Here is a 288,358-nt window from a genome sequence, read left to right as displayed (position 1 = left end):
TTCCGGTAACGTCGCGACAGAGGAGCCAGCCGGATCTCCTTCAGGTAGATAACGTCGGCAGTCCGGTTGTGAAGGCCCGGTGGGGCTCCGCGTAGGCAGTGAAACGGGTCCGGATAGGTGACTGCAGCCCAGGAGTGAATGATGGAACTCAGGCGTGATTGACGGAGCTGGCTAGCACCGGAACAATCGATGTTTGCTCCGGAATCGACGAAAGCCGACTGTCACACGGATAGCAGCTAGCTAGCTGTGAGATCCGGGTATGAATGTCCAGAGAGCAGTTGAAATCCAGGGACATGGAGAGAAAAATTGGTCCGGTATGTTCCGTTCCGAGCCGCGCTGCGCCGTACAAAACTGGCGATAGATTTTCGATAGATTTTCGAACTAAAGGACAGCCGATGACCACAAACCGTGGTTAGCTTCTGATTAGCTTCTGGGCTAGCTCCTGGCTAGCTTCTGGCTAGTTTCTGGCCAGCCTCCTGGAGTTTCTGGCTAGCTTCCTGAAGGATTGCAGATCTGAGGTAAATAATACTTTTTTATAAATATAAATTGGTGAGGCTGGTTGCAGGAGAGTGTTTAGAAGATGAGTTGATGGAAAATAAAAATAAAATGTATGTGAAAAAAGTTGTAAATATATATATATACAGGACACGACAAGACGAGGACAAAAGACGTCTGAACTGCTATGCGATCTTGGATAATGTGTAGTGAGTAGTTGACTCAAAAAGAGAGAAAGACAATAGTTGAACAGTTTTTAACAAATTAAGGAGAAGCAGCAGAGAGAGAGATGGTTAAATTTCATTCTATTTTTTTTTCATTTTCACTTACTTAGCTAGCTAATGAAGCTAATTTAGCCTACTCAACAACCTGACTTAAACAGAGAGAAATGCTATTTATGTTAGTTAGCTGGTTAAGGTTATCCAAAACTATAACTCTTCCAAGTCAAACAGGCAAAGCGTCAATACAGGACTGAGAGTGAATCGTACTACACTGGCTCCGACTCTCGTCGGATGTGCCAGGGCTTGCAAACTATTACAGATTACAAAGGAAAGCATAGCCGCGAGCTGCCCAGTGACACGAGACTACTAGACAAGATAAATTACTTCTATGCTTGCTTCGAGGCAAGTAACACTGAAAAATGCATGAGCGCATCAGCTGTTCCGGACGACTGTGTGATCACGCAGGTCAACATTCACAAGGCCGCAGGGCCAGACGGATTACCAGGACGTGTACTCCGAGCATGCACTGACCAACCGGCATGTGTCTTCACTGACATTTTCAACCTGTCCCTGACTGAGTCTGTAATACCAACATGTTTTAGGCAGACCACCATAGTCCCTGTGCCCAAGAACACTAAGGTAACCTGCCTAAATGACTACCGACCTGTAGCACTCACATCTGTAGCTGTGAAGTGCTTTGAAAGGCTGGTCATGGCTCACATCAACACCATTATCCTCTAAACCCCAGACCCACGCCAATTTGCATATCACCCCAACAGATCCACAAATGATGCAATCTCTATTGCACTCTGCACACTGCACTCCACACTGAGGTCTCTGACCTCCTCCCTATAGGCTGTCTCATCATTATCGGTGATCAGGCCTACCACCGTTGCGTCATCGGCAAACTTAATGATGGTGTTGGAGTCGTGCCTGGCCATGCAGTCATGAGTGAACATGGAGTACAGGAGGGGACTGAGCACACACTCCCAAGGGGCCCCTGTGTTGAGGATCAGCGTGGAAAATGTGTTGTTGCCTGCCCTTACCACCTGGGGGTGGCCCGTCAGGAAGTCCAGGATCCAGTTGTAGAGGGAGTTGTTAGCTTGTTAGCTTATTGATTAGTTTTGAGGGCACCAAGGTGTTGAAAACTGAGCTGCAGTCAATGAAAATCATTCTCACATAGATGTTCGTTTTGTCCAGGTGGGAGAGTGGAATGCAGAGATTGCGTCGTCTGTGGATCTGTTGGGGCGGTATGTGAATTAGAGTAGGTCCATGGTGTCTGGGATGAAGGTGTTGATATGAGCCATGACCAGTCTTTCAAATCATTTCATGACTACAGATGTGAGTGCTACAGGTAATTTAGACAGGTTACCTTGGCGTTCTTGGGCACAGGGACTATGGTGGTGTGCTTGAAACATGTAGGTATTACAGCCTGGGTCAGGGAGCGGTTGAAAATGTCAGTGAAGACACTTGCCAGTTGGGAAGCGCATGCTCTGAATACAAGTCCTGGTAATCTGTCTGAATATTAACCTGTTTAAGGGTCTTACTCACATCGGCTATGGAAATCGTAATCACACAGTCGTCTGGAACAGCTGGTGTTTGGTTCAGTGTTGCTTGCCTCGTCCGCATGGCTACGAGACAGGATTGTGTAGAGGTACAGAAGGGTACCAAAAAATGTCTGCAGCATTGAAGGTCCTCAAGAACACAGTGGCCTCCATCATTCTTAAATGAAAGAAGTTTTCAACCACCAAGACTCTTCCTAGAGCTGGCTGCTCGGCCAAACTGAGCAATCGGGGGAGAAGGGCCTTGGTCAGGGAGGTGACCAAGAACCCGATGGTCACTGACAGAGCTCCAGAGTTCCTCTGTGGAGATGGGAGAACCTTCCAGAAGGACAACCATCTCTGTAGCACTTCACCAATCAGGCCTTTATGGTAGAGTGGGCAAACGGAAGCCACTCCTCAGTAAAAAGCACATGACAGTCCGCTTGGAGATTGCCAAAAGGCACTAAAGGACTCTAACAATGAGAAACAAGATTCTCTGGTCTGATGAAACCAAGACTGAACTCTTTGGCCTGAATGCCAAGTGTCATGTCTGGAGGCAACATGGCACCATCCTTAAGGTGAAGCATGGTGATAGCAGCATCATGCTGTGGGTATGTTTTTCAGCGGCAGGGACTGGGGACTACTCAGAATCGAGGGAAAAATAAACGGAGCAAAGTACAGAGAGATCCTTGATGAAAACCTGCTCCAGAGCACTCAAGACCTCAGACTGGGGGTGAAGGTTCACCTTCCAACAGGACAACGACCCTAAGCACACAGCCAAGACAACGCAGGGGTCTCTGGAGAGACCTGAAAATATCTGTGCAGTGACACTCCCCATCCAACCTGACAGAGCTTGAGAGGCTCTGCAGAGAATAATGGGAGAAACTCCCCAAATACAGGTGTACCGTATGGTCAGTCCTTGCATCCATAGCTCTGCCATGAATTGAGACATTTCTCCCGCTCAGCGTTTTACCAAAAGAGTGGTGGGGAGTGCCATTTGTTATTGTTTTAAGTGCAGATTGTCCCTTTAACAGATCAAATTAGAGCTGAAACCATACATCCAAATGTGCGCCACAGCTCTTAATTTGACCTATTCCCTGATAACAACCTCAACACGTTCTCATAGATCAGTTAACCCAGTGTCACGATCGTCATAGTGAGGAGACCAAGGCGCAGCGTGATGTGAATACATTATTTTTAATGAAGACGAAGAACACTTAACAAACTATACAAAAACAACAAACCGAACGTGTAGCTATATAATACTAGTGCAAACACAGGCAACTAGACATAGACATAGACAATAACCTATGAAATACCCAAAGAAGATGGCTGCCTAAATATGGTTCCCAATCAGAGACAACGATACACACCTGCCTCTAATTGAGAACCAATCTCGGCAACCATAGACATATATAAACACCTAGATAGTAAACAACCCCAAAAACCTACAAAACCCCTAGACAGTACAAAAAACACATACTGTACATCACCCATGTCACACCCTGACCTAACCAAAACAATAAAGAAAACAAAGAATACTCAGGTCAGGGTGTGACAGTACCCCCCCACAAAGGTGTGGACTCCGGCCGCAAAACCTAATCTAAAGGGGAGGGTCCGGGTGGGCCTTCTTCATGGCGGCGGCTCGGGTGCAGGACATGGACCCTGCTCTACCTCAGTCTTGGCCCACTTAGGTGGCGCCTCTGGAGCGGGGACCCTGCAGCGGGCCCCGGACTGAAGATCATCGTAGAGGGCGTCACTGGACTGAGGAGCGGCTCTGGCAGCTCCAGACAGGAGGGAGATTCCAGCATCGCCGGCGTGACAGGCGGCATCGGCAGCTCCTGGTTGGCTGACGGCTCTGGCAGCTCCTGGCTGGCTGACGGCTCTGGCGGCTACTGGCTGGCTGACGGCTCTGGCGGCCCCTGGCTGGCTGACGGCTCTGGCGGCTCCTGGCTGGCTGAAGGCTCTGGAGGATCCTGGCTGGCTGACTGCTCTGGCGGCTCCTGGCTGGCTGACAGCTCTGGTGGCTCCGGACAGGAGGGAGACTCTGGCGGCTCAGGACAGGAGGGAGACTCTGGCGAATCCAGACTGGAGGGAGACTCTGGTGACCCGACTGTGACCCGTCGTGGTAGGTTCCGGACTGCGACCCGTCGTAGTAGACTCCGGACTGCGACCCGTCGTGATAGGTTCCGGACTGTGACCCGTCGTAGGAGGTTCCGGACTGTGACCCGACGTAGGAGGTTCCGGTCTGCGGCCCGACGTAGGAGGTTCCGGTCTGCGGCCCGACGTAGGAGGTTCCGGTCTGCGGCCCGACGTAGGAGGTTCCGGTTTGCGGCCCGTCATAAGAGGTTCCAGTCTGTAGACTGTTGCTGGACGCTCTGGACTGGGTACTGTTTCTGGACGCTCTGGATTGGGTACTGTTGCCGGACACTCAGGACTGGGTACTGTTGCCGGATGCTCTGGACTGGGTACTGTAGCCGGACGCTCTGGGCTGGGTACTGTCGCCGGACGCTCTGGGCTGGGTACTGTTGCCGGACTCTCTGGACAGGGTACTGTTGCCGGAATCTCTGGACTGGCGAGGCGCACTGTAGGCCTGGTGCGTGGTGCCGGCACTGGTGGTACTGGGCCGAGGACACGCACCTCAGGGCGAGTGCGGGGAGGAGGAACAGGGCGTACTGGACTGCCGAGGTGCACTATAGGCCTGGTGCGTGGTGCCGGCACTGGTGGTACCGGGCTGGGGACCCGCACCTCAGGACGAGTGCGGGGAGAAGGAACAGGGCGTACTCGACTGCCGAGTCGCACTATAGGCCTGGTGTGTGATGCCGGTACTGGAGGTACTGGGCTAGGGACACGTACCTCTGTGCGAGGAGTAGGAACAGGAAGTACTGGACCCTGGAGGCGCACTGATGGCCTGGTGCCGGCACTGGTGGTACCGGGCTGGAGACACACACCTCAGGGCGAGTGTGAGGAGGAGGAACAGGGCGTACAGGGCTCTGGAGACGCACAGGAAGCCTGGTGCGTGGTGTTGGCACTGGTTGTACTGGGCTGGGGACACGCACCTCAGGGCGAGTGCGGGGAGCAGGCACAGGACGTACTGGGCTGTGGAGGTGGTCTGGAGTGTAAAGCTGACACAACCCGTCCTTGCAACCTGTGCCGGTTCCACGCTTCTGGCCTCAAGTGCACCTCTCCAGTCCGGTGTGTCATGTGTCTCCTCCTCTCAGTCTCCCTGAAGTGCGTGTCCCCAGTCCGGTACGTCCTGTGCCTGCTCCTCGCACTCTCCCTGGAGTGCGTGTCTCCAGTCCGGGAAGTCCTGTGCCTGCTCCTCGCACTCTCCCTGAAGTGCGTGTTCCCAGTCAGGTACGTTCTGTGCCTGCTCCCCGCACTCGCCCTGAAGTGCGTGTCACCAGTCTGGCACCAGCTGTGCCGGCTCCACGCACACTAGGCCTCCAGTGCGCCTTCCCAGTCCGATGCGTCCCGTGCCTGCAACTCGCACTCGCCCTGAGGCCCCGCGCATCAGGCCTCCAGTGCGCCTCCCCAGTCCAGAGCTTCCGGCGACGGTCCCCAGTCCAGAGCTTCCGGCGTCGGTCCCCAGTCCAGAGCTTCCGGCGACGGTCCCCAATCCAGAGCTTCCGGCGACGTTTCACAGTCCGGAACCTCCAATGACGATCCACGGTCCGGAACCTCCTGAGATGGTCCACGGTCCGGAACCTCCTGAGACGGTCCACGGTCCGGAACCTCCTGCAACGGTCAATGGTCCGGAACCTTCCTTGATACCGAGGTCCAGTCCAGGCACAGTGTTCTGCCCGGGTCCATGGCTGGATCCACGGTATGAGCGTGTTCTTCGGCCTGCACCAGAGCCACCCTTGATGCTGGCGGATCCGCAGGATAAGTGGGTTCTTCGACCCGCACCAGAGCCGCCCCTGATGCTGGCGGATCCGCGGGATAAGCGGATTCTTCGACCCGCACCAGAGCCGCCCCTGATGCTGGCGGATCCGCTGGATGAGCGGGTTCTTCATCCCGCACCAGAGCCGCCACCGATGCTGGCGGATCCGCAAGCTGAGTGGGGGCTACGACCTGCACCAGAGCAGCCACTGACACTAATCACCCCCCCCTCCCCATTTGTTTCAGGATTTGCGGCCGGAGTCCACACCTTTGCGGGGGGGGGGTCACGCCTTGACCATAGAGAGCCTTTGTTTTTCTATGGTATAGCAGGTCAGTGCGTGACTGGGGGGTTTTGTAGTTATTATTTTCTATGTGGGGTTCTAGTTTAGTTTTTCTATGTTGGTGTTTGGTATGATTCCCAATTGAGGCAGCTGGCTATCGTTGTCTCTAATTGTGGATCATATTTAAGTAGAATTTTTTCCACCTGTGTTTTATGGGATATTGTTTTGAGTTAGTGCACGTAGCACCTCTGTAGTCACAGTTTGTTGTTTGTTTCGTTCTTTCTTTGTTGTTTTGTGCGTTTTCAAATAAAAATTATGTGGAAACCATATCGCGCTGCAATTTGGTCCGATAATTATTCCAGCGAACGTGACACTGTCCACTCCTCTGGTCCTCGCTAGTCTGTCTATCTAAAGGCCTAGCGGGACAGAGAAGAGAAGGGGGTAAAGAACATTAGATTTAATTCCCTGCACCGCCTCATTCAAGTGGGACAACCAAACAAAGCCCTGGGAGGCTGCTGTGGTAGAGATGAAGAAGAGACAGGGGTTTCAGATGACTTGAATTAGGTTATATATTAATCCTGCTAAGAAAAAATACATGCTACAGGTTGTAAGGTTTCTTTGTGGCAGTTTTTTTGTGTTGCTCTATGTCTGGCTCCTGAAAAGGTTTTTTTATTTTCCCATTGAAGGAATTGTCTTCTAAATACATGCTATTAGAACATTTGTATAGATGAGTAATAAGTTATTAGTTGCAATTACTGGTCATCTATTAGCCCCATATAATAGACTGATTAGCCACATGGCCTTTTAACTATAGAATACGTCATTTGGAAGACAGCCTACCTTTGACAAGGAGATGAAAGGCTGTCCTTTATTCCTGCCATATCTAGCTATTGTACTAAAATACACATTATAATAGGAATACCGGAGTACCAAAGAGTGATAAAATCAATGGCACATGCATATATCATAATTTTGGTGGTTTTGTCAGTATTATTCAGAAATACAGGAGATCACAGGACATCTGTGCTAGTGAGGATAGTGAGAGGGCACTCAACAAGAGGGTGGAGAGTTGTCACCATGCCACAAGACCAATACATGATGAATCGTGTAATATACTGAAACGTGTATACTGTATACTGGATTATGTACATACATATTATGTACATACATTCACATATACTGCCTTTGACTTGGGAAGTTTGAAAAATGTATAAGAAAATGTTACATTTACTTTGAAACTAACCTGCTTGTGACCTAAAAAAACTGGAAACATGTTGCTTCCATACATGTGAAAGTGGTCTTTTGTCTAGGATTGTCTCAAATTCCCATTCATGTCCTTTGTGAGTTTTCCAAGGACAACCTTTTTATTGCTGTACTCGTTATGACAGAAACACTTGAGATGTAATAGGTTTCTTTATAATTATTTCATTATCAAGAGCAATGTCAGCCAGTGGTCTTCTTTTCCTTTCTGTTCAGCCTCTTTTCCCATTGCAAATAACGTAGCTGCACTAAACTGCTAAAATTCTTCTTCTTTGGCATGTACTCATACTGTAAGCTACCTGTGAATGTTTATGTCTCCCTCTATGTCCTTGCCTTTGGGCTTTGAGCTTTTCTGTTAAGTCTGGCATGGACTGATGCAGGTTATGTTTTGGTCATGTCATAAAAATTCTCTGGCCTTCTTGTGTAGACCACCAGTTCTACAGAGGAGATGCACAGAAGACATAGCCGCGGGAAGTAGGGGCTCTGAGCGTACTACCTCTGATAAATCTGAATTAAAAAAATAAAAAAAATAATATGTATTTTTAGATAGATTTATTTTCTTCACAGAGTAGTGCACTGGGACTTTGTTAGTCCTGTATTAGTGGGCCAATGCAGCCTTCTGTCGCACGGGCAACATCGTTAGGGCGGAGAGACATGTATATCTTGTCAGAATATACTGTACATCATCTTTGCTCCAACTAAACTTGAAGAAGACAGTAGGCCTAACTACATCCTTACAAAAAAGCATGTTTAAAAAATATTTATGTTTTACTGTTACGGGATAGGTGCAGGGAATTGGGTTGTTCTGATAAAGATCTACAAATGTAAGTAAATGGCAGTATTAGACTGAAAGATATAAGGTCATTTTGTCACAATTGTGAGGCTCTCCATGCTTATTAGTTGCTCATTCAACATATTTACTGCTACTCCACTCAATCCCGTTTTACGTTTCCCTTCCTAACTGTTTTACATTCCCTGAGATCAACCAAATGTTTTTGTTTATGTATACGACACTGTCCCACTAATGTGCCATAAAATCATTCTGTGTCCCGCATTTGGGTATTTTAAATATGGTCACCCATCTTCCCATGGCTATGCACAGAGACATCGAGGAGAGGAGTCTGCATCTTTCTACTTCAATCGCCAGCTCAATTTGTGCTTTATCCCGCTCCTCCATTCACCATGCAGCCCTCACAGACGCTGCTTTGACAGGCTAAATGACACTGAACAATTTAATTTTTGTATCGCTGAGCACAAGCGCTGTCCTTTTCTTACACTCTCCCTCTCACTTTTTCTACCTTGGCCTTGTCCCTTCCTAGTTGTTTATTTTAATTTGGCCTGCGGGAACAGCTGGTGGTGACACTGGGGGTTGATTATGCTGTTCCTAGAGTGACATATACAAAGGCAGCCAGAGGAAGAGTCCATTGTGCTCTGCTCTGCTGTTGACAGGCCTGCCTGTTGCACCAGCCTAGGCCGGGCCAATGCCTGGTGAGAGGGAGCAGGCCATACACACACGCCACACACACACACACACACACACACACACACACACAACACACACAACACACACAACACACAACACCCAACACCCACACTCTCAACAGTATTCTACACTGAGATGTAATAGTAGATTCAATAGTGCAGTGTAATTTATAGGGACAATTTCCTAAGCCTAGTCCTGGACTATAAGCAATTTGAATCCAAGATGTCGTAGCAGTCAGACGTCTTGTCTTTGTCTTGTTTCGTTCCATGTGTGTATATCTTTTTCTTTGCGTTCTTCTTAATATTTTTACTAAACCTCAACTTCAAAATACTCTCCTGCAACCCGCCTCACCCAATGTGGTGTGGGTTTGTTTCTTTCCTCCCTAAAGTATTTCTATTTACCTCCGAACTGGAATACCTCAACTGAAGCTAGCTAGCTAACTAGCTACCAGGTATCAGTCAGCTAACCACTGCTAGCAGTCATCAGCTAACCTTTAGCCTGGAAAGCTCTCGCCAGTTCGTACAACGCGTTTCAAACTAGAGCATACCGGACCTATTTTTCTCTCCATATCCCCGAATTCCTACCACAAACTCTGAACCTTTTCATCTGGATCATCACAGCTAACTAACCGCAACCAGGGTTGACTACTCCAGGCTAACGTTTCCGTCCCGGAGCTAGCACCTACTAGCCTGGGGCTAGCCCATGCTAGAACCATCTCCCGGCTCACTCCTGGGCTACAATATCTGGATCCCTTCTACTGCCGGTACGGGGCACGGAACCCCGCCGATCCTCTACGTCTGGAATACCGACATAATCTGGATCTGTTTTATTTCACTGTAGAGCCTCTAGTCCTGCTCAGTATGCCCTAACCAACCATGTTGTTCCACCTCCTACATATGCGATGACATCACCTGGTTTAAACGTCTCTAGAGACTACATCTCTCTCATCATTACTCAATGCCTAGGTTTACCTCCAATGTACTCACATCCTACCTTACCTTTGTCTGTACACTATGCCTTTAATCTATGCTATCGTGCCCAGAAACTTGCTCCTTTTACTCTCTGATCCGAACGTGCTAGACAGCCAGTTCGTATAGCATTTAGCCGTACCCTTATCCTACTTCTCCTCTGTTCTTCTGGTGATGTAGAGGTTCTGCAGTGCCTAGCTCCACTCCCACTACCCAGGTGCTCTCCTTTGTTGACTTCTGGAACCGTAAAAGCCTTGGTTTCATGCATGTTAACATTAGAAGCCTACTCCCTAAGTTTGTTTTACTCACTGCTTTAGCACACTCTGCCAACCCAGATGTCTTAGTCATGTCTGAATCCTGGCTTAGGAAAACCACCAAAAACCTTGAACTCTCCATCACCCACTATAGCATTTTCCGTCAAGATAGAACTGCCAAAGGGGGCGGTGTTGCAATCTACTGCAAAGATAGCCTGCAGAGTTCTGTATTACTATCCAAGTCTGTACCCAAACAATTCGAGCTTCTACTTCTAAAAATTCACCTTTCCAGAAACAAGTCTCTCACTGTTGTCGCTTGCTATAGACCTCCCTCTGCCCCCAGCTGTGCCCTCGATACCATATGTGAATTGATTGCCCCCCATCTACCTTCTGAGCTTGTGCTACCAGGTGACCTAAACTGCGACATGCTTAACACCATCCTACAATCCAAGCTTGATGCCCTCAATCTCACACAAATGATCAATGAACCTACCCGGTACAACTCCAAATCCGTAAACACGGGCACCCTCATAGATGTACTCCTAACTAACTCACCCTCCAAATACACCTCTGCTGTTTTCAATCAAGATCTCAGCGATCACTGCCTCATTGTCTACATCCGTAATGGGTCAGCGGTCAAACAGCCTCCACTCATCACTGTCAAACGCTCCTTAAAACACTTCTGCGAGCAGGCCTTTCTAATTGACCTGACCGGGGTATCCTGGAATGACATTGACCTCATCCCGTCAGTAGATGATGCCTGGCTATTCCTTAAAAGTGCCTTCCTCACCATCTTAAATAAACATGGCCCATTCAAAAATGTAGAACTAGGAATAGATATAGTCCTTGGTTCACTCCAGACCTGTCTGCCCTTGACCAGCACAAAAATATCCTGTGGCGTTCTGCATTAGCATCGAATAGCCCCCGTGATATGCAACTTTTCAGGGAAATTAGGAACAAATATACACAGGCAGTTAGGAAAGCTAAGGCTAGCTTTTTCAAACCGAAATTTGCATCCTGTAGTACTAACTCAAAAAAGTGCAAACACTGTATAGTCCATGGAGAATAAGAGCACCTCCTCCCAGCTGCCCACTGCTCTGAGGCTAGGAAACTCTGTCACCACCGATAAATCCACTTTAATTGAGAATTTCAATAAGCATTTCTCTATGGCTGGCCATGCTTTCCACCTGGCTACCCCTACCCCGGTCAACTGCCCAGCACCCTCCTCAGAAACCCGCCAAAGCCCCCCCCATTTCTACTTTACCCAAATCCAGATAGTAGATGTTCTGAAAGAGCTGCAGAATCTGGACCCTACAAATCAGCCGGGCTAGACAATCTGGACCCTCTCTTTCTAAAATTATCTGCCGAAATTGTTGCAACTCCTATTACTAGCCTGTCAAAGCTCTCTTTCGTATCGTCTGAGATTCCCAAAGATTGGAAAGCTGCCGCGGTCATCCCCCTCTTCAACGGGGTTGACACTCTAGACCCAAACTGTTACAGACCTATATCTATCCTACCCTGTCTTTCTAAGGTCTTCGAAAGCCAAGTTAACAAACAGATTGCCAACCATTTTGAATCCCACCGTACCTTCTCCGCTATGCAATCTGGTTTCAGAGCTGGTCATGGGTGCACCTCAGCCACGCTCAAGGGCCTAAATTACATCATAAGAGACATAAGAGTGCAGCCGCATTCATCGACCTGGCCAAGGCTTTCGACTCTGTCAATCACCACATTCTTATTGGCAGACTCGACAGCCTTGGTTTCTCAAATGATTGCCTCGCCTGGTTTACCAACTACTTCTCTGATAGAGTTCAGTGTGTCAAATCGGAGGGCCTGTTGTCCGGACCTCTGGCAGTCTCTATGGGGGTGCCACAGGGTTCAATCGTCGGGCCGACTCTCTTCTCTGTATACATCAATGATGTTGCTCTTGATGCTGGTGATTCTCTGGTACACCTCTACGCAGACGACACCATTCTGTATACTTCTGGCCCCTCTTTGGACAGTGTGTTAACTAACCTCCAGATAAGCTTCAATGCCATACAACTCTCCTTCCGTGGCCTCCAACTGCTCTTAAACGCAGGAAAAACTAAATGCATGCTATTCAACCGATCACTGCCCGCACCAGCTCGCCTGTCCAGCATCACTACTCTGGACGGCGCTGACTTAGAATACGTGGACAACTACAAATATCTAGGTGTCTGGTTAGATTGTAAACTCTCCTTCCAGACTCACAATAAGCATCTCCAATCCAAAATGAAATGTAGAATTGGCTTCCTATATCGCAACAAAGCATTCACTCATGCTGCCAAACATACCCTCGTAAAACTGACCATCCTACCGATCCTACCGACTTCGGTGATGTCATCTATAAAATAGCCTCCAACACTCTGCCTCCAGTTTGTTGAGTAGTCTATCACAGTGCCATCCTTTTTGTCACCAAAGCCCCTACACTACCCGCCATTGCGAGCTGTATGCTCCCGTTGGTTGGCCCTCGCTTCATACGCTTCGCCAAACCCACTGGCTACAGGTTATCTACAAGTCTCTGCTAGGTAAAGCCCCGCCTTATCTCAGCTCACTGGTCACCATAGCAGCACCCACTCATAGCACGCACTCCAGCAGGTATATCTCACTGGTCACCCCCAAAGCCAATTCCTCCTTTGGTCGTCTTTCCTTTCAGTTCTCTGCTGCCAATGACTGGAACGAACTGCAAAAATCTTTGAAGCTGGAGATTCATATCTCCCTCACTAGCTTTAAGCACCAGCTGTCAGAGCAGCTCACAGATCACTGCACCTGTACATAGCCCATCTATCTACCTACCTCATCCCCATACAGTATTTATGTATTTATCTTGCTCCTTTGCACACCAGTCTACTTGCACATTCATCTTCTGCACATCTTCCATTCCAGTGTTTAATTGCTATATTGTAATTACTTGCCACCATGGCCTATTTATTGCCTTAATTCCCTTATCTTACCTCATTTGCACTCACTGTATATAGACTTTTTGTTTTCTTTTTTTCTACTGTATTATTGACTATGTTTTGTTTATTCCATGTGTAACTCTGTGTTGTTGTATGTGTCGAATTGCTATGCTTTATCTTGGCCAGGTTGCAGATGCAAATGAGAACTTGTTCTCAACTAGCCTACCTGGTTAAATAAAGGTGAAATTTAAAAATGTAAAAAAGCTCAATGGAGAATCTCAATTGAAAATGCTTTTTAGTACAAGACTAGGCTTAATCTTTGTCTAGGAAACCAGATCATAGTGTTAAATGCAATGTATAGAGTATAGAGTAATACGACTACAGATATAGACCCACAAACTGATCAGTACTCTACAACATCTACAATATGGCGTTACCATTGTAGCAGGTAGAACTGAACCTGTTACACAGTATATAATACAATAAGGAACACAGGGAGAAAATCAAGAAAGGAAAACAAGGAGTACCACAGAGAGTCACTCACTCAATCAGCCAGTCAGTCAGAGGGCCCAGTTTTCAGTAATTGCTGCCAGCAAGTGAGCCACTCCATATGAATGGAAGTGCAGTAAAGCATCAGCGTCCATGATCAGTGTCTGCCCCCCCCCCAACCCTTCTCTAATCCTCTTGTGCAGAGTGAGAGGATGAAAGTACTGGAGGCTGGACAAAGAGAGGGAGGGAGGGTTTTCTTCCTTTAATGCTGGCCATCTATAATTACATGTAATGAGATCTTTGTCTTGTAACATTATAGAGATGTTCTTGAAGTCAAGGAAAGTACTTCCCTTGGTCTGAATGAGGAAGAGCAGCACCAACGCACACCTCCAGTCCCACTCACAGTTCTGAGATCCACATGTGCTGTGATTACCCAAGTCTCATTGAAGTCTCCTCTATCTACTCTCTCAGCTGGATGAATACCATCCACCACTTCTCCATTACATAAAGTGACACTCCTAGAGATTCAACATAGTGTCCCATCTTGTCCTTATCCTCCACCACCCAGAAAACAGCTCCAACCCTCTTTTGATGTCTTTGACTGACTGCCTTAATGGGCCATCTTGGCGAGTGAATGTATGTTTTTTTTTTTGTGTGTGTGCGTGTGTGTGTGTGTGTGTGTGTGTGTGTGTGTGTGTGTGTGTGTGAATGTAGCTTTTTACAAAAAAAGCTTGTAAAAAGCTTGTAAAAAGCAACACTCATAGCGTGCACACACAAGCATGGACACAGACGTAACCTTCGTCACCCACACTGCCTTCATTGTGTTGTTTAGGAAGCCCTGGATTTTTTTCTGGATGAATACCAGCATTAAATTAGCATGGAATAAATCTAAGCAGGAATCATTCTAAAAAAGGCTGAACAAATCTGAAGCAGTCTAGCCTGTAGTAGAGCATATATGGGTGAAGAGGTGCACTTGAGATTTCTAAGAACCAGAAAACCACCAGATTTTTTGGTTAAAGTGGCCTTACATTAACATAGTTAGTTCATTTATACACATTGAGACTACTACCATGTTAGAGCTAGAGTGTCATTTTCAAATGAACCAAAGCACTGGCAGCCTGTGAGGGCACGAGGAGGTACTCAATAGTCAGCTCTCAGGTGGGTTTTGGAGGAAAGTGATTTAAGTGTGTGCGTGTGTGTGTGTTTGTGTGTTTAAGTATACGGAGAGCAGCAGGAGTAGGTTCCTAGACTAGTCTACTAGACTCCTCGTCATAGAGAAGAAAATTATCCAGTGAGCCCAGAAACCCGCTCTCTCTCTCTCTCTCTCTCTCTCTCACACACACACACACACACACACACACACACACACACACACACACACACACACACCTGTATGGGTGGGCCTTGTTGTTTGTCCTGTTTGTTTCTTTTTTTTGAGGGAAGTTGCATTGCGGAGCGGCTCTCGAGCCGTGGAAGAGTGTGTGCCATGTGGATCCGTTCTCAGCCTCCACTCTGCACGGGGGCTAATTTGCATTCCTTTGTGTGTGGATAAAGGACACCTATTCTGTAGGACAGAGTTTACCAGCTGCCATCCAAGGCTAGTCCTTATTAGGGCCCTGCTGTTTCTCTGAGAACGCCAGCACATGTTCAACACGCGCTCCCACTCACACACAAGCAGACAGGCACACAGGCAGAGACAGACAGACAGACACGGAACACTTATAAGCGTGCCCCACGTACACACACACACACACATGCATGTATGAACACACACACACACACACACACACACACACACACACACACACACACACACACACACACACACACACACACACACACACACACAGAGAAATATATACACACACACACTCACACAAATGTCCACAGTGGTTCTTTGACAATGCCATTTGCCCAACCTCATCCATCTATCTGCATTCATTCTTACCAACCACAAATACAGCTCGAAACGTTATGAGAACATAAGGGGACTATTGTTTTATGTGATTCACCTGAGTCCTAACATTGTTAGCAGGAGAAATCATCTGACAAAGGAAATGTCATGGTTTAATGTCCAAGGAACCTTTCCCTGAAGTTCTGATAATGTTGCTTTTTGGAAGTGTTTTGAGAGGCAATAGCCGTTAGCTGGGAATGTACCAATACAAGCTTCGGTACCTGAACAAATCTACATGAATCCTCACATTCAAATAGAGGTACAGGGGCATACTTCGTCCTGAAGACCTTGCTCGTCATTCAAATGCACCTTCTCCAGAGTTCCATTGTATTAAGTCTATAAAATGTGGCCTCAGTTAAGCCATTGAGTCTAAGTGAAGACAAAATAAGATTTTTCCATTTTGAAAGCAAACGATTGTACCGAACACACAAGCTGAATAAAACACTTCATCTGCTTGCACAAGACAAGGAATTTATCCAAGTTCCACAGTTAAATTAGAATAGATTCCCCAAACATAGTTTCTTACATGGACCTCACTTTATGATGATAAAATACTGATCTTATTGTCCCACTTCATCTGATGACCTTATGTGCCAGAAAGGGAAAAGTTGGTGAAAGTTTTTGAATTATTTGATGGAGTAGCTTTGCGCTAGGAGTGGGCTTCCTGAGTAGACTCCCTGAGTTGTCTCCGTTGTGCGATATCAATGAAATATCACAGATTGAATAGTTGTTGTAAGTCTGTAAAATATTTGAAATAGCTCTGTGCTAGGGTAACTCTTTCCTGCAAGGTTCACACAGTATGGATTTTATGGATGTAATTGTGTTTGTGCCAGTTTACGGTGTGTGTGCATGTGTGCGTTTGTGCGTGTACAGACTGATATGAATGTGGTTAAGACGGGGGTCCGGGTGGCATGTGTTCATGGACCTCCTGATTGTCTGCGTCCAGGAACCAGATCAGGTCCTAGGGCACAAACTAGCACAAACACTCCACAGCATCTGTGAACCCCCTCCACAATCCCCCAACACACACACACACACACACACACACACACACACACACACACACACACACAGAGGCCTTTATTTTATGTCAAAATACAAAATGTCATTGAAACCAAGCACGTTTTCTGGGCTGAAATTGATCGTTTGTGGGGAAGATCGGAGATTTCATGGAGGAAAACTAATGATACAATTGCTATATGTCCATTTTCAGAAATGTTGGTAAATGAGCTTTTTTGTTTAAAGACTTTATGAAAGAGATTGGTATGCTCCACCCCCCCCCCCCCCCCCCGTCTAGTCATGGGTTATTAAATGACAGACATGTACAGTGGGGCAAAAAAGTATTGTGAAAATTTGTGAAAGTTCTCCCACTTAAAAAGATTAGAGAGGCCTGTAATTTTCATCATAGGTACACTTCAACTATGACAGACAAAAGGAGAAAAACAAATCCAGAAAATCACATTGTAGCATTTTTAATGAATTTATTTGCAAATGATGGTGGAAAATAAATAAGTATTTGGTCAATAACAAAAGTTTATCTCAATACTTTGTTATATACCCTTTGTTGGCAATGACAGAGGTCAAACGTTTTCTGTAAGTCTTCACAAGGTTTTCACACACTGTTGCTGGTATTTTGGCCCATTCCTCCATGCAGATCTCCTCTAGAGCAGTGATGTTTTGGGACTGTTGCTGGGCAACACAGACTTTCAACTCCCTCCAAAGATCTTCTATGGGGTTGAGATCTAGAGACTGGCTAGGCCACTCCAGGGCCTTGAAATGCTTCTTACGAAGCCACTCCTTCGTTGCCCGGGCGGTGTGTTTGGGATCATTGTCATGCTGAAAGACCCAGCCACATTTCATCTTCAATGCCCTTGCTGATGGAAGGAGGATTTCACTCAAAATTTCACGATACATGGCCCCATTCATCCTTTCCTTTACACAGATCAGTCTTCCTGGTCCCTTTGCAGAAAAACAGCCCCAAAGCATGATGTTTCCACCCCCATGCTTCACAGTAGGTATGGTGTTCTTTGGATGCAACTCAGCATTCTTTGTCCTCCAAACACGACGAGTTGAGTTTTTACCAAAAAGTTATATTTTGGTTTCATCTGACCATATGACATTCTCCCAATCTTCTTCTGGATCATCCAAATGCTCTCTAGCAAACTTCAGACGGGCCTGGCCATGTACTGGCTTAAGCAGGGGGACATGTCTGGCACTGCAGGATTTGAGTCCATGGCGGCGTAGTGTGTTACTGATGGTAGGCTTTGTTACTTTGGTCCCAACTATCTGCAGGTCATTCACTGGGATTCTGGGATTTTTGCTCACCGTTTTTGTGATCATTTTGACCCCACGGGGTTAGATCTTGCGTGGAGCCCCAGATCGAGGGAGATTATCAGTGGTCTTGTATGTCTTCCATTTCCTAATAATTGCTCCCACAGTTGATTTCTTCAAACCAAGCTGCTTAGCTATTGCAGATTCAGTCTTCCCAGCCTGGTGCAGGTCTACAATTTTGTTTCTGGTGTCCTTTGACAGCTCTTTGGTCTTGGCCATAGTGGAGTTTGGAGTGTGACTGTTTGAGGTTGTGGACAGGTGTCTTTTATACTGATAACAAGTTCAAACAGGTGCCATTAATACAGGTAACGAGTGGAGGACAGAGGAGCCTCTTAAAGAAGAAGTTACAGAGAGCCAGAAATCTTGCTTGTTTGTAGGTGACCAAATACTTATTTTCCACCATAATTTGCAAGTGGGAGAACTTGCACAATTGGTGGCTGACTAAATACTTTTTTGCCCCACTGTATATGTCATATAAAAAAATTATCAATACAGTAATATGAGATCTGAGCTCTGGTCAAAAGTAGTGCACTATACAGGGAATAGGGTGTCATTTGGGACGAGGCCTTACTCTAACCAAACGCTGTAGCATGAGGCTAGATTTATGTTGAATTTGCATGTGAAATATACAGGACACAAACATTCCTTTCCAGATAAACAATGGATATATTTGGCAACAAAACCAATTGTAATGCACATTTAAAATCTATGTATATAAAATCTGAGGACAGTAAGATTTTACACACCCATAAAGGTACCTAATAAGCATGAATTTCTGATGAAAAAGTACACAGGAAAAATGGGCAGATAAAGTGTTTGGTAAATAAACTGTTCAATTACAGGGTTAATAAACCCCTTGATAGCGACAGGGTTGAATTAAAGGATAACGTCTGTGTGAATACCTGATTATTAGCTGTGAGGGGAAAATCGCTAGGTGTCCTCCCCAAACTACAAGCTGGCCTCATACACAGAGAGTGTGCTCTCATGTAGGGCATGTGAATGGCTAGACTATTAGCCTGTGTGCATTCAGGATTGATCCTCTGGGACTGGATACACTCTGTTCTCCCAGTCTCTGGTCTGAAGTGGCCGCTGACACTCACGTCCATTTGATGATCCGTGTTTCACAGTCACACGACTATTGTTTTTCTTTGTTTCTCCATCTCTCTTCCTTTCACCAGTTCTCCCCCGTCGGTCTATTTTGCATGAATTGAATCTAGATGGATTGTTTATTTTTTTTAATAGAGGTTTTTACCAAGAACACCGTCGAATGAGGAAAGCCATCACAAGGGCACTTCAGTGATATCACCAATAGGTGCCCGGCTCGCTCAAGTACTGTTATTCGAGCTGCTGTTGAGTGGCGTCAGGAGAGTTTAATCAAAACTCAGTTTGAAAAATATGGAATATGATCATCATTGTCATTACGTTTGCCAACACTGAGCAACATTAGTGGAATAAAATTATATAACCAATGTTAGGGAGGAAAAGCTGCAGCAAGAGAGAGGTTTTTGGCACCTTTCATAATGTCTGCAGCCTTTTTGAAAAGGGATTGGTCAAATGAAACCTTATCCGAAATGGCCTTACATTCCATCCTGCCATTCCCAGAACACTTCGATCAATATTCATGCGGGGAGTTTTATCATAGTCACCAAGCCCTCCTTTTTGTCATAAAATGTGATCATTCCATTAACCACGGACACACAATACAAACAAGATGAAGTGCTCCTTCTGGAATTAGCAGCTTTCCTCTTACAGAGTTAGGAACCCGTTCAGATAGCTCTGAACAATCAAGTACTGGAATTATAATCCCGCAATTACCATCATATTCTTCTCATGCTCACATGTGTATATATGTATGTGTATGTGTGTGTGTAGTAAACAGACCATTTTTTTCCTTCTCTGCTTTTTTTGTGTGCCATTATTCAGATTGTACAACACTACTAGTGGGAAGGAAATCTGATTGGCTTTGACTGCTGTCACAATACAGACAGCAGACATGTTTGGTGAAAAATGAGATTTTCCCCCCTCTGTGCAGCAGAAAAATTACCCCGGCGGAATTATTTGCCTGCAACTACTAGAGCTTGTGGTAATTACTTTAATGATGTCCCCGCGCCGTCACCGACTCAGTGCCACAATCAGTCAAAGGCTGATCAGAAAATACAATTTCAGGGGACACACGGGGCAGGCACAATCATCTCATTAATACATGCTAATATAGCAGGGAGAAAGAGAACAGAGCCCAGACTGCTGCCTGATTCTCTAATAGGACATGAAACAACACTTGAAGCACATATTATGCAGATGACGACCCCTCTGATTTTACACTGGAAAAACCAAGGGTGTTGACCTTCACAGTAATGGAAGAAACAAAACTTTGGCCTTGCAGAAATCCTTTCTATAACCACAAGCAACTTCTACACTGTCATATCAACATTATTGGATGTCTGAATCTCTTGCAATTCGTTGCGTGTGAATATCATACAGTACACGCAAAGCAGCATACACATTAATATATTGTAACAAGGATCTAGCCAGAAAATTCTTGAAATCTGCATATTAGCCCAAGAAATTGGACAAATGAAACGAAATGAACGCAGACAAATCCGGGTAATTGTACAGTACGTAAAGAAAACAAAAACAAAATATATATACGGTATATACCGTAAGATAATAAAAAATGTAATACGGTGTATGGTACAAAATATTTTTGGGGACTGGTCCAAAAAAACATGGTGGATGAACCAGCATGGTAGACTACTGATTTGCACAGCTGTTCCCCTTCAGATCCACAAGCATGTGACCATGGTCTCTGGGTTTTACTCTTGCCCGCCTTACTGCTCTGCTGCTTGCTTTTGGTCCCTAATGTTATCCACGGCGTTGTTTGATTCTGATACGCCCTGAAAGGAAGGAGACGTACGTAGCTATAACAACATCAATGCGCTTCGCCAGGTTTTCAAGTCAGGGACATGTCTTATTATAATTATTACCTAAATATGATTTATTTCTCTGAGAAACAACTCGTTGTATGCCCCGAACTGTCAGACCACTTTTGTTGTGTAGTTTTTCTCCTTACATCTTCCTTCCAAATCCTAGGAAATCTGGAAATCATTTATTTACATTTTGCATCTGCATAATGAACTGGGGAGCCAATGGCAGCCCTGGCTGGCCGGAGACAGGGTGGCATGCCTTCAGTTTTAATGGGCACGCTGAGGAAACTTCCAATCCTTCTTGACATTTCTCATAGTGAAATAAACGTGTTCTGGGTCAGAGTGTCTATTAGGAAAATAAGAGACGAACAAGTCAATTATACTTCATTGACTGCATAGCCAGGGGACCTCATTATCGGGATCAGGGAGGTCCATGCTGCAGCAGCCCGCTCCTGTGTGTAGCTCCTGATTAAGTTGTGGAAGAATGACATGGCCCTTTTCCCCCTCTTTTACGCAGAGGAAGAGGCAAACACACAGATACACACAAATGTACACACACAAACGTGTACACACACACACACACAGAAATTGTTGACACGTTCAAAAAAGTGAGAGGCGCACTCTGTCAGTGGGATGCAGGCGGGGAGGTTTTTGAGCTGCTGATAGGGTCACGGAAGTGGATGCAATGGGAAAACAGTTGTGGCAGGGGATGTTGCGAGCTGTCATGCACAGCCTGGATGCATGGCCTTGGGTTGGGATTGGAGGGTTGGGGGGAGGGGGGAGGGGGGGGGGGGGGGGGGGGAAAGCAGAGCCTGGGGTTTGGTGGGCGGAGTGGTGCATGTTTTTTTCCTTCCCTCTATCTGCTGGGCTCTTCTTGACTGCGAGGACACCGTGATCTGTTGACGTTGATGGGATGAGCGCAGACAGGGTACAGGGAGCCTGGCTTGTCTTTCCTAGTGCTTGCATTGTGTGCATCACATAGCCAGTGTTTTAGCTAAGGCTCCAATGAATTAGTCTAAGTGCAGATCTGGACCACTGGGAATTGATCAGCAACCAGTCGCCTTATCTGTGACCATACTGTTCACACTTCTGACTGGAGAAAGGCAACGTAGTAATCTCATATTTAAAGTTACATGCGTGTCGTTTAACCCTACATTTTCCTTGTCTTCTGTTTGTAATGTGGTGTTTTTCCTACAGACAAAATTGGTATTTTGACAAATACAGAAATAGTTTGACAGGAAACAAACAGATGAAAGTAAATCTGGAAATAGACTGGTGTTGACTAGGTGAAAACAAATACTGACCAAAAATCTGACTATATGAACAACATGGCCATTTTACTGTGTTTTTGATAGCATGGTTAATCTGGAATGTTCAGTCCTTCTGGAATTGATGAATACATCTCACTCACCGTTGACCTGCAAGGAATTATATGCCTTGTTTCAAATTAAAATAGGAAATAAACCCACCAAACTGTTTCGGATGAATTGTTGAATTTCTGATCAAAAAGTAATTTTTTGTTATCGTTTAAAATCCTCCTATGTGAATCACATTTGTTGACCACAATTGACAAATGAAATCTGTAAGTAGCCTTGTGTTTGTCCACACGCCTACCTAGCACAAAGGAACCACACAAGGAAGGGTCCCGGCCATATCTGCTTGCATACCTCCGTTATTGCTCTCTGAAACATGACTGATTTGATTATTTGATGACAGCTTATTTCCAAAATTTGTTTCGGCACCATATGTCTCTAATATGCAATTCCCTTTTATAAAAAAAGCTTCGCCCTGGGGTCTGTGAAAGGCCACGCACTTCTCATACCTGGAGGGAGATTGGCCTGTGAGTTCAGACATGCATACTCCACTGGAAAAAGCGCAACGAACCGCAATCTAGTCCATGTTCAAGAAAAACCTTTTTTACGGCGTCTCTTTTTTTTATGATGAATTAATAATGCAGCTCGAGGCTACAAGTGCAGTTTTTGAATATCTTGGCCTCAACAAACCTACCCAATCAAGCAGAATAAGGGGATAGAAAGCACTTCTTTCATTATTTTCCAAGTCCTCCGACAGTACTATCCTTATTATAATTGGTTGCCCAGTCTTGTTTTCCTGAGTAATCTTACAATATGAGCAAGCTCTTCAATTCAAACAAACTTTAACCAGCTTTACAACCTGTGTCTCATCACTATAATTGGTTCTTTAGTTGAGTTGACAGCATGTAAGTGATGACCAAATGACACATCATGGCAGAGTCTGTCCATAACAGTGATGGTAAACCAAATTGGAAGAATAATGGCATTAGACCCAAGATGGATATTCTTCATTATTCCATTGATATTAAATATCCATAATTATGATATATAATAAAATATTCTAAATAAAATAAAAAGCAATTACATGACTTTAACATTTGCCTTGATTATATTCTGACATTTTCAATAAAATATATATAAATAACTTGTTAACTTCCATAGTAAATACTATATTGAGATGAACGCGATTACATTATAATCCTATTTATTGTCTTATATTAGTAGTCTATGACTGACATCTGTATATAATAGATAACAATGCAAGTATTATATAGCAATACTACTGATTATCATTTTTATGAACAAAATCCTCCTCATCCTATTTGGATAATCTAACCCCATACAGTATCCTATACACATGCTTAAGCAATGTCCTGGGGTTGGGCTTTTGGGGTCATGGGTGAGCATCAGTAGGGCATGTTAGGGATTAATAAGTTTCTCCATGCAGACTGCAGAGCAGGGCATTTGTATTTGTTATGGATCCCCATTAGCTACTGCCAAAAGGCGATTAAGGTAGTTATACAATTTTAAAAACATTACAATACATTCACAGGCTTCACAACACACCATGTGCCCTCAGGCCCCTACTCCACCACTACCACATATCTACAATACAAAATCCATGTGTACATGTGTGTATAGTGAGTATGTTATCATGTGTGTGTATGCATGTGTCTGTGCCTATGGTTGTGTTGCTTCACAGTCCCCGCTGTTCCATAAAGTGTTTTTTAATCTGTTTTTTAAATTAAAATTTTACTGCTTGCATCAGTTACTTGATATGGAATAGAGTTCCATGTAGTCAAGGCTCTATGTACTACTGTGCGCCTCCCATAGTCTGTTCTGGACTTGGGGACTGTGAAGAGACCTCTTGTGGCATGTCTTGTGTCCGAGCTGTGCGCCAGTAGTTCAAACAGACAGCTCGGTGCATTCAACATGTCAATACCTCTCATAAATACAAGTAGTTATGAAGTCAATCTCTCCTCCACTTTGAGCCAGGAGAGATTGACATGCATATTATTATTATTAGCTCTCTGTGTACATCCAAGGGCCAGCCGTGCTGCACTGTTCTGAGCCAATTGCAATTTTCCTAAGTCCCTTTTTATGGCACCTGACCACACGACAAAACTAGGGCAGGGATGAGGTCACTAATGAGGGATAGGAGTGCACACAGTATCCTACACATCTCATTCACACCTAACATATGGGGAAACCTGGCCAGGCAAAGTTCATAATCGTACAAAACATATAGCTATCGATGGCAATCGCACACAAAACATTTGGTTCTGGAAGCTGACATTAAGAAATGTCAAACGACGCCTCAAGCAGTGCCCCACCTGTTTTGAGCCCCAGATTTTTAGCAAAAATGGGAGCTTGCCTGTTTTGCATGTTATTTTGGCATTAATACGTGTCACATATCAGTTTGCAAAGAATGTAAAGAAAAAATGTATCATTGAGTTAATAAAGCCACATACAAACGTGGTCTCTTTTTTGTTTTCTTGAGTAAGGCAGCTACAAAATGCAAGTGTTTCAGCCTAGCTCCGTGCTTACTGTGGTGGTGGGGCAAGCCAGCAGAAAATATGGAGCGTAGTGTCGTGATTGGCTCAGTGTTCTGTCACTCATGGGGACACTTCATCACCGCCAAGTCTAAGGGTGGACCTTGAAAGGTTGAGCCCTATCACGTGTCTGGTATGACCCAGATGCAGACAGTGTCGAAGAAACAAAAAATAATTTATAGTACAGAGGCAGGCAAAAGACAGGTCAAAGGCAGGCAGGGGTCAGTAATCCAGAGAGGGTGCAAAGGGTCCAGAACGGCAGGCAGTCTCAGGGTCAGGGCAGGCAGAAGGGTCAATAATCCAGTGAGGTGGGGCAAGGTATAGAATGGCAGACAGGCTCAGGGCAGGCATAAGGGTCAAAACCGGGAAGAACTAGGAAACAGGCACAAGAAACAGACAGGAGTAGAGGAACAAACGCTGGTAGGTTTCACAAGAAAAATGAACTGGCAACAGACAAACAGAGAACACAGGTATAAATACACAAGGGATAATGGGGAAGATGGGCGACACCTGGAGGGGGATGGAGAAAAGCACAAAGACAGGTGAAACAGATCAGGGTGTGACAAGCCCTTTGGGTGCTGCCATGGAGTTACATTAGAAATGCCCATCCAAGAAGGCTCAAGGTCATTGGCCACAGATACAGTACATTTACGTCAAATCCCGTTATATGTACAGTAGCTTTGATTCAACTGATGAAGTCAACATCATACTTTCAAAATAAATCTTAGCTAGCAGTCATCATCATGAATCAAGTTGACAATCTACTGGCAAATGCTTTCCTTGTCATGTGAAAATAATTAATGAAGAGAAATTATAGATAAAAACGTATTGGTGCTCATCGGCCACTGAACACAACAGGTTGGAAATTGCAAATTCAACAATGAGTGGTTTGGAAGGAATCAGTGACAGTGGTTGTTTGGTCCCAAATCTGGGTTTAAGGGGCTCTTTTCCAAGTTTAAAATTATAAACATTCAACATTGGCCATGCTGTCAATGAAGCATGATTTGTGCCGCGCTCAAAACAACTGTTACCTCGGAACTGCGAAAACTTGACTTCAGTGAGTTCAAGACAACTTGGAAGTCTTTTTTTAGATCTAGGACCTGAAGATCAATGACGTCATCATGGTTCAACCTCGCTTTTTCCGAGTTCCCAGTTGTTTTGAAAGCACCATAAATCCAGAAAATGCCAGACTTTGATGACATTTGCCCAAAGGACTGCTGCACCACCTTCCCGTTCAAGTGAGCACAGCACAACATGACGTGTCCAAAAATGTATTGTATGCTGCTGCATAAATGATGTAATATGTGACCCGATTCAGGAAACTAGGTGTATGTTGCAAGTCACGACTTCACAGAAACTTCACAGTTTATGTTTGAACATAAACATTTTTTTAAATCAAAATGCGCTTTTTGGCAGAAATGCCTTCTCGAATATGTGAACTTTCATGTGCCTTAATAACAAACATGTATGCCATCTGTATATACGAATAAAATAGTTCAATTACAAGCCTAAGTTGGTTTAGCCACAGAAAAAGTCAGCAACCTTCCCGCTAGCCATGATTGTCTGTGATAATGAGTGGGCTGGACATGCTGAGAGATGAGTTTGGATTGGTCTGGGTGGAGCATCCTGTGTCTATTAAATGAGATGCTCGTTATGCTTAGATAATCCTTTCTAGTGCAGTTTTCGAAATATGTAACATTAGCCATGGAGAACTGCAAATATCTTGCTCCTGCTCTCAATAACATTGTTGCCCTGAATTTATCAGGCGCTATCGACAAAGGTAATTGGGAAAAAGTTGTGATGGACTATTTTCTGGAGGACGATCGTGCCATGCTGGCACTCTCTGACTCTGAAAATGTAATAAAAGGGGTTGCAGTCTGCCGTGATGCTTTCATCCATGTATACGGGTAAGAATCTAGCTACAGTTTTAGATATTATACGTTTCTAATTTTGTCAGGAAGTTGTTAATTGTAAAATAATGCTTAAATACTATGCCACATATGTCAGGGAGATATTTATACTGTAGCTAAGAAAGTAAGTGTGTTAGTAGCCCTGTGCCTCACCCTAATAATTTAGTCTATTTACTCCTCTTAATTTTGCCTACTGTTCTGACTTGGTGGTGCACATGTCTGCACTAAGTGCATATGTGCACATGTCTGCACCACCAATTGAGCAAGTTCTCCCACTTAGAAAGATGAGAGAGGCCTGTAATTTTCATCATAGGTACACTTCAACTATGACAGACAAAAGGAGAAAAACAAATCCAGAAAATCACATTGTAGGATTTTTAATGAATTTATTTGCAAATTATGGTGAAAAATAAATAGGTATTTGGTCAATAACAAAAGTTTATCTCAATACTTTGTTATATACCCTTTGTTGGCAATGACAGAGGTCAAACGTTTTCTGTAAGTCTTCACAAGGTTTTCACACACTCTTGCTGGTATTTTGGCCCATTCCTCCATGCAGATCTCCTCTAGAGCAGTGATGTTTTGGGGCTGTTGCTGGGCAACACGGACTTTCAACTCCCTCTATGGGGTTGAGATCTGGAGACTGGCTAGGCCACTCCAGGACCTTGAAATGCTTCTTACGAAGCCACTCCTTCGTTGCCCGGGCGGTGTGTTTGGGATCATTGTCATGCTGAAAGACCCAGCCACGTTTCATCTTCAATGCCCTTGCTGATGGAAGGAGGATTTCACTCAAAATCTCATGATACATGGCCCCATTCATCCTTTCCTTTACACGGATCAGTCGTCCTGGTCCCTTTGCAGAAAAACAGCCCCAAAGCATGATGTTTCCACCCCCATGCTTCACAGTAGGTATGGTGTTCTTTGGATGCAACTCAGCGTTCTTTGTCCTCCAAACACGACGAGTTGAGTTTTTACCAAAAAGTTCTATTTTGGTTTCATCTGACCATATGACATTCTCCCAATCTTCTTCTGGATCATCCAAATGCTCTCTAGCAAACTTCAGACGGGCCTGGACATGTACTGGCTTAAGCAGGGGGACACGTCTGGCACTGCAGGATTTGAGTCCATGGCGGCGTAGTGTGTTACTGATGGTAGGCTTTGTTACTTTGGTCCCAGCTCTCTGCAGGTCATTCACTAGGTCCCCCCCGTGTGGTTCTGGGATTTTTGCTCACCGTTCTTGTGATCATTTTGACCCCACAGGGTGAGATCTAGCGTGGAGCCCCAGATCGAGGGAGATTATCAGTGGTCTTGTATGTCTTCCATTTCCTAATAATTGCTCTCACAGTTGATTTCTTCAAACCAAGCTGCTTACCTATTGCAGATGCAGTCTTCCCAGCCTGGTGCAGGTCTACAATTTTGTTTCTGGTGTCCTTTGACAGCTCTTTGGTCTTGGCCATAGTGGAGTTTGGAGTGTGACTGTTTGAGGTTGTGGACAGGTGTCTTTAATACTGATAACAAGTTCAAACAGGAGCCATTAATACAGGTAACGAGTGGAGGACAGATAGGCCTCTTTAAGAAGAAGTTACAGGTCTGTGAAAGCCAGAAATCTTGCTTGTTTTGAAGGTGACCAAATACTTATTTTCCACCATATTTTGCAAATAAATTCATAAAAAAATCCTACAATGTGATTTTCTGGGTTTTCTTTCTCATTTTGTCTGTCATAGTTGAAGTGTACCTATGATGAAAATTACAGGCCTCTCTCATCTATTTAAGTGGGAGAACTTTTTTGCACAACTGGTGGCTGACTAAATACTTTTTTGCCCCACTGTAGTTTGCATACTAATCAGCTGTCTCAGTGATTGTCTGAGAGGGGAGTTTGTTTTCCCCATTTATGTTATTTTATTTATCCTTTATGTTACCAGGTAAGTTGACTGAGAACACATTCTCATTTGCAGCAACGACCTGGGGAATAGTTACAAGGGAGAGGAGGGGGATGAATGAGCCAATTGTAAACCGGGGATTATTAGGTGACCTTGATGGTTTATGGCCAGATTGGGAATCTAGCCAGGACACCGGGGTTAACACCCCTAATCTTACGATAAGTGCCATGGGATCTTTAATGACCACAGAGAGTCAGGACACCCGTTTAACGTCCCATCCGAAACATGGCACCCTACTCAGGGCAGTGTCCCCAATCACTGGCCTGGGGCATTGGGATATTTTATAGACCAAAGGAAAGAGTGCCTTCTACTGGCCCTCCAACACCACTTCCAGCAGCATCTGGTCTCCCATCCAGGGACTGACCAGGACCAACGCTGCTTAGCTTCAGAAGCAAGCCAGCAGTGGTATGCAGGGTGGTATGCTGCTGGCTTCATTGTGTTGCTGCTGGCCCCATTGTGTTGGTATTCAGGATTTGGACCACGATGGACATGAGCTGCAGCTCACCGTCTCTCTGGACAAAAAGAAGGTATGTTTATTTCTCCACTCGTGTTGAGGTTCAAAGTTCCAACAATTTCAAATATGTAGCTCCCGCTTCACGTTTCCTGGTCGATAAGATTCAGTGTTTAAACCACTTTAGATGTGGGCTGCAACTCCCCATCTTTCCTGGTCTATGAGATTCAGCGTTTAAACCACATTAGACATGGGCTGCTACTTTAATGTTAATCTCTGTTGGCAATCATTTTATGCACCCTGGCCAAAAGGGACGGTACCGTCAGTCTGACTTGCTCTCTGACCTCATTCGGGGTGTGGCTACTTACTACGCACAAAGTTATGTAAAACTATTATCTCTTATGGCTCCTAAAATCATGTACCTATCTTAACAAAAATACTTTCATTGTTTTCTATATTATATGTGTAAGAATATTTCAAAAATAAATACACAACGCAGAAGTCGAGATGTTAATAGAGTACTAAAGGCCAAGAGGACTAAAAGTCAATGGAGTACTAACGATCAATGTTTTTTCTGTAATAGGGGATTAATGATCAATGGGTCAGAGACATGGGAGGAATTTGTCTATATATGGAGCCTGAAATAGGATACTGGTTATTTGGCCATTGGCCCAGTTTTATTGCAAGGAATTCAAATTGCTTAACCACAGGCAAGGGCTGGGTTATAAAACTGAATCCTGTCCCTTTGTTCTGTGGAGAGAATCACAGGAGAGAATCACTGAGGACAGGGGAGAATGAACATCTACCTCTCAGGATAACATCTCCTCTTTGAATAAACCTATTTTCCTCCCCCTGATTTGCTTTGGGGTCTGTGTTATTGAAGAGTAACACCAACTGCTAACACTTTGCGCTGTGATCCGGAGGAATTGGTCTTGACAAACTCAACTGTGTGTTGATCCAGGGAAAAGAGAGAGGGCTGAGCGCAACCCACAGGATTCAACTCTTAATCTCCTGATTGACTGCTAACATATTTCTGGTAGAAAGAGGAGGAAGGGAAAGCGCTACTAAGGTACACAATAGTACATTTTGGTAGATAGAAGGTGCTCTTTGGTAAAAGGGGTAAATTGGTCATCAAAAAGAGAGGAGGACCAAGGCACTCTTCATATAATTGATTCAAATGCCTTTATTAGTATGGCATGTTCAATAGAAACAAAGTTTTTAAAAACCGACGCGTTTCGGCTGCATGGCCTTCGTCAGGGAGTACAAAAAAAACAAAAAAAAGGAATACAATGTCCTCTTTTGAACAGCTTTTCAATTATACCTAATTAGAACAGGGAGTGGTTACACAGTTGATTGGACACAACTAGTAAGCAATACTATACACATTAAAAGGTAAAATACTGTAGCTATGTTATCATAAAAATACAACTCCAAGCTAAAAGTATCAGAACACTAAAAGGTAGTTCTAAACATGACTGGGAGAAGTGTCAAGAATAAGAAAGCAATAGATAGTACACTAGAACACAGCAAAACATGAACAACAACAGTCTAACCATAGCTGAGGGCAATTGAGCAAAATGTCCACTAGATGACAGCAAATGGACCCATCACAACGCTACAGGAAGGGTGAGAAATCCATATCTTCATTTAAACCAGGGTATTTAGTGGCCCGTAGTTTGTAAATCCAAAAACGTTCCCTTTGGTTTAACTGTTTAAGATGGTCCCCTTTTCTAATAGAGGCCGGAATATGATCAATACCCATAGCTTGTAGGGAGGCAGGGTTGACATGGTGTAGGGACTTGTAGTGCCTTGCCATGGGGTAGTCTTCATTGCCTACCCGTATGGCGTACTTGTGTTCCGCTAAGCGATCTTGAAGACGTCTCTTTGTCCGTTGTTGGGGAATAATCAGAATTAGTTGGTAACATAGGTAAGATGTTTTATATTCATCATATGTTTGTAAGTTACTTCTCATCAGAATGTTTATTTTTGTATAATACTGTGGCCGGGTTTGCAGTTATGTGTTTTCTGTCAGGACTAAGTTACTTGGGCCGGAGAGAGGGGAGAGGTCAAGCGTGTATCTCTTGGCTCCACAATGTCTGTGTGCCAGTCAATGTGTCTCTGTGATCTTGTCAAGATAGGGTGGATGTGATATATGCCTATTGATATGAGGATTTGTTTTATGATTCTGAGTTTGAGAAAAGAACATAGCTGAACGATAAATTATGGCCAATGCTGTCTGGCTATGTGTGTCTTTGCTATAAGTGATCTCAGTTGCAATGTGTAAGGGACTCTCAGAAAATTCATTGATAGACACTGAATTGATCTGAGAGTCACAGGGTTGTGATGGAGCTCATATAATTAAAGATGGACTTTATGATAACTCTGATTTGTGTGTGGTTTGCTCTCATGATTTGGTAAATACAGGAAATTTCCACGACACCGTCCAATGTAGAACACCTTGCACGGTGGACATTCCAATCTATAGATGACATGAGTGGTTTTACAGTTAATGAAATGCTTGACGTAATACTCCATTTTGGGAGCTGTGTCAACAAAATACTTCTTCTTAGTGCAATGGTTACATTTAAAAGAGTCTTTGGGTTTGTGGTCAAGTCAAGTTTTTTGAGAGTCACCCGGAAGATAACTGTGGACTAATTTGTCATTTAGAGTAGGACATCTCTTAAAGCTTATGACTGGTGGCTCAGGAAAGACTTGGCGTAGTAGCGTATAACTTTGGATGATTCCCCAATTATTTTTAATGATTATTTTAATGTTCTCTGCTTCAGTGCTGTATTTTGTAACAAAATACACTCTCTCTGATATATCACGAGGCACTCCCCTTCGCAACAAGTTCTCTCTGCCAAGTAAATCCAGCCCTTATACCAGCATCTTTCAGGACCTGAGCGCTGTAGCCCCGATTCAAGAAGAGATTCTCCAATTCAGCAGATTTGACACTGTAGCCTGTTTCCTGATCGCAAATTCTGCGGACTCTTTGGAATTGGACATATGGAATATTCTCTTTTAGCCTTTTGGGGTGAAAGCTGTCTGCCCTCAGAATGGTATTTAGGCTTCCTAAAGATTGATGTGTGCAAACAACCTTTGTCATTTTTACTAATGTTGAGGTCCAAAAAATGAATGTTATCCTTGCTGTACTCCATAATTAGTTTGATGTTGGGGTTAATGTTGTTAAGGCATTGGTGGAAGGAAATAAGTTCATCTTCTGAGTCAGACCAGAACAGGCAAACATCATCAATATAGCGCCCCCACCATATAATCCGGTCAAAGAAATGGTTATTAGAAGGATCCAAAATGAAGTCATTTTCCCATTTACCCAAGTACAGACCAGCGTAGGAAGGGCTGTAGCTCCCATGGCACACCCTTTGACCTGTTTAGAAATACGGTCCTGAAAGATAAAGATGTTATGATTAAGAGTCCATTCAGTCAGTGAGACAATGAATTCTGTAGGAGGCATCTCAGTTACAGGCCGGGTACTCAAGAAATGGTGCATGGCTGCCAAACCTTGTTCATGCTCAATGGTGGTGTATAGAGACTCCACATCCATGGTGACTAAAAAGGAAGCGGACCCTATATTGTTCAATTCCTTAATTTCTGTGTGTGTCTAGACCAATATCCTTTGAAAGAACCAAATCAGGTAAAAATTAGTGCATGCAATTCTGTGAAGTCCTTTGTTCTGTTATAAGGTTCAAGTCCTTTGCTCTGTTGCGTGTTTGTTAAATCTCAATTTTTACACGTGTGGGTAATGTAAGCCGCAAGTGACCGCAAGTTTTATGGGTATCCAGGCCGTACAGAGACAAATTGTGTTCTATAGGAGGTTTGAGTCCTCAAGGGGTTATATATATATATATGTATATATATTCCATTAAACATCAGCCGTTTCCAGCTACAATAGTAATTTACAAGATTTAAACATTTTTATTTTTTTTACCAGACAAGTCAGTTAAGAACAAATTCTTATTTTCAATGACAGCCTAGGAACAGTGGGTTAACTGCCTGTTCAGGGGCAGAACGACAGATTTGTACCTTGTCAGCTCGGGGATTCGAACTTGCAACCTTTCGGTTACTAGTCCAACGCTCTAACCACTAGGCTACCCTGCCACCCCATTAACGAGGTCTACACTGTATTTCTGATCAAAAATGTGCTATTCTTTCAAAAACAAGGACATTTCTAAGTGACTCCAAACTTTTGAACGGTAGTGTAAATGACAAATTATGATCATCTAACCATCCACATTCGTGCTTGATTGTGGTTGGCCACCTCTCCAAAAACTTGGCCGAAAAACTTGGACCTCAAAAAACAGCAGCACAAAATCCTGTTCAATCTGAAACAAATAAGACAAAGAACAAAACATTCATTTTGTGCAAGTCCATTTCTTTCTCATAAAACACTCCATTTTAACCTACAAAACAGATTTTGAGTAAATCACCAGCCTACACACTAATTGAACTACTATTATGGAAGTGTTGTTTTTGATTAAATTTACTGGCAAACCTCAATTGGCATCTGGAAATTAAACAAAATGTATACAACTTGAAACCTTAAAAAAAAAAAGGTTTTACCAAGCCCTTCACATCCAGAAAGCGTGGAAATTTGGTTAGGATGGTGGAGCATTTACTCAGGTCGTGGGTCATCTTCTTCCTGTACTCAAAGGTCAATTTCATCTTCCGTTTGACTGTTTCTTCATTAGAATAATTTTTCATAAGAGAAATGGCCTCTGCACCGGTCTTCACTCAGGGTAGCCAAAGTGGATGGACTGGACTCCCTTTCAGCAGTTGGCCCTCCATAGTATAGTTGAGTGGGCCGTTTCTCAGATGAAGCCAAATTCCTCTGAATGGTTTGGATTCTATACGAGAGGTACACTTCTCCACTATTAGGGTCGTAATAATGTTCCTTAAGAAAATGAACATGGTTACTAATCTTGAAAGAAAAAACAAATAACCAAGTCCCATTTGCTCAGATACCATACCAGACTAATTAAACACAGATGCCCTTTATCAGTTGTAATGTATACTTGCATATCCATTTGCGGTGTAGGGATCTTTCTGGTATGGGAACAAGGAGACTATGTCTTATGCAATGGTGATGTCCTGACAATCCTATAATGTTATATTTAGGTGGCAATCAGAATCTCCACAAGCAGCTTTGGTCCCCAGTCAGCTAAATATCAGGAGTGATTTTTTAATCAGTATCATGCCCATCGAGTTTGCTACAAGAGAAATCTTCTACCAATAGCAATGTAGCTATTGGCAGTAGCCTGACCAATTACGTGACTGAGATACTGATACAGAAATCATTTTTAACATTCAGCAGATATTTAAACTTACCGTAAGAGTCTGTCATCTCCAAAACAAGAATGTTGATCATCTTTCGTCTGGTGTTAGTTTTGGAGTTTTCCTTGATGACAACCTCTCCACCAGACTTTTTCTTCAGTTTGCTCTCTATTAGCTGTAAAAAGAAAACAACAGTGAAAAATCCATTTGATGGCAAGTGAATTGAAGAATGAATTACAAACGTACATTTTTTGCTTCGTCATCAGATCTTTGATGCTTTCGCGAGGGGCTTCCATCCTCGCTCAAAATTATTGTATCATCTGACTCATGGTCCGACACCCATCACAGAACTGGCAGAGGCATGACTCATCAGGGAAGATTCTTAAATACACGATGACAATACAATACATGTCAAATGCATGGTTATATTGAAATTGATGCCACAAGTAACCAATACTTGAAAACCAGCACATGCCTTTAGCATCATTGTTTAGTGTGAGATTGAAAACACCAAGATCTGGCCATTTCACCACCTCCTCAAACACATACCCATCATCTTCAGTTCCAGACCCATCATACAGCTTTGCCTCTGATAAACTAGTAAGTGGGGTCACAAATTTCAGGAAAGCTGTGACAAACATTAAAACAACAACCTACAATTACAATTGTAATCGCAATGGTAAGAGTAATCAGACTGACTTGTAAATCTATGAACACAATACATTTATTTCCAATCACAAACTTAAAGTTGACCTCAAATCAAAAGATTTTCAAGTGTCAGGTCAATGATCTTGACATATTTTTGTTCACCATTGAATTTCACCCTGATCAGCTTGAAAACTAGGTCTGAAAGCAGTTAATGGTACGAGACAAGGCAATATGGATGGCCTAATTAGTCCAGTAAAATGCACTCATAATTCCAACATATTATGTTGTCATGTCCTAGGAGCAGTCTTACAAGACGTCCAAAATGAACTGGTCATAAGTGGGAAACGCAGTTAGTTAAGACTAGCTAGCTGTCGATGCAATGGTCACAATATTTCTCTATAAGCATCACCCACAAGTCGAAAAAGCAGTAACAATTTGGCTAAATAAACAACTCACCTTGAATCAGATTAGTCCTAAATATATAATAAGCAGCTGAAATAAAGAGAACAAACTAGCATGAGGCTAAAAAAGCTTGGTGCTGAAATGAGACACACGCCCATGGAACCACCACGTGGAGCAGACTAACTGCACAGGACAGGGGCGAGCTAGTTAAGACGTGCAAAAAGTGAAACGCAAGTAACTCTAACATTAGCTGCACACACAATCAAAACTGTTACTTTTTATGTAACACTGTACTCTGACAACCAAGTATCAAGTATTTAAATTAAAATAGCTTAATAATATTAGTGAAATTATTGTTTAAAATTCACCTTTGCGTGGAACAAATTAGGATTTTGTTGATGCAACAATGGTGTCGAGAAAAGAGGAAATTTGATCGCAGAAACTGGGCGGGGTTATGATGATGTTTACACTTACTGAGTAAAAGTCTACACTAATAGAGTAAAATTGTATACCTTAGCAATTAACACCAGTTATCAGCACTGACGCTAGGGGTCATTTGGCACTGCCAGTTGCTAAAACAACTCTATGGGAGTTGATCACTTTTGACACAGTGAATTTAACACAGGTGATTTACTGTGTAGTGTATGGCTACAATATGTGAAACAGCTATTAGTCCCAAAGCAAAGGATCAGGAAATACGGCAACAGATTTAGACAACATTCAAGACCTTAAATTATGATAAAATAATATATAATCCTTACTTACCTTCAAACCTCAATGTCTGTGCGGAGAACTCTGACGGCAGCCTCTTTGATGATCCACAAGAGTCTTTCTACAGCCATGAACCAGGAGTTTCACCTTGTAGCATTCGGGCGCAGCAGCTGGAGGTCCCAAGCATCTTCAAACGTTTCGGCTGCAAGTGTGGATCTTCCTCATTTGTTCCAAAGTGCTTGGCACTTGCCAAATGTTGAACGGGACACTTTTTTGTATGCTTTCAGGGCATCGACTGTAGATACTAAGTTGAGTAGGTGTCTAACACAACGCTGGTGCTTCGGGAGCTGGTACTTAAAACTATCATCTTCATTCAGGATCGTTGCCACATAAACCAACTCCACTTCTTCACTCTCCTCTTGTTCCTCCGCTTCATCATCTTCCTGTCCTGGCTGAGCTGCTTCACCACCACCACCCACTGCATCGACTGCCTCGTTATTTTCATCTTCTCCAAAAACTTGGAAAGCTTTCAAGAAGTTAAAGCCGTTGTCTGTTGTTCTCACAATCTTAACCCGGATTAATAAATGAGAATTTATGTAATTTATGGCGCCTGCCAACAAAGGTGTGCGGGCCTCTCAACCGTTTACAGGCCAGGGCTGCAGAGCATCTGTTGAGACTTTCAGGGTCTATCCAATGGGCTGTAACACCAACGCATTTCCGTCTTCTTGCAGATCAGCAGTCGGTGGTGGTGGCGATGTGATCAACTTGTCATGGCCTCAGTCACTTTATTTTCTTGGAGGTTTCATCAATACTGGAGCGCATTGGGTCTTGATAGGATCTTTGAGTTAGGCTGCAGATCCTGGACAAACTCTCTGAACGTTTCTTGTTCTACAACAGTGAATGTTTGGAGCCCTTGGACCACATACTTCACCACAGCTTCCCCACAATACTTAAGGTATAGGATCTGTTAAGGGTTGCGTCAATCAAATCTGGTATCAGGATAAATATGACATTGAGTCACCGATTGTATACTATGTACTAGTTAAGTGGTAAATGCAATATTCGTATATACGGGTCTGCTGTAACACCACGCAGGGTAGAACAGAGAACGGACTTGTTCCTGACAAAGTTATTATAATATACTCTGACAGAAGTAGTTCCTGCTTCCGAGCCGGCCTGTCAGAGTAGAGACTGGGCGTGGTTTAAACTCACTCAGCCTATCATTGATTGTTGGCGCACGAGCTGGTCCCAGGCCCCTAGGTTCTTCAGCGGTCATTCGTTGTAGTTGTGTAGAATATCTATGCGCTCATGCACTCAATACAGTTATCACACACCTGGCTCCTGTTATCTAACAGAAGACCGTTTGTTCCCTACACTACGTTCTGTATGTGTCTGTTTTTATGTTATTCTGTATTTTTCCATCACGAGAAAGGCCCATGGCCCTGAAACTGTTAACAATGTCTCAAGTCAGCTATGTTGCATAACACATACACCCACACAAGCCAACAGCAGATAATATTCAATCACATATGATATGGTAACGGGCTATAGTGCATAACATAGAACCTCACAGATCCTAATTTTAAATGTATAAACAACATTAGTTAAGTGAGAGTTTGACCACCATTTAATTTTACAATGTTAATTGTAAACATGCAAAAATGTTCATTGATCTAGTTGGTAGGCTATGTCAATACCTTAAGTCTACATTAATTAGCTAGGTAAGAAGAACAAATTGATCAATTAACACAATTAATAAAATGTTAATGTTAGCTAGCTAGCTTGACCAGGGGTGTTTAGAGAAAAGGTATTTGGCTAGACTAACGTTAGCTGACTAAAATGTGCCCAGATACGGAAACTACTGCGCTGGCTAGTTAGCGAACATTAGTTTATTTAGATTGCATTAGCTAACAAAGCTTCCAAATCTGGGCACATTTTAGCCAGTTAAAGTAGGTAGCTACTAGCTAGTGAACTATTTAGGAATAGGATTAACTAGCATCAACTAACACTGCTTGTTGCATTAGTAAAAGTGGGCTAGCTAGCTAGGTTAGCTAATGTTAGCTAGCATGCTAACGTTATTCTAGCTAGCTGGCAAGCTAACAGTAGGCTTACCTCAATGTGTTTTTTTAGATTCGATTTTAGATTCAACGGCGAGTTCTCGAACGCTAGTATTTCCTGGACTTTAAGTAAACATAACAGACATTTCATCCTGTAGGATGAATCCTTCATTCTGAGAAAATAAAACATTTATTTTAGATACGGCCAAGGGTGTTCGTCCTCATCAGGAGGTGGTGGTGGTAGAACATGTCAGACCTGCTTGTGCTATTTCGGACTTGCTTGGGCAAAGTACTGCTGAGTGGATGACTGTTTTGGAAGTGACAGGCTCCCCGGTGGGTGCATGTCGTCGAGTGCTGCCTTGAAAAACAAGTTCACCCATGGGTGCGCCATTGCTTGCTTCATTTTTTCAACATGATTCGTTTTTTTTCTTCCAGCTTCAGATTGATTTGATTTTGAAGCGTGTCAGGGGAAATATATCGGAGTAAAATTATACTTTAAAAAAAATATACTTAAAAAAAAAAAATGTAGTTAAAAAAGTTGACAGAAATATAAAATAGAAAAGTAAAGACACCCTAAAAAATGACTTAAGTACAGTAACAAAGTATTTCTATTTCCTTACTTTACACAACTGTGGGTATGTGATGTGTGTGTGTGTGTATGTGCTCTCATGCATGCATGCATTCATGCACATGCATGTATGTGTGTGTGTACATACGTTGGAGTGTGCATACATGTGCATGCTTGCATGACTGTGTGTGTGTGTGTGTGTGCATGTGTATGTGTTTGGCCAGCCTGGCTCTATGTGCTATGGTCTACTGGCCCTGTGAGTAGACCTGTCTGGTCCAGATTCTTTCTGGCCATTTAGCTTGGCTAATGGCCACTCTGCCACGGCAAATGGCCCACCTCTCCGCTCCGCCAGCCAGCCGTCACCCTGATAGGCCCTAATGTAAATATTTGGACCAGTCCTACCTCCCCCCTAGGGGACAAAACAAGCTCTTTAATTGATATACTGTGCGTCCCCAACATCCTCTCTGTAACCCCCACAACACCCCCCCTTTGAGTTTTGGGAAGGAACTGGTGTAAGAAATGGAACAAAAGAACTACAGCAGTGTAGGGGGGATAATGGATTAGTCTTATTCTGTGAAGAAGATGGTGTCACACTGAGTGTCCCTGGACCTTCAGATCTCAGCGGTGTGCATCTCTGGATCTGTCCTGACAAGAAGAGGAGTTTCGCTTGAGTTAATTCCTTTCAAGTCTTATCACAAGGGTCGGATGTACAGACGTGAAAAAAGTGAAGCATTACAAAAATTAACTTTAAACGAAAGATAAAATACACAGCACCTTCTAGGTCTACACAGTTGTTCCGTTTAGTTCAGACAAAGTTGCAGAACAAATCTGTTCATGTGGGGACTGAAAATGAAATCACCAGCAGTGAAATCATTTGCCGCCAATTCTGACAACGAATATCATGTGAATGATCAGCTTGTCTGTTGAGTATCTCACAGTGCTTATTACTCTGAGGAACTGAAGCATACAATATTCATTCATCTCTTCGATAACAAGCCGTTATGTCAGAAACAGAGCACGGCACTACGTGGCCACTATCCACTCTCTCTGCAGGTCTTTAATATCAAGTCCCTCTGAAAACTTCATTAGCTATATAGAGTAAAAAAAAAAACTGAACTTTCTCTTCAAACAAAAAAACAGGGAGCATTGCATAGCCCAAGGGGCATACGTACAAAATCACAGAGCCCCCTTGAAAGCTTAAGTAGGTCACAGTGTCAGGAGACTCATTTAGGACACGTGGCTTGGGCTGGGATCACTTCACACTTCCCCACGCGCTGGCTAATTGACCGTAATTGCCAAATTTACTGGTCAGTAATCTACTTTTAATTTGTTTTCTACTCCCCCTCCTCCTTCCCTCTTTTCAATCCAAAGAGTTGAGAAGAGGGCCAGCCCTGTCCCGAGTGTCATGTTCAATAACACAGCTCAGGATGGGACCCAATTAGCATTGTGAGCTGAACCCTCAAAAAAGGCAACCTAACGGCGACATATCCTGGGGACATAATTGAACGCGACACCAGCTTTAATTTGAATCTATGCTGCCTACGGGCTGGGCTCTGAAATAAGTTTGTCTTAAAGGTCATGTAAACTATGGGAGCTCAGATTTCACTGTTTGTCCAATGAGAAGAAAGATTAATGAGAGTAATAATTATCATCTAATTACTTCGCTGTTGTTCCTGTAAAGAGGATTAACGATAAGGTTTATAAGCTTTTTTATGTGCTCGCCACAACATTCTGATGTTTTAAGTATGTCATCTATACACATTTTGCAATTGTATTCTATTGTATTTCTTCTGTTAAGAAAATCAATACAATGTCAGAATGTATATATAATGTAATGGTTTATTTAATTCTTACCATTGTGTGATTACAAATGTATGTGTTTTTTGTCTGATACATACTGTTCAAAAGTTTAGGGTCACTTAGAAATGTCCTTGTTTTTGAAAGAAAAGCACATTTTTTTGTCCATTAAAATTACATCAAATTGATCAGAAATACAGTGTAGACATGGTTAATGTTGTAAATTACTATTGTAGCTGGAAACGGTTGATTTTTTATGGAATATCTGCGTATGGAATATATGCGTACAGAGGCATCAGGTGTATCAGGTGTTCCAATGTGTTCCAATGTGTGTTAGCTAATCCAAGTTTATCATTTTAAAAGGCTAATTGAGCATTAGAAAACCCTTTTGCATTTATGTTTGCCCAGCTGAAAACAGTTGTGCTGATTAAAGAAGCAATAAAACTGTCCTTCTTTAGACTAGTATCTGGAGTATCCCGGAGTCGCCTCTTCACTGTTGAAGTTGAGACTGGTGTTTGGCAGGTAATATTTAATGAAGCTGTCAGTTGAGAACTTGTGAGGTGTCTTGTACTTGTCCTCTTGCTCAGTTGCACACCGAGGCCTCCCACTCCCACTCCCACTCCTCTTTCTATTCTGGTTAGAGCAGTTAAAAAATTTGTTTTACCTTTATTTAACCAGGAAAGTCAGTTAAGAACTAATTCTGATTTTCAATGACAACCTAGGAACAGTGATGATGTCATCATCATCAGACTTTCCGGCCACTCAGGCCCTTTCTGGGTCGGCCTACCTAACTGATGATGGTGACCCGGGGCGATGAGGCTGGCCAGTGATGTCATGGACACATGACATCTGCCTGTTCAGGGGCAGAACGAAAGATTTGTACCTTGCCAGCTCGGGGAATTGAACTTGCAATCTTCCGGTTACTAGTCCAACGCTCTAACCACTAGGCTACCCTGCCACCCCCCGTTTGTGCTGTTCTGTGAAGGGAGTAGTACACAGCATTGTACGAGATCTTCAGTTTCTTGGCAATTTCTTTTATGGAATAGCCTTAATTTCTCAGAACAAGAATAGACTGATGAGTTTCAGAAAAAAGGTCTTTGTTTCTGGCCATTTGAACGGTAGTGTATGTCTGTGGTACAGTTGTGTATCAGTCTTAGTCACAGATCAAAGTGAAATTGACATACGGGCAAAGAGAAGCCTTGCTTCTACAGCCATAGAGTGTCTAAAGAACGTCAAGGTTTATTCCATAAGTAATTCTCTCAGACAATGAGGGAAAACACTGCTTCTCAAAGACTGTAATTGAAAAATGTCAAACTTGTGGGCATCGAGATGTGACAAGAGGAACTGTATCACCCCATCTCTTCAAGTACACAGAGAGTATCACTGAGTGACAGGAGAGAATGAGGAGAGGCCTTGGCGGGTGGGTACTGTGGGGTGGGGAAGATAGACTCAAGTCAAGATCGAAGATCATGAAGTGATTCCAGAGATGAGATGAAGGATTGGTGTCAACTCTCGATTAGGTGGTTAGGGCCTGTGGTTAGCGTCTCTCATGACCTACCACACCAAAGACCTGTCACAGGACACGCCAATGACCTGTGCTGTATTCTCTCTTGGGAGATGCAGACTGAAGAGTGTCTACTCTTCGTGTATCTCTCTCTATTTCTCCCTCCGCCTCTTTGTACCCTCCTCTCTCTCTACTAATCGCCTCTTGTCTTTAATAGCATCTCTGGTGGTAGTGATAGCAAGACTCGGTACGGACCTTCAGATCACATTACCTCAGCCCAGTCCAGATTTGAGTGGCTGAACTTGTAACCTTATGATCCTCTAGCCCAAACTTAATGGGGCACCAGAGTCCCAACCCGCCTCAACCAGCCCATCGCATTAGTACCACTCAGGGCCCTCCAGACGGACTGGACGCAAATGTGAGGCGGCACCGCTGAGCCAGAGACCTGCCTGAGTTTACTATGGCCCCAGGTCATGTGTCCGTGACATCACTGGCCAGCCTCATCGCCCCGGGTCACCATCATCAGTTAGGGAGGCCGACCCAGAAAGGGCCTGAGTGGCCGGAAAGTCTGATGATGATGACATCATCACGCCCGATGGAGCTCGCCCATACAGAACAGCTGCCGGGCATCGCCCTGGACAGAGAGGGGTGGACTCTCTGATAGTGGAGCTGCTCAGCTCAGCGGAGAGAGAGAGGCCACTATGAGAGAGATTTGCCGGTGTGAAAGCCATTTGTTTAGAAAACGCATGTTTGGGGCCCAACAAGCCAACCACCATATTCACTGCCAACTGATTCAACAAGCACTAGGGTCACTGGGAGGCACAGAGATAACAAGAAAACACTTGGTGAAAAACATGGGCCTTAACACAGAACCTACAAGGTTTAATAGACTTTCGCCACATGGACTGGATGATGGACACATCCGAAAGATCACTAAGTACAGTTGAAGTCGGAAGTTTACATACAGTTTGGCCAACTGAAAAGTATTGCAGGATCACAAAAGCTCCTGATGGAGGATCATACACTCTCTCCCATCCCAAACAGAGAGCCGGGGCTTGTAGCATGTGTCTTTATCCTCCGTGAGGGGAACCAGAGGTGTGTCTGTTAGCCTAATCGCTAAGCCCACTTATGGAACAGCAGTCAAGTGAATTAGGCACACAACATTACAGGTCAGTGTAATGGAAGCCAACAAGTTGACAGGATACTAGTGAATTTGTGGTGCACGCTTGCACGCTCAGCGGCTGAAAAATCTGGCTAAACTAGTATTTTATCTGATTTAGATTACTGTTACTTAGACCATACACAGTCAAGCATTAATAACTCCAATCTCTCTCTCTCTCTCTCTCTCTCTCTCTCTCTCTCTCTCTCTCTCTCTCTCTCTCTCTCTCTCTCTCTCTCTCTCTCTCTCTCTCTCTCTCTCTCTCTCTCTCTCTCTCTCTCTCTCTCTCTCTCTCTCGCGCTCTCTCGCGCTCTCTCTCTCTCTCTCTCTCTCTCTCTCTCTCTCTCTCTCTCTCTCTCTCGTAGATTCACTGACCTAATTGGAGAACATATCCAAACTGATGTACAGTGTATCACAAAAGTGTAAATATTTGAGTATATATTTTCATGTGACAACACTGAAGAAATGACACTTTGCTACAATGTAAAGTAGTGAGTGTACAGCTTGTATAACAGTGTAAATTTGCTGTCCCCTCAAAATAACTCAACACACAGCCATTACAGTTTTTCTCAATTGCTAAAACACAATTTCTGAAACCTTGCTCCATTTCCTGAAAACATTAAACACAAAACCTCATCTTCAAGCACTATTTACATAACCTCTGACTCCTCTTGCAAAATGAAACATTCGCCTCAAAACAGTTTTACCTGTGTTCAAAATCAAACACTGCTCTCAAATCATAAACAAAGTGATCAAAATGCTGCCTGGCCGGTTCCCCTCTTTCCACTGGGATTCTCTGCCTCTAACCCTATTACAGGGGCTGAGTCACTGGCTTTACTGGGGCTCTCTCATGCCGTCCCTGGAGGGGGTGCGTCACCTGAGTGGGTTGAGTCACTGATGTGGTCATCCTGTCTGGGATGGCGCCCCCCCCCCCCCCCCCCCTTGGGTTGTGCCGTGGCGGAGGTCTTTGTGGGCTATACTCAGCCTTGTCTCAGGATGGTAAGTTGGTGGTTGGAGATATCCCTCTAGTGGTGTGGGGGCTGTGCTTTGGCAAAGTGGGTGGGGTTATATCCTTCCTGTTTGGCCCTGTCCGGGGGTGTCCTCGGAGTGGGCCACAGTGTCTCCTGACCCCTCCTGTCTCAGCCTCCAGTATTTATGCTGCAGTAGTTTATGTGTCGGGGGGCTGGGGTCAGTTTGTTATATCTGGAGTACTTCTCCTGTCCTATTCGGTGTCCTGTGTGAATCTAAGTGTGCGTTCTCTAATTCTCTCCTTCTCTCTTTCTCTCTCTCGGAGGACCTAAGCCCTAGGACCATGCCCCAGGACTACCTGACATGATGACTCCTTGCTGTCCCCAGTCCACCTGACTGTGCTGCTGCTCCAGTTTCAACTATTCTGCCTTATTATTATTCGACCATGCTGGTCATTTATGAACATTTTAACATCTTGACCATGTTCTGTTATAATCTCCACCCTGCACAGCCAGAAGAGGACTGGCCACCCCACATAGCCTGGTTCCTCTCTAGGTTTCTTCCTAGGTTTTGGCCTTTCTAGGGAGTTTTTCCTAGCCACCGTGCTTCTTCACCTGCATTGCTTGCTGTTTGGGGTTTTAGGCTGGGTTTCTGTACAGCACTTTGAGATATCAGCTGATGTACGAAGGGCTATATAAATAAATAAATACATTTGATATACACTCTCAAGCAGTCAGTAAACAATGCACACCGGAAAATATAAAAGACATTGTTCAAAACATACAATCCTCAGGGAGAAGTACATTTTTAATCTAAAAAAATATTCATATTTTTCCGTCATTGTCTTTTGATGAACGAAAACATGCTCTATCATAGTAGCTCAAAATTGATTAGAAATTACTACTCTGCTTTGCTCTTTGCAATTTTGTTTTTTGTTCTTCCTCGTACCCCTATTTTTACAGTACTGTACCCTGCATCTCACAAACTTGTCCTTTGTCTCTGTGATACTGTAATTCTTGTTCTTTGTTGATATGAACCTGCAACCAGTCAAAATCTATTGAGCAGTCAGTACTGTTACAGTTTTTCTCAATTGCTAAAACACTAAAACCCATTGGCTGAACAAAGTTGTCAGTTGCCTGGACTCATTTAGCTAATTATGCAGTCTGTTGTCAATACCTTAAACCATTTCACATGGTAAAACACAATTTGCAGATCTCACTTAGACATTTCAGCAAAACTCTAAACACATTCTCAAAACACATTCTGCACTCTAATGCACATGTCATCCATACTGGTAAACACAAGTGGCAACAATCAAATACAAATAGAGAACATATGTCATTGATTGAACACAACCACTCAAAATGTATTTAACCTGTTTCAAATGATGACACAACCAATATAAGCCAGTTCAGAGAGCAAACAGGTTGTTGAAGGTGGGAAGGAGAAAGTCTGAGAATGGATACTGTAGTACAGTGCATTGTATGCAGTATACTGTACAATGGACAAATTGTATGGCCCTGAACATTGTGCTTTCCATTTATTAACAGTACTGACTGCTCAATAGATTTTGAGGTTCAGGTTCATATCAACAAATAACAAGAATTACAGTATCACAGAGACAAAGGACAAGTTTGTGAGATGCAGGGTGCAGTACTGTACAAGGAAGAGGAAAAACTAAAAACTAAAAACTAAATTGCAAAGAGCAGAGTAGTAATTTCTGATCAATTTTGAGCTACTATGATAGAGCATGTTTTCGTTCATCAAAAAGACAATGATGGAAAAATATGTATATTTTTTTAGATTAAAAATTTAAAAAACATTTCCTGAAAACATTAAACACAAAACCACAAAACCTCATCTTCAAGCACTATCATAGTTGCAAAATGAAACATTCGCCTCAAAACAGTTTTGTGTTTTTTACCCCTTTTTCATGGTATCCAATTGTTGTAGTAGCTACTATCTTGTCTCATTGCTACAACTCCCGTACGGGCTCGGGAGAGACGCTGAATGTCATGCGTACTGCTTCTTAACACAGCACGCATCCAACCCGGAAGCCAATGTGTCGGAGGCTACACCGTGCAACCTTGGCTAGAGCGCACTGCGCCTGGCCCGCCACAGGAGTCGCTGGTGCACGATGAGACAAGGAGATCCCTACCGACCAATCTCTCCCTAACCCGGACGACGCTCCCGGTCACGGCCGGTTACGACAGAGCCTGGGAGCAAACCCAGGGACTCTGATGGCACAGCTGGCGCCCTTAACCACTGCACCACCCGGGAGGCCAACAATGTGTTTTCTATGTGCACTGTTTACTGACTGCTTGAGAGTGTATATCATTTTGATCACTTTGTTTATGATGACTCGTTAGTGTTACAAGGTCTCAGGTGTGAATGGGTAGAATGTGTGTTAAATTTGGTGTCATCGCTGTCACACCCTCATACTGACTGGTCACTGGAAGTTCAACATGGCCCCTCATGGCAAAGAACTCTCTGAGGATCTGAAAAAAAGAATTGTTGCTCTACATAAAGATGGCCTGGGATTTAAGAAGATTGCCAAGACCCTGAAACTGAGCTGCAGCACGGTGGCCAAGACCATACAGCGGTAACTGGACAAGTTCCACTCAGAACAGGCCTCGCCATGGTCGACCAAAGAAGTTGAGAGCACGTGCTCATATCCAGAGGTTGTCTTTGGGAAATAGACGTATGAGTGCATTGCTGCAGAGGTTGAAGGGGTGGGGGGTCAGCCTGTCAGTGCTCAGACCATACGCCGTACACTGCATCAAATTGGTCTGCATGGCTGTCGTCCCAGAAGGAAGCTTCTTCTAAAGATGATGCACAAGAAAGCCCGCAAACAGTTTGCTGAAGACGAGCAGACTAAGGACATGGATTACTGGAACCATGTCCTGTGGTCTGATGAGACCAAGATAAACTTATTTGGTTCAGATGGTGTCAAGCATGTGTGGCAGCAACCAGGTGAAGAGTACAAAGACAAGTGTGTCTTGACTACAGTCAAGCATGGTGGTGGGAGTGTCATGGTCTGGGGCTGCATGAGTGCTGCCGGCACTGGGAGCTACAGTTCATTGAGGGAACCATGAATGCCAACATGTACTGTGACATACTGAAGCAGAGCATGATCCCCTCCCTTCGGAGACTGGGCCGCAGGGCATTATTCCAACATGATAACGACCCCAAACACACCTCCAAGACAACCACTGCCTTGCTAAAGAAGCTGAGGGTAAAGGTGATGGATTGGCCATGCATGTCTCCAGACCTAAACCCTATTGAGCATCTGTGGGGCATCCTCAAATGGAAGGTGGAAGGTGCAAGGTCTCTAACATCCACCAGCTCCGTGAGGTCGTCATGGAGGAGTGGAAGAGGACTCCAGTGACAACCTGTGAAGCTCTGGTGAACTCCATGCCCAAGAGGGTTAAGGCAGTGCTGGAAAATGATGGTGGCCACACAAAATATTGACACTTTGGGCCCAATTTGGACATTTTCACTTAGGGGTGTACTCACTTTTGTTGCTAGCGGTTTAGACATTAATGGCTGTGTGTTGAGGTATTTTGAGGGGACAGCATATTTACACTGCTTTACATTGTAGCAAAGTGTCATTTCTTCAGTGTTGTCACATGAAAAGATATACTCAAATATTTACAAAAATGTGAGGGGTGTACTCACTTTTGTGACATACTGCATATGATAAACCTTCTATCTTAAATACTGTATATAGCACGTTTGTGAATGTAGAAGAATAAGCAACTTGTTTCTGTGCCTAAGAGTAGGCTTGGCTGAGACTGGAGCATCATGGACTGGATGATGGACACATCCAAAAGATCACTAAGTACAGTTGAAGTCGGAAGTTTACATTCACCTTAGCCAAATACATTTAAACTCAGTTTTTCACAATTCCTGACATTTAATCCTAGTAAGAATTCCCTGTTTTAGGCCAGTTAGGATCACCACTTTATTTTAAGAATGTGAAACGTCAGAATAATAGGAGAGAGAATGATTAATTTCAGCTTTTATTTCTTTCATCACATTCCCAGTGGGTCAGAAGTTTACATACACTCAATTAATATTTGGTAGCATTTCCTTTAAATTGTTTAACTCGTTCAAACGTTTCGGGTAGCCTTCCATAAGCTTCCCACAATAAGTTGGGTGAATTTTGGCCCATTCCTCCTGACATAGCTAGTGTAACTGAGTCAGGTTTGTAGGCCTCCTTGCTCGCACACACTTTTTCAGTTCTGTTCACACATTTTCTATGGGATTAAGGTCAGGGCTTTGTGATGGCCACTCCAATACCTTGACTTTGTTGTCCTTAAAAAAGTGGCAATAGTACTGTTTGTCCATTTTGAGATGCCATAGCCAGTATACACTTCCTCAAAATATTCAGAATCAATCTAAGAACTCAAGAAATCTGTCATTACTTTTGACGTTTTTGCCGAGAAGATCTTAGTTGCACAATTTAACATCTAACTAAGATTTTTTGTATGAAATGTGAATGAAAACAAGTCGTCTCTCGTTGAATGACATCGAAGACTACTGAAGAATCCCAACTGTTTACCAATCACAGACGAAGGGGCGTAGACCTCGGCTCTGAACTTCGGCTTGCCTCCAGAAAAAATGTAGTGTGCCCCGAACAGCCAAAGTCCAAAAGAACAAAAACGTTGTCATAATATATGCACAAACTCTACCAAACTGTTTCGGCTGGGAAGCATGCGGATAGAACCCAAAACCCAAAACCCGAACTTCAAAACCCATTTTCTTATTCATCCCTTTCATAATTGTGAAACAGCCCGGTGATCCTGCTCTGTTTTCAATTAGGTCGCTGGTTATTTACAAGTATTGTGCTGAGCCTGTTGGACCCATATAGGCTGCCCTTGAGGCCTTTGTGCCTGCCGACAATGGATAATGAGCTTTCTGCCCATGTGTGGCTTGCAGGGCAGAGCGGCAGACAGACAACGTGCCCGTTACCCCCCACCCAAACACACACACACACACACACACACACACACACACACACACATGCACACGTAAAAACAGGACAGACAATATAAATACATTTATTTTATTTGTTTGTCCCAATAGGAGAAGCTTTTTGGTTCCAGGTAGAAACTTTTGGTGGTGAAAAAGGCTCTACTTAGAACCTTTAAGTGGTGAAAGGGTTCCACGTAGAACCTTGTATTATTGAAAGGGTTCCAATTGGAACCAAAAATAGTTATTTCAGAGGGTTCTACTGTGGGGACAATTGAAGAACTCTTTATGGTTCCAGGTAGCACCTTCTTTTCTAAGAGTGTACTGACCCCCGACTCATACTTACGTCTCAGATGCTTCTCAACCAACCAACTGTCCACTTTGATGTCTAACAAACAGCAACCTCTCTAATTTCCGCTATTTGAGATTCAGTTGGTCAGATATGGACATTGTTGCTGCCTGGACAATTAAATCTGAAGCACCAAAGACTAAATGTTCCCATGTTCAGACAGTGACTCAAAAACCCACAACCGTAGACGATAATCAGCTTTGGAGAACTTCTAAGTGGTCTGTTGGGTGGGCAAGTCTGTTGAGTCACTGTATTGTTCAGCAGTGGGGAGTGGGAAGTGGGGTGGGGGGGGTGGGGTGGGGGGGGGGGGGGGGGTCTACGATATCACGTAGACCCTTGAGCAGGTAAGGAGATAAAATGCCAGCCGGATTTACATGCCACAAGTGATGCAGAGAAAGAGACACCTCATCCATTGCAGCCACATCAAAGGAGACCAGGTTATTAACGGGGGATGGAGAGCACTGGAGGCTGTGTTACCATCACATGCTCTCCCAACGCTCATTTAGAATCAACAGCGCACGCGAACACATCCACCATTACGCACAGCCACACAACCACATAAACACACACGAGTAAACATACCAACTATATTCTATATCTTTCTGTATTATCGACATGATAACGAAACTACTCTATTGTCGGTGCCTCTAACAATTAGGCAACTTATTGAGCTCAAGATTCAATATGCATGTTAATTCTCGGGTTTGGGGGAAAATTTGAAATGCTTTGATGTTCACCAAACTTGGCAGTCAATCATCAGTGGCAAACAATTGCAGACTTAATGAAGACAGCAAAAACAATGGCTGGGGCTATTGTTTCAAATACATGCATGTTAATATGCCTCAAATACATGCATGTAAATGTGATTTGAATCAATACCTTTTAATTGGCCAGTGTCTGTATTCTTGTCCTTGATATATAGCACATATTTAATCCTCCTGAACGGAATAACCTTTATGATTTAATAGGTAATGAAATAAGAGCAGTTTTAAATCATGTTACCTTCATCAGCACCTCTCAGTTACAGGAACCAGACAGACTTGGATGGAATCCTGAACAAGTCTGCAAAGGACAGTGTCAGCAGTAAGATTTAAAACTCAAGAAATATCTCACTAATGGTTGACAGACTAGACTAGCGATGGGCAACTCGTAGGCCCGCAGATCAAAATATTATTATGATTTAAAAAAAATGTGGGATCTCAGTCCGGGTCTCAACTTACTGTTGCGATTTAGAATAGAAGACTAAACAAAGTGTAATTTAGAAATGTGGTTGTGCATCAGCAGTTTTTTTCTTGTTCTTATCTGTCACTGATTTTTATTGGTAAATTAGTCTAGCCAGCTCTCTAAACTTGCAGTAATCATGATTGAATTACTAACCGGGGGCCCCCATTGATTTTGTTAGTCCCTCTCACTCAGATATCACATTAAGAACTGCAAACATTTTCTCCACCTTATGGTAAAATGTGTAGAATTGCAGGAAATTGATGAGTTCAGATTTTTATATGGCCCCCAGCCCCATAAGAGTTTGCCATCCCTGGACTAGGCCCACTCACATGCCTCATTTTACACTGAACAAAAATATAAACGCAACATGTAAAGTGTTGGTCCATGTTTCACAAGCAGAAATAAAATAAAATCCCAGAAATTGTACATACGCACATACTCTTAAATTTTGTGCACACATTTGTTTACATCCCTGCTATTGAGCATTTCCCCTTTGCCAAGATAATCCATTCACCTGACAGGTGTGGCATTTCAAGAAGCTGATTAAACAGTATGATCATTACACAGGTGCACCTTGTGAAGGGGACAATAAAAGGCCACTCTAAAATGTGCAGTTTTGTTACAACACAATGCCACAGATATCTCAAATTTTGAGGGAGCATGAAATTGGCATGCTGACTGCAGGAATGTCCACCAGAGCTGTTAACAGAGAATTGAATGCTAATTTCTCTACCATAAGCCCCCTCCAATGTCATATGAGAGAATTTGGCAGAAAGTCCAACTGGCCTCACAACCGCAGACCATCTGCATGCTCGTCGTCCACACCAGGGTCTTGACGTGACTGCAGTTCGACATCGTAACTGACTTCAGTGGGCAAATTATCACCTTCGATGGCCACTGGCACACTGGAGAAGTTTGCTCTTCCCGGATTAATCCCAGTTTCAATTGTACTGGGCAGACGGCAGGGAGCGTGTATGGTGTTGTGTGGCGAGTGTTTTGCTGATGTCAACATTGCGAACAGAGTGCCCCATGGTGGCGGTCAGGTTATGGTATGAGCAGGCATAAGATACGGACAACGAACACAGATACAGTGCCTTGCGAAAGTATTCGGCCCCCTTGAACTTTGCGACCTTTTGCCACATTTCAGGCTTCAAACATAAAGATATAAAACTGTATTTGTTTGTGAAGAATCAACAACAAGTGGGACACAATCATTAAGTGGAACGACATTTATTGGATATTTCAAACTTTTTTAACAAATCAAAAACTGAAAAATTGGGCGTGCAAAATTATTCAGCCCCCTTAAGTTAATACTTTGTAGCGCCACCTTTTGCTGCGATTACAGCTGTAAGTCGCTTGGGGTATGTGTCTCTATCAGTTTTGCACATCGAGAGACTGACATTTTTTCCCATTCCTCCTTGCAAAACAGCTCGAGCTCAGTGAGGTTGGATGGAGAGCATTTGTGAACAGCAGTTTTCAGTTCTTTCCACAGATTCTCAATTGGATTCAGGTCTGGACTTTGACTTGGCCATTCTAACACCTGAATATGTTTATTTTTGAACCATTCCATTGTAGATTTTGCTTTCTGTTTTGGATCATTGTCTTGTTGGAAGACAAATCTCCGTCCCAGTCTCAGGTCTTTTGCAGACTCCATCAGGTTTTCTTCCAGAATGGTCCTGTATTTGGCTCCATCCATCTTCCCATCAATTTTAACCATCTTCCCTGTCCCTGCTGAAGAAAAGCAGGCCCAAACCATGATGCTGCCACCACCATGTTTGACAGTGGGGATGGTGTGTTCATGGTGATGAGCTGTGTTGCTTTTACGCCAAACATAACGTTTTGCATTGTTGCCAAAAAGTTCAATTTTGGTTTCATCTGACCAGAGCACCTTCTTCCACATGTTTGGTGTGTCTCCCAGGTGGCTTGTGGCAAACGTTAAACAACACTTTTTATGGATATCTTTAAGAAATGGCTTTCTTCTTGCCACTCTTCCATAAAGGCCAGATTTGTGCAATATACGACTGATTGTTGTCCTATGGACAGTCTCCCACTTCAGCTGTAGATCTCTGCAGTTCATCCAGAGTGATCATGGGCCTCTTGGCTGCATCTCTGATCAGTCTTCTCCTTGTATGAGCTGAAAGTTTAGAGGGACGGCCAGGTCTTGGTAGATTTGCAGTGGTCTGATACTCCTTCCATTTCAATATTATCGCTTGCACAGTGCTCCTTGGGATGTTTAAGCTTGGGAAATCTTTTTGTATCCAAATCCGGCTTTAAACTTCTTCACAACAGTATCTCGGACCTGCCTGGTGTGTTCCTTGTTCTTCATGATGCTCTCTGCGCTTTTAACAGACCTCTGAGACTATCACAGTGCAGGTGCATTTATACGGAGACTTAATTACACACAGGTGGATTGTATTTATCATCATTAGTCATTTAGGTCAACATTGGATCATTCAGAGATCCTCACTGAACTTCTGGAGAGAGTTTGCTGCACTGAAAGTAAAGGGGCTGAATAATTTTGCACGCCCAATTTTTAAGTTTTTGAATTGTTAAAAAAGTTTGAAATATCCAATAAATGTCATTCCACTTCATGATTGTGTCCCACTCGTTGTTGATTCTTCACAAAAAAATACAGTTTTATATCTTTATGTTTGAAGCCTGAAATGTGGCAAAAGGTCGCAAAGTTCAAGGGGGCCGAATACTTTCGCAAGGCACTGTACTAACTGGTTTTCTGATCCACACCCTAACAGATGCATATCTGTATTGCTTGTCATGTTAAATCTATATAGGGCCTAATGCATTTATTTCCATTGACTGATTTCCTTATATGAACTGAACTCAGTAAAATCTTTGAAATTGTTGAATTTTGTGTCTACATTTTTTTCCAGTATACTTGTCTAGCCCTGGATAGCTGAAGCACTTCATCTAGCTACTCTTTATTATTTAAAAATGAACAGAGTCAATGTAACACATTTGTCCTATATTAACATGTCGGCTCACATGAGGAAATGTCAGGTTGGCATAGTATTGTTGAAGGTAGGCCTATGCTTCTGTATGCTGTAGCAAAGAAGTTAATTCAAGGACCAAGGTTGCTAAATATGTCAAATTCCTTGTCTGTACAGTGGGGCAGAAGTGAAGGATTGAGGTCAAATGTAAATCTGTATCTTACATGTCATATTTCCAGCATGTGTTGGTCCATCTGGAACTGTAGCAAGAAGTGAATAATCAGCACAAGCCGTGCGAGCATGTTCCTAAATGGTAAGGGTGGGAAAAATAGCAAGCCTCACCATGCATTCATAGTTTACGGACACAAGATTATTCAAAATAGGCCATTTTTTCCTTAGTGTTCGTTGCCAGAAAAATTATTGAAATATTGGTATACAATAAACTCTAATCGGCCAATGTCAAAAATTGAAGCTATTAGTCTATCATTTTTATTTTTATTTTTATTTTTATTTCACCTTTATTTAACCAGGTAGGCTAGTTGAGAACAAGTTCTCATTTGCAACTGCGACCTGGCCAAGATAAGGCATAGCAGTGTGAACAGACAACACAGAGTTACACATGGAGTAAACAATTAACAAGTCAATAACACAGTAGAAAAAAGGGGAGTCTATATATACATTGTGTGCAAAGGCATGAGAAGGTAGGCAAATAATTACAATTATGCAGATTAACACTGGAGTGATGAATGATCAGATGGTTATGTAAAGGTAGAGATAGAGATATTGGTGTGCAAAAGAGCAGAAAAATAAATAAATAAAAACAGTATGGGGATGAGGTAGGTGAAAATGGGTGGGCTATTTACCAATAGACTATGTACAGCTGCAGCGATCGGTTAGCTGCTCAGATAGCAGATGTTTGAAGTTGGTGAGGGAGATAAAAGTCTCCAACTTCAGCGATTTTTGCAATTCGTTCCAATCACAGGCAGCAGAGAACTGGAACGAAAGGCGGCCAAATGAGGTGTTGGCTTTAGGGATGATCAGTGAGATACACCTGCTGGAGCGCGTGCTACGGATGGGTGTTGCCATCGTAACCAGTGAACTGAGATAAGGCGGAGCTTTACCTAGCATGGACTTGTAGATGACCTGGAGCCAGTGGGTCTGGCGACGAATATGTAGCGAGGGCCAGCCGACTAGAGCATACAAGTCGCAGTGGTGGGTGGTATAAGGTGCTTTAGTGACAAAACGGATGGCACTGTGATAAACTGCATCCAGTTTGCTGAGTAGAGTGTTGGAAGCAATTTTGTAGATGACATCGCCGAAGTCGAGGATCGGTAGGATAGTCAGTTTTACTAGGGTAAGTTTGGCGGCGTGAGTGAAGGAGGCTTTGTTGCGGAATAGAAAGCCGACTCTTGATTTGATTTTCGATTGGAGATGTTTGATATGGGTCTGGAAGGAGAGTTTAGAGTCTAGCCAGACACCTAGGTACTTATAGATGTCCACATATTCAAGGTCGGAACCATCCAGGGTGGTGATGCTGGTCAGGCGTGCGGGTGCAGGCAGCGAACGGTTGAAAAGCATGCATTTGGTTTTACTAGCGTTTAAGAGCAGTTGGAGGCCACGGAAGGAGTGCTGTATGGCATTGAAGCTCGTTTGGAGGTTAGATAGCACAGTGTCCAAGGACGGGCCGGAAGTATATAGAATGGTGTCGTCTGCGTAGAGGTGGATCAGGGAATCGCCCGCAGCATGAGAAACATCATTGATATATACAGAGAAAAGAGTCGGCCCGAGAATTGAACCCTGTGGCACCCCCATAGAGACTGCCAGAGGACCGGACAGCATGCCCTCCGATTTGACACACTGAACTCTGTCTGCAAAGTAATTGGTGAACCAGGCAAGGCAGTCATCCGAAAAACCGAGGCTACTGAGTCTGCCGATAAGAATACGGTGATTGACAGAGTCGAAAGCCTTGGCAAGGTCTATGAAGACGGCTGCACAGCCTGGCCTAGGCTACTCAAGGGCTATCAGGCTTATCATAGGTTTCCCCTATAGTAGGGTGTCCAATCAAAAACACATATTTTGACCAATGGGTAAAATAATATGATTATTGGGTTTAACTTTTTGGTTGCATGGAGTTGCTGAGAACATTTTACTATGGTTCCCTGAACATTTTCCTTGGAGGTTTTATTAACATTCTGAGAACATATTTCAATAAGACTTTGAATAACTCTGCTAGCTTAGGTTAACTGTTTTGAACTGCAAGCACACATGGGAATTCATTTACTTAGGCATTAATCATGCAAACACATCTATATTTTATTATGGCACGGCATCAGTGAGATTTGAACCTATGATCTTCTGTTCTCTACCCATGGAATTAGTCCACTGCCTCACCAGGATGGAGCTAGCATGCTGTGTTTTTTTACTGATACAAAGCTGTTAATTTTAGTCTATTCATACAGACCCCATTTCCAAGGAAACAAGCAGTCATTAAGATCAGGTGTGGGGAATTAGTGGGCGCAGCCAACACACTTAACAAGGTAGAGGATAGAGAGAGTTTTGTTGAAGCTGAGAATGGAATGTATATGTGTTTCAATAACATTCTTATAACTTTTTCTTGTGTTTTTTATGTAAAGTTTTATTAATGTTTTGAGAACATGACTTCGGAACCCCGAAGAAAACATTATAGTAAACTCACGTAAACTCGTACATCGCCTTGGTCCGTACAATTGCCCTTATTTTAGCGCCCCAAAAACGTAATACTTCCAGATCAACTGTAATGTCAATGCCATTGTAAGGCACAATTTTCACCCTTTCCAACAAAATAAATGACATGACCTAAATGCTGCCCGTTTCTGCATAATTCAAGCAGTCAATAAGCCCCGTCGGGTGTTTTTAAAAATGGCGGGTGGGGAAGCGAAACTAATGCGTGATAATGGGAAGGAGAGATGTCGTGTGGGAAAATTGCTTTTTTTCACTCGATCTGCCCAACTTATCACCTTATTCCGTCTAAAATGTAAATAAAACACTATAAAGAGTTTATATAATGTGTAATTTACATACCTATTTAAAGGTTTGTGTCGAATTTGAATCGGGTTTTTAGGGCGGTGTTAAAGTGATCTTAGAAGTAAACAGCGGCTTTGAGAATGATGATCGCATGCAATGATGACTCAAAAAATGACTAGGTATCCCCCCCTTACCCCCGTCACTGTCCATTTCTTGTTTTTAAATGATGAGTGAAGTGCTACACCTGATGGAGAGAGATTGTAAGACAGACATAGTTGCTTTATGCATGCTGTACGTTACGACATGACACGCCTAGATGTAACGGAGGGTCCGTTTTTTCAACTTTTCTCCAATACTATAGAGCCATTACCATGTCGATCAACGCTTGAATAGAAACCTAGTTCACACCCCCGATTTTGACGTCAACACAGTCGCTACAGTCCCATTAGTTTTCTTTGTAGCCTCCTTTGAATGTTGCGGTTGCACACATTTGTACGGAATGGGGCAGTTTACTTTATGCTGAAGTACTGAAATTCCCACAGAAGAACGTTGATTCTTAACGTTCTCTGATCAATTTTTTTTTTATTCACTAAATAGAACCACAAGGAAACCTGTAGGAAATGTTATGCTGAAGTACTGAAATTCCTATCAAAGAAACATATGGTTCTCAGAACGTTATGGCTAGCTGGGTATCCTGCACCATTCCCAGAACATTGTGGGAAGGTTGTATGCTAAATATCTATAGGACAACCAAGCTCTAAGAAACATATGGTTCTCAAAACGTTAGCTGCTAGCTGGGAATCCTCTAAGAAAACCAATGGTCCAAACTTCATGTCTATCACAATCAGTTAAAGATGTATTGGACTTTTTACCCTTGTAGGATGGCCACAATTAGGGCGATTAAATCAATGGAGGCCAGATAAAAAAAAAATAAGGAAAATTGCACAGCATCGCCTCAGCTAGGCAGAATGCTGTAGGAGAATGAAGGATACCCGAGAGGTTCACTTTCCTGTTGAATTCGGCATCTATCTGCCGAGGATGCAGCGTTCAAAGAAGTCGTCTCAATTTTCATATATTGCTTATTTGTTCGTTTTTTTTTGTTATGAAGGGCTTTGAGATTTTTATCATGAAAATTGTTATTCAAGTTTTACTTAGGCCTATTATTAATAAAACAATATAAGTAAGACATCTCGATTGAGACATGATATGTAGTATTTATCTTTTAGTAGCCTATATGCTTTTCAAATGAATGCGATATTCCTGTTATTTTTTTGAAAATTTCTCACAAAGTCAAGTGAAATTAAATTTCAACGAAGCACTGAGCTTAACCAAGCGTCTTCTTTTAAAAGCCCTTTACATTTAATTCAGCTCCTGTCATGCTAATTTAGAGTTTTGAGACCCTCAGCAGGTCGGGTGGACACCCTACCAATAGTGTGATGTAGCAGGCTATATTTCTCTACAGTAGCCTAGGTCGAGTGCTTGCTGAGTTAAACAAAACAGGCTTGTCCTACCATGTCGGATAAGGTCAAAACCATCAACAACCATTTATTTTGGCCACAGAAAGGACTGAGAGGTTTTCAGTGGGGGATTCGGGTAAGACTGTCTCATCTAAATTGAAACAAATAATTAATTAAACGCGACTTTGGGTCGTGATCACACTTGTCATGTTCAATTCGGAGTTGAGTCACACCGCGGTGAGAAGTCTCGTCTAATTATGTAAAAGTCGTCCAGTCTTTCGGGTTTGCTTGCTATCTGAGCGTGGTACCCGTCCGAGAAACCAACAGGCTGTCGGAAACCTGTGCCCACCATTGCCTCACAGGCAGGAAGCACGAGCTGTCTGGAGAAACCGAGATGTCTTGATACATTATTCACAGAATCAGTCAAGTGAATTGTAAAACAGTCAGGGGTTTTATGCGTGCTATTTTCTCTCATAAGGACTTGTAGTTTTTCATGTTTGTGTCTGGGAAATGAGGTGGTCCACCAGTTAGCCTAATGTGATGAAAAATACAAGTCGACTGCGCTTCTCGATTTGGCCAAAGATGATCTGTTATATTGACAAGATAGCCTAGTTTACTGCTTTAGCAATGGAAATACATGTCTTCAGTGATTGTGGGCAGGCGAGATCAGGTGGGGCCATTCTAGCCAATGAGAGGGCAGATACATGTTTGAACAAAAGGAACAACTAAATAGTTTTTCTCAAAGATCATCCACTCATATGCCTATCAGTACACGTGTAACAGCTTAAACATTACGACACTTCTATTCGATTAAATAAACATCACGTAATTCGACACTCTCATAGATCTCCATACAAAAAAGGGTTTAGCTCACAGGACAGATTTTAGGGTGGAGTAAATTCTCTTTCTTCGCCTCTTCCTCTCTGATTTGGTTCATTACGAAATTATAGTGGCCATGACTGAATACAAACCTGATGTGGTTTTATGTGTGTGTTTGCAGGTGGGAAGAGTTAGCCAATCTTTTTAAAAATTATTTTTAGCTTCAGCTAACCATGGAACCCATGTGACCATGTAAAAATTGGTTTAACTTTGGATAGCCTATCTCTGGGGATAGTTAGGGACCGTCAATAAATTACACAATGCTAATGACCCAATATTTTCATGTTGCACACATTTTTGTTGTCTCATTAAATGCGCTCAATATTTGTATATGAATTTCTACAATGTATAGTTGCTTTGAGGTTTTTAAGGTCATTGAAATGTGGAGCTTTTGACCTTTTAAAATATTGTCCAGTGACCATTGTGTAAATTACTGATGGTCCCTAATTAGCCCCATAGTGATATCGAATGTCAAACCAAATTGACCATGGGCATTATAATTGATGTTGCAGCCAGCTGTGGGCATGTGGGCAGAATTAAAATGAACCCAACCCATAGAAAATTGTTATGGTACCCTTCATTCTGTGACACACAATATTTTCTAGCATCTCCAGATCTCAGTTTTGGATGAGATTGACTTTATGACCAAAAGTATCCTGTTTTTACACTTTGTAGTCAATAAATGTTTCTGACTAATAAATGTTACTTACTCATATTGATGCCATATATGCCATTTTCAAAACAAGAGGTTGATTTTTTAGGGGCAGACGCTCTTTAAAAATGATTTAAAGCTCATTTCCTGCAATTCTACACATTTTGCCATGACTTATGCCATGTTAATATGATGTCTGAGTGAGAATAACTAACACAACCAATGGGGGCCCCCTTGAGGTCAGGGCCCTGGGCAAGTGCCCTGCACGCTCGGTGAGTATTCGGCCATAATTACAACAAGTTTAGATAACTGGCTAAACTAACTACCAATCTAAAAATGCTTAGCTGACATGGCTAATTGAGTGACTGTCAGTGACTGACATAAGAAAAAAAACTGCCAAATGAAACATAACCAAATATCAAAATTGTATCTAGTGTATTCTACTATTCTTACTCTCAATAGTAAGTTGAGACCCCAGCACTGAAGATCAGTGGTAAGGTCAGCAGGAGGTGGGTCAAATCAGCCCTGTAAAGCAAATGGTCTACTCTGGTGGCCATGACTTCACCTACATAATTGAATGGAACATGCATTATACTGTATCTCCATGGCTTCATCGGGAGCACTTTCAGATTACAGTAGCAATGTAAGGCAACTGACACCACCGTGTTGTATCTATAATTCACTTCAACTCAATTTGCTTTATTTCATTTTGTCATTGTATCATTCTCATTTGACTGATTCAAGTCAGTGTCTTCATTTAATTGCATCACATCCGGCCGTGATTGGGATAGGGCGGCGCACAATTGGCCCAGCGTCGTCTGGGTTTGGTCTGGGTAGGCCGTCATTGTAAATAAGAATGTGTTCTTAACTGACTTGCCTAGCTAAATAAAGGTTAAATAAATAGGCCTAATCCCGTTGTCTTTGTTTAAGATGTGTGGGGAATAATTAAATAAATAAAATAAAATTATGATTAAATGTATGGTTTACTGTACAAAAAATGTGCACAGAAAAAATCTGATGTAATTTACTGACATTTGGATGCCGTGTGAGGCAAGTAGACAGAACAAGTCAAACCAGTTGTGACGTCCCAACAGTTGGGAAACACTGCAGTTTTGAGGAACATTGGAAAAGGGTGCCCTCTGCTGGCTATAATAATGCTAAAATAAAATAGTTTTAATTGGGATTCTGCCTTTCTCTTTTTCTGTTTCTCTCTCACTAAAATACAAACATCAAGGTCACATGTTATTGAATAAGACAAAAAATAAGACAGCGTATTTTCTATTTACAAACTGTAATAACACTAACGCTCAAAAGCCTTACTAAGAAAACAACAATAACAACTTGAAACAATGGTGTCAGACTCCTACAACGTTATGGACTGTCTTGATTATTTTTTATTTGTACACATTCTGGACACATTTGACTATCTAGACAAATGCAACACAATTTTTCCCTAAACCGAGTGAAAGAGCTCCAACTCTATATTCAGTTGTGCTGCTCTGTGGCTGACCCTGTGCCTCTCAATGTGTGCTCTATTCTATAATTCATTACATGAATGCATGATTATCTGTTCCACCTTTTGGATGATGGGGGTAGACAGACACTAGACAGGGACAGGGTGAGCAGGGTGGGATGGGTTAGAGGAGAGGGTGTCTGGGTTCACTACGGCAGACGGTCTTGGGACAGACAGACGCTAGGCTGCGGGGCCTCAGGGGTGCCAGTGTTACTGACAAGGTCCTGGTGTGACATGATGCCAGGTAGGGGTAAACAAGGTCAAACAAAGTCAGGTTACAGGTGTCTGTCCGTCCGTCCGTCTGTCCATCCGCCTGTCTGTCTCCCCCAGACTGGCAGACTGGAACCAGGAAGGTGACTTGTGTCATTTCCAAAAGAAAGTAGAAAATAAAATAAAACATACGAAGTACCTGAAATAATTATCCAGAGTACGTCATCTCTTTTATATGCCGTCGTCCACTTTGTGGGCTAGCACCCTTTACAAACACAGAGACCCTCAATTTGACCCGCGAGGTGCCTACGTGCAGTGGTGGAAAAAGTACCCAATTGTCATACTTGAGTAAAAGTAAAGATACCTTAATAGAAAATGACTCAAGTAAAAGTGAAAGTTACCCAGTGACTACTCTTACTTGAGTAAAAGTCTAAAAGTATTTGGTTTTAAATATAGTTAAGTATCAAAAGTAAGCATAATTGCTAAAATATACTTAAGATTCAAAAGTAAAAGTAGAAATCCTTTCAAATTCCTTATATTAAGTAAATCTGACGGAACCGTTTTCTTGTTATTTTATTATAATTACGGATAGCCAGGGGAATGCTCAAACACTCAGACATAATTTACTAATGAAGCATGTGTTTAGTGAGTCTGCCAGATCAGAGGCAGTAGGGATGACCAGGGATATTCTCATGATAATTGTGTGAATCAGACCATTTTCCTGTCCTGCTAAGCACTCAAAAACTAACGAGTACTTTTGGGTGTCGGGGAAAATGTATGGAGTAAAAAGTACATAATTTTCTTTAGGAATGTAGTGAAGTAAAAGTAAAAGTTGTCAAAAATATAAAGTACAGATACCTGTGAGGACAGACGCTGGGAGACAAGAAGCAAGTACAGGAAGTGAACATTTAAAGAATAATGGACATGAACGAAACAAGGACAGCGCCTGGACAAGGGAAACATTACGACAATATGCTGACACAGGGAACAGAGTGAGGAGCAGACAGAGTGAGTCCAATATTGCACAGCTGCGCGTAATGATGGTGACAGGTGTGCGTAACGAAGGGCAGCCTGGCGCCCTCGAGCGCCAGAGAGGGGGATTGGGAGCAGGCGTGACAATACAAAAAAAAAACGACTTAAGTAGTACTTTCAAGTATTTTTACACCACTGCTTAAGTGCAGAGAGCAATGTGTATAGGGAGAGATGGAGAAAGGGGAAGAGGTAATGGGGTTGAGGCACAGAGGGGAAATAAGAGGATTTAGGTGTACAAAGAGATGGAAGATTTATACAGGCAGTAGTATGGGAAGGGAATATTTTGAAGTAACAGTTGAAGAGAGTATAGAGAGCGAGTAGGAAGCAAATCTAATTATATTACATTGGTATATTAGTCGATTTAATAATCTGATGTTATTGGAGGAGGTGTGAGCAGAGAGTTAACGTTAATAAATTAGGTACACTGGTACTGATAACATACAAATAAATCCATCGTCGACCAATAACACAATGGAATTTAGTATGTTGAGCACAACCAATCCAATAAGAGACTAATTGGAAATCCTGGAGACAGCAGGAGTGTGTTGACATTGAGACATATTGATCAATATGTCAAATTACTCTATGCTTGAGGCAATTTTAGAGTAAAAACAGAGTGGGATTACCATAGAGAGAGAACAATAGAGAAAGCGAGAGTGGGGAGGGGTTGCACTGTATTCTCCCCTTAGCCTTGCCGGGGGTGTGACGCTGCTCCTAACTGTCTGATCTGGTTTGCTATAGGCTTTTTATTGATCACAAGCTGGGTGAGGGTAAGGAGGAGTTGTTTGATTAGATGCCCCTGGTGGTGCGGTCTATCTGTGTGTCTGTGGCCCGTGTTCAGTCAGTCTGTTGACTAGTAATACCGTTACATCCTGGGGCCAGTTCCCAGTCCAGCCCAGTTAACACCAGACAGTACCAAATCACCCTGGACCGATCCCAGTGATTCCAGTCTAATGCTTAGCATTCAGACTAACGGTAAAAAAAAAAAGTATTCACTCAGCAGTCTCAGCACTGTTAGCCGTACATACAGTAGGACAGATGTTTCTGTGAGTTCAAAGTCCCACACAATCCAATCAATGCACCAATTGATGATATAGCAACACTAACTATAGGTTGAAAACAAATGCCAAACTATGTGTTAATGGCAAACACTTAGTATGTGTTATTTGTGTTTTAGCTATACAATAAAATACACAGTGAAAGTAATGTCAGCCGAATTCAGGGAAATCCAAAATGATAGTGGATCAATCCTTGCAATATCCCAATGCTATCGTACAGTCCGTTTGAAAACCATAATAGAAAATAAATAACAACACTCTGATCCTGTTGAGGTGTAAGTCAATCCACAATGTCAAATAAAGCAATCCTTGATCAAAAGGTAATGCTCCTGCCATAGGTAATGCCCCACGCAGTGTGTTGGGGACAGGCTGTAGTGGTGATGGTGTGTGTGTGTGTTTGTGCCTGCTTTGAGGACAAGACTGTCAGAAGCTGGAGTGTGGTGTACGGACCTGGGGCCCGTTAGGCTCCCTCTCAACAACAGGCCTGCTGGGCGGCTTGCGGTAAGTGAGCCGGCGACGGAAGTGTCCGCTAAGCAGGATGTAGATGAAAGGGTTAATGCTGCTGGCGGCGTAACTGAGGCACACTGACAGGTAGTAGCAGGTGTAGTAGGCCAGCGTGGGCCTCCGCAGCGTTAAGTTGACCAGCTGGAGCATGTGGTAGGGCCCTACGCTCACCAGGAAAACCGCCACAAGGACCAGAACCATCTTGGTGAGGCGGATGGCTCGCTCCCGGGACTGGTTGTTAGCACTGAAGCTGAGGAGGGGAGAGGAACCAGGGCTTAGTGACAATAATGACCAGCATAGAAGCATACATCAAGAAGTCTTTCCTGCATCAGATAAGTCATCCCCATATTTGTTGTCTGTCATTTTGGTTTACTGAGTGGATAACCTTGTCCTCAGGCTCAATTTCTACCCACAGAGAGAGAGAGAGAGACGGCTAATGACTCGATTACTGAGTGGAGGTCATGGCACCGTTAGTTTTCTCCAGCATAGAACTGTTTTAATGTAATTTATTTTTAGAACACCCGCCAAAACCTGTAATTTCATACTTGTGGGCATCTCTATTTCTAGTGCCTCACATTTACTGTATCTAGTACCTCTGTGTGTCTCTGTGTCTTTATGTAACTATCAGCCTCTGCCATGGTTGATGACCACGACTACGTTTTTGCAACTAGAGATAATGGCCACGCTCTCTGCCACTAGAGATACCATAGGCTCTCGCCCTGCCCAGGGTATGACGTTATTCAGCCTTGCTCTATGCACGCCCACTGGGCAGCTGCCAGCGGGCATCACTCACCGCCGTTCCCTTTTGTTCTTCAGGTACATCCTCCAGGTATAGCACAGGATCAGCATGTAACAGGTGATGATAAGGGGCAGGGGCAGAAAGAAAGACGTGATGGTCTGATATAGGGTGTACCTAGGGAGGGAGGGAGGGAGGGAGGGAGGGAGGGAGAGAGAGAGAGAGAGAGAGAGAGAGAACATGTGTGTCAGCTTGCAGGAGCTAGTGCCTTCCCACTGGGAAAAAACTAGTTGAATCAATGTTGTTTGCATTCCATATCATTTCAACCCAATAATGTGATGAATGTTGAATCAACGGTGAAAACGAATTGTATTTTCACAAAGTAAGGGCATTTCATATTTTTTTTCACACAATTTTTAAACGAAATGGTTACAGCTTTTGTTGAATTCACGTTAACCAAACAGCTCAACCAAATGTCAATCAAAACGAGACATAGAACTGATGTCTGTGCCCAGTGGGATGTCCCACTGCAATGAATACATTTGTTCATTAGATAGTAACTACATTCTATCTATGCCTAGTAACTTTAATAACTCTACCTACATGTACTGTTGAAGTCGGAAGTTTACATGCACTTAGGTTGGAGTCACTAAAACTCGTTTTTCAACCACTCCACAAATGTCTTGTTAACAAACTATAGTTTTGGCAAGTTGGTTAGGACATCTACGATGTGCATGACACAAGTAATTTGTCCAACAATTGTTTACAGACAGATTATTTCACTTACTGTATCACAATTCCAGTGGGTCAGAAGTTTACATACACTAAGTTGACTGTGCCTTTAAACGGCTTGGAAAATTCCAGAAAATTATGTCATGGCTTTAGAAGCTTCTGATAGGCTAATTGACATCATTTGAGTCATTTGGAGGTGTCCCTTGTGGATGTATTTCAAGGCCGACCATCAAACTCAATGCTTCTGTGCTTGACATCATGGGAAAATCAAAAGAAATCAGCCAAGACCTCAGAAAAATGTTTGTAGACCAAGTCAGGTTCATTCTTGGGAGCAATTTCCAAACGCCTGAAGGTACCACACTCATCTGTACAAACAATAGTACGCAAGTATAAACACCATGGGACCACGCAACCATCATACCGCTCAGGAAAGAGACACGTTCTGTCTCCTAGAGATGAACGTACTTTGGTGCGAAAAGTGCAAATCAATCCCAGAACAACAAGCAAAGGACCTTGTGAACATGCTGGAGGACTCCACTGTCTCCCTGTCATTGCTTTTGCGCCATCAGTACAGATACCAACACATCTTGACCACCAAAGTCCATCTGATGTCACAAAGCTGTCCAGTACTTTAAAAATATCCTCTCATGTTGTCCTTGTTACCAGTGGTTAGCAGAAGAGGATGCCTTCCTCAATTGACCCCCCATAAACGTAACCCACATGTACCAGGAGCTGTGCCAGGCCCATATAATTCACTGCCTTTTTTCGAAGCAGTAATTGGTACAAAAGGTACAAAAGTATCTATATCCACAGTAAAACGAGTCCTATATCGACATAACCTGAAAGGCCACTCAGCAAGGAAGAAGCCACTGCTCCAAAACTGCCATAAAAAAGCCAGACTACGGTTTGCAACTGCACATGGGGACAAAGATTGTACTTTTTGGAGAAACGTCCTCTGGTCTGATGAAACAAAAATATAACTGTTTGGCCATAATGACCATTGTTGTGTTTGGAGGAAAAGGGGGAAGCTTGCAAACTGAAGAACACCATCCCAACCGTGAAGCATGGGAGTGCAGCATCATGTTGTGGGGGTGCTTTGCTGCAGGAGGGACTGGTGCACTACACAAAATAGATGGCACCATGATAATGAAAATTATGTGGATATATTGAAGCAACATCTCAAGACATCAGTCAGGAAGTTGAAGCTCGGTCGCAAATGGGTCTCCAAATGGCCAATGACCACAAGCATACTTCCAAAGTTGTGGCAAAATGGCTTCAGGACAACAAAGTCAAGGTATTGGAGTGGCCATCACAAAGCCCTGACCTCAATCCTATAGAAAATTTGTGGGCAGAACTGAAAAAGTGTGTGTGAGCAAGGAGGCCGACAAACCTGACTCAGTTACACCAGCTCTGTCAGGAGGAATGTGCCAAAATTCACCCAACTTATTGTGGGAAGGTTGTGGAAGACTACCTGAAACGTTTGACCCAAGTTATACAATTTAAAGGCAATGCTACCAAATACTAATTGGTGTATGTAAACCTCTGACCCAATGGGAATGTGATTAAATAAATAAAATATTAAATAAACCATTCTCTCTACTATTATTCTGACATTTCACATTCTTAAAATAAAGTGGTGATCCTAACTGACCTAAAACAGGGCATTCTTACTAGGATTAAATGTCAGGAATTGTGAAAAACTGAGTTGAAATGTATTTGGCTAAGGTGAATGTAAACTTCCGACTTCAACTGTACATATTACCTTGACATTGGCTCTGTACAGGTACCCCCTGTATATAGCCCCGCTATTGTTATTTACTCACACTCTTTAATTATTTGTTATTCTTATCTCTTACTTTTTTTGTTGGTATTTTCATTAAAACTGCATGGTTTTTAACTGCATTGTTGGCATTGTTGTATTCAGCGCATGTGACAAATAAAATCTGATTTGATACCAGTTAAATTGACATTTGAATTTCTATGAACAGTTTCTGCAGGAGTCAAATAAATTCCCCAGCCAATAACATGTGTATGGTTTGTCTTCTCATTAGTATGGAAAGTGTTGGACTTTATGGGCTACATGTTACGGTGCGTGAATGAGGACCCAAAAGCGAATCAACTTAAGCAGAGCTTCTTTAATTACCAAACATAGGTAGGCTCAGATGGACCGGCAGATTCCGACAGGACAGGACAAGGTTACAGCAAACATGACGGCAGTCTGGTTCAGGCATGAATGACACAAACAAACAAGAATCCGACAAGGACAGGAGCAGAAACAGAGAGAGATATAGGGACCTAATCAGAGGGAAAAAGGGAACAGGTGGGGAACGGGGTGAATGGGTAGTTAGAGGAGACAAGGGACAGCTGGGGGAAAGCGGGGGAGAAAAGGTAACCTAACACGACCAGCAGAGGGAGACAGGGTGAAGGGAAAGGACAGAGACAGGACAACAAGACAGTACATGACAGTACCCCCCCACTCACCGAGCGCCTCCTGGCGCACTCGAGGAGGAAACCTGGCGGCAACGGAGGAAATCATCAATCAGCGCACGGTCCAGCACGTCCCGAGAGGGAACCCAACTCCTCTCCTCAGGACTGTACCCCTCCCAGTCAACTAGGTACTGATGACCACGGCCCCGAGGACGCATGTCCAAGATTTTACGGACCCTGTAGATAGGTGCGCCCTCGACAAGGATGGGGGGGGGGGGGGGAAGACGAGCGGGGGCGCGAAGAACGGGCTTAACACAGGAGACATGGAAGACCGGGTGGACGCGACGAAGATATCGCGGAAGAAGAAGTCGCACTGCGACAGGATTAATGACCTGAGAGATACGGAATGGACCAATGAACCGCGGGGTCAACTTGCGAGAAGCCGTCTTAAGGGGAAGGTTCTGAGTGGAGAGCCAAACTCTCTGACCGCGACAATATCTAGGGCTCTTCGTTCTACGCTTATTAGCAGCTCTCACAGTCTGCGCCCTATAACGGCAAAGTGCAGACCTGACCCTCTTCCAGGTGCGCTCGCAACGTTGGACAAAAGCCTGAGCGGAGGGGACGCTGGACTCGGCGAACTGAGATGAGAACAACGGAGGCTGGTACCCGAGGCTACTCTGAAAAGGAGATAGCCCGGTCGCAGACGAAGGAAGCGAGTTGTGGGCGTATTCTGCCCAGGGGAGCTGTTCTGACCAAGACGCAGGGTTGCGAAAAGAAAGACTGCGTAAGATGCGACCAATAGTCTGATTGGCCCGTTCTGCTTGACCGTTAGACTGGGGGTGAAAGCCGGAAGAGAGACTGACGGAAGCCCCAATCAAACGGCAAAACTCCCTCCAAAATTGAGACGTGAATTGCGGACCTCTGTCCGAAACGACGTCTGACGGAAGGCCATGAATTCTGAAAACATTCTCGATGATGATTTGTGCCGTCTCTTTAGCAGAAGGAAGCTTAGCAAGGGGAATGAAATGAGCCGCCTTAGAGAACCTATCGACAACCGTAAGAATAACAGTCTTCCCCGCTGACGAAGGCAGTCCGGTGACAAAATCTAAGGCGATGTGAGACCACGGTCGAGAGGGAATAGGAAGCGGCCTGAGACGGCCGGCAGGAGGAGAGTTACCGGACTTAGTCTGCGCGCAGACCGAACAAGCAGCCACGAAACGACGCGTGTCATGCTCCCGGGTGGGCCACCAGAAACGCTGGCGAATGGAAGCAAGCGTACCCCGAACGCCAGGGTGGCCGGCTAACTTGGCAGAGTGAGCCCACTGAAGAACGGCCAGACGAGTAGGAACGGGAACGAAAAGAAGGTTCCTAGGACAAGCGCGCGGCGACGGAGTTTGAGTGAGTGCTTGCTTTACCTGCCTCTCAATTCCCCAGACAGTCAACCCGACAACACGCCCCTCAGGGAGAATCCCCTCGGGGTCAGTGGAGGCTACTGAAGAACTGAAGAGACGAGACAAAGCATCAGGCTTGGTGTTCTTAGAGCCCGGACGATAAGAAATCACGAACTCGAAACGAGCGAAAAACAGCGCCCAACGCGCCTGACGCGCATTAAGTCGTTTGGCAGAACGGATGTACTCAAGGTTCCTATGGTCAGTCCAAACGACAAAAGGAACGGTCGCCCCCTCCAACCACTGTCGCCATTCGCCTAGGGCTAACCGGATGGCGAGCAGTTCGCGGTTACCCACATCATAGTTACGTTCCGACGGCGACAGGCGATGAGAAAAATACGCGCATGGGTGGACCTTGTCGTCAGAGAGGGAGCGCTGAGAAAGGATGGCTCCCACTCCCACCTCTGACGCGTCAACCTCGACAACGAACTGTCTAGAGACGTCAGGTGTAACAAGGATAGGAGCGGATGTAAAACGATTCTTGAGGAGATCAAAAGCTCCCTGGGCGGAAACGGACCACTTAAAGCACGTCTTGACAGAAGTAAGGGCTGTGAGAGGAGCTGCCACCTGACCGAAATTACGGATGAAACGACGATAGAAGTTCGCGAAGCCGAGAAAGCGCTGCAGCTCGACGCGTGACTTAGGGACGGGCCAATCAATGACAGCTTGGACCTTAGCGGGATCCATCTTAATGCCTTCAGCGGAAATAACAGAACCGAGAAATGTGACGGAGGAGGCATGAAAAGTGCACTTCTCAGCCTTCACAAAAAGACAATTCTCTAAAAGGCGCTGGAGGACACGTCGAACGTGCTGAACATGAATCTGGAGTGACGGTGAAAAAATCAGGATATCGTCAAGGTAAACGAAAACAAAGATGTTCAGCATGTCTCTCAGGACATCATTGACTAATGCCTGAAAGACAGCTGGAGCGTTAGCGAGGCCGAAAGGGAGAACCCGGTATTCAAAGTGCCCTAACGGAGTGTTAAACGCCGTCTTCCACTCGTCCCCCTCCCTGATGCGCACGAGATGGTAAGCGTTACGAAGGTCCAACTTAGTGAAAAACCTGGCTCCCTGCAGGATCTCGAAGGCTGAAGACATAAGAGGAAGCGGATAACGATTCTTCACTGTTATGTCATTCAGCCCTCGATAATCTATGCAGGGGCGCAGAGACCCGTCCTTCTTCTTGACAAAAAAAAACCCCGCTCCGGCGGGAGAGGAGGAGGGGACTATGGTACCGGCGTCAAGAGCTACAGACAAATAATCTTCGAGAGCCTTACGTTCGGGAGCCGACAGAGAGTATAGTCTACCCCGGGGGGGGGTGGTTCCCGGAAGGAGATCAATACTACAATCATACGACCGGTGTGGAGGAAGAGAGGTGGCCCTGGACCGACTGAACACCGTGCGCAGATCGTGATATTCCTCCGGCACCCCTGTCAAATCACCAGGCTCCTCCTGTGAAGAAGAGACAGAGGAAACAGGAGGGATAGCAGACATTAAACATTTCACATGACAAGAGACGTTCCAGGAGAGGATAGAATTACTAGACCAATTAATGGAAGGATTATGACAAACTAGCCAGGGATGGCCCAAAACAACAGGTGTAAAAGGTGAACGAAAAATTAAAAAAGAAATGGTTTCACTATGATTACCAGAAACAGTGAGGGTTAAAGGTAGCGTCTCACGCTGAATCCTGGGGAGAGGACTACCATCCAGGGCGAACAAGGCCGTGGGCTCCTTTAACTGTCTGAGAGGAATGTCATGTTCCCGAGCCCAGGTCTCGTCCATAAAACAGCCCTCCGCCCCAGAGTCTATTAAGGCACTGCAGGAAGCTGACGAACCGGTCCAGCGTAGATGGACCGACAAGGTAGTGCAGGATCTTGAAGGAGAGACAGGAGTAGTAGCGCTCACCAGTAGCCCTCCGCTTACTGACGAGCTCTGGCCTTTTACTGGACATGAAGTGACAAAATGACCAGCGGAACCGCAATAGAGACAGAGGCGGTTGGTGATTCTCCGTTCCCTCTCCTTAGTCGAGATGCGGATACCTCCCAGCTGCATGGGCTCAGCACCCGAGCCGGCAGAGGAAGATGGTAGTGATGCGGAGAGGGAGGCGACGGAGAGCGCGAGCTCCTTTCCACGAGCTCGGTGACGAAGATCAACCCGTCGCTCAATGCGAATAGCGAGTTCAATCAAGGAATCCACGCTGGAAGGAACCTCCCGGGAGAGAATCTCATCCTTTACCTCTGCGCGGAAACCCTCCAGAAGACGAGCGAGCAAGGCCGGCTCGTTCCAGCCACTGGAGACAGCAAGAGTGCGAAACTCAATAGAGTAGTCTGTTATGGATCGATTGCCTTGACATAGGGAAGACAGGGCCCTGGAAGCCTCCTCCCCAAAAACAGATCGATCAAAAACCCGTATCATCTCCTCCTTAAAGTCTTGATACTGGTTAGTACACTCAGCCCTTGCCTCCCAGATTGCCGTGCCCCACTCACGAGCCCGTCCAATAAGGAGAGATATGACGTAGGCGACACGAGCAGTGCTCCTGGAGTAAGTGTTGGGCTGGAGAGAAAACACAATATCACACTGGGTGAGGAACGAGCGGCATTCAGTGGGCACCCCAGAGTAACACGGCGGGTTATTGATTCTGGGCTCCGGAGATTCGAAAGCCCTGGAAGTGGCCGGTGGATCGAGGCGGAGATGGTGAACCTGTTCTGTGAGGTTGGAGACTTGGGTGGCCAGGGTCTCAACGGCATGTCGAGCAGCAGACAATTCCTGCTTGTGTCTGCCTAGCATCGCTCCCTGGATCTCGACGGCTGAGTGGAGAGGATCCGAAGTCGCTGGGTCCATTCTTGGTCGGATTCTTCTGTTACGGTGCGTGAATGAGGACCCAAAAGCGAATCAACTTAAGCAGAGCTTCTTTAATTACCAAACATAGGTAGGCTCAGATGGACCGGCAGATTCCGACAGGACAGGACAAGGTTACAGCAAACATGACGGCAGTCTGGTTCAGGCATGAATGACACAAACAAACAAGAATCCGACAAGGACAGGAGCAGAAACAGAGAGAGATATAGGGACCTAATCAGAGGGAAAAAGGGAACAGGTGGGGAACGGGGTGAATGGGTAGTTAGAGGAGACAAGGGACAGCTGGGGGAAAGCGGGGGAGAAAAGGTAACCTAACACGACCAGCAGAGGGAGACAGGGTGAAGGGAAAGGACAGAGACAGGACAACAAGACAGTACATGACACTACATCAGGTCATCCATTAGTCTGTGATTGCATTCCTATTTATGAAGCTATTTGGGGGGAGGGTGGGTTGAATAAGGCATTGGAGTAGAGCAGGTATTCCCAAACTTGGGTACGTGCAAAGCAGTCGGGGTACGGCCAAATAAAAATGTGATTCGCATTTAAAAAATAAAAAAAACAATTCTTCACATTTTTAAACAGTACATTTATATTTTTCAACGGGGCTGTACATTTGGGTGAGGTTTTTTTCTCTCCTGAGTAGCCTCGTTTCACTGCCAAAAATAAAAATGAAACCATCTAGTGTTCAGCGAAATAACAACACAAAGTCAAATACAGGAAGCCTCGTCAAATAATTAACATCCAATCACATTAACCGTTACTCTCTCGCGGGAAACCTTGACTCTTATGCAGTCATTTAGAAATGAAATATGACAATTTGAAAAATAAGCCACGGGAGTTTTTGGAGCGAGAATAAAGATGACTTTAGAGTAGTAAGACAAGTATTAAAGCAACAGATACTATTAATAAGAAGGGGCTAGAAGCATCTGATATGGTGAGCTACTGAGTGGCTAGGACAGGCAAGCCCCATACTATTGTGGAGGACTTAATTCTTCTTGCTGCCGTGGATATGGCTAGGACAATTCTGGGAGAAAAGGCCAAAAAACTATACAGACATTGCCTTCATCAAACAACACTATTTCACAACGCGTCAGTGACATGGCAGGAGATGTTTTGAAACAATTACTGCTTTGAAAAAAGGCAGTGAATTATATGGGCCTGGCACAGCTCCTGGTACATGTGGGTTACGTTTATGGGGGGTCAATTAAGGAAGGCATCCTCTTCTGCAAACCACTGGTAACAAGGACAACATCAGAGGATATTTTTAAAGTACTGGACAGCTTTGTGACATCAGATGGACTTTGGTGGTCAAGATGTGTTGGTATCTGTACTGATGGCGCAAAAGCATTGACAGGGAGACAGTGGAGTGGTAAGGCGTGTGCAAGCAGTTGCTACCGACACCACTTGGGTACACTGCAGCATCCACCGAGAGACTCTTGCTGCCAAGGATATGCCTGACAGCTTGAAAGACGTTTTGGACACTACAGTGGAAATGGTTAACTTTGTTAAAGCAAGGCCCCTGAACTCTCGTGTATTTTCTGCATTATGTAATGATATGCGCAGCGACCATGTAATGCTTTCACAACATACAGAAGTGCGCTGATTATGAAGGGGCAAAGTATTGACACATTGTTTTGTATTGTGAGACAAGCTTAAAGTTTTCTTTACTAACAATCATTTTCACTTGTCTGACCACTTGCATGGTGATGTTTTTTCTCGCCTGAATGATCTGAATCTAGGATTACAAGGACCCTCCGCAACTACTATATTCAATGTGCGGGACGAAATTGAGGCTATGATTAAGAAGTTGGAGCTCTTTTCTGTCTGCATTAACAAGGACAACACACAGGGTCTTTCCATCATTGTATGATTCTTTGTGTGCAAATGACCTCAAGCTTACGGAAAATGTCAAATGTGATTTAGCGAAGCAGCTGAGTGAGTTGGGTGCACAATTACACAGGTACTTTCCTGAAACGGACGACACAAAGAACTGGATTCGTGATCCCTTTCATGCCCTGCCTCCAGTCCACTTACGGATATCTGAACAAGATTGCAAAATTGCAACAAGCGATTCTGTGAAAATTGAATTTTATGAGAAGCCACTGTCAGATTTCTGGACAGGGCTGCGCTCAGAGTTTCAAGCACACCCTTCTCAGTAACCTGTGGTGAGTTATTCACCATTTTTGATGGACAAATTGATAGCTAAATTATTGATTATTATTATTATTTGTGCCCTGGTCCTATAAGAGCTCTTTGTCATTCCCACGAGCCGGGTTGTGACAAACTCACACTCATTCTTATGTTTAATAAATGTATCGTATAGTGTGTGTGTGGCAGGCTTACAAGGACGGCAAAAAACAACATTTGAGAGTGCGCTGACCCTGGTGCTAGAAGGGGTATACAGCTGGAGGTTGTATGTTTGAAGGGGTACGGGACTATAAAATGTTTGGGAACCACTAGAGTAGAGGATCATGATATAGAGACCAGCATGAGTCATCTGACCCCACCAGACAAATATACATTGGACACCAAGTTCTATAAACATCATATTTCATATTTCTTTTAACATTAAACATTTATTTCAAGCGCAAACCAACAACATGATTTAATGGACTGGTTTACCCCATGTTGAAATCATGTTAGTCAACTCAATTAAATATCCACCCAAATTCAATGTTGATTGGATGTTATGTCAGGGTTGTGACCTTACCAGAGCACCTCTTTGGGAGTGACCAGGTTCATGGAGCAGCTCTCCAGTCCGTCAGGGAAGCGAATCACCTTGGAGTGGACCCAGGCGGGAAGGACCATGACAAATGACACCACCCACACAAACAGGTTGATCCAGATTGTCTTAGAGCGGGTTCGGAGGGTCATCAGACGGAACGGGTGCACCACCGCCAGGTACCTATGAGGCAGTTGATAGATCAATGTGAGGAACTGAGCAATTAAACCGTTTTAAGGGGAAATCTGACAAAACTATGGTTGTCTGTTAATGTGAAACATAACAATGAAAACAAATTAAAAAGCTAAAACGCTAAGAGCACCAAGAGGATGTGACATGGGTTGTTAGGGAAGTGACATAACAACAGGGATGTATTATCTGTGAGTGGTAGTAGATTACTATGTATTATACCACATTATCCTGTTTCTTTTAAATATTATTCTCACTCACACACAGACAAATGGCTCTCTGTGTTAACCATATAATTAGAGATAATTAGGATACAGGATCGAATGACTGGACCCATGATTCAGACCTTCAAGGGTAACAGAATGGGATTTAATTGCCTGCAAGTTTAGTTTAAATTAATCCTCATTCATTTACATGTATATTAAGTGAGTAACAATACAGTGAATTTAGATCTGGTCCCTTGATAAATCTGGATCGGTACTTGAAACCAGGAAAACCAGTAAGTTTATCAATGCTCGTCAATCAGACCAACCTCCAACCTCCAAATCAATATCTTAATTGCCTTAATAAGCTAGCTGTATTACACAATATTTAGATAACAAGAACAGCAGCAGCAGTACAATACCATGGTCTTCATGTATGTCAGTGGTACATCACTCATAGAAACATGCTGATTTAATTATCTATAGGATGCAACAGCTGTCCTCTGAATGTATGATTTCCTCTTCCAATTGTGTTATCATAAGAGCGCAAAACTGACCCTAAATGCCACAAACATACATCCCCATTAAATAACCTAATTTCTATCCTTGCAGACATAGACTGACAACACAACAATCTATAGAAGGGTTGGTTGCTGAGCAACAAAACCGACGCGTGCACAACTGTGGGGCAAAACAGACAAGGTTGGCTTTAGAATGTTGACAACGTGTAAATTATATTTTGTCTCCATTGTTTATTGAAAACATAATACAGTTGCACAATGAGCACGTCTTGTCTCTCAAAGGCATTGTTAAAGTTGTTGGTTAGCTAGCTAGCGAACTTTAGCAATATTAGCATTGACATGAAATCAATCAAACACCTCAAAACAAGACGGTGTAAAGAACAAGATGAAACCACCGCAGCCGAAACGAGACACTTTTATGATTCCCCACATGGCAGTTTCTTGTCATTGTTGCTAGCTGTTTGGCCATCCAGAATCACAAAAACTTACGGACTTCTGCTCCGTTGAAGCGTGCACATCGTTTTTGTGACGTTGTCAGCTAACCAATCTATACAAAGTCAGGTAGGGTTACTATCTGTAATACAGTGCATTTGAGACTGTAGAGTGAGATTGCGGGTGAGATGATTGAGTTTTCATCTTTTGCTTGCTTGGAACGAATGGAAAGGTAACTTTGATCATGAGCAGAACAGTTAGCTAGAAATTATTGTCAGTGGGTTCGGCCTCCAACTGGCATATCTTTAATACCCAGGCGACACTGACATCGAGGCCGCTACGCTATCAATTATACAACTGAAGCCGTGACGCCATCTGCATATCACTAGAAACAGGGCATTCAGGGTTAAAGAAAACCCAGAAATGATTAAACTTCCACAAATCTGTTTGTTGTTCCTGATCCGAGCCAGATATCACTTTTAAGAAGTTGAGGGAAATGGATTTCCCCTCCAAGTTATGCTACTGTACCTCGTCTGGCATTTTGTATGCCATTTGTATAAGAATTAATTTAACATAACCAGAGTAAAACGTCTAGAAATGTCCCTGGATTGGATGGTAAATAAAGTTTAGAAAGTGTAACAGCAATTTTGAACACTAAAGGACATTATTGATTACGTACTTTAGGTTTCTATGGAAGTATAAATAGGAATGCAATCACAGACATCATGGAATGTAGTGTGTATGGTGAATGCACAATGTTAACCTGCACGACGTTCGTACCACAACCCGTGTGAAAGGAAATGTTAGGAACAATGCTGTACTTAATGCAATACAGTGGAGTGTTAGCCTGGCTAATGGGTAAATCCATTTGAGTTCAAACACTTTTTGACAGCACCCCTTTTGATTTGAACGAAACCTCCATACATATTTTCCCATTGTTGAAGTGCTCAGAAAGTGACTTTTTGGACCTGAATGCAAAAACTTTCAAGAGATAAAGGTGCTCAAAGATACCCTGTTTTGCATACCCCACCACACCATGAGATATCCATGTCTTCATCTCTGGAAAAGATAAACGGTTGAGATTGATATCATTTAAAAGCTTAGAAATAGGGTTGTCAAACAATTTTCTAATTCATTTTTTAATCACTGGGGAAGCCAAGCCCCCCCCCAAAAAAGCTATATTACATGTGTTGTGATAATTGTGTTGTTTTCACTATAACCTGTTAGTTCATATGCCTTTGCGACCGTGATATATAGGCCTAAGGCCGAGATAATAAGAAGATACATTGGCCTGTATGGAGAAATAAGTAAAACCACACCCAAATATCTATCTCCATCTATGGCTAATTTAGGAAAGGGCCAAGTTTAGCTGGCTAGCCACCAGAGGAAAACAACACAACGAGATGCACGTTTTTTCTGTCATTGACATTTTGCTCTCGATGTGATGTGATTGGTGTGAAGCCAAATCCAAACTGGCTTCCCTTGACATTTTTTTTGGTGCCCCAGGACCATTCACAGGTGAGCTCACTCAGTTTAGCTCAATGCTGATTGGTTATTATTTTATACTTTTTTTATCAAGGGAGGCCAAATGCTCGCTGGCTTCCCTTGCATTCAATGCTACAGGGGGCAACAACGTCATACTCTTTTTAACCAGACAGCCTCAGATATATGGGAAACACATGCAGAGACAGAGGGGCGCTGTTTCGCTGGCTCGGATGCTTTCTCCGGTGAGATACAATCAGTCTCTTGTGAACTGAAGGAAAATTATGAAACACAGAGTTTTTAAAGATCAATTATTTTATGTTTTTTTTTTCTTGGTCAATATTTTGGGCAACATGTTTTGGCTTCCCATGAAATGTATACTTTCAAATGGTACCACAAAGATGGTGAAATTCCACTCAGAGAATGTTGACTTGAATGGGAATATCTCTTGTTTTAAATAATACTTTCAATCTTCCATAGGAAACAAACAGAAATATAAACAAAAGGTTGTTTTTTTTACTTTAAAAACCTTTTCAAATGACTAAGTACACACACAAAATCACACGGTAACTTTTTCACCAAACCTAATCAATGTTTAATCTAGAAATACCTTTCACAATGCCCTTTCATTTGATTCTCAAAAAGTAATACAACTGCATCAGAGAGCGTCCAGACCGGTTGCATCAACGCCTGGTATGGCAACTGCTCGGAATTAGAACGGAAGGCACTACAGAGGGTAATTGTCAAAGACTCCAGTCAACCAAGTCATAGACTGTTCTCTCTGCTACCACACGGCAAGCGGTACCGAAGCGCCAATCCGAGGTCCAAAAGGCTCCTCAACAGCTTCTACCCCCAAGCCGTAAGACTGCTGAACAATTAATCAAATGGCCACACGGACTGTTTTTATTGACACCCTCCCCCTTAGATTTTACACTGCTGCTACTCGCTGTTTATTATCTATACATAGTCACTTTACCCCTACCTACACTACCGTTCAAAAGTTAGACATTTCTCAACGTCAACTGTGAAGAGGCGACTCCAGTTCCTCTATCCAGTGTCTGGGTTCTTTTGCACATCTTAATCTTTTATTTTTATTGGCCAGTCTGCAATATGGCTTTTTCTTTGCAATTCTGCCTAGAAGGCCAGCATCCCTGAGTCACCTCTTCACTGTTGACTTGAGACTGGTGTTTGGCGGGTAATATTTAATGAAGCTGCCAGGTGAAGACTTGTGAGGCGTCTGTTTCTCAAATTAGACACTCTAATGTACTTGTCCTCTTGCTCAGTTGTGCACTGGGGCCTCCCACTCCTCTTTCTATTCGGGTTAGAGCCAGTTTGCCCTGTTCTGTGAAGGGAGTAGTACACAGCATGGTACGAGATATTCAGTTTCTTGGCAATTTCTCGCATGGAATAGCCTTAATTTCTCAGAACAAAAATAGAGCGATGAGTTTCAGAAGAAAGGTCTTTGCTTCTGGCCATTTTGAGCCTGTCATCAAACCCACAAATACTGTTGCTCCAGATACTCAACTAGTCCAAAGAAGGCCAGTTTTATTGCTTCTTTAAATCAGCACAATAGTTTTCAGCTGTGCTAACATAATTGCAAAAGTGTTTTCTAATAAGTTTAAAATGCTAAACTTGGATTAGCTAACACAACGTGCCATTGGAACATGGGAGTGATGGTTGCTGATAATGGGCCTCTGTACGCCTATGTAGATATTCAATTTTAAAAAAAAATTGGCCGTTTAAAGCTACAATAGTTTAGATCCAGCAACCTTTCGATTACTGGCCCAACGCTCTCACCTGCCACCCCAGATTATCATGGTGTTTGTTTAATCAGCTTCTCGATATGCCACACCTGTCAGCGGATGGATTATCTTGGCAAAGGAGAAATGCTCACTAACGGGGATGTGAACAAATGTCTGCACAAAATTTTAGAGAAATGTTATTTTTGTGCGTATGAAAAATGACTGGGATTTTTTATTTCATCTCATGAAACATGGGACCAACACTCTGCATGCTTTTATATTTTGTGGCTTCAATCAATGTAATTGTCTGCATAATTTCCAATCCCCCATACATATTTTTTATAAATATATATTATATATTTTCTTGTATTACTTTCCCGTTACCCTACCACCTCTCCCTAATTGGAGTAAACCAGCGGACTACAACACCTAGGCTCCTACTTCAAGCTTATACAGTACATACTATATACATACATTTTACAGACACAGTATATTTTATATCAGTAATCTTGTTTGTTTTTAGTTCCATCCTTCAGCTCCACTCAACCCCTCACATCTATCTCTGAAGATACAGTCTTGATTTCTATTTGTCATGCTGTATATTTTTTTTAACTCTGCTGTGATGTTTCACAAAAGTTCTGAACCTATATACATTTTACAGGCACAGTATATTTTACATTAGTTATCTTGTTTTTATTTTTATTTGTAATCCCACACTTCAGCTCCCCTCAACCCCTCCCATCTATCTCTGAACACCATCCAGTTTTGATTTCTATTTGCCATATATGTTTTAACTGTGCTGTGATGTTCCACAAAAGTTTCTAACCTTTCTATTCTGTTTCTACAATGTACAGTTTGACTACCTACACGTTTCCCTTTTATTCGATTCACTTTAAATAGTGAATAGTTTCCTTCAGGAACTGAACATTCAAGCCTATTTTTGTGCCAGCGAGTCTTTTACCCAGGCTTTTAAAGAGAGTCCTTACCATGGCAGAGGCTGCCAGATTAGTTCAACCCAATCTGAAAAGATAAATTCGATCATGAAAACATTTTGCCAAGAAAACCGGTAAATCTGCAAAATATGCACTATGCTTTACCATTACCTTTACAGTAAATGACATATTGTAATGCAAGTAAAAACACAAAACATGGTACAGATCTATTGACAGTATACTATGTTCTTCCCCCAGAATTGACAGAAGGCCCCACGGTGATGGCCGTGGCCGTGTGCTCACCGACCAGCAGGAGTGGGCAGTGGTGGAAATGGGTAATGGGCCTCATTCACTGTAGGCTGAATGAATGTCTTAGGTCAGTTAGGATCACCACTTCATTTTAAGAATTTGAAATGTCCGAATAATAGTTGAGAGAATGATTTATTTCAGCTTTTATTTCTTTCATCACATTCCCAGTGGGTGAGAAGTTTACATACACTCAATTCATATTTGGTAGCATTGCCTTTAAATTGTTTAACTCATTCAAACGTTTCGGGTAGCCTTCCATAAGCTTCCCACAATAAGTTGGGTGAATTTTGGCCCATTCCTCCTGACAGAGCTGGTGTAACTGAGTCAGGTTTGTAGGCCTCCTTGCTCACACACGCTTTTTCAGTTCTGCCCACACATTTTCTATAGGATTGAGGTCAGGGCTTTGTGATGGCCACTCCAATACCTTGACTTTGTTGTCCTTAAGCCATTTTGCCACAACTTTGAAGTATGCTTGGGGTCATTGTCCATTTGGAAGACCCATTTGCGACCAAGCTTTAACTTCCTGACTGATGTCTTGAGATGTTGCTTCAATATATCCACATAATTTTCCTCCTCATGATGCCATCTATTTTGTGAAGTGCACCAGTCCCTCCTTCAGCAAAGCAGGCATCTTTCTTGATGAGCGGCCTTTCAGGTTGATATGTCGATATAGGACTCATTTTACTGTGGATGTAGATACTTTTTTACCTGTTTCCTCCAGCATGATTTGATTTGCATTTTTTGCACCAAAGTACGTTCATCTCTAGGAGACAGAACGCGTCTCCTTCCTGAGCGGTATGACGGCTGCGTGGTCCCATGGTGTTTATACTTGCGTACTATTGTTTGTACAGATGAACGTGGTACCTTCAGGCGTTTGGAAATTGCTCCCAAGGATGAACCAGACTCATGGAGGTCTACAATTTTTTGGGGTTGTTTTCTTTTGATTTTCCTATGATGTCAAGCAAAGAGGGACTGGATTTTGAAGGTAGGTCTTGAAATACATCCACAGGTACACCTCCAATTGACTCAAATTATGTCAATTAGCCTATCAGAAGTTTCTAAAGCCATGACATAATTTTCTAGAATTTTCCAAGCTGTTTAAAGGCACAGTCAATTTAGTGTATGTAAACTTCTGACCCACTGGAATTGTGATAGATTATTGAACTTAAAATTCACTCTGTCTCTAAACAATTGTTGGAAAAATGTATTGTGTCACGCACAAAGTATATGTCCTAACCAACTTGCCAATACTAGTTTGTTGACAATAAATTTGTGGAGTGGTTGAAAAACAAGTTTTAGTGACTCCAACCTAAGTGCATGTAAACTTCCGACTTCAACCATATAGATATTATTTTTACAGGAAAATTGACTGAGAACACATTCTCATTTACGGCAACAACCTGGGGGAAACTTATAGGGGGGAGAGGGAATGAGCCAATTTGGAGTTGGAGATGATTAGGTGGCAATGATGGTATGAGGGTCAGATTGCAAATTTAGCCAGGGCATCGGGGTTAACACCTGTACTCTTCCGATAATGCAATGGGATCTTTGGTGACCACAAAGAGTGTCAGGACACAGAAAGACGGCACCCTTCATATCACCTCCACCTTACCCGACGCCTGAACCCACCACAATTTGCATAACGCCCAAACAGATTCACAAATGACGCGATCACCATTGCACTGCCCACTGCCCTATCCCACCTGGACAAGATGAATAAATCAAATCAAAGTTTTATTGTCACGTGCGCCGAATACAACAGGTGTAGTAGACCTTACAGTGAAATGCTTATCTATAGGCTATAACAGTGCAAAAAAAGGTATTAGGCAAACAATAGGAAAATAAATAAATAAAATAAACTGTAATAAAAGAGTGAAAAATAACAGTAGCAAGGCTAAATACAGGCACTGGTTAGTCGGGCTGATTGAGGTAGTATGTACATGTAGATATGGTTCAAGTGACTATGCATATATGATAAACAGAGAGTAACAGTAGTGTAACAGAGGGTTGGGGGGGGGGAGATACCTATGGAAGAATGCTGTTCATTGACTAGAGCTCAGCCTTCAACACCATAGTGTCTTGCAAGATCATCACTAAGCACAGGACCCTGAGTCTGAACCCCTCCCTGTGCAACTGGGCCGTAAACTTCCTGACGGGCCGACCCCAGGAGGTGATGATTGAATTGGAGACACGCATAGCCACGCAGTCATGAGTCAACAGGGAGTACAGGAGGGGACTGAGCATGCACTCCTATGGGGCCCACGTGTTGAGGGTCAACAGCACCTCCACCACGCTGCCTGATTACCAACAACGAGACAGCCAAGCGGTAGGAGGTGAGAGCCCAGGCAGAGTAGTGCCAGGAAAATAACCTCTCAATCAATGTCAACAAAGGAGCTGATCGTGGACTACAGGAGACAGCAGAGAACACGCGCCATCCACATTTGAAGTAGCTATCAACAAAGTCAGAGCTGGTAGGGTGTTAGTTTACAAAAGACCAGTGGTGGCAGAACGGAGTACTCGGGTTGGTGTGTAGGGTTTGAGCAGAGCCTGAAGGTAGGGAGGGGCAATTCCTCTTACTGCTCCGTAGGCAAGTACCATGGTCTTGTAGTGGATGTGAGCTTTGACTGGAAGCCAGTGGAGTGTGCGGAGGAGTGGGGTGACATGGGAGAACTTGGGAATATTGAACACTAGACGTGCTGCGGCATTCTGGATAAGTTGCAGGGGTTTGATGGCACGAGTTCCTAGCCAACAGCGAAATGCAGTAGTCCAGATGGAAGATAAAAAAGTTCCTGTATTAGGACCTGCGCCACTTATCATGTGAGGAAGGATCGGATTCTACAGATATTGCAGAGCATGAACCTGAAGGAGTGAGTGACTGCTTTGATGTACGCAGTGGAGTCAACCATGATGGAGAGGTCTTGGAGTGAGCATGACCTCCCCGGGAGGAAGAGCACGTCAGTCTTGTCGAGGTTGAGGTGGTGGCCGACAACCTAGCTGCGATATCTGCCTGGCAAGCAGAGATGTGTGTCGCCACCTGAGTGTCATCCGCAGAGCAATGATAGGAGAGACCCTGTGAGGATTTTTATTTAACCGTTATTTAACTAGGCAAGCCAGAACAGAACAAATTCTTACTTACAATGACAGCCTATTAAAATGACAGAGGATATGACAGAGCCAAGTGACTTGGTGTATAGAGAGAAGAGGACAGGGCCTAGAACCATGCCCTGAAGGACCCCAGTAGTGAGAGTACGTGATGTAGGCACAGATCTTCTCCACGTCACCTGGTGGGAGCGGCCTGCCAGGATACAATCCAAGAATGTGCAGCGCCTGAGATGGTGGAGAAGAGGATAATGTTTATATTTTAATCATTAAGCAAACGCTCGAATCCAGAGCAACTTACAGTAGTGAGTGCATACATTTTCATTCGTACTGGTCCCCCGTGAGAATCAAACCCACAACCCTGGCGTTGCAAGTGCCATGCTCTAACAACTGAGCCACACGGGACCATGGTTCACGGTGTTGAAGGCAGCGGATAGATCTAGGAGGATGAGAACAGAGGAGAGAGAGTCAGGATTGGCAGTTTGGGTTCGATTGGCAGTCTCCGTGACACAGAAGAGCCGTCTCAGTTGAATGACCCGTCTTGAAGCCTGACTGGTTAGGGTAAAGAAGGTTGTTCTGAGATAGACAGTGAGTGGGTTGGTCAGAGAAAACATGCTCAACTGTTTTGGGGAAAAAAAGAAGGGATACCAGCCTGTAATTTCTTCGTCAGAGGGCTCAAGTGTTTGTTTCTTGAGGAGGGGAGCGACTCTGGCTATTTTGGACCTCACGAGTCGCAAGATTTCATCTGGAGAGAGTAGAAAGACCCCAGACCATGACGGACCCTCCACCTCCAAATCGATCCCGCTCCAGAGTACAGGCCTCGGTGTAATGCTCATTCCTTCGACGATAAACCACGACTCTTCAGTGAAGAGCACTTTTTGCCAGTCCTGTTTGTGGTGGGTTTGTGCCCATAGGCAACGTTGTTGCCGGTAATGTCTAGGCTTACAACAGGCCTACAAGCCCTCAGTCCAGCCTCTCTCAGCCTATTGCGGACAGTCTGAGCACTGATGGAGGGATTGTGCCTTCCTGGTGTAACTTGGGCAGTTGTTGTTTCCATCCTGTACCTGTCCCGCAGGTGTGATGTTCGGATGTACCGATCCTGTGAAGGTGTTGTTACACGTGGTCTGCCGCTGCGAGGACTATTAGCTGTCCGTCCTGTCTCCCTGTAGCGCTGTCTTAGGTGTCTCACAGTACAGACATTGAAATGTATTGCCCTGGCCACATCTGCAGTCCTCATGCCTCCTTGCAGCATGCCTAAGGCACGTTCACGCAGATGAGCAGGGACCCGGGGCATCTTTTTTTTGGTGTTTTTCAGAGTCCGTAGAAAAGCTTCTTTAGTGTCCTAAGTTTTCATAACTGTGACCTTAATTGCCTACTGTCTGAAAGTTGTTAGTGTCTTAACGACCGTTCCACAGGTGCATGTTCATTATTGTTTATGGCTCATTGAACAAGCATGGGGAAACAGTGTTTAAACCCTTTACAATGAAGATCTGTGAAGTTATTTGGATTTTTAGAAATGATCTTTGAAAGACAGGGTCCTGAAAAAAAGGGACATTTCTTTTTTTGCTGAATTTATTTATATTTCGGACTCTGACATTGCTCGTTCTGATTTCTTGATTTCTTTTTAGAATTTATTTTCTTTTTGAATATTTTATACTAGATATTACTGCACCGTCGAAACATAAGCATTTCACTGCACCTGCAATAACATCTGCAAATCTGTGTACGCAACCAATAAACTTTGATTTGAACTGACTATACACCTTTTTCCACTACTGAGACATTTAACCTTCAACAGCTTGGCAAAGTCAACTCCCCAATTATGATCAGAATCTAATGAAGTGTCGAATTACATACTCAGTGCATGGCATGCAAGGACATGTTCCAAATATGAAAATGTGAAGATCTGGACAGAAATGGATTACTTAATTGTAATTTTGGTGTTTTTATGTGCCGGTCTCCTAGCTGTGCTCTATTGCCAACTGGGTATTGCCAACCGGCAACAGAGCACAAGGCAAACTGACTCCCATATCATATTGCTCACCTGTCCAGGCTGACAGCGGTCATGACGGCTGCACAGGCCACCTGATTGCAGTTGTCCAGGGAGGTGATGATGGTGCAGAGGGTGCTGCCAAACACCCAGTGCCCCCCCCGGGCCCACTGGTGGATCAGGAAGGGCATGACCGTCACGTGGACCACATCAGCCACGGCCAGGTTACAGATGTATACGTCTGGAACGGTCTTCTTTGTGGTCCTGTGAAATAACACACATCTTAACACTGTCTGTACTCTGTGTTTAATACATTCAGAACGAACAATAGTGGACTGCATAACTACTGCACACTTATCACATCTAACAACAAAGCAACAATCTGTGCTTGTTCAATTTTGTTTTGAGGGCTGTTCTGCCTCAAGGGGCAGAAAGAATGGTAGATCGGTTGGTGGTGGTGCGTGTTGGTGGAGGATGTCATTAACATTCACATTTTCATACACAAGCATGCTTGTTCGCAACCCAACCCTTCACGACAGTACACTTAACCAATCAAATGTCTTATGTAATCATAGCCTAACCCAAACCTCAACCAATTGGAATTACTTGCCTAAACTCAACCAATCACATTTATTTCCTAAACATAGCTAATTGCATTAGTTTATGTTCTCAAGGCAGAGCTGCCCTTAAGAAGTTAAAGTAAGGAACTCCAATCTGCTTAATGCGTAAGGTCACATTGTAGGGCTGTGTTTTGAGATGATTCCTCCACAACCTTTATTTTATAGTTAACAAACCCCAGTGGAGCAAGATTTAAAATAAAGTTATCAAAAGAGTCATAATTGTGCCATCTGTCCTCTAGTGGCTCCTGACCATCACCTTTCAACTTATTTTATCATGTGGCCTGAGGTCCTCACTCTACCCTTTGGTTCCCCTCATGGGAACATCCCAAGATGCACTGCATAGGATTTTAATGACTGGTAAAATCAAAGGCCTTGCTTCAAAGACTCTCTGTATGGAAATGGAAAGGACATCTACAATCAGTGTACACACAGCCGGGTAATGGGATCTTTAGGATTGCTTTTCAAGTAAATTGTTCCACCTTAAGCAGTGTTTCCCAACTCTAGTCCTTGAGTACCCCAACAGCACACATTTTTGTTGTAAGACCTGGACAAACTCACCTGATTCAACTCATTGAAGGCTTGGTGATTAGTTGAATCAGGTGTGCTGGTCCGGGGCCACCACAGAAAAGTGTACTGTGATGGGTACTCGAGGACTGAAGTTGGGAAACACTGACCTAAAGGACCTGCTGACACCAACTTTTATTTTATTTCATTTAACATTGAGCAAATACAGTGATAACACATCCAATTTGTGCTGCAGTGGTACACGTACAGTCCGGTGAAGTGAGATCCCCCGGAGAATGCCTTTAATGTTTGATTGCTCGATGTTATTACGGTCACTCTCCACTGAGTTCCATATCTCTGACTTTCTGTAGCTGTAAGCCGGGAAGTGCAAATCCTGATTGGTGACACACAATAATCAACTAATCATGGTCTTCAGTTTAGAATGCAGTTATACTGAACAAAACTACAAACACAACAGGTAAAGTGTTGGTACAATGCTTCATGAGCTTAAATAAAATATCCCAGAAATTTTCCATACACACAAAAAGCTTATTTCTCTCAAATTCCGGGCACAAATTTCTTTAATTCCCTTTTAGTGAGCGCTTCTCCTTTGCAAAGATAATCCATCCACCTGACAGGTGTGGCATATCAATAAGTGTGATCATTATACAGGTGAGGAAAATAAAAGGCCATTCCAAAATGTGCAGTTTTGTCAAACAACACAATGCCTGTCACGCCCTGACCGTAGATTGCTTTGTATGTTTCTATTTTTTTGTTTGGTCAGGGTGTGATGTGGGTGGGTATTCTATGTTGTATGTCTAGGTGTTGTGTTTCTATGTTTAGGCCTGGTATGGTTCCCAATCAGAGGCAGCTGGTTATCGTTGGGCAGCCAGCCTGTTTTCCCACTATGGGTGTGGGTAGTTATTTTCTGTTTAGTGTGTTTTGCACCTGACGGAGCTGTTTCGGTTGTTTCTTTTGTTCCTGGTTGTATTTAGTGTTCAGTTTATTAATATAATGATGAACACTTACCATGCTGCATCTTGGTCCTCACCTTCTCCTTCTAACAGTCGTTATAGAACTACCCACCAAAAAAGGACCAGCAGCGTGGTAACCAGAAGCAGCGTGGAATGGACTCATGGACGTGGAAGGACATTCTGGACGGGAAGTGTTTCTACACATGGGAGGAGATCCTGGCTGGAAGGGATCGCCTCCCATGGGAACAGGTGGAGGCAGCCAGGAGAGTGGAGGCAGCAGGTAAAGGGAGCCAGCACTTTGAGGGAACATGGCTGGCAAGGAAGCCCGAGAGGCAGCCCCAAAGATTTCTTGGGGGGGCCACACGGGGAGTGTGGCTAAGTCAGGTAGGAGACCTGAGCCAACGCCCTGTGCTTACCGTGGCGAGAGGTGGGCCGGGCAGGCACCGTGTTATGCCGTGAGGCGCACGGTGTCCATCGCAGCTCATCGTATCGGCCGGGCTAGAGTGGGCATCGAGCCAGGAGCAATGAAGCCGGCTCAGCGCATCTGGTCTCCAGTGCGTCTCCTCAGCCCGGGTTATATGGCACCAGCCCTACGCACGGTGTCCCCGGTTCGCCAGCACAGCCCAGTGCTGTCTGTTCCACCCCACCGCACTGGCCGGGGTACGGGGAGTATCCAGCCAGGACAGGTTGTGCAGGCTCGGTGCTCAAGATCTCCAGTGCGCCTCCACGGTCCGGTCCATCCGGTGCCTCCTCCATGCACCAGGCCTCCTGTGGCAGCCCCACGCACCAGGCTGTCTCTCCGTCTCCTCCCTCCAGGTACTCCCTCCTGTCCGCCGCTTCCAGAGTCTCCCTCCTGTCCGGCGCTTCCAGAGTCTCCCTCCTGTCCGGCGCTTCCAGAGTCTCCCTCCTGTCTGGCTGTCAGTGAGGAGCTGCCGGGGCCGCCCGTCAGTCAGGCGCTGCCGGGGCCGCCCTTCACTCCGGCGCTGCCGGAATCTCACGTTTATTCGGGGCCCGCTGCAAGGGTCCCCAGTCTGAGGGTCGCCGCTCCAAAGGCGCCACTTAAGTGGGCCAAGACTATGGTAGAGTGGGGTCCACGTCCCGCGCCAGAGCCGCCACCACGGACAGATGACCATCAGACACGCCCCTATGGGTTTAGGTTTTGCGGCCAGAGTCCGCACCTTTGGGGGGGGGGGGGGGGGGGTGTACTGTCACACCCTGACCATAGATTGCTTTGTATGTTTCTATTTTTAGTTTGGTCAGGGTGTGATGTGGGTGGGTATTCTATGTTGTCTCGATGTTGTGTTTCTATGTTTAGGCCTGGTATGGTTCCCAATCAGGGGCAGCTGGTTATCGTTTTCTCTGATTGAGAACCATACTTAGGCAGCCTGTTTTCCCACTATGGGTTGTGGGTAGTTATTTTCTGTTTAGTGTGTTTTGCACCTGACGGAGCTGTTTCTTTTGTTCCTGGTTGTATTTAGTGTTCAGTTTATTAATATAATGATGAACACTTACCACGCTGCATCTTGGTCCTCACCTTCTTCCACCAACGGTCGTTACAATGCCACAGATGTTTTGAGGGAGAGTGCAATTGGCATGCTGACTGCAGTCCACCAGAGCTGCTGCCAGAGAATTTAAAGTTAATTGCTCTACCATAATGGAACCTGGTCTCAGAGAATTTCATATTATTCTGTACGGATATCCGAGACACTCCATTTAGTTATGTTATGTTAGTTATGAATTACAATTTTGATTATGTTACGAATTTGCAAAATGTACAATATTTAAAGAATTTGCTAAATGTTTATATTACAAATTCTGGCTAGGTTGCTAATGTTAGCTAGATGGTTAATTTTAGCTAGGCTAGGGGTTACAGTTAAGTTTCGGAGTAAGGTTAAAGGGTTAAGGTTAGGTGCAGGGTTAACTAAAAGGGTTATGGTTAGGGGAAGGGTTAGCTAACATGCTAAGTATTTGCAAGGTAGCTAAACAGTAGTGAAAGGTTGCTAACATATTGAAGTTGCCCATATTGAGATTTAAACTCACAACCTTTGGGTTGCTAGACGTTCTTATGTAACCATACCAAATGTAACATATCATACTAATTTCAGTATCCTGGATTTAAATGTACCGAGACTTATGCCGAGTCTGAGACCAGGTTGCATTACCTCAATATAATTTTAGAGACTTTGGCAGTACATCCAAACGGCCTCACAACCGCAGACTGCATGTAACCACGCCAGCCCAGGACCTCCACATCTGGCTTTTTCACCTGTGGGATCGTCTGAAACCAGCCACCCAGACAGCTGATGAAACTGTGGGTTTGCTCAATTAAGAATTTCTGCACTGTCAGAAACCATCTTAGGGAAGCTAATCTGTGTGCTTGTTGTCCTCACTAGTCTTGACCTGATTGCAGTTCGGCATCGTAACAGACCCTAATGTTTCAACATTATAGTGCATGGCCCAATGTTGCAAGGATCCGTACACAACTTCTTGAAGCTGAAAATTTCCCAGTTCTTCCATGGCCTGCACACTCACCAGACATGTCACCCATTGAGGTATCAGCTGACCTCAATCTCTTGTTTAGTAATTCTAGAAAGGACAGAAGAGAGCGGAATATTCAATCTCTCTAAAACTGACTAAATATTAGCACTACACTGATCTATTTACTTGTGGGTAATAACATTCAAGCTGGATAATAACCCCAAAAAACATAAGGCTAGAGAAATGTATTGATAAATATTACGAACGCAGTCAAGGCCAAAAGATGTCAGAGAGGATCCAGGGAAAAAAATTGAGAACCAAACATCAAGAGAAACTACGAGATTCCTCGACAGATGATTTATGATGTTCACTTGTAAGTAAAGGATATGAAGGCGAGGCTAGGAATGAGTGACAAAAAGCTCAAAAGGTACAGGCAATACTATTGAAACGGACGTTAAAGAACTTAGAAAGGAGAATATGTCTCTGAGAGAAGCCTTACTTGAAATAAAGACTAGATCCATGCAAGAAAAAAAATCCAGTACTTACTGGTATCATAGAAAACGAGGGTGAAGATCCTGAAAGTGAAATGAAAGAATTCCATCTTAAACCGCTGCAGAACCTAGGCGACACTGTCAACAAAATCAAACTCGAATGTGTACACAAGTTCAGATAGAGGACAGCGATACGAGTGCACAATCGTTGCCAAATAATGGTCAAAAGTTTTGCTGGCACAAAAATAGGTATGAATGAGAAATTATCATACCCTAGACATCTACCAGAGTGATATCTCATATGTATTCTATGGTTATCCCCAATCCATCAGTGGGACCAGACAATCCATTGAGGGGCTTGTCCGCTCCCCTCTGTTCTCGTGGCGACGTTTACAACTTGATTTGTTTCCTGATCGGGCGGCCTCGTACAGGGTTGCACCCCACCCACTGGCCCCAACAAGGCTCATCATGGGTCTGGGCTTGTATACCCCCCTTTGTGTCTTGGGACCCACCCACCAGCGGTTGGTGTCCGACAAGTTGTCAGCAGCAGCTTTGTTAGTAGATTGGCCATAACCTTTCAACCAAATCTCCTGGTGTTGGTGCTTCAAAAAGCCCAGTGGCTGTCTTGGCCTGCTATTCACTACAGCGTCTGTGTGGTAACCGTTCCAGTACCTGCAAACTGAGACAAGGATATATTTTGGTGACGTCGCACAGTGTTTCACCAGATGGAGTCACCGGCCCAGTGGCGGGACTGATACCATTAGTTTCATTGTACGTGGTTTCTGTCCCCCTCAAAGCAAAAAATGTGTCTTCGGAAGCCGTGTACACTCTGAACGTTGATGCTTTGTTTTGGCCGCGGTGCTCGCGGAAGTGTCTGAAGTTAAGTTAATCTTAGCTACAGTATTGCATGCCTCTGAGGAGGGAAGTTGCTCACTCAGAGTTCTGGCTCGAAATCATGAAAATAATATTCTCAGGTTTGTTGATTGAATGTGACGAGATATCGTAATATCGGAGTCAGATTCTGCACCAAGAGATGTCGCAACCTCTTTTTCCCAAGGGGTCCTTTTGACAGAAAATCCTTGGTGATGACTGTTGTAGCCAGCATTAAGAGAAGACAGCGTAGTCAGTAGAGATGGCACGGTTACTTGTGACCACCATATTTTTCCCCCCAATCCATCAGTGGGACCAAACGATCCATCAAGTCTGCTCCGAGTAGCAGGTGTTCAGTTTCGGGTCTGGTAACATACACAGGGTGAACAAGCTATATGTTTTGGAGGTGTAGTTTCAGCATGAGTCACATTGTGAGAGGCGAGGTAGTCCGAGTGAAACCTTGAAGTTTAGTTTAGCATCGTTCTGTTTTTGACCGACGGTTAGCTGGGTTCACAGTCCTTTTGAGATCATGTAACAACGATTGAGATATGAACGATATTGTCGAGACAGACTTATTTAGCTTATGGGTTAAGCAGTCCTCCAGAACTGTTTCCAGGTAGCGATTTTCAAAGTGTAGTGTTTGTGCGACAACGTGATGTGTCATTTGTGTTCATGGTGAAAACGGATCGACTTATTGGCGTTTGAGTGGAATTGGCTATTGTGATGTGGTTTGCCTTGTGCATCGCAACATTTGCATCTGAGTCTATAGTCAAAGCCTGTGGGCTTGCTTCTTGATCGAGCGGGCTCTGGATAGGGTTGAGTGAGAGCAGGGTTAGATTACACCTCTAATTGCAACCCAAAAATGTTCAAGTAACAGACCCATCAAAACGTCAGCTGTTCAGAGGAGACTGCGTGAATCTGGCCTTCATGGTCGAATTGCTGCAAAGAAACCATACCAAAGGACACCAATAAGAAGAGACCTGCTTGGGCCAAGAAACACGAGCAATGGACATTTCTGGCGGAAATCTGTTTCCCAACCACTGTCTTTGTGCAATGCCGAATAGGTGAACTACTGATCTCCGCATTTGTGGTTCCCACCATAAAGCATGGAGGAGGTGGTGTGGGGGTGCTTGCTGGTGACAGTCTGATTTATTTAGAATTCAAGGCACACTTAACCAGCATGGATCCACAACAATCATGCGACCTCAACCCAATTGAGATGGTTTGGGATGTGTTGGACCGCAGAGTGAAGTAAAAGTGGTAAAATCATGGATATATTGGAACCTAGTGAGTGAGATATCCATGGCGGAGGCTCAATCAAGCAAGTCGTCTTGACTACTTTCTTATGTCATCTTCGCTGGCACCAAAAGTTTAAAGTACAACTGGAATTTATATTTAAATGTCTGTTATTTCAATTTTGGAGAATCTCTTAAACAATGGGTTAAAGTTATGTAAAGTAGCCCTAGGTGTAAAATAGTAAATAATGGCTACTTCTCAAATTATTAAACTGTTGAGTAAAACAAGGTTGTCCACTATCAGCAAACTATTTATTATGGCCATCAAAATGTTGGCTATTAAAATCAGATCCAACAATATCAAGGGGATAGAAAATAAATCCAGTGGGGCAAAAAACTATTTAGTCAGCCACCAATTGTGCAAGTTCTCCCACTTAAAAAGATGAGAGAGGCCTGTAATTTTCATCATAGGTACACTTCAACTATGACAGACAAAATGAGGGAAAAAAATCCAGAAAATCACATTGTAGGATTTTTAATGAATTGATTTGCAAATTATGGTGGAAAATAAGTATTTGGTCACCTACAAACAAGCAAGATTTCTGGCTCTCACAGACCTGTAACTTCTTCTTTTAAGAGGCTCCTCTGTCCTCCACTCGTTACCTGTATTAATGGCACCTGTTTGAACTTGTTATCAGTATAAAAGACATCTGTCCACAACGGTCAACAGGCACACTCCAAACTCCACTATGGCCAAGACCAAAGAGCTGTCAAAGGACACCAGAAACAAAATTGTAGACCTGCACCAGGCTGGGAAGACTGAATCTGCAATAGGTAAGCAGCTTGGTTTGAAGAAATCAACTGTGGGAGCAAATATTAGGAAATGGAAAATATACAAGACCACTGATAATCTCCCTCGATCTGGGGCTCCACACAAGATCTCACCCCGTGGGGTCAAAATGATCACAAGAATGGTGAGCAAAAATCCCAGAACCACACAGGGGGTCCTAGTGAATGGCCTGCAGAGAGCTGGGACCAAAGTAACAAAGCCTACCATCAGAAACACACTACGCCGCCAGGGACTCAAATCCTGCAGTGCCAGACGTGTCCCCCTGCTTAAGCCAGTACATGTCCAGGCCCGTCTGAAGTTTGCTAGAGAGCATTTGGATGATCCAGAAGAAGATTGGGAGAATGTCATATGGTCAGATGAAACCAAAATAGAACTTTTTGGTAAAAACTCAACTCGTCGTGTTTGGAGGACAAAGAATGCTGAGTTGCATCCAAAGAACACCATACCTACTGTGAAGCATGGGGGTGGAAACATCATGCTTTGGGGCTGTTTTTCTGAAAAGGGACCAGAATGACTGATCCGTGTAAAGGAAAGGATGAATGGGGCCATGTATCGTGAGATTTTGAGTGAAAACCTCCTTCCATCAGCAAGAACATTGAAGATGAAACGTGGCTGGGTCTTTCAGCATGACAATGACCCAAAATACACCGCCCGGGCAACGAAGGAGTGGCTTCATAAGAAGCATTTCAAGGTCCTGGAGTGGCCTAGCCAGTCTCCAGATCTCAACCCCATAGAAAATCTTTGGAGGGAGTTGAAAGTCCTTGTTGCCCAGCAACAGCCCCAAAACATCACTGCTCTAGAGGAGATCTGCATGGAGGAATGGGCCAAAATACCAGCAACAGTGTGTGAAAACCTTGTGAAGACTTACAGAAAACGTTTGACCTCTGTCATTGCCACCAAAGGGTATTGCCACCAAAAGGTAACAAATTATTGAGATAAGCTTTTGTTATTGACCAAATACTTATTTTCCACCATAATTTGCAAATAAATTCATTAAAAATGCTACAATGTGATTTTCTGGATTTTTTTTCTCATTTTGTCTGTCATAGTTGATGTGTACCTATGATGAAAATTACAGGCCTCTCTCACCTTTTTAAGTGGGAGAACTTGCACTATTGGTGGCTGACTAAATACTTTTTTGCCCCACTGTATATATGGGGGATTGGAAGTGATTACAATCTATCTGCAATATTAAAGCTGATCTACCCCCTAAAATAAAAAAAAAATACACACCAATGGACTTGGGAGAGGCGAAGGTCGAGTCATGCGTCCTCCGAAACATGACCCTCCAAAAAATCTGCAAAATAACGCTAATTTTAAAACAAGCCATAGAGAGTGGGTTACAATTTCAGTTTAATCCACCAGAACTCAAATATACTAATCAATCAAAAAAAACAAAACAAAATTGTTGAAAAAAAGTTAAAACGGTATAACCTTTTGTAAATGATATCATAAATAGGACTGGTGGTGTTATGTCACACATGCAGCTAACAAACGTATATGGAAATGTATGCTCTACTCAAAGTTAAACTAATTACCGCAAAAATGTATGGGGTATGGAAGGGAAAGTTAACTTGTCTGTTGGCCCTGCATCGAAGAACTGATAGGTTCATTTAAGGACCAAAGAATGGACAGCTGTGCCATATAGATAGGAAAATAGTTTAAGAGATTTCTATGGCACATGGTTTATTTACTGATATTCAAAATAGATTTTCAACAAAAATTAGATAGATAATGAATGGGTGACTCAACCATCCCAGCTCTGCAGATTTTGCTGCAAAGAGACAATCATTAGATAATGTTTCGTACTCTCCATATCTAGCTTATTTTTGGTCGCAGGTTCTGAAAATAGCACTGCTGGGTGACATAAAAAGTCATAGTCAATTGATCAATAACTCTAAGCAACAATGTGTCTTTAATTTACAATATGTACAAAGTATAAGAATAGAAAGGTTCAGAACTTTTGTAACCGCACAGTTGGAAAAATATATGGCAAATAGAAATAAAAGTTGGAGGGTCTTCAGAGGTGGATGGGAGGAGTTGAGAGTAGCTGAAGGACAGGACTAAAAACAAAGGAGAACTTGTAAAATACTGTGTCTGTAAAATGTATGTATCAACTGAAAGTAAAAGCCTAAGTCTTGTCCATTAGTTTGCTCCAATTAGGGGAGGGGTGGTAGGGTTAAGGGAAAATAATAAAGGCAAATATATATTTTATAGACTTAGGTTGGAGTCATTATAACTTGTTTTTCAACCACTCCACACATTTCTTGTTAACTATAGTTTTGGCAAGTCGGTTAGGACATCTACTTTGTGCATGACAAATCATTTTTCCAACAATTGTTTACAGACAGATTAATTAACTATCACAATTCCAGTGGGTCAGAAGTTTACATACACTAAGTTGACTGTGCCTCAAAACAGCTTGGAAAATTCCAGAAAATCATGTCATGGCTTTAGAAGCTTCTGATAGGCTAATTGACATCATTTAAGTCAATTGAAGGTGTGGCTGTATTTCAAGGCCTACCTTCAAACTCTGTACCTCTTTGCTTGACATCATGGGAAAATCAAATGAAATCAGCCAAGACTTCAGGATTTTTTTTTATAGCACTCCACACGTCTGGTTCATCCTTGGGAGCAATTTCCAAATGCCTGAAGGTACCACGTTCATCTGTACAAACAATAGTATGCAAATATAAACACCATGGGACCATGCAGCCGTCATACCGCTCAGGAAGGAGACGCGTTCTGTCTCCTAGAGATGAACGTACTTTGGTGCGAAAATAGCAAATCAATCCTAGAACAACAACAAAGGACCTTGTGAAGATGCTGGAGGAAACAGGTACATAAGTATCTATATCCACAGTAAAACGAGTCCGATATCGACATAACCTGAAAGTCCGCTCAGCAAGGAAGAAGCCACTGCTCCAAAACCGCCTTAAAAAAAAAGCCAGACTACGGTTTGCAACTGCACATGGGGACAAAGATCATACTTTTTGGAGAAATGTGCTCTGGTCTGATGAAACAAAAATAGAACTGTTTGGCCATAATGACCATCATTATGTTTGGAGGAAAAAGGGGGAGGCTTGCAAGTTTGAAGAACACCATCCCAACCGTGAAGCACGAGGGTGGCAGTATCATGTTGTGGGGGAGCTTTGCTGCAGGACGGACTGGTGCACTTCACAAAATAGATGACATCATGAGGCAGGAAAATTATGTGGTTATACTGTAGCAACATCTCAAGACGTCAGTCCGGAAGTTAAAGCTTGGTCGCAAATGGGTCTTCCAAATGGACAATGACCCCAAGCACACTTCCAAAGTTGTGGCAAAAAAAACGGCGAGCAAGGAGGCCTACAAACCTGACCCAGTTACACCAGCTCTGTCAGGAGGAATCTGCCAAAAATCACCCAATTTATTGTGGGAAGCTTGTGGAATGCTACCCAAAATGTTTGCCCGAAGTTAAACAATTTAAAGGCAATGCTACCAAACAATCAATTAGTATATGTAAACTTCTGACCCACTGGGAATGTTATGGCTGAAATAAATCACTCTACTATTATTCTGACATTTCACATTCTTAAAATAAAGTGGTGATCCTAACTGACCAAAGAAAGGGAATTTTAACTATGATTAAATGTCAGAAATTGTGAAACTAAGTTTAAATGTATGTAAACTTCTGACTTCAACTGTACACGTTTACAAAAACAATATGGCGATTGGAAATGCAGAACATTACATTGCTGGACGCCACAATCCATCAGCTATATTAAAGCTGATCTACACCCTATAAAAATCTATTAAAATGAATCTGTGAAGGACATGTCACTCTGCATCAGGCAAATGGTGGTCCAACCAGATACTGACTGGTTTTCTGATCCACTTTTCTTTTTTTCCCTTCTGTATTCCCTCATGTGAAATTCATAGATAAGGGGCTAATGAACTGTAACTCAGCAAAATCATTGATACTATTGCATGTTTTTTATATTTTTGTTTAGTTTATAGAGGTGTGTTAGCTTTAGGGCTGGGGGGAAAAGTTTGACACCAATCAGGCTCTCGAGGACTGGAGTTGCCCATCCCTGATCTATAGGGTGGTTGGCCACACGGTTGAGAAAATATGCCTTCACATAATCCGCACAGTCAATCCATATATTTCATCTACACACACTCATTAGATTGACTGACTGAATTAAATATTTACTTTCGAACAGACACTACACATTTTAATGTTTCTAGAAAGGAAATTCATTAGTCATCTAAACCATTTATAACATTTTGTAAATCCATCTGCTTAACTTTTGCAGAAAAAGTGTTAGCTTTGTTGTGATATCAATGTAGACGGTGTTGTCTGACCAGATCCCACTGGGCACACACTGGTTGAAATTAATGTAATTTGTTAACGTATTGTGACGTGGGATCAACGTGGAAAATACGTTGGATCCAACAATTCCTGCCTGAACAGTGACTCCTACTGTTATGAGGGGTAATGCAGTTCAGTGATAACGAGTCTATCATCCAGATGCTATATCCCGTGCTTAGCTGTGTTCGTTTCAGCTGAGCTATCATGTCAAAACAGTTTAGATATTGATGAGCTTCCATACTCATTTGCGTAGACCAGGTTTCCCCAAACTCAGTCCAGCCCTGCCAAATTCATTATATGAATAATCTACTTTTATCTTTGGATATTGTATTTTATATAAAGGATGGTTGGTTGATGTAAAACAAAACAAAAAATGTAGTCTACAAAATGATTAATATGACAGGTTCACGTCATCAAGCAAAGTTGAAGAATAGGGCTAAAGCAAACTATTTTAGGTGCATTTCAAGTATTATTTGTTTTAGTGTGTTTCTTTGATTTTGCTTGATGGTTCAGATGGAGATGTGAATCCATCATATCAATGATTCATTGTAGACCTATTGAACCGTGAACGCAACCAATTAACATTTAAGGGCGATGTTCTCACGGAGGTTTATTTCCCCTCATAACAGGAGCCACTGTTCAGGCAGGAATCGTTGGACTGGTTTCACATTTTATTTCAATAGGCCTCTTTATTCTAGGTTGACGTTATGTTAAAACAATTACATTGATTCAAACATACCATTTTTACTATCAACATTCAAAGGTCACATGTAATCAAGTATAAAATTCGACATCATTTTCAACCATTCAACCATAAGATGAAACCCGTGTCTATGGAATTTGATGCAATTTCAACATATACATGGTTCTGATGATCATCTTGAAATTAGATTGATGTATGAACCCGTTAGTCAGGCTGTCCATTTAAGTTGAAGTTTTAACTAGATGGTTAACTTTTTTTTTCCAAATCCACTAACGCCGCGTCACAATGTGTTGACAAATTATGTTGAAACAACTTTGATTCAACTGTGTGCCCAGTGGAACGCGGTGATACATACCTTAGGATAGTCACCAAGACCAGAATGTTTCCTACAAGCCCCGTTGAACAGAGGATTCCAATGAGAGAAGGCAAAATAGTGGTCTCTGTTAGACGGACAAAATTATAATAAAAAAGATCATGGTCATTGCACTCATTGTCCCAAGATTCATTGAGAAGAATTTGAGAGGTCCGATTCCAGAATACACGTCCGTCCATGGTGGAAAAGCAAAAACGCGTTCAAGCGCTGGTGATGAGTTACTGAAACTGAACTAAATATACTGTTCCATGGTCAAGTGGCGGTGAAGAATTTCCAATCATCTCTGCTGAATGGTGGGAACTAACGTTCTCCTGAAGACTTGCAATGAAACTCCAAGAGCTCATTACGCACGCAGTTTGAACAGACGCGGTATACACGCTCATGGGCATTGGTCATGCTCGGTATGCTGTTTATCAAACGGAACACATTAACCAGATTGTATACGTTCCCAGAGCATAACAGGATGTTTTCTCTTGAGATAAGATTGAGATTATTTGTCCAAACATACTATTAAAACATTATTATTAGACATTTCTTGTTTTCTGTAAGGTTGTCAAAACAATACTGACTGTTCCTTTGTATTTTTCTTCACAGGGGGACTATGTATAACAACTATTTCCAAATGTAATGTTACACGTTTAAGTGTTAATTAAAATGTATCTGGTGAAATGACTGTTTTTTTCCTCTTTACACATTGTGCAAATGCACAACAACATTCTGGCTGTCTAAAACGCTACCAAAGGTCAATACATTGTGTAGGCCTAGGTCTGATTTACTGTAGTGGATCTCCTCGAGTTCCCTAGTCGGAGTTGTACAGTGCCTTGAAGTATTCACTCCTAAACTTTTTCCACGTGTTACAAGCTGAATTTGAAATGTATTACATTTAGATTATTTTTTTTGGTCACTGGTCTACACACAATACCCCATAATTGTAAAGTGAATTGTTTTTAGACATTTTTACACACGAATGGAAAGCTGAAATGTCTTTAGTCAAGCATTCAAACCCTTTTTGTTATAGCAAGTCTAACTAGATTCAGGAGTTAACATTTGCTTAACAGGTCCCATCATAAGGTCATGTGCAATAAGTGTCTAACATGAATAAAACAACTACCTCATCTCTGTACCCCACATACAGATAATTGTACGGTCATTGTACGGTCCATCAGCTGAGCAGTGGATTTCAACCACAAAGACCAGGCAGGTTTTCCAATGCCTCGCAAAGAAGGGCACCTATTGGTAGATGTTTTTTATTTATTTTTAAAGCAGGCACTAAATATCCCTCAGAGCATGGTGTAGTTATTAATTACACTTTGGATCGTGTGAATACTAATGTCAATTAGATGTTTGTTTCATTTTCAATACATTAGCAAAAACATGTTTTCACATTGTCATTATGGGGTATTGTCTGTAGATGGGTGAGAAAATATTTTGAATTCAGGCTGTAACAATGTGGAATACGTCAAGGGGTATGAATACTTTCTGAAGGCACTGTATACCATAAATGTATTCACAAATGGACTAAAAGCTATGTCTGTGTACTGTCCTCTGGAAGATAACGTTCGGAAGACTGTTTATGTTAAACGCGTACTGTACACCAGCAACCCTTAGAAAACCACAGTGGCCATCTTTAATATTGACATCAATATCTGTAGTTCGGTGCCTGTACACGACGGAGCCATGTCATGGGATGGAAATAAAACCCGTGGTATGCTTACACAATAACACACAATAGTGTCATGTCCAATGTAACACCCACTATTAAGGGAGGAGGACGTTGCGTGCAATTTTCTTATTGATATCTACAGCACACACACATACACGTTGCAACTCCGAAGAAAAGTCAACACGCACAGTTTTTTGTGCCAAAACATTGTAGTACAATTTAGTTAGAAAAGCAATGGTTGAATCAATCATCATTGGTTCCACATCATGGAGAAGAGAGTAGAACACAAGGGATTTACATAAACCTGTATGTTTAATTTGTCCCCTATGACTGAACTAAATGGAGCCTATTTCCCGAGTGGCGCACCGGTATAAGGCATTGCACCTCAGTGCAAGAGGCGTCACTACAGTCCCTGGTTCAAATCCAGGCTGTATCACATCCGGCTGTGATTGAAGGTCCCATAGGGCAGCCCAGCATCGTCCAGGTTTAGCCGGGGTAGGCCGTCATTGTAAATAAGAATTTGTTTTTAACTGACTTGCCCAGTTAAATAAAGGTAATAAAAATGACTTATAACTGAAGATGCAGCATAAGAGTAGAATCACAATGTCCAGGTGTTCTCATTTCTTTCAAATACCTGTTGATCCCTATTAACACTGCCTTGCGCAGTCACCAAGCACAACTTGGCTCCATTCCTGATTTCAGCAAAGTTGAGACATCGGCAGAGATCTAACATGAAGAGAGCACATTTTGACACTCCTCTTATCACCCCACATGTGTTTGGGGGAATCAGAGTCCAGGCAGGCAGAGATTCCTATCTTCACTCGAGGCAGCGGGCTGACTGCTGGAGCACTTTGCATAAAGATAAGGGGATGAAGAGGATAAATAATTGCTTTATCGTCTGAAAGATTGGAAAGAGAGCATCACTTATAACTGAGTGGTTAAAAGACGAAAAACAAAACAACAGTGGTATCATAAATGAACCAGACGTGTCAAAAGTCCCCACATAACAACATTGCATTGTCGTGATAGCTACAGTGTGGTCGGATGATCTCATTTCTTTTGCAAGCTTTTTTCATAAAGGAACCATATATTAAGCTCTCACGTCACATATTACAAGACGTGATAGAGCTATGTAGCTATGGTCGGCATTCTAAGGTCTGTTGCTGCCTAAAAACATGGCCCTGCCCAGCCCACCTGTTTGAGCAAGTGATCTGTATTATGGGGTTGACCACTTCTCATACCCAGACAGAAACTAAAGGTCACTGCTTAGCAGCATCAGTCCATGGGTAGCTCTCACTGTGGTGAAATCAGTGTCAGTATTTTTATTTGCTTTTATTGGTTACTCTATCTTCAAAAGAGAACATTACAATCAACATTTTTTACTTTACTTCCTGAACTTCTCAAATAAATAACCAGACGGACAAATAATGTCTCAATTATAATGTGTCAATTCTCTCAAGGTGGTTGTGAGTCATTAGGTGGAATACGATCAGTCTGGAAGACCTACTGTAGACTCAAAACAAACAATACAGTTCTTCTCGAGAGAGTGGATAGACTAAGGATTTTAAGAATCTATCAAACAATATGATGACAGACCAGAGTATGTGAGTGGGCGGCGCTGGAGTGGAGCGAGGAGCCTGCCCAATTTGACTGGAGAGTGGAGAGAGATTCCCAAAGGCTGGAGTGTCCAATTTCGCTCCAATAGCGCTTCAGTAGCACTCACTTCACAAACTCGGGGCATACCCAGCCCAGCATGCATTTGTAGTCTGCTTGTGGGCTGCTTTAGGCCCTTGCTTTAGCTAATGTCATGGAGTTCGCTGAATATTTTCATAAAGAAACTGAAAAAACAAGGTGACATACAAAGATGAGGACCAAGAGCAAGAAAGGGAGTGCGTGATGTAATGTCCACAAATAAAGAATCATTGTGGAATCTGAAAAGACAAATCCTGAAAGCATGATGGTGTACTTACTACGTGCACATGCTAAAAGAAAGGAATGAGGTGGTTAGCTAATTAAGTCATTGCAGCAAAGTATTTATAAACAAAACATCTGATCTCTTAAAAGTTTCCTTCATTTTTGTTCTATTGTCTATACAATAGGCCATAATTGATTTTGGTCCAATAGGCCTGATATATTTATTCTTTCAAGCAGCTTACCGTTTGGTTGAGTTATTTATTTAAAAAAATATTTTACCCCTTTTTCATAGTATCCAATTGGTAGTTACAGTCTGCAACTCCCGTACAATTGGTAGTCCTATCTCTGCAACTCCCGTACAAACTCGGGAGAGGCAAAGGTCGAGAGCCGTGCGTCTTCCCGAAACACGATCCCGCCAAGCCGCATTGCTTCTTAGACACAATGCTCACTTAACCCAGAAGCCAGCCACATCAATGTGTCGGAGGAAACACCGTACACACCGGCAACCGAGTCAGCACGCATGCGCCCAGCCCGCCACAGCAGTCGCTAGAGCACGATGGGACATTGACATCCCGGCCGGCCAAACCCTCTCCTAAACTGGACGACACTGGACCAAATGTGCGCAGTCTCATGGGTCTCCTGGTCGCGACGGCTACAACACAGCCTGGGACCGAACCAGGATCTGTAATGACACAGCATCGCAGTGCCTCAGATCGCTGCGCCACTTGGGAGGACTGGTTGGGTTATTTTGCCTAAAAACCTTTAGGCCTACCTAAAATTTTAAAAAACTCTGCATCCCTGCCCAGCCTGGCAAGAGCGGCCAATAGGGTGTTCAACATCCCCAGTGGCTCTGCAAGCATGGAGAGGATATTCTCCGCTGCTGGCCTGCTCTCCAGGCACCATGACATGAGCCTGAAGCAACAGACTCTGGCCAAACGGGTGTTTCTAAAAATCTATTCCAAGGCAATGAGGCATTGTTCATTTAATTTGTATTTAATTCTAAGTAAGTCACAGCTATTATGCACAATTATACACTATAATGATTTAATACAACAAAATGTTGTGCAAATGCTGAGCGCTTAATATCTCTGACTCCCTACAAGTCTAGCGTGTCACATTCATTAATGGTTCACAATATATTTCTTTATAGGCTATAGCCTTGAAATAATTGAAATAATATAGCCTAAATAATTAACTTCCATTCCTTTTTAGGCTCCCTTTCTGGCTCCTGACCTATTTAGAGTGTTTATATGCCGTTTAATATGACATGTAGCCTATTTGAAATGATGAGCGCTTCTTGCATTCACCTTTTCGTGTTTATTATAATACTTTTCATTCAAAACATATGGTTTGGTTTCAATACTTCAAAACCAAATAGTAGATCCAGGTAGTCACACAAATTGACGGGTGTTGGTTAAATTGTGATTTTAATGAATGCAGTGAATTTAGAGAGAGTTTTTTTTCCGTGAGCAAGGAGCAGATTTTAGCGGAGGTTGGAAAGGACATGGAGCACCTGAGCTTGAGCACCACTCCATGAGCAATAAGCGGGATTTCTGACCCCTCAACTCCACTCACATACTCTGACAGACACTAATACTGTGAGTATGGTCGGGACTCAATCCTTGTTGTTTGCACACCTTATATAGAATACCTAATGGTAAGCTGCTGAGCCTTTTATATACCAAGAGAGTTCTCAACCATAATTATCCCTCTGTCTACATCCATTCTGACATTCAACGAACTGTATGGGGACGTAAACCAACAAGAAACCGCTCCCCCAGAGGCAGTGTTTCTGGTGGGTGGAGACTAATGCGGAGAGGCATAAAACCGTCCTACCTCACTTTTACCAACACTAGGGGCGTTAAAACTCTAGACCACTTTTATTCTACCCACTGAAACACATACAAGGCCCTCCCTCATCCTCCCTTTGGCAAATCTGACCATGACTCCAATCTCGTGCTTCCTGTTTACAAACAAAGGCTCAAACAGGAAGTACCAGTGATGCGCTCAATGCGGAAGTGGTCGGATGAAGCAGATGTGAGGCCACAAGACTGTTTCGCTATGTTCTGAGATACATCCGATACCATTGAGGAGTTTACCACGACAGTCACAGGCTTCATCAATAAGTGCATAGATGATTTTGTCCCCACAGTGACTATACGAACATATCCAAACCAAAAACCATAGATAACAGACAATATCCACCTAGACTAAAGGCTATAGATACCCCTTACATGGAACAGGACCCGGACATGGATGCTTCGACCACCAATGAGACATCAAACACGCAAAAGAACGATACACTCAGGAAAAAAAAGGGTTCCAAAGGGGTTCTTTGCGGAGGGATAAGCTTCTACCAAGAACTGTTTTGATCAGAAGAACCCTTTTGGAAGACAAGGGTTCTTTGTAAGGGAAAGGGTTATATAACCTTTAACATCCTTAGAACCGTTTTTGGAAGAAAGGGATCTTTGATAATTCTTTGGAAGGCAAGAAGGATTCTTTGGAAGGCAAAACGGCTTCTACAAAGAATCATATCATATATTCCAGCGTGCTCTAGTGCAGGGATATTTTCAGAATTGTTTGTTTTACTGTTATATCAGTTGTTTTTGCATTGATTGGTTGATACATTTCATGCAACATGAAGATAAATAACATATCGATTTCTAAACTAATCAATCTTCACTTCCCTGGCAATCATTCTGAATGCAGGTTGCTGGTGATTAACAGTTCTTCTTGTTGGATACCCTAACTTTAGCTGGATTCCAATAGGAATTACACATCACTTTGCAAGCCAGCATATTGTGACTTGCAGGCTTGATGTGGCCTGTAAACCAGGAGATTCCTAACACCCCTGTGTTAGGATATAACTTGCCACTCAAAGAAAGGCCTTATATATGCAATGTATTGTCATAAATCATTCTATTTCAAAGGCTAATGGATCTGTTCATGGCAAGTTCTTGGAAGAGCACTCTATTTTACCTTTAGGCAAGTCAATTAAGAAGATATTCTTATTTTTGTCCCTGTTCTTAAGAGCTCCAAGGAAACCTGCCTAAATGACTATCGCCCTGTAGCACTCAAATCTGCAATTATGAAGTGCTTTGAAAGGCTGGTCATGACACACATTAACACCATCATCCCAGACACACTCCAATTCAAATACCGCCCCAACAGATCCACAGATGACGCAATCTCAATTGCATTTCACACTGCCCTCTCCCACCTGGAAAAGAGGGGAAATAACTATATGAGAATGCTGTTCATAGACTACAGCTCAGCGTTCAACGCCATAGTCCACTCCAAGCTCATCACCAAGTTAGAGAGCCTGAGATTGAACATCTCCCTCTGCAACTGGATCCTGGACTTCCTGATGGGTCGGCCCCAGGTGGTGAGGGTAGGCAACAACACCTCCGCCACGCTGACCCTTAACACGGGGGTCTGTCAGGGGTGTGCACTTAGTCCCCTCCTGTACTCGCTGTTCACCCACGACTGCCTGGCATCGCACGACTGCCTTACAACTCAACAGTGGTAGACCTGATCACCGACAGCATTGAGACAGCCTACAGGGAGGAAGTCAGAAGCTTAGCAGTGTGGTGTCAGGACAACAACCTCTCCCTCAACATCAGTAAAACTAAGGACCTGATCGTGGACTATAGGAGAAAGAGGGGAGAGAGAGACCCAATCCACAGGACTATAGTAAAGAGGGTCGAGAGCTAAAAGTTCCTTGGCGTCCACATTACTAAGGACTTAACATGGTCCACACACACCTGCACTGTCGTGAAGAGGGCACGGCAACACCTCATCCCTCTCAGAAGGCAGAAAAGATTTGGCATGGGCCCTCGGATCCTCAAAATGTCGCATAGCTGCACCATTTGAAAGCATCTTGACTGACTGCATCACCTCTATACCAGGCGGTGTCAGAGAAAGGTCAGAGAAAGGTATTGTACACACCGTTTACATCAGCTCTCGTATCAACAGGCTCCGAGACAGCTTCTACCCCCAAGCAATAAGACTGCTAAATAGCCATAACACTGCTAAATAGTCAATTAATGGTTGCTGGAACTATCTGCACTGACCCTGTGCACACTCACTAGACTATAAATATAGTACACACACTCCATTGACACCCCCACAACAAACACACTTTCACACATCATTTGCTGCTGAAACTGTTTTCTTGTATTTTTATTATTATATATTATGATGCCTAGTCACTTTACCCTGCCTTCATGTAAATGTTTTTGTATTTATTAAACTATTTTTTTCTATTTATTCAACTAGGCAAGTCAGTTAAGAACAAATTCTTATTTACAATGGCCTACCAGGGAACAGTGGGTTAACTGCCTTGTTCAAGGGCAGAAGGACAGATTTTTACCTCGTCAGTTCAGGGATTCGATCCAGTAACCTTTTGGTTACTGGCCCAACGCTCTAACCACTAGGCTATCTGCCTCCCATACATTACTAAAAGTATGTGGACACGTGCTCTTTGAACATCTCATTCCAAAATGATGGGTATTAATATAGAGTTGGTCCCCCCTTTGCTGCTATAATAACTTCCACTCTTCTGGGAAAGATTTCAACTAGATGTTGGAACATTACTGCGGGGACTTTGGGCAATTAGGCTTGGTTACGCAGTCAGTGTTCCAATTTATCCCAAAGGTGTTCGATGGGGTTGAGGTCAAGGCCATGTGCAGCCCAGTCAAGTTCTTCCACACAGATCTCGACAAGCTATTTCTGTATGGACCTCGCTTTGTGCACATGGGCATTGTCATGTGAACAGGAAAGAGCCTTTCCCAAACTATTACCAGAAAGTTGGAAGCACAAAATCATCTAGAATGTCATCGTATGCTGTAGAGTTAAGATTTCCCTTCACTGGAACAAAGGGGCCTAGCCCGAACCATGGAAAACAGCCCCATACCATTATTACTCATCCACCAAACTTTACAGTTTGCCCTATACATTGGGGCAGGTAGCGTTCTCCGGGCATATGCCAAACCCAGATTCGTCCATCAGACTTCCAGATGGTGAAGAGTGATTCATCACTCCAGAGAATGCGTTTTCACTGCTCCAGAGTCCAATGGCGGTGAGCTTTACGCCACTCCAACCAACATTTGGCATTGCACATGGTGACCTTGTGTGGGTCTGCTCAGTCTTGGAAGCCCATTTCATGAAGCTCCCGACGAACAGTTCTTGTGCTGACATTGCTTCCAGAAGCAATTTGGAACTAGGTAGTGAGTGTTGCCAACCAACGATTTTTATGCACTGAGCTTGTGTGGCCTACCACTTCGTGGCTGAGTCGTTGTAGCTCCTAGACGTTACCATTTCACAATAACAGCACATACAGTTGATCGGGGCAGCTCTAGCAGGGCAGACATTTGACTAACTGAAATGTTTGTCTATGTAGATTGCATGGCTGTGTGCTCAATTTTATACACCTGTCAGCAATAGGTGTGTATGAAATAGCTGAATCCATCAATTTTAAGGGGTGTTTACGTACACTACATATACAAAAGTATCTCCCTCAAATACCTCGTACCTCTGATCTGGTACTGCTACTCCCTGTACATAGCATCATTCTTGTGTATTTTATTTTATTCGTCGTGTTACTATTTTATTTTGTATTATTTTTAAACTCTGTATCATTGGGAAGGACATTTCACGGTTTTACTCTGCATTTCACGGTTTTACTCTAATTCACTCCTGAGCCAACATCTGCAGAGTCTACAGTGAATGTGGTGCCCACGAACCTTGTGAATATAGCCTTTAATAGGCAGGCACATTGTTGGCAGGGCAACACGCTTCTCTATAACCCCGGCCTTTGTGTATGGATGACCGACTCTTACCAGTATATCCATGGGGAAAGAGTTAGTCATGCTACTTTGGGACGGCTGAGTGGAGACATCGAACATGTGACATCAAAAACCCACTCTCCTCTCACCCTGTGCATCACTGCCAACAGTCTTTCTCCGAGTTATACGTTTTGTACACACATTTTCTGTTAGCTTTGACCATTGTATTTTCCCTCTTAGTATGACAGGGTCATGGGAGCAAACAATGGCGATGCCAAAAACCTCTCAAAGTACTGTACACCCACACAAACACAATGACAGCAGATATGAAGTAAACAATCTTATTGTTACAATTTTATTTGATCATCGTGTCTATTTTGGCTCGTAGCTATCACATTCATAAAGATATTTTCTCTTTTACATTATTAACCCACAATCGCCATTGTCTTGATGATATTGCACTTCTGTCGTCGCCTTCACTCCCTTCCTGGACCCTGGTCTCCTGTCACTTCTCCTTTGTGCCCCGCGTCCCTCGCCCTCAGTCTCTCCGCCACGTCACAGTTTGCATGACTGGATGGTCATGGCGTCCTTGGGCCAGCGGTAAGAGTCCACAGCAAACTCGTCATAGTCGGTGCTGTAGACGAGGGAGCGCACAAAAGCCTCCTTATCCTCAGGCTCCGGGTACAGCGTCGCCATCTTGTGCTCGTAGGCAAACTCCACGATCTGTAAGACACACAAACGCGATAGTTCATAGGTGTACACGGTATAGACGGAGTAGTACACAACACGTTAAGAAAACCTGCTCTCTCCATGACATTGACTGGCCAGGTGAATCCAGGTGAAGGCTATGATCCCTTATTGACGTCACTTGTCAAATCCACTTCAATCAATCCGTGTAGATGAAGGGGATGAGACAGGTTAAAGAAGGATTTTTAAGACAATTGAGACATGGATTGTGTATGTGTGCCATTCAGATGGTGAATGGGCAAGACAACTCAATATTAGGAAGGTGTTCCTAATGTTTGGTCTACTCAGTGTAAGTGTGAAGACCTATTGAGGGTATGGAAGCATGAAGAACAAAGGACATGTTTGTGTGTGTGTGCAGATGTGTGTGTCTGAGTGTGCTCTCACTTTTACGGCCAGCTTGAGAGAGACATCTCTGATGGTGTTCAGGGGAGGGTACAGTCTTCCCTCCGACAGATCCTTCTCCGTCACCAGGTCGGCAATGGTCTGTCAGAGAGCAACCAAATGGATGAGTTATCCACACACAGTCAAACAGATATTCGGCATACCTCAACACATACACACATTTTACTGTAAAGAGTATTGAGACATTGAAATGCATTTTAAATAAAGTTACATTTGATTAGATGTTCTACATGATATACTGGCTAGGTGGGCAGGAGGGTATAACGGGTGGCAATCAGTGTAGATAATGTGGCTAAGACTTGACATTCATCCCACCCTCTCCCTCCTGCTGTTGCGCAACTGTCCTCCATCCTCAGTCTACCTCATTGGCAGGCTAAGTGTGGCTCTTATATGCCTGAGGCACACGATGACAGTATCAAATAAAATATGAAATTGTCATTCAGTACTGCACCCCCACTTATGCGTCCCTGTGAAGTTTTAATCGTCTCCCATGTCTGCAGAGCCAGGCAGCAGAGAGCAAAGCGAGCTGATTGGCATTCGCACAAAGAACAGCCTATGAGAGGTTATCAGTTTGGCCATTTTTTCTGACGGTTTATTAACTGGGTTTACAGGGATATTATTATATTTTCCGTGACACTGAGTTGGGGACAGACATGAGGACGTGCTTAAGGGATTTCCTTAATGATCTGTAAGCACAGACTGGGTTTTACTGTAGTGTTTTTGCAGACTTTAGTGTAGTATTTTTGCAGACTAAAGTCTGCAAAAATACTACAGTGATTACTGTAGTATTTACAGTAGTATACTGTAGTATTTACAGTTAACTATAATATAAATACTGTAGTAAAGTAACTATTATATACAACAGTAATTCATGTAGTGTTTTTGTGGACATTACTGTAGTATTTACTATAGTGTTTTAATTTTATTATCCTTGAAGTGGAGTCTTTCTCCTTCAGGAAGGACTGGGCAAGGAGGTAGGACTGGGCAAGGAGGTAGGACTGGGCAAGGAGGTAGGCCTGGGTAAGGGGTAGGACTGGGTAAGGGGGTAGGACTGGGTAAGGGGTAAGGACTGGGTAAGGAGGTAGGACTGGGTAGGACTGGGTAAGGGGATAGGACTGGGTAAGGGGGTAGGACTGGGTAAGGGGGTAGGACTGGGGTCTGAACAGATAGTTCTGAGATTCTGCTCTTTTCTATATAATTGAGGTATATACTGTACCTGCCATGTAGGTTTCTCACTCCTGGGTGGCACAACTTGCGATATGGGGGAGGGGAATGGGCAAGGTATATGCACATTCGATACTGTAGAATTAACTACAGTTAAGAAGTGTAGTGTTTACTCTGGTATTCTACAGTATACTACGGTTTACTATAGAATTCTAAAGTAAGTACTGTAGTATTCTATAGTAAACTGTAGTAGTTTTCATGTAGGGTCTCCAGAAAGGAGTGAAGATGAAGAGGGAAGAAGGAGGGTAGAGATATGGGGGAAGAATTATAGCGAGATTGAGTGTAAAAAAAATAGAGAAAGAGATAGAGGCAGAAAGAGAGAGATATTGAATTGGAGAAAAGACATGGAGAGAGAAGGAGAAGAAGAGAGATGCAAAAGGAGAGAGATAGAGAGGGAGTTGAATAGGAAGTGATAGAGAGAAAGGAAGAGAGTGTTGTAAAAGAGACACATGTATGTATGTATGTATGTATGTATGTATGTATGTATGTATGTTACCTCTGCGGTGATGAGGAAGATCTCATCGGTGACGTGTCGGATTGCACAGGCGGTGACGCCCAGGCCAACTCCAGGGAACACGTATGCATTGTTGCCCTGGCCAGGGAAGAACGTCCGCCCATCAGGGAGGGTCACGGGGTCAAATGGACTGCCACTGGCAAAGATGCCCCGCCCCTGGACCAAACACAAGTGTCAAGGGTGTCAACACGGGGGAAATATATTATACTGTGCATATACACTGTACACCTCACCTCTCTAAATGAACTTTCCCCCAGGGTCATTGTAGTAAGTTGTTAAGGGATTTTTTTTTATCAATAATGACTAATTATGTATACATTTCAATCAGGACTGAATAATCAGAATACTATTATGTTACTGTATAGATGTATGAATTTTCTTTTAATCCTAGTACTGAATATAATGTGTGTAAATATAATCAAGAATTAAAACAATGACTGTCTGTTCCTTGGTAGAAATTAATGATCTTATCGTCAGACTGGCTAGAATGCTTATCTACACAGGGAGACCTTGGCTCGGTCATAAATTATCTAAATTAGTGAGAGACTATGTGGGAAGGCTTGAGAACTATACTGCCATTGTACTGAAGTGGAGAAGAGATTGGACAGTTTGAAAACTAATGACGTCATTTTCAGTTTATAACGTGTTTAATTGAGTTGGTTAAATAAAACATAAAGGAATTTCATTCCTGTAACATAAGTACAATATGTGCTCTTTATCAATTTATGGAGTGGCTGCATGGCCGAATTCTCTGGACGCCTCTTCCCCGATCTCTAAACAGCTGAACCTTCTGTACCATCTGTGGGATTACAGGCTACTCTGGTGAAAACACAGGACGTCTGGCTGCCCAGAGGTTGAACACTGGCAAGTTTCAATCATGCTGTCAATCAAATTGCGTGGTGTTGATCAATGAAAAGCGAAATAACAGTTTTGGGGTTAAAATGCAGACTGTCTTAGACTGGTTCCTGCTTATGTTTATTCTACTGCAATATTGTAAGTTACAACAGACAGAGGGTTGTAGCCTACATCCTAAATGAACCTAGAAAATATCTATATTTTTTAACGTTTGTTTAAATCGCCGCTGGGTTTTTCATTTCAGCTGTTCAGATATATGAGGAAGTAAACCAAGTAACACTTGAGCAGAATGTGATTCCTTTGTTTAGCTCTGGGGAGGAGGCGCCCAGGTGGGCGGGACAGGAACTCATTGGTTTGATTCGGTCACGCAGTCTCAGCCACCAAATTAACCAGTAAACACAATACATTCACTTATATGAACTTCTGTACACATACTGTTCAAGCACAGTGCTGTTTGAGTGTTGAAGTACACAGACATTTGAAGACATTTGCAACAGCACACTTCAGACCCCCTCCAGTACCTCTGTGATGGCGTAGCACTGCTCGGCAGTGCACTCTGCCTTGCTGGTGGGGTTGCTAAGGGCGAAGATGATTGGCCTCTCGTTAAACGAGGCCATGTCCCGAATGATTTCCTCCGTGAAAGCTCCAGAGATGGCCGCCACACCTAGAGAGCAGGATCGTATTCATTAGGCACCAAACGGAAGAAAACGGACTGAAACAGGGAGGGACTACCTGAACTTAAACCCAATATGAAATGCTCACTTTCATTTGCCGTTGCAAAATGTTTTGCTGTGGTGTATCCTAATGAACAAGACCCACGAGAGAACACATTAACCATGCAGACAACAAACTCTAACCCAGGAGTTGTAAACCAGCTCTATCCACCTGGAGAGATATTGGGTAATTGGAATTTCAATTCAATCTCAGTGATTTACTGGATTGTATGGAATTATAATCTACATAAATAAAGGTTACAGTGCCTTGCGAAAGTATTCGGCCCCCTTGAACTTTGCGACCTTTTGCCACATTTCAGGCTTCAAACATAAAGATATAAAACTGTATTTTTTTGTGAAGAATCAACAACAAGTGGGACACAATCATGAAGTGGAACGACATTAATTGGATATTTCAAACTTTTTTAACAAATCAAAAACTGAAAAATTAGGCGTGCAAAATTATTCAGCCCCCTTAAGTTAATACTTTGTAGTGCCACCTTTTGCTGCGATTACAGCTGTAAGTCGCTTGGGGTATGTCTCTATCAGTTTTGCACATCGAGAGACTGACTTTTTTTCCCATTCCTCCTTGCAAAACAGCTCGAGCTCAGTGAGGTTGGATGGAGAGCATTTGTGAACAGCAGTTTTCAGTTCTTTCCACAGATTCTCGATTGGATTCAGGTCTGGACTTTGACTTGGCCATTCTAACACCTGGATATGTTTATTTTTGAACCATTCCATTGTAGATTTTGCTTTATGTTTTGGATCATTGTCTTGTTGGAAGACAAATCTCCGTCCCAGTCTCAGGTCTTTTGCAGACTCCATCAGGTTTTCTTCCAGAATGGTCCTGTATTTGGCTCCATCCATCTTCCCATCAATTTTAACCATCTTCCCTGTCCCTGCTGAAGAAAAGCAGGCCCTAACCATGATGCTGCCACCACCATGTTTGACAGTGGGGATGGTGTGTTCAGCTGTGTTGCTTTTACGCCAAACATAACGTTTTGCATTGTTGCCAAAAAGTTCAATTTTGGTTTCATCTGACCAGAGCACCTTCTTCCACATGTTGGGTGTGTCTCCCAGGTGGCTTGTGGCAAACTTTAAACAACACTTTTTATGGATATCATTAAGAAATGGCTTTCTTCTTGCCACTCTTCCATAAAGGCCAGATTTGTGCAATATACGACTGATTGTTGTCCTATGGACAGAGTCTCCCACCTCAGCTGTAGATCTCTGCAGTTCATCCAGAGTGATCATGGGCCTCTTGGCTGCATCTCTGATCAGTCTTCTCCTTGTATGAGCTGAAAGTTTAGAGGGACGGCCAGGTCTTGGTAGATTTGCAGTGGTCTGATACTCCTTCCATTTCAATATTATCGCTTGCACAGTGCTCCTTGGGATGTTTAAAGCTTGGGAAATCTTTTTGTATCCAAATCCGGCTTTAAACTTCTTCACAACAGTATCTCGGACCTGCCTGGTGTGTTCCTTGTTCTTCATGATGCTCTCTGGGCTTTTAACGGACCTCTGAGACTATCACAGTGCAGGTGCATTTATACGGAGACTTGATTACACACAGGTGGATTGTATTTATCATCATTGGTCATTTAAGTCAACATTGGATCATTCAGAGATCCTCACTGAACTTCTGGAGAGAGTTTGCTGCACTGAAAGTAAAGGGGCTGAATAATTTTGCACGCCCAATTTTTCAGTTTTTGATTTGTTAAAAAAGTTGTTAAAAATGTCGTTCCACTTCATGATTGTGTCCCACTTGTTGTTGATTGTTCACAAAAAAATACAGTTTTATATCTTTATGTTTGAAGCCTGAAATGTGGCAAAAGGTCGCAAAGTTCAAGGGGGCCGAATACTTTCGCAAGGCACTGTATATGAAAATCCAATTGACCCCCCCCCCCCCCCCCCCCCCCTCCCCCAGTGAGCTGATTGGTGTAGTACCTATGATGGCTGTGGGTTTGAGTTCATGCACCACATCTACCAGGTTCCTCATCTGCTCGTGCTCGTGGGCAAACCTCTCCTTCTCATGGGTCAGGTGGTCTCTGCCCTGAGAGTGGAAGAGAGATAGTTGGAAGACAGATTGTGATGAAGCTTGTTTCTACACATGCCAACTGGCAGCTGCCGTGCTCTCTTTGAGGATATCTGAAATTAATACATAGAGGCATTCAAACACAGGCACAAAAACACAAGAGCCAAAGATTCTGAACTGCTCAACCCTAACCCACTTAAGGGAAATAAGCTAGATGGGGTTTCAGTGGAGTCAAGTGCTATGTGTTCTGGTCACTAGAGGGCAGTGTTGACTCAATGCTGGTCTACAGAGTTGGTGACAAATGTACATCCAGCTTGCCAAAGACTCCATGGAGTTATATTCCGATAAAGTGAATATCAATAGGCATCATCACTCTGCCTGCATGTCTGTCTTTCTGCCTGCCTGAAAGCCTTATCATTTAGTTGATCAAATAAGGATTACTTCTATGAAACAATTCCCTCTGCATCTTTTGTTGCGTCACCCACTGTCCTGTAGAAAAGGTCATACAGTGACAGAAGCATGGACACAATACCAGCTTCTGGTGTAATCGATTGTGCACTGTGCAGAGTTATTCTTACCATTGATCTAACAGAATTGACTCCACAAACATGCCTCAGATGGCAATCTCTGGGTAGTTCTTCACTCCCCAACCACATGTGGATCATGACAGGGCTAAGACCGTGGCGGTTCTCGGTTGTAAGAAATGCAATACCGTTGCCTGTGTCAATACAACAACGGACTCAAAGGACTGGTAGACAACCCGGCTCAAACTCACCCACACCCTGGCAGCATCTGGTGAAACCCTAAATTAAATGCATAACACATCTACATCCCATGATAGACTACGCCTGTCTTGTTGAACTACGAGAGCAACTACTCTCATTCAGACTCATGTCTGTCTGTCAGTCCATGACAAATGATGTATAATAAAACAAGGCTTGGGATCAATTCCATTTAAATTCAGTCAATTTACGAAGTAAACTGAGATTCCGTCAGTCATCTCATACATCACGAATATATGCATGTCTATAGGTCCGGACAGTGGGGACTCCAGACAGAACTGTGTCTACTCTACAGGGGCTGAGTGACCCTGGCCGAGTGGCAAGAGCGGAGGTACTTGTATCACCTTGACGATGAGGCCCTTGGAGTCAACCATCCAGATCTTCCTCAGAGCCTCGTCTTTTGGGAGTCCCTCCTTCTCCATCGCCATCGTGATGAGGTCAGCTATCCCCATCGCGGCCTGGGGACAAGAGGAAGAGAGAAGGCAGATGTGATAGGAATGCCTCTGTGCCCCACCATTCACTTCCCTGATCAAACAAGGAATAAGTCCCTAGCTTTCACCCCTAAACCTGCAGACAATTTACCCAGTCATTATTCAGACTTAATATAATCTTGACTCTCGTTATATTAATGCACACCTTTTATTTTGGGATTTAATTCAATGCAGGTCAGCGAAACGCTTGAAATGCTCAACAAGTCATTTTCTTCTGTTCTCAGCACAATAACCCTTTACTGTAAATGCCCTCAATATTCTACACATTACCATCTACTTCCCTTTCAATACAAAGTGGTCATGCATCAACATGGAAAACACATGAAACTTGGCATTTTAAAGAAGATGGGGGTACTATAGTTCACAGTCAGGCCAAGAGCCCCAGAGACTAAAAGACATTCTAAATGTGTCTCCCCATTACAAATTATGTTGAGCTAATCAGAATTTTATGGCCATGTTCTCCTGTTTATTAGAGACAGGGTCTGTTGAGCCACAGCCTAGAGGTCTACTAGAGGTCTACCTAGAGGTCTCAATAAAAAGTTCAGTGATTGGGAATGGGAATTTGAAGCATTGGTTTGCGCTTATTTCTGATTCTGTCATTAGGGGGCAATCAGTCTGCCGTGTTTCTGAGCAGAAAAGAAACCAGGAGTGAATTTGCACATTGACAAGAGCTCTGCACCCACCTCCCCTGCACCCTGGAATACAATGGTATGGTCTGACATCTTGCTCTTGGTGACACGAAGGGCAGCGAGTAGGCCGGCCACCGCCACTGCAGCGGTACCTGGGGGGGGAGTGACATATATGATTTAGCCCTGCAAGTATGAGATTTCTTCAAGTCAGTTACTATCGCAGAGAGAGAGTGAGAGAGAGAGAGAGAGAGAGAGAGAAAGAGAGTATAAAAGACAGAAAACAGACAAAATAAAAGATGAGACATATTACAGAGCCACACCGTAACACAATCTCCTCAGTACATCATAGGGCTTGTACAGCAAAAGTGCATTTGCTCTTTACGTTGTCTGCAGTAATAGCAAGCAGATTTACCGAGTCAGAGAATTAGAGAGAAAATATGGTTTAGATTAGCCTGCAGAAATCACAACGGCTACCAGGTCTAATTTCTGGGGAATGTAGTTTTATTTGACAGACAAACTAATGGCTCCTCAGACACGGTGTGACTGATACTGTGGTCTCATTAACAGAGCGGATGCAAAAAGTGGGTCCGTGTCCCAAATGTCACCCTATTCCCTGTATAGTGCGCACAGGGCCCATAACGCTCTGGTCAAAAGTAGTCCACTACAGAGGGAATAGCGGTGCCATTTGCGACACAGCCCGAGTCTGGAGTCTCTGGACTTACTGTTACATTACTGTTGTTTTCCACAGGACTCTATCAAGGGGTCAGAGAGAGAGAGAGCGATCAGAGAGAGGGATCAGAGAGAGCCGTCAGAGAGGGGTCAGAGAGAGAGAGAGCGATCAGAGAGAGAGCGATTAGAGAGAGAGCGATCAGAGGGGTGTCAGAGAGAGGGGTCAGAGAGAGAGCGATCAGAGAGAGAGTGATCAGAGAGAGAGTGATCAGAGAGAGAGGGGTCAGAGAGAGGGGGGTCAGAGAGAGGGGGGTCAGAGAGAGGAAGGTCAGAGAGAGGGGGGTCAGAGAGAGGGGGGTCAGAGAAAGCCGTCAGAGAGAGCCGTCAGAGAGAGCCGTCAGAGAGAGGGATCAGAGAGAGGGATCAGGGGCTCGGTGTGTTTGTTTGAGATTTGAATTAGTGCTCCATGAACAAGCTGATTTAAACTGATTGATTGGATGAATGGGCGGATGGATGTGCGTATGTGCGCTTGCGTGTGTTGGAGAAGAAAGGAAAAGGAATATAGGAAGGGAGGAAGAGAAAGTGGAAATAGAAAAAAAAGGAGGATGATTGATCGAGAGGGAGTTTGAGTGCATGTGTGTGTGTGTGTGTGCGTCGTGCGTGGGTGGGTTCTTGTGAGCACGTTATCGAGTCTCTGTGCAATTGACATCGGAATTTTGCAATTGAAGTATACATGTACCTTGGATGTCATCGTTGAACGTGCAGTACTGGTCGCGGTACTTGCTCAGCAGACGGAAGGCATTGGTATTGGCAAAGTCCTCAAACTGGATAAGACAATCCATTCCATACCTGTGGATAAGACAGCTAAGTCAGATAAGACCACATTCACATCCCTACCCCTTTTCTAGTCATTCACCACAGGGCCAAGAGAGTTCAAACAAAAGGAGAGAGCTGAAAATCAGATGAATCACTTCCAGGACTGTGATAATGCTGTGCATCTACAGTACAGAGGAATGTTGCACACACACACACACACACACACACACACACACACACACACACACACCTCTGTGTAGCATGCTCTATATAGTGCATTGCCTATGCCTGTACCAAGTCTCTCTTCCACACCATAAGAATAAGGACCTTCAGAGTTGTGTCCTGGAGAGGGCACTCCTTCACTGTTGAGGAGTTACATTTGAAACGTGCGGAGTGGGATGCTGTATGAGCTTGGTGTGTTTATGCATACGACTAATTATGCATGTAAATACACATGTCTCAATGTGCAGGCTATAGCATCCAGCGATCCACCTTGTCAATGACTTAGGCCACAAGAATGCAGCAAGAAACCCGGTGTTCAGGACTGATTCCATGACAGGCTATTTGCCTCTGCTTAGTGACCGATCCTCAAACAGCTGTCCTTCAGGTGACTAGAAAGGTTAAATGTCTGTCAAGAAGGGAGATTGACTAGCTACAACAAAAGGAACGGAAACACTATAAAACCCTGAGTAATGGAAAGAATGGCAGGACCTCCTAGTAAATCATCACCAATCTACTTTACAAGCTAATCCACAGTCCACCTGACACCCTGTTCACCAACATATAGGCCTCTTCATCCACTAATACCAAAACCCGACAGACAACAAACACGATACACAGACAATAAGAAGTGCGTTATGAGTTGCTAAAATAGCCTTAGCAGAAAGTAACTCCCGGTTCCCATGCTCTCTTCAGCAGTGCTGTAAATCTGTGAAAACAGAGTAACATAAGCTCTATTAGCCAAGCCCAGTGTCACACAGATACAATAGGGGTGGAGGGAGGGAGAGGGTGGGACATGCGTTTCTAGTGAAACCTCCAGGGCTCGCATTTCGGCAGCATGGCGCGGGAGGAAATTGGGGACAGGTCAAGCAAACAGAGAGCGACGCCAGCCCCGAGTATGGACCCGTCAACCACGGGGGCAAGGAGAGGGAGAGGTGATGCGACTTTCACCCCATTGCTCTTCATGGATCTTTCTCGCTCCAATATGACGCGGTCGTCTCGAACCCTCTCCGTCTTTCTGTCCCTCTCCATTATTTCTCTCTCTACCTCTCTCGTTCGCTCCTTCTCTCCATCTTTCTGGTAAAGCCCCACCTCGTCGCACCCGGCACATGGAAAATATTCGCCCCGGCACTTCTGCAGCTTATTGTACTAGTCACTAAAGCGGTTTCCCAGTTGGCCTTCTGCTGCTGAAAAGCTTAGGCCTTCGGGGCAGGAGGAAAAATTGAGAGGGGGATGAGAATTGGAGAGGAAGGGTGAGAGGATGAGAGTTGGGCTTCAGCGATAATAAAACTTCAGCTCCAGATCAGAGAGGTGTGTTCCATCACTGCGTCGGTCTGTCTGACCCTGTATTCATCAGACTCAGCCATCTGTGATACAGCGCATTCTGTAAGTGACGATTGACGCAGGGAAGGACGGAACGAGCGCTCAAAACGAGCACAGCAGGACCGTGGAGAGAAAATGTGTTTTCTATCAGGCCGAGGGGAAAGCAAAGTGCTAAAGCAGTGAAGCTATGGCTACGTGGAGGACCATAAACTTTTCATTGTCTCAGGGCTGCGGGAGAGGCGAGGATGCTGTCGCAACTGCAGCACCACTACCGCCCCCTACCGTGCTTTAGTGTATTCGCTGCGAGGTCACCTCAGTTCATCCAGAAAAACAGGCGCCCTCGCACTTCTTCAAAGAGGTGGTTTTTTTGGAGGCAGAGGGCTGTGGCTCTGTAGCTCTGAGACAGATGACAGTCGAGCAGCTCTCGTGTTGTGTGTGACACAATCATATAGTAAGGAGTGGAGAGCTTCGAGTGGAAGCACAGACGGATTCTATCCTGCTGATAGACAGTACATGATCTACACAGATCTGTATAGGAGTTCTAATGAGGACTGAATGGCCACAATCAATCAAAAGCAAAATGAGAGTGTTTGTGATGGAGGGAGAGACTGAAAACAGTGACTGTGTGTGGATCAGTCTTGGCTAGGGTCAAGCCCCTGGTCCTCAGGCCATACCAATAGAGAGAGGGGGAGAGGGGGAGAAAAGGGAGAGGGAGTGACGGCTAGAGGGGAGTTAGGCGTGAGGGCTAGAGGGAGGTACCTCCGACCAGAACAAAACCCCCTGGTATGCATTAACGATTTCCATTCTTCCCAAAAGCCTGTTGTCTTTCTCTGATGAAAGAGAGAGAGAGAGAGAGAGAGATGAGAAGACCTGTTGAGAGGAGCTCCTCTGCCCAGTGCTAAATCAGCCCATAACTCAATGATAGCCATGAGATATTGGGGAAGATGGCTGTTATGGAAAAAAGGAACAATCCAAATCAAATCAAATTGTATTGGTCACATACACATGGTTAGCAGATGTTATTGTGAGTGTAGCGAATTGCTTGGGCTTCTAGTTCCGACAGTGCAGCAACGTCTAACATGTAATCTAACAATTCCACAACAACGGTCTAATACACACAAATCTAAGTAAAGGACTAAGAACATATACATATAAATATAAATATGTGGATGAGCAATGACAGAGCGGAATCGGCAAGATGCAATAGATGGTACAAAATAGAGTATCCATATCCATGTACTCGGACTGTGATTTGGCAGGGGGAATCAGTTCTCTCTACCGGTCCCTCCGGCTCCACTCCTCGGCTCCTCTGTCAACTAGACTGTCCAGTCAGACTCCTAGGAGACAGAGTGGCTGCAGAGACAACTGGGAAACATTCCATCTGTCACTGTAGATTAGAGGGACAATGTGGAAAAAGTCTTCCTCCTTGCACCTGCTTAGGGAAGTGTTCACAAGACAGTTCACCTAACCTGGTCCCAAATCTGTATGTGATGAATAGCCAACTCATGTGGTCGTACAACAACCATAAGAGATGGCTTCAAAAGCACAACCAGATCTTGGACCAGGCTAACCACATCTCCCTGGCACAACACACACCTGTGAGCTAAGGCTGTGTGTGTGTGTGTGTGTGTGTGTGTGTGTCCTGCTGAAGGGGCTCAGAATAGGTCTGGGTTGCTTACGCATTGGTTAAACTGTACCACATCAGGCCTTAACCAAAAAAAAACGCAGTGTTCCGAGGAAAAGTTGAAGAAACACACCCAGTAACGTAATGCAGATAAACAAATACACGCACACACGCACAAAAAGCATTGCTGGTTGTGTGCTACTGTACAAGGGAGAGGACACCATTAGATCTCAACTCAACTAGGTTGGTCTAAGTCTAAAGGTAGGCCTAAACTTTACTACAAACTGCCAGTCTCTTGTACACTGCACACTACACAATGGGGGATAATATTTTAGGTGAGAGAACATTCAGGGAGACAGGCAGCCCTATGTTCCAAGAGGTAGCCTAGTTGGACAAAGAAAGTGCATTGGTAAGCAGCTTAGATAAGTATTTTGCCCACAAATGACAGAGAATACTAACATGTTTCTTAGCCAAATATTATATAAAATGTAGGCCTATATTTAAGTCCTTTTATATATATATATATATTTTTTATGTGAAAATGTTCTAATATAATTGATTCAAGCTTGCATTGTGTAAATAACTCCAACGCATCTAGTGAACTGTCAAGCGTGATCAACTTTAGATGACATGTGTAAGATAAAGAGAACATTTGTTAAGTGGATGATCACAGATTGTTTAAATCGGATTTGCATCTGTAGCTAGAATGTGAGGCACAAAAATGCAAGGGTTGAATTTAAATATTGATCAAAGGGTACAGTGGTATTTCTGTAGATTGGCTATAATCAATTCAAGTGTACTATTGTGTATAACTTCCTTGACTTGGTGACATCATCAAGGGTTGGCATGGTTATTATTGCTAAGCGATGCGATAAGACAGTGTGGCGTTACTAGCAGAATACTGTGATATCACAACAGTGTCGACATGGACGTAACCAAATCATATGAGATTTCATTGATTACATTGAGAAGAGATCATGACAAGAATGTACCTAACCGAAGTACATATTGGCTGGACAGTGGGAGCAGGATAAAGTTACATGTGGAGAATGAAGGACAGACGTGTTGTTGCCACATTATCTGTGCTTGATACTGTATGTCTGACATTGTGTATCTCAATGGTGACGTGATAGTGACTAATGGATCTTTAGAGCTACAAAGCCCGACGTCATGGGAGGCGATCGCATACAGTTTATTTTTTTAATTTGCTTCGCTGCTGTTTTACCACAAGTTCGTGGTAACATTTCACAACTCTTAGTGCAAAACTCAAAAAGGTCAAAAACTTTAAGCACATTTTCAATTGACTAAGTACAACACACAAAATCACACAGTGACCTTTTCACCCAACCTGATCAGTGTTTCATCTAGAAATACCTTTCATGTAAAGTAATTGCTTTTCACAATGCAATCTCAAAATACTTTTCATATGATTTTCTTCTCATTTGTTTAAATACTTTTGTCCATCACTTAATCCAACTGTGCTTAATGGTTAATCACTTAACCATTTATTAAACTGGTTTGTCTATTATATATGGATTTTGATGGGGCCCATGCCCACCTATTTGAGAGGGCCCATGTCTACCTCTTTGATGGGAAATAAAGCAGGCCATTGAGGAGAACTGTTACACCTTTGGCGATGAGGCATCCATCAGCCTACCAACAATCGCCTGGCTTCTGAAGAGGCACCAGGTATCTATGGACCACATTTACCTGGAGTCTTTTGAGAGCAACAATGACCTGGAAACAACTGCAGGCCGAGTATTTTTAAAACTTTTTATTTCATTTAACTAGGCAAGTCAGTTAAGAACACATTCTTATTTACAATGACGGCCTAGGAACTGCCTTGTTCAGAGGTAGAACGACAGATCTTTACCTTGTCAGCTCGGGGATTCAACCTAGCAACCTTTCGGTACTGGGTGTGGATGAGAATGTATGGCCAAATGCTCAAGACAGGCTTGATACAAATTAATTAAATTAATTACATTTCTTACATTTGATTACAGATTGCAATTCTACCAGATTTTTTGTTGTTGCATGAATGATTGTTGAGGATGTCTTCTATGTTAGCACATTGGATAGATATTATGGGAATTATAGATTTTCAGTCAATTTTGTTGGGTAATATAAATGTATTGCCTACTGTGAAAACGGTATAATCTACTGTGATTTACAGTACTGTAGTAAATTACTTTCAGCACTTCTAAGGGTGATTTGAAACCTGCATTGTTTGCTATTGGATTAACTGGTAGTTAAAGCAACCAAACTGAAAAGATATAATAATGTTGTGTTTTGGTGATTAAACTGATGTTCTCATTACATTTCACAATAAACGTATATTTTGAATCAATGGTTGTGTGGTGAGAGATGTTTACGATCCAAATCAATGCACGTGGCAGGTTTTGAATGAAAGACGGGCTGCATTACAAGTGTGACCAGTTTGGAGTTGTTACTAAGAGTTGTGAAAATGTACCACATACTTAAATAGTACCACAGCGATTAAAAAAAACTGTAAAAGGTGACATTCTAGAAGTTTGAAGTTTGTTAAAGATGCACTATGCAGAAATCACTCCTCCATTTCCTAGTTGCTAAAATTAAAATAGTTTCAGTTTGTGACAAAACAAACAAGTTTCGTGTAGGGAATCATTGTACCATCTGTCAAATATATTTTCCATATCCCAAAATATTGTATTTTCAGGAAGCTTGGCCCCAGTGATGTACTGGCCCGTACGCACTACCCTCTATAGTGCCTTGCGGTCAAAGGCCAAGCAGTTGCAATACCAGGCAGTGATACAACCAGTAAGGATGCTCTCGATGGTGCAGCTGTAGAATCTTTTGAGGATCTGGGGGCCCATGCCAAATCTTTTCAGTCTCCTGAGGGAGAATAGGTTTTGTCGTGCCCTCATCACGACTGTCTTGGTGTGTTTGGACCATGAAAGTTTGTTGTTGATGTGGACACCAAGGAACTTGAAGCTCTCAACCTGTTCCATTACAGCCCCGTCGATGAGAATGGGGGCGTGCTCGGTCCTCCTTTTCCTGTAGTCCACAATCATCTCCTCCTCCCTCTACATTGAGGGAGATGTTGTTGTCCTGGCACCACACGACAAGGTCTCTGACCTCCTCCCTATAGGCTGTCTCATCGTTGTTGATGATCAGGCCTACCACTGTTGTGTCATCACAATGTGTTGTTCCCTACCCTTACCACCTGGGGGTGGCCCGTTAGGAAGTCCAGGATCCAGTTGCAGAGGGAAGTGTTTAGTCCCAGCGTACTTAGCTTAGTGATGAGCTTTGGGGGCACTATGGGTTTGAGTGCTGAGTTGAAGTCAATGAATGGCATTCTCACATAGGTGTTCCCTTTGTCCAGGTGGGAAAGGGCAGTGTTGAGTGCAATAGAGATTGCATCATCTGTGGATCTGTTGGGGCGGTATGCAAATTGGAGTGGGTCTAGTGTTTCTGGGATAATGGTGTTGATGTGACCCATGACCAGCCTTTCAAAGCCCTTCATGGCTACAGATGTGAGTGCTACGGGTCAGTAGTCATTTAGGCAGGTTACCTTAGTGTTCTTGGGAACAGGGACTATGGTGGTCTGCTTGAAACATGTTGGTACTATAGACTCAATCAGGGATCGGTTGAAAATGTCATTGAAGACACTTGCCAGTTGGTCAGCGCATGCTCGGAGTACACGTCCTAGTAATCCGTCTGGTCCTGCGGCCTTGTGAATGTTTAAAGACCTGTTTAAAGGTCTTACTCACATCGGCTACGGAGAGTGTGATTACACAGTCGTCCAGAACCGCTGGTGCTCTCATGCATGTTTCAGTGTTCCTTGCCTCGAAGCGAGCATATAAGTAATTTAGCTTGTCTGGTATATTTGTATCACTGGGCAGCTCATGGCTGTGCTTCCCTTTGTAGTCTGTAATAGTTTGCAAGCCTTGCCACATCCCACGAGTGTCAGAGCCAGTGTAGTACAATTCAATCTTAGTCCTGTATTGACGCTTTGCTTGATTGATGGTTCGTCAGAGTGCATAGTGGGATTTCTTATAGGCTTCAGGGTTCCTTGAAAGTGGCAGCTCTACCCTTTTGCCCAGTGCGGATGTTGCCTGTAATCCATGGCTTCTGGTTGAGGTATGTACGTACGGTCACTGTGGGGACAACGTCATCGATGCACTTATTGATGAAGCCAGTGACTGACGTGGTGTACTCCCGGAACATATTCCAGTCTGTGATAGAAAAACAGTCCTGTAGCTTAGCATCTGCTTCATCTGAACACTTTCTTATTGACCGAGTCACTGGTGCTTCCTGCTTTAGTTTTTGCTTGTAAGCAAGAATCAGGCGGATAGAATTATGGTCGGAGTTGTCAAATGGATGGTGAGGGAGAGCTTTGTACGCTTCTCTGTGTGTGGAGTAAAGGCGGTCTAGAGTTTTTTCCCCCTCTGTTTGCACATTTAATATTCTGATAGAAATGAGGTAAAACTGATGAGTTTCCCTGCATAAAAGTCCCCGGCCACTAGGAGCGCCGCCTCTGGATGAGCGTATTCCTGTTTGCTTATGGCCGTATACAGCTCATCGAGTGTGGTCTTAGAGCCAGCATCGGTCTGTGGTGGTATATAGAGAGCTACGAAAAATATAGATGTAAACTCTCGTTAAATAACGTGGTCTACAGCTTATCATGAGATACTCTACCTCAGGTGAGCAAAACCTCAAGACTTTCTTTGATCTCCTGTGGTAGCTGTTGTTTACAAATATGCATAGGCCGCTGCCACTTATCTTACCAGAGGCCGCTGGTCTATCCTGCCGAAAAAGCTTAAAACCCGCCAGCTGTATGTTATTCATGTCGTCATTCAGCCACGACTGGGTGAAACATAAGATACTACAGTTTTTAATGTATTAAATGTAAAACAGCGGCCATCTCCTACGGCACCAAATTCACTCCTTGATGGTTGTACTACTGGGTTTACTACTGGCTTTGATCATTGAGATTTGCAGTACTTGCACTTTTTGTTTTTGTTTAGATATCTGCAATTAGATAATGCTAAGCTCTAAGTCTTAAGTAACAATTCTGAAAATTATGTCTCATCATTATCCTCTCAGATTTCTCCATCTTCTCTGTAGGGAAACACAGACCATGGTCAAGGCCTCTCCATCCCAGTAGGTCTATAGGACATCACACCACAAAAGGTAAGAACAAGACAAGGTAACACATGACTGGACACCTCTGCCACAGACCTACAGGTAACTGCAAAAATAAAGGACACACTTGCGTAAATGAGGGATACAAAGTATATTGAAGGCAGGTGCTTCCACCCAAGTGTGGCTCCGGAGTTAATTAAGCAATTAGCATACCATCATATTTAGGGTAATGTATCAAAATGCCCAGTTGCCCATTATTTTGGTTACCATGTCTGTCTAGGAGAAGAGATCTAATTGACTTTGAAAGAAGGTTCTCATAGGAGCATAGGGTTTTAAAGTGTCTGTCTGTCTGTCTGTCTGTCTGTCTGTCTGTCTGTCTGTCACCAAATCTCAACCCAATTGAACACTCATTGGAGATTCTGGAGAGGCACCTAAAACAGCGTTTTCACCACCATTAACAAAACACTAAATTAAGGAATTTCTCATGGAAGAATGGTGTCTCATCCAGGGCTCTAACTAAATAAATAAAAAAAAATGGTAGTACTAGTGCTCACAACTTTAAAAAGTTATGTGCACAACATAAAATCTAGGAGCACCAGAAAAAATTAAGCTTTGTAATAAAATTGATTGAGATATAGCCTCAACGAATTCTAGCTATTTCTGAAGCAGAGGTTGTGCCCTAGAAACTATACATACCAACTCAGAAAAATAAGAAACGTCCTCTCACTGTCAACTGTGTTTATTTTCAACAAACTTAACATGTGTAAATATTTGAATGAACATAACAAGATTCAACAACTGGGACATAAACTGAACACGTTCCACAGACATGTGACTAACAGAAATTGAATAATGTGTCCCTGAACAAAGGGGGGGGGGGGGGGGGGTCAAAATCAAAAGTAACAGTCAGTATCTGGTGTGGCCACATGCTGCATTAAGTACTGCAGTGCATTTCCTCCTCATGGACTGCACCAGATTTTCCAGTTCTTGTGGTGATATATTACCCCACTCTTCCACCAAGGCACCTGCAAGTTCCCGGACATTTCTGGGGGGTATTGCCCAAGCCCTCACCCGCTGATCCAACAGGTCCCAGACGTGCTCATTGGGATTGAGATCCGGGATCTTTGCTGGCCATGGGAGAACAGTGACATTCCTGTCTTGCAGGAAATCATGCACAGAATGAGAAGTATGGCTGGTGGCATTGTCATGCTGCAGGGTCATGTCAGGATGAGCCTGCAGGAAGGGTACCACATGAGGGAGGAGGATGTCTTCCCTGTAACACACAACGTTGAGATTGCCTGAAATGACAACAAGCCCAGTCCGATGATGCTGTGAAACAACGCGCCAGACCATGACGGACCCTCCACCTCCAAATCGATCCCGCTTCAGAGTACAGGCCTCTGTGTAACGTTCATTCCTTCGACAATAAACGCGAATCCGTCCATCCCCCTGGTGAGACAAAACCGCGACTCGTCAGTGAAGAGCACTTTTTGTCAGTCCTGTCTGGTCCAGCGACGGTGGGTTTGTGCCCATAGGCAACGTAGTTGCCGGTGATGTCTGGTGTGGACCTGCCTTACAACAGGCCTACAAGCCCTCAGTCTAGCCTCTCTCAGCCTATTGCGGACAGGCTGAACACTGATGGAGGGATTGTGCGTTCCTGGTGTAACTCGGGCAGTTGTTGTTGCCATCCTGTATCTGTCCCGCAGGTGTGATGTTCGGATGTACCGATCCTGTGAAGGTGTTGTTACAAGTGGTCTGCCACTGCGAGGACGATCAGCTGTCCATCCTGTCTCCCTGTAGCGCTGTCTTAGGCGTCTCACAGTACGGACATTGTAATTTATTGCCCTGGCCACATCTGCAGTCCTCATGCCTCCTTACAGCATGCCTAAGGCACGTTCACGCAGATGAGCAGGGACCCTGGGCATCTTTCTTTTGGTGTTTTTCAGAGTCAGTAGAAAGGCCTCTTCATAACTGTGACCTTAATTGCCTACCGACTGTAAGCGTCTTAACGACCATTCCACAGGTGCATGTTCATTAATTGTTTAAGGTTCATCGAACAAGCATGGGAATCGGTGTTTAAACCCTTTACAATGAAGATCTGTCTTTGAAAGACAGGGTCCTGAAAAAGGGATTTTTCCTTTTTTGCTGAGTTTACATGTTGAAACAAATACCGGTCATTCATTCATTGCTATGATCATCTCCTGAAGAAGCTATCCCTTTTCCTTTTTTTTCCTGTGGCCCCAAATGTTTGGATATACTGGTAAAGTTACCCGGTTGTTAGCTTGCTAGCTAATGAGGTATCAAACATGACTGAACAAGGTTAGCGGCCTGTGAATAGTTTTACAATGGTCCGCGACATGGTGTCACGTTCTGACCTTAGTTCTGTTGTTATGTCTTTGTTTTAGTATGGTCAGGGCGTGAGTTGGGTGGGTTGTCTATGTTCTTTTTTCTATGATTTGGGATTTCTGTGTTTGGCCTGGTATGGTTCTCAATCAGAGGCAGCTGTCAATCGTTGTCCCTGATTGAGAACCATACTTAGGTAGCCTGGTTTCACTTTTGAGTTGTGGGTGATTATTTTCCGTGTCAGTGTTTGTGCCACACGGGACTGTTTCATTTGTTTCACTTTGTTATTTTGTATTGTTCAGTTTGACATATTAAAATGGAAATTTATTTTTTTATTCCTCGTCGGAAGAAGAGGACGAGCGTTACACATGGTTTATTCATTTAAACAAAACTATGAAATAACACACATGGAATCATGTAACTAAAAAAGTGTTAAACAAATCAGAACATATTTTAGATTCTTCAAATTAGCCACCCTTTGCCTTGACATCTTTGCACACTCTTGGCATTCTCTCAACCAGCTTCATGAGGTAGTCACCTGGAATACATTTTAATTAACAGGTGTGCCTTGTTAAAAGTTAATTTCCTTCTTAATATGTTTGAGCTAATCAGTTCTGTTGTGACAAGGTCTTTGGTAAAAGACCAAGTACATGTTAAGACAAACGCAGCTCAAATAGTCAAAGAGAAACAACAGTCCATCATTACTTTAAGACATGAAGGTCAGTCAATGCGGAAAATTTCAAGAACTTTGAAAGTTTCTTCAAGTGCAGTTGCCAAAACCATCAACCGCTGATGAAACTGGCTCTCATGAGGACCACCACAGGAAAGGAAGACCCAGAGTTACCTCTGCTGCAGAGAATACGTTGATTAGAATTACCAGCCTCAGAAATTGCAGCCCAAATAAATGCTTCAGAGTTCAAGTAAAATACACATCTCAACATCAACTGTTCAGAGGAGACTATGTGAATCAGGCCTTCATGGTCGAATTGCTGCAAAGAAACAACTACTAAAGGACACCAATAAGAAAAAGAGACTTGCTTTGGCCAAGAAACACATGCAAAGGACATTAGGCCAGTGTTCTTTGGTCTGATGAGTCCAAATTTGAGATTTTTGGTTCCAACCGCTGTGTCTTCGTGAGACGCACAGTAGGTGAACGGATGATCTCCACATGTGTGGCTCCCACCGTGAAGCATGGAGGAGGTGATGTGATTGTGTGGGGGTGCTTTGCTGGTGACACTGACTGATTTATTTTGAATTCTAGGCACACTTAACCTGCATGGCTATCACAGCATTCTACAGCAATACACCATCCCATCTGGTTTGCCCTTAGTGGGATAATAATTTGTTTTTCAACAGGACAATGACACAAAACAAACGTCCAGGCTGTGAAAGGTGTAACGGTTTTCTTCGTGAGAAGGAGAGTCGGACCAAAATGCAGCGTGTAGATTGCGATCCATGTTTTAATGAACAAACGTAAAACACGAATCAATGCAAACACTACAAAATAAAGAACGTGACGAACGTAACGAAAACCTAAAACAGCCTATCTGGTGAAAAACACATAGACAGGAACAATCACCCACAAACACACAGTGAAACCCAGGCTACCTAAATATGGTTCCCAATCAGAGACAATGACGAACACCTGCCTCTGATTGAGAACCATATCAGGCCGAACATAGAACTAGACAAACTAGACATGTAACATAGAATGCCCACTCAGATCACACCCTGACCAATCAAAACATAGAAAATACAAAGTAAACTATGGTCAGGGCGTGACAGTACCCCCCCCCCAAGGTGCGGACTCCGGCCGCAAAACCTGAACCTATAGGGGAGGGTCTGGGTGGGCATCTGTCCGCGGTGGCGGCTCTGGCGCTGGACGTGGACCCCACTCCATGACAGTTTTAATCCCCCTCCTAAACGTCCCTAAATAGGTTACCCACCACAATGATAACATGGGACAGAGGGACAGCTCGGGACAGAGGTAACTCGGGACAGATGGGTAGCTCAGCACTGAGAGGAAGCTCAGCACTGAGAAGAAGCTCAGCACTGAGAGGAAGCCCAGGCAGGTAGTAGAAACTACCAGAACCTGGCTGGCTGGCGGTTTCAGCAGATCCTGGTCGACTAGCAGATCTGGAAGAATCTGGTCGACTGGCGGATCTGGGAGAATCTGGTCGACTGGCGGATCTGGGAGAATCTGGTCGACTGGCGGATCTGGGAGAATCTGGTCGACTGGCGGATCTGGGAGAATCTGGTCGACTGGCGGATCTGGGAGAATCTGGTCGACTGGCGGATCTGGGAGAATCTGGACGACTGGCAGATCTGGGAGAATCTGGACGACTGGCAGATCTGGAAGAGTCTGGTCGACTGGCAGATCTGGAAGAGTCTGGTCGACTGGCAGATCTGGAAGAGTCTGGTCGACTGGCAGATCTGGAAGAGTCTGGTCGACTGGCAGATCTGGAAGAGTCTGGTCGACTGGCAGATCTGGAAGAGTCTGGACGACTGGCAGATCTGGAAGAGTCTGGACGACTGGCAGATCTGGAAGAGTCTGGACGACTGGCAGATCTGGAAGAGTCTGGACGACTGGCAGATCTGGAAGAGTCTGGACGACTGGCAGATCTGGAAGAGTCTGGTCGACTGGCAGATCTGGGAGAGTCTGGTCGACTGGCAGCTCTGGCTGCTCCATGCTGACTGGCTGCTCCATGATGACTGGCAGCTCTGGCTGCTCCATGCTGACTGGCTGCTCCATGCTGACTGGCAGCTCTGGCTGCTCCATGCTGACTGGCTGCTCCATGCTGACTGGCAGCTCTGGCTGCTCCATGCTGACTGGCTGCTCTGGCTGCTCCATGCTGACTGGCTGCTCCATGCTGACTGGCGGCCCTGGCTGCTCCATGCTGACTGGCGGCCCTGGCTGCTCCATGCTGACTGGCGGCCCTGGCTGCTCCATGCTGACTGGCTGCTCCATGCTGACTGGCAGCTCTGGCTGCTCCATGCTGACTGGCTGCTCCTTGCAGACTGGCAGCTTTGGCGGCATCCTGCAGACAGGCAGCTCTGGCGGCTCCTTGCAGACTGGCAGCTCCTTGCAGACTGGCAGCTCCTTGCAGACTGGCAGCTCCTTGCAGACTGGCAGCTCCTTGCAGACTGGCAGCTCCTTGCAGACTGGCAGCTCCTTGCAGACTGGCAGCTCCATGCTAACTGGCAGCTCTATGCTAACTGGCAGCTCTATGCTAACTGGCAGCTCTATGCTAACTGGCAGCTCTATGCTACCTGGCAGCTCTTTGCAAACTGGCAGTTCTGAACAGGCGGGAGACTCCGGCAGCGCTGTAGAGAAGGAAGGCTCTAACAGCGCTAAACAGGCGGGAGACTCCGGCAGCGCTGTAGAGAAGGAAGGCTCTAACAGCGCTAAACAGGCGGGAGACTCCGACAGCGCTGGAGAGGAGGAGGGCTCCGACAGCGCTGGACAGGCGAGGCGCACTGTAGGCCTGATGCGTGGTGCTGGCACTGGTGGTACTGGGCCGAGGACACGCACAGGAAGCCTGGTGCGGGGAGCTGCTACCGGAGGGCTGGGGTGTGGAGGTGGTACTGGAAAAACCGGACCGTGCAGGCGCACTGGAGCTCTTGAGCACCGAGCCTGCCCAACCTTACCTGGTTGAATGCTCACGGTCGCCCTGCCAGTGCGGCGAGGTGGAATAGCCCGCACTGGGCTATGCAGGCGAACCGGAGACACCGAGCGCAAGGCTGGTGCCATGTAAGCCGGCCCAAGGAGACGCACTGGGGACCAGCTGCGTAGAGCCGGCTTCATGGCATTAGGCTCGACGCTCAATCTAGCCCGGCAGACACGCGGAGCTGGAATATACCGCACCGGGCTATGCACCCGCACTGGAGACACCGTGCGCACCACTGCATAACACGGTGTCTGTCCGGTCTCTCTAGCCCCCCGGTAAGCACAGGGAGTCTGCCCAGGTCTCCTACCTGGCGTAGCCATACTCCCTGTTAGCCCCCCCCCAATAAATTTTTGGGGCTGCCTCTCGGGCTTCCTTGCCAGCCGTGTTCCCTCATATCGCCGGCTCCTCTCTCCGGCTGCCTCTGCTCTCCTAAGTGCCTCCACCTGTTCCCATGGGAGGCGATCTCTTCCAGCCAGTATCTCCTCCCAAGTGTAACAGCCCTTGCCATCTAAAACGTCCTCCCATGTCCATTCCTCTTTACGCTGCTGTTGCTGCCTGTTGACACGCTGCTTGGTCCGTTGGTGGTGGGTGATTCTGTAACGGTTTTCTTCGTGAGAAGGAGAGTCGGACCAAAATGCAGCGTGTAGATTGCGATCCATGTTTTAATGAACAAACGTAAAACACGAATCAATGCAAACACTACAAAATAAAGAACGTGACGAACGTAACGAAAACCTAAAACAGCCTATCTGGTGAAAAACACATAGACAGGAACAATCACCCACAAACACACAGTGAAACCCAGGCTACCTAAATATGGTTCCCAATCAGAGACAATGACGAACACCTGCCTCTGATTGAGAACCATATCAGGCCGAACATAGAACTAGACAAACTAGACATGTAACATAGAATGCCCACTCAGATCACACCCTGACCAATCAAAACATAGAAAATACAAAGTAAACTATGGTCAGGGCGTGACAAAAGGGCTATTTGACCAAGAAGGAGAGTGATTGTAGTGCTGCATCAGATGACCTGGCCTCCTCAATCACCTGACCTCAACCAAATTGAGATGTTTGGGATGAGTTGGACCGCAGAGTGAAGGAAAAGCAGCCAACAAGTGCTCAGCATATGTGGGAACTCATTCAAGACTGTTGGAAAAGCATTCCAGGTGAAGCTGGTTGAGAGAATGCCAAGAGTGTGCAAAGCTGTCATCAAGGCAAAGGGTGTCTACTTTAAAGAATCTCAAATAAATTAATCTGAATATATTTTGTAAACACTTTTTTGGTTATTAAATGATTCCATATGTGTTATTTAATAGTTTTGATGTCTTCACTATTACAATGTAGATAATAGTAAAAAATAAAGACAAACCCTTGAATGAGTAGGTGTGTACAAACCTTTGACTGGTACTGTATATATTGTATATGTTTGTCTATGCAGAGGCCAATGGTGACAAGTGACCTCTACGATCATGTTCTTACATTTATGTTGTTTACTTTTTTTCTATACTTATTTCCTCATTCCTCTTATAAATCAAAATGCATTTCTTGTGTTTGTGGTCACGTGTTGTTTTGTGGGCCAGACCAAAACTAATGCTGCCTTGAGTCAAACGTAGATGGGTGTATGATGTGTGCTACAGGCAACTGTGTTGAATAATATATATTTTTTTGTAGACAGCAAGTGTTGCTTCGTGGGGTTTGTGTGTCTCACACACACACACACACACACACACACACACGCACTACTCATTGGCGGATGGACTCGGGGCGGGGCGCACAGATGAGGCCTCCATCAATGTGATACTTTCCTCGCACTGCTAAAGCCATCTGAGGGACGTCACCAACACAACACAGACCTCTTTTGTTCTTGACACTTTCATTCTTCTGTGATTTACAGCTTGCGTGGATAGTACACATTCGTAACTGAAGGAAATAACTTGCCGACACGGGAAAACACTTACGGCTATCACCTTTTGATGGGGCGCTGAGGTTTCTCACTAACTGCCAAACTTCCCCGACAGTGAGTGTAAAGCCTTTTGACACACTAAAATGTTTGATACCGGCCTGAAGAAAAAAAAATCCAAGATGGCTATGAGAGATGACAGCAGTTTTCCCATGTGGAGGATCGCTCAGACGCGGCGGTGTTACGTCTAGATAAAGAGGACAAATTTAAGACCCTGGCTCCTTAAGGCAACTTAATCCCAGGCCCGATGAAACCTAAACTTGCACCTGGAATCTTTCCGGAAGTGTCCTCTATTTCCAGGTTTGGGGGGGTGACAGAAGGAGGCATGAAGTGGGTTTTGTTCCACTGTGTGCATACCAAGGAGCCGCTGGCCTCCATAAAGAATGTCATGGACAAGGGCACTCTGTCCAAACACAGCTGTCCAAGCAGTTTAACTCACACACACACTGTCCTAAACTTTACATACACCTGTACAGTACACACACACACACATGCCAGGGTCAAGCCCTGCTAGGTCAGTATTTGTTTCCATCTCCCTGTGTGTGCATCCACATTGGCTGCCTGTTCTTTAAGTGTCCCTGGGGGGCTGAGGGGCCTTGGGGGCTGAGAGGCCAGAGAGGCTGAGAACTAAGCCTTCTTAATAAAAGCCCCAGCGTCTCGCCTCCCTCTTTCCTTCTCTCCCCCAGAGAGCAAACATCTCTCAGCAACACGCATTATTTCCCAAAATCCCCTCTCCATCATTAAAGACGGAAACAGTCTGCATTCCTTCTCCCCCTCCATCCCCATCTACCAAAGAGGTTTAACCCAAAGCTGGCCCCGTAACCATGACGATGGACAAACAGAAAGACGGACGACAAAGTTGTTGGGCTCAAAAGAGGGAATCTTTGCTCATTAAATTATTTGACATGGGGACAAAAACGTGGGGGAAATGGTTGAGAGGCACAGAGAGGGGCAGAAGTAAAAAAAGATTCTCGACTTTTCAGGCATTGAAATGCCTTGAAATGCCCTGAGGAGGCCAACTCTCATAGAGCCAATTCAATTGCAAAGGAAATGTCTCCGGTTAAGCATTTGAAAATGGTCTTGCCAGAGGGCTCTTCACCCAAAAGATGAAAGACTTGAACAGTGTCTAGACTCTTGGTGGGCCTTGGTTCCTCTGGTTTAAAATATTGTGGGGGAGAGTGTTGACTGATTGGAGTTGATTTCTGTATTCTTTCCCAATAGTCTGGCCAGCGACTAAAGAAGAGGGGACACATGTAGACTGTTCACAGGAGCCACCTTGGACAAGACCTTGGCCTGAAATCAAAGACAAATGCTTGCCGGCCTTTGATGAGCGAACATATAAAAATATACGAGGCAGCGCGAGTATAAAAAGCAGCTTCAGAATATGAAGTGGCTCCAAATGAGAGCTCTCTCGGTTTCTCTCAAAATGAAACAAGAATATTATTAAAAACTCCCAGGCTATAATCAGTCATTCATTCATTCATTCAATCTCCACCACATAATCATTTGTTTCCAGAGTCATGGCTTTCCCCTGCCAGTTGGAGAGGCCCCAGACCCTGGCCTCTGCTCTGCTCTAGCCTCTGTGGAGCTGAGTTGGTCTTACATTTAGCAAGCCCATATGTGACCGGGGGTGGTCAGGGACAGCTTTGTGTCACCAAAGCCAAAACATCAGTCACTACAGTGACAGGACTGGACACACTCCAAGCCCAAGGGGAAAGTATAGGCCTCGCCATATTCATCCCCTTATTTATACAGTCATTGATCCATCCCCACAAAGTGACAAAATATCCAATATGAATGTACAAACCTAATGTAGATATGGAATATGGAATACCAAACAGCACTATATCTAGTTATGCATCTAAGCCCAGCGAGCCCATCTCTAACCAATCCTATCCTGCCATGTCAAGCACAATACTGAAAGTTTTGGAGACTGGGGTTTGAAAGGGCTAGATTGGTTACATCACTAGGCTGCAGGATATGATGGGTCTGTTGGTGTGTGTGTGTGTGTGTGTGTGTGAAAGAGTGTTTAGAAACTTGGTGAATGGGGAACTCATAGTGTGGTCGGATATCTTTCTCAGTGTCTGACCACTTAAGTCAGCACTCAGAAACGGCCTCTACCCACAAACCAGAGGCACGTACCACCCTCACATTCCAACCAGTGTAAACTGAAGGCTCAGATATTATGTACAAGCTCAGTAGACCCACACCACCATGTAACAGCATCAGCATGAGGTTCGCTTGAGAACGAGTCTGTGCTCTTTTGTCCGATGTGTAATCTAAACTATAGTAAGACAACATATCGACACACAGGCTTGGAAGAGTATGGCGACTAAAGCTGGGCAATATGGACAAATATCCATATCGCGATAAATTGCCTGAATTGACGCAATAACAATAAATAGAAAGACATGTTTCTAACATTAATGTGCACCACAGTTTTTTATTTATTATCCTACTACTACTAGTTTGATGGTTGAAGCCATCAATTGTACCATTAACAAATCACCCATATTAGCAAACTTATTATATTTCAAACTTTACATTTCTGTCGTATAGGCTACTTATCGTAAACAATATCAGCAAAGTGCCTGCAATAAGTGCCCAATAGACATTAATGGTAAATAATGTACTGTGTAGTTTTGGAATCACTTTTATTGTAAATAAGAATATATTATGTCTCTAAACACTTCGACATTAATGTGGATGCTACCATGATTATGGATAATCATAAAGAATTGCGAATAAGGATGAGAGAGAAAGTTAGAGGCAGAAATATCACCCCCCCCAAAACAATTTTAACCTACGCTGTTATTGGTAATGGTAAGAGGTTAAAGAAATGATGTGATTGGTGTCTTTTGTCACTATCTAATCACGATTGATCATTGAAAGACATGTATTTGGTTTAAACTCTTTCACTTGGTTTCCTTTTAGAGCCAAATAATCATGTTTTAAAGCAACATGCTATACATCCGCCTTACTCTCAGATAAATAAGTAGTACTGCTAGGTTTTACATAGTCAAATATAACAAATAACTACATTCTTAATTAAGAACTGTACAAATAATACATTTGTGACATCAATATATATTTTTTTAACGTATAAAAATAATTCTGCACGCAAAACATTTATATTTGACATTTAAGTCATTTAGCGGATGCTCTTATCCAGAGTGATTTAGAGTAAGTGCATTCATCTTAAGATAGCTAGTGGAGACAACCACATATCACAGTCAAATATGTAGCACACGAACACTTCATTCCAGCTAAACAATGGATATACAGCGTTTTTCCCACACATGAAGGTACCCATAAGCAATCTTTTTAAAAAATGTTTTATGAAAACGCACAAATGTGAAAAATTGGTGGATACAGCGTTTTGGAAATAAACTCTTCAGATGCAATTCCTAGGCTGATAAGGGCATTAGTGCATTAACCCTTTCAGAGTCACTGTCCTGAACTTTTAGATAAAACAGTGTAGAAGACGGAAATGTTGGTGTGATTCTTGGGCAGTAGTCATATACCTCATTTTCACTATGGTCAACCTTAACCATACTGTGCTGGCTCAGATACTTTTTATGGGCACGTGGTCCTTTCCAGCTTGGTTCCAGTAACTATGGTGGATGTGTAACCAGACTAACCCAGTACATCTCGGGCTTGGCTCAGTAGTGTGAAAATAGCTCTACTGTACCTGTCAGACACTGCCTTCATAAACTCCTCCAGCAGGTCATCATAGGCCTGGCCTCGAATCCTCTTGTGTCTCAGCCCGATGTACAATGGGTCCTTCAGCAGCTCCTAGAAAAAGTGTGTGTGTGGGGGAGGGAGGGGGGGGGATTAGGGTCAGTTCATACAACCTTTTCCATCTGCAGCAGCTGGGTATGTCACACATACTGTAGGAACAGACATCACACTGTGAGGCATGAGAGAGAGAGGAGTTTGGTCTGATTGGGTTCCATTTACTCCTGCATTTTAGACCACTACTTATTTTTTTTAAAAAGACTGGGTTAGAGTTCACAAGGCCGCTATCCTTCAGACTCAGATACCACTGACCCTCACCAAATCAAAAGTGTTGGCCTTATCACCCTTGTTGGATTGAATTCCATTTCTGTCGTCACTTTTCACTCCTCCCAAGGGCTATTATGGGAGAAACAAAGTCAGACAAGCTGGTAACGCTTAGATCCATAAATTACCTCATTGCTGTAGGTAAAAGCTCAAATTAAGCTTCTGGGCAAAAATATGTGGAAGTAATTTGCTGAAAGTCATTGGAAGAAGTAATCCACTCTCCCAAAACTCTTCGTTGAAAACTGTCCTTTGGTCAGAAAAGTGCATCGGTTTTCTTTTTTGTGTGCAATTACAACATGTTAAACTTTAAATCGGCCTATCATACCCCTTTTACTAGGGATTCAAATGCCACTGGTGTTGGTTGGATTTGTATCAGGCCTAATTTTGGGATTAAAAAACACCACACCGTTCACCAAAATATGGACCAATGGAGGAACCAATATGATGGGAAAGGTGAAATTAGGTTAGGTTACCATCACAAAGTCCAGTACCACATTCTGAGTAGTTAGTCCGTTTTATTGCGTTCCAAGCTGGCATGTTATGAATGTTGTTTCGAAGACGGCCAGATTGAGACAAAGAGAAAGACGGATTGACTAACTATGCTGGCACATCAGCCCTTTGACTAAGGCCTGAGTTCTGTTCGAGTGCGCGCGTGTGTGTGTGTGAGGAGAGCAATGGCATCTGGTATTACAGTTAATATTTAAAGGGTTAAAGGGCTTTGAGAGGACAAGAGGAGACATTCTCTTCAAACACAGACCAGGGTAGGATGCTGAGGAGCTTAATTTGCCAGCCTTAATATACATCTCTTCTGTAGCCCCTCACATCTCTTCAGGGAGTGGAAGAGATGAGACTCTCCTCTATTCATAATGTTAAGTGCTCCCTTTGCCCCATTGGATGGAGAGATAAAGGGAGGAGAAGGAGGAAGGCGTGGAGTTGGGATAAGGATCAGGAGCAGAGGTCACTGGGCATGTGTGTGTGTGTGTGTGTGTTTCTGTGTGTGTAGCTTGTCTGCATGTCTGTGGTGATCCTGATGGAGTCCTTGGTGAAGAGGGGCCTGGGTTTAGAGGGCCCCTGTATGTGATTTATCACACACACACACTTTGATGTGCACATAACACACACACACACACACACACACACACACACACACACACACACACACACACACACACACACACACACACACACACACACACACACACACACACACACACACACACACACACACACACACACACACACACACACACTCTCTACAATGTGTCTCTTCTTTGATGTGGTCAGCTAGTGTTTTATTTTGTGTTTTTATACTGTACTTCTTCTATTTGTCTTATCTATCTCTGGCATGTCTGTAAAGAGAGCCACTTGGAGCCAGGTTCTAAATGCGGGATGTCCTCCCTAGGCTACCACTTGTCTTCTACCCCCATCCCCAATCCTGGCCCCCCTGTCTGCCTCACTGTTTGCTTCAGTGGAGGCTACTGAGAAGAGGAAGGGGAGGACCATCCTCCTCAGGGAATTTCATTTTTTGATAAAACTACACTAAATATATTCGTATTTCACCAAATAATTGATTAAAACACACTGTTTTGCAATGAAGGTCTACAGTAGTCTCAACAGCACTCTGTAGGGTAGCACTATGGTGTAGCTGGAGGACAGCTAGCTTCCGTCCTCCTCTGGTTACATTGACGAGGCTCATGGTTCTTACCCCCTTCCATAGACTTACACAGTAATTATGACATCTTCCATAGGACGTCCTCCAACCTATTAGAGCTCTTGTAGCATGAACTGGCATGTTGTCCAAACAATCAAAGGATTGGAGAATGAATCTAGTACTGAAAGCATAAGCTACAGCTAGCTAGCACTGCATAAAATGTTTTGAGTAGTTGACTCAGAGAGAAAGACAATAGTTAAACAGTTTTGAACAAATTGTGACAATGATCTAGGCTGTGTGTAGCGGTAATGGTACGGTTTGGCTTGGAAAGGTTTTTTCGCCTGGTCACATACAGCTGATGTGTTGTGAATTGAAGTCCACAAGCAAAGGGAAAAGGTGAGAAGCAGGAGAGTGCATAGATGTGAAAAGGAATACAACGTGGCTACTATGAAAGTGAACTCTGAATGGACACCCCACTTTGGGTCCAGGAGAGCCCACCCAACACATTGTGTGGGATGACATCACCGGGGTCTCATTTCAGTGTGTGTGTTGTGAGACAGAGGCTATACCAGGTAATTTCAGTGAAAGAGAAAGGGAGAGAAAGAGGGAGTGAGTGGGAGAGCGAAAGAGAGAGGGCCAACTTTCCCATAACACTCACTGTTTAGTTTATTTCCCAAAAGACACATTTAGATAAATGGCCATTTAGAGAAAAACAAATGTATGTGTTGTATACTCACTCTACAGATCTGTTTACTGGGAGGGAAAACAATGTGCAGACACAGAGACATGTCTTACTGATGAGTGTGAGTGTATACAGTTGAAGTCGGAAGTTTACATACACTTAGGTTGGAGTCATTAAAACTTGTTTTTCAACCACTACACAAATTTCTTAATGACAAACTAGTTTTAGAAGTTGGTTAGGACATCTACTTTGTGTATTACACAAGTAATTTTTCCAACAATTGTATACTGGCAGATTATTTCACTTATAATTCACTGTATCACAATTCCAGTGGGTCAGAAGTTTACACACTTGTTTAAACAGCTTGGAAAATTACAGAAAATTATGTAATGGCTTTAAAGCTTCTGATAGGCTAATTGACATCCTTTGAGTCAATTGGAGATGTACCTGTGGATCTATTTCAAGGCCTACCTTCAAACTCAGTGCCTCAGTGCTTCTTTGCTTGACATCATGGGAAAATCAAAAGAAATCAGCCAAGACCTCAGAAAAAAAATGGTAGACCTCCACAAGTCTGGTTCATCCTTGGGAGCAATTTCCAAATGCCTGAAGGTACCACGTTCATCTGTACAAACAATAATTTGCAAGAATAAACACCATGGGACCACGCAGCCGTCATACTGCTCAGGAAGGAGACACGTTCTGTCTCCTAGAGATGAACGTACTTTGGTGCGAAAAGTGCAAATCAATTCCAGAACAACAGCAAAGGATCTTGTGAAGATGCTGGAGGAAACAGGTACATAAGTATCTATATCCACAGTAAAACGAGTCCTATATCGAAATAACCTGAAAGGCCGCTCAGCAAGGAAGAAGCCACTGCTCCAAAACCACCATAAAAAAGCCAGATTACGGTTTGCAACTGCACATGGGGACAAAGATCTCATTTGTTGGAGAAATGTCCTCTGGTCTGATTAAACAAAAATAGATATGTTTGGCCATAATGACCATCGTTATGTTTGGAGGAAAAAGGGGGAGGCTTGCAAGCCGAAGAACTCCATCCCAACCGGGAAGCACAGGGGTGGCAGCATCATGTTGTGGGGGTGCTTTGCTGCAGGACGGACTAGTGCACTTCACAAAATAGATGGCATCATGAGGAGGAAAATTATGTGGATATATTGAAGCAACATCTCAAGACATCAGTCAGGAAGTTAAAGCTAAGTCGCAAATGGGTCTTCCAAATGGACAATGACCCCAAGCATACTTCCAAAGTTGTGGCAAAATGTCTTAAAGACAAAGTCAAGGTATTGGAGTGGCCATCACAAAGCCCTGACCTCAATCCTATCGAAGATTTGTGGGCAGAACTGAAAAAACGTGTGTGAGCAAGGAGGCCTACAAACCTGACTCAGTTACACCAGCTCTGTCATGAGGGATGGGCCAAAATTCATCCAACTTATTGTGAGAAGCTTATGGAGGGCTACTCGAAACGTTTGACACAAGTTAAACAATTTAAAGGCAATGCTACCAAATACTAATTGAGTGTATGTAAACTTCTGGCCCACTTGGGAATGTGATGAAAGAAATAAAAACTGAAATAAATCATTGTCTCTAATGTTATTCTGACATTTCACATTCTTAAAATAAAGTGGTGATCTAACTGACCTAAGACAGGGAACGATTACTAGCATTAAATGTCAGGAAATGTGAAAAGTGGAGTTTAAATGTATTTGGCTAAGGTGTATGTAAACTTCCGACTTCAATTGTATGTCTGTGTGTGGAAAATAGACGAGAGAGAGAGCGAGATGTGCATCTGTGTATGTGCTTGTGTATGTGATGAGATGCAAGAGAGCTGAATGATGCGTCTTTAACAGAAACAGTGTGTGTCTGTGTATGCGTGTTTGTGTGTGCGTGAGAGGGAGATGTCCACAGGTAGCAGGAACCCCACAGCACAGCACATCCCATAAATCAGAAACATCCTATACAGGAGCTCTGCCATATCCCATCTGTTTACTGGACATGTTCCCAAAACATTACCCCTGGACATGTTCCCAAAACATTACCCCTGGACATGTTCCCAAAACATTACCCCTGGACATGTTCCCAAAACATTACCCCTTGCTATATCATGTTCTGGGATTACACACTACCACAGGGAGAAGAACATGACTGGGGGAGATCCAAGCTGAGTCTCACATAGCACCCTACAGTACTTCCTCATTCCTATATACTTTTGACCAGGTCTCATAGGGAATAGGGTGCCATTTTGGACACAACCCAGTCTTTCCAGTCAAGGTCCAGACGTCGCAAGCCTGACCTCAGTCAAGGAGTCCTCATACCTACCCAAGGTCAGAAATAAGCCGATAACGACAGTCATGTTTTCAATTATTTACTGCCAACCTCCCGCCACCTCCTACCACTGTGTAACCCTCTGTCTGTAGGGGCTGGAGCATGGCATCAGACCAGTGTGTCTGAGATAATATATTATGACTCATGCCAAAGGAACTCCATATGGCTTAAGACACACAGGCACTCCATTTATCCTATTACAACTAATTTGGCCCGTCACCTCTTCAGAACACAATGGAAAACTAGAGACTAGAGTGCAAGGCCCTAGTTCACGTGAGGTTGTGGATCATATGCACGCGCACACACAGACACGTGTGCACACACACATAAATCTGTGCGTGTGTCTAGGAATACATGGGTGCGCCCGTGCCTGAATGAGTGTTTGTGTGCGTGTAATCATCCTGATGGAGTGCTTGCTGGCACATGCTGCTGCCCGGGGCGGGCGAGTTGATTTTTAAGGTAAATGTGCGTGGCCTGTCGTAAACTCTGACAGATGCTGCTGTGTGATATTATTTTGCAGTGCTACATCTGCAAACACTTTACATTTACGTTTGGAAAACAACAGGCAGAAACCTGTAAATCCTCTGAGTGTGAGGAAGAACACCTTTTCACACATGAAGGTTACGGCCCATTCTAGCACTGTGTGATTTGAAGAACTGCCCATTATTCTCAACAGTTGCAGTACAGTCCCTGCCACAGACACACATCATACAAAGGGAGAGTAGCATGAAATATGAGCACACACCGCTAAATGCACACATAAAAAAAAAAGATTCCTTACACACACATACATAAACTCAGCAAAAAAAGAAACGACCCTTTTTCGGGACCCTGTCTTTCAAAGATAATTCGTAAAAATCCAAATAACTTCACAGATCTTCATTGTAAAGGAGTTTAAACACTGTTTCCCATGCTTGTTCAATGACCCATAAACAATTAATGAACATGCACCTGTGGAACGGTCGTTAAGACACTAACAGCTTACAGACGGTAGGCAACTACGGTCACAGTTATGTGCCTATGGGCACAAACCCATCATCGCTGGAGCAGATAGGACTGGAAAAAAGTGCTCTTCACTGAGCCGCTGTTTTGTCTCACCAGGGGGATGGTTGGATTCGCGTTTATCGTCGAAGGAATGAGCGTTACACCGAGGCCTGTACTCTGGAGCGGGATCGATTTGGAGGTGGAGGGGCCGTCATGGTCTGGGGCGGTGTGTCACAGCATCATTGGACTGAGCTTGTTGTCATTTCAGGCAATCTCAACATTGTGCGTTACAGGGAAGACATCCTCCTCCCTCATGCGGTAACCTTCCTGCAGGCTTATCCTGAAATGACCCTCCAGCATGACAATTTCACCAGCTATACTGCTCGTTCTGTGCGTGAATTCCTGCAAGACAGGAATGTCAGTGTTCTGCCATGGCCAGCGAAGAGCCCGGATCTCAATCCCATTGACCACGTCTGGGACCTGTTGGATCGGAGGGTGAGGGCTAGGGCCATTCCCCCCAGAAATGTATGGGAATTTGCAGGTGCCTTGGTGGAAGAGTGGGGTAACATCTCACAGCAAAAACTGGCAAATCTGGTGCAGTCCATGAGGAGGACATGCACTGCAGTACTTAATGCAGCATGTGGCCACACCAGATACTGACTGTTACTTTTGATTTTGACTCCTGCTTTGTTCAGGGACACATATTAAATTTCTGTTAGTCACATGTCTGTGGAACGTGTTCAGTTTACGTCTCAGTTGTTGAATCTTATGTTCATACAAATATTTACACATGTTAATTAAGTTTGCTGAGAATAAACGCAGTTGACAGTGAGAGGACGTAACTTTTTTTGCTGAGTTTACGTACATGTATGTAGTTATTAAAACATACATGTATGGAGTCATTAAAACTCATTTCTCAACCACTACACAAATTTCTTGATAACAAACTATATAGTTTTGGCAAGTCAGTTAGGACATCTGCTTTGTGTATGACAAGTAATTTTTCCAATAATTGTAAACAGACAGATTATTTCACTTATAATTCACTGTATCATAATTCCAGTGGGTCAGAAGTTTACATACACTAAGTTGACTGTGCCTTCAAACAGCTTGGAAAATTCCAGAAAAGGATGTCATGGCGTTAGAAGCTTCTGATAGGCTAATTGACATCATTTGAGTCAATTGGAGGTGTACCTGTGGATGTATTTCAAGGCCTACCTTCAAACTCAGTGCCTCTTTGCTTGACATCATGGGAAATTCAAAAGAAATAAGCCAAAACCTCAGAATTCTTTTTTTGTGGACCTCCACAAGACTGGTTCATCCTTGGGAGCAATTTCCAAACGCCGGAAGGTACCACGTTCATCTGTACAAACAATAGTACGTAAGTATAAACACCATGGGACCACGCGGCCGTCAAACCGCTCAGGTCTCCTAGAGATGAACGTACTTCGGTGCAAAAGTGCAAATCAATTCCAGAACAACAGCAAAGGACCTTGTGAAGATGCTGAAGGAAAAAGGTCAAAGTATCTACAGTGCCTTGCGAAAGTATTCGCCCCCCTTGAACTTTGCGACCTTTTGCCACATTTCAGGCTTCAAACATAAAGATATAAAACTGTATTTTTTGTGAAGAATCAACAACAAGTGGGACACAATCATGAAGTGGAACGACATTTATTGGATATTTCAAACTTTTTTAACAAATCAAAAACTGAAAAATTGGGCGTGCAAAATTATTCAGCCCTTTTACTTTCAGTGCAGCAAACTCTCTCCAGAAGTTCAGTGAGGATCTCTGAATGATCCAATGTTGACCTAAATGACTAATGATGATAAATACAATCCACCTGTGTGTAATCAAGTCTCCGTATAAATGCACCTGCACTGTGATAGTCTCAGAGGTCCGTTAAAAGCGCAGAGAGCATCATGAAGAACAAGGAACACACCAGGAAGGTCCGAGATACTGTTGTGAAGAAGTTTAAAGCCGGATTTGGATACAAAAACATTTCCCAAGCTTTAAACATCCCAAGGAGCACTGTGCAAGCGATAATATTGAAATGGAAGGAGTATCAGACCACTGCAAATCTACCAAGACCTGGCCGTCCATCTAAACTTTCAGCTCATACAAGGAGAAGACTGATCAGAGATGCAGCCAAGAGGCCCATGATCACTCTGGATGAACTGCAGAGATCTACAGCTGAGGTGGGAGACTCTGTCCATAGGACAACAATCAGTCGTATATTGCACAAATCTGGCCTTTATGGAAGAGTGGCAAGAAAGCCATTTCTTAAAGATATCCATAAAAAGTGTCGGTTAAAGTTTGCCACAAGCCACCTGGGAGACACACCAAACATGTGGAAGAAGGTGCTCTGGTCAGATGAAACCAAAATTGAACTTTTTGGCAACAATGCAAAACGTTATGTTTGGCATAAAAGCAACACAGCTGAACACACCATCCCCACTGTCAAACATGGTGGTGGCAGAATCATGGTTTGGGCCTGCTTTTCTTCAGCAGGGACAGGGAAGATGGTTAAAATTGATGGGAAGATGGATGGAGCCAAATACAGGACCATTCTGGAAGAAAACCTGATGGAGTCTGCAAAAGACCTGAGACTGGGACGGAGATTTGTCTTCCAACAAGACAATGATCCAAAACATAAAGCAAAATCTACAATGGAATGGTTCAAAAATAAACATATCCAGGTGTTAGAATGGCCAAGTCAAAGTCCAGACCTGAATCCAATCGAGAATCTGTGGAAAGAACTGAAAACTGCTGTTCACAAATGCTCTCCATCCAACCTCACTGAGCTCGAGCTGTTTTGCAAGGAGGAATGGGAAAAAAATTCAGTCTCTCGATGTGCAAAACTGATAGAGACATACGGTAATATGGTAATAAACCCCCATTTGCTCTCATCCTTTGGGAGTAGCTACAGAGTGCATTGAGGACACAGACAAAGACTATGAGGCAGCTCATTAAAGTGGGTATTTTGATGCCTATAAACGTACGGGAAGAGTTGAGCATCCCCCCAAGCATCCCTAAACTGGATCTGTGCACCATAGATGGCTTCTGGATAGTCTATGGTCTTTCAAAATCTTTCAATAGAACAATAGAGTTCATGCATAGAAATGTCTATGGAGACGCCACTAAAGAGATGGGGGGCCAAAGGCCATGGTATTTACCTCTGCTATGAGGCAGAACAGAGTGGGAGAAACTGGCAGAGAGAGAGAAAATATAATCCTGTTCACCAAGATCCAATGCCACCTACTGTATTCATGCTGCAGTGCAAGATCTTTTATAGGTTCTCTCATAAGCCTTTTATGTGTGTTTTATGAATACGGGGGATTTCTGCTGGGTCTCAGTGTAGTTTGATGAAGTGTGAATTGGCCAGCCGACATAAGAGAACATGGAGAGAGTTTGTGGACACCGTCCACACAGCGAATGCTACATCGGACATGGATAGGGCTAGTCCATCTGTTCAACTCTGCTTCCGGTCTCCTTCCCTTTCCCTCCCCCTTCCTTTGTTTATCCAACTTTTATACTGGTGTCCTCGTTTTGCTGCCCATGGAGTGTCTCTCATTATTTCTCTCCATCACCTTTGATTATTGCCAGTCGTTTACATCTTTGACCGGTCCTATACCCGGGTAACCCCAAATCCATCTCCCTCTTCTTTCCTCCCACCCTTTATCTATCTATCTATCTATCCTTCTTTCACAGTGATGTCTTCTTTTAGGTCTCCTTCTCAGCATCTTGATAACTGTCTAGATCATGTCTATCCTTGACCGGACCGACCCAACTAACCCCAAATCACCATTCATCCTCTCCCCAACTCTTATACTGAAACACAATCAGTGGCTAGGAGAGCTGGTCCAGGAAATCAGAGGATGGCTCAGAGTTGACTCAGCTGTGGCTTAAAAGACAGGCAGCAGGCATGTGGTGGCAGTGCCACACCCTTTGGCCCAGCTCTGGATGACATGGAGAAAATACACAGAGTTTAAATATAGCCGTGTACACAACACAGACTATTCTTGGTTTGCTCCCGTTTAACAGTGTAGCCACAGCACACGTGCCGCCCGGCCTAGTGAGGCTCCTCTTTCAGCTATAAAGAGGAGGGCCAGGCCATACATAGGACCAATGGGACCAGCAGGAAAAACCAAACCAGAGGGCCTCTTTGAATACTGTCGACTGGTGGTGCTGGCGGATTGAATAGGTGCTTTTCTAGCTGGCATGGGTGAACGGTGCTGCTTTCCTCAGTTGCGTTCCCTGGTTGTAAAGTGTTAGAGTTTCTCGTTTCTTGGCTGTTAGTGTTTGGAAATTGGAGTTTGGAGACTGAGGGGCTTACCTGATTATAACGTATTGACTTGAGGGTATTTTCTTAGCTGGCAAATTATGTCTAGCATATAATATGTTACAAAGTTGACCGTTTTTTGTTATGTAGTTGACAGGTGTCAAGTGTAGGATAAAGTGAAGTGAAGTGTATCATCTTGTTTGCATGTAGCTATGTATTCATTTGGTTGTTGGGTGTGTCTCTTCTTACCTCATTGTCTGTGCCCACATCCAGCATGACTGGCAGACACTGCTGGGGTGGCATGCCTCCACAGGCCGTGTAGAGTGCCAGTTTGCCCACAGGGATGCCCATGCCATAGCAGCCCAGGTCCCCCAGGCCCAGGATCCTCTCTCCGTCCGTCACACACACCGCCTGTCAATCACATCACATCTGTCAATCATACCTGTGATTCTATGTCAATCAAATACATTATCAGTCAGAGCAGACTGCCTATGGCTCTTGATAAGTAATTTCCTTTCAGATTCCTGTTTGAAATGAACCAAATAAGCTCTCAGAATAGCCAAAAATGTTATAATATCAGGCAGTGAAAATACAGTAATTAGCAAATAAAGCCAGCACATTCATTAGCCAATCAGTTACAGTAAGTGTACATGATCAAACAGGAAATAGTCACACAACGTCAACAGTGAAGTGGTGACTCCGGGATGCTGGGTTCCTCTGTCCAGTGTCTATTATTTTGCCCATCTTAATCTTTCCTTCTAATTGGCCAGTCTGAGATATGGCTTTTTCTTTGCAACTCTGCCTAGAAGGCCAGCATTCCGGAGTCACCTCTTCACTGTTGACGATGAGAATGGCGTTTTGCGGGTACTATTTAATGAAGTTGCCAGTTGAGGACTTGTGAGGCGTCTGTTTCTAAAACAAGACTCTCCTAATGTACGTATCCTCTTGCTCAGTAGTGCACCGGGGCCTCCCACTCCTCTTTCTATTCTGGTTAGAGTCAGTTTGCGCTGTTCTGTGAAGGGAGTAGTACACAGCGTTGTACGAGACCTTCAGTTTCTCACATGGAGAATTTCTCAGAACAAGAATAGACTGACGAGTTTCAGAAGAAAGTTATTTGTTTCTGGCCATTTTGAGCCTGTAATTGAACCCACAAATGCTGTTGCTCCAGATACTCAACTAGTCTAAAGAAGGCCAGTTTTATTGCTTCTTTAAATCAGCACAACAGTTTTCAGCAGTGCTAACATAATTGCAAAAGGTTTTTCTAATGATCAATTAGCCTTTTAAAATTATAAACTTGGATTAGCTAACACAATGTGCCATTGGAACACAGGAGTGATGGTTGCTGATAATGGGCCTCTGTACACCTATGTAGATATTCCATAAAATAATTCAGCCGTTTCCAGCTACAATAGTCATCTAATACATTAACAATGTCTACACTGTATTTCTGATCAATTTGATGGACAAAAAAAGTGCTTTCTTTCAAAAACAAGGACATTTAAGTGACTCCAAACTTTTGAATGGCAGTGAATAAATATAGAATAAAGCACTACATAAAGGAGAGACCTAAGACAACAACATAGAAAAGCAGCAACACATGACAACACAGCATGGTAGCAACACAACATGGTAGCAGCACAAAACATGGTACAAACATTATTGGGCACAGACAACAACAGCACAAAGGGCAAGAAGGTAGAGACAACAATACATCACCCATAGCAGCCACAAATGTTAATAATAGTGTCCATGATTGAGTCTTTGAATGAAGAGATTGCGATAAAACTGTCCAGTTTGAGTTTGTTGCAGTGACCCAGGCATGTATGTGCTTTGGGGACCTTTAACAGAATGTGACTGGAAGAATGGGTGTTGTATGTGGAGGATGGGGGCTGCAGTAGTTATCTCAGATAGGTGGGAGTGAGGCCTAAGAGGGTTTAATAAAAAGGCATCAACCAGTGGGTCTTGCGACGGGTATAGAGTTTTACAAGCACTGTAGATACAGTTGAAGTCGGAAGTTTATATACACCATAGCCAAATACATTTAAACTCACAATTCCTGACATTTAATCCTAGTAAAAATTCCCTGTTTTAGGTCAGTTAGGATCACCACTTTATTTTAAGAATGTGAAATGTCAGAATAGTAGAGAGAATTATTTATTTCAGCTTGTATTTCTTTCATCACATTCCCAGTGGGTCAGAAGTTTACATACACTCAAATAGTATTTGGTAGCATTGCCTTTAAATTGTTTAACTTGGGTCAAACGTTTTGGGTAGCCTTCCACAAGCTTCCCACAATAAGTTGGATGAATTTTGGCCCATTCCTCCTGACAGAGCTGGTGTAACTGAGTCAGGTTTGTAGGCCTACTTGCTCGCACGCGCTTTTTCAGTTCTGCCCACACATTTTCTATGGGATTGAGGTCAGGGCATTGTGATGGCCACTCCAATACCTTGACTTTGTTGTCCTTAAGCCATTTTTCCACAACTTTGGAAGTATGCTTACGGTCATTGTCCATTTGGAAGACCCCTTTGCGACCATGCATTAACTTCTCAAGACTGATGTCTTGAGATGTTGCTTCAATATACCCACATAATTTTCCTCCTCATGATGCCATCTACTTTGTGAAGTGCACTAGTCTGTCCTGCAGCAAAGCACAACATGATGCCACCCCCATGCTTCATGGTTGGGATGGAGTTCTTTGGCTTGCAGGCCTCCACCTTTTTCCTCCAAACATAACGATGGTCATTATGGCTGAACAGTTCTAATTTTGTTTCATCAGACCAGAGGACATTTCTCCAAAAAGTACGATATTTGTTTCCATGTGCAGTTGCAAACCATAGTCTGGCTTTTTTAATGGCGGATTTGGAGCAGTGACTTCTTCCTTGCTGAGTGGCCTTTCAGGTTATGTCAATATAGGACTCGTTTAACTATGGATATAGATACTTTTGTACCTGCTTCCTCCAGCATCTTCACAAGGTCCTTTGCTGTTGTTCTGGGATTGATTTGCACTTTTCGCACCAAAGAACGTTCATCTCTAGGAGACAGAACACATCTCCTTCCTGTGCAGTATGACGGCTGCGTGGTCCCGTGGTGTTTATACTTGCGTACTATTATTTGTACAGATGAACGTGGTACCTTCAGGCGTTTGGAAATACATCCACAGGTACACCTCCAATTGACTCAAATTATGTCAATTAGCCTATCAGAAGCTTCTAAAGCTATGACATAATTTTCTGGAATTTTCCATGCGGTTTAAAGGCACAGTCAACTTCGTGTATGTAAACTTCTGACCCACTGGAATTCTGATACAATGAATTATAAGTGAAATAATCTGTCTGTAAACAAAAAGTACTTGTGTCACGCACAAAGTAGATGTCCTAATCGGCTTGCAAAAACTATTTGTTAGCAAGAAATTTGTGGAGTGGTTGAAAAACGAGTTAATGACTCCAACCTAAGTGTACGTAAACTTTCGACTTCAACTGTAAGTAGGGCCTTGGATCGTGATAAATAGTTTTAAGAGGTCCTGTGAGCTCAGGCTGCAGAGGAAAATGCCATTGTGTTGACAGCTGTGAACAGGTGCACGAACGGCTAGCGGCTGCAGCAGGTTTATCTTTCCATGCCAGGAATACCTGGAAGATTCTTCCTACTGACTATATATGACAAGCTCATGACTTGATATGGATGCCCGATGAAGACCTACGGGTCGAAACGCTGTTGTAAATAATTATCACCTGTGAGCATGTGCAGTAGTGTGCTGCGTTGTCCTGTCTGTTTTCCACGAGTTTTGCCTACAACTCCAGCACCCGTGGAATGTACCTGGATGTGCGTATGTTCTTCAGCTTTGCACATAGCTGTACTGGCATATTAGAGCTCAGTTGGTTGTAATGGCCTCAAACAGGCCAGATCCTAACTGGTGATATCTGTTGAACTTATTGACATCAATGCACGATTTATGAGAAAGTTGGAAAGTATTCAGACCCCTTGACTTTTTCCACATTTTGTTGTTTCGTTACAGCCTTAAACAGAGAATTAGTGAACATAAAAGTTCAATCCGGAGAAACGACAGGGATTATCCAGTCGCAGTACATTTCAATGACCTGAAGCATTTCTACCTTTAGATTCTGTGGCATAGAGAAAGTTAAGATATCAGATAGGGGAGGAGATATTAATAATACTCTGAGTAAAAGAGAATGTTTTGGAGTTTTCACCCTCCAGACATTATTTCCTAACGGACTTAATCATGAAATGCCTATGTATGTTATGCTGTGAATTTGAATATCAATTATGTGCCTATTTAAGATTACTCTGATGTTTTTCGAACAATGTACCCAATGATTAATGAAAATTTGCTATGTCCTCATTGTGGCTTTACAGATGTGTTTAATACGTCTTATTTATACAGTTTTGTAATATTTATGAAATGCATGTTGTTATATTTGGTAGCACTTGTTTGTTTTTCCTTCACCTCCAACCCCTTTCCATGTGTGGAACGGATGTGGGTGGGGCCAGGTCTACATAAGGGTGCAAATAAAATAAAAATCACTAAAGCTTTGACGAAGGCCATGAGGCCGATACGTAAGCTTATTAAATGTTCTGTTATAATCTCCACCCGGCACAGCTAGAAGAGGACTGGCCACCCCACATATGCTCTCTCTAATTCTCTCTTTCTTTCTCTCTCTCGGAGGACCTGAGCCCTAGGACCATGCCCCAGGAATACCTGACATGATGACTCCTTGCTGTCCCCAGTCCACCTGACCGTGCTGCTGCTCCAGTTTCAACTGTTCTGCCTTATTATTATTCGACCATGCTGGTCATTTATGAACATTTGAACATCTTGGCCATGTTCTGTTATAATCTCCACCCGGCACAGCCAGAAGAGGACTGGCCACCCCACATAGCCTGGTTCCTCTCTAGGTTTCTTCCTAGGTTTTGGCCTTTCTAGGGAGTTTTTCCTAGCCATCGTGCTTCTACACCTGCATTGCTTGCTGTTTGGGGTTTTAGGCTGGGTTTTTGTACAGCACTTTGAGATATCAGCTGATGTACGAAGGGCTATATAAATACATTTGATTTGATTTGATTAAATATCAGTGATACTACCAAGAGCAGTGTGCGGTTTCCTTTTTTCTTCATCTTGTCCAACTGTTGCCATGCACCTGCAAATAAGATTGCCCAGTGTGCAAATGTGCGAGTGCCTTTTGAATTTTGTGATACAGCCTTATTCTAAAATTGATTCAATTTTTGTTGTTTTTCCCCATCAATCTATACACAATACCCAACTATGACCAAGCAAAAACAGGTTTACAGAAATGTTTGCTAATTTATTAAAAATAAAATAATTGAAATTATTTATCATAAGTATTCAGACCCTTTACTCAGTACTTTGTTGAAGCTCCTTTGACAGCGATTACAGCATCAAGTCTTCTTGGGTATGACGCTACAGGCTTGGCACACCTGTATTTGGGGAGTTTCTCCCATTCTTCTCTGCAGAGTCTCTTGAGCTCTGTTGGATGGGGAGCGTTGCTGCACAGCTATTTTCAGGTCTCTCCAGAGATGTTTGATCTGGTTCAAGTCTGGGCTCTGGCTGAGCCACTAAAGGACATTCAGAGACTTGTCTTGGATGTGAGTTTAGGGTCATTGTCCTGTTGGAAGGTGAACCTCCGCCCCAGTCTGAGGTCCTGAGCACTCTGGAGCAGGTTTTCATCAAGGATCTCTCTGTACTTTGCTCAGTTCATCTTTGCCTCAATCCTGACTAGTGTCCCAGTCCCTGCCACTGAAAAACATCCACACAGCGTGATGCTGCCCCCACCATGCTTCACCATAGGGATGGTGCCAGGTTTCCTCAGAAGTGATGCTTGGCATTCAGGCCAAAGAATTGAATAGTTAGTTATTTTTTTAGACCAGAGAATATTGTTTCTCATGGTCTGAGAGTCCTTCAGGTGCCTTTTGGAAAACGCCAAGCGGGTTGTCATGTGCCTTTTACTAAGTAGTGGCTTCTGTCTGCCCACTCTACCATAAAGGCCTGTTTGGTGGAGTGTTGCAGAGATGCTTGTCATTCTGGAAGGTTCTCCCATCTCCACAGAGAAACTCTAGAGCTCTGTCAGAGTGATCATCAGGTTCTTGGTCACCTACCTGACCAAGGCCCTTCTCCCCTGATTGCTCAGTTTGGCCGGGTGGCCAACTCTAGGAAGAGTCTTGGTGGTTCCAAACATCTTCCATTTAAGAATGATGGAGGCCACTGTGTTCTTGGAGAAATTCAATGCTGTAGACATTGTTTGGTACCCTTCCCCAGATCTGTGCCTCGACACAATCCCGTCTCGTAGCTCTACGGAAATTTTCTTCAACCCCATGGCTTAGTTTATGCTCTGAAATGCACTGTCAACTGTGGGACCTTATATAGACAGGTGTGTAACTTTCCAAATCATGACCAATCAATAAAATTTTCCACAGGTGGACTCCAATCCAGTTGTAGAAACATCTCAAGGATGATCAATGGAAACAGGATGCACCTGATCTCATTTTTGAGTCTCATAGCAAAGGGGCTGAATACTTATGTAAAATAAGGTATTTTTATTTTCTTTTTTTTTAGGCAATTAAAAAAAAAAACTTTTTGCGTGGTCATTATGGAGTATTGTGTGTAGATTGCTGAGGATTTTTTATTTATTTAATCAATTTTAGAATAAGGCTGTAGCGTAACAAAATGTGGAAAATGACATGGGGGGCTGTATACTTTCCTTAGGCACTGTATATACAGAAGTATGTAGACACCCCTTCAAATTTAAGGATTCGGCTATTTCAGCCACACCCGTTGCTGACCGGTGTGTAAAATCGATCACACTGCCATGCAATCTCCATAGACAAACATTGGCAGTAGAATGTCTTTCCAACAAGTCAGTTCGTCAAATTTCTGCCCTGCTAGAGCAAATGTAAGCGCTGTTATTGCGAAGTGGAAACGTCTAGGAGCAACAACGGCTCAGCCAAGAAGTGGTAGGCCACATAAGCTCACAGAATGGGACCGTTGGGTGCTGAAGCGCGTAGCACATAAAAATCATCTGTCCTTGGTTGCAACACTCACAACAGAGTCCCAAACTGACCCTGGAAGATAAGTCAGCACAATAACTGCTTGTCGGAAGATTCACAAAATGGGTTTTCATGGCCAAGCAGCTGCACACAAGCCTAAGATCACCATGCGCAATGCCAAGCGTTGGCTGGAGTGGTGTAAAGCTCGCTGCCATTGGACTCTGGAGCAGTGGAAACGCGTTCTCTGAAGTGATGAATCACATTTTACCATCTGGCAGTTCGGCGGACGAATCTGGGTTTGGCGGATACCAGGAAAACGCTACCTGCCCCAATGCATAGTGCCAACTGTAAAGTTAGGTGGAGGAGGAATACTGGTTTGGGGCTGTTTTTCATGGTTCGGGCCAGGCCCCTTAGTTCCAGTGAAGAGAAATCTTAAAGCTACAGCAGACGATGACATTCTACTATTCTATGCTTTCAACTTTGTGTCAATAGTTTGGGGAAGGGCCTTTTCTGAGCATGACAATGCCCCTATGCACAAAGCGAGGTCCATTCAGAAATGGTTTGTCGAGATCGGTGTGGAAGAACTTGACTGGCCTGCACACAGCCCTGATCTCAACCCCATTGAACACCTTTGGGATGAATTGGAAAGTCGACTGCCAAAGTCGTTGGCCTAATCGCCCAACATCAGTGCACAACCTCACTAATGCTCTTGTGGCTGAATGGAAGCAAGTCCCTGCAGCAATGTTCCAACATCTAGTGGAAAGCCTTTCCAGAAGAGCGGAGGCTGTTTTAGCAGCAAAGGGGGGACCAAATCCATATTAATGCCCATGATTTTGGAATGAGATGGCCGACGAGCAGGTGTCCACATACCTTTGGTCATGTAGTGTATGTGTGCCTTTCAGTAACGGCTGTTGGGAGGAGCTATAGGAGGATGGGCTCATTGTAATGGCTGGAACTGAATGAATGGAACGCTATCAAACATATGGAAACCATATGTCCTCTTATAGCTCCTCCCACCATCCTCCACTGGTGCCTATCCCCAGTTATCCCAGAATTACCAAAGATGCAAACCCCTGACTTCTAAGCCAGGGCTTCCCATCTTCCTCCTAGAGAGCCACTCTGTTGCAGAGCAGATTTTCACTCTAACCCTGATCTAACACACTTGATTCTACTATTTAGCAGTTCACCAGGATCTTGAGTTGCTGGATCAGGTGTGTAATATACAACAGGCCTGGAGCAAAACCCTGCATACCCAGTAGCAATACCTGCCTTAAGCCGTCAGACAGAACAACTAGGCCTAACAGTGTAAAGGGCATAGCACCCCCAATAGAGAGATAGGGTGCAATTTCAGACACAACGTATTTCCGCACTATATAGGGAAAAGGGTGCCATTTCAGGTTTGACTATAGACTTACACGTATGTCCTTCTCTGGCCAGCTCTGGAGCACGGTGGAGATGTGAGTGAGGTCATGGATGGTGATGAAAAGCCCCCTGGAACAGATCAGAGATCAGATGAGTTATAATGAGTGAGACTAGATAAACTGTTTACAGTGCCTTTTCCATTGCGCATCGATTACCAACATAAGGAAATACTATACTTTTGCTCAGTACGGAGACAAAAAACATTGTCTTTTGCATTCAGTGTCAAATGGTTCCTTGATACCTGAGTGGAAGCTTGGAATTAACTTTAAGCACCATTTCGGTAGCTTTAAAAATCCAATTTTTCCCTCTACTTGTGCTGTAATGTCCCAGAGCAGATGTCACCTGGGAAATGGATCGCTGGGGCAGGGACCCCTCTAGTGCTACTCTGCTCCAGGAAAAGCTAGACAGATACGCTTAGTCTGTGTGCGTGTGTGTAGGCCCACGGGGTGGGAGGTCCAGCCCAGAAGGGTTTCAGATCGGTCCAACAAAGCCATCTGCCCACGATGTGGAGGCACCATCATCTCCATACGTGCCAGCAACAATAAAAAAAAAACATCTATATTGTCAAATCCGCCCAGAAACTAAAAACACAGATCAAATCTGGAAAGCGAGAAGGAAAATGTGAAGCACCAAACAGACCAAAACCCTATTAAAAAATAATCAGAACACAAAACGTTTTGGAAAGAAGAAGAGAGACATGAACGTGTCACATAAAAATGATAACTGTAAAGTTTCAGCTGAGCTTGACCCCAATGTCATGGCTGGGTATTAACTTACCTGCGAGACTTAGGTAACTAGAGACAATAACAGTACAGAGACAGTACAACAAGTACAACAAGTCTAATAGTATTGACAAACCTGTCACACCCTGATCTGTTTTACCTGTCTTTGTGCTTGTCTCCACCACCCTCCAAGTGCTGCCCATCTTCCCCTGTGTTCTCTGTCTGTTGCCAGTTCGTTTTGTTTCGTGAAATCTAACAGCGTTTGTTCCCCTGCTCCTGTCTGTTCTTGCTCCTGTTTACTAGTCCCTTCCTGGGTTTTGACCGTTCTGTCTGCCCTGACCCTGAGCCTGCCTGCTGTTCTATACCTTGCCCCACCTCACTGGATTATTCACCCCTGCCTGCCCTGACCCTGAGACTACCTGCTGTTCTGGACCCTTTGCACCCTCTCTGGATTACTGACCCCTGCCTGCCTTTGACCTGTCGTTTCCCTGCCCCTGTACTAGAAATAAATTGTTATTTCTTCAGCACTGTCTGCATCTGGGTCATACCTGAAACCTGATGACACAATTCTTTTATCAAGGCCCACTAGATTATAGCATTGGATTCTGTTGTGAGATTCGGTTAGCCATGAATAGTTTGCTAAAAATGAGGGGTCACATTTCATCCCCCTGAGAAACTGGAAACATGCAAACCTTTCTACTACATCATTTCATTTAGAAATGGAAACCTCTGGAGTTGAAACTTGGGTTTTGGGTTAGTTTCCGTGGTGTGTGTGTGTACGTGCATGTCTGTTTGCACGTGTGTGTCTGTGTATGCATGTGCGTGTGTGAGCGCACGTATACATCTATATGCATGTGTGTATGTGTGTACGAGGCTGATAGAGGACCAGTCAGTATGGGGGCCACATTACTTCAGTTAAAAAGGTAGAGAGAGAGCCTCTCACACATGGTGACCCACGTCACTCACCCCGGGGCTCTACATATTTGGCCTCCATTGGTAAACACTGTGTCCTCCTGCCACATTTCTGATGAATCTGAATCGACATGTCCAAAATAAGAATAGAGAGAAAGAAACAGACAATGAGGAAATGAAGAGCAGGTAAGAGAAGGGATGGAAATGTGATTTTACAGCAAAATAAAAAGATTGAAAGGATGAGAGACATAAAAACAAAAACATCCACGGTCAGTCACACTCTTTAAAATGTTTAAACTGGACCAGCAATGGCTGCCAGAGGTCACTCACGTAACGAGAACGCTAACGATCAGCAACAACGCTAACGATCAGCAACAACTCACAACTCATATGTGTTTGACCATCAGTGATCAAACACATGCACACAAACACACTCACGTCATTGTCAGGGATCCCTCTGGAACTGTGTCATTACGCACACCTGGTCCCCATTTCCCTGATTGCAATTGTATAAATATGCCCTCTGTTTTCCATTGGGCGGTCGATTATTGTTCCCATGTCCGTTGGTCGTGTGAGTACCTGTGCGTTGTCTCAGCCTGTGCTGCATGTTTTGTGCATTACTGATCTCGTCCGGTGTCATTCTACGAGGTTTACCCTCGCTCTTTTGTTTGGCTACACCCCAGTGTTTTGCATACGTGTTTGTTTTGGGTGTATTAAAAACCCAGATGTATTCCTGCGCCTGTCTCCATCCTTTATACCCCTGCGACAGTCATGTTTGACACGCTTCATTGGTGGAACATTTGCTCAGTCGGTCTCTGTGGCATTTAAACAGCTGTGAAGAGTTGGATTTGTTTGCTGTGTGTGTGTGTGTGAGCCTGTGAGCAGTGTGTCCGTGGAGTGTGTGAGGCCTGCTGTGTGTGTGAGCCTGTGAGCAGTGTATCCGTGGAGTGTGTGAGGCCTGCTGTGTGTGAGCCTGTGAGCAGTGTGTCCGTGGAGTGTGTGTGAGGTCTGCTGGGTGTGTTTGCCTGCAGCGTCCGTGGGGCAGAGAGCTATCTGCTGCCAATCCCACAGCTAAGAGATCCAGGCCAGGGAAAGAAGCATGTTGATGTTGGTAGGGGATGGTCCTCACTGGCTGGACTGACCCCATTCACTGGTGTTGGTGAAAATAACTTGTCTGATATGTGATAGACATGGACATGGCTCTTAACACATTATGACCATAGATGTTCCTTAATGCAGCATTTTAGCTCTATTATTTGTTCAAATATCTCACATATTCTCCCAATCTGTCTCTGGTTTCTCCCATCATTCTTTCTCTCTCTCTCTCTCCCTTCCCCTCTCACTGTCTGTCAGTTTCCCAATCTGTAGTGGGAGACCCCATGTCCCTGAGATGAGGGAGGTGTCTCAGCGCCTCTGACGCATTTCCCCTGACCCCCTCTAAACATCTGTACAGGGCCTCCAGCACCTTCTCCATCCCTTAGGAACAGTACTGCTGTTATAATAGGACATTCTTCTGATAAGCTGCTAGAACAATCTTCAGCCACATCTCCTAGGCTGAAGGGAAAGGGATGAGATATTCCTGTGAGAAGGGGGTGAGAGTCAAGCTTTCTCACCAAGAGTCTAATGACCCCATACTCACAATCATAATACTTCTCAGAATCACCTAATCTGGATCCAGGTGTAAAAATGAAAGGTCATCTTGAGAGGAAAGAGACACAATACTGTTTAACAATGTATATGAGAAATCAAATGTGTTTAAAGAATGCAAACCTTGAGGTTGGTGAGGGGTGTTTGTGGAGTTTGTAACTGTCTGTAAGCACTTGAGCACTGATAGGTGGAATGTGTCATGACTGTCCTGTGAGGACCCAAATAGGTCAGACCAGCTTTGCAATAAATCACTTCAACCAGACCACCTCTCACCCACGAGGGGGGGGGGGAACTGGTGGGGGTTGACAGCTCACACCTGTTACGATCTACTAGGTGTGGTGGGTGGAATCAGGCGCAGAGAGCAGGGTTCAGTCGTTTCTTCAGATTTATTCCCCAGCGCAACAAAAACAGTCACGCCAACACACAGGGCGTAAATAAGTTGCCAGTCCAAAACAACAGGACTAAACAGTCAGGAGAATAAATACAAGAATAAATCACACCATCAAAACACAGAGTAACAAAAACAAGCCCGCACAAATACCCAGCGGGCCTAGTGCCCCTAAATACCCTACAAACAAACCCTAATACAAAACAGGTGTACCCAATTAACCAATAACCCAAAACAAACGGAAAGGGAATCGATGGCAGCTAATAGGCCGGCGACGACGACCGCCGAGCACCGCCCGAACAGGAAGAGGCACCATCCTCGGCGAGGTTCGTGACAACACCCTGTTGTAAATCAAGGACCTATCTCTCCAAATTCACCCAGGGAATGAGCCTTGGTCTTAAGATTTTTCCCTTTTTCCCAATGAAACAAACACATTCAAAAGCAACTATTGGAACAATATTTCTAACATAGAACGTGGTGAATGGGCAGAGGTGACCTAAAAGAACACTAATGTCATATTGTGTGTTTCTGTTGTTATTAAGTGTTATAAAGGAAATACTGTACCTTGAAAAGTATACCCACTATGTGTGCAGTGCCCATCCAATGCATTGTGCATGAAAAGTTAGAAAGTGTTTTAGTGAAGAGGGACAATTTTAGGAGCCATAAGAGACAATACTTTTATAAAACTTTGTACAAGTAACAAGTTACGCCCCTGAGTGAGGTCAGAGAGCATGCCAGCCTGACAGAACCGCCCCTTTTGAATAAACTGTATAAAATTATGGGTTAAGAATTAACATATCAGACCATAGAGACGTTGAGCTGCAGCTCACGTTTAAAGTGGTTTGAACGCTGAATCTCAACACGAGGTAGAGATGATAAAGTCACCTCGCGGACAATCACTGGTACGGCTGATTAGCTGTCCTAAGTGAAGTATCTAGAAAAGCAAATTTAAGTGGGACTCTGATCAAATCATCGTATTATGCTACTCTCATCAGAATAAACTCTGTAGTTCTGTTCAGGACTACACAACAAGTCACTGGACGACTGCAGAGGATAACGACAGAATACAGGTGGGGACCCCTTTTGGGCAATCAGAGCTTTACAAGCGTGCCCTCGAAAAGGCCCAAACCAACCCCCTTTCCAAGAAGGTCCGGTTAGAAGAGATACATGGCAAACCAAGGCATTTCCACGTTAATACATGTGTGATTCTTACTCCAAGCGGGCAACGGTTCATGTGCAATGTGTGAGTAGTTTCTAAATGTACTAACATTGTCTCTGTCCCTCTTTCTCTTTCGCCCTCTACATGTAATAAGTAGCCATATTGTTGTCAGTCCACTAAGGACCTGTTTCTAATGTTTTAAGTGTGTATGTTTATCCTGTGTTACCATTTAGTTAGCTAGTAACTAAATAACTATAACAATGTGTAGTCCTGAATCATAACTAAGGCTCAGGTTTTTGCAGATGCAAGGTTACGACTGTTCAGAATGATGACATGATACGAGGTCACGATTAATAAGTTGACTGTTTATAGATGTCATAGAGATTCATTTGGGAGATGTTAACTCTTTAAAGAACCACTCACGTGGTGCCCCAAATCCTAATGAGTTAATTGTTACATGATTGATTTAGTCGGGTAACAATTAAACATAGTTAGTGGATCAGATTAATGACAGTAAAGTCACGACAATGGTATAGTCTTCGTTAACAGAAAGGTAATGTTTTGAGCCAGCCTATGTAGTTCCTCCTTAGAGACTGTGTAGAGAGAGAGAGAGAACAAGAGACCAGCGGATTGAAGGAAGAGCGAGAGAGAAAGAAAGAAAACAGCACCGGGCTGAATCAGCAATACCGCTGACCCCACAACCCAGCAGAAAACACAACCCAGGGAGTGTGTGCCGAGAGTGGGACCGCAGCAACAACCCAGCCGCAGCAGGAGCTGCTCTCTACACTTGACCCACAACATGGCCAGAGCCCCAGAGAGACACCAACTTCTGACAGACTACCGACCCGTGTCCTCAACAAACACAGGGAGCCAGCCACTCACCCAAAATATATCCGCCCCCTGCACGCCACCGCTCACCCCATTCAAGACTCTCTCTGCTGCTCGTTATCCGTAACCTCTGAACGGCTAAACTGTCACTAAGCAGTGTGAGCTGTGTGTGTGTGAGCTGTGTGTGTGTGTGTGTGTGTGAGCACAGTGAGAATGCAATGGGAGGTGAAACAACCTGTGGCAGTTATGTGCTGGTCAATGCAAACTTTCTTTGTCAATGTTAATAGGATATTGAATGCATTCTAAAATGTCACTCAGAGAGACTTCTAAGTGCTTTTACCAGGCAAAAAGCCAAGGACCAAACAGTGGGTTACATAAAACATCTGGGACAGTTTCCATACCTACAATGCCATTGATACTAGCCTTCATTTAATGTGCATCTGTGATTGAAGTGGACAGATACAGGCATAGAGTGGACAGCTATGTACAGTACCGTTATACTGTGCAGTATCCACTTCTGGATCCTGTGACAGCAACACAGCTATACATGTTATGGTAGCCAGGTACCTACGGTATTACTGTTAGAGTAATTAAAGTCTCATTAAGAATACGTGCTGGCATTGTTGAAATGCTGTAAGGCTTATGAGTGTGTGTGTGTGTAACCCTGTCAGTTACACACACACAAAGGGCTATGACTGTAACCCTACACTGACAAGCTCTCACAGATGGTGAGACACAGATACCTCCCATAGTGATGTAATCCTATGGGTGTGTGTGTGTGGACCTGTTTAACTATTCTTGTGGGGACCGGAAGTCCCCACAAGAATAGTAAACAAACAAAAATTTGACTGGGGACATTTTGTTAGTCCCCACGAGGTCAAGTGTTATTTCTAGGGGGTCTAGGGTTAAGGTTAGAATAAGTGTAAGGGTTAGAATTACGTTAAGGGTAAGGGGCTAGGGTTAGTTTTAGGGTTAGGAGATAAGGTTAAGGTTAGGTTTTTGGGTTAAGGTTAGGGCTAGGGTATGGGTAAGAGTACGGGTTAGGGCTAGGGTATGGTAAGAGTACAGGTTAGAGTTAGGAAAAACAGGATTTTGAATGGAACTGAACTGTGTGTCCCCAAAAGGTTAGCTGTACAAGACTGTGAGGGTGTGCGCGTGTGTGTTCCAGTGCATAGTTAAGGATGAAGCATTGCAGTCTGCTCTCAAAGATTTCCATAAGGACAAATGACATCAACAATAACATGTAATTTAACACATTCAAGACCTAGAATACAATGTGTTGCACCACACAGACCGATTTCCAATCTGCTGAGACTCCACACAAATGGAATATGAAAAACGTCTGTGGATCCCAGTGGAGATTATTTTCAAAGCAGCTTTAAAAAAACTGCTTATTCCAACTTTGTCCAGCTGCTGGGTAATGAAACTAGGATTCAGCTCTTTTCAAATGGCCTTCAGACTAACTGAAACACGAAGTCACAAATAACAAAAGATCAAAACTCTCAGATGGTCATTAGTAATGGTCTTATTTCACCACATCGCTGTAAGCCAATGGTCTAGAATAATAATGAGGACAATGCAGTGAAGGCAATAACTTTCCTCTGCAAAGAAATCATCTGTTTGGACTGGAGATATTTTTCATTTGGGAGAGAGAGGGGGGAGTTTGTGACATAGCAAATATCTCTGGTCTTCACTCTTTCCAAAACAGAGAACACTGTGGAATACCCTTGTGTCACAAGGGAAATCAACTACTTTGTCTCCTTCCAAAACATAACTTCTGTCAATAGACTGGAAAGATAGCAGTGTGCGGTTGAGCACATGCTGGCCATCCAGCTTCTCTGTCATCCCTCTTAAGAATAATGAGAGAGAGAGAGAGAGAGAGAGAGAGAGAGAGAGAGAGAGAGAGAGAGAGAGAGAGAGAGAGAGAGAGAGAGAGAGAGAGAGAGAGAGAGAGAGAGAGAGAGAGAGAGAGAGAGAGAGAGAGAGAGAGAGAGAGAGAGAGAGAGAGAGAGAGAGAGAGAGAGAGAGAGAGAGAGAGAGAGGATGGATGGATGTGTTAATTTGGAGTTCATACATGCATCATTTATGAGCAGAATTACTGTCTTACCTCAAATAGCCACGAAATCCCTAGTTTGAAAGTGACTGTTTTTCTGAAAACTGTACAGCGCCATTTTCCCAACATATTCCCCCACCTGCCCCAGCCCCCTAGGAATTGGAGTTCAACCAATGAACTGCAGCCCCTCAACATTTGAGTGACAGATAGCAAGAGGCACATCACGCACACACAGCAGAGAGAGAGAGAGAGAGATACAAATGACACTAGATGGCTTAACGAACTGGAGATGGAGGCAAGGGTCAAACTGTACTCGCACACAGCAGCAGACGCAACAGACTCAATATCAATAAAAATGGCTATTTTCATTAATTGTGTTTGTTTATCTTGAAACTAAAAGTTAAAACTAACTCAAAGCAGGTTTCACATGACATGCAAAAGAATGACATTGCACTAAGGAAGCCGGGATAGGCTGTACGGACACGCCTGATGTCCAAATTGATGACTTATGTGACACAGCTGAGAGTCGAGTGGAGAATGCAGCTAGCTAGTTTATGCTTGTGGCTAAAAACTTAAAATCGAGAATTTGAAGATTGTCTGCCGAAGTTGGGACTTGAGTGTTCAGAATCATTCAGTTTTGATCAGAGTAATTGTTATGTATATATATTTAAAAAATACCGCCATTAATTGCCGCATTTTAACCATCACCCTGGTCTGATACTGCATATTGGTAATGGCTACACTATCTAGCGACATCCCTCTCAATTACTGAGGTATGTCTGACAAAGATCAACTGTACTATTTGTTCCAGGCTTTGATCTTGTCCCATCTTGATAACTGTCCTGTAATATGGTCAGGTGCAGCAACGAAAGACATAGCAAATTTGCAGCCGTCTTAAAACAAAGCAGCACACCATTCCCCTTAACTGCACACACAGAACTAACATCAACAACAAGCCTGACTACTTATCTTCTAGTCTTTTTAAGAAACATTTGTGTGTTGAAAATGCCTAACCACTTGTATAGTCTATTTACATACCCCACTAAACATGCCACTATGGGTTTCTTCACAGTACCCAAACCAAAAACATATTTAACGCGTCGCTCAGTTAATGGTATGTATAGAATGTTGTCATCATGGAATACTCTGCCACCAGAGGTTACGCAGGCAAAAAGCAAGTTTAACTTACATTTTTAAAATCTTGTATCAGTGTATCAAGAATGTAACTGTACTGTATATAAGAATATGAATATTGTGTAAATAATATATTTTTGTCCCTTGGTGTCTTTACTATATAAAGTATAACTTATTTTATTTGGCATGTAATAATGTATTATGTTGTTCTCGTCTATGACTGATTTGTACTTTGTTATGTATTTGTACATTTTATGCGGGTCCCCAGGAAGAGTAGCTGCTGCATGTGCAGTAGCTAATGGGATCCTAATAAACTAAACAGCCGGACAGCAGTCCCCCCCCCCCCCCCCCCCCCAGCGAGAGCAAAGGACACTCTTCCCCTTGATGTTGTGTTGCCCTCTTGCAGCGCAAACTCTTCCCATTGAGCACATTAGACTATCACAGTGACATCCAGATGGCTACTACGAAGTATGCAATATTACAAATTATTTATTGTGTAGGCCGCTATCCTACTCAAAATAAAATCAAGTGGGACAAAACTAATTGGCCACGTTAACTACCACATGTGATACAGCTGCCTAGCCTGCCTGATAGGAACCAACTACATAGCACCTCGATACAACATCGTTGCAATGGGAATTTGCACCGGCTTGTCGGTACGTTAACTAATTGCATGTCACAGTGACATCCAGAAGGTGACCAATACTACAAGTTATTTCTGCCTTGCCCATCGAAATAAACATCACTTTCTTTTACAAGTTTTAAATAGTGTCATGCTGCTGTGGTTGCCAGCTAGACAGAATAAACTCGCTAGCTGGGAAGGGCTCATCCGGACCAATTACTGCTGCTACATTTGACCCCAACAGCGAGCTCAGTGCGTTGCACATATCAAGGACAGGGCCAGTTACAGTGGTTCTTCCTGTAAAAGTTGTGTCACGTTATTTACGAAACGGAAACGGTGCCGAAATAGATGACCACAGCGGGTATGCTATGCTGCAAATATTGCTTCTAACTTCAATATGCTTTTTAAATAAATAAGACCTACACCACTTTTAACAGCACATTACTCAACACTAGTGAGACTCATGTCGCCTATGACAGGCCTACAGTATATCTAAACGTATTTCTTTCAATGACGTGACTCTCTGCCAATAATTAGATTTAGAGGATTGGAGGATTCTAAATTAAGATCTAAGGGGCATTTTTTGTTAGGGCAAATCTGATCTGTGAGAATATCTAAGGGACTTTTAAATAATAAAAAATGAATTAATAATAATCACTTTGTTTAAAAAATAACTGTATTGAAGATTATTTCATTTTCAAATAACCTAAAGTGAGCGATTGAATTCCGAATAAAGGCCAAAGTAAAATTTGTAAAAGCCAAAATATTTATTTCTGTTTTTAGAGGGAGAGAAACCATGAGCCTATCGTGCCTATATTTTGGACAAGGACATCCCGGCCGGACAAACCCTCCCCTAAGCTGGGCTAATTGTGCGCCTATGGGACTCCAAATTACAGCCGGATGTGATACAGCCAACCTAACTAAGAAATACATTTGACGATACAATTCTCCCCCTTACCTTCCTTCTTGGCAAGAGTCTATTGTCCTACTAATAGCTCATAATGGCGCTGAACAACATGACTGGTCGGGAGTAGACTACAGTAAGAGCAAAATAATCGTAACATTTCCACACCCTAATTGTAGTCTAACCAATATCCAAAATGGAGATTCAGTGAAAATAAAATCTTGTTGATTTATCAAGACCCGTCCCCATGCCTGTCTCAGAGCAGCGCTGTCTTGACCTCTGAATGCCGTCTCTTCCATTCATTTTGAAAGAGTATTTTCCAGTAAGCAGCAATTTGTTTACCTTTATTAGCCTACTTCATTCCAATATTTCTGTCATTCAGTGATATTTATTCCCATAATAATTTGTTCTGGATCCATAACGAAATAAACATCTGCATTTTGAAAGAGTATTTTTATAATTATTTTATTAACGAAAGCATATATATGCTGATGAAGAAACACAGTATTGTACAGTATATACTTACCCGACATTTTGCGGTTGCATGAGGTCGCCCACACGCACTTTAAACATTTGGATAAAGCATTTAAAGCATTTTGAAGATAAGAGCCGCCTGCATTTGTTCATTAGGCTACTGTACAGTCTGACATGTAAACATAGCCTACAGTACATACTGTAGTAAACATGGTAAAGTGCGTAATTCCTTACATAAGGGAGAGCAGGCCATGTCCAGAATTTCTCAGTGACCTCAAGTACTCATTAACTCTGTCTTTAATGGTTTTTCGGGTTGCATCAGTCATGGACAGAAACTTAATACTGAGACACAGTATTAATGATGAACACCCGGAGGTTCACTGGTAAGCCACATTTGCCTCGGGATCCATCCCAGTTGGTATTCTGTGTCCACTCGTGGTACCTCTTCAGTTGCACATCCTTGGAATAGCAGAACAGCTTAACGGTCCGGATGGCCCTTGTTGTGCCTGGTGAGCAGTTGGTCAAGTTCTGTTGTCAGTAGAGGAATGTAAATGTCAGGGTGAACCGATGACCTTTTTTATTTTTTATTTTTTTATTTCACCTTTATTTAACCAGGTAGGCTAGTTGAGAACAAGTTCTCATTTGCAACTGCGACCTGGCCAAGATAAGGCATAGCAGTGTGAACAGACAACACAGAGTTACACATGGAGTAAACAATTAACAAGTCAATAACACAGTAGAAAAAAAGGGGAGTCTATATATACATTGTGTGCAAAAGGCATGAGGTAGGCAAATAATTACAATTATGCAGATTAACACTGGAGTGATAAATGATCAGATGGTTATGTACAGGTAGAGATATTGGTGTGCAAAAGAGCAGAAAAATAAAAATAAATAAATAAAAACAGTATGGGGATGAGGTAGGTGAAAATGGGTGGGCTATTTACCAATAGACTATGTACAGCTGCAGCGATCGGTTAGCTGCTCAGATAGCAGATGTTTGAAGTTGGTGAGGGAGATAAAAGTCTCCAACTTCAGCGATTTTTGCAATTCGTTCCAGTCACAGGCAGCAGAGAACTGGAACGAAAGGCGGCCAAATGAGGTGTTGGCTTTAGGGATGATCAGTGAGATACACCTGCTGGAGCGCGTGCTACGGATGGGTGTTGCCATCGTAACCAGTGAACTGAGATAAGGCGGAGCTTTACCTAGCATGGACTTGTAGATGACCTGGAGCCAGTGGGTCTGGCGACGAATATGTAGCGAGGGCCAGCCGACTAGAGCATACAAGTCGCAGTGGTGGGTGGTATAAGGTGCTTTAGTGACAAAACGGATGGCACTGTGATAAACTGCATCCAGTTTGCTGAGTAGAGTGTTGGAAGCAATTTTGTAGATGACGTCGCCGAAGTCGAGGATCGGTAGGATAGTCAGTTTTACTAGGGTAAGTTTGGCGGCGTGAGTGAAGGAGGCTTTGTTGCGGAATAGAAAGCCGACTCTTGATTTGATTTTCGATTGGAGATGTTTGATATGGGTCTGGAAGGAGAGTTTAGAGTCTAGCCAGACACCTAGGTACTTATAGATGTCCACATATTCAAGGTCGGAACCATCCAGGGTGGTGATGCTGGTCAGGCGTGCGGGTGCAGGCAGCGAACGGTTGAAAAGCATGCATTTGGTTTTACTAGCGTTTAAGAGCAGTTGGAGGCCACGGAAGGAGTGCTGTATGGCATTGAAGCTCGTTTGGAGGTTAGATAGCACAGTGTCCAAGGACGGGCCGGAAGTATATAGAATGGTGTCGTCTGCGTAGAGGTGGATCAGGGAATCGCCCGCAGCATGAGAAACATCATTGATATATACAGAGAAAAGAGTCGGCCCGAGAATTGAACCCTGTGGCACCCCCATAGAGACTGCCAGAGGACCGGACAGCATGCCCTCCGATTTGACACACTGAACTCTGTCTGCAAAGTAATTGGTGAACCAGGCAAGGCAGTCATCCGAAAAACCGAGGCTACTGAGTCTGCCGATAAGAATACGGTGATTGACAGAGTCGAAAGCCTTGGCAAGGTCTATGAAGACGGCTGCACAGTACTGTCTTTTATCGATGGCGGTTATGATATCGTTTAGTACCTTGAGCGTGGCTGAGGTACACCCGTGACCGGCTCGGAAACCAGATTGCACAGCGGAGAAGGTACGGTGGGATTCAAGATGGTCAGTGACCTGTTTGTTGACTTGGCTTTCGAAGACCTTAGATAGGCAGGGCAGGATGGATATAGGTCTGTAACAGTTTGGGTCCAGGGTGTCGCCCCCTTTGAAGAGGGGGATGACTGCGGCAGCTTTCCAATCCTTGGGGATCTCAGACGATATGAAAGAGAGGTTGAACAGGCTGGTAATAGGGGTTGCGACAATGGCGGCGGATAGTTTCAGGAATAGAGGGTCCAGATTGTCCAGCCCAGCTGATTTGTACGGGTCCAGGTTTTGCAGCTCTTTCAGGACATCTGCTATCTGGATTTGGGTAAAGGAGAACCTGGAGAGGCTTGGGCGAGTAGCTGCGGGGGGGGGGGAGCTGTTGTCCGAGGTTGGAGTAGCCAGGCGGAAGGCATGGCCAGCCGTTGAGAAATGCTTGTTGAAGTTTTCGATAATCATGGATTTATCGGTGGTGACCATGTTACCTAGTCTCAGTGCAGTGGGCAGCTGGGAGGAGGTGCTCTTGTTCTCCATGGGCTTCACAGTGTCCCAGAACTTTTTGGAGTTGGAGCTACAGGATGCAAACTTCTGCCTGAAGAAGTTGGCTTTAGCTTTCCTGACTGACTGTGTGTATTGGTTCCTGACTTCCCTGAACAGTTGCATATCGCGGGGACTATTCGATGTTAGCGCAGTCCGCCACAGGATGTTTTTGTGCTGGTCGAGGGCAGTCAGGTCTGGAGTGAACCAGGGGCTATATCTGTTCTTAGTTCTGCATTTTTTGAACGGAGCATGCTTATCTAAAATGGTGAGGAAGTTACTTTTAAAGAAAGACCAGGCATCCTCAACTGACGGGATGAGGTCAATGTCCTTCCAGGATACCCGGGCCAGGTCGATTAGAAAGGCCTGCTCACAGAAGTGTTTTAGGGAGCGTTTGACAGTGATGAGGGGTGGTCGTTTGACTGCGGCTCCGTAGCGGATACAGGCAATGAGGCAGTGATCGCTGAGATCCTGGTTGTAGACAGCGGAGGTGTATTTGGAGGGCCAGTTGGTCAGGATGACGTCAATGAGGGTGCCCTTGTTTACAGAGTTAGGGTTGTACCTGGTGGGTTCCTTGATGATTTGAGTGAGATTGAGGGCATCTAGCTTAGATTGTAGGACTGACGGGGTGTTAAGCATATCCCAGTTTAGGTCACCTAACAGAACAAACTCTGAAGCTAGATGGGGGGCGATCAATTCACAAATGGTGTCCAGGGCACAGCTGGGAGCTGAGGGGGGTCGGTAGCAGGCGGCAACAGTGAGAGACTTATTTCTGGAGAGAGTCATTTTCAAAATTAGTAGTTCGAACTGTTTGGGTATGGACCTGGAGAGTATGACATTACTTTGCAGGCTATCTCTGCAGTAGACTGCAACTCCTCCCCCTTTGGCAGTTCTATCTTGACGGAAGATGTTATAGTTGGGTATGGAAATCTCAGAATTTTTGGTGGCCTTCCTGAGCCAGGATTCAGACACGGCAAGGACATCAGGGTTAGCAGAGTGTGCTAGAGCAGTGAGTAAGACACACTTAGGGAGGAGGCTTCTGATGTTGACATGCATGAAACCAAGGCTTTTTCGATCACAGAAGTCAACAAATGAGGGTGCCTGGGGACATGCAGGGCCTGGGTTTACCTCCACATCACCCGCGGAACAGAGAAGGAGTAGTATGAGGGTGCGGCTGAAGGCTATCAAAACTGGTCGCCTAGGGCGTTGGGGACAGAGAATAAGAGGAGCAGGTTTCTGGGCATGGTAGAATATATTCAGGGCATAATGCGCAGACAGGGGTATGGTGGGGTGCGGGTACAGCGGAGGTAAGCCCAGGCACTGGGTGATGATGAGAGAGGTTGTATCTCTGGACATGCTGGTTGTAATGGGTGAGGTCACCGCATGTGTGGGGGGTGGGACAAAGGAGGTATCAGGGGTATAAAGAGTGGAACTAGGGGCTCCATTGTAAACTAAAACAATGATAACTAACCTGCACAACAGTATACAAGGCATATTGACATTTGAGAGAGACATACAGCAAGGCATACAGTAATCACAGGTGTTGAATTGGGAGAGCTAGCTAAAACAGTAGGTGAGACAACAACAGCTAATCAGCTAGCACAACAACAGCAGGTAGAATGGCGATTGATTAGGCAGAGAGGGTCGGATTAACTACACACAGAGCCTAAATGCGGCTGGGGCCGACAGATAAAACATAAACAAGCAGAATGGATTACCGTGAATTAATGGACAGTCCAGCATGCATCAGCTATGTAGCCAAGTGATCAGTGTCCAAGGGGCAGCGGTGGATGGGGCAGGGAAGCTGGACTGGCGAGTGTTATCCAGGTTAGAAAACTAACAATGACTAAATAGCTTGTAGCCAGTTAGCTGGTTAGCTTCTGAAGGTTCTTGAGTGTGTTCTAAAAGTGTAAAGATAATAGCGGTTCCGTATCACATTGGGTGAGGCAGGTTACCGGAAGGTATAAACAAATAAAAAATCGAAAAGGGATAGAAAGTAAATATGGGTTCAGTGAGTGTTTGGGACGCGGCGATTCAGATGGTTAGCAGGCCTGTGCTAACAAGCTAACAGTTAGTAGACGGTGCTAAACACGGTAGCAGTTAGCGGACCGGGCTAAACAAGCTAGCAGTTAGCAGGCCGAATTTGCAAGCAAGGAGATAGCAAGGGCTAGAGAGTTAGCCTTTGGGGACATCGCGATGGGGGGAGTCTGTTTATTCCTCTTCATGCGGTGACATCAATGGACCGGTCGTGGGTCTGGATATTGTAGCCCAGGAGCTCAAAATGTTCCGTTTGCGATGGGAATCCGGGGGTGAAAAATAAAAATAAAATAATAGATAGGTCCGTTATGCTCTGGTTAGAGTCGCGTTGTTCGAACTGGCGAGAGCTTTCCGAGCTAAAGGTTAGCTGATGACCGGTTAGCTGACCGGTTAGCTGAAGACCGCTAGCAATGTTTTGCTGAAGCTGGTAGTTAGTTTGCTAGTTGGCTAGCTTCAGTTGAGGGGTTCCAGATCCGAAGTAAATATAAATACTTTAGGAAAAAAAGCTACGTTGGGTGAGGCGGGTTGCAGGAGAGTATTTAGAAGAAGTTGAGGTTCAGCAAAAAGTTTTAAAGATATGTGAAGAAAACGAAACGAAAACAAACGATATATACAAGGAACACGACAACACGTCCTACTGCTACGCCATCTTGGAACTCAATCTGAGTTCAACCTGATGAACCCACCAGGTATGTTGACTCTGCCTGTTGGAGATGGAGTTCCAGAGCTCACAGGTGTGTCTGGCATGGATTGGGACTCCATCTCGTTCCTCGCCCTCGTCAATGCGTCATCCTCCGCCTAACTCTCCGCCAATGCCGCCTGACTCTCTGCCAATGATGAGTGACTCTCTGCCATTACCGCCTGGCTCTGGACCTATGCATCAGCTGTTGCCCGTATCTCTGCCCTCAGATAATGTTTTTCTTTCTGATGGTCTGCTTCCAATGACTTGATCTCAGTCTTCAAAGTTTGATTCTGAACCATGTTCACCTTCATCAGATGAGCAGAATGGTACCGCCATGAGCCCCCATCGATTACAGTGGCCTATGATAAAAACGTTAGATCAATTAAGAATTAAAAGTGACTCTAACACACAAATGATGTGTACGCATTTTAAGAATCTAGCAAAACTAACCACTTTCTTGGCAACCATGCGTTTTTTCAGGTGGAGTTTGGGGTGGGGTGAGGAGTATAGGCCATAAGCATACAGCAGATTGCCGATTGTCCTCACTTTCATTTTGCTGTAACAACATATTGTAGCACCATGACCAGGATCTCTTCATTTAAGTGAGCAGATTAGGGGTTTCAGGAGGAAACGGAAAATCTAATACAGCCAATTGTCATAGCGTTTGCTGTCCTTAAATGTGAAGACTGTAATATTATTAAATCGATTCTCTATGTGTAATTATTCCATAATTCAACGAATCACGAAATATTACTTAACTAGGAAGTTGGGGCACCACGGGAACATTTTGTTTATAGTTTCATTTCCCAAATATAACTCTTCAGATATTTTATTATCTTATCGATTACAGTCTTCTATTAATGTATTGTTACCTCATCAGTCTCATTTCTGAACATCGCAAACCCTAACATAAATCAGCGATATAGAAATTGGCTTAATTATTTATTTTCTAACTAACCAATCGCAGAATTACATAAACACACACAATAGGTCATATATTGCTTACTAACATGACACAAATTTAAGTCCCTTGTGGACTAAAACGATATGACGACTTGGTAGACAAAGGAAAGGGGTGGGGACAGTTCAAGAGCGGAAAACTCAGAGTGGATTCACTGTAATACAGTTGATAACTACACTCATGAAATTCTAATACCTTTAACATGAACAGCCGCTCATTAGAAAATAAATAGCATTTTACATATTTATGAGCGTATGCCTTTGTTGGACCGGTGATCACAGAGAGGGACATCTGCTGGATAATAGTTCATCAGAGAGTCTCTGGTTGCGTTCCCAGAAGTCCCATGTTCTTTCGTGGTTGTAGCTTGTTATAATGGATACGTCAGAGTACCATTTGGAAATGTTCTTAGATCAGATGCATTCACCAGACTAAAGTATTTAAACACCTGCAGCCTGAATAATCTGGTCTTTAGTTTGTAGATGTCTTCACCATTTCAGCGTGGTGATGATCTCCACGTTCTCTGGTCTTGTTCTATTGTAGAGTTGAAGTTTAAACCACTTCACACACCAGCATCACCCGGCGAGTTTTGGTCTAGAGTAGTAGCCATTTCAACGTGGGGACCCCGTCCCAGGGTCATCTTGACTATATTTAAATCGCCAACCATTTCAACATGTAGCGACAGTCTGATGTACAATTTGTCGGGAGTCCTTTTAACTGACTAGTTAACTTTATATGAAAACCCATACTCTCAATTAGAAGGAAAACCTCACATTTAATCTTTTCAAAAGTATTCCTATACTCAATCATTTATTTTATACAACATTTAGATGCAAACCCCATAATTGAGAAGTGTATACAAACAAACAAAGTATTGTGCGTCTCCTGTCCTTCATGAGGTCAACAAATGAAACAAACTCGAAATGACTGTTCCTTAAGTATCCACAGACCACTCCAACTGCTTGGAATATAGAAATACTGTTCAATTACTCAACCTTTTGATGTTACCGTACTGCAAAGTCTTTCTCTGTGGTAACAAAGGGGTGTCGGCATGGGTATCGAACCAGCATCTGTAGCAACGCAGTTTGCACTGCGATGCAGTGTCTTAGACCACTGTGCCACTCAGGAGGCCCCACCCAAAGTTTTTAATGCTGATCATTTGCCTTCCACAACGTATCAGAATACAGAGAGGTGTTGGAAAGAGTCTATTGTCCTGCTAACAGCCCATAATGGTGTTCAGGTCAGGATAACCAAAACCTTTCTTTATTAAAGACTATCAGAAAGAATGTTGCTAGTTATTTATTTTGAACCAAAGCCGTGAATGAGTGAGTCACTCAGCATTATGTAGGTGCCAAGGCTATATGACTGTGCCATCAACTTAATTATTTAGCAGACATCACCTGCTTATTCAGTCAACACATATATCTTAAGAATATGATGGAATATAATTGAACATTTTAGTTTCTCTTAGAATAAAAGCCTTAGCGTAACAACAGCTTTAGTAAGTAATACTGATGAGTAGAAACCAAAAAATAAGTGTATTTTTCAGGGTGTGCGCGTGCAGGACAAAGGAATAGCAATTCTTACACTATTGTTCTAAATTCAATCACCTTCATCCTCATCATTCAGTTCATTGAAATTAAATGTTAAAGTCGTGCACAGTTTCTATTTGGTTTATGTCGCCCATTCATTGTCAGTTAGAAACACATTAGCGCCTTGGGACCCAAAAGCATAATCAGTGCTCTAACTCCCCCTTGCGCTGGTCTGGCGCAATGAAGCAGTGACGCAAGGTACCGTACTAAAACCACAAATTACCTCTAAATCCCGCAGCATAATCTCAACACTTTTAGTTGAGAAACCACTGTAGTTATCAGAGTCAGTTATGGTAAAGGTCAAAGAATAGAGAGGAGTCATGTGTAGAGTAGAGGTCAGGTCAGTCATTAACAGCGTTAGGTAGACAGGAAGTTTTAGATAAAAAGACCCTAAGATGTTTTGTGCAACTGTCTAAAAAGTTAAGGGACCTAAAGGGGAAAAGATAACAGGGAAAGTAACTGTTTTGTGCAACTGTTGGCTGTAGGGTTCTGGAATAATACACCCCTGTTTCAGTGAGTGAACCAGCGCCAACCAAAATCAATAGCAGCAGCATATGGGGGAGGAAAAAGAGCCAATAGTAGGCAGGCCGCTGGCACTGCCCATCAATAAACCGACCAATGCCAGTGCCTGTACTGACGGTCGTTCTGTTTGCCAGTTTTAAAAATAACTAATTACAACAGAACGGAGAGGCATCAAATAAGCTAAATATGCAGCAGAGCTCTGGGAGAAGGAAAATAGCTCAGTTAAAATTCGAGACGGCGGGGGGAATTTGGAACGGTGACGGAAGAATCCGGCATCAGCTGGACAAACAGGCACTGTGCCTCCCTCCCCGATCTCCCCCTCTCCTGTACACAGAGACATGAGAAGCATTCCCGCTGCATGAACCGGCTGGCAGCCCCCCCCCATTCCATAAAACCTCCGGAGTGAGAACATTCCCGGTCCGCGACATCGGAAAATTATAACCCATAACCCTTCCTCCATCCCACCCTCCCCCTCCACCCCCTTCCTCCTGAGTCACGTTTCTTTCTACTGCAGCCCGTTGAATATAGGCAGAGCCTCCAACAGCCGGAGCATCTTCCCATATGGCGCCTTCCAGGTCTGCAGCCATTGACGCTGTGGTGGATGACATTGCCAATCACATTGCATGACAATAGCAAACAGGACACTCCACTGAGGAGAGTGTCAAGTTTCTCTCAGGCCTTACGTTACAACAGGAGGAAAAGTCTCTCTTCCCAAAGAAAGGACATCCTGCTAAAGGAATCAGAGCCACAGACCTGCAGAAACTGACAAGCTCTCCGATATCTTTCAGCCACATGCCGCTACACTTTCCATTAATTAGCCCCTTCTGCAGAGATCATTACTTTTCTGGTGCGCAAATGACAGTTTGTGTGGATTGAAATGTGCCTCCTTTTTGTGCTGAAATGTATCAGATTTGATATTTGACTCTGTGTGCAGTGATCAATTACAGTGTGTTTCTGCAAAATGCTATGTTGTGTTAGCAACAGAGGTCAAGATTGGATCAGACCGCATGAGAAAATTGCATTGGTCTTTCCACAAAGTTCAAATGGGATCTTGTTTTTTTCTGGGAAAATAACCTAAAAGTAGTATGGTGGAGATGGGAAACAGGTCAAAACGCATTGTATAGCATCATTAAATACTGTATGTGAGACTGATTTATGGAGCATTATATACCTTCTTACATTTACAGATAAATATGGATTGAATTTTAGTAGATGTGTGGGGGCAACACTGGGCAGGCTGCTACAACAATGACCACTGTGAAACAGCTGTAGAACCACTTGTAACGGTATCCCATTCTGATTCCTCATACATTACAGATGAGGAGATCATTTAGAACATTTATATGACACTATGACAGGCCTGGACTGGGACAAAGATTTTACGACAAATAACCAGACATTTCACGCACAATCCAGATTTTAGTATTATATTCAGATCCCCCATTTTCTTCCCCCTGAAGATTAACAATGCTGTACTGGGCCAAGACTTTGTCTGGCTCTTGGAGCTGACTGTTTGAATTCCGAGCCGACTTGGTGAAAAATATGTCGATGTTCCCTTTAGCAAGGCACTAATTGCTCCTGTAAGTCGCTCTGGACAAGAGTGTCTGCTAAATGCTTAAAATGTCCATATAAAAGTTGGCTTTTCGTTCAAAAACACAATTAGTCAGCATAAGGCATGCACACCCTTATTGTTTTTTATAACAATATTTGTATTGGCATTTTCCATTTCAGCGTTGCTAGTTTTGACCTTTTAAATGATCTTTCATGTGTATCAATGGGGGGGGGGGGGGGGGGGGGGGGGATAGGATGGCATGCCTTTGAACCTATCTTCAAGAGTTACTTTACTACAGTAGACCTACTGTATGAGGTGATGAATGTGTGTGATGGGTGAACCCAACCCCACTAACACATATGTTGGTCTTCTGTGGATTACATTGCAGGAGTATCTCCTAGAAGCTGAGATGCTGAGACCTAAATCAAAGGGATTGCTGAAAGACCAAGTCATGGGTCAGGTCAATCACAGTAGATCAAAGGAGTTTAGAAACTAAGATTGACCATGGTCAGTGTATGGTCAAAGTCAAGTTAACAAAGTGTGGCATCTGTTGACAAAAACACAGTCGTATCCAGTCGGCAACCATGGAGTTGTCGACATGACGTCATGTGAATCTGCCATATTTTTCTCTTTATGCTGTTTCCAACATGACAACAACATATAAAAATACAGTCTGAAGGCAAAGCTCCTAGAAAATGTGAATTCGCTTAGTAATGAAATGACACACAGGTTTGGCTTAAACGACTGGTTTGAGAACCTGCCAACTGGTCATCTAATTTAAATTGCATTTATCATAATGATGTTGATTTAATCTGATTATAGGCAATTGTGCAGTATCACTAGCCCATAGTTAATTTAAGGACAGTTTATGAAGAATGGCCTGTCTCTAAACTGGTATGTTTATACATGTTTATTTTTTTTTTTTAACCTTAATTTAACTAGGCAAGTCAGTCAAGAAAGAATTCTTATTTTCAATGACGGCCTAGAAAAGTGGGTTAACTGCCGGTTCAGGGGTAGAACGACAGATTTGTACCTTGTCAGCTCGGGGATATGAACTTGCAACCTTTCGTTTACTAGTCCAACGCTCTAACCACTATGCTACCCTGCCGCCCCATACTTCAAGTGTCATGTAATGAAAAACATTGGTGTGTGTGTGTGTGTGTGTGTGTGTGTGTGTGTGTGCCTGTAATAGTATCCTTGTGGGTACTGGAAATCCCTAGGGGTTAGGTTCAGAGTTAGGGTTAGAGGTTAATGTTAGGGATTAAGTTTAGGGTTAGAGGTTATGAAAATAGGAATGGAAATAAATGTTAGGTCCCCACAAGGATAGTAAGTAAGATAAGAGTAAGAGAAGAAGAACAATAAATAAAAGTAAGATAAGAAAAACAAATAATTTAAGAGCAGTAGTAAATAACAATAGCAGGGCTATATACAGGGGGTCCTGGTACAGAGTCAATGTGAGGGGGCACCGGTACTGGAGATAATTACGTACATGCAGGTAGTGTTGTCAAACTGGCTATGCATAGATAATAACAGAGTAGCGGGGGAGGTGCAAACAGTCTGGCTAGCCATTTGATTGGCTGTCTTATGGCTTGGGAGTAGAAGCTTTTTAGAAGCCTCTTGGACCTAGACCTGGCGCTCCGGTACCGCTTGTTGTGCGGTAGCAGAGAGAACAGTCTTTGACTAGGGTGGCTGGAGTCTGACGATTTTCAGGGCCTTCCTCTGACACCGCCTGGTATAGAGGTCCTGGATGGCAGGAAGCTTGGCCCCAGTGATGTACTGAGCCGTTCGCACTACCCTCTGTGTAGTGCCTTGTGGTCGGAGGCCAAGCAGTTGCCATACCAGGCAGTGATGCAACCAGTCAGGATGCTCTCGATGGTGCAGCTGTGAAATCTTTTGAGGATCTGAGGACCCATACCAAATATTTTCAGTCACCTGAGGGGGAATAGGTTTTATCGTGCCTGCTTCACGACTGTCTTGGTGTGCTTGGACCATGTTAGTTTGTTGTTGATATGGACACCAAGGAACTTGAAGCTCTCAACCTGCTCCCAGTCGATGAGAATGGGGGCGTGTTCGGTCCTCTTTTTTCTGTAGTCCACAATCATCTCCTTTGTCTTGATCAGGTTGAGGGAGAGGTTGTTGTCCTTGCACCACATGGTCAGGTCTCTGACCTCCTCCCTATAGGCTGTCTCATCATTGTTGTGATCAGTGTTGTGTCATCAGAATACTTAATGATGGTGTTGGAGTTGCGCCTGGCCGTACAGTCATGAGTAAACAGGAAGTACAGGGGGGACTGAGCAAGCACCCCTGAGGGGGCCCCCGTGTTGCGGATCAGCAGTTGGGGATGTGTTGTTACCTACCCTGACATTCAAAGTTCCTATGGAGTAACTTTGAACATTAAAAGGGTAAAACACGATTTACCCTTTTGTAGTTAATAAATCCAATGTGAAATGTGATAACTAGACCTTAACATTGAAAAAGTGAATCCATTGTTTTCCAGCTAATTTAAAGTATCCCTATCCATCTTCTGAATCAAACGTGTAATGTCAGTACAGTAGCCTATGCTTCGGAGGGGGGTGAGGCAAGTAGCCTAAACACAGGCAGACACTGGAATACATTTCTGAGTAACAGAGAGGTCTTTGCATAGGCGCTTTGTTGCATTGTGTTGTGGGACTAGAAAAAAATGACTGGAACGTTAAACAATGTTATTAACCAGTTCCCATGATTTTAAAATAACAGAACAGTATGGATCACTTTCGCACCAGGTTCCATTTCTGTTCCTTAAAAAAGGAGAACACCATTTTGGGTTCTGTTCCCGTGAACCGGTTCTAACCCCCGCTATTGACCAATAAACATTCACATGGGCGTGGTCTGGCACATAAATGCATATAAAAATCATTCAAGGATATTCATATTGTAACAAAATTTGGTACACACGTTGCAAACACTCAAGACTTAACATACGCAAGAACATTCATATGCTAAATGACTGACTAAAATATTGACCACAGGATGGTTCTATAAAGGCCACATGTTTATATCTCTTTATCTGTTAGACTCAGAGTGATGATCTTTTACACATGCTCAGGGATGTGAGTCAAGTTAACCCACATGATATCTCAGACACCACCTGCTCGATTTTGACCAAACTTGGGTGAATGATGAGTCTTGCCATAGAGATCCATCATTTACACAGATTGGCCGAAGGGCGCTGCATCATTCGTGTGGGACGACATGTTTATTGTTGCCTTGTCTGACAATGGTTTAATCCGGGGGTGGGCAACTCCAGTCCTTGAGGGCCTGATTGGTGTCACAGTTTTGCCCCAGCCAACACACCCGACTCTAATAATCACATACTCATGATCTTCAGTTTAGAATGCAATTTGATTAAATCAGCTGTGTTTGCTAGGGTTGGAGAAAAAAAGTGTGACACCAATCAGGCCCTCGAGGACAGGAGTTGCCCACCCCCTGGTTTAAATCCGTGACTTGGCTTAACCTTGAAACCATTAAACCCTTGGACATTGGCTGTACTAAACTCGACTTCTTTGTTTGGGGAAAAAGTGTGTATCGAGAGCTGAAGCCTGAAGTGCCAGAGCTGGAAAAACAGTGACTAAAGTTAACCACGTGGGTTGTAGGCTCGGTGGCCATAGACATCCATGGAGCATCAGGTTCAGTAGAGCACATGGCCCAAACAACCAATCCCTCAGCATGGATTTTATTAATCATCATGAAACGGATAGTTTGGGAAAGTAACTCAAAAACTATGTACTGTAGCTAGGGATATCCAACACTACAGTTGTATTGAGATTGAAAACGCATCGAGTCCTGCTACTGTAGCTTGAATCTGGCGTAACAGCTGTTTATATACAGTAAATTATGTTGCATATGAAATGTCATGCTCCTGATATATAGATTAATTCCTAAGATTGGCAACATGGGTTTTTAGCCCGGCTCGGAGAGAAAGGAGAAAGAGAGGCAGAGACTGCAGACGATGTTGTGCCAATAAGGTTGGGAGTTGGAATGCGAATGGGGCTTTTTTTTTTCTTCCATTCACCCCGGGGGAAACAAAGCTGGCTTCAACAAACCAGCAGCGAACCCTTTCCGTGAAAAAAAACTAATGCTTGGTGTTAAGATGTTTCCTGAATCGCGGGTCATACGTGGTGTCATGTGTTAAATCACACACACACACACACACACACACACACACACACCACACACACACACGCCTTTAAAAAGCCACAGAAGAACGGGGCCCGAGACAGGTCACCGGCTTAAAACATATCTACTGGGGTATAGCAGCACAACACTGGCTCCCCTCCTTTCTAAACACTCTGCCAACATCTGCTCTGGCATCACTGCAACACACACACGCAAACACACCCATACTCACGCACGCACACGAGAGATATAAACTCTATATTTTCTTTCATTCTCAGTCTTGCTCTAAATCGTATTCCCATGCCCTTCCACAGTCAAAATGATTCAGCCAAAAAAATAGCGTCATTAAAAATGCACACACAATAAAGTTGGTGGAAGTAGCCGACATGTGCCGCCAACACAGGGCATTTCATAAAGCACTGTATTTAACTCTGCAACTTCTCCCTACTTGATGCTTTATGGTCCCACTTCTTTCCTCGAGAAAGGAAGAGGAATTTCTTCATCTTTGCCAGCTCCAGTTAGTATTGTGGAGGGAGGAAGCTTTGTCTGGGGTGTTGTGAACTGATTGTGTTTAGGGAACTGAAGGGTTCTCTTTAACCTAAACACCACATTTTCCATATATTGTCTCGTGTTCCAACACACCTGCTACTAATGTGTACTTAACATAAAGAGGTAGAGTAAATCTGAATCCAATCAAATATAAAAATGACTATATTTAGAATTGATATATAGAATGATGACGCTGAACTAACCTGGGAGATAGTTTTCAGTAAATCAATGCATTGTTGAAGGTTTGCTAAGCATTGACATGTTTACGCCACATCGAGTGTGAAGTTAGTGTGATTAAATTCTATTTGATTATTGAATTGACTAAACAGTGATGCAGTCAAATCACTATATCACTTTAGTTCTCCCCTGAAGTCTGTGTGTGCAGCATTCCTGTGAGCCAAGTCTTTGTCACCCTCCCCCAGAGAGACAGAGAGAGAGAGAAAGAGTACAGTACAGGCTCAGTGAGCACAGCCTTGCCATTGAGAAGGATGCCATAAGATGAGGGACAGTGTCTGACAGACCAACCAACCTGAACATGTCCTCTATGCTTATTGTTATTGGTGAATGTATGGTTATTTTGACCCTTGGTTATTGTTGTTACTGTTGTCCCGTTGACAATTTTGATTCTTATTATTTTAATATTGTACATATCCAAAGTAAGCTTTGGAAATTAGTACATTGTTACGTCATGCCAATAAAGCACATTGAATTGAGAGAGAGAAGGAGAAGTGTGAGCCAGAGCCTAACTTATCCTCCCCCAGAGTGAGAGAGAGAGAGAGAAAAATGGGGAGGAGGATGGATATGGCTGGATCGGAGCGGAGAGTGGAGGAGGTGATTGTTCGGCATTGGGCTCCGTTCCAGGACTGCAAGCTAAAGCTTGGCCAGAGGAGGTGAGAGGGAGCTTCAGTCTGATGACCTGAGCACACTGACCCTAATATAATCCAGAACGCTGGACAGGAGAGCCCTGCTTATCCAAACATCTACAAGTTGTCTGCTATTAGGCCAAGTAGCATGGCTAAACCCACAAGGTCCTATAGTGACTAGGAGTTCTTACATACAGTACTGTAAGAGTTCATCCTCCCTTAGCACTTAATCCTGTCATAAGTGCTCCAATAAATATACAGCAATGAAAGAGGAAAGGATATTAAGCTAAGGACCCTGAGGCTAAACACCTCCCTCTGCAACTGGATCTGGACTTCCTGACGGTCCGCACCCCAGGTGGTAAGGGTAGGTAACAACACATCCGCCACGCTGATCCTCAACACAGGGGCCCCTCAGGGGTGCGTGCTCAGTTCCCACCTGTACTCCCTGTTCACTCACGACTGCACGGCCAGGCATGACTCCAACACCATCATTAAATTGGCCGATGACACAACAGTACCTGATCACTGACGACAACAACGAGACAGCGTATACGGAAGAGGTCAGAGAACTGTCCGTGTGGTGCAAGGACAACAACCTCTCTCTCAACGTGATCAAGACAAAGGAGATGATTGTGGACTACATGAAAAAGAGGACCGAGCACGCCTCCATTCTCATCGACAGTGCTGCAGTGGAGCAAGTTAAGAGCTTCAAGTTCCTTGGTGTCCACATCATCAACAAACTAACATGATCCAAGCACACCAAGACAGTTATGAAGCGTGTATGACAAAACCTATTCCCCCTTTGGAGACTGAAAAGATTTGGCATAGGTCCTCAGATTGTCAAAAGGTTCTACAGCTGCACCATCGACAGCTTCCTGACTGGTTGCATCACTGCCTGGTATGGCAACTGCTCGGCCTCCGACTGCAAGGCACTACACAGAGGGTAGTGAGAACGGCCCAGTACATCACTGGGGCCAAGCTTCCTGCTATCCAGGACCTCTATACCAGGCGGTGTCAGAGGAAGATCCTAAAAATGATCCCCCCCCCCCCCCTTCCACACCACTGCTACTCTCTGTTGTCATCTATGCATAGTCACTTTAATTAACTCTACCCACATGTACATACTACCTCAACTAACCGGTGCCCCCGCACATTGACTCTGTACCGGCACCCCCCTGTATATAATGATATTTTTTCCTTCTGCTCTTTAATTACTTGTTACTTTTCTCTTATTCTTATCCGTATTTGTTTAAACTGCACAGTTGGTTAGGGTCTACACTTGCTGAATTCGGTGCATGTGACTAATAACATGTGATTTGATTTCCCAGTTGACTACAGTGCATGTCTCCTGAATAAACTGAGAGGGACTATGGTTTGAAGTCAGGTAATACCTGCAGCAGAAATTAATTTATTATCACAAAGGTTCGTGTAGAGAAAAAGGAGAGGTGGAATTCAAGGTTTTTTGCTTATCCTGTCTCAACTTTGTACCAAGCAGACCAAAAGACACATGCTCTAAATTGTTTTACTAGGTCCTCAGTCTGTGAGGTAATTAATCCCAAATGTTTTGCCACGTTCCTCATGAGGTCAGTGTAATTCAAAACCTTTCCTCTCTATTTTCTTCCTTCATGATGTGTGATAGCATGCATAACAAAAGGAGGAACAAAGTTATGAAGTGGTCATAAAATAGGTCACATGATTAACTCCTCAAACGTATGCATATAAAAAAAAGGATTTGTGTAATATGACAGTCACTCATTCCGGCTCTCAAAGACTTGTCCCAGTCGAATGCTCTCGTGTCTCATGGATTAAACATCCAAGAGGGCAATTTTCTACTTAGCCACTTAACCTAAATGCTCATCGATCCAAAGGACACTCATCTTACATGCTTACAGCAGCAATGTGTGTGGGCCTGAATGCTTGGAACACAACACTTAAGCCTCTACCCGGGGGGCTGAGGCGCTTCATCAAGCACATGTTGCCCCTGCAGACTGAGGTAGCACAGTGGAAATTTCATCTCATGTTTATCATTAAAACAGCATAGCCATTTATACTGTATGTTAATAATGTTCTTTTATATCTCGCCTTTTGTTTTAAATCAGACTCCCCGACTTTGTAAGTCTAATTATGCTACAGTTTGTCCATTATTGGCATGATTGTAAAGCTCGCCACCATTGGACTCTGGAGCAGTGGAAACGCGTTCTCTGGAGTGATGAAACACGCTTCACCATCTGGTAGTCCGACAAACAAATCTGGGTTTGGCGGATGCTAGGACAACGCTACCTGCCTCAATGCGTAGTGCAAACTGTAATGTTTGGTGCAGGAGGAATAATGGTCTGGGGCTGTTTTTCATGGTTCAGGCTAGGCCCCTTAGTTCCAGTGAAGTGAAATCTTAAAGCTACAGCATTCAATGACATTCTAGACGATTCTGTGCAGTTTGGGGAAGGCCCTTTCCTGTTTCAGCATTACATGCCCCTGTGCACAAAGCGAGGTCCATACAGAAATGGTTTGTTGAGATCTGTGTGGAAGAACTTGACTGTCCTGCACAGAGACCTGACCCCATCGAACACCTTTAAGATGATTTAGAACGCCGACTGCCAACCAGGCCTAATAGCCCAACATCAGTGCCTGACCTCACTAATGGTCTTGTGGCTGAATGGAAGCAAGTCCTCGCAGCAACGTTCCAACATCTAGTAGAAAGCCTTCCCAGAAGAGTGGAGGCTGTTGTAGCAGCAAAGGGGGGACCAACTCCATATTATGGCCATGATTTTGGAATGACATGTTCCGACAAGCAGGTGTACACATACTTCTGGTCATGTAGTGTGTTTATCTTCAAGGCCTCTCATTTCCACCTCCAACAAAAAATATTGCAGTGGTCCAGAGTCATCGACACTTGACCTCTACCGCCGAATCCACTAAGGGGTTATAATCAAGATAATCAATCTCTATTAATAAGATGGATTGGTTATCAGCGCTCACCTTAGAAGGTTCTTTGTTGGTGTTATTTAGTGTCTGTGAAATAAAATTTGTGGTGATAGTTGTAGCAATACTAGTGGCAGTTGTGCTAGCAAACAGCTCCTGCATTTAGTGAGTGACTAGCCACAAAGTCACTAGTTTAACTGAAATAGACTAAAAATGCCCTGTGTATCCTACACTTATGAGCTTATAGATCCCAAAATGTAATGGATCCAGTGACCTCTGTTGTGAATGTTTATCTTCTCTGCCTACGATTAGCCCACCCAGAGATCAGTGAATCAGCTCTGTTCTGACACTTCATGGGGCTTGACCTTTGCCCCCTACAGTGGAGCCTAGTATTGACGTGGTTAGTCAGCGTGAATCGGATTACAGACAGTAGGCCTGGGTAGGACCAACAGGGCGCCTCTCCCACAGAGTGCTCTTTATACCTGAGAGGGAGGCAGTGATTAGAGAGCTAATATCAGTCTATTCAGCCACTCTGATGGTCTAGACAAGCATACAGACACACACACACACATCCAGGCATAAGCACACATGCACACACGTAAGCATGCACGCAAACTCACATCAGGAATTCATTACTGTTATATCTAGATGGTGCTGCTTATGCGTATAAATCTGCTATAAGAGTTAGAGAGAGAATCACAGAGACGAGTTAGAGTTGAAGTCGGAAGTTTACATGCACCTTAGCCAAAAACATTTAAACTAAACTTTTCACAAGTCCTGACATTTAATCCTAGTAAAAATTCCCTGTCTTAGGTCAGTTAGGATCACCACTTTATTTTAAGAATGTGAAGTGTCAGAATAGGAGAGAGAGAATGATTTATTTTAGCTTTTATTTCTTTCATCACATTCTCAGTGGGTCAGACGTTTACATACACTCAATTAGTATTTGGTAGCATTGCCTTTAAATTGTTTAACTTTTGGGTAGCCTTCCACAAGCTTCCCACAATAAATTGGGTGAATTTTTGCCCATTCCTCCTGACAGAGCTGGTGTAACTGAGTCAGGTTTGTAGGCCTCCTTGCTCGCGCACGCATTTTCAGTTCTGCCCACAAATTTACTATGGGATTGAGGTCAGGGCTTTGGGATGGGCACTCCAATACCTTGACTTTGTCCTTTAGCCATTTTGCCACAACTTCGGAAGTATGCTTGGGGCCATTGTTCATTTGGAAGACCCATTTGCAACCAAGCTTTAACTTCCTGACTGATGTTGTGAGATGTTGCTTCAATATATCCACATCATTGTCCTCCTCATGATTCCATCTATTTTGTGAAGTGCACCAGTCCGTCCTGCAGCAAAGCACACCAACAACATGATGCTGCCACCCCCGTGCTTCACGGTTGGGATGATATTCTTCAGCTTGCAAGCCTCCCCTTTCTCCTCCAAACATAACAATGGTCATCATGGCCAAACAGTCTTGTTTCATCAGACCAGAGGACATTTCTCCAAAAAGAACGATCTTTGTCCCCATGTGCAGTTGCAAACTGTAGTCTGGCTTTTTATGCCAGTTTTGGAGCAGTGGCTTCTTCCTTGCTGAGCGGCCTTTTAAATTATTCCGATATAGGATTAATTTTACTGTGGATATAGATACTTTTGTACCTGTTTCCTCCAGCATCTTCACAAGGTCCTTTGTCCTTTGCTTGTTGTTCTGAGATTGATTTGCACTTTTCGCACCAAAGTACGTTCATCTCTAGGAGACAGAACACATCTCCTTCCTGAGCGGTACGACGGCTGCGTGGTCCCATGGTGTTTATACTTGCGTACTATTGTTTGTACAGATGAACGTGGTATCTTTAGGCGTTTGGAAATTTCTCCCAAGGATGAACCAGACTTGGAGGTCTACAAAAAATAATTCTGAGGTCTTGGCTGATTTCTTTTGATATTCCCATGATGTCAAGCAAAGGGGCACTGAGTTTGAAGGTAGGCCTTGAAATACATCCACAGGTACACCTCCAATTGACTCAAATGATGTCAATCAGAAGCTTCTAAAGCCATAACAAACTTAGTGTATGTAAACTGCTGACCCATTGGAATTGAGATACAGTGAATTATAAGTTAAATAATCTGTCTGTATACAAGTGTTGGCAAAATTATTTGTGTCACGCACAAAGTAGATGTCCTAACCGACTTACCAAAACTGTAGTTAGTTAACAAGAAATGTGTGGAGTGGTTGAAAAACAAGTTTTAATGACTCCAACCTAAGTGTATGTAAACTTCCGACTTCAACTGTATGTAGACAAAGATCGTGATAACAGAGATAGTTGTCCCTATAAGACCAGTTGACCATAGAAAAGGTGCTCTGAGAGGCTGTGAGATATCTATACAGTACATACATGCTCGAGTTCCCTGTGAATCTAGACGGAGTTTAACCTTGACTCAGGGGTAGACGTACCATAGTAAATGTCCGGGACACTACAATTCGTATGATTTGTTACGTTTCGTATGGTATGTACAGTCGTGGCCAAAAGTTTTGAGAATGACAAATATTAATTTTCACAAAGTTTTCTGCTTCAGTGTCTTTAGATATATTTGTCAGATGTAACTATGGAATACTGAAGTATAATTACAAGCATTTCATAAGTGTCAAAAAGGCTATTAATGACAATTACATTTGCCCATTCTTGCATAATCAATGCTTGGAGTTTTGTCAGAATTTGTGGGGTTTTGTTTGTCCACCCGCCTCTTGTGGATTGACCACAAGTTCTCAATGGGATTAAGTTCTGGGGAGTTTCCTTGGGTTTCCTTGGGCCATGGACCCAAAATATCAATGTATTGTTCCCCGAGCCACTTAGTTATGGCAAGGTGCTCCATCATGCTGGAAAAGGCATTGTTCGACACCAAACTGTTCCTGGATGGATGGAAGAAGTTGCTCTCGGAGGATGTGTTGGTACCATTCTTTATTCATGGCTGTGTTCTTAGACTAATTGTGAGTGAGCCCACTCCCTTGGCTGAGAAGCAACCCAACACATGAATGGTCTCAGGATGCTTTACTGTTGGCATGACACAGGACTGATGGTAGCGCTCACCTTGTCTTCTCTGGACAAGCTTTTTTCCGGATGCCCCAAACAATCGGAAAGGGGATTCATCAGAGAAAATCACTTTACCCTAGTCCTCAGCAGTCCAATCCCTGTACCTTTTGCAGAATATCAGTCTGTCCCTGATGTTTTTCCTGGAGAGAAGTGGCTTCTTTGCTGCCTTCTTGACACCAGGCCATCCTCCAAAAGTCTTCGCCTCACTGTGCATGCAGATGCACTCACACCTGCCTGCTGACATTCCTGAGCAAGCTCTGTGCTGGTGGTGCCCCGATCCCGCAGCTGAATCAACTTTAGGAGACAGTCCTGGCGCTTGCTGGACTTCCTTGGGCGCCCTGAAGCCTTCTTCACAACAATTGAACCGCTCTCCTTGAAGTTCTTGATGATCCGATAAATGGTTGATTTAGGTGCAATCTTACTGGCAGCAATATACTTGCCTGTAAAGACGTTTTCGTGCAAAGCAATGATGACGGCACGTGTTTCCTTGCAGGTGACCATGATTGACAGAGGAAGAACAATGATTCCAAGCACCACCCTCATTTTTAAGCTTCCAGTCTGTTATTCGAACTCAATCAGCATGACCGAGTGATCTCCAGCCTTGTCCTTGTCAACACTCACACCTGTGTTAACGAGAGAATCACTGACATGCAGTGGAAATTTTGGGGGGGGGATTCAGTTCATTTGCATGGCAAATACGGACATTGCAATTAAGTATAAGCAAATTGCCATCATACCAACTGAGGCAGCAGACTGTGAAAATTCATATTTGTGTCATTCTCAAAACTTTTGGCCACGACTGCATGGTAGGTATCAATCATTTTGTATGATATGTTCAGATTTCCAATTCATATGATAGGTTACGATTTGCAATTTGTACAATATGTTACAAACAATTGTTGTGAAGAAGGCTTCAGGGCGCCCAAGGAAGTCCAGCAAGTATGATAAGTTACGAATTCCAATCTGTTGTGGCTAACGGTAGCTAGGTGGTTAATGTTAGCTAGGCTAGGGGTTAGGGTTTAAGGTTAAAGGGTTAAGGTTAGGGTTGGGGGAAGGGTTAGCTAACATGCGAAGTAGTTGCAAAGTAGCTAAAAAGTAATAAGTACTTAACATTTGCTAATTAGCTAAAATGACCAACCACCCTACTTTTGTTAATGCCTTAAGTAACCTTCTGTCCTGTGTAACCATACCGGAAGTTGGGAATAGATTTTCAATCTACAGATTCTATGGCACATGGTTAATGAACTGATAAACAAAACGATGACGTATTCAAAACTTAGACGTTTTCAATTTGAATTATTATAAAGTATTCTTGCAACCAATATAATGTTATATGTATGGAGGATGCAACCTTCCCAGCTCTGCAGATTTAGCTGTGAAGAGACAGAATCATTAGATCATTTGGTTTGGTACTGTCCATCTGTAGTTTGTTTTTCTTCGCAGATTCAGAAACTGCAGAATAGCTAAATTTACCTGGAGCTAACGCTGCAAATAGCACTGCTGGGTGATTTATGACTTGTTTCAGGAAACTAGGCCTATGTTGCGTGTCACTACTTCACAGGATTGAAGGATTCAAATTTGAATGGAAGCTTCTTTTTTTAATCAAAATGCTTTTTTTTTGTCAGAAATGCCTTCTCCACCCCCCTCCATGGGCTAGGTTTACATTTTTTTAGTTAACCAGGTAAGTTGACGGAGAACACATTCTCATTTACAGCAACGACCTCAGGAATAGTTACAGGGGAGAGGAGGGGGGATGAAATGAGCCAATTGTAAGCTGGGGATGATTAGGTGACCGTGATAGTACGAGGGCCAGGACACCAGGGTTAACACCCCTACTCTTACTCTTACACCCCTACTCTTACGATAAGTGTCATGGGATCTTTTGTGACCACAGAGAGTCAGAACACCCGTTTAACGTCCCATCCACAGGGCAATGTCAGCACCCTACACAGGGCAATGTCAGCACCCTACACAGAGCAATGTCCCCAATCACTGCTCTGGGGTACACTTCCAGCAGCATCTGGTCTACTAGGACCAACCCTGCTTAGCTTCAGAAGCAAGCCAGCAGTGGGATTGAGGGGAGAGGCCTGGGTCTAGGACTGGCTGAGGACCAGGTTTGTCTGAGAGTCAGTGATAGTCCACTGGCCCTCTCCAGTGTGTCGAGTATACAGAGCCTGCTGCTAACTGACCCAATGTCACATGTCTACCAGTCCCAAGTTCCCCACCCCCGGGCTCTGGCAGCTCGCGTCTTGGCCCACTGCATTGTGGGTCTGCGGGGAGATATAAGATTACTCCTTCAGCCCAGTGTCAGAGGTAGGGGAGCTTGGAGCATAGAAGCATGCTAGACATATTTTCCACATACTTGCTAGTTCTGGGGAAATTGTGGAAAAGGAGGTTGTATAACTCCACGTGTGTGTGCTTAGGTTTCCGAACGCATTTTCAAATGTGCCCAAGGTAAGCATTTCAAATAAAACTGCTTTGGATTTAGCATTCGCTACTAATCAAAAGCATCCCTGGTTATGATCCGTTTATTTGGGGTTTTAGACTTGAGACCCACAAGGAAAAGTTCACTGAGGACGTGAGTGGGGTAGAGTGAGTGAGTGTGAGTCCATACAGTTTATATAGTCCATACAGGCCCTGGTTAAAAAATGTATTGTTATTTTAAAATAGTGCACTATATAGGGAATAGGGTTCCATTTGGAACGCACTGGGTGCGTCAGTGTGTGACTGACTGACGAGAGAGTGAGAGGAGAGTGAGAGGGTAAAGAGCGTTTCTAACTGAGCGGAACTAATCAAGCCAATAGAACGTCACCATCCTTCTTCCAACAGTGGTTGACTGCAGAACAATACTGGTAGTGGTCTTTCTTGGACCATGTTAGTTCTACTGTCTAAGACTCAAACCCAACACCTGACATCTTCACAACACAGCGCAGTGTAGATGTGTCGGAGCCAAACGTGATCAGCTCCTTGACGTTGTCTGAGCGCGTGCTATATTAGTTTGATCTCCAGTATGACTCTAACGAGGGAGTTCAGTGGTGACAGAGAGACGTGGACCTAATTGTTTGAGGAGAAACAGACACGGATAACTGAGCAGACCGAAGAGGCAAGTCCTGCTTTATGCAATGCCAAGTCCATTCAAGGTGAACTGTACACAGTAACTGCTTAAACTGGCCTGAGCTGCCCAAGGACTCGCAGAACCCAACTCGACACAGACCCGCCCCACCCTCTGATTTTGCTTGAGAGTTTGCTGCAATAGGCCAACATACACAGATGTTTGAAGATTCAAAAGGATTTATGTTTCATAAGAATGCATCTAAATTATTTGACAATTGATGGTCAAATCTTAAAACAATGTTTAGGCTGGCCACGAGCAGCAACTGTGTGTGTGTGTGTGACAGTATATTCAGGTCTATTCAGTGTGTGCATGCATGTGGTGTGTGTGTGTGTGTGTGTGTGTGTGTGTATCTCTCACCTGGGTCTCCTGAAGGCAAGGCCATACATCTGGCAGGCCAGGCCCACGGTGGGGGTGTAAACGATAGGCATGAACCTCTCTGTGTCGGACGTCAGCACACGGTAGAACAGCTTCTCATTCCTGTCCTGGAGCCCCATCAGAAACACATATCTGGGAATGGCAGAGGGGGAGGAGGGGGTGAGGAAAAAGGTGGCAATCTTTAACACTGATTCCTAAACTGTGCATGTAAAATGGGCTTCAGAGTGGCTTTATGAAATACAAAATCTCAGAGAGCGCAAAGGAGAGAGAGAAGAAGTGTGTGTGAAGAGGAGAGCGCGAGAGAGACGTCTGGGGTGACAAACAGATTGCACCGTGTGAGAGCAATACCTCACTCTGTCGGGCCCCACTTTCCCCTTTCCCTCTGGACTAAAAAGGCCCAATTGGAAAGAAATGGCCCATAGAAAGTGGGGGAGAGGGCAAGAGAGAGATAATGCCATGCTGACTCCCTCCTTGCCTTGATGAATACAAGCCCTGCTCACCATGCGATGATAGTGCCATGTAGTACAATAACTGCTGGATAAAGTTGCTGTTGCTTATGTTACAAACGCTTAGAAAAATACACAGCGCACAGAGACACCCATCAGATATCCTTCACAAGCTCCTTGTTAGGAGCAAACATCGACGGGGGGACTGAAGGTTTTACATATGACCCAAATTAACTGCTAGACCACGCCATGGGTTCTCCACTCATGATAAGAAAGCGTTCCACAAAAGCTGGAGTATAACGTCGCTCTTGTTGGGATGATAGGAAGTATGCATGGCCTTCTCCCACACGGTCATTGGATACAGGGTGTTAACAATCTCTTTTTAAAAAAGGTTGATGGTGTTCCAGCCGGGTAAAATCACTAGATTCAGACGCGGGATGAATTCCTATTGGGCGAATGGTCAGGGGGAACATAATTACTAATCATTTGTAGACTGCAAATTGACCGCAAGAAGCCCGAACAGATATAATGTTTGACTAAAACCGTAGTTTCTAACCTTGCTTAAATTTGCATACGATCACTTGCCTGCCTGTCTATTATACGTGGGAACACTGGGGAACAAAATTAAAATTCCTTGGAGCTGATTCCCTGGTGTTTTCACAGTATTTTATGTCCAACAAACAAACAAACAAATATATATATATATATATTTATTTTTTTTGCTCAGCAAACTTGGGTGGCCAAATAAAACCACCCGCATGCCAAATTTGGGAATCCTGCCATACCAACACAATTCAGTCACAAACTAGGGACACAGAACGAGACCAACTTATTGGTGCCCAACGTTGTGTGATTGGTGATGTGACTTTGAGGCCACGTCAATGCACAGTGTCAAGCTAGGGTTGTACCACTCACATGACACTAGGAAACGGGGTGGCACAAAATGTATATTGTCAGTAAAATTGGGTATTTCAGTCTCGGTGGTCTAGACCCATACGATCATTTTGATTTCACTTATCTAGTTGTGGCAGGACAGCAGGTCTCAATAACCATGTTGAGTCTAGTTATCTTTTCCATGAGCGACTACAGCTTGAGCCTGTTGTGGCTCTCTCTCGGCCTGAAAGGATATCACAGTCACACACACACACACTTTTTTTTTTCAGATAAAGTGTGTTAACAAGCGTGTGAAACTCTGCTTAAACTTGGCATGGGAAAATACATTTTCCCTCTTCCAACCCCTTCTCTCTCCATCCAAATTCATGATTCTTTGCAGACACTCTTGCTGGATGGTTTTTATGATGTTCCTTTAAACTGCTAGATAGCGTATCACATGCATCATGTTAAAAATCACGCATTTTAAGAGTTGACCCCATATGACTTTTTAGTATTCGTGAGTCCTTCTCTTTATCTCTGCAACTGGGTCTTCGTGCAGAGAAGAGGATTTCTCCAATAAAGCCAGCCTGGGCCGCCATCTCTGTTGTTATAGACATGTTTGGGCTTCAAGCCAGTGATGTCCAGAGTCCAGCCTGCTTTATCAATGTCAGACACCAGAATGAAGCCCTGCTTTGGGGAGTAGTAAAAACAGTAAATAGCTTCTGCTTGGAATAGAATGGCATGTAATCGTTTAGTGAGAGTTTTGAGCAACGGTCATGCAAAAATACAAGTGACACGGTCGGGTCCAGCAAATACCACAGAAGGCTTGAGAAGAAAAGTAAGGCCCGGACTGCAATGGAAATACTATGGCCAGAGGCATGAGGACAGGCAGGGCGAATACCAGCTCTAATAAACTGGTCCGATGCCCTGAGTGGACTGGAAGGCAACGCCGGACTATGAGACAAATTGTTGATGACATTGAAAGGGCATGGGAAAAGGAATAAAAACACGGCTAATTGCTGTTTTGGAGGATTGGTGTGGTACAGTATAGCAACCGTGCCTCAGTCATCATACCACCACGCTGGAAAATCAAGTGGGCTAAAAGCTGTGGTGGAAAAAGTACCCAACTGTCATACTTGAGTAAAAGTGAAGATACCTTCATAGAACACGACTCAAGTGAAAGTGAATGTCACCCAGTAAAATACTACTTGAGTCTAAAAGTATTTGGTTTAAAATATACTTAAGTATCAAAAGTAAAATAATAGATTATTTCAAATTCCTTATATTAAGCAACCAGATGGCACCATTTTCTAGATTTTTTTAATTTATGGAAAGCCATGGGCATATACTCCAACATTCAGGCATCATTTACAAACGAAGCATGTGTGTTTAGTGACTCTACCAGATCAGAGGCAGTAGGGATGACCAGGGATGTTCGGTTGATAAGTGCGGGAATTTGACTATTTTCCTGTCCTGCTAAGCATTCAAAATGTAATGAGTACTTTTGGGTGTCAAGGAAAATGCATGGAGTAAAAAGTGCAATATTTTCTTAAGGAACTTAGTAGTAGTAGTAGTAGTAGTAGTAGTAGTATTTTAAAGTATTTAAAAATAACTACTATACACCGCTGGCTAAAAGGTCTTCCTGACCACAAATTGACCACAAATCCTGTCCCTCTCTGTCCCATTAACCAACCCAACCAGTCCTCACACTAACTACACATCCACAGGCCACAAATGAAGACTGCAGATACCATGGTTATTGAGACCTGCTGTCCTGCCACTATGGAAATGTATCCAACATTGGGATTACATTTACTTGAAGCCTTGTAGTGTCTGACAGAGAGATGTGCTGCTCGTCAGCAAACAAGTTTTCAAGATACACTACATGCTCAAAAGTATGTGGACACGCCTTCAAATTAGTGGACTAGGAGATTTCAGCCACCCCCGTTGCTGACAAGTGTATAAAATTGAACACACAACCATGCAATTGCCATAGACAAACATTGGCAGTAGAATGTCCCGTACTGAAGAGCTCAGTGACTTTCAACGTGGCACCATCATAGGATGCCACCTTTCCAACAAATCAGTTTGTCAAATTTCTGCCCTGCTAGAGCTGTCCCGGTCAACTGTAAGTGCTGTTATTGAAAAGTGGAAACGTCTAGCTTCACGCGTGAAGCGTCACGCTTCACCATCTGGCAGTCCGGCGGACGAATCTGCGTTTGGCGGATGCCAGGAGAACGCTACCTGCCTGAATACATAATGCCAATTGTAAAGTTTGGTAAAGGAGGAATAATGGTATGGGGATGTTTTTCATGGTTCGGCTAGGCCCCTTAGTACCAGTGAAGGGAAATCTTAACACTACAGCATTTAATGACAATTTAGATTATTCTGTGCTTCCAACTTTGTGGCAACAGTTTGATTTCTGTATTTTAAAAGTAACATATCTTGAAAACTTGATTGCTGACAAGTAAAACATTTTGGAACTATATCAACAATGGACTGATGTCCAAATACCAAAATATAGTTTTTTGGGTGAAATTTTCCTTTGAAACAGAGGGATCAACACAGAGAATATGGTACACCCGCCCCCATGATTTAAAACGTTAAATTCACTCTGCATGACTAACTTCAGGAATGTGGTATCTGTGACCGAACTGCCAATGATCAAAGAAATCAGCCTTGGACATAAGTAATGCAGCGTTACATAATACTAAACCTTTGTGACCCTAATCAGCTGCAGTAGGGACTGGAGATTAAATCTGCATTTATTTTATGTCTTAAAGAAGATTGTAAAATGCTGTGAAGAAGGAGAGGAGAACAAGGATGAATGAAGCCATAGAAATTGAGAAAAAAAAGTAGAAAAAAGTAGTAGTGGTTTGTTCAGTAACCAGTAGGGTGCTAGGGTGGATTGAATAAAGAGCTCAGAGGACGTAATCCTTCCCTTAAATCTCAGTCTCTTTGAAGGCTTCCAGGTGTGTGATCTTTCTCTCTCGCTCTCTCTGCAGCTGGGCTCTCCCAGCACACACACAGGATCTCAGTCTCACCTGTCCAGGTCGTCCCTCTTCATCTCGTAGTTCTTGAGGACCCGGAGGAGCTGCACGTCCTGGCTGAGGAAGCAGGGAGGCAGCAGGCCGTGGATCCCCAGCTGGAGTCGTTCCTCCAGGGAGAAGGCCATGCCCTAAAACACACAGAACCATAGGAGGGACATCTGTTAGACCACCACCATAACACCAGAGCACAGTAGAGACATCTGTTAGACCATTAAACCACTAGAACACCACAGATCACTGTTTAAGGCCACCGTGGGCTAGCTTCCGTAGGACTACTGGATGAGAAAGACTGAGTCTGACCTTAATGTATACGATAAGCCCTCTGGTCCCAACTACTCAACATTATCGTGCGGCTGTATGTCTTGACTACAAACTGTGTACTTAAGTGTATGTACTTTGTCTTTGATTGTACTTTAATTGATAAACTTCACATTGCAAATTAACTTTGTGTAAAAAAGATCCCCTCAAGTTTTACCCCTATTGGCTGATCTGATGTTCTGATGGGGCAACCGTCTGCTCACATTCTGCTGTGATGTCCGTCCCCGCGAAGATACACACTGCAGTCATGAGACCAGTCTCCGTCAGACAACCACAGCCTTTGACCTTTACCACAACCCTGACCTCCTGACGGGCATATCGATAAACACACACGTTTAGCTTCTGGGTCGTGACCTTGAACACTACTGGATCTGTGAATCGGCTGTTGCCACCGTTGCCCCTCCTCTCTCACGGAGTCTGGTGGAGGGAGAAATAAGAGGGTAAGCTCATTGTTATGACTGAAATAGAATAAATGGAAAAGGTATCAGATCAACAACGAGGTTTCCAATCAATTCCATTCCAGTCATTACAATGAGCCCAACCTCTGATTAAAGTGACACCAGTCTCCACTAGTCCATAGAGGTGCTGCCACCGCCCCATAGAGGGATCAGAGTGTGTGTAGCTGTGAGAGACAGTGTGTTGAAGACTCTCTGGCTGTATTTTTACATCTATGTCGCTGCTGGGATGGAATTGAAGTTGTGGTGCAACTTCTGTGTTTTGGAACGCACACCACGCGGGCTTGGCTGAAATGTACAGCTTTTTTAAGGAATTGGCACTTTTAAATCTGGTTGAGGGGTTTGATTACATGGACGCAGAGCAAGAGTGAAGTAGAAAAGCATACAGTGCAATAAAATGTAGTGTTCTTGACGTCGTACTAACCATCAGAACTGACCACAGGCACATTTTCAAACCTTGGCAGATTTTCTTTAAAAAGAATATATAACATTATTGGGTTCGGTCTCAACTGAACTTGGGACTATTGACTCTGGGACACACACACAGGTTACAGCGCATTCGTACGCAGTGCACAACATCAGACAGGAACACACACACCTCTTGGCAGAACACCTGAGGAACAGGCTAAGTATTTGCCTGATCACTTCACTTCGCATATTAGCAATGTTTTGTTTGTCAAATTCATATCGACGAGCCTTCACACAGATTCTATTATAAATACCGGGGGACGTTGGGGCTGAGAGGTTGACAGCTTGGATGTCATCTATTGTACCTGTGACTTTCAGTGGACCCATGGTCTGATGTCAATGTCAGTGCACTCCATTTCTGTCAGCAGGCCAACAGCGTGTCTATTCACAGCCCAAAGCCTACACTAGTCATGGACTTGTGGTTTTCGATACTGCCACATAACAGTACATTATAGTACATCAATCACTTCTGGTCAGACGTAACCAGTGTAGTCGTTCCTATACAGCAATGACACTCGTCCCTTGTTGTTAGAGCTAAAACACACCACCCTGAATGTGATTTCAATGATGATTAGGTGCAATTATCTTTTGTTCTGATGTTTAAGAACATTGTTTGTTATTTCAATAAAGTTCTGTTCCCTCTTTGTGCCTGTCCTTTCTCCAGGCTTGACTGAGTATGTACTTCGATGGCCTGAGGAGCAGACACTCAATACTGCCAGCTCGGGAATTGCTACCTTCCCCATAATCAAAAGATACATTCTATTTTGCGAAGAGCCAGTGGTTGACATCATAAAGGGTGTCTCAGAGGCTTTGGACTGTACTGGGCCATTATACAGCTCTGTTTAGCTGACTCATACAACTGACCATGAGACATATTGGAGACTAGAAGCTCTGGAAACGAAGCAAGGTTGTTTTTTTTTTTAAATACATGAATGGATCTACATATAATGTGGTGACATTATTATATGAGATCAAGCCTCAGATGTGCGAGTGCATACGCCACATGTGTCAAACCAGAGAGGGAGAGAGGCGAAGCGAGAGGGATAACTGGGCCCAAAATCTGTCTTCTCCAGCAGGTGGCATTTGTTTTGTATTTTTATATGGAGGTCAATGAGTGGAATTTGATTAACAAAAATGTAATGGCTTGTTTGCTACGTGTGGCTTATTCGATCAAATAGACGTTTCCTAATGCTTAGGTTGTTACGAGTGTAATGATATAAGTAGGACACGTTACCTCCCGGAAACTTTGAGGGAAAAATACACTTTATATCGGAGTTGGGCCTGTTGTTCACGCGCATATCTGCCCTCTCATTAGCTAGAATGCGCTCACCTGATCTTGCCTCCTCCCGACTGCACTTTCATTTTTGAAGACATTTCGTTTCATTGTTATATCACTAATTAGTAAAGAACTCCCCTCACCTGGTTGTCTAGGTCTGAATTGACAGGAAAAAACAAACACCAGCTGACACTAGGCCCTCCATGGCATTAGAACGCAAGCTCACGCAAACAGCCACACACGCCCAAACGCACAGACTTGTTCTCTGGAATAATTGTGTGAATTTGGACAAGCATTAAAACAAAACAGTGGCCCACACAGTAGAAGCTCTGACACAGTTAGGGGGCTTGTCTGTGTCAGAGCTAAATGTCAGGGCATGACTGAGAGAGTCAGATGACCCACGGACTCAGTCTCATTAAGAATAATTACTCGACACAGCTCTGTGGTTGCTCAAAGGTTCTCAGTGGCATACGTGAAATGGAGACCCTCCGTGGAACCTAGCCCAAATGAGCAATTCATGGATCAGGGAGCCTGGGCCGACAGGGCGAGCCACTGGGTATGGAACTATGGAACCACCTTCCGATTGGGGACATGGATGGCTGGGTTAGTGACGTGGGAGGGGGAGGAGAGAAGGAGCAGGAGGAGAGGGTAGGGATAAGATGCTGCTTTCCTGCTTTTCCACTGTATGCTTGGATGCCAAGAAATATTAGATCGACATGGTCTGCAGCTCCTGGCAGGTTCACTGTGGGAACCGGCAAGTGGATTTGGCGTGTGACTGACTAGCTATGTATCGGCCTGCGTCAACCCTGAACTTAGCCCGTAAATAGAACTGGATATCCTCTCAATCAACCACCACAGACCCTCAGTCAGTCACTACAGCCTAGTGAGGCCCTCAGATAGCTACTGACGAAAGCCATTCTCCAAAATAAACCAGATAACAGCTGGAGAGTGATGAGATAAGATGGCGTGATGGGAAGAGGTGGTGAAGGAGGATTGTGTTCCTAATATGGGTGCCATATTTTAAACTGTTCAACTCACACAAACATTTCCACTTGTTGATGAGGAGGTGGAGCAGGTAATAGTTTGTTGAGAAACAATGGCACAATGTGTGGTCAAACATTTTTTGCTGTTTCAGTCAGTCAGCGACTGGGGTTGAGTTCTGGTAAGGCCAGGCTCCTGAAAGTTAAATATACAATTGGAACATTGTGAGAGAAAATAGAAAATGGATTAATAATAATAATAATAATAATAATAATAATAATAATAATGTTTTCACTTTCCATTAATCATCAATGGAATAGATTACTCCGTTCATCGTTGTTCAATGTTTGCACTCACTCAAACACGAGCAAAGAAGCATTCTTGAACAAACAGACACACGTACACTACATGACCATAAGTATGTGGACACCTGCTCGTCGAACATCTCATTCCAAAATCATGGGAATTAATATGGAGTTGGTCCCCCTTTACTGCTATAACAGCCTCCACTCTTCTGGAAAGGCTTTCCACTAGATGTTGGAACATTGCTGCGAGGACTTGCTTCCATTCAGCCACAAGAGCATTAGTGAGGTCGGGCACTGTTGTTGGGCTACTAGGCCTGGTTCGCAGTAGGCGTTCCAATTCATCTCAAAGGTGTTCAAAGGGGTTGAGGTCAGTGCAGGCCAGTCAAGTTCTTCCACACCGATCTCAACAAACCATTTCTGTATGGACCTCGCTTTGTGCACGGGGGCATTGTCACTCTGAAACAGGAATGGGCTTTCCCCAAACTGTTGCCACAAAGTTGGAAGCACAGAATTGTTTAGAATGTCATTGTCTGCTGTTGCTTTAAGATTTCCTTTCACTGGAACTAAGGGGCCTAGACCGAACCATGAAAAACAGCCCCAGACCATTGTTACTCATCCACCAAACTTTACAATGGGCACTATGCATTCGGGCAGGTAGAATTCTCCTGGCTTCCACAAAACCCAGATTCCTCTGTTGGACTGCCAGATGGTGAAGCGCGATTCCTCACTCCAGTCCAATGGTGGCGAGCTTTACACCACTCCAACCAACACTTGGCATTGCGCAAGGTGATCTTAGGTTTGTGTGCGGCTGCTCAGCCATTGAAACCCATTTCATGAAGCTCGTGACGAATAGTTATTGTACTGACATTGCTTCCAGAGGCAGTTTGGAAGTCAGTGGTGAATGTTGCCACCCGAGGACAGACGATTTTTATGCGCTACGTTCTTCAGCACTCGGAGCTCAGGTTCTGTGGGCTTGTGTGGCCTAACACTTTGTGGCTGAGCCGTTTTTGCTCCTAGATGTTTCCACTTCACAATAACAGCACTTACAGTTAACCGGGGTAGTACTAACAGGGCAGAAATTTGACAAACTGACTTGTTGGAAAGGTGGCATCCTATGATGGTGCCACGTTGAAAGTCACTGAGCTCTTCAGTAAAGCCATTCTACTGCCAATGTTTGTCTATGGAGATTGCATGGCTGTGTGCTTGAATTTATACACCTGTCAACAACGGGTGTGGCTGAAATAGCCAAATCCACTAATTTGAAGAAGGGTCCACATACTTTTGTATATATAGTTTACACACTCAAGTGGACACGCGTACACGCAGCTTTTGTCTTTTTGTTTGCTTGCCCTATAGTTTTAAAGTTTGATTGTTGCAAAGCTTTTCTCTTTCGCTTAGGGAGTCGAGGGCTGGGCAGGGTTGGGCTGGGTGGACTAGAACGCTTCCACATGTGCCGTACCACATCTAAAGTGCCCGCGCACTGTGCCAACACATGTCGCCAGCAGATCCATGTTCCAGGAGCTAGTGGTAACCAAGCAGACCTGTAATCTGCCCATGGGGCAACGCCACCCTCCAGCTCAGGCCACACTGCCACGGCAAAGCCTACCCCAAGAACACACAGTCCACAAGGAAACGGGTAATTAGTAGACCAGATGGTGAAAGCATGGAAGATAAAAGTATGTTCTTTTCAAACTGATAAAAATCCTTTCGTCTGTTCCAGAAAGTTCAAAGGCAGAGTTGTTTAGGATATTCATTCTGGAGGGAGCGTTTCAGAAGTTTGACTGGCCCTTCTCATGCTCCAACCATGTAATCTCACATCTCCCACAAACCCAAATACAGTGAGAGGTTCTGGGGCCTGCCTATTTAAACCTCAAATACACTAAACATTTAAAATGTTCAGCACTGCAGGAAATGTCTCCTTTAACAGGGTGATCAAATTAAGATCCTACATCTGTAACACTGCTCATAATTAGTATTTTCCACTCCTTTCTTTCTTTTCTTACAGTATTGCTGAAATAAGCTACAAAACTTAAAAAAGCACGAACTGAACCTGATGTACAATTTGCCCTCCCGCTGTTGACATTTCCTGAATTCCCCCCCCCCCCCTTTCCTGTGTGTCCCCTGAGCATTCTGTTTCGGTGGACGTGAAGCCCCCTCTTGGACGCGAAGACCCCCATTGAGCGAGTCCTGGGCCAGACACCCCACTCACCCCAGTCTGAGATTAGATACAGAAACAAAAGCCCTTCATGGAAGACAGATGGATAATGTTTGGCAGAAAATAGACTCACTGGCACAAACATGTGATCAGAGAGGTTTGGACTCTGCTGCTCCTCCTAGCGCTATGGAAGGGGGACTGGAGGGCTCTCTTTACATCCCAGAGAGACGGAGAGCGCTGAGCTGAGCTGACCCCCTGCACCTCCACTGATGCTTCTTCTGGGTCTGAAGTAGGCTAAGTCCCAGGGGGGTACTCACTCTAGAACCCTCCAGCTGACCAAACAGGGAACGAAAGCTATTACCGTAAACCCTGGCCAACCATCAGCTAAACCACACTGTTACTAGCACGTGTTCTTCGGACCACACTCAGAACCATGCAACACCTTAACCCAGATTATGTATGTCATTGAGGTCTTCATTGGTGGACAGTGAGAGAAGGGATGGGTTTGCTTTTCTACTGCAATGACAAGGAGTTTCATGTGTGGAAACCTGCCCATATGGACACCATTATACTGTACTAGAATAAATATGTTGGAGAAATGCAAAGTAAGATCGTTTGGAAGAGCGGAGACGATTCCATAAACGGCTGAAATTGTATAGTCAGCAAATTGTAAGTTAAAGCATGCTATCCGAGGAAGTATGAGTAGTTTGGTTGTCTGTGACCTGACTGGGTTTACCACAACCGAACAGCTTGGGGAGAGTCTGACTCACATGTTTAAATCACAATATGTTTAAAATGACCTGACACACAGACACAAACTCAGAGAAGAAATCAAGATTGTGCAACGCTACAGAAGCTGTGGCGAAGAAGTGCTGTTTAGCTCAGACTAAGAGAGGAGAAACACACTACATTACTTCCTTATTGTACAGCAGCGTACCACATCATCCTTTTGTTTGATCAATTGTGGCATGTGAGTCTAGACGCTGTGAAAACAGTGGGGCTGGAACAGGGCTGGGGGAGGGGTGTGTGTGTGTCCAACAGAAGGGGCTGGGCTCCCAGTTATCACTGGAAGGGGATTAGGAGACAGAGACAGAGTCCAGAGAACCCAAAATCCAGAGAGAAGCTCTGTTATTCTGTGTCTCAAAGACAAACTGGCACCAGAAGCAACCAGGCAGGCCATTGCTGGCTGACTGCATGAGACAATACGAGCCAAGACTCAGGACTCAGGACCATTTATGGTCCACTCGCCTCCCCGGCTTGACCCGGCCTGACTAGCTCAGCCAGTTCGCCTGTTATATAAACCCTCACCACCTCCCTTTCTCACTGTCTCTCATGCTGCCACGTAGCCAAACAAGCAAGAGAAAAAGCGAGAGAGAGAAAGAGAGGGAGCAAAGGAGAGAGGGAGGGGGAGAGAGAGAGATGGAGAGAAAGACTCCCTGGCACTTTGAGGCTTACTGGGTGATCTGAAAGGACTCAATGAGTCAGTAGCAGATCTACAATACAGGCCGCTCTCCCTCGTGAATATAACTTTCCCTCTCTCTTTCTCACACTCACATATGCATACGTTTGCATTCACACACACAGACACACATGCCACACTTGCACTCACATGTACAAACACGCATGCACACACCATCCGATCCAGCCCCAGTTCTTCTCTCAACACCTGCCTCTCCAATGGGGTGTTAATGAGTCTGACTTGTTAATTTAGTGTCAGAGTGTAATGATTCCATAACTACAGACGCTGGGAGACAGGAAGCAAGTACATTGTGAGGATTTAATAATAAATAGACATGCGCTTCTCGAGCCAGCTGAGGCATCTCCGGTTGCTTCGGCAGTGGCACCCGGCCCCGACGCCACCAACAAAAAACAAAAAAATTCCCTGTTGCTTCCAATTTTGATGTCTGCATTCTGTAATGTAATCTGGCTTTTTTTCCCCGGAAATGTTGGACCTTCTACTCAAAAAATGTCGAGACAACAAGGGCCGGGGGCCACAAAAGAGCAGGCCTCTACTGAAGCCTCGGGCTCACCTGACACAGACTCTGATCCCCCCGACCTAGCCGTGGTAATGGTGGCTATCATTAACTCTGAACAGACTGTGCTGGCTAAGGTGGACTCATTATCCACTGACTTATCCGCACAAATAGCTATTCTCGCCACCGAGGTCAACATAAAGATTGACTCCGTTAATGAACACTTAGCGAGACATGACACCCATCTGAATAGCCTGGAAAATGGCACAAATATTTACTCCGACAAAGTGGTGCAACTGGAAGAGCAAGTCACCCGGCTACCATCATGTCGTCAAACTCACTTCCAAGGTTGAGGACCTTGAACAGACAGCCCCCTATTTTCGGCGTGAGAGGGGGACTCGAGACAGTAGGCGGAATGTGGCCTACCCTGTCCATAGCTAAACTGCTAGGGGAAATTCTAGGCCTTCGATTATGCCCCCACACTTGAACGCACGCACAGAAGCATACAGTCTGCACCAAAGAATGGGGAGCCGCCCAGACCCATAGTAGTTTAATTCCACTACCTTCAGGTGAAGGAGGATGTCTTCAGTAAGGCAGTGCGAGCGTCTCCCATCGCACACGATGTCCAGAATATTCGCATTTACACGGACTACACGGCGGCAGTCATGAAGAAGAGGTCAGCCTTCAATGAGGTGAGGGGGCTCCTACACCGCTGTCTGGACACCAAGTTCGGCATTCTTTACCCAGCTGTACTGAAGATCACTACTCTCTCCGGGCAAGCAGAAGACATTCTTAGACCCAACCAAGGCCAAAGAATATATTGTTGTGCACCTACATCCACAGGAGAACAAGCGACATAATACTAACTAGCCATTGTCGGCTCATAGTTTTTTTTTTTTTGCAACTCTGCCTAGAAGCCCAGGGGTCACCTCTTCACTGTTGACATTGAGACAGGTGTTTTACGAGTACTATTTAATGAAGCTGCTAGTTGAGGACTTGTGAGGTGTCTGTTTCTCAAACTAGACACCAATGTACTTGTCCTCTTGCTCAGTTGTGCACCGGGGCCTCCCACTCCTTTTTCTATTCTGGTTAGAGACAGTTTGCGCTGTTCTGTGATGGGAGTAGTACACAGCGTTGTTCGAGGTCTTCAGTTTCTTGTCAATTTCTCACATGGAATAGCCTTCATTTCTCAGAACAGGAATAGACTGACGAGTTTCAGAAGAAAGTCTTTGTTTCTGGCCATTTTGAGCCTGTAATCAAACCCACAAATGCTGATGCTCCAAATACTCAACTGGTCTAAAGAAGGACAGTTTTATTGCTTCTTTGATCAGCACAACAGTTTTGAGCTGTGCTAACATAACTGCAAAAGGGATTTCTATTGATCAATTAGCCTTTTAAAAGATAAAATTGGATTAGCTAACACAACGTGCCATTGGAACAGAGGAGTGATGGTTGCTGATAATGGACACATACCTCCTTTTTTTATATACTGTTTTACTATCCTTCAAATAGGCATATTGCATAAGATACCTTAAATAACTGAGGTGGTTCCCTCCAGAATCCCTTCCTTGGGTGTGAACTTGATTATGTTCGCCCTGGATAGATCTCTACAGAGGTTCAGTTTACATGGTAGCATTTTGCTCTAGTCTAGTAGACGTAGATGCAGCCTTCCAACAGGGGGAAGGCCAGCATAGGGGTCCAAGGTTTTCTCTTGGTATTTTGTTGTTTTTAGCTGTTTTTTCTTTTCTTTATATTTTATTAAACTCTCACCTTCAAGCACATTGGCCATATGATCGTATTAACATTCATTTCTGAGTACTATGACTATGTCGAATTCACATCCTCTATGCTCCACATGCTTTATCAGCTGGGACGTGAAAGGAATTAACCAGGTGGTCAAGCGTAGCCGAGTGTACGCTCATCTTAAGTTCTTGACCTTTTTATATGTGAGTTCCAAATATCTTTAACGGTTGCCCCCAGCGTGAGTTGTTTTATGCACGTGATGTCAGAAGGCACTCACTGTTCCAAAATGTGATTATTACCCAACAGGACAGTTAACACGCGCTGCCTGCTAATTATCTATAGGCTATGTTTCAACTTGTCAATTTCAACTTATTTTCTAACAACAGTTTGAATTGAGGTGTGTTCCGCCTCATTAATTCACATAGAAGTAACCCATTTCAGCGTTGTGGACAATTTATGTTTGAGGCTTTACTGAGCCGTATAAACTCCGCTCTTTGAGGAAGGCCCACACACTTCACCAATGTTTGCGCAGATCAAGTACGCAGATATAGTCTTGCTTGAATTGGAACATTTTCTGGGTGGTGCTTGCATTGCCTTGTTTTTTTTCTTACAAATAATAACTTTGGACATACAGTATATGCATTCCTAGCAAAGTAAGTTCCTTATTTTCTGTATATCGTGTTATAATTTTTTACTGTAGGCACGTACTTATTAGGTATGTACTTATTAATTTATTTAACTAGGCAAGTCAGTAGTTTATGTAGTTTACACAGTTGAAATCGGAAGTTTACAAACACTTAGGTTGGAGTCATTAAAACACAGTTTTTCAACCACTCCACAAATTTCTTGCTAACAGACTATAGTTTTGGCAAGTCAGCTAGGACGTCTACTTTGTGCATGACACAAGTCATTTTTCCAACAATTGTTTACAGATTATTTAACTTATAATTCACTGTAACACAATTCCAGTGGGTCAGAAGTTAACATACACTAAGTTGACTGTCTTTAAACAGCTTGGAAAACTCCAGAAAATGATGTCATGGCTTTAGAAACATCTGATAGGCTAATTGACATAATTTGAGGTGTACCTGTGGATGTATTTCAAGGCCTACCTTCAAACTCAGTGCCTCTTTGCTTGACATCATGGGAAAGGCAAAAGAAATCAGCCAAGACGTCAGAAAATAAATTGTAGACCTCCACAAATCTGGTTTATCCTTGGGAGCAATTTCAAAAACGCCTGAAGGTACCACGTTCATCTGTACAAACAATAGTACGCAAGTATCCATGGGACACGCAGCCGTCATACCGCTTAGGAAGGAACTGCGTTCTGTCTCCTAGAGATGAACATACTTTGGTGCGAAAGGTGCAAATCAATCCCAGAACAACAGCAAAGGACCTTGTGAAGATGGAGTAAACAGGTACAAAAGTATCTACATCCACAGTAAAACAAGTCCTACATCGACAATACCTGAAAGGCCGCTCAGCAAGGAAGAAGCCACTGCTCCAATACCGCCATAAAAAAGCCAGACTACGGTTTGCAACTGCACATGGGGACGAAGATCATACATTTTGGAGAAATATCATCTGGTCTGATGAAACAAAAATAGAACTGTTCAGCCATAATGACCATTGTTATGTTTGGAGGGAAAAGGGGGAGGCTTGCAAGCTGAAGAATACCATCCCAACGGTGAAGCACGGGGGTGGCAGCATCATGTTGTGGGGGTGCTTTGCGAGGGGGGACTGGTGCACTTCACAAAATAGATGGAATCATGAGGAGGACAATGATGTGGATATATTGAAGCAACATCTCAAGACATCAGTCAGGAAGTTGAAGCTTGGTCGCAAACGAGTCTTCCAAATTGACAATGACCCCAAGCATACTTCCAAAGTTGTGGCAAAATGGCTTAAGGACAACAAAGTCAAGGTATTGGAGTGGCCAAAATTCACCCAACTTATTGTGGGAAGCTTATGGAAGGCTACTCAAAAAGTTTGACCCAAGTTAAACAATTTAAAGGCAATGCTACCAAATACTAATTGAGTGTATGTAACTTCTGTCCCACTGGGAATGTGATGAAAGAAATAAAAGCTGAAATAAATCACTCTCTACTATTATTCTGACATTTCACATTCTTAAAATAAAGTGGTGATCCTAACTGACCTAAAACAGGGAAATTTTACTAGGATTAAATGTCAGGAATTGTGAAAAACTGAGTTTAAATGTATTTGGCTAAGGTTTATGTAAACATCCGACCTCAACTGTATGTATTATTATGGATTTATAATAAGCTATAATGGGGCTGCCATTTTGGACCGGGAACACAGAAATAAGTAAGATGAAACGAACACAACCGGAGGTTAAAAAAGACAAGAATCCCTTAGACTGTGACTCATATCGCACTATATGCCTTTCGTGCTGCGATCATAAAATTCTCACGAAGGTCCTCTCGCGCCATTTAGAGACAGTGATGCCTAATATAATTAACTGACCAAACCAGATTTATCTCAGGTAGGCAATGTCTCTATGATATTTAATGTTCTGTAACCTGCCCGCTCAACTCTACAGCCAGAGATTGTCATCTCTCTTGATGCTGAAAAGGCTGAGTGGGGATATCTATTTATAGTACTAGAGAGATTTGGGTTTGGCCCGTCAATCCTTTCCTGGATTAAGATTTTGTACTCGTCCCCAGTGGCTCTGTTTGCACCAACAATGTTTCCTCTCCACAGGGGGGCCGGGCTGGGTTGCTTTTTACCCCATTTCCTATTTGATATGGCTATCGAACCTGTTGCTATCGCCCTGCAGGTGGAGGAGAGGATCAAAGGAATATTAAGGGGCAACATAACTCACAAGATGTCCTGATATGCAGACAATCTTATTTTATACATCTCTAACCCTGTATAGTCTATACCCTATCTCTTGGACATGCTACAAGGTGTTGGGACATTCTCTCAGTTAAACCTAACAAAAACAGTGCTCCTCCCCAATAATCAGTTAGCAGAAGGAATTGGGTATGCTAATTTCCCATTTAAGGTGGAGCATCAGGTCTTTACTTACCTGGCGATAAAGGTCACACTCATTTAAGGCTCTGTTTAAACATAACTTCAAAACACTCCTTGAGCACACCAAGCAGGATTTCATAAGGTCTCTTCCCATTTCATTAACAGGTCGCATTAATTCGGTTAAGATGACTGTACTACCTAGGTTTTTGTGCTCATTCCAAATGATTCCCATTTTTCTGCAAAAGTCGATGTTCAAACAACTGGACAGCTACATTTCCAACTTAATTTGGACTAAGTCAAATCCATGAATGAGAAAGGTATATTTAGAGAAACCTAAGCCTGCAGGCGGGCTGGTCCTTCCCAATGTTTTACATTACTACTGGTCGGCAAATATATCTAAATCTTGTTTATTGGGTTTCTACATTTGAAAACAAGAATGGCCCAACTTGGGCCACCATGGAGTTACAATCAAGCCTTCCAACTTATCCTGTCTCGCTCCAGTGCTCCACAATGCCTATGAACCTTGGCACCCATGTTTTGAACCCCATTGTTAAGAACTCCCTTAAAATCTGTTCCCAATTTCAAAGTCACTTTAGCCTTAAACAAGCAAGCGGCATCTCTCCATTAACATCTAATCATCTCTTCCCAGCGTCATAGACTGACATGGCTTTCCAGTTCTGGCATAGAAACGGTCTGGGTGTTTTTTGGGTGACCTATTTGTTGATAACACATTAGTCTCATTCGATACTGAGGGTTGACCATAAAATTCCCAATACCCACTTTTGTAGATACCTGCAAATTTGCAGCTTTGCCAAAAAACATTTCCCTTAATTTCCACTCGAGCCTACTAAGTGCCTAGGCGAGAGGTGCTTAGATCTTACCAGTCTCCAGACAATACGACATAATACAGAACAGTAATCTGCCCTCCTTTGCAAATACACAATCTGCATGGCAGCAAGACAGGTGGCGAGCTACCCAATGACATATGGCAACAAAGTAATGAACGTATCCACACATCATTTTGCATAAGGCATGGGCTTATTCACTGCACCATCTCCTTTACTCAAATTACAGATTGGCAAAAATATACCAAAATGTTGACCCCGAGTGTTTGAGATGCCACCAGAGTCCACTAGACCAGAATGCTACCATGACAAGGTTGCTAGCGCACCGCCTTGTCCTCATTCACTGGAAGCCTGCATAGCCGCCCTGCTTTATGCAGTGGGTTAAGGAGGTGATGTCATCTCTGCCTCTGGAGAAGGCTTGGTACACTGTGCTTGGGTCCCAACAAAAGTTAGACTAAACCTGGTCCCCATTAATACAATATGATGAGAGCCTGTCTTTTACTTAGTGGAACTTGCATAGTTTTGCAAGCAGTCATGTCTGTTCTAGTGCCCATTTGTGCTGATAATAATTTTTATATAACTTTTTCCCCCATTGTTTTTGTTTCTATTACTGTTTGTTTCTTTCCTATTTAACTTACTTTTATAGATGCCTTGGTGGTTTGGAGGTGGTGGTGGGCGGGTGGGTGGGAAAATGAGGGGTTGGGGTTGTACGTTTTTGTTGTTATATCGAAAAATCTATGAATAAAGTTTTTTTTAAACAAATACACTTGTTACGATGTCAATAGAACTCGGTGCTTATTATCGGATGTATTAGGTTACGAAATCCGACTTTTTGGCTATAATGTTAATATGTTTGAGAAAGACCCCACTGAACAATTCAGAACATGATTAATCATATTTATCTTGGTCAAATGTATTTCATAACATGAGGAAGTTCAATTTCATCACAAAATTGCAGAGAGGGGTGTGGTACCTAACTTTGGTTCCCGCTTCCTATAAATGGGGAGCTAGGTCAGGCAGTGTTTCACCAGTCACCTAACGACAGAAAGGATGACAGATTCATGAGAAACATTACAAAAAGGAAATTCCTCACAGGAGAGAGAGCGAGAGAAAGGGAGAGAAAGAGAGAGAGGAATGTGGAGAGAGAGGGGTACAGAGAGAGCAGGTGTGAAACCTAAGAGGTGTTGTGTTTAGTGGTTTCCGTTCCATAGCAGAGTTGGGATAACGAGCCGGTGAAGTGTGACGTGTCACAGCCATGTCCTGGAAAAACCCCAATCATATGGACCCCAGTGCCGATGGAAAAATTGATAGCAAAACACATTGGGTTGTCAACACCATTCTGTGTGTGTATGTACAGTATATATACACACACACCGTCTACAGTCGTCCCCAAAAGTTTTGAGAATGACACAAATATACATTTTCAAAGTTTGCTGCTTCAGTGTCTTTAGATATTTTTGTCAGATGTTACTATGGAATACTGAAGTATAATTACAAGCATTTCATAAGTGTAAAAGGCTATTAATGACAATTACATGAAGTTGATGCAAAGAGTCAATATTTGCAGTGTTGACCATTCTTTTTCAAGACCTCTGCAATCCGCCCTGGCATGCTGTCAATTAACTTCTGGGTCACATCCTGACTGATGGCAGCCCATTCTGCATAATCAATGCTTGGAGTTTTGTCAGAATTTGGGGGGTTTTGTTTGTCCACCCGCCTCTTGAGGATTGACCACAAGTTCTCAATGGGATTAAGGTCTGGGGAGTTTCCTGGCTATGGACCCAAAATATCGATGTTTCGTTCCCAGAGCCACTTAGTTATCACTTTTGCCTTATGGCAAGGTGCTCCATCATGCTGGAAAAGGCATTGTTCATCACCAAACTGTTCCTGGTCGGTTGGGAGAAGTTGCTCTCTCTGAGGATGTGTTGGTGCCATTCTTTATTCATGGCTGTGTTCTTAGGCAAAATTGTGAGTGAGCCCACTCCCTTGGCTGAGAAGCAACCCCACACATGAATGGTGTCAGGATCCTTTATTGTTGGCATGACACAGGACTGATGGTAGCGCTCACCTTGTCTTCTCTGGACAAGCTTTTTTCCAGATGCCCCGAACAATCGGAAAGGGGATTCATCAGAGAAAATTACTTTACCCCAGTCCTCAGCAGTCCAATCCCTGTACCTTTTGCAGAATATGTCCATGTCCCTCTCCCTGATGTTTTTCCTGGCTTCTTTACTGCCCTTCTTGACACCAAGCCATCCTCCAAAAGTCTTCGCCTCACTGTGCGTGCAGATGCACTCACACCAGCCTGCTGTCATTCCTGAGCAAGCTCTGCGCTGGTGGTGCCCCGATCCTGCAGGTGAATCAACTTTAGGAGACAGTTCTGGCGCTTGCTGGACTTTCTTGAGCGCCCTGAAGCCTTTTTCACATCAATTGAACTGCTCTCCTTGAAGTTATTGATGATCCGATAAATGGTTGATTTACTGGCAGCAATATCCTTGCCTGTGAAGCCCTTTTTGTGCAAAGCAATGATGACAGCACGTGTTTCCTTGCAGGTGACCATGATTGACAGAGGAAGAACAATGATTCCAAGGACCACCCTCCTTTTGAAGCTTCCAGTCTGTTATTCGAACTCAATCAGGCTGGAGTGATGGAGTGATCTCCAGCCTTGTCCTCGTCAACACTCACACCTGTGTTAACGAGAAAATCACTGACATGATATCAGCTGGTCCTTTTGTGGCAGGGCTGAAATGCAGTGGAATTTTGGGGGGGAGGATTCAATTAATTTGCATGACAAAGAGGGACTTTGCAATTAATTGCAATTCATCTGATCACTCTGCATAACATTCTGGTGTATATGCAAATTGCCATTATACAAACTGAGGCAGCAGACGTTGTGAAAATTTATATTTGTGTCATTCTCAACTTTTGGCCATGACTGTATATGTCTGTCTGTATGTGAGTGAGTGAGTGAGTGAGTGAGTGAGTGAGTGAGTGAGTGAGTGAGTGAGTGAGTGAGTGAGTGAGTGAGTGAGTGATCAGAAAGAATATGTGCCTGAGTGTTTGACCTCCGCTTTGCTGCTATGGATCATCCAGTAGGGTGCTGCTGCCTGAGATGGAATACCACTCACTCAGTGCAAAGACTTGGATCAATCAAATGACTGGTTAGATGTAGGAACAATGTACACAAGAGAAATTAAAGCATCTGTCCTATGTTTAAAATAGCTAAATCAGGAGATTCCTTCTGAAAGCGAAGCCAGGAAACCACGTCTGATTACTAAGAGAGACTGCAGGCCGACAGACACTCGGCCAGCACATGTTCACAGTAAACAAACTATATCCGTCTGTGTCAGTCAGTCAGTCATTATGTTTCTATAAAAACAAATCCAAATGGTGCCAAATATTGTAAATTAGGCTACAATGACTACATAACATCAACAATGTTTTCAAAATATGCTCTCATAACCTAGGACTAGGCTATGATTAACGTTGATGACAGAATTATCACATTTGGTATGGAGAGGCACACCTCCATCCACAAAACAGGAGCCTGAACAGATTCTACCCCCAAGCCATGAGACTGCTGAATATTTAGTTAAATAGCTACCCGGACAATCTGCATTGGACGTTTTTGCGCTCACCTTTTTGACTCATCACATATGCTGCTGCTACTGTTTATTATCCATCTATCCTGCTGCCTAGTCACTTTATCCCTACCTATACGTACATACGGTTGAAGTCAGAAGTGTACATACACCTTCGCCAAATACATATAGTTTGTTAACAAGAAATTTGTGGAGTGGTTGAAAAACTAGTTTTAATGACTCAAGCCTAAGTGTATGTAAACTTCCTACTTCAACTGTATATACCTCAATTACTTTGTACCACTGCACATCGACTCTGTACTGGTATATAGCCAAATTATTATTATTTATTGTGTATATGATGTTACTTTTCTATTATTTCTCAGTTTTCTTTCTCTCTGCGTTGTTGGGAAGGTCCCGTAAGTCAGCATTTCATTGTTAGTTTACACCTGTTAAGGAAGCATGTGACAAATAACATTTTATGTGAAAAAGGCTAGTAAACATTTACAAGGGCACACCACATTTGTACTGGGACCTAGGGCTAGGCTATAGTAAGATGCACAAACGTCAAGTGAAGTCCGCTTTCTCGATTATACAGGTTGTAATTATAACAGAGGACAACATTGACTGTGGTGTCACCTTCATCGTAAGTTGATCCTATATTTTCAAATGCAGGAAGAAAGGAGTAGGCCTAACACTCAGTAGTTTCTCTGAAAGATATACAGCCAAGGTACACAGACACCATTGATGGAAGCTCCTCCTCCACTCATAACTCTACACACCTTAAATAATCATGGCATTGGCCTCCGCCATCTGACACACACACGTACGCACACACACACACGCGCACACACACGCGCACACACACGCGCACACACACGCGCACACACACGCGCACACACATTAAATATTAGGTTGAATTTACAATGGTGTTTGTTCTTCACTGGTTGCCCTTTTCTTGTGGCAACAGGTCACAAATCTTGCTGCTGTGATGGCACACTGTGGTATTTCAACCAATAGATAGTTGTATTTATTAGGGATCCCAATTAGCTTCTGCTCCTGGGGGCCAAAAACACCAAATCACCCACATTACATATAAAACATAAGATTAAACAGTGAACTATGTTTGTGCTGAATGACCTGAAGATAAAACAGTACATCATATAACATCCCTACACCACCACATGTCCACATGTCCGAGCTGTGCGCTTGTATTTTAAAACAGACAACTCGGTACCTTCAGCTTGTCAACACCTTTTACAAAAACAAGTAATTGGGAAGTCAATCTCTCTTCCACTTTGAGCCATGAGAGATTGACATGCATGTCGTTAATGTTAGCTCTCTGTGTACTTTTAAGGGCCAGCCGTGCTGCCGTGTTCTGAGCTAACTGCAATTTTCCCAAGTCCCTCTTTGTGACATCTGACCACACTACTCAACAGTAGTCTAGGTGCGACAAAACCAGGGCCTGTAGGACCTGCCTTGTTGATAGTGCTGTTAAGAAAGCAGAGCAGCGCTTTATTATGGACAGACTTCTCCTCTTCTTAGCGACTGTTGTATCAATATGTCTTGACCATGACGGTTTAAAATCCAGGGTTACATCAAGCCGTTTAGTCACCTCAACTTTCTCAATTTCCACATTATTCATTACGAGACGTAGCTGAGGTTTAGGGTTTAGTGAATTATTTGACTCAAATACAATGCTTTTGGTTTTGGAAATAGAACTAACTTATTCCTTGCTACTTATTCCGAAACTAACTGCAGCGCTTTGTTAAATGTTGCAGTCATTTAAGTCGCTGTAGTAGCTGACGTGTATAGTGTTGAGTCATCCGCATACATAGACACACTGGCCTTACTCAAAGCCAGTGGCATGTCGTTAGTAAAGATTGAAAACAGCAAGGGGCCTAAACAGCTACCCTGGGGAATTTCTGATTCTACCTGGATTATGTTTGAGAGGCTTCCATTAAAGAACACCCTCTGTGTTCTGTTAGACAAGTAACGATTTATCCACATTATAGCAGCGGGTGTAAGCCATAACACATACATTTTCCAGCAGCAGACTGATCGATAACAGCCCCCGCAATAATTGTATCATCAATTTTGCTCAGCCAATCATTTGTGTAAGTGCTGTGCTTGTTGAGTGTCCTTCCCTATAACTGTGCTGAAAGTCTGTGGTCAATTAGTTAACTGTGAAATAGCATTGTATCTGGTCAAACACAATTTTTTCCAGAAGTTTACTAAGGGTTGGTAACAGGCTGATTGGTCGCTTTGATTTGAGCCAGTAAAGGGGGCTTTACTATTCTTGGGTAGTGGAATGACTTTAGCTTCCCTCCCACACACTTTCTACTAGACCTAAATTGAAGACGTGGCAAAAAGTAGTGTCATTATTGTCCGCTATTATCCTCAGTAATTTTGCATCCAGATTGTCAGACCTCAGTGGCTTGTCGATGCTGATTTGCAAAAAAACTTTTTTCACCACTTTCACACTGACTTTTCAGAATTCAGAGGTACAATTCTTGTCTTTCACAATTGGTCAGATATACTTGGATGTGTAATGTCAGCGTTTGTGACATTAAAGTAGTTAGCAATATCAGTGGGTTTTGTGTTGAATGAGCCATCTGATTCAATGAATGATGGAGCTTAGTTGGCTTTTCCCAAAAAAATGTAATTTAAGCTTATTTATATATTTGTATTTAGTCACATGATTTCTTAATTTGCAGTATGTTTGCCAATCAGTTGGGCTGCCACACTTATTTGCCATACATTTTGCCTCATCCCTCTCAACCATACAATTTTTCAATTCCTCATCAATCCAAAGGGTTTTAACAGTTTTTACAGTCATTTTCTTAATGAGTGGGTGCATATTAGTATCTGGAATAAGCAATTTCATAAATGTGTCAAGTGCAGTGTCTGGTTGCTCCTCATTACACACCACAGACCAGCAAATATTTTTTACATCATCAACATATGAATCACTACAAAACTTATTGTATGACCACTTATACACTATATTAGAACTATTAGAACTTTGGTTTTCCTAGATATGGCTATTATATTGTGAGTGAACAGCTTGATGAGAGACAGTCAATATTAAATCACTCCAAAAATATACTTCTCTGTTGATATCACATACAGTTGAAGTTGGAAGTTTACATACACCTTAGCAAAACAGATTTAAACTCAGTTTTTCAAAACTCCTGACATTTAATCCTTGTAAAAATTCCCAGTCTTAGGTCAGTTAGGATCACCACTTTATTTAAAGAATGTGAAATGTCAGAATAATAGTAGAGATAATTATTTATTTCAGCTTTTATTTCTTTCATCACATTCCCAGTGGGTCAGAAGTTTATATACACTCAATTAGCATTTGGTAGCACTGACTTTAAATTGTTTAACTTGGGTCAAACATTTCAGGTAGCCTTCCACAAGCTTCCCACAATACATTGGATTAATTTTGGCCCATTCCTCCTGACAGAGCTGGTGTAACTGAGTCAGGTTTGTAGGCCTCCTTGCTTGCACACGCTTTTTCAGTTCTGCCCACAAAATTGTCTGTGGGATTGAGGTCAGGGCTTTGTGATGGCCACTCCAATACCTTGACTTTGTTGTCCTTAAGCCATTTTGCCACAACTTTGGAAGTATGCTTGGGGTCATTGTCCATTTGGAAGACCCATTTGCAACCAAGCTTTAACTTCCTGACTGATGTCTTGAGATGTTGCTTCAATATATCCAGATAATTTTCCCTCATGATGACATATATTTTGTGAAGTGCACCAGTCCCTCCTGCAGCAAAGCACCCTCACAACATGATGCTGCCACCCCCGTGCTTCCCGGTTGGGATGGTGTTTTTTGGCTTGCAAGACTCCCCTTTTTCATCAAAACAAAGGTCATTATGGCCAAACAGTTCTATTTTTGTTTCATCAGACCAGAGGACATTTCTCCTTGTGCAGTTGCAAACCGTAGTCTGGCTTTTTTATGGCGGTTTTGGAGCAGTGGCTTCTTCCTTGCTGAGTGGCCTTTCAGGTAATGTCGATATAGGACTCGTTTTACTGTGGATATAGATACTTTTATACCTGTTTCCTCCAGCATCTTCAGGTCCTTTGCTGTTGTTCTGGGATTGATTTGCACTTTTCGCACCAAGTACGTTCATCTCTAGGAGACAGGACGCGTCTCCTTCCTGAGTGGTATGACGGCTGCGTGGTCCCATGGTGTTTATACTTGCGTACTATTGTTTGTACAGATGAACGTGGTACGTTCAGGCATTTGGAAATTGCTCCCAAGGATGAACCGGACTTGTGGATATCTACAGTGTTTTTTCTGAGGTCTTGGCTGATTTCTTTTGATTTTCCCATGATGTTCCTCAAAGAGGCACAGAGTTTGAAGGTAGGCCATCAAATAGATCCACAGGTACACCTCCAATTGACACAAATGATGTCAATTAGCCTTATCAGAAGCTTCTAAAGCCATGACATAATTTTCTGGAATTTTCCAAGCTGTTTAAAGGCACAGTTAACTTAGTGTACGTAAACTTCTGACCCACTGGAATTGTGATACAGTGAATTATAAGTGAAATAATCTGTCTGTAAACAATTGTTGGAAAAATTACTTATAGATGTCTTAACCGACTTGCCAAAACTATAGTTTGTTAACAAGAAATTTGTGGAGTGTTTGAAAAACGAGTTTTAATGACTCCAACCTAAGTGTATGTAAACGTCCGACTTCAACTGTACATTATCAAGCATTTCACACATATTATCCAAATACTGACTGTTAGCACTTGGTGGTCTTATACAGCTTCCCACAAGAATGGGCTTTCGGTGAGGCCGATGAACCTGTAGATATATTACTTCAACAGTATTTAACATTAGATCGTCTCCAGAATTTAACAGCTCTTTTTCTGGATTTTGATCATTAGCGGGTATCGGCCTAATTCTGCTCTTCATGCATTATTTGGTGTTTTACGTTGTACACAGATTCTATTTTTGCATGCAGTCTCAATTTGGTGTTTGTCCCATTTTGTGAATTCTTGGTTGGTGAGCGGACCCCAGACCTCACAACCATAAAGGACAATGTGTTCTATAACTGATTCAAGGATTTTTAGCCAGATCCTAATTGGTCTGTCGAAAGTTATGTTCCTTTTGATGGCATAGAAGGCCCTTCTTGTCTCTCAGATCGTTCACAGCTTTGTGGAAGTTACAGGTGGCGCTGATGTTTATTCCAAGGTACAGTATGTATAATTTTTTTGTGTGCTCTAGGGCATTGGTGTCTAGATGGAATTTGTACTCGTGGTCATTGTAACTGGACCTTTTTCGGAACGCCATTTTATTTAGTCTTACTGAGATTTACTGTCAGGGCCCAGGGCTGACAAACTGTGCGGAAGATTTAGGTACTGTTGTAGGCCCTCCTTGGTTGGAAACAGAAGCACCAGATCATCAGCAAACAGTAGTCATTTGACTTCAGATTCTAGTAAGGTGAGGCCGGGTGCTGCAGACTGTTGTAGTGTCCTCGCCAATTTGTTGAAATACATGTTGAAGAGGGTGGGGCTTAAGCTGCATCCCTGTCTCACCCCCCGGCTCTTTGGAAAGAAATGTGTGTGTTTTTTGTCAATTCTAACGGCACACTTGTTGTTTGTGTTAATGGATTTCATAATGTATGTTTTTCCCCCAATGCCACTTTCCATCAATTTGTATAGCAGACCCTCAAGCAAATTTGTCAATTAGGGTGTGTTGGGGTCTCTCTCTCTCCCTCTCCTCCACAGGACAAAGAGGGTCAGAGCACAGACCTAACGTACAGGCTAATATAGGGGAGACGTCATTCAGTGCAACACATGAAACTGTGGGTGAGTAGAGGGGAAAGGGACTTAGTTAGATAAATCAAGTAAGACAAAGCTTTTGTACAGTGATTTGTGTTTGGCTAAGAAGGCTCAATATCAATGTTGCTAAAGAAAAGAAATACACAAGCGCGCACACACACACACTTACTGTATAGACCTAGCCCTCCTTAATAATTTCAGAACAACTACTTATTATTTGAACAGCAATAATATTTAACTCTCAAATCTTTTTTCATTAACTAAACAAAGCCTTTCAAAAGTGTGCACGTTCATTGTGTAAATTGTTTGCCATTTGATTCATAAATGTTTATCAATTTCCTACTATATATATATATATATATATATATATATAAAACCGATGTGAAATGGCTAGCTAGTTAGCGGTGGTGAGCGCTAATAGCGTTTCAATCTGTGACGTCACTCGCTCTGAGACCTGAAGTAGTTGTTCCCCTTGCCCTGCAAGTGCTGCGGCTTTTGTGGAGCGATGGGTAACGATGCTTCGAGGGTGGCTGTTGTCAATGTGTGCAGAGGGTCCCTGGTTTGAGCCCAGGTAGGGGCAAGGAGAGGTACGGAAAAAAGTTTGGGGTCACTTAGAAATGTCCTTGTTTTTGAAAGAAAAACACATTTTTTGTCCATTAAAATAATAATAAAATAAAACTGACCTTCTTTAGGCTAATTGAGTATCTGGAACATCAGCATTTGTGGGTTCGATTACAGGCTCAAAATGGCCAGAAACGAAGAACTTTCTTCTGAAACTTGTCAGTCTATTCTTGTTCTGAGAAATGGAGGCTATTCCATGTGAGAAATTGCCAAGAAACTGAAGATCTCTTACAACGCTGTGTCCTACTCCCTTCACAGAACAGCGCAAACTAGCTCTAACCAGAATAGAAAGAGAAGTGGGAGGCCCCGGTGCACAACTGAGCAAGAGGACAAGTACATTAGAGTGTCTAGTTTGAGAAACAGACTTAATATTAGATTTTTATTGGATATGGCTTTTTCTTTGCAACTCTGCCTAGAAGACCAGCATCCCAGGGGTCGCAACTTGTGAGGCTTCTGTTTCTCAAACTAGACACTAATGATTCGGTTTCTCAAAGGGAGGCTGTGTAGTCTTGCCCACTACTTGTGTCTGTTCCGATAGGACAGGTTTAGCCTAATACAGAGGCTATTTCCTTAGGGCGGTTGCCCATGTATATTTTATAAATCTACTCGTTGTATACATGACGCCTTCACTGTTGGATCACCAAGACTTGTAAATAGATGTACACTTTGAGAACTTCAACTTCAACCTTCCTTCCACTGATTCCTGGCCTTATGGCTGCTACAACATTTGTAAACACTCGCTTACCAAGACAAATTGGGTCATTAGTTGGAATCACGGGCAGAAAACACATTAATATGCCAACTTTGTTTAGAGAGCGGTTGTCATCAGGACCTAAACATTTGCAGCTAGTAATAATAACTCAGCAGGAACAAGTAGGGTAAGTGGAGAGAGAACATGGAGGCATTCCTACTTTAACTGAGAAATGCGGACGAAAAGTCGGTGGTGGTGTGAAACAGGATAGTAGTCTATGAGAGATGTGCTATTGGAAATAGAGAGACAAGGACACCATGGGGGGGGGGGGGGGGGGGGACATGTTCAGGGCCAGTAGATAGACTCACAAGGCCTTCTGGAAAGGCTATTTATGAAACTTTCCCAACATACGTCACAACTGACTTCTCTAAATTAAACAGGCAAATTTTGACTTAACACACAATTTTGCTCTCAGGAGTAAAGGCCAGCCTTAGTTTAGTTTCGATCATTAAGCTGTCAATCTTCAACAGCACCATGCTGAAGAGCTTCACATTATCCAGAACATCTGTTGACAGTCTGACAGGTACATTTCATTTCTAAATTGGCTTCTTTGTCAGTTGCTTACTGCCATTGTGTTTAAGCCTGCTTGGACGTGGCGTCACCTTGGATGACTGAGACATTCTTGAGACCGGATGACAGCGTGACCGTGACCAGCAATCAGCCCCACACAGTGTCCCACAGGACACGAACAACATGCAGAGTATACAACCATCACAGACACGTCCATATGGCATACCACAGCCCAGCGCTGTTCCAAAACCACCATTAGTCAGCACAACATTAAAGCCTAGATTTAGATTATCTCCGCTTCCATTAAGTCATCCTCATCCTGAAAACTCCACCCATCTGGGCTCCCATTCTCTTTTGACTGAGAGGAGCTTCTCAAAGTCATCCTTTGGAGAAAATATGTGAGCCGCAGGGCTCTGAAAATCAGTGAGGTGTCAACTTGTGACTGGATGGACACTTGCTGGTTAAACAGCTTTGAAAACAGAGATGGTGTTGACTAAAGAGGGGACGGCCGGGGTGTGGGATGTAAGACTTTTCAAATGCAGCCTTCCGCCGCGGTCTTCTCTTGAGACTTTTCATGCTCTGTGTATGGGGGTCCTTCGGGGGATACAGTCTTGTCGGGCAAGAGTCCAAGTCTCTAATCAAATCGGCAACTCTGAAGCCTTGGGCTAAACATTCACATAGTTCAGGCCAGTACCTCTTTAGCACACATTAGTCTAGTTCCAAAAACAGTCTGGGTTGATATGACACGACTGATGGACAGCGCTAAGCACAAGTATTTATGCAAACAAGCAGAGCTGTCACAAGGCTTCTGTCACATTCAACATGGTGTTCCCTTGTGACAGCTGAACCGAGCCTACACCCAGAATGCAGCTAAATCCATATTAAAGAATCTGTGCAACATGAGGTCATGAGGTCATTTCTGAGCAATATGTCTGTCCATTTTAGTATACACCTTCTGGCTCAGGAGCTCCCCCAGATGTAACATTTCTGTATAGCCTTTAAGTATAAAGTAGGCTACAGAAATGTTTTAAGGTAGACTAGATATGAGGAAGAAACGTACCTGTCTAAGTCCGTTAGCTACTGAATTGCTCTTCACTCTAAATTCCCTGGAAAATCCCTAAACAATTTAGCTTCCGTTCTGTTCTCAGTAATAAGTAAATGTGGCTAAAGTAAATCCTTGTTGACCTGCTATCTCAAAATAACAACACAACACTGAATAAATCAGGTGATTTATTTATTTCCAGTTGTACAATCATCAGAATTGAAGTGCTTTGGCCACGTTTTAACGACAGCCATGCTGGTCTTGATAAATCAATTCTATTTTTATGTTCACTGAATCTCCATTTGGGTATTGGTTGGACTACAATTATACAATTAGGGTGTAGAAATGTTATGCTCTTAGTGTAACCTTTATTTAACTAGGTAAGTCAGTTAAGAACAAATTCTTATTTACAAGGACAGCCTACTCCTTCCTCCCCGTCGGGTAATTGAACCCCGGTCTCCTGCATGCCCGCACAACACAGGGATTCTTTACCTTAACAGCCCAGTACTGTAGCCTTCTCCCGTTGTACAGCGTCATATTTTCTGTTCCATCCTAACGGAAACCCAGAGGGTTTTTTGTTTTACTTGGAATAGAAACATCATAATATTAATAAAATTAATTAAGCAAAATTTCTTAAAATCATTCACATATGCTACGTTCTTACAAAAAAAAAGTAATAAAATCTCTAGTACAGCCACTATTGAAGGATATCAAATACTTCTCAAACATGTCCTCTGGTGGTCAAACTAGCACTAACTAGCATTAATGTTAATGTTCACAATGGCTGACACTTAAATAACGTGCCAAAGAATTCTGCAGCACCATGCAAGCTGTGCTGCAGTAAGTACGCTGCAACTTTTAAAGGACGATCCACTGTACATCTGTGCACTGAATGAATCTTCACAAAAAAAACGCAAAGGAGAAAAAGAATGAAGCATTGAACTTATTTCTAGCTATGCAAACACCTTCACCATTATAATGAGCAAAGGCTGTAACACTGCAACCCCATAACATAACTCCATTGCCAGTAGCTCATGGGGATAGAGCGTTGGTCTTCAACAATCACTTTCCCTGTGACAGCATTCCAGTTCCCAGTGATGTGCTTGGTGGCGAGCTTGTGCTGCTGCCTGTGCAGGCTGGACTGTGTTTCTCCACTGTATCCTAGAAAGTGAATATGGAGGCCCATTGACCAGGTTTGACTTTCAGTCATTTATGTTTGGGCATATTCAAAGTCCTTTGGGAGTTGTGCCAAAACCAGACCCCCAACCTGTTTATCAGACAATATCCTCATACAACATCCTTTATGATACAATAGGCAATCGGTCATTCCAAATTCCAAATCCACTGACTAGCCTCACTTGGATTGGCCTTTTGGTTAATCCCTTGGTTCTCCAGCTCTAGACCCATATTGATATCAGGACTTTCCAATATGTTCCCTTTCAAACAACAAACAAAAGCTGTATTGAGGAAACAAGAGCAACAGATGGGTGGGGATGGGAGGTCTGAGCCATGCTTTATAGTCAGGCGATAAGTCCATCACTGTCTCCCTCTATGTGTCTGGGACCAGTCTAATGGCTGGTCCATTGTCCAGACCTGGAAAGAAATGTCTTAGAGAAAACACATAGCCTCAACGAACCAGCAGGTTAGGGGATTTAGACGGGTCTGTCCCAGAGAAAAAAAAGCCATAATGAACAGGCAGATGGAGATCTTGTGTGTGAGTGTGTATGTGTGTGTGTGTGTGAGACAGGGTAAAATGAGGCTGCTTGGCAGGTGCCACCAAGGTTGAGTTATTGGAGGGGAACAGGGTTGCACTTTCCCCGTCTGGCCGCTCCACTCCAGTCCATCAGTGGAATGTCTGGCGGCCGGCGATGCGTGCGGCCGCACCGCCACACCTGGAGACACCTGGCCACACCTGAGATACCTGTGACATCACACACACAGTTCTGGGAGTTCTAGGGGCAGTTTAGAGAGGGAGATTGACAGGACCATCTGACCTGTGATAGAGCAAGAACAGAGCACTCTTTGTCCCATAGCCAATCATCAGTTTAACAGTGTCATGAAAGTGTATTGCCAGCTAACACCCGCCTGCATCTCACATTGGCTCTAAAAATGGCCAATTGTCGTTAGGTTCAGGTTTTGGCCGGATTAGGCCGTCATTGTAAACAAGAATTTGTTCTTTAACTGACTTGCCTAGTTAAATAAAATACATTTAAAAAAAATGTGGATTCACACAAAACCAGTCCCTCTCAATCACTGGCTGGTCTTCCAACCAGCAACCCCTAAAGAGTGTTCCAAAATCCAAAGTTACAGTTTTAGAAATGTTTCCATTACAGATTTGAAAGCTATTTGATGCCATCTGTATGTTTGTTTCTAAATGTATTTATTCTAAACTCGGTGAGAGGAAGATGCAAGGCTTGTGAAGAAGCTAACTATAGGGAGAGAAGGCCAATGGGAGTAGCAACCAAAGAACAGTTCGGTTCAGAATCATTCAGGCTAATAATGACTTCCATTTGTTAGAGACAGAGGGTTATGATAACCCAGCTCCATTGCCAGGGTCAGCCAGTTAGCATTCCAGCACATCCTCGTCATCCAATCAGATACAGTGTTGTTCCACAGAGTTTTCACTAAGCCAAGAACACAGATTAATGGACGTCTGTTGTCTGATGGGCCATCTGCGATGTCATGTGGAGCCTGTGGTTACAAATGGGGCATCCAATTTGTGGTCTGGATCTTCAACACAATTTGTATTTTGGGCTGAAATGTTACGTAACACCAGCTATTTTAAACCTCAATAAACTGCATATTACTTCTTAATTAAGGGATCTCCATTTTCTGGAGAGTTGAAAATTGATGCCAGACTGAACTCTGAACCATTCCACACAATTTTAGTGAAATTGAATACCAATCCATGATGAACAGCAGAACATCTTCTGTGCATGATAGGGGTCTTCTGAGGAGAGCCATATTCCTTAACATCCAGAGACGTCAGAGGACTGTCCCAGGTCAAGGTCTTCATTGACGCTAATGAATGCTAAGGGCCAAGTGTCCATCCATACCATGACCACACTCAGCACAGGGTTGGCTTAGTTAGCACACAAAGACCCACTGAATGGGCATCTGTTGGGTCAACTGTGCTCCACTACCTCGGTGTTTGAAGTAAAACACCATCCCTGATAGGATGCTCAGAGAGCGTATTTCACTTCTTCTTGTTTTTCATGCCAGCGTTTTGTGACATGCCGGCCTGCCCAGCAAGCGTCTGAGGGCTGCAGTGTGGCCTGGGGGCCTGAGATTCACACAGGCTGCTCATTAATACCTGATCAACCCAGAGAGACAGAGGACGTCTGTGGAGTCCGGCCAGCTCTCTCTTCCTCCCCACAGAGACCCTCTTTCTCTGCCTCGCTCCCCACTTTGTTTCTTTATTGCGTAGTGTGCACATAGAAAACACACCTATAATATCCTGTTCCACCTTTTCAGAGAGGTGGAGTGAGTGTGGTGCGAGAAAGGAGGGGTATGAGGTGAAGGGAGAGTGAGTGGAGGGGGATGAAAACGAAATTGACTCTTGCAAATGTGAGGACACGCCACTTTTAGCAACCTCTGTCCCTCAGCATTAATTAGTGTGTTGTCCCGCTCACTGGCTCCTGTCTGAGGCTGAAGTGGATCAGGTGAGGGAGGCAAACACATATCCCCAGGGTGTGCTGAACCCAGGAGAGGGCAACAATGTCCCACTGCTGGGCCCACAGAAGGCTGCCTGTTGTTGAGAAGCAGAACATAATTTAGCAGTCATTTCTTACCTTCTCCTCTAATTTCCTCCTGCTGGTTCATGGACAAGGTCGACAGTGAATGGTTCACTCCGCCGCATAAAAAGCCTTTTTCTCCTCAGAGGAGAAAAACGTTATTCTTACCTGTGCGCTTGTGTGTTTAAGTGTGTATGCCTACGTCTGTTTCGACCGGACTTATGAGGGTATCAGGTAGCTCACACCAAACCTAAGCTGGTGCATTCAAGAAAGCAATCTCAGTGTCTTTGCACTCAGTGCTTATGCTTCATTGCCTGCTGGCGGTCAAAAGTAATTGTGGTTTAGCCCTACTTATATAAAAAGAAACGTTCTTTACAGTTTTCCCCAATTGTTTACACACTAAAATTGGATCTTGAAACGCAAATCACCGAAACCTGAAACTCATGGACCAAATCCCTACACCAAGTCTGCAAAATTGCAAGAACAATTCCTGCTTTACACTCGGTTTTCAATTCTATATCACTCTTTTTGCAAAACACAGTTCCCTACATTAGGCACAACATTCAAAATGAAAATCTCTTTAGTCCCATTGGAAAGCAACGCCAACCACAATGCCAAGCTCTAAACACCAATTGGCAACACCCACTCCTCACAGGTGTAAGCACTAGTTGCTGAATTGTTCACTTAGAAATCAGAGCTTTGAGCACTATAAAAGGCCACAGATGAGCTCTCCTGTTCTGGAGGGAAATGGAAGTCAACGGTGAAGCAAGAGCTGGACGTGAAGGAGTGAGAGGAAGAGGGGAGAGAGGAGGATGAGGAAGGACAGTTGTCTCAGATGAGATCAGGGCCACATTGGTTGACCATGTGCTCAACCATGGATTGAGTATGAGGGAGGCTGGGCAGAGAGTTCAGCTCAACCTGAGCCGCTACACGGTTGCATACATCATCCGTACATTCAGCAATGAGAACCGATAAGTTACCTACCATCTACACTATGCTCTTTGTGTATGTATACTATAGTATTCTGCAGTCTGACATATGAGTAGGCCTATGCTACTCAGTGATTGTTGGCCAATAGTTATAGTACTGTCATTTCATATTGAAAGAAAATTTATTATTTTAGCTTACTGTAACCAATCGTATCTTATTTGTGGATCTTCTACAGAACTGACATGGCCAGGCCATGGTGAAAGATACCGGCTGTTCACACCAGAACAGGAGACCGCTATTGTGAACATGGTGGTGGCAAACAATACCATTACACTACGAGAAATTCAGAACCACATAATTGCAGACAACACAATATTCAATAACATTCACCAGGTGGGCTTGTCTATATTGGACCGTGTATTACAGCGCAACCGAAGCCGGATGAAACAGGTCTACAGGGTGCCATTTGAGCAAGACTCAGAGTTAAAGAACAGCGTTATGAATATGTGCAAGTAAATACTAGACTGTGAATTTACTATCATATCAGCACTGTATAGACACATTACAGTACTGTAATCCAGTGTATTGTGCCTCACCATATTGACTGCTCTAGGTCAATGTGATCGCCAATGTCTATTTCAGAGAGTCTTGGAGCTGGATGCCGCTGCAATTCAGCACATTTATATTTACATTGATGAGGCTGGCTTCAACCTAGCCAAAAGAAGGTGACTGGGACGGAACGTTATTGGCCACTGTGCCATTGTGAATGTCCCTGGACAGCATGGAGGGAATATCACCATGTACACAGCCGTTAGCCAGCAAGGAGTCCTCCATCCCCATGTCAACCTTGGTCCCTACAACGCCGCCCTTCTCATCACATTCCTGGACACACTACATGGCATCCTTATTCCAGCCGAGCAGAGGGGTGGACCAGAGCAGCCCAGGTATGTTGTCATCTGGGACAGCGTGAGTTTCCACCGGGCTGCTCTGGTCCGCAACTGGTTCATTGACCACCCACAATGTATTGTTCTATACCTCCCACCATATTCCCCATTCCTAAACCCCAAGTTTAGGATTTTAGTTTTTTAGTTTCCCCTCGCACGCATGCCTCTTCTCCAGGCAATGGAGGATGCATGTGGTGAAGTTGATGTGGGGGCTTTCGGCGGCTGGATCCGTCACTCCAGAAGATTCTTTCCCCGCTGTTTAGCCAAGGAGAACATCACTTGTGATGTAGATGAGGTGCTGTGGTCAGACCAAAATAAGAGGCAGGATGCAGCCTGAAGTCTTTTTTCTTACATTTTGCATGTGTTTTCGTCTTTTTCTGTTTAGAGTTCTGAAAGAATGAGCCACTTAAAAAATAAAAAAAAAAATAAAAAAAAAAAATTGTACAAAAAACCCTTTATCTTACTGTATGTTTGTCCTGGTTTTCTCCTGTTGTGTATGGAAAGTGTTCAAAAGTACTGCATTTTGTATTGCATTTGTGTGTGTTTATGTATATTTGTGTAGGTATACATTACTGTAACAATATTTTACAACTGGCTCCAGTGTAACAATGAAAAGCCATAAATCTACTGATGGGAAATTCATAGAAGTGTTTTGTGTTGAGCACATCAGTGTGTTGTTGGTTGGTAGACAGATCTATTCATATGACGTGTGGGTCATTTTGATGCAACAAAAAATATTTTGGAAAGAGAACAGTTTTGAATGCAGTGTTTGCTTTTGCTAGAGATATGTAGAGTTTTGTGTTTTTGTGTTTTGTGTTTAGAGTTTTGGGAAAATGGCTCAAAGATTCAGCAAATGTGAGTAAACAATTGTGGAAAACTGTAAAAGCAAGTAGCCTAAACCTATTCATATAGCCTCTCTTTTAAAATCTCGGTTATTATCAATTAACAAAGAGAGAAACCCATTGTAGCCTTCTTTGACCGATGCAAATAGACCTGCCAATTTTTTACTCACACTGACTTGTACTTTGCTGTACAAAGCCTGTACTTTGGTCTTGACAAGTCTTTTGGGGAATTAGGCTTAACTTAAAGTTTTCCAAACGAAGCACGTTTACTACAGAATAAATAAATAAATAAATAGGTTGCTGCACTCAGTCTCCAATGACTCCCAAATGAAAGCAGTTTGAAAGAAGTGTTTCTTAATTAATCTCATTAAACCTCCAGTCTTCTCCAAAACAAAGCAATAACACATGCTCTAGCTAGCTCATTACGATGGAAGACATGTAAGTAACATGAAAAGCCTCACCACAAAACATGAAGGACTGTGGGTCTCGTAACATTCACTCTTCATACTCTGACACAGAGAGATGAGCATAGAAATATAATGGGTAGACCAGCCAGGGTCTCAGATAGCTCATAGCCATGTGACCAAATCCAATATGACCATCCAAATAAAATATTGTTGTGCTGACAAGTGTCTCTGTGGTTTGCACCTAGTGAAGCATGCTTGAGAAGTTGTGCAACTCAAATAAAAATCTCAGCCATTCCTTCTGGAATTTCAACATTCAATGCCATTCCAGAATCAAATTCACTGTGTTTGTCTGACCAATCAACTTGTCAAATTCACTATCCAATTTCAAATTCAAGCTTGCATTGGAGGGCCAATTTTCTTACCAAAGAGGCCCAATCACAAATGAAAGACCATTTGGGGTACACTAAACACAAATCAGTAGACCAATCATGTTTCACCATATACTAACAGCATAGTTGTCCAGTCTGAGACCTCTACAGCTCTCTTGTACAGACGGTCCATTCACACCACTGAGGTGCAAACTGGGAAGTGCGGCAGGTAGCCTAGCTGGTAAGAGCATAACTGAAAGGTCGCTGGCTTGAATCCCTGAGCCGACTAGATCGATGTGTCGATGTGCCCTTGAGCAAGGCACTTAACTCTAGTTGCTCCTGTATGTCTCTCTGGATAAGAGCGTCTACTAAGTGGATTAAATGTTAATTTAAACAACCAGTTTACTAGATGTAAACAAACAATTTAGACAGGGTTCAGAGCTGACATGACCAACTTGAGTCAAAACAGCAGAAGCAAGAATCTGGCTAAAGCTTTTAGTCTTATCAATGACTGGGGATTAGAGGCAGATTCAGTGCTCCCAGTGACCAAAATGACATGGGTTTTGTCAAGGGCAGCCTACTTCTTATTGGATTAACAAACTGAGGTATGGAATTGTACAACACAAGGCAAAGCCTAACCATACTCCAACTGCAGCCAGCCACATTCACAGTGTAAAAAAAAGACATCACTCAAAACCATAATGTGTTAGGACACATGAATAGAAAAAATGTGACCTAATTTTCCATCATATTACACACACACATGCCCGCTCACAAACACCTGTGCATGCACTCCTTGTGTGAGAGCTGGTCTTAGAGGAGTGGACTCATTAACCTTCCTGACAAACTAGGCTCAGTGTAAGCAGTGGGGCCTTGGGCCCCCCTCCAGGAAACAGGATGTTTGAACTGCACTGACTGACTTATCAGCAGCTAGGTAGGGACAAGGACCCTGACAGCCATTTCAACAGTAGTAAATGCCACTCTTTATCAGATAAGGGAGAGCTTTCACCCAAAGACTTCCACTGCTGAATGGCGTCATGCCGTGCTTCAAGGCAATCAGAGAGGACATTCGAGACCAAGGGTGGGGTATATAGCGGGGTCATTCAATTTTCTCTTACCTAATTTCTAAAATGTAATCTATTGAAATTAAATAACACTCATATCTACATGTATTGTGTTAGCTTAAATACAAGATAAGTATCCTAATTAGCAGTTGAATGGCAAGTACTCAACTAAAGCTTACAAGTGACCTCCAAGTCCTTGTTCTTCTCTTTTACAGCGTCAAAGGAAACATACTGTATGACACCAGCCCAAATCAGCCTGGTCTCATAGACTAGAAGTAACATAGTAAATGTATATTAGGAACACTCAATTTAGTATGATACTGTATGTTATGTTTGGTATGGTTACATAAGACAGATGGTTAACTAAGGCAAAAACGAAAGTTGGGTGGTTGGTCTGCCCTGTAACGCCAACGTCTAGCAACCAAAAGGTTGCGAGTTCGAATTCCATCACGGCCAACCTTTAGCATTTTAGCTAATTAGCAACTGTTCAACGACTTACCACTTTTTAGCTACTTGGCAACTACTTAGCATGTTAGCTAGCCCTTCCCTTAACCTGAACCCTTTTACCTAACCCTTCCCCTTTAACCTAACTCCTAAACTTAACCCTAACCCCTAACCTAGCTAACATTAGCCAGCTAGCTAGAATTTGTAAACATATAGTAAGTTCTGCAAACGTGTAATATACTGTAAAATACGAATTGTAATCGTGATGACCTGATCAGGACCATGGACAGGGATAGTAGGCTGTCACTCTCCCCAGGTTGACCAACAACATGTAGCCTCACTAGCCTGTAACCGTAAATCTGTAAGGGAGGCAGGGCTCGTCCGACAAAAGAAAACGCTCGAAAGCTCCCTCCGTTACCAAACTCAGACTGACACAATGACTATGCTTTGTTGCCTAGCAAAGCTACCTCCTGACAGCTTTTAGCTAATTTCGTTCAACCGTTTTGCCGGCCTCTCTGTGCTATTTTCGAAAACACGTTCCTAAAGTGGCAGCCTGTGACAACAACAACAACAAAAAAACTGGAAGAGTTTTCGAAGTCTGACAAGCAAGTCGAGGGGGGACCCATGCTTCGTTCCACTCGTGCAATTGCGAAGGTTAGCAGGGGACCGAATTTTAGTTATTCCACTTACCAAATGAAAATAATATATTGTTCGCGCGTTAATGTTAAACGCACAAGTCTCAATCATCCACAGAAGGCTGACAGTGGGCCGTTATTTAATATCTGAAAAGCTGAATTTGTGTAATAGGTTTTACGCGGGGAGGATGGGCTTTCGCGTCATGTCTTGTAGCTAAGGGCTACTTGGGAAAAAACCCGCAAAGGCGAGAGTGGTACAACTTCATGTAACCCGCTCCGAGGGGCACTGGGCTCCTTTAAATCTAAATATAGCCTGCTCTGAAGCTGATACTCCTAACCATGTAGACTAAAGCTAACACTTCGTTTAGAAAAGAAACGTCAACACAAAAAGCACTTGTTTTGGTTACCTTGTTCAGATAGGGGTTACGTGTAACGTCATACCCCCTCTTCTTCGTGTAAACAAACATTTTACTTTGGTCTTCGGATTTATGCATCTCACTCTCGACCGATTCCCGTTTGACTAAACCGTGTGCCATGTTGCCTCCCTCTTTAAATAGCGTACAGTAACCCTGAACTCTGTTATGAACCCAAGTCAACAAGTGGATGCGCCGGTGAATGCTCTCTTGGGCACATTGACAGCTCTCCCAGTGACAACACAGAGCGATGAGCATGAGCGAAAGTCTACCTACAGTGAGGAATGAAGTTAGGCTACATGAATTAACAACACTACTATTTTTTGCTTGGATAAGATAATGCAACTATTTAATTGTATTTAATAAATGTCAAATGCATGTGGTAATATTTTTATGAAGAATAATTAATTTTATATTCCATACTGAAAAGAGCTAGGGGCTGTTATTAATCATTTAATTTGAGTGAATATTGGCTTTTATGCCTTACAGTAGGAGCACTTTTAAAAATGATGGGCCATGAAATCTTCAATAGCCATATAGGTTTATGGCCAACCTTGAGTACACACACACGTGTTTTTGATAAGGAGTGAAGGCAAGGCTGTGTCAAAGTAGCTACCCTTTGCCTTGGTGACAGCTTTGCACACTATTGGCATTCTCTCAACCAGCTTCATGAGGTAATCACCTGGAATGCATTTCAATTATCAAGTGTGCCTTTTTAAATGTTAATTTGTGGAATTTCTTTCCTTCTTAATGCGTTTGAGCCAATCAGTTGTTTTGTGACAAGATAGGGGTTGTATACAGAAGATAGCCCTATTTTGTAAAAGTCCACATTATGGCAAGAACAGTTCAAATAAGCAAAGAGAAACGAGAGTCCATCATCACTTTAAGACATGAAGGTCAGTCAGTGCGGAAAATGTAAATAACTTTGAATGTTTCATCAAGTGCAGTTGCAAAAACCATCAAGCCCTATGATGGAACTGGCTCTCGTGAGGACTGCCACAGGAAAGGATGACCCAGAGTTACCTCTGCTGCTGAGGATAAGTTCATTAGAGTTACCAGCCTCAGAAATCAGCAATTATCTGCACCTCACAGAGTTCAAGTAACAGACACATCTCAACATCAACTGTTCAGAGGAGACTGCGTGAATCTGGCCTTGATTGTAGAATTCCTGCAAAGAAACCACTACTAAAGGACAACAATAAGAAGAGACTTGCTTGGGCCATGAAACACGAGCAATAGACATTAGACCGGTGGAAATCTGTCCTTTGGTCTGATGTCCAAATTTGAGAATTTTGGTTCCAACCGCCGTGTCATTGTGAGATGCAGAGTAGGTGAACAGATGATCTCCGCTTGTGTGGTTCCCACCGTGAAGCATGGAGGTGGAGGTGTGATGGTGTGGGGGTGACACTGTCTGTGATTTATTTAAAATTCAAGGCACACTTCACCAGCATGGCTACCACAGCATTCGGCAGCAATACTGGTTTGCACTTAGTGGGATAATCATTTGTTTTTCAACAGGACAATGACCCAACACACCTCCAGGCTGTGTTAGGGCTATTTGACCAGGAAGGAGAGTGATGGAGTGCTGCATCAGATGATCTGGCCTCCAAAATCACCCAACCACAACCCAATTGAGATGGTTTGGGATGAGTTGGACTGCAGAGTGAAGGAAAAGCAGCCAACAAGTGCTCAGCGTATGTGGGAACTCCTTCGAAACTGTTGGAAAAGCATTCCAGGTGATGCTGGTTGAGAGAATGCCAAGAATGTGCAATGTAGAATATAGTATAAATAAGGAAAAACCCTTGAATGAGTATGTTTGTCCAAACTTTTGACCAGTACTATATATACTGGAATTTAAATGCAATTCATCCCGACCTTGTTTCTTAAAAAAATATTTATATATACATATATAAAAGAAACAGGGTTGGGATGAATTCCATTGAAATTCCAGTACTTCCTGAATTGACTGGAATTGTTACACCTGCTCCCGCTCTCCTGTCCGTTTTCCATTAAATGTTCACTGTTTCCGGTAAGAAATCAAGGTAAAAAAAACCTCAAAACTGCATTCACATTGTTACAGTGGGGAGAACAGAATCTAAAACAAAAATCCAGAAAATCACATTTTATGATTTTTAAGTAATTAATTAGCATTTTATTGCATGACATAAGTATTTGATCACCTACCAACCAGTAAGAATTCCGGCTCTCACAGATCTGTTTTTTCTGTTAGTTCTCCACTCATTACCTGTATTAACTGCACCTGTTTGAATTCGTTACCTGTATAAAAGACACCTGTCCACACACTCAATCAAACAGACTCCAACCTCTCCACAATGGCCAAGACCCGAGAGCTGTGTAAGGACATCAGGGATAAAATTGTAGACCTGCACAAGGCTGGGATGGGCTACAGGACAACAGGCAAGCAGCTTGGTGAGAACTGTTGGCGCAATTATTAGAAAATGGAAGAAGTTCAAGATGACGGTCAATCACCCTCGGTCTGGGGCTCCATGCAAGATCTCACCTCGTGGTGCATCAATGATCATGAGGAAGGTGAGGGATCAGCCCAGACCTACACGGCAGGACCTGGTCAATGACCTGAAGAGAGCTGGGACCACAGTCTCAAAGAAAACCATTAGTAACACACTACGCCGTCATGGATTAAAATCCTGCAGCACACGCAAGGTCCCCCTGCTCAAGCCAGCGCATGTCCAGGCCCGTCTGAAGTTTGCCAATGACCATCTGGATGATCCAGAGGAGGAATGGTAGAAGGTCATGTGGTCTGATGAGACAAAAATAGAGCTTTTTGGTCTAAACTCCACTCGCCGTGTTTGGAGGAAGAAGAAGGATGAGTACAACCCCAAGAACACCATCCCAACTGTGAAGCATGGAGGTGGAAACATCATTCTTTGGGGATGATTTTCTGCAAAGGGGACAGGACGACTGCACCGTATTGAGGGAAGGATGGATGGGGCCATGTATCGCGAGATCTTGGCCAACAACCTTCTTCCCTCAGTAAGAGCATTGAAGATGGGTCGTGGCTGGGTCTTCCAGTATGACAACGACCCAAAACACACAGCCAGGGCAACTAAGGAGTGGCTCCGCAAGAAGCATCTCAAGGTCCTGGAGTAGCCTAGCCAGTCTCCAGACCTGAACCCAATAGAAAATCTTTGGAGGGAGCTGAAAGTCCGTATTGCCCAGCCACAGCCTCGAAACCTGAAGGATCTGGGGAAGGTCTATATGGAGGAGTGGGCCAAAATCCCTGCTGCAGTGTGTGCAAGAACTACAGGAAATGTATGATCTCTGTAATTGCAAACAAAGGTTTCTGTACCAAATATTAAGTTCTGCTTTTCTGATGTATCAAATACTTATGTCATGCAATAAAATGCAAATGAATTACTTAAAAATCATACAATGTGATTTTCTGAATTTTTGTTTTTGATTCCGTCTCACACAGTTGAAGTGTACCTATGATAAAAAATTACAGACCTCTACATGCATTGTAAGTTGGAAAACCTGCAAAATCGGCAGTGTATCAAATACTTGTTCTCCCCACTGTATATAGGATTAGGGAGTATGGCACATAGGCTACATATGGTGTCAATGTCCATTACCTGTTAACTAACTGTGGTGTTGCAGTAGTCTCGGAAACCCACACCCTAAACCAGAATAATAGTTTGTTAGTAGGAGGAAACCCATCTGTCTACAGAGACTAGTGTTGCAGGATTAGGGAAGTGGTCACTTCCTCTTTTCACACTGACTCACTCACGCGCCATTTACATGTTCCTAAATAATTTCATAGCTTTATCATCTGATTTAATAGCATAGGCCTATCCCTTACTGTACATCTTTTATGTTTATAGTGCTTGCCTCTAGAGTAAGTCTTTAATGTTCCATATTTGTCCAATTAGTTTTACAATCACATTTAACAAGACATCAAGAGAGGTTTAAAATGTGCTTGAATATGAAACCAGATTCGGCCTTTGTGTGTCAGTCCTTCTGTTTCTACTTGCTTGTGCCTGTTCAACTGTAGCGTATTGCTGTCCCTCAAATTGAGATAAGGAAAGATTATATGAGTTGTGGATGTGCACGTGAAGCTGTTCTGTCTGGACCTTGATCCATGCTGGTGCATGTGTGTGCATGCTTGTGTGTATGAAGACATGGAGAGACACAGAGACATACCGACAGAGTGAGAGAGAAGAGAGAGAGAGAGCTCAGCTAGAGTAATTGAAGGCCAGCTGAACAACAGTGCGTCTGGCTGGCACTTAGCTTTGCGCTGACTCACAGATCAAACAGTCAGAGGCTGCTGCTGATTCACTGTGACTGACTGCACGCCTGGCTGGCACTTTGTCCTCCTTGGCCCTGAGTCAGCGCTACAGAGCTCTGCTGCCTGCCTACTGGAGAAGGAGGGCCGAACATGTCCCCATTCACATCGACAGGATTCCATGGTGTCCACGTCACCGACAAACTATCATGGTCCAAACACACCAAGAAAGTCGTGAAGAGGGCACCTGCCTTTTCCCCCTCAGGAGACTGAAAAGATTTGCCATGGGTCCCCATATCCTCAAAAGGTTCTACAGCTGCACCATCGAGAGCATCCTGACTGGTTGCATCACTGCCTGGTATGGCAATTGCTCGGCATCCGACCTTAAGGAGCTACAGATGGTAGTGCGTACAGCCCACTACATCACTGGGGCCAAGCTTCCTGCCATCCAGGACCTATATACTAGGCGGTGTCAGAGGAAGGCCCAAACATTTTTCAAGTCATAGACTGTTCTCGCTGCTACCGCACGGCAAACGGTACCTGAGCACCATGTCTAGGTCCAAAAGGCTCCTTAACAGCTTCTACCCCCAACCCATAAGACTGCTAAACAGTTAATCTACCTGGCTTACATCAGTGGATAAATTCTATTTACGCACGGTTATTTTATTAGAGAAACTGTCAAATATGAATGATTGTGGGTAGTTAATTGTTAAGATAGACCTCTTCTTATACCAATGGATGGTGACATACATGCCATTCAACAGGCCCCTTGCAAGGCAGATGACTTCCCGCCGTGTCAAAACACTCTGGATTGGAGCATATCATTGTTCATTGGGCTGGGTTGCTGTAAGATTTCTCATTTTTCCAAACTGAGTAGTTGGTTTACGGTGTCGAGTGAAATTTCAAGGTGTACAACTACAGGCTGGAAGAGCAAAAGGCCAAGAAGCGAAACCTGCACTACAAGAAGCGAAACCTGCACTACAATAACGAAACCTGCACTACAAGAAGCGAAACCTGCACTACTGAAGCCCAGGTTTAACCCTTCAGCCAAATCAGTTCTGCATGCCCAGTGAGTGTAGCCCATAGGCCAAATGGAAACCCATTACTCCCTTTTCCCCCTCAATAGAACGATAATGTATCAATCAGACTTTCCAGCTAAATCCCTCCCGAAATGTAGTAGTTTGATAATGGCTGAGCGTCCCGGCACTCCACACTGTCAGGAGATTTCCACCCAGAGGCTGAAGGATTTATCCAGATGACTAACAGCTGTCGTCTCCAATGGGACCGGGAGCCGGGAGTAACTGTGTTGCAGGTTGGGCAGCTAGCCAGCTGGCAGAGGGAGGAACAATTTGGCAACCACCTCCACCGACCAAATCAACATGTTGGTTAGAGAGGGGGGAATGAGCTGATCACGGTGCTGGATATGACCTACAGGAAGTTGTGCACTGGTGGCAAGGATCCCTTGTGTGCGGTTTGAAGAAAAAGAGATAGAGGGAGCTGAAAAATAGAGAGGAAGACTTGGAGTTTTGGAGGGGTGGTGCATGTACAGCAGCGTTCTTGGGGGCATGGGGCTGGACAGAGGCTGGGTTGGTGTGTACCGATATAAAAAATAATAATAATAATAAACAAACAAGCTAAGGCCAAAGGTCACCTTTTAAGCATCAATATGTCATCAGGCTCTCTAACCTTGTGATCTTCGGGTAAATGGATGTTCCTGGTTGAATAACACACTGTACATGACATGGTCACTCACTCTACATAACACTGCACAGGCCTCATACCTGAGTTAATACCTTTGTAAAAGCTGGTACATTCACCTATGGATAGCTTTCATTGTTTTTGCTCACTCATTCGTATTTTCTGGGATTGAGAGGTAAATAATGTGTGTCTGTCTCGAAATTGGTTCAAACTTTCCATTTAATTACGTGTGAATAATGCTTATGTAAATGCCACAATCCTGGTTTAAATTTATCCACGCCTGAAGCCTTTGTTGATAGATCATTCCCTGCAATAACAAAAAAGTAGTTTCAGCTTAAATTGACAGGTTTTTGATAACAGCCTGTTTGTCCCGTCATGGCTTTATAATGACAGACTCTGATGAATACATACACTTGCCATGCATAGCCTGAATTTGAGAGAAAAATATAAACTCCATTCGCATACAGCATGTACCTCAGTGTCTTCTGGGTGATGTGTTTAACCCTTTAGGGCATTGCTAACAGGAGAGGGAGGGGAAAGATGAACAGAGACAAGTGAAATTACAGAGGATCAGAATGTCTGCTCAAACAGGATTACCACACTTCCTTCGCACACTGTATCACAACAGCAACACCTGGTCACACTTCCGTAGCTGGGGCTGATGCTAAAGGATTTATTCACAGACATGCTTATTATATATGATTACAGCCCGACTGACAGGAATGAGGAAACCCAACAGGCCTGGATTTACACTTGCCAATACAAACTATGCATACAGTAAGAGTTCATAGCATGAAAAAAAGAACACTAGAAATGCATAGAATGGCTCCGTTTCAGTTCCCCTGGCGGAAATGACTTTGGTCAGTTTGAACAGGCTGACATCCACATTGTGAAGTTCGCTGGTGTGAGTGAGAAAGACTGTGGCGGGGTACAAAGAAGGAGAAATATGAAAACTGCTCCGGTGGTTTGGGGTGTAGGAAGAGGGCTGAGTGGGCTGTGGGTGTGTCTGGACCGGGAGTGACTGTTGGAGAGATTTGGATAGGGGAAATATGGCTGTTGGGGTACGATGTTGAATGTCAAAAGGACTTAAAAAGTTCCCGTGAAAATGTCCAAGGTCAAGGAGTAGGATTAGCAATAGCTAATAGACTAGACTAACTCTAGACTAGACTAACTCTCCCAAGTGTGGTAAGGTGTATAAGGTGTATAAGGTGTAGCACTCCTCCTCTCCTCTTCTCATTGACGACCACTGTGGGCCATATAGTAATGTGAGTTTCTTTGTGTGTATTCTGCCTCATATGCCTAGCTCCATGTACTAGACATGTTCAGTGTCCTGGAATGGGCCCACGGATACGCACATTCTATGTAACATAACTTCCTTCTCATAGTTAAAAAATACCTGATATCTATAAAGTACTTCCAGCAGTCTGAACTTTTACCCTAAAATTCTGATCGATGCCAGAATAAGAAACACAATTCTTCCCACTGGGTGGATGTATTAAAACCGAATTGTTGTTCGGTTCCAGACCAGAACACACACAACGGTACTTCTGGGTTTGGCAGGTTGAGAGCCTCCCTATGGCGGAAATGGGTGTCTGTTTTTGAGAGTGTCCTGTGGGATAGTGCCCTTCCAGGTCTGTAGCCATGCAGCTCTTACCACCAGCACTTTGGCTCTGGATAAGATATCATACAACTGGCCCTGTGTGGCATATGGGCCCACTTAACACCACCAGCCCCTTATTCAATGGGGCCTTTCACTGATCATGGGAATTAATGACCCAGTGTTTGAGCCCAGGGATATTTTAAGGATGTTGAAACTAAGAATAACAACTATAAGACATCTTGAAACTGCAGAGTTACTTTCTTGCTTTTATGCAGAGAGTTGCGTTGACATGTAGGCATAGAGCAAAGAGGAGTCTAATCATTTAAAGGCTAGTTTGATTTAAGGTCCGGTTCAACTTTTCCGCAGAAAAGCATTCCTGAGCCTATGATTTAATGACCTATTTGAACAGGTTAATCAACTGGTTTCATTCTTTTAGCTACCGGTTGTGTGTCTGTGTGTGCGCGCGTGTACGTGCGGGCTTATGTGTGTCTCTGTGTGTGCGTGCATGTGTCTGTGTGTGCATGCTTGTCTCTGTTAGTGTGTGTCGGTGTGTGCGTGTGTCTGCGCGCGTGTGTGTGCGCGTGTGTGTGCGCGCGCGTGTGTGTGTGCACATGATAGAGAGAGATTTATGGAGAACTCCACAAAGAGAGCTAGACCCGCTTGAGACCCAACAGTCTCAGCAAAGGGTGTACTGAAAGGGGTGTGACTGCACAAATAGTTGGTGGGTCAAGGTCCTATACTGAGATCCACAGGAGATTCGGAGTGATCTTTGATTTTATAGGCAGAGGATAGGCCTGATGAGTAAAAAAGCTTTTTTCTTGTCTCGTTCAGAGCCCGTGGTTGAGTGGTAACACTCTAAGCTGTTGGCACATATATGACCCAGTCTGAGACTGTGGTTCATTCCCCACACCCACCCTTCCCACTGTTTCTTCTACTTGTCTATTTTCCTCTCTAAATTCCTGTCTAAATAATGTGTCCAAATATGAAGAGGAGAGTGGAATTCCATTCTCCTTTATAAAATAAATGTGTCTCTCAAAGCAGCTAGCTGAACGTCATGGCTTGGGTAGGGCAGGAAACGTCATTGATTTTCTTCAACAAAACCACCTTTCTTCTACAGGGGCAGAAGACATTGATTTACATAGTGTGGTGGTGTTTGTATAACCTGTTTGACCTCAAGGAATATGTATGTTAATGTGTGTGTGTGCGTGCCTGTGTGTATTTTTGAGTGTTGAGTATGCGTGTGTGAGTGAGTGTGTACATGTACTGTTTGTGTGAGTGTGTGCGTGCATAAGTTGCTCTGGATAAGAGCGTCTGGTTAGTTTACTAAAATGTAACTATAAAATGTGTGTGACAGGCCTGCTTGCTATTGAGTTGGATACTCTCACTAAGCGTGTAAATCATGTCCGGGCTTCAGAGAGCAACTATGCACAACATCTGAACTCGTCATCCACCGACTCCTCTCTTCTCCCTTCAACTGTCCCGAGTGCTGGCTGGCGGCAGTACACACTCTCTAAAGAAAACACCTCCTCTGTCCAAGTCTTCGCTATAAACAAGAGGCCTGTCAGCCTGACTACATGTCCTACGTCAGCTTGTTTGTCTCAGCGTGTATAAATGTAGTCGTGGATTGTTGTTTGCACAGCCCTTGAGGATGTGTTAAGGCTTTAGTGTAGAATAACAGCATATGGCAGTTTACAGTATTTTAGTAAACCAGTGTGTGTGTGCATGTGTGTGTGTGTGCATGTGTGTGCGTGCGTGCATTTGTGTGTGCGTGTGTGTGTACCATATTGGATTGCCATGATAAGACATAAGGTTTTGTATATACTGCAAAAATGCTGCATTGGATCTGGGGGGGTGGGTTGTGTGTAGCACGCACTGGGATCACGTTGGGTTTGTGTTGCCTCTTTTCACGCATGAACCGTTTAGCTGCGCTGTGTATGTTGGCACTGGGACCAGAGATGATGGGGGAGGAGATGTCTTGACTGTACCGGGGCTGATTGCACCAGACCGCTTTGATGGCGAGAGCGATTTCAGTGCCTTGCCAAAGCATGTTCTGTATGCGGTATAATGAGGCTTCTGTGTGAGAAATCATTGAAACAACAAAGTCAGGGCCCTTAAATGCCTCAGCAGCTGAGGACCCAAGACATCCTATTTCTAGGCCGCACATTTCTATGGGCTGATACTCTTAGCTGCTTTTCCTGTGGCCTTTGAAACATCAGAAGTTATGATTACTGTGCCTGAACACAAATTACGATCTCATCAATCATAGAGGCTTTAAACTTTAGATGTTCTAAGTTAGAACAGTGTCTTACTCATGAGCAGGGACATTTGTTATCCTTACTCTTTCTGCCTACAGGTTTTACTCTCAATGGTGATATTCATTAGGATGACCTTGGTTGTAGCCAGGTTTCTTCAGGTGGAGATATGGGATGTGATGGTGATGTGGAATGTGCATGAGTGGTGTGTGAGAGATATGGGTGATCAATTTACAGTGAGCTCCAAAAGTATTGGGACAGGGACACATTTTTTGATTGTTTAGACTCTGTACTCCAGCACTTTGGATTTGGAAATGATACAATGGCTATGAGGTTAAAGTGCAGACGCACAAATATACATTTGTGCATCTAACTTTGTCACTCATCAGGATTATCCGTAATCATAGTAGCATCCACATTAATGTAGAAGTGTTTAGAAAACAGTCTATTATTATTTACAAAAAAACTGACTCCAAAATGACACAGTACATTATTTACCATTCGTTTCTATTGGGCACAAAACAATATGAAACACAACCAAAACCAACAGCAAATGCATCCAACAAATGTATAGATTCACAAGCTTGATGTAATCATTGCGTGCTATAAATATGGGACCAAATACTTAACTTTTTACTAGTGTATTTGTCCCAATATTTTTGGTCTCTTAAAATGGGGTGACTATATACAAAAAGTGCAATAATTACAAATTATTAACCCGATATGGATGAAAATACCCTCAAATTAAAGCTGACAGTCTTCACTTTCACCTCAGTCATTGTATCATTTAAAATCCAAAGTGCTGGAGTACCGAGCCAAAACAACAAACGCTTGTCCTCTTCTTCAAAATACAAAATAACAAAGTGAAACAAATGAAACAGTCCCGTGTGGCACAAACACTGACACGGAAAATAATCACCCACAACTCAAAAGTGAAACCAGGCTACCTAAGTATGGTTCTCAATCAGGGACAACGATTGACAGCTGCCTCTGATTGAGAACCATACCAGGCCAAACACAGAAATCCCAAATCATAGAAAAAGGAACATAGACAACGCACTCAACTCACACCCTGACCATACTAAACAAAGACATGACAAAAGAACTAAGGTCAGAACGTGACAATGTGTCGCTGTCCCAAGAATTTTGGAGCTCACTGTACATGTGCATGTGAAAGTAGTGTACAGTGTACATGTCGTCCCACCCCTCTTCAATGGCTATGCGAAGTTGCTGGATATTAGAGGGAACTGGAACACGCTGTCGTACACGTTGATCCAGAACATCCCATACATGCTCAATGGGTGACATGTCTGGTGAGTATGCAGGCCATGGAAGAACTGGGACATTTTCAGCTTCCAGGAATCGTGTACAGATCCTTGGGACACGGGCCATGCATTATCATGCTTAAATATGAGGTGATGCATTCAAATAGACATCGATAAAATGCTATTGTGTTCGTTGTCAGTGGTGTAAAGTACTTAAGTAAAAATAATTAAGTACTTTTTTTTTAACTTAAGTACTTTTTTGGGGTATCTGTACTTTAATTTACTATTTAAAATGTTGACTACTTTTACTTTTACTTTGCTACATTCCTAAAGTAACAAATGCACTTTTTACTCCATTCATTTTCCTTGACACCCAAAAGTACTCGTTACATTTTGAACAGCTAGCAGGACAGGAAACTGGTCCAATTCACACACTTATCAAAAAATAATTCCTGGTCATCCCTACTGCATCTGATCTGGCAGACTCACTAAACACAAATGCTTCACTTGTAAATTATGTCTGAGTGTTGGAGTGTGCCCCTGGCTATCTGTAAATAAAAAATAAAAAATGTTTCTGTCTGGTTTGCCTAATATAAGGAATTTGAAATACTGTAAACTTTTACTTTTGATACTTAAGAATATTTTACTGGGTGACTTTCACTACTTGAGACATTTTCTATTAACGTAACTTTACTTATACTCAAGTGTAAATGTTCGTTGTCCGTTGCTTATGCTTTCCCTTACCATAACCCCAACCACCACCATGGGGCACTCTGTTCAAAACGCTGCCTTCTGCCAGGTACAGTTGAAACCGGAATTAATCCTGTGAAGAGCACACTTCTCCAGCATGCTGGTGGCCATCGAAGGTGAACATTTGCCCACTGAGGTTGGTTACGACCTCAAACTGCAGTCAGGTCCAGACCCTAGTGAGGACGACAAGCACACAGATGATCTTCCCTGAGACGGTTTCTGACAGTTTGTGCAGAAATACTTTGGTTGTGCAAACCCACAGTTTCATCAGCTGTCCGTGTGGCTGGTCTCAGATGATCCCGCAGGTGAAGAAGCCGGATGTGGGGGTCCTGGGCTGGCGTGGTTACATGTGCTCTGTAGTTGTGAGGCCGGTTGTACACACTGCCAGAATCTCTAAAACGACATTGGAGGCGGCTTATGGTAGAGAAATAAACATTAAATTATCTGGCAACAGCTTTGGTGTACATTCCTGCAGTCAGCATGCCCATTGAACGCACCCTCAAAACTTGAGACATCTGTGGCAATGTGTTGTGTGACAAAACTGCACATTTTAGAGAGGACTTTTATTATCCCCAACAGAAGATATTATGTTGGCATAGGAGAAATGCTCACTAACAGAGATGTAAACTAATATGTGCACAAAGTGTTTGAGAAATATGCTTTTTGTGCGCATGGAACATTTCTGCAATCTTTTATTTCAGTTCATGAAACATGGGACCAACACTTTATATGTTCCGTTTATATTTTTGTTCAATGTACGTAATTGGTCACAAAAGACTATATCAGGGGATGACCTATGCTGTCCCAGTGGTCAACAGTTCCTCAAAAGGTCCATAGGTGTGGACGGTAGTTGAACAGGATCTAGTGTATTTAGCTCTCAGGTCTACAATGATAATGAACTATTATTGAATACTTTCCAGGGGTTGTGTTTTTTTGCATAATTTAAGATGTCTCATAGGGTGTTCGGTAGAGAGGTATCATTGAGTTCAAGGTCAGTCCTATGGTCCGTGCGTGCATAAGTTCATAAGCAGGTGTGAATCTGTGTTCTGTCAGCCTTCTATCAATATGGCTACAGTTTCTACTGTAAAACTTGGCATGCTAAACTTTTACTCAGGTATTTACAATTACAGTTTTTACTTGATTGCTAAGACACTTTTAATGAAACTGGGGTCCACTCCATCATAACCAAATGAGCACAACACTATTATTTTTTTTGCAAAACGTCATTTCTCATTGCTTTCACACACACAATGCAAATTCTAAGCACATGAAAGAGGTCATCTCTGAGCTACTGTTTGTAAGAATGGACCAAGTAAGAGGCCGAGGGCAAGGACAAAGGAGAGGCAGAGGTAGAGGCCGAGGCAGAGGCCGAGGGGAAGGACAAAGGAGAGGCAGAGGCAGAGGCCGAGGCAGAGGGGAAGGACAAAGGAGAGGCAGAGGCAGAGGCCGAGGCAGAGGGGAAGGACAAAGGAGAGGCAGAGGCAGAGGCCGAGGCAGAGGGGAAGGACAAAGGAGAGGCAGAGGCAGAGGGGAAGATAGTTCATCTTGTAAAAGGTCAAATAAAGCCTTTGTTTCTGGATTTTCATATTCAGTGACATTCTTTCTGCGTTGGTCATCTTTGGTAAAAATCATTTTGGGACTGAAGAAGACAGCCCATGCTGTGATAATATGTTTACTTGTCTTTAATGGTGCATACTGTAATTATAGTTTAAACAAATGGCACAGATACATAAAAGACGGTCAACCATGTTAGGGTTAGGGTCTTAATGCATTTTGCAAACCAAATGTGTCATTTTGGCCAACGTGTCTCAGTTTGGGGCTACGTGTTAATTATTTTTGAAAAAGTGAATTCTGTTTTGACAAATGTGCTCAAGCAATCGTAAAAAAAAAACGGTTCCGAGATAGATCTAAGTGGGACCGTGTGTGTATGTGTGTGTGTGAGCGCGTGCGTGCGTGCGTGCGTTTGAATGTCTGTGAGCTCTCGTGACATTTGTTCATGTAAATGTACACAAGTAATCCAAAGGAGTGTAACCCTACTAAGCAGATCAGGTGGATGGAACTGACTTGCTTTTCAGGCTCTCAGGTTCACTGGTCAGTGCCATAGGTGCCCCTATAGGACTGAATGTGCAACAAGAAGTCAGAGAATTACCCCACCCATACGCTATAACAACCTATGACTGTTGCCATGGCAACCGCTTCAACGCGAGACAAAAGAAACACAGTAACTTTTCTGTTTGCAGTCCAAAGTCAAAGGTCGTGAATGTGGGGTGAGAGAGGCTCTAAATGGGAAAGCAGTGAGTGATGTTTCTGGTTATGTTTAGGGTCTGCGGAGTGCACAGACGGGCTTTTGTGCCTCGGAACACCCTTGCAGGAAGTCCTCCTTCTGCATTCAGAAGTTCAAGGGTGTTCTAGGGAGTTGAGGCAGCTCAACGTTTGGGTGATGTATGATGGTGTATGTTTTAGACGAAGGAGCCAGTGTCCAGTTTCAACCTAATAAATCACTATGAATCACTAAGACCTGAACATCCAGCTGTCCTCTTACTGTACAGGGGGTATAGAGATTAACTGCAGGGGACATGGAGACATATCTATTTGTTTTCAGTTTAGAGGTGAAGTACGGGGTACTGATTTACAACTTTGATTCAAACAATAACCTAACCGATTATGACTTTGGTCTATTATATGGGCAGACCACACCATTAAACCACCTCAGTAGGCAGTAATGACCCAGCCTTCGCTGCCACACGCTTTATTTGGCCATTTAGCCACTCTTCACAATTCTCACTGAACACAGACTGCCATTGATCAGCAGGGCCTCTAAAGTTTAAACCTCTCTCGCTATCGCGTTCTCCATATGACTCTCTCTTCCAGCCTCTCTCTCTCGCAACCTTACCTTTCTCTCGCTCTCTCTTTTGCACTCTCTCAATTTTGTTCCTTATCAACCTCTCTCTCTCTCTCTCTCTCTCTCTCTCTCTCTCTCTCGCATGCACGCACACACACGCACATGGAGGAGGGGCTGATGCGCTCTACAATGTTTGTGAGAGCATCAGTGAGTGTAAGCCTACTGTACATCAAGGTGAGTGACAATGTGACTACATGTGGATCAGTTTCCAAGTGACATCCTGTAATCCACCAAATATGCATCACTGTACCTCCCTTTTCTCTCCATTGAACACATTCTTTCCATCGCTCTTTTCTTGGCTCCTTGGGGCTTTGCCAATCGCCACTGCATTCCCATCTTCCAGAGTCCCTGCCTTTTCCACTGGCCCTGGCCTGAGCTCACAGGTCCATAGACAATGTGCTGACATGCTTAGCTTTTCCAACACTCAACTTTGAACACACACTCTCTCAATCAGGAATTAGTTGCTAGCTCATCATCACATTGTCCGAGTTCACTATGATACACACATTCTTAAGAAGCAAATACTGGACCTTTTATTTCCATCAACACATTTTCTTCCAAAGGCTATTGTTATCATACATGTCGATCCAGAACATCCCAAGCATGCTCAATGGGTGACATGTCTGGTGAGTATGCAGGCCATGGAGTAATTGCTACATTTTCAGCTTCCAGGAATTGTGTACAGATCCTTGCGACATGGGGCTGTGCATTATCATGCTGAAATGAGGTGAAGGCGGCAGATGAATGGCCCAACAATGGACATCGGGATCTCATCACAGTATCTCTGTGATTGCCATAGATAAAATGCAATTGTGTTTGTTGTATGTAGTTAAGCCTGTCCATACCAGAACCCTTTATCTCCTCCGATAATCCGTGCAGGAACATGTCGAACAGCGCTTCCGGGTTCCAGGTAGCCTCCTCTACTAGCGTGCTGAACTCCACCACATAGTCTACCACACTGAGGGAGTCCTGCCGAAGCTGGAGTAACTTCTGGGCAGCATCTCTCCCAGACACCAGAGCCTTAAACTTTTCTCACCTCTGCCAGGAATACCTCCAGACTGAGGCTGCTCCCACACCACCGTGGCCCAGACGAGTGCCCTACCGGACATCAGCGTAATAATGTATGCTATCTTCGAGCGGTCTGAGGGGAATGAAGAAGGCTGCAGCTTGAAAACGAAGGAGCACTGAGAGAGAAAGGCCCAGCATGTTTTGGAATCTCCATTGTAGCACTCCGGGGGAGGTAAGTGGGGTTCCCGGGAAACTGAGGTGACGGTGCTGCTACCGGCCGGGTTACTGAGGTGCTGGGAGGTTACTGTTGTGGTAGGCTGCCTGGTAAGCAAACCAAATAACTTCTACGGCAATGCGTCCAATGCTAGGTCGTGACGTTCAGCCACATCCTGGAACCCTTCCATCAAACCGCGAAGCAACTCCTTGTGTCTACTAAAAATGGCTCCTTGGGTGGACATGGATTTGAGTCAGTCATGACCAGTTCGTACTATCAGGTTTCAGGTAAGACCCAAGTGCAGACTCTGTAGAAGTAACAATGATTATTGCAAAAACAGGGGCAGGCAAATGACAGGTCAAGGCAGGCAGGGGTCAATAATCCAAAGTAATGGCAAAGGTACAGGATGGCAGGCAGGCTCAGGGGCAGGCAGAGTGGTCAGGCAGGCGGGCTGAGATTCAAGACAGGCAAGGGTCAAAACCAGGAGGATGAGAAAAAGAGCGACTGAGGAAAAACAGGAGCTGAGAAAACGCTGGTTTACTTGAACAAACAAGACGAACTAGCACAGACAGACAGAAAACACAGGTATAAATACCCAGGGGATAAGTGGGGAAGATGGGCGACACCTGGAGGGGGGTGGAGACAAGCACAAGGACAGGTGAAACAGATCAGGGCGTGACAGTTTTTTTTTCTTCCCAATGTACCTCTTCAGTGTTTTTTAAAATCTCTTGCTGCTGCTTGAACGGGCATCTTCTCTCATCTCACTTCCTTGGCTGCCCTCAAAGTGGGCTAGACCCCTGCTTGTTTTATGTTTGTGTACAAGGGGCATGATGATGCCAGCTCTGTAACAATAAGAATGCACTATCTTGAGTTCATATGCATGACACGTTGCATAAAACTGACCAAATGTAATCATGATTTGTATGGGGTATGGTGACCATTGGCTCAACTTACCCTAGGCCAAACATTCTGACTATATTAGCCTACAAGGATGCACTTTCATGCTAGGTGTAGGACCTCATAATGTAGCTTATCAAGACCCCAGTTGATGTACAGTGGGGCAAAAAAAGTATTTAGTCAGCCACCAATTGTGCAAGTTCTCCCACTTAAAAAGATGAGAGAGGCCTGTAATTTTCATCATAGGAACACTTCAACTATGACAGACAAAATGAGAAAAAAAATCCAGAAAATCACATTGTAGGATTTTTAATGAATTTATTTGCAAATTATGGTGGAAAATAAGTTATTGGTCACCTACAAACAAGCAAGATTTCTGGCTCTCACAGACCTGTAACTTCTTCTTTAAGAGGCTCCTAAGGCCTCCACTAGTTACCTGTATTAATGGCACCTGTTTGAACTTGTTATCAGTATAAAAGACATCTGTCCACAACGGTCAACAGGCACACTCCAAACTCCACTATGGCCAAGACCAAAGAGCTGTCAAAGGACACCAGAAACAAAATTGTAGACCTGCACCAGGCTGGGAAGACTGAATCTGCAATAGGTAAGCAGCTTGGTTTGAAGAAATCAACTGTGGGAGCAATTATTAGGAAATGGAAGACATACAAGACCACTGATAATCTCCCTCAATCTGGGGCTCCACGCAAGATCTCACCCCGTGGGGTCAAAATGATCACAAGAACAGTGAGCAAAAATCCCAGAACCACACGGGGGGACCTAGTGAATGACCTGCAGAGAGCTGGGACCAAAGTAACAAAGCCTACCATCAGTAACACCTATGCCACCAGGGACTCAAATCCTGCAGTACCAGACGTGTCCCCCTGCTTAAGCCAGTATATATCCAGGCTCGTCTGAAGTTTGCTAGAGAGCATTTGGATGATCCAGAAGAAGATTGGGAGAATGTCATATGGTCAGATGAAACCAAAATATAACTTTTTGGTAAAAACTCAACTCGTCGTGTTTGGAGGACAAAGAATGCTGAGTTGCATCCAGAGAACACCATACCTACTGTGAAGCATGGGGGTGGAAACATCATGCTTTGGGGCTGTTTTTCTGCAAAGGGACCAGGATGACTGATCCGTGTAAAGGAAAGAATGAATGGGGCCATGTATCGTGAGATTTTGAGTGAAAACCTCCTTCCATCAGCAAGGGAATTGAAGATGAAACGTGGCTGGGTCTTTCAGCATGATCCCTAACACAGCGCCCGGGCAACGAAGGAGTGGCTTCGTAAGAAGCATTTCAAGGTCCTGGAGTGGCCTAGCCAGTCTCCAGATCTCAACCCCATAGAAGATCTTTGGAGGGAGTTGAAAGTCTGTGTTGCCCAGCAACAGCCCCAAAACATCACTGCTCTAGAGGAGATCTGCATGGGGGAATGGGCCAAAATACCAGCAACAGTGTGTGAACACCTTGTGAAGACTTACAGAAAACATTTGACCTCTGTCATTGCCAACAAAGGGTATATAACAAAGTATTGAGATAACCTTTTGTTATTGACCAAATACTTATTTTCCACCATAATTTGCAAATAAATTCATTAAAAATCCTACAATGTGATTTTCTGGTTTTTTTTCTCCTTTTGTCTGTCATAGTTGAAGTATACCTATGATGAAAATTACAGGCCTCTCTCATCTTTTTAAGTGGGAGAACTTGCACAATTGGTGGCTGACTAAATACTTTTTTGCCCCACTGTATACAACAATCTTCAAGCAATCTACTTTGGTTAAGATACAAGCTCATAAAGCTCATAATTTGACTTTGTGAAAATCCATTTTTTTGGAGCTAACTTGCATGCCACTTATTCCATGTGGGTTCTTCCTTCACAGGCTCCTTCACAGACAGTATTGTTTCCTACAAACAAGGGGTGGCTGAACTAACACTTTGGCTCAGCTTACCCCACTCTCCCCTACAGTGTTCTCTTCCAAACATTAATTTGTAATTCTACTCAACACGTTTTTGTACATTCAGCTCGCTGTGAGCAAAGTTTGTTGAGTGAACAAATGTTCAATCCATTAGCTCAAATTCCTTGTCCTTCTGAAGTCCACCCAACTCACAAAAATAATGCTGATTCATTTGTTTTGTTTTTTACAGTACATGGATAGTCAAGTGTGGCAGAGGAGGCTGGTGGGAGGAGCTAGAGGAGGACAAGCTCGTTGCAATGACTGGAATAGAATTAATGGAATGGAATCAAACATGTGGATTCCATATGTTTGATGTGATAGACACCTTTCCATACATTCCATTTCAGTCTTTACAATGAGCCTATCGTCAAAATAGCTGCTCCAACCAGCCTCCTCTGATTAGTGTGGGTGGTTCCCTTTATCTTTACAGATGCAGATCCAAGTGAAGCACATCCTCCCTATAAAACGGAAATGAGCATCAATTCGGTTGCGCTATACCCCGTTGGACAGTTAGCTTCACTATTCTTGGCATGTTTTCGTGAATAGTGCTCTCTGTCGCGGCATGGGTGCATATGGCGCAAAGACCCCCTGCCATTGTGTTTACCACCTCATCGAGCACAGAGACAAGTGCAGCAGATGTGGGAGTTCAGACGGGCGACAATGAAAGCAGTCTGCGAGTGCCATTGTGGGCTCCCTGGAACTAATTCCAGTCGCCGGTCGAATGAAAGCTCGATTGAATAAAGCGCAGAAAATGACACTGAAATGTAATATTTATTTCATAGGGCGCAACAGCATCTCATGAACACAGTATCCCATTGACGGCCATATATAACTATTGGATTGCATAGACTGACAAACACTCACTTATTCATTCAATCAATCAATCCAGCATTTTTTTTAGCTGAACCGGCTGGTCACTCCCATGTACGCCTATGTAAACAGCTTTGTCGAAAGTGAAAAAATATTTTTCAGACTTGTCTTCCCTCCTCCCTCTCTCAGCATCAAGCGCAGCCCGCACGGAGGGCTCTGGCTGCTGCGACTTTCTCTCAGCCTCTTTGGTGCAAATGTGATGAGGAGAAGGGAACTTCGTCCACTGATAAGAAGACGTCTTAAATGCAATAGCAGTTTCTTTCTGGAAATAAGAAACTGATTTGAGGATTTGTCATATCGATCAATCGAATGCAAGCAGGTATGGAGCTGCAGAGGCTTTTGTTTATTATGAGTTCATTATTTTCATAATACGGTTTTTGGTTTATTTTCTTGATAATGGAGATATTGAAAATGTGCTAAATTATATATTGATGGGAATTTTCATTTTATTGTATTCATTACTTGGCTAATATTGTTTTGGATGATAATTTGTATTTGTTAAAGCATTTTTTTTTTTACTGTCTAAGTAGTCATTGAGACAATAACATGGAACAGGTGAGAGTTAGCTTTTTACATGCAAATGTGGTAGGTTAATTCATTAACTCATTTTATTTTATTCTTGTTTCGTTTTTAGGCTACAATCTTATGTATATATTTTCACATAGACTTCTTAAAAATCAAATATTTTAGATATAGTAGCATAAAACAATTATTTATAATTCACACAATTTATTTAACCATGAGATTAGAAACCTATTTTGCCAGGTTATTATGCATTTTTATATTAATAGCCAACTCATGGCTTTATTGATAACCAATAGTTGATCACATTTTCCATTTCCAAGATAGGTTGCGTGATAGTCTAGTTATTAGCAAAAACATATCTGCATCATAATTACTGAAGTTAGGACCAAGAGGACACTTTAGGACCAAGAGGACACCCTTGCTTGCAGTGATTTTTATTGTATCGACATTTTTCCACAATGATTTTAGAGGATATTTTCCCATAAAAATCCGAATTATGAACAAAGAAATTAAGGAACGCGCGAGAGAGATTGCAATCTAGCACCATCTTTTGGTGGCCTTGTGCGTCATTCTTTCGACCATGCGCTGGAGTGGAAAATGGTGTATGGTATGGCGTTTGAGAGATTATACTGTTATGGAAAATCTCTCAGTTAAATGCAGGCCTTCTTTAACATCAAATTATACCCGGCAACATATCAGTTTCTGCTCTTTCCTCAATAATTGCACTTTTTCTGTTGAATTTGTGCTATTTCTTGGTCTGGGAGATAGTGTCTTTTTGGCCAGAAACCTGGGTCAAATTCCTGACACCACATTTCAAATTCATTGAGTCATTCTTATGTCATTTTTTATATTCTACCTTGTTTTATTTAAGGGTAAGGTTGGTTTGAAGATGTATGGTGTTGTGTACATGGCTATCCCATCCACAGTTGAGCGATTTGATTTGTAGACACAAACCGAGGCCAATAAATCAGAATCTTCAGGTGTCAAGACCTACCATTGACAGAACTGCATTAAGATGCCATAAAATGGCATAATACATGCTATCCTGGGATAGGTCATGTGTGGCCTTTGCCCTGACAGTAGACATACCACTTGTCTGAAACGGACAGGGCATATGGTTTGCTACATGAGGTGGAAGAAGGAGAACTCCCCTGTGGGAGGTGTGGTTGGATAATGCCAAACTGACCTGGTCCCCTGTAGCCTATGGTTGGCGATGCAACAGTACACCCTTGGATGGGATTATTTCCTACCGTCCATCTCCTTCATCCGTCCACCGTGCAACGCCTGGCGGCTTTTCACTTTAACACTGCCTAGCATCTGATTGAATGGGAATGCAAGGAAGACACCTGACCACCGACGCTCGCCCCTCCCTCACAGGCTCGGCCTCCGTTTGGAAGGCCAGATGTTAGTCAGCATGCCAAAGGCTATTTAGGCTCTTCAAACAGGCTGGATGAATGTACTGTAATCACATCGGGTTGTTTTTCTCCTCATTTTACCTCTATCCCATCCCACCATTGTTCGAAATGGTTGTTGGATTTGCACGACAGCAGTACTGCTTAGGCCCCTTTATGAACTACACCGTAGCTCAAATGACTTCCCCCCGTTCTATTCTCTGTATAGAATTGTGGTTGAGCTACATCTACACAGCTGCTGACAAAGGGCTATTTCTCTGCTCGGTAGTGCAGTGATGGTCTGTTGAATGGATTTATATTTCCTCCACGGCTATCAGCCCCATTAGCACCCTCACACTTAGCGAGTTACTCCTCAGTTCGGCCACAGGCTAACTCTCTTCTTGTGTGATGTCATGTCGGCCTATGTCTTCAAACTGTGGGCGGAATGAAGCAGAGAGCAGCATAGAGTCCGAGAGAAACCAGATATGGTCATTACTGACAGCTAAAGGCTAACCATGTGGCTAAGCTCCAAGCCACCATCTCAGTACAGTCAGAGCCCCAGTGATGGTCCTCTCCTCCTCCTCTCTTCCCCACTGGCCACAGCCTCCACTCAGCCTCAGGCTCCATAAATCTCCTCTCAACCACACAGCTCCTATGTCAACTCAATGAAATGCTATGATTTCTTGAGACTGTCAGTTATATTTAAACGTTTCCATATGAAGATGCTGCTACACCTTCTTTTTGTTGATATGAGCATTTTGAAGATGGCTGTGTCCATGAAAACAACTGTGCTAGTAAACAAGGAGTGCTCTTGGGTCTTTTGTTAGCCACAGGCACAGCCCACTTTTTTTTGACAGCGTCGCTTCTTCTCAGTGCTCTGAATTTGGCAACTTGTGAGATGTTCATTTTCTGGATTACATTGCCCTCCTGTGGATGTGGCACGCTGGTGCTGGATGTATTTTGGGGAAGAGAGGATTTGACCTCATTTATCTTTGTCTGAGTATGTTTCTATTCGGAGTCAGACGTATAAAAAATACCCTCCAAATGAAATGCCATCCCATCCCAGCTGAAAAGTTTGACCATCAACAGATGGATGCCTCAAACTGTAAATTGGCAACCGTGGTTTCTGTGACAACCACATGAGAATGTGTTCCAGTAGAAAGTTTTTACTAACCCATCTCAGAGTTGGTTGGCTATACTGCTTGTGTGTATGTTGTGGAAGTAGAGCAGCATCACATCTAATCTTTCCGTCTATTCTGTTCAATAGACATATGAAGCCATTTAAAAAGAAAACACATGCATGTTGACAAAGCATTGACAGCACACTGTATTTGCACCTCAGCGTTCTCCACCATTCCTTATAGTGTCTTTCTCTCCTCTCCCCTCCAGAGCCAGGCCCATCTGCACAATGGGCCCCGTACCCCTGTGTCTCCTGCTCTCAGTGACGTCACTGGTCGTGGTGGTGGCTGTGGAAGCACAGGAGGCCACAGGAGGAGATGATGAGTATACCTGGCCACAGTGGAAGCTGCCGCTGGTGAGGAACAGGAGGACGATGGCCCTTAGCAGCCCCGGCTTCATGGCCAAACCTCAGGGTGAGCTGAACGGGACCTGTGGGATTGAGTGCCAGCGTCGCCTCCCCGACCCCTCCCTGGCTGACCTGGAGGAGTTCCTGTCCTATGAGACGGTGTACGAGAACGGAACGCGCACCCTGACCTCCGTGTCTGTGCAGGGCCTCAACGAGGTCAACGCTTGGCCTGCTGGGAACTCCTCCCCTTCCTCCAAGTCGCGCCGCAGACGGGAGGTCTACGGCACAGACACACGCTTCAGCATCGCTGACAAGCAATTCTCCACTAAGTACCCCTTCTCCACCTCCGTCAAGATCTCCACGGGCTGCTCTGGTGTCCTGTTATCCCCCAAACACGTCCTGACGGCCGCCCACTGCATCCACGACGGACAGGACTACGTGAGCGGAGCACAGAAGCTACGCGTGGGCGTCCTCAAGGAGAAATCCCGGCGTGGGAAAGGAGGGAAGGGGAAGAGAGGACGGGGGAAAGGCAAGAGGAGGAAAGGGGGAGAAGACAAGGAAGAAGAAGAGAAAGAAGAGAAAGATGGAGGGAAAGAGAGGAAAAGAGGGAAAGGGAAGGACAGAAAGAGCCGCAGTCGTCGCAGCGCAGAGGTAGAGAAGCCATCCTTCCGGTGGACCAGAGTGAAGCAGACCCAGGTCCCTAAAGGTTGGTTCAAAGGCGGGGCGTCGGACGGTGTGGCGGCTGACTATGACTATGCCGTGCTGGAGCTGAAGAAGGCCCAGAAGGTCAAGCACATGGACCTGGGCGTCATCCCCTCGGTCAAGAAGCTGCCCGCCGGCAGGATCCACTTCTCAGGCTTCGACGATGACCGGCCCGACAACTTGGTGTACCGCTTCTGCTCGGTGTCGGAGGAGTCCAAAGACCTGCTGTATCAGTATTGCGACGCCAAGCCCGGCTCAAGCGGCTCCGGGGTCTACATCCGCCTCAAAGAGCCCGGCAAGAAGAAATGGAAGAGGAAGATCATCGGGGTGTTCTCAGGCCACCAGTGGGTGGATGTCAACGGCAATGGGGCGCAGCAAGATTACAATGTGGCGGTGAGGATAACGCCCCTCAAGTATGCCCAGATCTGTTACTGGGTCCATGGGGATTCCAGCGAGTGCCGGGACGCCTGAGGGACACACAACATGTCACAACACCCCTCCACCCTCCTCCCTCCATCACGAACGAAACAGGGGCCCGCCTGCCCGACTGCCTTCCTCTGTCTTCTTCTCTATTACCTCCTGTGCTTCCCACAGGCAACTGGCACAGATTGCCTCATCACAGCATTCATCGCACACAAGCGGCCATACAGACTCCCTGTTGTTGATTACAGGAACTCGTCAACAGATCAAAGAGAACTATGGCTGTTCTGCCTTGTCTAATTTATTAAATTATTAAAAAGCAAACATTCTAGAAATGTATGAATATCATGATTTTATATTGCCAGGTCCTACTAGGTCTGTGTTTATGATAACGGGAATATTTTGACAGATTTTTAGGTTTGACCAATTTTGATAGAATGTTGTATATTCAGCTGTTTCTGGGGAGTGATGCTTGTTATTTCATATATTCCAGGCAGCCTTAATGAACGCAGAGATGTCAACATTTTCAAATGTGTTCCCTTTTCTAGCAAAAGGAACAAGAAAGTTTGCATTGGCTTTGGTGAACGACCCAGAAGAAAGCAACATTTATTTTCTGAGAAATTAACATTTGAGTATATTAAGAGGTTATAACTGACTTTTTTCTAAATATTTTCTAAATCAACGTGCTGGTGTTTAAAATAATGTATATCTAGATCTTTTGAGTTTCCTGTAAATGTCCCTTTTTGTAAAACTACCTTTTCTTATAAGATTATGTTTCCATGACTAATTAGTGAAAGGTTCCAAAGGGATCCTGGAAAAAATATGATTGTTTTCAGTCCTACCGTTTCGTTCTTTTTTTTTTTACCCTAGCAGTGCATTAAAATGTGGTTTCATTGCCATACACATAAAAATGATGGTGCTTATCAAGAGACTTGGTGCTAATTTCATAAATATAAAATTGTGCACTTTGGGGAGACCTATCGGAATATATGTTTGGTAGCCTAGTACTGTAACGATGTATTTAATATGAGGCTACACAGGGGATTTCATGTAACAGAGCTTTCAGATTAAAAACGTTATTTCGATATTCAGTTTTCCATTAGATTCATGTCATTTGAAGGCTAGTGGTGACAACAAATGCCATAATGGTATGTGATGATAACAATCATCATTCTAAAGTGTTCATGCTGATGCATCTTGTTTATTATGTACCACAATGTATACGAGTTTGCCATTGATGACCAAACACAATAAAATGAATAACATTTCACCATGATTGAAAAAACAACAATTAAACCAAGATTACAACTTGTATGTGTGTTTACCATGAGGAGAAGTGATGTACTGTATGTATCCATGACACATCTATGCCTGTAGCCAGGCTCATGATCATTAGGCACTTCTTGGACTTGTCCAATAGGAAACAGTCATTTACATTTTAAAATTGTTTTCAATTGTGCGCCCTAATGAACACAACCCAGGTTACGCCTATTGATGTCATTCCTATGTCATGACATTTAGTGCACCGGATTAAAAATGCAATGCATCCATGTTCTGATCTATCAATATAAGAAAAAGATGGGCGATCAGTAATGGTCCATTCTTTCCATCATTGAGTTTATTGCATCTAAAAGGGCTTACATGCACTGGGGAGGGGCATAGTAAATAATAATAATAAAATAATAATGTAACTCAATAATGAAAATGATGATGTTTTCCCATTTTTTGAAATCCATATTTTTTTCCCCCACAACAATTGTCGAAACAGTCTCGCAATGACACAACACAGTATTTGTTATATCTGGGGGTTATACAGCACAGGACTGGTTTCACTGGTTCTAAACAGCTGCCTAGATAGACATGGAATGCACACTGTTCAACAGTGTCCTCTTCTGACTGGGTATACACAGGCTCTCCGCTCCGCCCATGTTACCATGTACAATATTACTGATTCACTAACAAGGCGGGAGGAAACCGAACGGAAACATGTAACAACATCTGGGATGGGGGGGGGGGGGGTTGGGGAACAGGGCGATAAGGATGTTTCTGTTCCTTCTCAAATACAAAAATAACACTACATATCCAGTACCAACCGTGGTCTAGTCATAGTAATAATGCTAATAATAAAGTACGAGCAATTCTGAAAATCAAACAGCAGACCACTGACGAGGAGGACAGTGATAGGTCCATAGGGAGAGTGCCGGTGATACCAGGAAGTAGACTTACTGTACACAACTTGTTTTAGTGGTTTAACTAAAGACTGTTCTCCTCTGCATTGAGATATGAGATACTGGCAATATTTGGCTCCTGGTATGCACTGTTTGACCTTCCTCTTGAATAGGAATAACTCAAATATAAACACATTTTCTCTGAAAATAGGCGGTAAGATATGATCTGTTGATAAAAATATCCGAAAACGTTTTACAGCAGATTCACAAACAATGTCAACAGAGAGAGGAAGTACAAATAAAGCTGGACATGACGCCCCAAATCTAAAAAATGAATAAATAGAAAAATAAACGCTGACAAAAAACGTATAAATATACTGAACATCATTAAAAAAAAATATTGGATGGTAATTTAGGATTCAGGAGCCCGTACATGTTGCTTATTTATATTAATCATATATTCATATCATATCAGTTTCTAAATACGTTCAAAAGATGAAAGGAAATAAGATAATGGTCACATGACTTCTTACAATTTGATATCAGATTCACATCAATATGCTCTTCCACAGACATACTGTACAGAGTAGAGACAAATCCTTAGAGATTTCCCAGTGTAATGTATATACACCACCGAAGAAGAACTTCTGTGAACGACACATTGCACATTTCATCCAAAATTGACGGGGCTGCTTTGCTTACCCCTCTTATCCAATCAGGGTGAGGCAGGGTGGAAGCCCCTCCCCCTCTAGAGTGATCAGAAGGCCAGTCAGTGCAGGGCCGAAGGTGGAGCTGAGGGCACCAAACAAACACGCATCCATCATTCAACTCAACACGCCAACACTACTGGAAAAAATTATCTAAATACATACAGCACATACGCGTTCAGCTTCTGCTCGGGTTTCTGGCTTGCTTTTATAGACATTTTTTTGTAGGTTTTGTGTGGTTTTGTTTAGACAAAGGGTTACATCTAGTTAAGCACACACTTGTTTTTTTCTCACTAAGGTTTCACTTTCACAGTTTGTGCTACAACATTACACAGGGGGCGGGGGTGGAGTGGAGGAAGGGGGTCTCCTATGGGTGAGTAGCCGAGGAGGGTCTCTGGTGTCCCGGGATGTGCAGAATGCCAAAATAAGACAGGCAGCCAGAGGGCCCAGCTCCAGAAAAACAAGAGCTGGAAGACAATAAGGAGAAAAACATACTCTAAGTTTGACCACTGACACAAGACTAGCATTAGCCTGGTCCCAGATCTCTTTGTGCTGTATAACCAACTCCTATAGTCATTGGCATGACAACGATCATAAGTTGTCAAAACCATAGAAACAGATCTGACACCAGGCAAGACTAGCATCACACCAGGATGAGAGTTTAATGTCCTGAACACACACCAGGGCTGGGGGGTTACATTAAGTCCTTGAGGTTGAGGTCTGCTAGTGGGTCCTTGGGCTTTTTGCTCTGGGTGGCAGCAGGTCCTGGAGACAGCTGGAAAACAGAAAGAACGAATCGAGAACCACTTCAAATACATTGCCTTTAAAATATCTTTATTTTGCACATACAAGACTTATTCCTTTCCAAATAGCAAGCCTGTGTTTACTTTGTAGAAAAGTCTTATTGTGATGTTTTGCACTTTGACTTTGGTGATCGGGAGACTAAAAGCAATATATCTTGAAAAAACATGAATGTTGACATGCATCATTTTATGAGAATGTATCAAAAGTGGACTAATGAAGAATATATGAGTATATTTCCCCTTTTAATACGTTTATAACTAAAGGAGTAACAGGTGATTCTGTATACTTATGTGCACATTCCTGTGTATGTGTTTGAGGGTTTGGATTTTTTAAAATCTGAGAATGAATGTGAGTGTGTATCTGTGTGTGTGTGCGTGTGCATGCATGTGTGTGTGTGTGTGTGTTACCGGTGCCCCTGGTGCTGCAGCTCCTGGCAGGGGTGGTCTCATGGGTTGACCCATCATTGGCTGGCCCATCATCATGGGAGGCATCATGGGAACTCCAGATCCAGCTGTTGAGGCCTGGAAAGAGATGGAAGGGGTTCATGGAATTGACCAATAACTACTTCCTGCCTCGAATAAGAGCACTGAGCTCATTTATAAGTATAGCTGTCCATGTTGGCTTCTGGGCATCCTGTCCAGTATCTCACCATGCCAAAGCCAGGCTGTGCTCCCATGGGCAGAGGCATGGCTCCAGGGGCACCTGGGGCTCCAGGGGCGGGACCACCCTAGAAACAGGAAGTCAAGACAAAAACGGTTCACAGCTCTACGTCATAGAACATAATTTCCATTCCTTAACAATCCTTTCCCATTCAAGTCCACAGCTTATTTCCAATATACATAAATTCTACTCTCTCCAGGCTCTACAGAGGGTGGTGAAGACTGCCCAGTCCATCACTGGGGACTGACTCTCTTCACAGCTGCACCCAAGAGACTTTCACTCATCCACCCTTACACACACACACATACCTCACCCCCCCCCCCCCCCCCCCGCACACAAACATCTCACACGCACGCACGCGCACACACAAACCCGTGCACCATTGCTGTTACTATCCATCTAAGCTGCTCAACCATATCACTACTCACTCGAACACATTTCATTTTTTATTTTTTATAAATGTGTATTGTACTGTTGAGGGGAGCTTGCAAGTAAGCATTTCACTGTACTATTTACAACCTGTAACCTGTGCATATGACCAATCAACTTTGATTTGATTTCAATTTTAAATGTCCCAATAACGGTTCTTTGCTAATATTGGGAGGCTTGTGGAGGCTTTTACCATCATAGGCCCAGGAGCGCCCCAGCTGGGAGGAGCTACCTGGGGGGTCCAGTTAGATCCTCCTGTCAGCTTCTTGTCATTCCACTGATGGTCCCTATACGAGACACAGAGGACACCAAAGTTGTCATCAGCTAGCTGGAAGGTTTGGGAGTACACACTAGATGCCGCATGACTTTGATTGTTATTTAGGAAGCACACAAAAAAAAAGGAGAACACACACATGCACACACACACACACACACACACAAGCACGAACACAGAGAAATTCCGTCCGTACTTTTTCTGAATCCCCAGATCTGCAAGAGAGAAAAAAAGCAATTTCAGAAATCATTTTTAAACGGACAAAAAAACAGTAATCACAACCATGAAGGCTGTCCAGGTGTGATCAATACATGCCTCCAACCAGGTTTGCTAGTGAGGAGTCCAAGTCGCCCCCGATGGATGGCCGTTTAATAGCTGTGGCACCTGCCATGCCACCCCCGACCGCGGGGGCCACCTTGGTATTCCCCCCACCACTGCCTGTGCTGCCCACACTACCCCCAGTGGACTGGGGTGTTATGGCTGGCATCAGTAGGTCCCCTAATCCACCAAAAACTTTGAGGGAAAAGGTAGAAACAAGGGGAGTAAGATGTTGGAAACATACAGCATGGAATAAAATCTTTATTATCCCTAATCTTCACAAAGAGGGGGCAGATGTGAAATCATCACCATACAATTCCTCACCACAACAATAGCATTCAGTACAGTACTCTGGTGTGCAATGCATAAACCGAACAGGGCAGAAACAATATGCACCTAATCTCGGTTAACCCAGAATAAAAATCTTGCGTAATTTGGTACATTTTATGTTTATCTAGTCTGCCCACGAGAGATTAACATATAGCCACTGTAAGGCAATCACTACAACATTATCTGAACATTCAAGTCTATAACTGTGTTTAAATGTGCTTTTAGACTACCACAGTGCCAGCATCGCAGCTTCAAAGGGCACTATGTTGAAAATGAGGGTAGAATCTGGCAAACGTTACAAATGGGAGAAATACATACATTACATTGTCTCATACATGAGACAAACATATTGAAACATACAAAAATGGAATATATATATATATACAAAAAAAAGGGAACGTGACAAAACAGCTCATACTGCAAAGCACTATGGGGAGAAAGGCTTGTGAACTCACCAATTACGCAGTAGCAGCAAGCAATGACCCAGCAGTGACAGAGAGAGAGAGAGGGGATGGCAGGAAGAGACCAGGGCAGAGTGGACAAGGAAAGGATGTGAGGGGAGAAATGTGGAAAGGTAGTATGTGACAGAGGAGGGACGGAGGGAGAGGGAGAACAACGTATAGAGAAAGAAGGAGTTGAAATAGGATGGGGAGCACAGTAGTAAGTGTTCTGCATGTGCGCATGTGAGATGAGAGCGAGAGAGAAGCAGTGTTGAGGAGTTCAACCGTGAGCAGTGGTGACCGTTGATCCCTCAGCGTTACATAATAGGGACAGTGGCGGTGATTCTTGGCAGCGTCAGTCATGCATGCAGAACACACACACACACTTCCCTCAGGATACACACATGGAGCAGAAAGTGTCCCCTACCTGATGCATCAAAGCCACCAGAGGGTGCTGCTGCGGCCGGCACTGTATCTGCAGCTGCTGGGGTGGCGGGGATTAGTGGGGGCAGGGCGCCGAGGGTGTCGAAGCCACCCTCCAGCAAGTCATTCTGGGCTGAGACAGGAGCTAGGGTAGGGGCGAGGGCTGGAGCCAGAGTGGGGGCCAGAGAAGCAAGGGCCGCCGTGGGAGTCAGGCTAGGAGACATCAGTCCTGAAAGTGGGGAACCATTTGAATGTGGGTATTATATGCGATGATAATGATTTTAATTTCCATTGATTAGAATTTCATTGATTTAAGTTACCTTGTGTCACGGTACTCAATATTAACATACTATACGTGCAGTATGAATCACAAATGCAGATGGCTGTCTTAGAGCAGGGGCTCCCAACCCTTCTCCTGGAGAACTGCAGTCTGCATGCTTTTACTACAACTCTAATCCAGCTCACTTTATTCTACTAATTAGCTGCTCACCGAGACATTGATTATGGTGTTACAGCTGGGTTAAAGCTAAAACGTGTGTGTGTGTGCGTGTGTGTGTGTGTGTGTGTGTGTGTGTGTGTGTGTGTGTGTGTGTGCGTACCACCCAACAGATCCTCTTCTGGTCCCCCAGGGGCAGCGGGCGTAGCGTCCAACAGAGTAGGACTACTGAATGTGTCTGTAGAGCGACAGTAGGGAAGAGTTAGTTAGCCATGGGCCAGGAAGGGAGGGGGAGGGGAGGCAGACAGGCAGTGAGACAGGTCTCACTGTACAGTAAACCAGGTTTGGCTAGGTTACTTTCTAATTTTAATCCGTTACTGTTACTAGTTACCTATCCAAAATTGTAATCAGTAATGTAACTTTTGGATTACCCAAACTCAATCATGTAATCTGATTGCATTCCGTTACTTTTAGATTACTTTCCCCTTAAGAGGCATTAGAAGAAGACAAAAATGTATGTTACCAATTGAAAGACATTTATTGCAGAATAAATCAGTGTTAAAGTTTACATAGCTGGCCATATATGGATGTTACATTTTACTTTATGGGTTAGTTATGTAGGCTTCTTCTGACCCATCGCTTTCTACTACAGATAGCAACACAATTAAATTATATCTTCACATTAAAAATCAAAGTCTATCAGAATTCCAGTCATTCCAATAAATGTTATACCCCTTGATCTTCAAGAATAGGACCTGGAAATATGGAGTATAGATAAGTATAGATTAGCCAAATTGTTTTACCTGAGCATGACCCCAAAACTAAGGACGTTTTAGCCAGCTCTACTCTGGTTTTTTTATGTTGTTGTCATGGAGGACTGATTGGGCTTTCATCAAGGCAAAGAAAGGGTGGCTACTTTGAAGAATCTCAAATATAAAATACATTTATATTTGATAACACTTTTTTGGTTACTACATGATTCCATATGTGTTATTTCATAGTTTTTATGTCTTCACTATTATTCTACAATGTAGAAAATAGTAAAAAATAAAGAAAAACCCTTGAATGAGTAGGTGCGTCCAAACTTTGTAATAACCAAAAAAGTGTTAAACAAATCTAAATATATTTTATATTTGAGATTCTTCAAAGTAGCCACATTTTGCCTTGATGACAGCTTTGCACACTCTTGCACACAAAGCATGCCATTCCATTGCACAAGAGCGCATTTTTCACAGGCTGTCCACTGGTTTCAAAAACAATGATTGATAGGCAGCTTAAACTTCTTGAATTCAACCACTATTGGGTTCAAATACAGATTTAGATTTGTGAACAGCCATCCACAACAACCACAATCCGTAAGGCGCAAATAGCTAAATGAGAGAGCAGCAGTGTGATTCACATCTATGCGCCATGTAGATATCAATAATAAGTGATATCCGTAAAGCCGTAGACTACACCTCTACTGTCATCCTTACCTCCAAGCGTTTATTCAAGTTGGATCATCTTTGGATGCCGACAGCAGTCGCACCATTGGAAGACATAGCTTGGACTGTAGCCTACAAAAGACTATTCCTGCTCTTTTCTCGTGATCTATCAAACACATATGGTGTGTCATCAAAGTGGTCTCTGACTTGTGGTCAGACTCGCTCAGGTGGAACAAATTTAAACTTGAGCCTTTTTTCAATGCTGATTTGAATGCCATTAAGAAAACAGAGAAGTGTAAAATATTTTTTTCTGCAAACATCCTTTCTGAATTTAAAAGTAATCCTCGAAGTAATCATCTAGTTTTTTCAAAAGTATCGGTAATCTGATTACAATCATTTTTGCTGGTAACGTAATGGATTACAGTTACCGTTTTTTGTAATCCCTTACTCCCCAACCCTGCAGCAAAACACAAGCACGTGCACGCATGCACGCAAGCATACACACACACACCTCTAAGTACCATACAATTGCAAGAGGGTAGAATTTCCATCTCAACCTGTGTATGAACTCAAAACTCTCTGCACACCAAAACAACACAACTCAAGAAGCCTTAACCTGAAAATCCAAAGGTGTTTCTTGATGCGGGAGACAGTACTTTGAGGTTTCAGGGCGGGTGACGGTCACTGCTCAATGGCTGCTACTAAGACATACACAGCTAACTAGCAAGCAATGCTACATTGGCTACATAATCCAAAACCAGATGCAGAGGAAAACTTCTGGTATATACTGCTACACCAAACATATTACACTATCTCTCTCCTAGATCTAGACGTATCTAGGGTCTGTTATCCTGGCTACGAAGATACGTACACATGAACAGCTCCCCACTTACAAATTTCCTTCACACCTAACAGCTATATTTAACAACCAAAAAAAATATTTTTTTTATTTTACCAGGTAAGTTGACTGAGAAGACATTCTCATTTACAGCAACAACCTGGGGAATAGTTACAGGGGAGAAGAGGAATGAGCCAATTGTAAACTGGGGATGATTAGGCGACTGTGATGGTTTGAGGGCCAGATTGGGAATTTAGCCAGGACACCAGGGTTAACACACCTACTCTTACAATAAGTGCCATGGGATTTTTTTAATGACCTCAGAGAGTCAGGACACCCGTTTAACGTCCCATCTGAAAGACAGCACCCAACACAGTGAGATGTCCCCAATCACTGCCCTGGGGCATTAGGATATTTTTTAGACCAGAGGAAAGAGTGCCTCCTACCGGCCCTCCAACACAACTTCCAGCAGCATCTGGTCTCCCATCCAGGGACTGACCAGGACCAACCCTGCTTAGCTTCAGAAGCAAGCCAGCAGTGGTATGCAGGGTGGTATGCTGCTGGCTAATGGAGAAATGTCCATTTAAAAAATCACTGCAAACAAAGTACACAAGACGAAAAGATGTATGTATGGAAAAGGTCATATGTTACTCAGCATCAGCGTCAAATCCATGAAGGTGTAGAGGAAGTGGTGGATTTCGTGGTACAGTACGCACCTAGCAGGTCAATGACAGGTGCAGGTGCAGAGGGCTCAGGTTCGGGAGGAGAGACAGTTGCAGGGGCAGGAGCTGGAGCTGGAGCTGGATCCGGGGCTTGAGCTGGAGTTGGAGCCACTGCTGGTGCTGGAGCCATAGCAGAGAATGCATCTACAGAATGAGAGAGGAGAGCATTTTACCACACTTTGAAAAAAAACAGCGTTATATACAGTACCAGTCAAAGGTTTGGACACACCGACTCAGGGTTTTCTAGAATAATAGTGAAGACATCAAAACTACGAAATAACACATATGGAATCATGACGGACTGTCATTTCTCTTTGTTTATTTGAGCTGTTCTTGCCATAATATGGACTTGGTCTTTTGATTTGAGATTTTGTTGTCATGGAGAACTGGTTGGGCTCATTGATTCGAGTTGAAACATAAATGCTGCGCTCATGGAATGGCATGCTTTGCCAAGAGTGTGCAAAGCTATCATCAAGGAAAAGGGTGTACTTTTGAAGAATCTCAAATATAAAATATATTTAGATTTGTTTAACACTTTTTTGGTTACTTCATTATTCCATATGTGTTATTTCATAGTTCTGATGTCTTCACTATTATTCTACAATGTAGAAAATAGTAAAAAGAAAGAAAAAAAACTTGAATGAGTAGGTGTTTCCAAACTTTTGACTGGTACTATATATACACTACCTTTCAAAAGTTTGGGGTCACTTAGAAATGTCCTACTTATTGAAAGAAGAGCACATTTTTTGTCTATTAAAATAACATCAAATTCATCAGAAATAAACTGTATACATGGTTAACGTTGTAAATGACTATTGTAGCTGGAAACGGCTGATTTTTTATGGAATATCTACATAGGAGAACAGAGGCCCATTATCAGCAACCATCCCTCCTGTGTTCCAATTGCACGTTGTGATAGCTAATCCAAGTTTAGAATTTTAAAAGGCTAATTGATCATTAGAAAAACCTTTTGCAATTGTGTTACCACACCTGAAAACTGTTGTTCTGATTAAAGAAGCAATACAACTGGCCTTCTTTAGACTAGTTGAGTATCTGGAGCATCAGCATTTGTGGGTTTGATTACAGGCTCAAAATGGCCAGAAACAAATAACTTTCTTCTGAAACTCATCAGTCTATTCTTGTTCTGAAAAATGAAGGCTATTCCATGCGAGAAATTGCCAAGAAACTGAAGATCTCGTACAACGCTGTGTACTACTCCCTTCACAGAACATACAGGTTGCAGTGATTTTGTATACATCTGGCCCTTCTTTGGACACTGTGTTAACTACCCTCCAGACCTCCAGACGAGCTTCAACGCCATACAACTCTCCTTCCTTGGCCTCCAACTGCTCTTAAATGCAAGTAAAACTAAATGCATGCTCTTCAACCGATCGCTATCTACACTTGCCTGCCCATCCAGCATCACTACTCTGGACGGTTCTGACCTAGAATATGTGGACAACTACAAATAACTAGGTGTCTGGTTAGACTGTAAACTCTCCTTCCAGACTCACATGAAGCATCTCCAATCCAAAATTAAATCTAGAATCGGCTTCCTATTTCGCAAAACAAAGCATCCTTCACTCATGCTGCAAAACATACCCTCGTAAAACTGACTATCTTACCGATCCTTGACTTTGGCGATGTCATTTACAAAATAGCCTCCAACACTCTACTCAGCAAATTGGATGCGGTCTATCACAGTGCCATCTGTTTTGTCACCAAAGCCCCATATACTACCCACCACTGCGACCTGTAAGCTCTCGTTGGCTGGCCCTCGCTTCATACTCGTTGCCAAACCCACTGGCTCCAGGTCATCTATAAGTCTTTGCTAGGTAAAGCCCCGCCTTATCTCAGCTTACTGGTCACCATAGCAGCACCCACCCGTAGCACGCGCTCCAGAAGGTATATCTCACTGGTTACCCCCAAAGCCAATTCCTCCTTTGGCCGCCTTTCCTTACAGTTCTCTGCTGCCAATGACTGGAATGAACTACAAAAATCACTGAAGCTGGAGACTCATATCCCTTCACTAACTTTAAGCACCAGCTGTCAGAGCAGCTCACAAATCACTGCACCTGTACATAGCCCATCTGTAAATAGCCCATCCAACAACCTCATCCCCCATACTGTTATATATTTTATTTATTTTGCTCCTTTGCACCCCAATATCTCTACTTGCACACTCATCTTCTGCACATCTATCACTCCAGTGTTTAATTGCTATATTGTAATTATTTTGCCACTATGGCCTATTTATTGCCTTACCTCCCTTATCCTACCTCATTTGCACACACTGTATATAGACATTTCTATTGTATTATTGACTGCATTATTATTGCATTATGCTGTTTATTTATTCCATGCGTAACTCTGTTGTTGTTTTTGTCGCACTGCTTTGCTTTATCTTGGCCAGGACGCAGTTGTAAGTGAGAACTTGTTCTCAACTAGTTGGTTGACTGGTTAAATAAAGGTGAAATTATTATATTTTTTTTTTAAACAGTGAAGAGGCGACTCCGGGACGCAGTTGCCTTCTAAGCAGAGTTGCAAAGAAAAAGCCATATCTCAGATTGGCCAATAAAAATAAAAGATTAAGATGGGCAGAAGAACACAGACACTGGCCAGGGGAACTAGAAGGCCAGCATCCCGGAGTCGCCTCTTCACTGTTGACGTTGAGAATGGTTTAGATATTCCATTAAAAGTCAGCCGTTAACAATGTCTACACATGTCTACTGTCTTTCTGATCAATTTGATGTTATTTTAATGGACAAAAAAAAAAGTTTATTTCAAAAACAAGGACATTTCTAAGTGACCCCAAACTTTTGAATCATTGAAAAATGATTATGTTTCTTCTGATCACAAAAAAACGTTCCGGTCACTTCCTGAAGAGATACATTGATTGACAGGCTGACAGGGAGGTGCACTACCAAGCTTGTAGTACTGCATGCTGTAGTCATGCAGGCAGAGTTGGAGATACAGGAAGTTTTCCCATAGGTGATCATGGAGTGAGGTCAGCTTAGAGTGGGCAGATAGTGTAACTCACCAGTCACACCAGACAAGAGGTCTTCATCAGCATTGGCCTCGGGAGGCAAAGGAGACGGCCCGCGAGAGATAGTAGGGAGATCTTCCAGGGAAACACCCGAGGAAGGAGGTCGAGGAAGTAGGAAGAGTGAAGTAGAAGAGCACAGAGGAGCATTAGCATAACAGAGAGAGTGAAAGCTGTGGTAGGAGTTACTGTTATTTAGCCAGTGGGTCCAGAGTTGGGATCAATTCGAAGTCAGCCAATACAGGAAGTAAAATGAAATTCCGAATGAATAATTTCAAATAAATTAAACTGAAAAGAAGAAGCAATTTGTTTCAAACAATTCCCTAATTTTGAATGTTCAATTCAAATCACTTCCTGAATTGACTGACTTCAATTCAAATTGGCCCAACCCTGGATTGGGTGCATGCACAAGTCGCATACCACTATGGGGACAAACCAAGACGTGTGGTGAAACAGATGTTTGAGGAGGAAGGACAGAAGAGATGAAGAAGAAGTTCCAAAAAAAGAAAGCAATCCACGTCCTGTACCTGCCCCAAATAGATCTACGCTAGGAGTAACAGCAGCATCAGCTTTTTCTGCGGTAGGGCTTTTCTCAAACATAGAATCTATAAACAAGGACACACAGTTACATTCAGTATACAATCTATACAGCATGAGTTCAGAGGGGAAACGGAGAAAAGCAACAACAAAAAAAGCACAAATCAAAAAAAACATTTTGTTTTAAAGGAACCAATGACTTTCATGAATAAGCATTGCGTTACTTTATAATTGCTTATTCTTGAAAGTTTGTTACAAAGTGTTACCGATTCATCTTTAAATTGCAAAGTGATTATTGAAAACGAAGGAAAAGATGAACTAAAATCAGGTGAAAGATAAAATGAAGATATGCTCAAATGAAGGGTGTTGACATCTACAACCTTGGTCAGAGGTTGGAGGTGAAGAAAGCAAAGGTTGTCATGCAGGCACACTGCAGCTAGAGTGACTATAACAACTAGGTCAAGTTCAAACACTTTTGCCACAGAAAATGAAAATGTGCGTTCTTATTGAACACGTTCAGGTAATAACTCAAATAAATGTCTCCCTACTAAACACAACTCTGCTCACTTCCCTCTAGCTTTGACTGACTATAAGGGTTCATGATTGAGATTGAAATCACAACACGTTGAGCCAACGCATTTAATCAATGCCTCTGAAAGTCAATACAAATAATAGCCTCACATAGATGTACTGACAACTGAAAAGGTTCATTTTGTAACAGCCTGCAGGTTTAATGCTTCAAAACCTGTTATAAGCACGTCTGAGGCTTTATAATGTCTAATAATAAGCCCTATAATATGTTTTGACTCATTCTGGCTGTTATTTAGTCGCGATCATTATAAAATGATTACAAGGCATGTATGCTCATGACATCTTACAATACACGATAACGGCATCATAATGCATTCTTTGCCGGTTTGAAGGGAAGTGTTACTGTTAGTTTCAATAGGTAGTATACCATTAGAAGGCATCCAGTTTTGAGATCTGTGTATTTACTCCTTGTCTACACAGGAAGGATGCAGAGAAGAATCCTAATTTGATAGATCCACATACTGTGCCCATCATCATACCCTTTTCATTTCTCATTTGCTGAGGCGGTCAAAATGTGTGATTCACTCAATGCCTGTGACTTAAATCAAACGAATAATAACAGAAGAAAACATCATTATAAAAACAAATCTAAAATGTAGGGAAGTTGCTGTATCATCGCCATTATCATCACCATCATCATCACCATCATCATCATTGACATAGCGCAGAGCAATGCAGTGTGCGAAGTAGAATGTGCACTTTACCACCAAAGAGGTCGAGAGTGGGGACGGCAGGGGCGGGGGCGGCTGCAGACTCAGTGGTGGTGGTAGTGGAGGGAACGGGAGTGGCAGCAGGGGGCTCGATGGGGGCGACGATGATAGGCACTGCACTGGAGGTGGGGCTGGCTGCTTCTGGGGCAGCCAGCGTGTTATCGAACTTCATAGCAAAGAGGTCCATCTCTGGAGCCATGTTCACACTCCCCTCCGATGGAGCGAAGGGGTCTTCAGGAGGAGGGAAGAAGGGGGGGGGGGGGCGGAGGATGGGGGTTTGGGGGTTTAAGGGATATGACGAGAGAGGGGAGGAGGGGAAGAGAGTAGGGAGCGTTGAGAGTTTGTTAAAACAACAAACGCTGTAAAATACATATTATTGTATGTCTAGAGCAGCTTCCATAATGAGGTTTCGGGGGAAGTAAAGAAAAGAAACCATTAACCTTGTTCTACAGCCACAGGTTAGAATACTCACTGTCTCACACTCAGACTCAGGGAATGGGCTGCAGCTGGTTTCGTAAATACTGTAGTTACATAGACAGGCCACAGAGGGCGAAGTCCAATGGTTACATTAGAACTAACACACACACACACACACACACACACACACACACACACACACACACACACACACACACACACACACACACACACACACACACACACACACACACACACGGAAGCAGAATCATGCCAAAACAAATACAAATAATGACATTTTGGCATGAATCTGCTTCCACACTAATAAGCTCTGTCTACATAGAATCCAAATACATGATAAAGGCACTGTATATGCATAATTCAACGTAAAACTGTCCTACTATTCTAAGCCATAAGACCAAAGCCCTACACACACACAGTAATGGAGCCATGTGAATTACACACACTGTACTTTTGGGCTTCTACAGAAGTCGATTAGTACTTACACATTCAGGCCAAAGAGAGAAACAAAACAGGGTAAATAAAGCTGGTCAGTTAGTATGAAGTGATATCAACTACATGAAATATAAACAATTCTAGGATTTGGGCTGTGTTTTACTCAAGTATTCATCACCAGGTGAATATTACGAGGTGAGAGAAGAAGGGGGGCTGTTCTGAAAGCAGGGCTGAGTGGCGGAGGGAGGCCGAGGCTTGGGCCCCTGATAGTGGGGTTAGGGTCGGGACGGTAGGCCCCAATGCAATGTGTCAGATGATTTACTACTGTCCCATATGGTAGCAGAAGCAGCTTTGAGCTACCCAAGCTTCAGGATCTCACGCATACACTCTTGCACAGACAACACACACGTGTGTTGGAAGAGTGCACACGTGTGTACAAGCATATGCTCCCTTACACACATGCACGTGCGCACACACACACACGCACACACACACTGAGCAGTGTTATCACCCACCAGATCCGGCACATGCATCAGCAGCAGGCGCCCTGCTGGGCGGGGCGTCACCTGGGGAGGGTGCAAACGCATCTGGAGTACCGGACATGAGAGGAGGGGACCGTGGACACAAACCACAACGCAACACCCAGAAACAAGGGGGAGGCAGGAGAAAGAGAGATGAGGAGGTGAATAAAGAGCAGGAGAATAGAGAGAATGAGAGAAACAGAAAGATGAGAGATCAGCATTAGGAGAAAACAGAGAATATGAGATGTTGCTGAAATTGCTGATCTTATTGGTATCATATGGATGGGGCCTGTACTTTCCAGGCTGAATAAAGCTGCATTCAGTGTGCACAATGTTTGTACACGCTGGGAAAGTGAAGATAGCATTATGTTATCATAAGCTTGTACTGTGTGACAGGAAATGCCAAGCTCAGCGATGGGCAATGCAAACTCTCTCTTTGATCCATGGAAAAGAGGGCCACACTTTGCTATACAATTTTTATAGGGGATTTAATTCTGTATATCTACTATTAGAAATGAGAGTGAAAAGAGGAGATATGCCGAGTACGGACTACAGTTTCTACTGTTCTCCATACAGTACAGAGCAAAAACTTCCTCACCTGCTTGCTGTCTTGGATAAATAATTGACTGACTGATGTAGTGCCCAAATAATGATTAATCTGTCAAGCTAATCAATGTTTAGCGAGATGGAACATTTGGAAATGAGTGTCCTTACAAGATGTCAGTAGCTATTCCAATAACTATCCAAGTAGAATTTTGCACAAATACAGAATATCATGAACAGACCATTTTTTTGTTAAAGGTGTATGTAGAATGTATACTGAAACTCGTAAATGTGAGAGTGGGAGAACCAGGTGGTGTAACTACATGTGAGCAGGTCAGAGGTTGTAACGAACAAGCAGGCAGCTACTGTGTAGTCAAGTCCGCCATGATGATCCCTCCCATGAGGCTGACCCCCACTGACCTCCAAACAGATCCATGTCAGAGGCGGTGGTGGTGGGCACGGGCAGCACCACCACGGGGGCCACAGAGGGCACGGCGGGGCCATCCGTATGGGCCACTGTGGCCGTGGCAGCCGGAGCGGCCGCAGCATCGGCGGGAACAGCGGCTGGCTCAGAGGTGCTAGTTGGATCAGCGGGGGTATCTAAGCCTACAACCCACCCATCCATCCATCCATCCCCACCCAAGCCCATCCCCAATCACAACAGGATAGAGGAACAGTGGGGAACGTAACAGGGAGAGAGAAGTAAAGAGATTGGGTTGAGAAAAATAAGATACACGTAAGATATGTCAAAGAAAACAGTGGTAATAGAGAAGTGGAGAGGACTATGTTACACTTTGAGAGACATTGTTAGAGATCACAGAGCAAGACTAAGAAGAAGGCTGATCCTCTCAGATCCTAGGTCTACAGCTGGAGTCATGCACTGAAAGCCCAGTGAACCACAGGTACAATGGTTATGTTCCAGACAGACTACATTGCAGTACATCATTGCATCAACTTGACTGTGCAGTCGGTAGCAGATTGCTGTATCATATGATGTGGCTAGCTGATGATGTGGTTAGCTGATATGTTAAACCCCTATCCGGGTGTTTACTGCAGTCAGCCTGGAACGTGGCCTAAGCCTCCAGATAGGTGTTGATCATAACTTCAGATGTAAATCCTAGCAGTTGTCATGCTCTGCTGTGGATGGGAGCTGTAAAGAACAGAATGTTCCTCGGTACTCACCGCCACCAAGCAGGTCTGTACAAGACAATGAAAGAGAGAGAGAGAGCGAGACAGAGAGAGAGAGAAAGAGGAAGAGCGATAGAGAGAGAGAGAGAGAGAGAGAGAGAGAGAGAGAGAGAGAGAGAGCAAGAGAAGACGTGAGTGAGGGATTACATACAGAGAATATAAACATGGAAATGCCTATCAGGGTCAATAACTCACTACAATAGCACGTAACTACTGTACTTCTGATTTTCAAACTGCCATCTGAAAACAACAAAACACTCCAAGGAAAAATAGCGTTTTCTATGAGTAAGAGGCCCTTATGCAATTTCAATCTGCAGATGGGCCAGGTTTGAATATATGCCAATATCAGCCCTTCCCTTGAGTAAGGGTGGAGAGGAGGATGTAGGTAGAAAGCATGAAAGAGAGCAGGGTGGAATTCATTAGGCACCAAACGGAAGAAAACTAACTGAAACAGGGAGGGAAGTCCTCGACCTGCAATGAGAAACGCTCATGTAAAAAATCTATATATATATTGTTTGGCATAAAGAATTGCAACCCAGATATGAAATGTCTTACCTCCCCATGACGAGATAGAGGCTGCTGCTCCACCTGCTGATGGGGAGGCTGACAATGGGTCCAAGTCTAGCAGAGCACTGCAGATAGAGTGAGAGAAAGAGAGGGGGGAGGTAGAGAGAGTAACAGAGAGATAAAGAGAGAGAGAGAGAGAGAGAGAGAGAGAGAGAGAGAGAGAGAGAGAGAGAGAGAGAGAGAGACAAGAGACAAAATGAAGAAGGGGGAGAGGAGAAGGAGAGACAGGAATAGAGAACGACAAAAGGGTTAAATGAGATACATTGTTGATACGTTAAATGTTAATTTGAGATTGGAGACTGTAGATTGTACAACATAGCTAATGGTTAAAGCTAGTGTGGCCCCTGAAGTGGCACTTGAAGTGGCCAACCTAAGAGCCCATAGCAGATGGGCGCCTACTTGTTGGAGCTCTTGAAGGTGGGTGCCGCCGTGGGTCTGGCAGGTGGTCCAGGGCGGGCAGGAGCAACTGGAGCAGCAGCACCTGCAGGGGCCGCGGGAGCCTTTGTAGGCGTGGCGGCTGCGGCCGGGGAGCCATTTTCTTCACACACCTTTCAGACAGAGGGTTAGCCTCGTTAGCCAGTTGCAATGGCGACGCGCCACAGTTACAGAAGCAGACATGTTTTACTCATAAATGAATACACTCATAAACAAATAAATTATCCTCAAATTGTCGGCAGTTGTCAAAAAGTTTGGCTGAGGTGTAAAATAAGGGGTAGCCGACTCACCTTGGTCGGTGACCTGCAACAATGAAACAATAAGAACGAGTTAAAACCACCATAGCATCACCAGATGATATGCACGGTGAAGCACAATGGCTGTTACTGAGCTGTGTCAGATTGACAGCTAAAAGAAGCCCTGTTGTTTTGGTGGCAGAGAGCAGGCATTTCCAGGCAACTCCATTGTGAAAACATACACTCTTAGGAAAAAAAAGTGCTATTTAGAACCAATAAGGGTTATACGGCTGTCCCCATAGGAGAACCCTTTGAAGAACCGTTTTTGCTTCCAGGTAGAACCCTTTTGGGTTCCATGTAGAACCCTTATCACAGACGGTTCTATACGGAAGCCAAAAGAGTTCTACCTGGAAGCAAAAAAGGGTTCTCCTACGGGGACAGCCGAAAAACTCTTATGGAAGCCTTTTTTTCTAGGAGTGTACTGCATCCGTAGTTTAGATTTGCAATACCGAATAAAACAATATTAAACCACTTCCTTGAACAAAGCTTTTCATTCTTACTTTCCACACATAACAAAACCCATGTTTAGCAATGACATGCATCAAAAGCTTTGAGGAGGTGGGTTGATCCCAATAACATGACAATGAAGTTAACATGAACATTGAAGAGCTAGGCCACCAGATTCACGTCACATTATTAAAAAAACGACGCAAAGTGAGTCAGCTGTCAAAGTTCATATTAATATTGAGAGAGAGTCAAAACTCAGAAGAGACACCGAACAACCACAAATATGCCAAGTTCACATAAACTCTATAGAATCCCATTTGAACTTCACAACGCTGCAAGACATGACTTTAAACTGGAGGTTGAAATGTCAATTCCATAGAATCCGCATGTGAACGTGACGAAACAACTGGGGACTTTTTTTTTTACAGTTTCATTCATTTCAATACAAGACAACAGCAAGAAATGACCCGGCCCTCCCCGTCAAGTCATTCTGTAGTAGATCCAACACAATACTCACACATCGTCTCTGTGAACATCCTCTCTGTAACACACATTGACAATCACTGGTATTTGCTAAAAACTTAATCTGCTAAGTTTCTTTCCATACTTCTAGCAGCAAGGTCATCGTATGAAATTTCATCCGATCTGATGATGCCCCCCACAAATACTACCCTGGATCATTGCCCTACTAAGGTCCTGTCGAGAACACACGACTGACAGTCTGGTGATGACAGATTCAGTCCGAACACTGCCCCTAAAAATCACACAATCTAGAGGGCATACACTGGAAGTCTTCATGATGTTAATTGAGAGAGGCTGGGCCTAATTAAAGCCTATGGGACATCAGGGTCAAGCACAGGTCTAATTTAGGTTCACTGGATGGTCACATACTATTTTCTATTTTCACACCCTGATGGAGGCTTTTTAGCCAAAGTTTTGGTGAAATAAATCCACAGCAAAAAGAGTCAGAATGTTTCCATTTCAGTCATTTAACAGATGCACTCATCTAGAGCGACTTACAGGAGCAATTCTGGTTAAGTGCCTTGCTCAAGGGCACATTGACAGATTTCTCACCTAGTCGGCTCAGGGATTCGAACCAGAGACCTTTCGGTTACTGGCCCAATGCTCTTAACCGCTCTTAACAGTTAGACTACCTGCCACCCCCAGTACGACTTTCTGTTTCACCTTTAGGGTGTGTGTTCTTTATTTATTTACTCCACAGACTTTAAGGATGTGCATGCATGCATATGAACCATAGTGAGATTTCTGAATTCTCAAACATGAAGTAAATAGTAAGTAAAGTAGTCCCACTCCCAAGTAGCACCCTGGTTACAAAGACGCCCATGGGGTAAGGATTCAAGTGTGGTTGGTGGAGAGTGCGGTTGGTACTTACGGCTTCTTCCCCTCCAGAGTGTTCAGGTGAGTCTCCAGGGACTGCAGGAGACTCTCAGGGGCCTGGAGAACGAGAAGAGATGGGCAACATATTACTACAGGGGCCACAGGGCTATAGTATATCGTACAGTACATGGATCAGACACATAGGTTATGAGCAGGGGTCTCCAACTTTGAACCTAGAGAGCTACTGGCGGTGCAGGCTTTTATTCCAGCCCAGCAGGCTTAGATGGGAAAATACTATAATTAGTAGATTATTTGTACTATTAGTGTGATGGTACTGGGCTGGAACAAAAGCCTGCACACTCAGTAACTTTCCAGGACCCTGGGTTAGGGAAATGTTCAACGCTAAAACATGAAGACTCAAGGGAAAATTGATGTCAGGGAACACAGAGTAACAGGGGAGCTCTTGACAGGTGATTACACTTTATTTGATAAAGGGTCTGGAGGGAAGCACATAGAGAGATGAGAAGAAGAGACAGAGGAGGTCTGACACAAATAATGCTCACATTGGGGCTAACAGGGAATATAGAGAATGGTCACATTGGGTCTAATAGGGAATATAGAGAATGGTCACGTTGGGACTAACAGGGAACACAGAGAATGGTCACATTGGGGCTAACAGGGAATATAGAGAATGGTCACATTGGGGCTAACAGGGAATATAGAGAATGGTCACATTGGGTCTAATAGGGAATATAGAGAATGGGCACATTGGGGCTAATAGGGAACACAGAGAATGGGCACATTGGGGCTAACAGGGAACACAGAGAATGGGCACATTGGGTCTAATAGGGAACACAGAGAATGGGCACATTGGGGCTAACAGGGAACACAGAGAATGGGCACATTGGGTCTAATAGGGAACACAGAGAATGGGCACATTGGGGCTAACAGGGAACACAGAGAATGGGCACATTGGGGCTAACAGGGAATATAGAGAATGGGCACATTGGGGCTAATAGGGAACACAGAGAATGGGCACATTGGGGCTAACAGGGAACACAGAGAATGGGCACATTGGGGCTAACAGGGAACACAGAGAATAGGCACATTGGGGCTAACAGGGAACACAGAGAATGGGCACATCGGGGCTAACAGGGAACACAGAGAATGGGCACATCGGGGCTAACAGGAAACACACAAAGAACTGTGTGGAACTGTGGAAGACATACAAGACCACTGATAATCTCCCTCGATCTGGGGCTCCACGCAAGAGCTCACCCCGTGGGGTCAAAATGATCACAAGAACGGTGAGCAAAGATCCTGCAGTGCCAGACGTGTCCCCCTGCTTAAGCCAGTACATGTCCAGGCCCGTCTGAAGTTTGCTAGAGAGCATTTGGATGATCCAGAAGAAGATTGGGAGAATGTCATATGGTCAGATGAAACCAAAATATAACTTTTTGGTAAAAACTCAACTTGTCGTGTTTGGAGGACAAAGAATGCTGAGTTGCATCCAGAGAACACCATACCTACTGTGAAGCATGGGGGTGGAAACATCATGCTTTGGGGCTGTTTTTCTGCAAAGGGACCAGGACGACTGATCCGTGTAAAGGAAAGAATGAATGGGGCCATGTATCGTGAGATTTTGAGTGAAAACCTCCTTCCGTCAGCAAGGGCATTGAAGATGAAACGTGGCTGGGTCTTTCAGCATGACAATGATCCCAAACACACCGCCCGGGAAATGAAGGAGTGGCTTCGTAAGAAGCATTTCAAGGACCTGGAGTGGCCTAGCCAGTCTCCAGATCTCAACCCCATAGAAAATCTTTGGAGGGAGTTGAAAGTCCGTGTTGCCCAGCAACAGCCCCAAAACATCACTGCTCTAGAGGAGATCTGCATGGAGGAATGGGCCAAAATACCAGCAACAGTGTGTGAAAACCTTGTGAAGACTTACAGAAAACGTTTGACCTCTGTCATTGCCAACAAAGGGTATATAACAAGTATTGTATTGTATTGAGATAAACTTTTGTTATTGACCAAATACTTATTTTCCACCATAATTTGCAAATAAATTCATTAAAAGTCCTACAATGTGATTTTCTGGATTTTCTTTGCTCATTTTGTCTGTCATAGTTGAAGTGTACCTATGATGACAATTACAGGACTCTCTCATCTTTTTAAGTGGGAGAACTTGCACAATTGGTGGCTGACTAAATGACTGTATGTCATGAATGCATTATGAAGATGGCTGTAAAGCAAATCGTTACTCAGCATTTTGCCTCTGCCAAACGATACACTCCAAAGAGGGGTTAAGAGATCCGATAATTAGACGCTAATACGATCTATTTAGATGTCATTTAGATGCTATTACAGACAACACACAGCCTTAAACATAGGAGAGGGGTGCAAACATGTCATGCCCCTGCTTCGCGCCATTCCAATGCTTTTGTATTCCTTACAGCACTGTGGGATCACTGTGGGATCAGTCATAGACAAGAGGTAGCTGTTTCCTTACAACAGAGAATAATACAATACACATGCATACGGCTTTCAGGTAAATCCAGTAATAAGAGAAATATATAACATCCGGTGAGACGACATGATTTGTTTTCATTTCGCTTAACTGACTCTATGGCTTTCGTATTCGATTTCTAATAGCTACTGCTAAATCACCAGGTCGTTTAACTGCCCAAATGGTGACTCATGGGACGGAAAATTCAGTAGAATTTATTGTGGAGCGTCACTTGTCTCAATTGCTTACGCACTGGCACTTACTTGGAGTCTAATAACCTCTAGGCCAGGACAGCATCCCTAAAAGGATACTGCCAATGAAAGAGCCTTAACCAGTTGCATCTCTAGGGGCGCTATTTCATTTTTGGATAAAAAACGTTCCCGTTCTTGACAGTTTTGGAAAGAAAACACTCTGAAGTTTCAGAATCTGCAAAGATTTTGTCTGTAAGTGCCCCAGAACTCATTCTACAGGCGAAACCAAGATGATACGTCAAACAGGAAATGAGCAGAATTTCTGAAGCTCTGTTTTCTAATGTCTCCTTATATGGCTGTGAATGCGACAGGAATAAGCTTAGACCTTCTGCCGTTTCCCCAAGATGTCGGCAGCATTGTGACGTATTTGTAGGCATATCATTGGAAGATTGACCATAAGAGACTACATTTTCCAAGTGTCCGCCTGGTGTCCTGCGTCGAAACTGGTGCGCAAAGCCATGTGCAAGTATTTTTCCATTTGATTGAGAGGGGAAACCATGCTTCCACGAACGATATATCATCGAAGAGATATGTGAAAAACACCTTGAGGATTGATTCTAAACAACGTTTGCCATGTTTTCAGTCGATATTATGGAGTTCATTTGGAAAAAAGTTCGCCTTTTGAGGACTGAATTTTCGTTTTTTTTTGGTAGCCAAATGTGATGTACAAAACGGAGCTATTTCTAATACACAAAGAATCTTTTTGGAAAAACTGAGCATCTGCTATCTAACTGAGAGTCTCCTCATTGAAAACATCTGAAGTTCTTCAAAGGTAAATTATTTTATTTGAAGGCTTTTATGTTTTTGTTGAAATGTTGTGTGCTGGATGCTAACGCTAATGCTAACGCTAAATGCTACGCTAGCTAGCTACTTTTACACAAATGATTGTTTTCCTATGGTTGAGAAGCATATTTTGAAAATCTGAGATGACAGTGTTGTTTACAAAAGGCTAAGCTTGAGAGATGGCATATTTATTTCATTTCATTTGCGATTTTCATGAATAGTTAACGTTGTGTTATGCTAATGAGCTTGCTGATAGATTTACACAATCCTGGATACAGGGGTTTTTTCATAGCTAAACGTGACGCAGAAAACGGAGCGATTTGTTCTAAACAAATAATCTTTCAGGAAAAACTGAACATTTGCTATCTGAGAGTCTCCTCATTGAAAACATCTGAAGTTCTTCAAAGGTAAATGATTTTATTTGAATGCTTTTCTGTTTTTTTGTGTAAATGTTGCCAGCTGAATGCTAATGCTAAATGCTACGCTAAATGCTACGTTAGCCATCAATACTGTTACACAAATGCTTGTTTTGCAATGGTTGAGAAGCATATTTTGAAAATCTGAGATGACAGTGTTGTTAACAAAAGGCTAAGCTTGAGAGCTAGCATATTTATTTCATTTCATTTGCGATTTTCATGAATAGTTAATGTTGCGTTATGGTAATGAGCTTGAGTCTGTATTCACGATCCCGGATCCGGGATGGGGAGATCAGAAAGGTTAAAGTATACTGCCTAAGAAAGAGCCTTAAAGGATACTGCCTAAGAAAGAGCCTTAAAGGATACTGCCTAAGAAAGAGCCTTAAAGGATACTGCCTAAGAAAGAGCCTTAAAGGATACTGCCTAAGAACGAGCCAAGTCTAGACATAGTGTATGTAGGCTTTCTCTTTGCCTCTCCACCACATGCATACAAACATACAGTACATGAAGACACATAGATTGTTCTACGAGCCAGTCATTTCATTTGACAGTTTATAAACAACTAGTAATAGTAATAGTGCTAGTAATATGACAGGAATCTCTCTACACAATAAGGAACACCCAGAATGTCCAAACTGTGACATAATGTTAACCAGTCAATCTGCTAGTTAGCCAATGGACTCCATTAAAATCCAAACACACAGGGCTTTCAACCCTAATCCATGCTCCACAACTCCCCCAAACCCACAGTCATGAATCAACGTATCATTACCATGCTTTAACCAGCTGACATAACAGTAAGCCGTCAACCCCCCATTTCACATCTCACCACCCTCCCGGTTGGCGAGTAGTCCAAACAATCACGCATGTTAGTGTGGTCAAACCCCCTGCAGATCTGCATCGGCCCAAGGCTGTGATATTAAAGCAGCCCACACGGTCATCAGTGCATCATGCTCTCAGTGTAAAGTCATCCACACTGACAGCATTTGCAATGGAAATAACCCAGCCATGTCTATAGAGCCTTCATAACGTGAATGAGTGAGAGTGAGGCCCTTTGGCCTTGGACTAAACCATTTTGATGTTTGGAGATCGGAAGGGTCTCCAGTGCGTAGGAAAAGGTAAAAGCAGTGTCGGGGTTGAGCTTCAGATCTGCAAAAATTGAAGCTCTAACGGGCCAAAGGGAAGGCTTTAGGGAGTAGTTGGGACACACCGTCACGTGTGGTCCCTCTCCGGCCTCTAGGTCACCAGGCTGCTTGTTATGGCGCACACCTGTCACCATTGTTACGCGTGTCATCAGACTCACCTAGACTCCATCACTTCCCTGATTACCTTCCTTATATATGTCACTCCGTTGGGTTCGTTGTCGTTTCTGTTCCAGTGTCATGGCTGTGCGTTGTTTGTGTTTCTTGTTTTGTATTTAGTTGCGTTTATTTATTAAAACACTAACTCCCTGAACTTGCTTCCTGACTCTCAGCACACTCGTTACACACACAGTGAGCTACTACATACTTAATTGAGGGACGTATACTGCCCATGGGATTTCAAATACCATCTCAGGTGATTTTGACATTATGGAAACTTCATAGTAACATTCTAGCCCACTAAGATACAACTGTTGAGATAAAACCAATGTTAGCTCAGATCTTAGCTATCAGCGGAATAGCTCTGCAAGGACTGCGACTTCTCCAATCTGTTCCTTCAATCACATCAACCTGGACTCCAGGGAAGACGTAACACAGTAAAGGTAAATCCGGGACACTCACTTTAAGTATGATATGTCACGGTTTCATATGGTATGTATTAATTTGTGGATGTCCACCATCCATTTCGTATGATATGTTACGAATTACAATTTGTATGAAATGTTACAATTTTGCAAAACGAATATGTTACGAACTCCAATTCGTAACGCTAACTTTAGCTAGGTTACTAATGTTAGTTATGCTAGAGGTTAGGGGTTAAGAGTTATGTTAAAGGGAAGGGTTAGCTAACATGCTATGTAGTTGCAAAGTAGCTCAAACGTGGTAAGTAGTTGAAAAGTTGCTAATTAGCTAAAATTCGAAAGTTGTCCATGACGAGATTCCAATGTGCAATCTTTGGGTTGCTACACATTCACATTGTTCATTCACCCACCCGTCAATTTGACAAAGTCTGTACCTCTTCTAGCCATGACCCAAAGGCGAGCTGTATGTACTACACACGACTCACACTCTCAGCCTGGAAGATCAAGCAGCACCTCGCAAGTAAGAAGAGAGGGGGCAGAGTGGCTGTCAATCACAGGGGAAGCACAGCTCATTGGCTGCATGGATGACAGAATGGATCAATGGGATACGCCCCCACTCTATGAATAGCTCGTCATTGGTCAGGTAGACAATGACCTGTCAACTCTGTTCATGACTGTGATGCAATGCTGGTACAATGTAAATACAATGTGAATACAATGTTAGGAGGTTAGAAGAAAGTGTAGGAAATTAGGCTTAAAAGGTCCAACAGGACTTACCTGGGTGAGCTCGGGGATATCATTTTTGTCAATTCCGATGGTCTGTAAAAGAAGATGTTTACATTTCAGCTGAGCCTCCATTTACCATGTTTGTCATACAGGCTGTGGATTGAACTTTTCAACAGTAAAGTGTATTGTCAGGTTTGTCTTTTACCTCAGCGATTTTGAAGACCTCAGAGACTCTGGTCATCCGGGTCAAGAATCTCTTGTAGATCTCCAGCCCGTCTTTGCACTGTCCCCTCTTCATCTGGAAAAATTTCTCTGTGAGGAAAAAGGGGGAATGAACATGTTTATTGTTACATAGAGACGTTACTATTACATAAAATGAACAGGACCACATCTATTTCCATGTCTTGAATCCAATTAAGCCTGTAATATTTATTCAAATATAAAAAGACATGATTATTGTCCCAGGAAGTAGAAGAAAACGGCCAAGCCTTGCCTAATAGATTAATGATCCCGTCGTTGTAGCAGGCATATAACTTGATCAGGTCTTTGAACATCAGGAGGAAGCACGCGTTGATCACCCCATTGGTCAGTTCATTGGGATGGACCTATAGATTAAACAAGGTGAGATTAGATCACACTGAGGATGGGAGATTTGAGTTGAGAGGTAATATGTTTGTAGGTAAACTGCTTGGCAATGGTGGAAAAAGTACCCAATGGTCATACTTGAGTAAAAGTGAAGATACCTTAATAGAAAATGACTCAAGTAAAAGTGAAAGTCACCCAGTAAAAAATACTTGAGTAAAAGTGTCAAAGTATTTGGTTTTAAATATACTTAAGTATCAAAAGTAAATATAATTGCTAAAACATAAACTACCGTTCAAAAGTTTGGGGTCACTTAGAAATGTCCTTGTTTTTTAAAGAAAAGCACATTTTTTGTCCATTAAAATAACATCAAATTAATCCGAAATACAGTGTAGACATTGTTAATGTTGTAAATGACTATTGTAGATGGAAAGGGCAAATTTTTTATGGAATATCTACATAGGCGTACAGAGTCCCATTATCAGCAACCATCACTCCTGTGTTCCAATTGCACTTTGTGTTAGCTAATCCAGTTGATCATTTTAAAAGGGTAATTGATCATTAGAAAACCCTTTTGCAATTATGTTAACACAGCTGAAAACTGTTGTGCTAATGCAAGAAGCAATAAAACTGGCCATCTTTAGACTAGCTGAGTATCTGGAGAATCAGCATTTGTGGGTTCAATTACAGGCTCAAAATGGCCAGAAACAAAGATCTTTCATTTGAAACTCATCAGTCAATTCTTGTTCTGAGAAATTAAGACTTTTCCAATCGTGAAATTGCCAACAAACTGAAGATCTCGTACAACGCTGTGTTCTACTCCCTTCACAGAACAGAGCAAACTGTCTCTAACCAGAATAGAAAGAGGAGTGGGAGGCCCCAGTGCACAACTGAGCAAGAGGACAAGTACATTAGAGTGTCTAGTTTGAGAAACAGATGCCTCACAAGTCCTCAACTGTTTCTCAAACTAGACACTCTTCTGAGGCTGGTAACTCTACTGAACTTATCCTCTGCAGCAGAGGTAACTCTGGGCCATCCTTTCCTGTGGCGGTCCTCATTAGAGCCAGTTACATCATAGCGCTTGATGGTTTTTGCGACTGCACTTGAAGAAACTTTCAAAGTTCTTGTCATTTTCCAGATTGACTGACCTTCACGTCTTAAAGTAATGATGGACTGTTGTTTCTCTTTGCTTATTCGAGCTGTTCTTGCCATAACATGGACTTGATGTTTTACCAAATAGGGCGATCATCTGTATACCCCCCTACCTTGTCACAACACAACTGATTGGCTCAAACGCATTAAGAAGGAAAGAAATTGCACAAATGTACTTTTAACAAGGCACACCTGTTAATTGAAATGCATTCCAAGTGACTACCTCATGACTTGAGAGAATGCCAAGAGTGTGCAAAGCTGTCATCAAGGCAAAGGGTAGCTCCTTTGATGAATCTCAAATATAAAATATATTTTGAGTTGTTTAATACTTTTTTGGTTTCTACATGACTCCCTATGTGTTATTCCAGAGTTCTGATGCCTTCACTATTATTCTACAATGTAGAAAATAGTAAAAAAAATACAGAAAAACCCTTGAACGAGTCGGTGTGTCCAAACTTTTGACTGGTACTGTGGGTATACTGGCATGCTATATGGCATGCTATATGACAGAGAGAATTTCCTAAGGCAGTGTATTTTGTATCCTAGTCCTGGGGACCCAAAGAGGTGCACATGTTTGTTTTTGCCCTGCAGTAGCACTGCACAGCTGATTCAAATGATGAACTCATCACCAAGCTTTGATGAATTGTATCAGGTGTCTAGTGCTAAGGCCAAAACAAAAATGCACTTCCTAACGGATACAAATATCCTTCTCACCATCATCATAATACTCACATCAAACTCCAGCAGGGCATCGATTTGGCTCTGCAGAGTGGGCATTCCTTTCAACAGCTTCTCTACAGGCATCGTCCTCATCACCCCCTCAGCTCTGATACAGGCGGACAGGCGGACAGACAGACAGGCGGACAGAGGAGCAATTGGTACTTGTTTGTATGATCTGGCGTAGTCAAATTTCCCATTAGCGGATCAATACAAAAATCTTTCCTGATACAGGATGATGAGTTAAACCCTAATGAAGGTCTATTGACGAATACATGAGTTTACGATCCATTAAAAACATTGTGGCGCAAAACAATATTTATTTTTCCAGCGATATGAGATGAGAGGAAACAACTTAATACTCTCTACATTGGGATAAATCACATTTAGACCACTGGGACAGCGAATCTATAGGGAAGTACTGTAGAGAGGTGGGATCCTGTGGCGCTAGCGACACAAAGGGAGTGTGCTGTGGTCCTGTATGGCTCAGTTGGTAGAGCATGGTGTGTGTAACGCCGGGATTATGGGTTTGATTCCCAGGAACACCCATATGGACGCATGACAATCAGTTGCTTTGGATAAATGGCATGTAATATTCAATTCTTGCATGGATCACATGCACATACTAAAGACTTATTGTTAGTGGCATTGCATGAAGGCTTCTGCTAAGTGGCATTTACAATTATATTACTACTAGAGATCTGTCAAGGCCTTGCGATGCAACACTAATACAGCAACGGCTTTAGATGGTTCCAGCTTCCTAGCTACTTTAGAAAATGACACCTGATATGAGACACTTGGAGCTCTATCTGCACACCTGGCTGTTCTGTCTGTCTGCCGCATGGCTGGCACAGACTGTGCTGTGGGACCTTGTGTCTGCCAGCAAAACTCAACAGTCTGGACAGGAGTCTAAGTAATAGCTCACTGTCTGTATTCAGACTTTGTAGTCTATATTCATCTGTCTGTTTC

General features: G+C 43.5%; 4 protein-coding genes across 11 annotated transcripts in view; 1 reads left to right on the top strand and 3 right to left on the bottom strand.

Annotated features, from left to right (window-relative positions):
• Positions 1 to 63,888: 63,888 nt before the first annotated feature.
• mchr2a (melanin concentrating hormone receptor 2a) lies at positions 63,889 to 90,515 on the bottom strand. The gene is made up of 5 exons (XM_090230580.1): positions 90,478 to 90,515; positions 85,955 to 86,164; positions 74,990 to 75,184; positions 64,868 to 64,987; positions 63,889 to 64,324 (listed from the first exon to the last, which is right to left on the bottom strand). The coding sequence occupies exons 1-5, from the start codon at positions 90,513 to 90,515 to the stop codon at positions 63,994 to 63,996; spliced, it is 894 nt and encodes a 297-aa protein (XP_090086706.1). The 3' UTR covers positions 63,889 to 63,993.
• Positions 90,516 to 109,042: 18,527 nt separating this feature from the next.
• me1 (malic enzyme 1, NADP(+)-dependent, cytosolic) lies at positions 109,043 to 233,487 on the bottom strand. Of its 3 annotated transcripts, XM_036973913.2 has the most exons (14): positions 233,225 to 233,487; positions 197,620 to 197,753; positions 193,239 to 193,388; positions 157,288 to 157,363; positions 149,107 to 149,268; positions 138,550 to 138,653; positions 118,513 to 118,622; positions 117,159 to 117,256; positions 116,329 to 116,442; positions 115,115 to 115,220; positions 112,979 to 113,121; positions 111,585 to 111,758; positions 109,847 to 109,945; positions 109,043 to 109,438 (listed from the first exon to the last, which is right to left on the bottom strand). In XM_036973913.2, exons 1-14 carry the CDS (start codon positions 233,351 to 233,353, stop codon positions 109,271 to 109,273), a joined length of 1,767 nt encoding a protein of 588 aa, XP_036829808.2. In that variant the 5' UTR covers positions 233,354 to 233,487; the 3' UTR covers positions 109,043 to 109,270. The 3 variants fall into 3 exon arrangements, with proteins under 3 accessions (XP_036829808.2, XP_090085470.1, XP_090085469.1); XM_090229344.1 differs by lacking the exons at positions 193,239 to 193,388; positions 197,620 to 197,753; positions 233,225 to 233,487 and adding an exon at positions 165,058 to 165,164; XM_090229343.1 differs by lacking the exons at positions 193,239 to 193,388; positions 197,620 to 197,753; positions 233,225 to 233,487 and adding an exon at positions 158,983 to 159,108.
• Positions 233,488 to 252,487: 19,000 nt separating this feature from the next.
• prss35 (serine protease 35) lies at positions 252,488 to 258,783 on the top strand. Its single transcript, XM_021596338.3, has 2 exons — positions 252,488 to 253,227; positions 256,214 to 258,783. The coding sequence occupies exon 2, from the start codon at positions 256,233 to 256,235 to the stop codon at positions 257,520 to 257,522; it is 1,290 nt and encodes a 429-aa protein (XP_021452013.2). The 5' UTR covers positions 252,488 to 253,227; positions 256,214 to 256,232; the 3' UTR covers positions 257,523 to 258,783.
• Positions 258,784 to 259,061: 278 nt separating this feature from the next.
• Positions 259,062 to 288,358, bottom strand: part of snap91a (synaptosome associated protein 91a) — a 56,875-nt gene continuing 27,578 nt past the window's right edge. For 3 of the 6 annotated variants that reach the window (XM_036973907.2, XM_036973908.2, XM_021596324.3), the window contains 25 exons: positions 287,405 to 287,498; positions 285,432 to 285,543; positions 285,144 to 285,250; positions 284,990 to 285,031; positions 278,589 to 278,650; positions 277,713 to 277,736; positions 276,743 to 276,755; positions 276,417 to 276,565; positions 276,006 to 276,082; positions 275,445 to 275,459; positions 274,683 to 274,868; positions 273,714 to 273,785; positions 272,320 to 272,556; positions 271,015 to 271,092; positions 270,485 to 270,565; positions 267,439 to 267,588; positions 264,624 to 264,698; positions 264,029 to 264,253; positions 262,829 to 263,026; positions 262,710 to 262,728; positions 262,433 to 262,526; positions 261,800 to 261,877; positions 261,558 to 261,671; positions 261,028 to 261,121; positions 259,062 to 260,813 (listed from right to left, as the gene is read on the bottom strand). In XM_036973907.2, the coding sequence (XP_036829802.1) occupies positions 261,041 to 261,121; positions 261,558 to 261,671; positions 261,800 to 261,877; positions 262,433 to 262,526; positions 262,710 to 262,728; positions 262,829 to 263,026; positions 264,029 to 264,253; positions 264,624 to 264,698; positions 267,439 to 267,588; positions 270,485 to 270,565; positions 271,015 to 271,092; positions 272,320 to 272,556; positions 273,714 to 273,785; positions 274,683 to 274,868; positions 275,445 to 275,459; positions 276,006 to 276,082; positions 276,417 to 276,565; positions 276,743 to 276,755; positions 277,713 to 277,736; positions 278,589 to 278,650; positions 284,990 to 285,031; positions 285,144 to 285,250; positions 285,432 to 285,543; positions 287,405 to 287,498 (2,383 nt within the window). In that variant the 3' untranslated portion in view covers positions 259,062 to 260,813; positions 261,028 to 261,040. The remainder of the gene's footprint in view (positions 260,814 to 261,027; positions 261,122 to 261,557; positions 261,672 to 261,799; positions 261,878 to 262,432; positions 262,527 to 262,709; positions 262,729 to 262,828; positions 263,027 to 264,028; positions 264,254 to 264,623; positions 264,699 to 267,438; positions 267,589 to 270,484; positions 270,566 to 271,014; positions 271,093 to 272,319; positions 272,557 to 273,713; positions 273,786 to 274,682; positions 274,869 to 275,444; positions 275,460 to 276,005; positions 276,083 to 276,416; positions 276,566 to 276,742; positions 276,756 to 277,712; positions 277,737 to 278,588; positions 278,651 to 284,989; positions 285,032 to 285,143; positions 285,251 to 285,431; positions 285,544 to 287,404; positions 287,499 to 288,358) is intronic. The other 3 variants (XM_090229342.1, XM_036973910.2, XM_036973909.2) reach the window with 3 other exon arrangements.

The sequence above is a fragment of the Oncorhynchus mykiss genome, chromosome 3, assembly GCF_057628025.1.
Source record: "Oncorhynchus mykiss isolate SJ-2025 chromosome 3, ASM5762802v1, whole genome shotgun sequence".
Classification (NCBI taxonomy): Eukaryota; Metazoa; Chordata; class Actinopteri; order Salmoniformes; family Salmonidae; genus Oncorhynchus; species Oncorhynchus mykiss.
This window is presented reverse-complemented; position numbering and strand designations above follow the sequence as displayed.

Bases quoted from the DNA above. Each gene is read 5' to 3' on its own strand.
- mchr2a (XM_090230580.1), bottom strand. From the start codon at position 90,515: ATGGAAGAACTGGGAAATTTTCAGCTTCAAGAAGTTGT. The intron at 64,988-74,989 runs GTAAGGTCACAA...CTCCCTCCCTAG, and splicing joins ACTCCCAAAGAGGTGCTCTG to GTACACCCTATATCAGACCA. The intron at 64,325-64,867 runs GTGAGTGATGCC...TCCCCTCCTCAG, and splicing joins AAGAACAAAAGGGAACGGCG to CTTCAGTGCTAACAACCAGT.
- me1 (XM_036973913.2), bottom strand. From the start codon at position 233,353: ATGGCACACGGTTTAGTCAAACGGGAATCGGTCGAGAGTGAGATGCAT. The intron at 115,221-116,328 runs GTGATACAAGTA...TTCCACTCTCAG, and splicing joins CCAAGGGCCTCATCGTCAAG to GGCAGAGACCACCTGACCCA. The intron at 113,122-115,114 runs GTACTACACCAA...CCTGCTCTCTAG, and splicing joins CAAACCCACAGCCATCATAG to GTGTGGCGGCCATCTCTGGA.
- prss35 (XM_021596338.3), top strand. From the start codon at position 256,233: ATGGGCCCCGTACCCCTGTGTCTCCTGCTCTCAGTGACGTCACTGGTC.